This window comes from Cynocephalus volans, chromosome 13 (genome assembly GCF_027409185.1).
Source record: "Cynocephalus volans isolate mCynVol1 chromosome 13, mCynVol1.pri, whole genome shotgun sequence".
Lineage (NCBI taxonomy): Eukaryota > Metazoa > Chordata > Mammalia > Dermoptera > Cynocephalidae > Cynocephalus > Cynocephalus volans.
In genome coordinates, this window is record NC_084472.1 from 102251937 (window position 1) to 102540294 (window position 288358).

The window sequence follows — 288358 nt, forward strand, 5'->3', positions numbered from 1 at the left end:
GCTTTCCTGTTATCGGGCAGTTGATACCCCCATTCCGAGTGCTCCTCCATCAATACCCCCATCCATGCTCCTCTCCTCGGCTGAGGCTTCCTGGCAGCTGCTGCAGATCACACAGGGCAAGAAGACTCTACTGCTCTAGATAAGCTGCCCACTAGTCCTGCAAACGGTGAGCCCTCCTAGTTGAGCAGGGTTTCCCACGCCTGGAAATTTCAAAGAAAACTGTGGATTTGCTCTAAGGTTGTTCAAATTCCCAGCAAGCGTGCCTGCTTTATCTCAAAATGTAAGACTCTGGAATGAGCACTCCGTAGGCTCCAGGTCCACTGAAGACATCGGCGTACGGTAGGTTGGTTGCATTTATGATGCAGCATATCTGGGAATCCCATCCCTTCATTAGGTGGAGCTAAGTGCTGTTAGGGATTCGAGGAAGAGCTTTGCTGGAGCGGGGGAGCAGGTAAGTGGTTACGACGCTTTAAGTGAATCCAGATGGACCGGTAGGTTCCACGGTGGCAGCTCCACACGGGGCACAGCGTCTGGTCTGGGCAGTCTGTGAACTCACTTAACCCTCAGAAGTTTGGAATTCAACACACTAGCCCTTTGCTGTTCAGTTTCACTTGCTTTTTATATGCACTTAGGTGACAAGAAAGCTGGAGGAGAAATCACCCAGTGTACACTTTAGGTTGAAAATAAGAACTGTAAATCTGCCCTTGAAATCAAACTTGTCTCCCATTCTAGGGTCTTATGGAAGCTTGAGCACACCACAGCTCTCAGAGGTACAATTACACTCATTTCAGTTCTGAGTATCTCCAACACAAAAAAACCAAGGAGGAAAGTCCCTTGCCTTTGTTGACAGAAAAATAACCCTGAAGCTAGTAAAAATTGGGCATTATTACAGTAAATAGTAAAATAGAGAAAGATGTCTTTCTAACAGAACCAGGAATAGCAGAGACACTTCAGTATCAAAACTCTGTCACCTTAAATAACTTTAAAGCCACGTGAAATACATTTCAGGTGCTAGATCACTGAATTTAAGCCAACTTCGGTGCAGTGATCGTGTATAAACCTAAAACAGGTAGCAACCCAATGTGCTGAAATCCAACAGGGAAGAAGAGTGTGTTCCAGAAAATATTTGTTTGATTTTGTTTACTTTCGATCTCCAGCAAGACCCAAAAGCTGACGAAGAACAGATGGTAAGCAAGCACAGAGAAAAGGAACAAGTGAAAGACACGGCCAGACTAACTTCAGGCTTTTTTAAAGAGATTTTTGAATGATTAAGTAACACAAAACAAAACAGAGGAAGCCTGTGTACCATGATTCGCAATAAGCATTTAACAAAATCTCACACGGTCTCCTCGTGGTCAGAAGGAGATGAACAGGCTCTGTGATTGACAGAAAAACCGGGGTGGGTTGCTGGCCCCAGAGGAGCCTGCGGAATGACTTGAAGCCTATGAGGTATCTGTCCTTTGTCCTGTCTATTTCAACAGTTTTTGTCACCCTCCTAAATGGAAACATGGAGGCCAGTTTATCAGGTTTATAATCGACCCCACATTTAAGGGGTTGCAGACATACTGGAAAGTGCCACACGGGCATCCCTCCACCAGCTGCAGGACCTCCCTGAGCTTCCATTTCCTTCTCTGAGTTTCGGTAAAGTGGGAATACCTCACAGAGGCTCTGTGGGAAGTAAACTACAGGACAGACACAAAAGAGTCCGGAAAGAGCTTCAATAAATGTTGATTTCCTTCTGGTTTTAGAAAGTGCTAGGACTCAATAGCATCTCAACAGCTGAGCTTGATAGATTAAAAATCCAAAACAAAATATACTTATCTTAAAATATATGTTAAAGATAGGGTAGGGGAGAATTAACCTAAAATCAACTCTGATTAAAAAAGAAAAAACTCTGGAAATGTTTTAATGGGCTACAAGTTTAGCATAAAGAGGTTGCTTTTAAAAAGACATCCACAATCTGAAGGTACAGAACTAGTGGTGTGATATGGAATAAAGGTCATCTTTGCGTGTGGCAACCAGGCTCAATAAAATGACACATTTTTTAAAAGCAAGAGGGGTTGGTGAATGAAACTGGTTTCCTAATGAGGCAGTGCGCTTTCATCAGCTCTCTAGAGGGAAGGAGTGTCCTTGTGTTCAAAGTCTCTCTCAACACCTGGGACACTGCTCCTCCTGGAGGGAGGCATGCCTGGGCTGTGCCTGAGTGCAGCCTAACAGCCTGGGCTCCTGCGGAAGGAAGCCCTTCCCATGTTTGGAAACTTGATCTGGTATCATGACCACACGACCCACGATTTTGTTTCCCACCAAGGTCAAGCAGTAACAAGGTAAGCAGACTCACAGAGCAAGTCCCAGATCTGAACAGGTATGCATGCCTCAACTTCCACTTACCTTTAAGCCTTGTTGGGTGATAGCAAGTACATAATTAATAAGGTCTGTGCGTATCAAACAGAAGTCCAATATTTGACAACACTGGGACAGTCATCAATTCAAGCTACTGCATATTTTTTAAGTGATAAAACTAATTTTCTCTTGATAATAAAATATTCTGTAATTCAAATTTTATCATTTAAGTGACTCTTTCCTCTTCGTTAGTCAAAAGTATTGTGAAGATTTATAACCTCGTCCCACAAATTCTTATCAGGAAGAACCCCTGAGTGTCATAGATATGACTACAACCTAATCATTTTTAAAAATTCATACTGACTCAGATAACATACTTTTCAAATTTTGTTGTTTACAGAAACAAGACATCACTGAGTCGTGTTTTCAATGAACACAGGCAAATGGACAGTAACATTTAAAGGAAAGTAGCAGACTGCACTGGGTCTGCACAGAAAGATATTCCAAAAACTACCACAAACCTACTGCTCAAAATCTGCTTTCTTTAAATAAGGAAACAAGGTCCCATTCTTCATATAGGACCAAAGTTAGTACATGCCAAGGTTATTTTTTTAAAAGCCATTTTTTTATGACTGTAAAAGTGCAGATGCCTTTTTTCTGACAAAAAAAGGGAACATTTTTACCATTTTTAAAGTGATCAAAAACAGCCAAATGGACTTTTAGGGAGTTTTCCAAAAGCAAAAGAAAGAGGAACATGAGCTGATGTTAAATTTGTGAGAATCTGGGTACCTGACTGAATTTCGTCCAAATATATACAACATTAGCTTAGCAAAAATCAAAGTACAGCACATCTCATGGGTTCAGAATAGCTTCTGAAATACGTGGATAAATAGATCAGTTGCTATGTAACTTACGTTGTGATAAATGCAATATTCATGTGAATCTGCTAAGACATACTAAGAGCACGACCTGTAAACCAAGTACATTACAATTTTCTATTGTTAGAAGCTGCTGTCAGTGATTTCCTATCTCAGCCCTTCTCTTGTCATGCTTTACACTAAGCAGAGCTTCCCAGTTAAGAAAATATTTAAAACACTTTCTTTACTTGCCTTGAACATGAGACACCTTGAGTGCATTAAAGCTGTTTAGTGCTGCTGACGCTCATGTTTCCACTGGCTGGCGGTGCTGACCACAGGGTTCGAGAAGGTAGAAAGGTATCTACAACCGCCCCAAAATAACTGACATCTCGTGGAGGCAGCCGCTGTCTTCTCTACACCTCACCATGCTGGCCACTTTCTAGTTCAAGTCACTTCCCTCCATGGGAAATTGTCTACAGGCTAACCTATCCCCCAGTCCACCAGCTTGCCCCTTCTCCAAAACCCTGTTCACCTGGGGTGCTTCTCTAAGTCCACACAAACCTATTGCCTGTAGTTCTTCTCCTCTAGTTAGCTCTCTGACTTAAAATGCAAATATTGCATTTAACATGACTTCTCTGTACTGTTTAGAAGGGTTCTAGCAATAAAATATCCCCCAAGGAAGATAGAGAGGTTGGGAATGGGGAATAGTGCAGGAAATTAATCTAACTATTAACTAATTAATCTAACTAATTATCTAACTAAATTAATATGCCTATTACTATGAGTGTAAATATCTAAGTGGTGTGATTTAACTTGGAAAAGAGTCTACTAAAACACACACACACACAATTTTATTTTAAAAATTAAAAGATATTTTGTGTGGATGTTATATATTCTTCATATTAATAAACAGGAACAGCTTCAAACTACCCATGACGTGATGTGCTGTTGCGTTTGTTCAGTTTCAAATTTGCAGCCCTGCCTAAGCTCAATGGCAGATATGTCAGTTTCCAAAAATGCTTTGGCTCTCTCTATATAAATAAATGAGACAGTTCATTCTTTCTCAAGAAAAAAAGAGGAATGACAATTACACTCTTTGTAGATCAAACCAAGGACACAGGTAGAAAATTTGATGAAAGGGATGAAAGAAAAACAGAAGTCAGTGTCGATGCTACAGGCACCAGGGGAAATTAATGAGCTCAAGTGTGAGACCAGCTTTTATAACCTGTAAAGTGCTAACACAATGACCATGGTTGGTAAAGGAAAACAAACTGCAAAGAGAAAAACTAGGAAAGGTGGGGCAATGAGACAAAGAGTAATGTGTTCAGTTTGGAAACTTCCTGTCTTGAAGAGCGAAGTGTTTAAGCAGAGATGTACCAGACACAATTAAAGATTTGCACTTGGAAGTTGAATAAGGTAATAAGGCTGGAGACAGAGGTTTAGGAATCATGTGCGTAAGGGAGCTGTTTGAGGCTTTGAGTGGATAAAGGAATGTGTAGAGGAAACACTATCAACGACGACAGCCCGTCAGTTTCACAGTATCAGTCTTTCCATTGCCTTTTTCTCTGGTATGTAGGCAGTCGTTGAGGTGTCTCTTCTATGTCTGCCTCTTCTCTGCTTTTCCCAATGGTAAGAATGTGTCTGTTGAACTCACTTTGAACAGTAGACAGTTCACTATCATTGGCAAGGAGGCTGTTAATGTGCAAAGCCCTTATCCATTCACGGTCTGTCCTGGAAGCCTTGACAACTACTCCAGCCCTTTTGCTACTTGGGTCTGAATTAAAGGGGTGTCTGCTAGATGCCCCAGATTCAAGGACTTGACTTACGACACCAGAGCCTTGCCCTCCCTGTACCTTGTCCTTCCCACCATTTGCGTCATTCCACCAGGCTCTACCTCACTCCCCAGCTGCAGTTATTTGCTATCCTCACCCCTCCCAGTCCTGCATCTTCTGGTGTCCTTAGGCAATGATTGCATCTTTCTCCTTTGACTCTGTACTCTCTCAGAAAACCATGCCTCAGGGTGAATGCTTGACCTGACCCTGGAATCTCTGTGCTTTCCTGCAGGTGGGCAGAAAGAGATCTGGTCATTCTAGTGTTTGTGCATACCCTTCTCCTGGCCTGTTAACTCCATGTTTCTGATGGTCTTGTCCCTGTATCTTCCACTATGAAGATGAGTAAAAAGTTGCAGGTTGAAATGTTTCTCATGAAACATTACAGTTGTCATTAGAATGTGTGTGATCATTAGCAAACAAAATATAATAAATATAATGCATCCACTTTCCCGTGGATGTACAGCTTATTGGTTATAGTTTCCTCTTTCTGCTTAAAATTAGAACTAGATGCTGTATTTACAGAAAAAGCTTTGCTTTGCCAAGAAAATTGGCAGAGAAAATGTTCTTGCAATAAAAGAACACAACATCCTAATATCTTTTCCTAGCTTGACTCTATAAAACGCGGTCTCCATTGCATTTCCAAGCATCAGGGAATCATAACTTCCTCCTATCACCACCAACCCTGCTACAGATGGAAAAAGAAAAGCCAATATCTTTATTAATTGTTTGAATAAATGGTTGCTGTGTCCATGTCAGGTGCTGGGAATTGGGCTAGGCAATGTGAGGACCACAACTGCATGGAAGCCGTGATCCCTGGCCTGCAGGCACTCACAGTCCAGCTGGGGAGCTAAGACGTGACAATTAGCCACTACCAGGCAGCGTGCCTTAAATACATGTGTCTGAATGGTGGGATCTCAAGTGCCACAGGATTTCAGAGGAGGGGGAGAAAATGCCTGGATCAACAGAGGAAGTACAAGCTGAGCTGACCTTTTGCTGATTCCGTAAATATTTATTGAGTATCTCTGAGGACTGGACTGGGTGCTGTGCTAATTGCTGAGGAACACAAGAGTGGGCAACACAGACATGGTCTGGGGCTCCTATGACAGCCTACAGGGGAAACAGATATTAATTGGATGATCACACATCATATAGTATTAACTCCTGGTAAGTTGTATGAAGTAAGTAGAGGGGCCTATGAGGACGCAAAGGAGGGGGTCACTTCCCTATGGAAGGGCTGTGGAAGCTGAGATCTGTAAAAGAGTAGAAGTTAACTAGGCCAGAAAGAAAACAAAGAAACAAAAAGAAACAAGAAAGGAGGGTGAGAGAGGTGGGCACTACAGTCAGAAGGAACAGCACGTGCGAAGTTCTTGAGGCAGGAGTAAGCATGGCCACTTACAAAATTAAAAATGCGCCATATTAAGTGGAGCAAAAATGACAGGGAAGAGGGAAGACTGGAGCCAGATCACTTAGGGCCTAGTAGGGACTTAATAAGAGGAGAGTTGATCAGACTTACCTACTAAAAACATTATTCTGGACACAGTGTGGAGAATAATAGATTGTAGCGCTCAGGAGCAGGTGCAAAGACCCACTGTAAGTCGGTTCCACTAGTCCAGATAGCAGATGATGGTAGCATTGGAAGAGAGAAGTGGATGGATTTGGGAGATATGTGGGAGTAAAAAAGCTGGTATCCATTTTTAGGGATAGATTGTGAGTGTGAAAGGCTTTTCCTCAATCCCAATGTTTCCTTGCTATGAAAGGAGGTTGTCTCAGCCTTTCTTTTTCGTCCTGGGAGTGAGCCGCCGCAGAGCGCAGGAGTTGTCTGCAGGTCCTCCTGACAGGGACCGAGCTGTGAGCGCTGCTCAGGACTGCGTGGGTGCGTGAATCTGCTTTCCCTGGTGCTTACTGAATTGCAAAGATTTTAAAATGTGTGACAGCCCACATTTTCGAGGATGTAGTGAATTGAAAACCTAAATTGGTACAATCCTCTTAGAAAGACATTTGGCAATATATACCAGAATATTAAACACTCATTTTCAAAGTAGTTCTACTTCTGGAAATGGACCCTAAACTAGATTCTATATACAGAAAGTTTTCTATGCAAAGGTGCTAATTGAAGCATTATTTATAAAATGGCAAAAAATAACCAAAACAGTCTAAGCTGTGCAAAATCTTTGAATGCTTATGCAAATCATTATATATTTATTCAAAAGAATATCTTATTTCTTTAAAATATTACTTATAAAATATGGGGAGATACTTTTTACAATACTAAGTTTTAAGAACCACATATAAAATTGGGTGCCCATTATGAGTAAAATTCAGTAAAAATAGTAAGTATATAGAAGAAAACAATCACTTTAAACCAAACATTTAAATATGAGATTATCTTTGGGTAGTGGAATTCTGTAGTCCTTTTTATCTATTTCTCAAATATCCTAAAACGAGTGTGTTACATTATAATTGTAAAATAAAATAAACTCTTTTTAAGGTAAGGTATGGTTTAAAAAGACCAAATCCATATTCCTCTTATTGGATTAGTGAGCAAAATAAAAGATTTTCTTTTTCCACTTTCAAAGATGGTTATGTTCTTTTTATTATGTCTTGAGGGCATTGGTGTGATTTAAATGACTGATAAATGACAAAGAATTTATGAGTCATCAAATATAGCTCCCTGACTTATCAGGAGAAAACCCTAAACCTTGAGATTAATATTAAGCTATCATAAAAAACAGTCATGTTAATCTACTAAAACTGAATACTCAGTACTTCATTGATTGCTGAGATATGTAAAGATAACACTTCACTCATCAATGCTGTGAAACTGAAACAGTTTCAATAACAGACAGCAGCAGAGGCCCAGGCAGGGAGATTCTGCAATGCTGAAAATGTCACCAAGAGTGGAAGACAGAATCCGTGCAGGAAGCCCATGGCTGATTTAACAGTCGGGATCAGTCCCTCTACAGGTTAGTGCCTATGCCTCAGGTGACCCCGGGAGAAAGCTGGCTGAGAGGTGGGGAGGAGGCAGTGACTCCAGCACGCAGAGACACGGGTGTAATTAGGCGAACCCTTGCATGAAACGGATGTCACAGATCTGGGATATGGTCTGCATGAGATTTTATTTTTACTTCAGGCTCTGTCCTATGTCAAAAATTGCCAATTATTTTCATGAATCCCATGACAATTTTACATGGGTCCAAATAATGTCTCTTACTTTTTAATATCCCTATTAGGCATTAGATTTTGATGGATTGATTTTAATTTTTAATATTGAGCATATTCTATATTTTAGACCAGGGAGCGTGAAGCCATTATGTGGTTAATGAGTTTCATCGTTATATACAACACAATCAACAGTGTGTTATTTAATTTGGGCAAACATTAACAATACACACAGAGAACATTTTTTTAAATCCTCTCCACACTATTTAAGGCACATGGCAAAGTTTGATGATAGATGTGAAGAAAGAAAAGGAAAAGCAGGAGAGAGACTTTGGGGAAGCCAGAAAGACCAAGATAGGGCCAACTCAGTGTCACTCCCAGAGTCACCAGACGCAGCTCTGTGGGATGGGGACAGGTGGGTGGGGAGGAAAGTACCTGCAGGCTGCACCGAGGAGCTGTAATCTGATGTAATCTGGGAAGGTGCTGCACAGACCTCCCAGCCCCCATAAATCTTTCCTATGGATTTATCACAGTGCCTAGGGTTCTACCACTGCAAATTGTCCCTGGAGTCTCGAAGGCCAATCATGTTTATGGTTCTCCCCTGAAGATGGCAAAGCACCTCTGGGAACACTTCATAGCTAATCCCTGGGGGCAGGGGCTCCAGCCAGTAGATCAAGATTGATGGGCTGGATCTTTACTAGAAGAGGCAGTAGTAAGGTTAAGAGCTTGGGCCTCAGAGTTTAAATTCTGTCTCTGCCACTTACTGGCTCAGGATGACCTGCAGCAGGTTATCTTCTCTAAGCCTCAGTTTCTTCGTCTGTAAAACAAGGATAATAATATTTACCTTGAAAAGTAGTTGTAAGGAGAAAATATAGGTAAAACGTTTAACCACAACAGATGCTACCTCCTGCAGGACAGCAGGTCAGCAGGTCAGTCGGAAGGCAGGTGTCAGCTCCTGACTGAGCCATGCCCCTCTCTCTGCATCTCCAGCAGGGGGGCTGGGGAGAGCGCTTCCGGCTGCTGGGACCCCTGCCTACTGTGAGCTGCAGGGAGGGGGCCCTTGGCAGGCCAGGTCAGCACCTCCTCTAACACCCAACGTCACCCACGTGAAATCAAGACCCTCTGATATTTGGCATCCTGGGGTTCAGGCTGGGCTTAGGAGATGGGAGAGGGGTCCTAAAAGTTAAAAATTGGGAGAGTTTCAAGAAGAAACTTCACCAGCTAGAGAATTCTGCCGAGGGGAGAGGTGTTTATGCCCATTTTCTATCTCCAGGAAGTCATCAGGGGCTTGGCCCCTTTCCTCTTTGCTGATGGGGTCCGCAGTTGCTCAGGGACAGATGAAAGCACCACAGGACAGAACAGGAAAAGGGCAGCGAAGAGTCTCTACCAAGGAAGATCTGTCGCTTCTGGAGACTGAAGACTGATGCTGTGACTGACACTATGACTTTTACTGACACATGTCAATGTCCTCAGCCCCTTACAACTCTGTTTTTGTCTCTAATAAAATATCACTACCTCTTCTTCAGAATGCTTTTTAACCTAGAGGCCCAAAACCTGGCACTTCGTGCTCTGTGGAGAATTGTTTGTTTTGTAAAATACTGTAAGAGACACTCAGACACCAAGACTTGGAGACTCTGATTCAGGACGTATGAGTGGCTGAGAGGTCAAAAGTGTAGACTCTGAGGACAGGTTGCCTGGGTTCGAACCGCAGCTCGCTGGCTTACTACGTGTGCATATAGGCAAGTCAGTTATCTTCTCTGTACTTCAGTTTCTTTATCGCTAAAATTAGGATGATAACAGTAACCTACCTCCCAGAATTGTTAATGGGATGAAACGAGTTATTGTTATTAAGCATGGGGTAGGGTCAGGCATTTGAAATTTTAAAAGAGGCTGTAGATCATGAGACACAGGCCAGCTGGAGAATCACTTTGCTACAAAGCTATTTCTAATTAGCTTCCACCCACTGGTTTTAATGTGATTTCAGAGGAAGAAAGAGGAGATTCCAGGACATCAAAGAATAATTTCTGGCAAGTGCCTGATCACTGACAAGAAAAATGAAAATTAGGAGGCATTACTTTTTGATCATTCCTTATATGGATACATTTATGAAACACTGGACAATTTTCAAGGTAAATCATTTACATCAAGAAGCACAAAGTCAAAAGAGTGGAAGGAAAACCTGAAGTTACAGGATTTCACATGACAAATCAAAAATAAATTGATCATTGCCAGAAATATTTTAAATTGCTTGAGCTGTACACTAAAAGTCAAGGGAATTAGATATATCCACTATAAAATGGAGAGGATTCCATCAAATTTGATCCGGGTGCATTTAGAGCTCCATACCTGCATACTACAAATAGACCAGCTGCTCTAAGAATCGGAAAACTATAGTATAATACCACAACCAGGTTATTGGCATTGCTATAAATCACCACTGGTCTTATTCAGATTTCCCCAGTTTTAATGATACTTATTTGGGTATGTGTGTGTAACTGTTTATTAAGTTCTATACAATTGTATCCGCTGTGTAGGTCCATGTATCCACCCACAGAGTCAAGATACTGAATAGTTCCAGCACCACAAGCATGCCCCTTGTGTTGCCCTATTGCATCCACAGGCACCTTCCTCCTGCCCTGCCCCACCCACAGCACTAAACCCTTTACCCTGGCATCCATCTGTCCTTCCTTTCTAAAATGTTGTCATTTTTAAAATGTTTCATAAATCGAATCAGATAGGATGCAATCTTTTGGAACTGGCTTTATTCACTCAGTATCATTCCCTGGAAATTCATGCCGATTGCCATGCATATCAATAGTTCACTCCTTCTGATCACTGAGTAGTACTCCATGGTATGGCTGTCCCACAGTTTGACCTTTCACCTGTTGAAGGACATCTGAGTCGATTTCAGTTTTTGCCTACTACAAATAAGCATTCTTTGAACATTTATGCACAAGTTTTTGTGTGAATATAAGTTTTCATTTCTCAGGGATAAATGCCCAAGAGTACAATTGCTGGGTCACATGCTAATGGCATGTTTAATTTTATAAGAAACTACCAGGGCTGGCTGGTTAGCTCACATGGGCGAGTGTGGTGCTGGTCACACCAAGGTCAAGAGTTCAGATCCCCATACTGCCAGCCGCCAGGAAAAAAACAGAAACTACCGAACTGTTTTCCAGCATGGCTGCATTATTTTAAATTCCTGCCAGCAATGTATGAGTGACACAGTTTATCTATATCCCTCATAAGCATTTAGTGCTCAGACTTTTATTTTAGCCACTCTAATAGGTATGTAATGATATCTCACTGAGAGTTTTTAAAAAGACTTCATTCATTTCTTTTTTGATCAGTTTTAAGTTCACAGAAAAATTGAGAGGAATGTACAGAGATTCCCATATATGAGCGGGTCCTGCCCCCACACATGTGGCACCTCCCCCATTATCAACATCCCCCGCCAGAGTGGTTCATTTGTTACAGCTGATGAACCTACATTGACAAATTCTTATCACCCAGAATCCGTAATTTACATTAGGGGACACTCTTGGTGATGTGTATTCTATGGGTTTGGACAAATGGATAATGACATGAATCCACCATTATAGGATAATACTAAGTAGTTTTTCACTGCCTGCCTTAAAAATCTTCAGTGCTTCACCTATTTAATCCCCTTTCCCCCAATCCCTGGCAACCACTGTACTTTTTACTACCTCCATGGTTTGCTTTATCCAGAATGTCGTATAGTTGGAATCATACAGACTGTAGAATTTGCAAACTGGCTTCTTTCACTTAGTACATGCATTTATGTTTCTTCCGTGTCTTTTTGTGGCTTGATAGCTCATTTCTTTTTAGTGCTGAATAATATTCCATTGGCTGGATGTACCACAGTTTATCTGTTCACCTACAGAAGGACAAATTGGCTGCTTCCAAGTTTTGGCAATTATGAGTAAAGCTGCTATGAACATGAATGTACAGGTTCATGTGTAGATAGAAGTTTCAACTCATTTGGCTAAATACCAAGGAGTGCAATTGCTGGGTCATATGGTAAGAGTACGTTTAGTTTTCTAAGAGTCTGCCAAACTGTCTTCCAAAGTGGCTGTACCATTTTGCATTCCCACCAGCAATGAATGAGAATTCATACTGTTCCAAATCCTCGCCAGCATTTAGTGTGGTCAGTGTTCTGGATTTTGACCATTCTGGTGGGTTGTAGTTGTATCTCATTGTTCTTTTAATTTTCTTTTCCCTGATGATATATGGTGTGAAGCATTTTTTCATACTCTTATTTTCGATCTGTATATCTTTTAGTGAGGTTAAGGTCATTGGCCCTTTTTTTAATCACTATGTTTTCTTATTGAGTTTAAAGAGTTCTTTGTATATTTTGGATAATAGTTCTTTATCAAATATTTGTTGTGCAAATATTTTTTCCTAGTCTATGGCTTTTATTCCCATTCCCTTGACAGTGTCTTTCATAGAGCAGAAATTTTTAATTTTAATAAAGTCAAACTTATTCTTTCTTTCACAGATCATGCCTTTGATGTCATAGCTAAAATGTCATCACCAAACCCAAGGTCATCTAGATTTTTTCCTATGTTATCTCCTAGGAGTTTTATAGTTTTGTGTTTTATATTTAGGTCTGTGATCCAATTTGAGTTAATTTTTATGAAGGGTATAAGGTCTGTGTCTGGATTCATTTTCTGGCATGCGGTTGTCCACTTGTTCCAGCACCAGTGGTTAAAAGACTCTCTGTGCTCCACAGCCTTTTTTCCTCTGCTGAAGATTAGTTGACTATATTTATGTGGGTCTATTTCTGAGCTCTCTATTCTGTTCCATTGATCTATTCCTCTATTCTTTTGCCAAACACACTGTCTTGATTATTGTAACTTTATAGTAAATCTTAAAGTCAGGTAGTGTCAATACTCCAACTTTGTTCTTCTCCATCAATATTATGTGGGCTATTCTGGGTCTTTTTCCTCTCCATATAAACTTTAGACTCATTTGTCAATATTCACAAAATAACTTGCTTAGATTTTGATTGGGATTGCATTGAATCCATAGATTAATTTGGGAAGAACTGACATCTTGACAATATTTAGTCTTCCTATCCATGAACATGGACTATCTCTATATTTATTTAGTTCTTTGATATCTTTTATAAAAGTTTTATAGTTTCCCTCATATTGATCTTATACATATTTTGTTAGATTTATACTTAAGTATTTCATTTTTAGGGGTGCTAACATAAGTGGTATTCTGTTTTTAATTTCAAATTCCACTTGTTCATTGCTGGTACATAAGAAAGCAACTGATATTTGTGTAGGAACACTGTATCCTGCATCCTTGCCATAATTGTTTATCAGTTCCAGGAGATTTTTTGTCAATTCTTTTGGATATTCTACATAAACAATCATGTTGTCTGTGAACAAAGACAGTTTTCTTTCTTTCTTCCCAATCTGTATACCTTTTCATTTCTTTTTCTTATCTTATTGCAGTAGTTAGGACTTCCAGTATGATGTTGAAAGCAGTGGTGAGCGGGGCTATCCTTGCCTTGTTCCTGATCTTAGTGGGAAAGCTTCTACTTTTTTACCATTATGATGTTAGCTATAGGATTTTTGTAGATATCATTTATGAGGTTGAAGAAGTTCCCCTCTATTCCTAGTTTACTGAGAGTTTTTATTGTGAATGATATTGGATTTTGTCAAATGCTTTTTATGTATCTATTGATATGATTATGAAGTTTTCTTCTTTGGCCTGTTGAGGGGATAGATTACATTAATTGATTTTCTAACGTTGAACCAGCTTTGCATACCTGGGATACGTCCCACTGGTCATAGTATATAATTCTTTTTATACATTGTTGGAATTGATTTGCTAATATATATTTTGTTGAGGATATTTTGCATTTATATTCATGAGAGATATTGGTCTACAGTTTTCTTTTATTGTGATGTCTCTGTCTGGCTTTGGTATTAGGATAATGCTGGCCTCATAGAATGAGTTAGAAAGTATTCCCTTGCTTTTATCTTCTGAAAGAGATTATAGAGTATTGGTATAATTTCTTCCTTAAAAGTTTGGTAGAATTCACCATGAACTAATCTGGGCCTGGTGCTTTCTGTTTTGGAAGTTTATTAATTATTGTTCGAATTGTCTTAATAGCTATATGCCTATTCAAATTGTCTATTTCTTCTTGTGTGAGTTTTGGCAGATTGTATTTTTCACAGAATTGGTCCATTTCATCTAGGTTATCAAATTTTTGGTCACAGAGTTGTCTACAGTATTCCTTTATTATCCTTTCACTGTGGTTTTAATTTGCATTTTCCTGAGGGCTAATGATGTTAAACATCTTTTTATGCGTTTACTTGCCATCCATATATCCTCATCATAGAAATTTCTGTCCATATCTTTTGCCCTTTTTTTAAATTGGCTTTTTTAAAAAATATTGAACTTTGAGAGCTCTTTATGTGTTCTACATACTAATGGTTTGCAAATATTTTTTCCCAGACTGTAGCTTGTCTTTTCATCATATTAACGAGGTCTTTCACAGAGCAAATGTTTTCAATTTTGATGAAATCCCACTTAACAATTTTTCCTGTTGTGGATTGTGCTTTTAGTTTCAAGAGTAAGAACTCTTTGTCTAGCCCTAGATCATTGAAGATTTTCTTCTATGTTTTAGTTCTAAAAACTTTATAGGTTTACATTTTACATTAAACCTATGATCCATTTTTAGTTAATTTCTGTACAAGGTGTGAGGTTTAGGTCAAAGTTTATTTTTTTGCCTGTGGATGTCCAATTGCTCCAGTGCCATTTGTTGAAAAGACTATCATTCTTGTCAAAAATCAATTAAGCATATTTCTGTGGGTATGTTTCTGAATTTTTTATTCTATTCCATTGATGTATGTGTCTATCTCTCTGTCAATACCACACTACCTTGATTAGCGTAGCTATATAGTAAACCTTAATATTGGATAGAATGATTCCTCCCACTTTATTCCTTGTCAAGATTATTTTAGTTATTTCAGAGCCCATTCCTTTTCATGTACATTTTAGAATGTTTCTTTATGTATACAAAAACCTTGTCAGGGTTTTAATGGAAATTGTATTAAGTCTGTAAGTCAATTTGGGAAGAATTGAAATCTTTGCTATGTTGGATCTTTCAATCTATAACACAGTACATATTTCCATTTATTTAAGTTCCCTTGGACCTCTTTCATCAGTATTTTGTAATTTTCAGATCGTGTTTTATATATATCTAAATATTTAATTTTATTTGAGTGGTACAAAGTGTCACTATATTTTAACTTCAGTATCCATATATTTATTGTAATACAGAAATGCACAAAGTTTTTTTGTGTGTTGATCTTATATCCTAAATCCTCACTGAATTCACTTATTAGTTTTAAGAGGTTTTTTTTAGATTTCTTGGGATTTTCTACATAATCATGCTATCTGCAAATAGAGATAGTTTTATTTCCTCCTTTCTAATTTACATACCTTCTATTTGCATACCTCCTTTCTAATTTACATACCTTCTTGCCTATTGCAACAACTTCCATTTTGAATAAGAGATGTGAGAGCAGGCTTTCTTCCTGATCTGAGGAGAAAAACATTCATACTTTCATCCTTAAGTATGATGCTAGCTCTAGTTTTTTTGGTTTTTGTGCTTTTTTTTTTGTAGAGGCAATTTACCAAGTTTAGGTATTTTCCCTCTATTCCTAACTTGCTGATTTTATCATGAATCAATATTGGATTTTACCAAATGTTTTTTCTGTGTCAAATTGATGTGGTCACATGATTTTTTCTTCTTCAGCTTTCAATATGGTAGATTATATTGATTGATTTCTAAATGTTGAACCAGCCTTGTATAACTAGAATAAATCCCACTTAGTTATGGTGCATAATTTTTTAATATATTGCTGTATGCAGTTTACTAATAATTTGATGAGGTTTTTGCATTTAAATTCATGAAAAAATATTGGTCTGTTGTAGTCTTTTGTTTGGTTCTGTGCTGTCTTTGTCTGGTTTGGGTATCAGGGTAATACTGGCTCCATAAAATGAATTGAGAAGCGTTCACTCCTCTTCTATTTCTTGGAAGAGATTGTGTAAAATTGGTGTTAGTTCTTCTTTAAATATTTGGTAAAATTTTCCAATGAAACTATCTGAGCCAGAAGATATTTGGTGCGGAGGGAGGTTGGGGAAGTAAATTTTTTAGAACAGTTTACTTTTACAGAAAAATTGGGAAGATGGTACAGAAAGTTTTCATATATCCCAACCTAGATTCTCCTATTACTAACATCTTAGATTAGTAGGGCACATCTGCTAATATCGATACATTAATGAAAGTCCATACTGTATTCAGATTTCCTTAGTTTTTACCTAATGCCCTTACTCTGTTTCAGAATTCCATCCAGGATCCCACATTACATTTAGTTTCCATGTCTCCTTGGGCTCCTCTTGGCTGTAACAGTTTCTCAGACTTTCCTCATTTTCGATGAGCTTAACAGCATTGAGGAGTATTGATCACATATTTTGTAGGATTTCGCTCCATTGGAATTTGTCTGCTTTTCTCATGATTACACTGATGGTATGGGTTTTGAAGAGGAAGACCACAGAGGTAAAGTGCCATTTTCATCACATAATATCAAAGATACATATTGTCAGCATGATTTGCCACTGCAGGTCATGACCTTGATCACCTGGCTGAGGTTCTGTTTGTCAAGTTTCTCCACTGTAAGTTTACTCTTCCTTCTCCCCACTTTCCTCTCTGTACTCTTTGGAAAGAAGTAACAACATGTAGCCCACACTTAAAGAGTAGAGACTTATGTTCCCCCTCTTTGAAGGCAAAGTATGTACATAAATTACTTGAAATTCTTCTCATGAGAAATCTGTCTCTTCTCCACCATGTATTTACTTACTCAATCATTTATTTATATAAGTATGGTTTCACAGAAATTCGTTTTAAACTTCAGGTTATAATCCAATATCATTTTATTTATTCTGTTGTTGAAATTGTTCTAGCTTAGTCATTGGCAGCTCCTTCCGCTGGCTCCTGTGTCTCTTTGACATACGCATCAATGTGGGTTTGGTTTTCAGAGGGTGCCATGGGAGAGCTTTAATTATAAATTAAAATTTTTTAATGGTTATGTGGCTATTTAGATTGTCTGTTTCATCTTGGTTGAGTTTTGGCAGTTTGTGGTTTTCAAAGAATTGGTCCATATCCTCTAAGTTGTTAAATTTATGAGTGCAACGTTGTCCATCCACAGGTTTGCTTGATTATCTTCTTTCATGGCTGCAGGGCCCATAGTGGTATCTCCCACTTCATTCCTGATATTGGTGATTTGTGTTTTCTTTCTTTTTCTTTGTCTTTTTTTGCTAGAAGTTTATCCATCTTTGTTATTTCAGAGAGCCAACTTTTTGTTTCATTAATTTTTCTCTATTGTTCTCCTATTTTCAATTTCATTGATTTCTGCTCATTTATTATCTCCTTTTTTTGTTTGCTTTGAGTTTATTTTGTTCTTCTTTAGTTTCTTCAGGTAGGAACTTAGGTTATTGATTTGAGACTTTTCCTCATCATTTTTAATATGAGCATTTAGTACTATAAATTTCTCTCTCAGCACTACATCAGCCACCTCGCATATTTTGATACATTACATTTTTCACTTTCATTCAGTTCTATATTTTTTTAGTTCCTTTGAGTCTTTCTCTTTGACCCATGGATTACTTAAAAGTGTGTTATTTAATTACCACATTTAGAGATTTTTCTGTTGGCTTTTTATTATTAATTTATAGTACAATTCCATATGGCCAGAGAACATGCTCTGTAGTATTTAAATTCTTTTAAGTTTATTGATGTTTGTTTTATGGTCCAGGATATGATCTATTATGGTGAGTGTTTCATGGGTGCTTGGAAAAAAATGTGTTTTCGTTGTTGTTGGGTGGAGTGTCCTGTAGATGTCAATTAAATCCTGTTGGTTGATTGTGGTATCCAGAACTTCTATATTCTTGCTGATTTTCTACCAGTCTAATAGTTCTATCAGTTGCTGATGTGCATATTGAAGTCTCCAACTATAACTGTGGATCTGTGTGTTTTTCCTTTTAGCTCTATCAGTTTTCACTTCATGTATTTTAAGACTCTGTTGTTTGGTTTATACACATTTAGGGTAGTTATATCTTCCTCAGGGACCAATCCTTTCATCATTACTTAATGTCCCTCTCTGTCTCTGATGACTTTCTTTTGTCTGAGGCCTATGTTGTCAGATAGAAGAATCACTCTTGACCTTTTTCACTAATGTTTGCATGATACATCCTTTCCCATCCTTTTACTTTCTGCCTGCTTATGTTGCTGAATTTGGTGTGTTTCTTTTCAGCAGCATGTATTTGTGTCATGTTTTTTATCCATTCTGCCCATCTCTGTCTTTTGATTGATGTAGTCAGACCATTATATTTAAGGTAATTACTGGTATGTTAGTGCTTAAGTTTGCTATTTCATTGTTTGTTTCCTCTGGTTTTTATTCCTCTGATTCTCTTTTCCTGCCTTTCTGCAAGTTACCTGAATATTTGCTAGGATTCCTTCTTGATTTATTTATAGTGTTTTTGAGTGTATCTCTTTGTATGGTTTTTGTAGTGGTTTCTCTGGGTGTTACACTTACCAACTCATGACCAATCTTCCATGGGCCATCTTGGAGTACTTTAAAGCTAATCCCAGACATGATATCACTTAATCTGTAAACATTTCAGAGTGTATCCCTAATACTTTAACAGTCTATTGGTATCAACACTTTATCATTTTGAGTATTATTCTTCAGTAATAGCAGTAATTGTGACAAGTCTTTCACAATGTGTCCACATTCTTAAATTGTTGCTACTAATGGCAGATATGAGATGCCTATCTAGGGTTAAAGCAGCCATTATCCTCTTCTGGTTCCAAAACACTTGAATTCATAACACCCACCGTACTTTATAGATTTCGTGTGGCCCAAGATTGTTATTGAAATTGAAGTGAATAAAAACCAGGTTGAGTCCTTGGCAAAATGCTGCCATTCCACTCATATATTTGGATGTCAGGGTGCCATGGCACAGTGGCTGGTCTGGGAGTCAAGAGGCCTGAGCTGTTCTGCTGTTGCCACTAATGAGCTATGTGACCTTGGGGAAGTCACTTAAATCCTGGAACACAATAGCTGACATGCAATTGCAAGAACTAGACCTGATGAGCTCTGAGAGCCCTTCCTACTCTAAAAATATTCCATGTGTTGCAAAGCCACAGTTAAGTTCCATGTGGTTAACTAATCGCTGCAGCATGAATCAAACACTGTGGTTCTGCTTGACTAGCATCAGAGCTTATAGTTAAACCAGGCAAGAGGCAGCCTTGTGCTCAGCCCTGTTTCACTATCCCTTTGCAGTGTTTCCTGACTATGCCTCTTCGTTTCCATCCTCGTTACCAGCACTGTTATTAAGGTCCATCACAATAATCTCCTCATGGGTATCCCAGCTTTCTATGTCTTTCCCAGAAATTTGCCATCCATCTTGCAGCCAAGGTGTATTAATCCACTTCTGTCATTTCTAATTAAATACCTGTAACTGTATAGTTTGTAAGAAAACAAAATTTATTGCTTACAGTTTCAGAGGCTGGAAATCCTAAGTTCCAAGGTAGTGACCCTTCACAGCAAATCAGGGTGTCACATGGCAGATAGAAGAAACAGAGAAAGGGCTAACTCCTAACTCTTTTTCCTTTTAAAGCACTCAGAACCATGCCATGACCACCATTAAACCATCAATGGGTAAACCCATTTACTTGGGCATAGTCCTTACAATCTAATCACCTCTTTAAAACCCTCTTAACACTGTCATAGCCGGGGTTAAGTTCCTAATACATGGACTTTGAGGGACACAATTCAATCCGCAGCACAGAGTTATCTGAGAATTGTAGATTTATCAAAGGTTAGATTGAAGGAGACCTTAGAAAGCAGCTCCTCCAGAATTTCCCGAACCTTGTTCTTTTTAAGAGCTGATGTACACACACACATAGATACATGTGATTCTGTGGTGTAAGTCACTTTTGAAAATTCTGTATTCCCCTCTTGGAGATTCACAGCTCACTGTTGTATATTCAAGGCTCTGAGAAGTCCTCCTATAGGGAAACCCTCTTAATATTGTTTGGTCTAGAGTTCCTTGGACTAATTTGATCACAAAACTTTTTTGGTTACCACAAATTATCTATTAACATATCTTAGAACTAGTATTCTGAGGAACATAGTTGCAAGATGCTTATTAGTCCATTTTCTAGATAAAGTATTTAGGTTAGGAGAACATAAGTGATTTGTGCAAAGTTACAAAACTACTTAGTGGTACAGCTGGGTCTAAAACTCTGGTTTCCCAAATCCTTGATAGTCTAGTACTCTTTGCATTATACCACATTGTCACCTATGAGCCAGGTCCTAAGGCTGCTGAAAAACAACAGGAAATGGACTTCTTTTTTTGTCTTACATGACCAGTAAGGGGATCGCAACCCTTGGCTTGGTGTCGCCCGCACCGCACTCAGCCAGTGAGCGCACCAGCCATCCCTATATAGGATCTGAACCCGCAGCAGGAGCGCCGCTGCACTCCCAGCACCACACTCACCTGAGTGAGCCACGGGGTCGGCCCAACAGGAAATGGATTCTTAAAATATTTTCATTATAAAATATTTCTACACATACCAGTTCTTTATAACACAAATGTGGGGTATAAGATGATATTAACATAAACACTCATGTATCCATCACCCAGCTTAAGAAGAGTATTATAAAAACCTATGAAGCGCTCTGTAGACTCCTCCCCAATAGCACCACCCTATGTATATCATTGAGCTTACCACATACTTGCTTTTCTTTATAGTTTGACTGCATAAATAACCCCCCTAAAATATGAGGGAACTTCAAAAAGTTCATGGAAAAATAGGATTAAAACACAATGCAAATCTTTCCATGAACTTTTTGAAGTGCCCTCATACGTTATTCTTTTTCACATACTTGGAAACTTTAATTAATGGTGTTACCGTAGCATTCCTCTGCAACTTGCAAAGTTTTGGTCATTTATTTTGTGAGATTCATCCATAGTGATAAGTGTAGCTATAACTCATTTATTGCTATGTAAAATTCCATGGTGTGAATATACCACAATTTATTTATTCATTCTCCCATCGATTTATATTTGAGTCATTTCCTTCTATCTTAGTCTGTTTGTGCTGTTATAACAAAATACCTGAGCCTGGGTAATTTATAAAAACAGAAATTTATTTCCCACAGTTCTGGAGACCCGCAAGTCCAAGATCAAGGCACTTGCAGGTTTGGTGTGTGGTGAGGGCTCTCTATTTCCAAGACAGTGCCTTGATGTTGCATTCTTCTGAGAGGAAGAATGCTATATCCTCACATGGCAGAAGGTGTGGAAGGGAGAAAAGGGGCCAAACTCCCTCAATCAAGTGCTTTTATAATGATATTAATCTATTCATGAGGGTTCTACCCTCATGACCTAAATATCTTCCAAAAGGCCCCACCTCCTAACACTGTTGCCTTGGGGATTAAGTTTCTAACACATGAATTTGGGGGGGACACATTCAGACCATAGCATCTTCCCTTTTTCTTTGGTTTATTATAAACAGTGTTGTGTGAGTTGTTTTACACATACACACGTGTATAAGCACACCTGCTAGTGTTCCTCTAACGTATAAATTCAGAGAGAAATTGAGTTATAGCATACACCTATCTTCAGTTTTACTGGAGATTACGAAATTGTTGTTCAATTGGCACAACCACATTAGGAGTGTATGAGGGTTTTCATTGTTCCACATCCTTGGCAACATCTTGCCAGACATTTTAAAAATTTAAATTATATTATAGAAAATTTAAAACATCCACAAGATTTGTATTATAAACCATACTTCAGCTTCAACCCTTACTGACTCATGGCCAATCTTCCATGGACCATGCTGGAGTATTTTAAAACTAATCCCAGATACGATGTCACTTCATCTATAAACATTTCAGAATGTATCCCTAAAAAATAAAGACTCTGCATTTTAAAACTTGAATTACAACTTAAAGTGCACAAATCTTGAGTATAGCTCAGTAAATGGTGAATTTTTTTTACCTCTATACCTCGGACCTCCAAGCTGGTGTGGCCCATGTGGTCTAAGGGGTGGACTCAGACCCACTGCCAAGTTTCACCAGCATGCCTTGCCCCAAGATAGGAACGTGGTCTAAATACTCATTACATTCTCTCAGGTAAAAACTATGGCAAACACAACTCTCTTAGCTCATACAAGGCTGTGAAACGTAAAATCCACTTACAACTTTGTTATCTCATACAGATACTGAGGAGAGGGTCCTTTTCTGCTTTCTCATAAAACTACTTAATACCAGGCAAGTGCTCTTTTTTCAAAGAAGGACTTCTCACAGAATTCTACAAATGTCATACATTCTTTCACACATTCTCTTTCCCGGTGTGTATATGTGTGTGTGTGCATTTATATATTCCCTAGCTCTGTCCACTAAAAGGGACTGTAGCAATGAGTACACCAAATGCTTAGATCTTGGTATGTAAATACTTTTCCCCACTAAAAGGGTTCCTTGTAGACATGGCTGGTTCCAGGTCTGGAGCACAAGATGAGTTTGCAACATCTTGTTATACCAGAAAGTATGGAAGGGCTCATAGACTGATAGAACATATCAAAAGGACATAGGAGTCGGCCTGAATGGCCAAATCTGGGACAACTTGAGCATCAAAATAAGTAATGATTGTTACCAATTATATCCCATTGAATAAAACAGGAATCCATGAATCCACACTGATATAAATAGATAAGTGAATAAATACACGGACAGAAGACAAAACTCTTCCATAGAGTAGAATGGCAACTAATAAGTGTAAAAGGAACAATGGAATTGGACAATTGCCACTTGTAAATTATTACAGAAATAACTCAGGCATGAAACATCAATTGATGCTAAAACTGGAAGGTGAATGTTGGATATGGAACAGGTTATTTACACAGCCTCAAAGTTCTTCCCCACAAAGTAGTTATTAATTACAAGAGAAAAAAGAGTAGCTTTGCCATCAGACATGGCTGACATTATTTTCGGACAAACTGACATCATGTGCTACCTAAGGGGAATGCAGTAAGAAAAGCACAGCATCACTTCTGTGATATCCCTGCCAGAACTTCACAGCTTTAATATAATCATGGGGAAAGAAACATCAGACAAGTCCAGCTGAAAGATAGTCTACAAAATAACCGAGGAGCTATTCTGGATTAAAGGAAAATGAAGAGATGTAACAACTAAGTACAATGTGTGGTCCCGGGTTGGATACTTTTGCTATCAAGGACATTATCGTTATTAATTATGGTTAATTTACTGTTCGCCCAGAGACACCATCAAGTTTTGAGACAGTTGGTAAAACTCGATGGCACCTCTGGGTGAGTAATAAATGGGAGTTTCCTGTATTGATGTATTTTTTTCTGCGAGTTTGAAATTATCTCAAACTAAAAAGTGAAAAGCAACAAATCATTAGCAGAGGAAAGCAGCAGAGTGCTTGGTTTACAGTCGGATGAATCAGAACACTCAAGTCTCTTCTTTGGGGCAAATGGACGAAAGAAAAGACTTTAAACTAAAGGAAAAAAGAAGGCAAACGTGGCTATAAAATCGGTATTTCTTGCACAGTCCTTTAGTGAAAATATTTCAGCAAGTAAAATTTTCATTAAATAGCAAAAATGTAACAGAAATAGATCAATCAGAAAAGGAGGAAGGCCTGCTAAGGTCAATGTGATTGTTACCACTATCTCACAAACAACTATATAGCAAAAATCGAGAGTTTAAAGTGAATGAAATCACAAGCAGTTCAAAATTCAATTAAAAAAATACAGTTCTGTGGGCCTAGAGCCAGAGGATTTTTGCAGAATGGGTTTCGGTATCTAAATGTAACCATCTGGAGCTCTTTTTTTTTTTTTTTAAGAATCATCTTCCTCAACCTTTTCAAATAAAGGACCCACCTTTTAATAGAAAGTCTGTGTTTAATCATTAGGATAGAAGAAAGCACCATGCTCTTAGCTGAGTTCATCTCCAGAGAAGCAGGCTCTATTTTAGCATCGCATGGCATACTGTAGAGACACTGCTTATGGCAAATTTATTTCATGTGATGGGTCATGTGCAAATATACCAGTCAAGAAGCTTATGAACTGGCAACTTATGGACTAACTTGAGTTTGTATTTCTGTTAAAATAAATATGCACACTCTCTTATGGTCTTGATAGCAGGTCTGAGCAAGAGGTAAGCCATGATCACCAGCCTAATCGTACAAATAAGGAAACCACATCTACGCAGGGTGAAGTGCCTTTCCCCAAAGTTGATACTTACAAGTGGCAGAGCACTGTGATTTCCATGACACCAGGCTCACTCAAAAGAATCACAAATCAGGGCTGGCTGGTTAGCTCAGTTGGTTAGAGCATGGTATTAAAACATCGAGGTCAAAGGGTTTGGATCCTCATACCAGCCAGCTGCCAAAAACAAAAAAAAAATCACCAATCAACATTAAGCAGTAACTCCATGATCTCTAACCATTGCTCATATCTTACGTAAAGCTCAAAAACTCATTCATTCAATAATAGCTAGTATAAAGTACTCATATGCAACTCATTTCTAAAACATTTAACTTTTATTGAAAGTATCAACAGGTGCTTAAAATGTTTGTTATTCTGCTACAGAAGCTGGAGCATAAACTTCCTCCGTCATCCCCACTTACATACTTCTTAATGTATATTGACTGGATGCTGTTCAGTTCATACTGACATTTAAGATGCAGGGAAAATTTGTGGAATTAGACCGGGTTATAGCCCAGAATCAGTGTCGGCAAGTCTGATTATCTCTGGTCAGCCAGAAATCAAGATCAGCATTCGTAAAACAAGTTCCAGACAACTTCAGAACAAATAATGCTCTTCAAAAAAACATTAAGAATGCTTAACTGATGGCATCAAACTTGAAAGACAGTTCAGTGGATTTACATCATGGTTTAAAAAAGAATAATCTAGCCAAGTCTGCCTCTAATGATTTTCACATGTTTTAAATATGGTATAAGTGATATAAAGGGAGTGTCAGATTAGGCTACGTCACTATCTGGTCTTTAAAAGTCAATGAACATTTCAGAAAAAAATCATATGCTTGCTCTCATTTAAAAAAGAAAAAGTAGTGAAATAAAGATGTGGATTAAAGACTATTATTTATTTTAAAAGGTATTCCTTCTACAAATATTTATTGATGATGTGCCAGGCACACAACCTAAGCGAATCTATCATTTCCTTATGTTAATAATAGAAATCAAGTAAGTTTTGGTTCACATACCCGTGGCAATAACAGGCATAGCTGAGCATACTTGAAACCCCAAATATTAGTTGTTTTAGAACATTTTTTAGATCAGCTAAGGCACTTTCTGAAGTATTCATGTCAAATGCAATGGATATAATTGTCTTAGGTAATTATAACAGAATCAAATCAAAAAGAGCCATGTATGTTTAGATATGTTGTAGGGAATGAGCTTTTTATGCTTGAAAAAAGGGTGGGAGAACCAGGTGGAAAAATGGTGGTTGAGAGTAGAAGAATCAGGAGACCTGGAGGAAGAGAGAACTAAAGGTAAGGCTGATCACACCACTTGTTTGCTCAGCACCCTCCAAATGCAACGAAGACGTTGCTGATTTTCTATCCAAAGGCTATTCACTCTTCCTGCAGATACAAGCCGCCTCCCACCACAGAGGCTGAAAATGCCATATGCTCACTTTCTCAGCATTCAGTGCAGTTTGGGCTTTCTCCAGGATCTGGTTCTGGCCAATGAGAGATGGGGACTTCTGCTAGAGGCTTCTGGAAAAGACTTTCCTGACTGTTAACGAGACTCTGTGTACACCTTTTCCAGGTCACTGAACATAATTGTGTGAGGACGCGCTGTTTGGAATTGCGGCAGCTCTCTTGGGACTGGAAGGGGAGATACCTTGCGAAGAGTATCTCACACACTGAGAATGGCAGTATTTTATTATTTTTCACCAATAGACTGGCAAAATTAAAAAGATTTCTCCAGTGTCAGGAATGTTGTAAAGAAATGGGCACTCTCCTACAATGTAGGAGCGAATGCAAATTGTAACTTTCTAACTAACCATAAACATCAACACTTAAAATGGGCCTACCATTTAACCTAGCAATTTCTTTAGAATGTATTCTAAGGAAATAATCAGGCAATGTACAAAGATGTTTGTACAAGGATGTTTATCGCAGCATTGTTTAATATTAAAAAATCTATAAACAACCTAAATGTCCATTCACATAGGACTTGTACTCACACAATGACATTTCTACAAAGGTTGTTAAAAAGGTGAGGTTGGGGGCAGTGCTGGCTGGTTAGCTCAGCTGGTTAGAGCGTGGTGCTAACACCAAGATCCAGGGCTCCATCCCTGTACCAGCTGGCCAGCTGCCAAGGTTGGAAAAATCTAGATGTATTCATGTGGATAAATGTCCATAACATATTTTTAATTGAAAAAGCATTTATAGGGCTGGCCAGTTAGCTCAGTTGTAACACCAGGGTCACAGGTTCAGATCTCCAAACTGGCCAGCCACCAAAAAAAAAGAAAAAGCATTTATAGAATATTAGTATATTACGCTATTTTTAAATATACGTTAAAAACTGAAAGAACCAATTTAAAAAATTAAATAAATTGGTAGAAACAAGCTGTTCAAAGAACATATTGGACTAAGATGAATATACCCAACCACCAGTTTTGTTTGGGAGTTTCTTGACAACCATGTCTATTACATCTTACATGTCTTACATTGAATTACAGAGCATTCACCTTTTTAAAATTGATTTCTTAAATTGACAAAAAATGTATATATTTATGGTATACAACATGTTTTGAAATATGTATACATTGTAGAGTAACTAAATCAAGCTAATTAACATATGTATTACCTCAGATTTATTTGTGGTGAGAACTCTTATAATCTACTCTCAGCAGTTTTCAGGTACACCATCCATTTTATTAACTGTAGTCACTATGTTGCATAACAGATCTCTTGAATTTATCCCCCTGTCTAACTGAAACTTTGTATCCTTTGACCAACATCTCCCCAACCCCTGCTAAGCACAATTCTACTCTCTACTTCTGTGAGTTTGACTCTTTTAGATTTCACATATGAGAGAGACCATGCAGTATTTGTCTTTCTGTGCCTGCCTTATTTCGCTTAACATGATGTTTTCCAGATTCATCCATCTTGTCACAAATGTCAAGATTTCCTTCTTTAAGGCTGAATAGTACTCCTCTGTGTATATATGCCACTTTTTCTTTATCCATTCATTTGCTGATGAACACTTGGGTTGACTCCATGTGTTGGCTATTGTGAATAGTGCTGCAGTGAACATGGGAGTGCAAATATCTCACTGATACATTGATTTCATTTTCTTTGAATATATATCCAATAGCAGGATTGCTGGATCAGTTCTATTTTTAATTTTTTTCAGGAACCTCCATACTGCTTTCCATAACATTCAGCCACTAGTTTTGAACCTTTTCAGTAAGTAAATGTCCAATTTACATTTGCAATGATTAATCATACTCAAGAAAGGCACATATTTTACAGTGGTTCACGTAGGGTGAAAATTACAGTCATGCCTATGCTTATTGGAAACCTAAATTTACACACACACATAAAAAGGTCTAGTTTTGCAACTTTTCAGCCACTAATGCTTACGTTAGCTCATTAGTCATGTTTTTTGCCTTTAATGTTTATATAAATTTATTTTATACTTAAGCTGATTTGATAAAAATGTTTTCATATAAAGAGAAATAAACTTCTAATGAAAATGAACAAAGATATGCCTGTTTTTCTTTTTTCCTGTTGGATATTCCTAAAAAGAGGCAACAAATTTAAAACGTTAATTTCCCAGTAAAATGTGAAAAGAAAGAAAGAGGCATCTGGGTGCCAACTGCTTTCCCTTCAATCAGTCCTCCTGGTTACAGGTTCAGTTTCACTCTCACTTCCGAGCTGCCCAGGCTTGGTCTTTTGCAGATTCTGCAGCTCAAGGTTGCTTCTCAGTTTTCTCCCATCATATTTAGGATTTCGTTTTCTCAGTGTTCATCTTCTTTGCAGCTCCCCAAATTTTATTGCTGTTGTTTTCTTTCATTCTCTTTATCCTTGTTAGTTCATGCCTTAAGATAAAAACGATGATGAGAAATCCTTTTTGTGCTGTTATTAGAGGTTTGGGGAGAGTGGATGGAAATGTGTATGTTTAAGCTGCCATCTTCAAAGGAATCACGTGACAGCCCATGTCAAGGTGCGGCACTGCCCCCTGCTCAGTGCTGGTGGCTGCTGTGATTTACATCACTGTTCTCCTTCTCTTACATGTGACTACTTGGTCTGTCTCTTTTCTGGCTACCCTTTCTCTTTGTCCTGTCTAAGTACAGATATTTCCTAAGATTCTATTCTCCAACCTCTTACTGTTTAAGCTTACCCACAATTTCTACTCAGATGGCACCCAAATATATGTAATATCTGCTGTCACTTCTGGGCTACAGACGCATTTTCCGCCAGTCAGCGTGATCCTGATGCTGGCAAATCTCACGTACCTGATGCTGAACTCGTCTGTCCATACAACTAGTTCTTCTATCCTGACATGTTTTTCTTTCCTTCCTCCATCACTCCCTCTCTCCCTCGCTTCCTTTCTTTTTTTGAGTTGGCATTCGTCACTCAGCAAGCCTTGAAACCTGGTTGGTAGGTCGGATGCCTTATTCTCCCTTGCCCCCCACATTAGATCACACGTCAAATCATGTAGCTTCCTTCTTGGAAATGGCTTTCTTTCCCACTCTTTGTTCATTGCTCATCCGTGGACTGTTCAGTGTCACTGTTTTCCCATGTCCTGTCTTGCCTCATTCAAATCTACCTTACTAGCTACTAAAAGACTTCTTTGTAAAGGACAGTTCTTAATAAAGACTGAATAAACTAAATCTTCAGCTTTATCTCCTAACACTCACTTCTAGGTTCTCTACATTCTAACGACTTACAGTATACAAATCATTTAAAATTTGTAAGTTTATCATTTGACATTTGAGTGTTTGTGACTCTCTAAAGGCTGGAGACATTTGCTAATTTATTATTTTCCTGAGGCACAAATTCAGATCATCAACAGTATAAGAGCAGTGACAGGAAAAGTCACTCAGTCATAAACATGCCTTGCCAACTGCTCTACAGCCATACTTCAATCCGGCTTTGTCATTTTCTATTTGTCATCACGTGGTCAGCTATTTTTATTAAGTTTCTGAAGGGACCACATTTAATTTTTCAATCCCACTTCACTGTCTTTTAGAAGGTAAAGTATATGTTAGAAATGGCATTTGTGGGGCTGGCCAGCTAGCTCAGTTGGTTAGAGCGCTGTGTTGTAACACCAAGGTCAATGGCTCAGATCCCCACACCCACCCAGTGCTTTCTGATTTCCAGAGCCTTGCTACGTATGTGTCCCCCAAAGTTTATGTGTTGGAAACTTAATCCCCAATGCAACAGTGTTAAAAGGTGATTAGGTCATGAGGGCTCTGCCCCCAAGAATGAATTAATGCCACTATCTCAGGAGTGAGTTAGTTATCTTGGAAGTGGGTTCTTGATAAAAGGATAAGTTCAGCCCCCTTCCCCTCGCCTCTCCTACACACACGTGCTTGCCTGCCCTACTGCCTTCTGCTTCCACCTTGGGATGAGGCAGCAGAAGGCCCTCACCAGATCCCATTCTCTCATTCTTGGACTTCCCAGCCTCCAGAACTGTGAGCCAAATAAATTTGTGTTCATGATGAATTACCCAGTCTGCGGCATTCTGTTACAGCAGCGTAAAATGAGCTAAGATGCTTTTTACGTTGTTCCCAATCCCAGTGTATTAGTTATATTGCTGCATAAGTAACCACCCCAAAGCCTAGTGGCTTTAAAACAATAACCATTTATTTGCCCACAAAGGTACATGCAATTTGGACAGGACTCTGAGAAGAAACTTGTCTCTGCTCCACTTTGTTTCAGCTGGGTGACTAAACATGGAAGATCACAGCCTCCAAGGTGGCAGATTCATGAGGCTGGCCATCCCACGGCTGTGAGCAGGGAGCTCAGATGAAGATGGGAGAGGGGGCAGGGTTGCCTTTCTTCCATGCAGACCTCTCCATGTGACTGCTTGGGCTCTCTCTTTACAGTCATATGTCACTTAACAACAGGGATATGTTCTGAGAAATGCGTTGTGAGGCAATTCTGTCATTGTGTGAACACTATAGAGTGCACTAACACAAACCTAGATGGTATAGCCTACTACGCACCTAAACTGTATGGTATAGTCTATTGCTGCTAGGCTAGAACCTATACAGCATGTTACTGTACTGAGTACTATAGGCAATTTAACACAATAATAAGTGTTTATGTATCTAAATATATCTAAACATAGAAAAGATGCAGTAAAACTCTGGTATAAGAGATTAGAAAAAAAATGGCACACCTGTGTAGGGCACTTACCATGAATGGAGCCTGCAGGACCAGAAGTTGCTCTGGGTGAGTCAGTGAGTGAGTGGTGAGTGAGTGTGAAGACCTAGGACTTTACTGTGCACCACTGTGGACTTTATAAACACTGTACACTTAGGCCACACGAAATTTATTTTCTAAAAAATAATTGCGCCAAGATGTTATGATGGCTATGACGTCAGAAGATGGTAGGAATTTTTCAGCTCCGTTATAATCTTATGAGACCACCATCGTGGATGCAGTTTGCCGTTGACCGAGACATTGTTATGAGACCCATGACTCGTACATGAAAGCTGGGTTCCAAGAGGCAGGAACAGAAGCTGCCAGGACTTTTGAACAGGAGGACTCAGAATTCCCAGAATGTCAGTTCCTCCGCATTCTGTTGCGGTTACAGGGGAGGACACATAACCGCACCATTCAACGGCAGGAGTGGTATGCCTGTAAAAATAGAAGGCGAAATTATTTGGAACTATGTTTGAAGACTACCTATCGACATCCACCTGTGGCCACAACAATGAATGTCCCTGTCCATGTGAAAAATACATTTACCTCCTCGCCTAAAATATCAAAATGTCTCATCCTACTATACAACAGTTCATAATCTAAAACAGGAGTGTGCAAACCACAGCCTGAGGGCCAAAACTGGCCTGTGGGCTATTTTCACACAGCCCCTGAGATAAGTATGGTTTTAATATTTATAAGAGGTTATAAAAAACAACAAAGAAGAATATACAATAGGAATCACACATGTGATCTGCAAAACCTAAAATATTTACTGTCTGGCCTAAACAGAAAAATTTTGCCAACCCTGGGCTAGGACATCACGATCTAAGTCCGGTCCAAGTACATATGTAGCTCTTTGAGTGTGACTCTTTCACTAGGGGTCCTCAGAATCTATGTCCTCACAACTATATTCTCAGACATAGGAGCCCAGGGGCCACATTTGATCGGATCATTTGATCTGTAGACCAGGATGTAGGGCCACTGGGGGCCACTGCAGAGGCCACCTCCCACAGCTTCTTCTAGCTGTACTCTTGTCCTAAACTTTACCTATGGCCATGTTTTCCTATAGCACTTGGATTTGACCTTTGTCCCTAGGCCCTTTCTTAACCTGAGAGTTTTGTCCTCTGGAGAAGCTAGAAAAGAGAAACAGTTTTATTTCAAATCCAGCAAGTCTTGGTTTCTTTATGTTTCTTCTAAATTCTGATGGGAAACAGAACAGTTCCTTTTTTAGCTCATCTCACTCCTCTTGTACTATATTATTAGCATCTAAAAGAAACCATTCAATGCTTTTTAAAAAATTTATTGATTGATTAATATTCTTATTTTCTTACATTCTAAGATGTTGTGGAGCCGTTGTGGGGAGGAGGAGAGGAGAAGGGGGAAGGAAATAGAGTGGGAGGAGTAAGAAGTGGGGGGTGCTGGGTCGAGGCCCGTGGCACCCCCCTCATTCTGGCAGGGGACACCAGGCAGCTTCGTGCAGTGACTCAGTCATCTTCACTGGGCTGTTTGCAGATGTGGGTGAGGGTGTGTGCCTGAGGCCCTGGCCCTCTACCACCCCTGCTCGGGTGCCTGCAGTGCTTCCTGCTGCAGCTTGGTGGTAGTGGCTGAGCTGGGTGTGGCCGCTAGGGGGGTGTGGCTGAGGCCCATGACCCCCTCTCCCTGGATTGGGAGCCCAGGGGGCTTCCAGTCCTTCGAGGTTTTATAGGTGTTATTTGGTGGTGTTACACCTTTACTAGTTAATATCAAACTTTGTCTCTAAATCTGTGGGTATTTTGTTTTTTCTTTCAGTCCTGTGTTAGATTATTTGCTGTTCCCACCACTTAAACTCTGCACTGGAACTAATTTGTTGTCCTTTGGTTACTTCTAAAATGGGGGAACTTCCTGGGGGAACCAGCACTTGAATTGAGCTAAATTTCTGCTTTGCTGCTAATTCCCTGGGGAAGCCTTTTTGTGCAGCTCAGGTTTTAATGGTTGACCTTGTATGTACTTCCAGGTCTTGTGAGATTCAGTACATCTGTGTTGTGTGGAAACTCTGGTCTGGGCCTGAGTCTTTTCAGCACACTGCACCCCCTGCAGATCTGTATTCCTGACCAGTCCCCACTAAGTGGTTCTATGCTGATTGCGGGGCAGATCAGCTGTCCTTGCTGTGCCCCAGTGTTCTCCTGGTGCGCCTGTCTCCCCCACCGCCTGTGCTCTAAACACTTCCCATGAGATGGGCCATGCACTAGACCTTTGTGATGACTCACTGGCCTCTGAGTGGCTCCTGGTTTTCAGTTGTCTGTGCCTTCTTGCTCCTATGTGGGTCCACTGGAACCCCATTAGTGAACTTGCTGGCCTGGGGGCCACCAAGGCCCTCTTCTCCCATGCTGCCTCCAAGCAACATGGTCTGTCTTCCTTTTACCCTGAGCTCTAGCGGCCCCAGCTTGGCTGTCGTTGCTTTTTAATAGTTGTAAATTGGTTGATTTTGGGGATAGTGACACTGGGAAACTTCTATTCTGCCATCTTGACTGGAGCCCCCATTCAATCCTTTCAACATTCTATCCACAAATCTCCACAGCCAGATCCACGTGGTTCTTATGTTCCATTTCTAGCTTGCATGTAACTGCAGGCTAGTTTGGCTAATTATTCTTCCAATACCAAAACTGGGTCCCCTTTTCTCCAGCCTACAATAACAATATTCTCACTGTTTTTTAAATAGTGTTCTTCACTAATAAACACTTCAAGGTTCTTCCAGCTTCCATCCTTCACCTCATCCCAAAGTCACTATATGTTTTAGATTTCTCTGACAGCAAGGCCCCACACCCACTTCAAGATATGCAATTACATTATAGCTATATATTGCTGTACAACAAACCACCCTGAAACTTAGTGGCTTAAAATAACAGCATTCACGTTTTTACTAATAATTTTGCAATCTGGACAGGGTTTGCTGAAGAAAACTCACCTCTCTTCTGTATGGTGTCAGCTGGGGGAGCTCACCTAGGGCTGCAGCATCCACTTTCTAGAGAGTTCACCCACAAGACTGGCAAATTGGCAACAGCTGTCCGCTGAGAGCTCAGCTGGGGCTGTGAGCTGGGACCTGGATTCTCCTTCCTGTGGGCCTCTTCATGTAGTTCCTTGGTCTTCCTCAAATGATAGGAGGGAAGTGAGTGGAGCTCAGAACTATTTAGGAGGCAAAAATCAAGGGGATGCTGCACAATCAGCTGGATATAGCTAATACTACTAAACCGTAGTACACTTAAAAATGGTTAGGATGGTAAATTTTGCTATGTATCTTTTGCCACAATTGGAAATAATAAATAAATAAATAAGAAAGGTCAGGGGTTGGTGGTGATGGCCTGGTGGTGGGTGGAGTGGGGTGAGGGAAAGAGGTATCAAGGGTGACAAAAACCAATAAAACATAGCCTCTGCCCTCAAGAACTTCACTGGTTCAACAGAAAAGTTAACAGACAACCACAACACACGTGGTAGATACTGCAGCTTTCTGCTGCAAAGCTAACAGAGGCACAAAGCCCATGCCACCTAAATAACCTAAAAATAGACCTTTAATGTCTGCAATTTCCAGAGGCAAACACTTAAGACATAATTATGGCTTTGGGTTTCTTAAAGCAAGCCTCAAAATTCACAATGCCAGAGAAACAGGGATGAGCAATAAAAAGTACAGGTGTATACAATATTTCAAGTAATCTTATAGTCCAGACAGCAGTGCAGTAGGGTGGTGGGCAGGGAAGAAAGCAGGTGTATCTTGGTCATTCCCCCAATTTTTCCAAGAAATAAAATCCCTTTGTTGTCTTATAATTCTTGGTATGCCTGGAAACTGTTGCTACTGAGGAGATGTCACTTTCAAACTTTCTTTCTTTGAAATAGTGAACAAGTCATAAAGATCATTTGTCGAGACGATGTATGTTCCCCTCCCCGTCCCCCCCAATTCAACTCTTTTCCCTCGGTCACCAAGTTTTATAAACAATGAGTCTGTTGACAGATTTTTCTTGGGTTTTTGTTGGTAATACATTACTTCCAAATAATTCTAAACTATTCATCATGGAAAGGACAGAAACCAGGAATCCCTCTCTTCCTGGCATATTATCCTATTCCCACACACTTTTCTGAAAACACCCTGAATTTCACTCACCACTGACTATATACTGTGGGGATCCCTGCTTTATTGTCAACTTTATTGCCTGATGTATCAATGCAATGATGTGATTTTATCTTTTATTTCTGAAATCTCATCAGTTGTCCCATTCTGCACAAGGTCTCTATCTAGGGTCCCCCCTTGCAAAATAATAAGACCACTACTGTGACCCTTCCTAGCATCCTTTTGGTGGCTTTCTATGCTAAGATGCCTCCACGAATTCAGTCCTTCCTTCGGGATCACGGAAGGATCCAATAATGTCATTCAGGCCTGAGAATCAATAACTGATAAGAGTTAATATGCTCATTCATTCAAAAATAGTTGAGTGCCAATGTGTTAGGTACTGTCTAGATGTTAGGAACACAACAAGCCCGACAAGGATTCTCTTATGGAATTTATTTTTGTTTCTTATCCCAGAAGTTTCAGACTTCTAACAATGGACAAAGTCCCAGCTTGGCTTCGTCAGGTTCTATGTTTGTGATTAAGCCACATTTCCCTGGGTGGGGGTAGGGAAGGTTCTCCCAGCATCCTGAAATCACACCACATATTCCACCTACTCAAACGAGGGGTCTGACTGGAACCATCGAGGACTATATTAATTGTCATTTCTCTTGGGGCTTTGCCAGGCTCCAACAAAACAATGCCTTTCTGTGGAGTGTATTCAGTAAAGGGCAAGCATGGCCGAGGGCAAAGTAATAATGCCACTAATGCCAGCATGGGGCCCGCCCAAGACCACCACTCAGCTATTGCTCAGGAAGACATTGCCCCCTCGTGGTTCCTCATATCACGGAGGGAGGAGCTGGCAGTGGAAAGTCCTGCCAATTAACACAATCAATACATCATAACACTGACACGGTTTCTGCATTAATTGTAGCCTTTCCTTTTTTGGACTTCTTTAGTTGCAGTTTCAACAGACTCTTGGTTAATTTTCATCCAGGTTACACTTCAGGATACACTTTTGTTCCCATAGACAGAAATAACATTAGGACAGCAATGAAAGAAAAATAGTTTTTCCCTATAGAAACCCTTCTCTTTTTCAAAATCTCCAGACCCCAAGGAAACCCAATAAGTAAATCCAAGTATCACTACTGTTTTTCTCTTCGTAATGCCTTTAAAGCAAATATTTTCTTTGCTTTCTCTAATTTGAACCAGGATTCTGCGCTGATGCTGCAGTGGAGCTGTTCTGGGCATCTTGTCTGCACACCACCACTTTAAGCTCCCCAGAGGCAGGGGCCTTATCTTCAAGTCCCACGGCCACCCCCACCCCATCCCCAGCAGCACATAAACCAGTATAGGGTAAAGAATGTCTAGAGGGGGTGGGGCAGAGATCAACAGTTGAGCGAGGGAATAATTAGAAACTGTGATTGGTGCTGTGCTGGAGAGGAAAGAGGCCTGCCCTGAGAGACAATTCCCGGGAGTGGGAAGTGGGCAGAACCTATTGACATGCAGAGTTTTAAATGTATGTTTGTGCCAGTCCAGTTTATAAGCTTGAATTATCCAGTATTGGAAAAGCTCTTTAGGGCCCAGGAAAAATGGAAATTTCCTTCATAATAATGTTAGTTTCCATATGTCTTGTAAACAAACTAGACAAGAACGTCCGCTGTAGCTCTACAGTCTCCTGTAAAACCCTGGCAGATAAATACAACTCTTTCCATCTCACAGACCAGGAAGCAGAAGCGCTGCAGTCCCCGGGACGCCCTGCAGTCCCCGGGACGCTGGTGCGTCAACCTGTGTCCCCCACCCCAATTCCGAGGCCACTCTCCTGTTCAAGTTGCTCTGACCTTCTGAAGATCACCCTACTGACCTCCAGTTCTGCTTGCAGTGAGGAATACCCCCTTAGCCAACAAACACTTATTGAGCGTCTACTGTATACCAGGTGGCCCGTTTAAACAGCCGTGGCATCAAGAAGATGAACAGGGCTCGGCCTCGCTCTGCAGGAAGAGTGAACGAGGCGGCCAGGTGCACAGATGATTCCAGAACAGTCTGAGGAGGGCTGGGAGGCGTCTGAACCAGGGCCAGGGGAAACCTCGAGGCCGCGCCGGTGCGGAGAAGGCGGGCGAGGTTTCGGGGGACCCGGCCTTGCCGGTGGCTCGAAGCCACGTCCTGAAAAGTAGGCTGTGTCCGGTGTCACTCGTCCCGTCACGGCAAGCTGCGGACCGAGAAGGCGGGTGTCGGCTCATGGACGGGGTGCCAGGCCCTCGAGAAAAGCAGGCGCACGAAAGGGGCGCTCCCGGTCCCCGCACGGCAGGGCCGGGTCCCCCAAAGCGTCTCTCCCGGCCCAGGCGCGCGGACGCGCGAGGTGGCCTCGTCGGGCCCCGCTCGGACGCCGGGGCCCCCACGGGCCCGGGCAGCGGGCGGCCCCGACCGCCCTGCCCCCGGCCTCCCGCCCCGCCGCGGGCTGGGGTCGCCGCTTCCGCCCGCGCCCCTCCCCGGCCCCGGCCCCGGCCCTCCTCCCGCGGGGGGCTCCGCCGTGCCCGGCCCGGCCCTCCCGGCTGAAGCCCGCAGCCCCAGTCCGGGGAGGGCGGAGGGAGGGGACGGGGGAGGGCCGGGGGAGGGCGCAGCCAGAGAAAGGGCGCAGCCTCGAGCCCGTGCTTCCCAGAGCCCGCCCGGAGCGCGCAGCCCGCGGCCGCCCGGTCCCGACGGTCCCCGTCCGCAGCCCTCCGTCCGGGGACGCGCGTCCTCGCCGCATCCTTCCTCCCGCCCTCCCCGTCCCCGGCTCCTCCGTCCCGCGCCCGCGCCCGCCCGGCTCTCCCTCGCACTTCCTGAGTCGCCGCCGCACCCCGGAGCCCGAGCCCAGCGGCCGCGGCCCCCGCAGCCCGCGGCGCCCACCCGAGGGAGCCCCGGCGCCCGCGGAAGGCGACAGTGGGCGAGCGCGCCCCAGCCCTGCCCGCGCCCCAGCCCTGCGCGGCGAGCGAGGACCGGGAAGATGAACAACGGCGGCAAAGCCGAGAAGGAGAACAGCCCGAGCGAGGCCAACCTGCAGGAGGAGGAGGTACGGCGGGCGCCGCGGGGGACCGGCCGGGAGGGCTGCGCACGGCACGGCCCCGGGACGGGCCCCGACCGGTGGCCCCGGCCGGGCGGTGGCTCGAGCGCGCGTTCGTGGGATGGGTCCACGCGCGTCTGCGGGCCCGCGATCGCGTGACTCCGAGGACGTTTCGGAGACTTTGTTCAGTATAACGCTCAGCTTTGTCTGCCCGGGGCTCAGACAGCGGAACCGAGAGCTGACTCCTGGGTGACCTCGGCGCACGGGGACCCGGGGGTCAGGACCCGGTTGAGCGTGTGGGGCTGGGGCGGGCTGTGCGGCTCCAGGGGGAAACTCGGGGAAAGGTCTGGAAGCACCTTCCTGACTTCTGTCCTCTCCCTCTCGGTGTTGAGCGTTCTCGGTGAAGTGTCCTTCTAGCTGAGACGTGCTGGATTCATAGGTAACGACTCCTCAGCCGCCAAGACCCCGAACCTGGGCGATTGGCCTTTGCATCTTGAGGGGCGATGCGGACGAGGGGAGCAGAATAAAAGGGCTAAAAACGTAACTCACCAAGTGCTCATCCGGGATGTTTTAATAGGACTTTGACTTTGAGCATAACTTTTTTGTGCTGCGTCCGTATAGTATGATAAAAATTTTGCAGCTGCGGGGCGTTTTGTGGTGGAAACAAAGTTCAGTAACTATGTTGCGGGGGGTGTCTCATGAGCAAACGTTTCAGTATTTTGAAGTTAGTATATTTGTGGTGTCCTGTCAAATGGCTCTTCCTGCAGGTACGTTGGTATCCGCTTACTTTTTTAAGATCCCACGTAGTTGAGTTCTTAAACATTCTGCAAGAGCTTTATGCCAGAAAGCACACATCCCAATATGACCTATAAAGCGTTCTTACAGGTATTGCATCCTAATATGGAAGGTGAACACAGAAGGTGAACCGATTCTAAACCGGTTAGGATGTTGACATTAATGTTGAGATACTGTGTTGTGTGCAAACAGCTAATAGTGAAACCAAACATTGTGGAGGAACATATGTCCTCTGCACATTGTCCACTTATAAAATGGGAGCTATTTAAATGGGAAAGATAAAGAGACCCAAGACCATGGAAAACAAGGCAAAATAGATAGACGAGATTTTATACTCTTAGCCAGTTGCATGGTAGTGCAACCTAAGTGAATTACAGTAAGATGAAAATTGCCTTCTCATCTGAGGAAATTGCCTATTCTATTGTAAAGTATTATTTGGAAAAGTGTTGTTTTATAACTACAAGTGTAGGAATGCTACTGACTTTTTCAAAGGGATGGAGATTTGAATTGCAAGTTCCCCTTTTTTCTTGCATCTCACCGGCTGCTTTGCTATTTATTTTCCCTACCACTTAACATTTCAAAAATCACAAGTTTGCTTTCTTAGGAAATGCTGTATTTTAATTCACACATCAAGATAATCATTGCTTCGGAAACCTTTCTGTTTCAGTTAGATTGGCAATGCGTTTATTTCTAAGGGCAAACAATGTGTTTGTGTGAAACCATCTTTATCCATACATCCAGTTGAGAAAACTTGTAACTGGAAAAAAGGTAATCATGCAAACCAAAGATTTTTTTTTTTTTTTTGGTAGAGAGAGAAAAGAGGTCTGAGTGTTCCCCAAACCATACAATTAAGTAAAGAAAAGTCATGTTTTTCTGCTTGATCTATCTCAGTTGAACTGCTGCCAGGGCGAGGTCCTGGTGTCGTTCTCCTGGGCACCCCTCCCTTAATGTTAATGTGAGGTCGTGTGTAATAAGCGTGGTCTCGACCATCAAAGTACACTCACTGCCTCTTGTCCTGTTGCCCTGACAATGGTCTTTTTCAGGTGGGATGAGCATGTGGCTCTAGGAAGTGTTTGTATTTTTAGCAAAATACTTGTTTTTTTAAAAAAATAAGAGGACTGGTAGGAAGATTTCAGAACCGGAGTTGTCCAGGAGGTGGAATGTACAAAACAGATACACCCCGAAGAGAGAGGGTTTATAATGTTAGAAATTCAGGAAAAGAAAGTAAATTGTCCTGAATGATCCAGGTAATTTTGCCCGAATTCCCTGTTTTTTTATATTTTGTTTTTGAAAAACTCCTAACCTCTTTTTTTTTTTTTTTCCCTAACCCTGAAAGCCACAAGTCAAATAAATATGGTATTTGGTGAATCCCACTAATGTGCTCGGTGTTATACAAAACCACCACACTGGACCCTTTCTCTCCCCACCCAGTGGACCATCAGTTTGTTCTTAAACACATTTAAAAGGCTTAGCAGTGGACTCTAGTAAACAGAATACATGTATATAACATGTATGAGCACATAATGACAAGAGAGAAACAATGTGTTTTGTTGTAATTTCTAGTGGCCGTTGAATTGACATAGAAAAGTGAGTTCAATCATTAAGAAAAAATAGTTTATTTTGTAGATCATTAGGGTGGTTTAGGATTTCTATTGCGTTGCAGAATCCAAGTTTTGTTTTTTTTTTTCTATTTTTGAAAGAAGTTTTTTTTTATCATCTGGTATATTTTAACCCCATTTGAGAGGTTGTAGTGCTTACTCTGAAATAATGATGCTGAAATTTTTATTGGGTTTCGGTTGTATAGAATGAACAATCCAGGATTTAGCATTTATTCAGCCTTTTAGGGTTGGAAGGTTTTGAGAACTTGGGCAGAACATGTACTTCTGCTTTGGATAGCATTTAAAACTTTGAAGAAAAAATAATTTTAAGATTTGGCTAGTCAGCTGTGTAAGAGATAATACATCTGGCTTTCTGGTTTCCAGTGTGTTATACATATGTGTTACTACGCAGGTTGTCCCTGTAAAGAAAAACCAGTTGTCAAAATTTTACTGGGATCTGAGATTTATAAGGTTTATATGTATACGAGGGTACTTCAAAAAGTTCAAGGAAAAATAGAATTAAAAGATAATATGAATCTTTCCATGAACTTCTTGAAGTACCCTTGTAGGTATACAGTATCAGATCGTTCTTACATCATTTTACAATCAATAAAATAATTCCTAGAATCTGTCTCTAATTTTATGATCAGACTTTGATAGAACCATAATTATTTGTCTTATCTAATCAGTTATTACTAATAAATTTTTATATATTCAAATACATCGAGACTTTTTCTTTTGTGGATAGAAATAATTTATTTGTTGGTCACTGAATTTTCAAAATAGGAATTTCTTTTTTTTGAAACCAGTTAAATATGTAATTTACTTTTATTTTAACTTTTATCCATGTCTTTGAGTACTTTCAGGCTGATTGCAAATTATTTCTAAAAGGGATTTTATTATGTTGAAGCATTGATGTTAGTTTTTCCTTAAATTTCTTTGACAGAACTAACTCGTACTTAAAATAAAACTAAAAAAGCAAAAAACTTGGCACTGTTGGGATATTGATCGAAAAGATGTTGGGCAGATGTTGGGCAGAGATCATATAAAGTCAGTTCTTCAGAGGCTAATACAAATCTTTACTTCATACTCCTTCTTTTAAAATGCTAAGTAATTTTGCCAAAATATTGGGATCATAAGAAATTGTTTCTTTTAAGTGTTACAGAGATAAGGAAATGCCAGTTTGATGCGGCAACCTCAGGTTTTTCTTGTGCTTTAAGATTAATCTACGTTATGACTGAGAAGATATGGTAGTTTTATGCAGTTTAACCAAGTTTGGAGTCTCTTATTCCAAATCAAATCTGATACAATAAACTTATATTTCAATCACAGAAGAGGATTTGGTGACAATGATTTGGGTGAAAATGTGATAACCTTATAGTAAAATGAATGCTGGAAGACCACTGCCACTACAACATGCACTTTTGAGTTATTTTATTTTTCCAGTAGTGATTTTAAAATTTCCCCAATAAACCCTTATGTACATATTCGGTCGTCTTTGTTGTCAGTGGCATTTGTTTTTTTGAAAGGATAATTTAGAGGTTTTTAAAGATGCTTCCATATAATTTTTGTAGGTCCATATTAATTTTTGCTTTGAGGATAAGTGTTCAGTGCTGGTAATGGGATAAAGTTCCAATGAAGTCGGAATTCTTATGCACAGCAGTAACGGTGATAAAAATTAGTGCAGCTTTTCTGAAGGACTTTGGCACCATGTGTCAAAACGTGTTCTAGCCTTTTGCTTTAGTATTTTTTAGGAATTTTCCCTAAGGAAATAGGGTATAATAAAGATTTGCTTATAGGAATGATTATTACAAAATTACTTATGATCGTGAAAATTCACAAAGACTCCGCGTCTAACACAGGGAAATTGTTTGGTAAATCATTGTATTACTCTGGAAAAGGAATGCAGTCATCGGTTGGCATCCAGGGGGAGTTTGTTCCAGGACCCCCTTGGATATCAAAATCTGCAGATGCTCAAGTCCCTGATATAAAATGGCCAAGTATTTGCATATAACCTATGCCCATCCCTGTATACTTTAAATCATCTCTAGGTTACTTATAATACCTAATACAAAGTAAATAGTTGTTATGCGGTATTGTTTAGGGAATAATGACAGAGAAAAGCCCTGTGCATGTTTAGTACAGACACATCCATTGTGGGCCTAACTGCATTTTTGATACAAGGTTGGTTGAATAGGAGGGCTGACTTTGTTATGCAGCCATTAAAGGCTATGCTCTTTAAGGTGGAAAAAAAATACACACACACACACACACACACACACACACACACATTTGGTGGCTTAAAACAACAGATATTTACACTCTCACAGCTCTGGAAGCTAGAAACCTGAAGTCAAGTTGTTGCAGGGCCGTGTTCCTGCCGAAGGCTGTAGGGAGAATTCATTCTTGCCTTTCAGCTTCTGGAGGCCCCAGACATTCTGAAGACTATATTGAGGGGCTAATTCTCATGGTATAACATTAAATGAGAAGAGCACATTTTAAAGATTTATACTGTGTGAGGCTAGTTCTCTAATACTAAATAGATATACATAAAGTCAAATATTAATAAAACTTATCTGATTGGTGAATTTCTGATGCTTTTCTGTGTCTAAGTTTTCTAAAATGATCATGTGAACAAAAACAATTAAATGTCCTTTCGCTTTGAAGATTTCATTAAAGTCCCTTGCTGTAATAAGTGTCACGAAACCACACTGGGTGAGTCACATTTAGTTTTGCTCACAAGCCTTTTCGCAGGAATCAGTCCCGTTCTGTTGCTCATAGCCTTTCTTCATGAGATTTATCTCACTCATTCTCTATCCCGGATCATTTTAGCGATCTCTTCTATTTTCCTTTCTCAATCCATCCTTTTACCATACAGCTGGGTCCTCTGATGCCCCAAATCCATCAGATATTCTGTTCTCCATAAAATAAAAGTCCAAACTTGACATTCAAGATTGCCCGAATACCTCTGTACTTTGCAAAACATTTGCTTCACCCACTTTCTTTGCCTTCTGTTCTGTGGTTCTAGCCTGAGCTGCTTTCAAGGCAGGATTCAAGTTTTGGCCTACATTTTTTTTGCAAGGTCCCCTCACCTGATCGTCCCATCACATAGAGGTATTCCCTTAGAATTCTAGTAGAAATTGCTTTCTGTTATCTCCATTTAACTCCTGGATCATTACTGTGTTTCCTGTATTATTATTATTATTTTTTTTTGAAAAAAAGATCTATGCCATGTTATTATTGTATTCCTAGTGTTCAGCAGCTCCCCAAAGACAGTACCCCAGCACCAGGTAAGTACTCCCCTACACGTGCACGCGCACACACACACACACGCACATATATACACACATATAATTCTTTATAAATACATATCTGTAAACTTGCATGGAATTCCCTTATTGGTGAGGTTGGTGATTATGTTTGGATAGGTAAGCTGTTAAGAAGCAGCCACTTGTTTAATTTTGAGGGTCCCTTGCCCACTGGGGATTTAGAGAAGTCATGAATGGACCCACTGGGAGATTACTGCCTTGCCTCTGTCATTGGTAGCCTCTATTTGAGTACATGGCTCAGTATTCTTGGTGCATCAAGTAGCCACTGTCAAGGTGAGACCACTCATTCTGTGGAGCAGTTGGGTTCTCACCATTAGAATTTGGTTTCTGCTGTGGAACTCCATTTGACCTCTTGGACGTGGGCTTCCGGAAGCCTTGGTTAGGTGGAAGAGCACGGAACTCCCCGTGTTCCCAAACAAGCCTGCTCTGTGTGACAGCCACTTTGGAATGTTTGTGTTCAGTTTCATTTGGCACCTTAGCGTCTGCCGGGGGGCAGGGGAAAGGGAATGCAAATGTTCCTCTTGAACAGTGCTTGCTTTGGTCAAAGGAAAAAGCTTAGGAAGGGATGAGGAGAATGAACCTTAATAGCTGGAGCAAAAGTGGCTGCATGCTCAGTGGGCTTGAGGCCACTGGGGACCACCAGGTATTTAAATGGATGCTCTGTTGAGAGGAGGATGTCAGTGCCACGACCCTGATGGAGATGAGCTTACCTGACGTGGGGATAACTTGGATATATATAACTCCGTGCACTCACATTCTGTCTTTGACATATACCCGGAGAGTACTTTAAACAACTTCCATGCGTTGTGTGTGTGTTTGGGGGTGGCGGTGTGGGAGGTTGCTTGGCATTACCTGGAACTGGAAGCTGGATGAAGGGTATGTGTTTGAGCTTATCAGAATAAAGTTGACCAGCTTGTCAACATCGTTGATGGCAGAAAAAAAGAAAATACTGAAATCTTTTTGCCTACATCATTTTCAGAAATCTTTTTATCCACTCACTCACAAAATCATAATCACTGACTTTGAGTCTTTACTGTGTGCCACGTACTGGCCACGCACTCTACGCATGTTATCTTATTTCATCCTCACGACAAGCTGCTCTCAGAATTACGAGGATGACTGTCGTCATTTTATGGGGAGGCACCGAGGCACCAGGACGTAAGTCATCAGGGCCTTCCTGTGCAGATTCTGGGGAGGCCAAGATAGATGAGAGGCAGTTCCTGCCCTTAGGTTGCTTGCAGTTGAATGGTGATGGCCCTGGGTAAACAAACAGGTGTAATAAAGCGTGAGAGATAGTTGTTGCAGTTGGGCGCAAGCCAGCCATGCAAGGAGGAGAGGGTGATGGAGCTGGGTCAAAGAAAGCTTTAAAGACAAGGTGACATTTGAGCTAAGTCTCAGTTAAGATTTTGGCTAATGAGGAAGGGGTGAGACCGTGGGGAAGAAGGTGGTCCAGGCAGGGGATTGGCTCTGTATGAACATACAGAAGCTGAAAAAGACTTTCAGGGAAGAGGGAGTAAGGCGTGGCAGGGGAAAAGGGAAGGGGACATGAGGGCGGCGTGGCCAGGAGGCCATGGAGGAGCTTGCTCCTGGCACTGGGAATTGGCCTGTGTCCTCTCGCGCAGAGAGGGGCCCTGTTGAAAGAGTTGTTGAGAACTGGGGCTTCTGCTGTGAGAGTCCTGGTCTCAAAGGAAGGCAGTGTCGCGTTCTGGGCCTCAGTAACTGCTAGAAGTACAGGAGCAAAGACTAGCAGACATCCTTAAAGCCGCCTGGGGTTTTCCTTTGGATGACCAGCTAAATGGTGGTTGTATTTGTAGAAATAGAAAATAGAGAGGTTGAAAGCGGGAGAAAAGAAGGCAGCTAGGGTGAAGAAGTTGAGTGTGGGGTGCAGAAGGAGAACAGTGTTTCAGAACAATTCAAGACTAGATAGCTGGGAATTGAAAATGTGGGTAAATGAATGCCTAGAAAAGCATGTGAAACCTTGTGAGGGACCCAGCAAGGAAAGATATAGGAAATTTACCTAAAATTTGAAGCCATGAAAAAAAATGAGGGGTGGGGAAGAATTGGAAATTCTCAGGAAAAATCAAAATAGGTTTTTAAAGGTACTCTTTAATTTAGGAACATAAAAATGTATCACATATAATTTGCCTGGTTTTAATGTAGTAATGTTTAGTATCCATTGGAAAGGCTGAGGGGGAGCTTAGAAAAATCTAGGTTATATATAGTATTCCTCATGCTTTTTTGCTTTCATCAAAGATCTCAGGAACTTGTTTTTCTCAAAAATTTGCCACTAATTCCGAAGCTTTCACTTTGCCAGCTTTTCATTTCCCAACGCTTTTCATTTACGTTTTCATTTCCTACTTAGAAGGGAAGTCACCATAAAATGTGGAGAGGCTTGAGTTTTTTTGTTTTGTTTTGTTTTGGGCAGCTGGCCAGGACAGGGATGGAACCCTGGACCTGGCTTTATCAGCACCATGCTCTAACCAACTGAGTAACCTTGAGTGGTTTAATAAGACAAAATTTCTCCAAGTTGCTTTGTTCTTGTTTTACTTTATCAGTGGAGGGGGGAACGGCATCCCCAAATCATCTATTCTGTGCGTTATATTTTCAATTTATGCAATTCATGCTTTCCTAAATGTTTGCTGCCTCTCCTGCCCAGCTAAGTGTCAGCTGAAAGAAATGTAGTCTGGGAACTTAAAAAGAAAACAACTTACATGTGTATTTTCATAGGTTTAACCCTGCTGCAACCATTATGATGCACGTTATGTAGAACGTTAAAGAAAAAAAAGGAAATGGCAGTAATAAATGCCAATCACACCGGGAAGGTAGATTCAAATTCCAGGCTGTAATACAGTATTGTTACACAAATTTAAAATGCAAAGGAATGCTTAGGCAGCCTAGTTGAATCCTGCCAGCACCTAGGATTTTGCAAAGGTATGGGAAATCTGAGAGTCTCAAAGTTGAGGTCCATCTCACCGACCCATGAAAGTAAGAGGCCAACTTCTACTTTTAATTAATCTTTATTTCTCACGAGTTGATTTCTAGTGATGTTCCTCTGATTTTCCTAAACTGAGTCACCTGGTAGATACGCTGGCAAGTGGCCAACATTATCCTAAGAGAAATCCTAAAGATTACATAGAAATTTTTTCTTGAATCCGCACAATCCTGTTTTGTGAAAATTCCTCTTATGCCCACTGTGTGATCAAGGGATAGTTGCAGCCTTCAGGGAAAAGATGCACACAGAAAGTGCTATCTTATTACAGAAGTAGCAGAATTTCCTTTGTGCTCAAAGCGGAAGTGCTACAAAAGTGTAATTACTTTCCCCAGCATGTGTGATTTACAGGACTTAAAATGTGTGAGTTTCCAAAGAGGCATCTGTTTTTAAATACAGTATCCCTCCCAGCCAGGCAGGATGTGTTTGGGGAGGGCAAGGGAGGACATGCACTTCCGTCCTGTGCCTGCTCCAGGATGCTGGGAGGCTGGGGACTGAAACCTTTGGTACTTGAAGCTCCTCAGGGCCTTGCTTATCAGTAGAAGGAATGAGAAAATCGGGAAAAGTGCTGGAATCTAGTCAGCCACTACCAGGCCAGATCGTCCACTTTTCTGATTCTGCCCTCTCCCCTCTGCACTCTTCAGAGCCTATTCCTTCTCTTCCAGGGCCTCAAAGCATTTTCCCAGTAATGAGCAAGAGAATTGCTACAGCTAACACTGAGACCGTTTTTGTTGCAAAAATTTCCTTTTTTAACTTAATATGTGTAAGAAAATTGGGAGAGAGAATTGACGATCAGGTGCCAATCCAAATATAATCAAGCTTGTAAAAGCACTTAGAGATTTCTGAGTATTAATTTATTCAACACTTATGGAGCTAGTGTCTACTCTGCTTTTAGCACTGATCTTTAACCAAATAAAGTGTCATCATCCCATGTTTAGGGATAGGAAAACTGAAGCTCTGAGAGATTAAGTCATTTGTCTGGGGTTTTACATCTGGTGGAGAGGAGCTTAAAATTCTCCAGGGGCACATGAGGTTCATGTGATCTGGACCCTGCTGGTCTCTGACCTCATCGGCCGGGAATCATAGCTTCATTCATTGTGCTTCAGCTGCTTGGGCCTTATTTAGGTATCTCCAACCTGCCAAACTTGTTTCTGCCTCAGGGCCTTTGTGCCTGCCGTTCTGTATGCCTGGAAAGCAGTACATCGTTTGACCTCCGAGTTTAAAGTAGCCCACATTCCCAACTACTATCATATCCCCTTTGTTTTCCAGGTAGAACTTCTTACCACCTAACATTGCCTTGTGTGCAGATCATACACACTTATCTTGTACCCCTGGAATATAACTCCCTGGCAGCAGGACCTGCTGTCTTGCTTAATGCTGTAAAAACCCCAGTGCCTAGAACAATGCCCAGAACTGCCCAGTAAATTTATTGTTTGTAAAATGACTGGAATGTAGACCAGCCTGTTAAAGCCTCTACAGTACATCACATGGTGATCCACCTTTTTCAGCAGTTTGATTCCATTTTAATCATTTCTGCCTTCAGGACGATTATTTCTGGATCCCTATCCCCACTTTATTATATCAGAAACTACATTTATCATCTCACACCTTTTTAAACCAGAAATTTAAGCCAGAAGTTCACATAGTAAGTGATAGATCCCTTGTGTGGGAGTGTGCAGCAGTTTTTCAAACATAAGGAACCCTTCTCTTTTGTTCCTTAGAATGGAAACCTAGAACATAATTCCACAGAACCAGGCATGGAGTGAATGAACTTATGTAAAAGTAAGCCAAGGTGAATTTGATTCCTGTTTTGCAGATGCCACTATCAGGTTGCCAAAGTTGATGTTAATAACCAGATGGAATTGATTTGGAGATAAACTTAGCACTTGTAGTCCTCTGATTTTTGTCTAGCCTCAAGCTCAATATGCTTCCCCCCCCCCCCCCCCCCCCGTTCACCTACAAAATGAAAAGGTATGTAGCTCAGGGTGAAGCTGGCTTCAGCCAGACGAGTCCAGCCTTTAAGTACCTGTGTATGTAGTGGTAAAAAAAAGCTTCTAATCTACTTTGTGAATGAACCCTTAAGGAGCCACCTCACTGTCACAATTTATGCCCACTTGTCAGCCTCACAGACTCAGGAGCTGTTTTTATTCACTGTAAAGCTTAACAGATGACACTTCAGGACCAGAGAAATGTAAGTCTTAGTCACTTAGGGCATCAGACTGACAAGCCACCTGTTAATTGAGCAGGCCAGGACACTGATAAAAATGCAGGCCATTGGATTATCTTCATTTATGACATTTATGTCTTAACACCTCACCTTGAGCAAACTTTTTTTAATTGAAACAATTGATAATACTTATCTGTGGGGTACAGTGTTGAACATCAATACCTGTGTGCAATATGTAAGTAAGCACACTTTTTTCACTTAACCATCATTCATTTTCTAAAAGTCTTAGGACCAAGTCATGAGTACTCGTCATTCACTTTTTCTTATTGTCAAAGGACAAAATTACAACAAATTTAAAGATTTCAATTAGCTCTATTGTGATTCTAGAGTCATTCCATAAAATGGAATAAATATTCCAGTGAACTGAGCAAAAGAGGTTGACTTGATAGACAGAAAAAAAGGGCTGAAGAAAGCAGAAAAAAGAACAAAATGCAGATTGGTCATTTCAAAGTTACTTTCTTTGTCAGGTGGAGACTGAGAGACCGAACAATAGAAAAATAGCTGCTTACTTAACATCAGTTTACTTCAGGCTATCCTTTTCGTGTAAGGATTACAACTGGGTACTTCTTTACCGTGACTATTGAAGATTTAAATGTCCTATTTAGGAAATTCGCTGTTATCTGTCTCTCCTGATTTCTCAGAATGTCAGACCACAGCTTGGTTTGGGTTTGGTGACATGGAACTTTAGCAGGGATGACTCCATTTTGATCTTTTAGTCTGGTCTGTTGGGGCCTAGTGCAGCAACTTAGTCCAAAGCAATGGCCGCCTATAATTTTTATTTAACGTTATCGTCTCTTTGTTTCTAACGGACCTAGGACAAATCACTTATGCTGCTTGTCTTTGACAAGTCATTTATGCCTCTGTTTCCTTAACCTTAAAAGGTAGGGATTGTACAGGCACTGCCTGCTGTGCATTAAAAGAACCATAACTCTTTTTTCCACTTTCATTCCACTTTCCATTCCCCATTGTGACAGAACGCTGCAGTGGCATGCCAGGATACATCCAGGGTGGGCTGTTTCGTGGGGAATGGTTTTAATTTTAAGCCTTTTAAGTGAAAACCCTTAACCTCTGTTTCATTTGTTGACTTTTGATTGTTTTAACAAAATAAGGAAAAATTAGCGTAGCACTAAACTTTAGAAGCGCTTTTCTTACTCCTGGTTTTCATACCTGAAATTTTGTTTTGTTTTTTTCTAAACAAATCAGTGCCACTTCTTGAAAAGTGGGCGGGAGTCTCTGGGTGTGGGCAGGAAATGACCCTCTCTAAACAAAAGGACTCTTTAAGGCCCATCCTGAGTCTTTGTGTTTTGTCGAGGGGTTATGCAGAAAACCAGAGCTAGGAAAAGAATCTGCTTTAGCCATTCTAACAGAGGAGGGGAGAAAGGAGAAGATTCCCTCCCTACACGCCCTCCCAAGTGTCTTAAGTGCCAGGCGGCACCCACTGTGAGAGCCAAAGAAATGCAAGAGCAGGGCCTGGGTGGTTCTTCGGGAGGGCTTGGCTTCGTGCCCCCAGGGGGAAAGAAGGAACTGTATTGGGCAGAATTATACCCAGTGCGACATTCAGCTTTAACCTGGGCCTTCAGCTTTTGCTTGATAAATGGCCAGCAAAATACAAAAATACAGAATGGAGAAAGTGGGAGAAAGGGATTTTGTATGATCTATTTATTTATAAGCAGAAGCTCGGGTGCTCTGATTTATTAGTAAATAACCTGTAAGTCGGTCAAAGATTTGAATTACTGTGTTACTACTGTCTTTTTCTGAATTTAAACTGAGGACCACAGAATAGGTAGTGAGTATAATAGGTAGTCTCTTAACTAACAGAGAGGGGATTCATAATCATAATCATTATTGTGTTAGATAGTAGGCCCATAATGAAGAAATGTCAGGCCTTGCCCTGCTTTGGAATGTTCTCTCTCTTTACTTCAAAGTGACCATTCATTATATCAGTATTTGTACAGTGGGATCCCAAATTTATATTGCTAGGAAAGTAGTTAGGTCTTATCAAAATTATTTTGCATTTACAGATTCTAGTTGACTTGCAGCAACGAATTTCTGCTCTTCCAGGCACAGCATTTTTTTTTCCCCCCAGGAATATAAATCTTCTCACTAATAATTAGAAACATACATTTTGTTGAAAATGGTTTTATGGTTTATTTAGTTTTCAGAACACTTGAAAACGACAAACTTCTTTTAGAAGAAAAAGCATTGTTTGTTATGCCACTGTATTTAAGCTTTTTATTGTAACTATATTTTTAGAAAGGCTGACTGATGTGTTTGGTGGGTACTGTGTGCTGGAGGTGGATGTGTGGTTTCTTTACTCCACAGCACCAAATACTTACAGAATTGCAGAGATAAGATTAAAGCTGCCACTCAGTACCCATTATGAAAGGGTTTTGTTTCTATATTGAATGTGCTGGAAGACTCTGTATCTTAAATGTGAAGGGGTGAAGTATTGTTCAAACAGATGTGATTGTTGTAAATTCCAAAGTTTACAGGGAAAAATTTTTCTCATTGAAAATTCCAGCACCTGAAGTGTTGGTAGGTTTTCCTCATTTTAATACATTTTTAAAACGTTTAATTTTAGAAAGTTTAATGTAAATACCAGGGCCATTCACTCTAAGCTGCTTGCCACTAGGCAACGTCCAGAGTCAGAATGACGGCACTCAGATTCTTTGTCCTGAGAACTGTTTGTGTATCAGCCTTCCAAGCATGGTGAAATAAACATCACAACTGGGGACACTTTGCATAGGTTCCCTTGTGGTTTAGATGGATTCAGGAATGTAGTGTGTCTGATTTTATGGGGTGCAGGAGCTGCAGCTCTTCACAGTCATGTAACTACTGGCAGACCTCGAATCAAAGTGAAAATGTCCTGATGAGGAATGTTTGTCCGTTCTCTCCATGTTCTTAGATGATCAAAAGGAAGTGTCTTGCCCTTTGCAAGACCAGCATCTGTTGCCATTTGGTCATAGTGCACCCAGCCTGCTAGCTCTGTATCTTAAAAACAATTTGGAATACTGCGAGTTTCTGATTTTGGCAAATTTACACCCAAGATGTTTAACCATTAACCATCCCCTCTTCTCTGTTCCAGAAAACCCCACAGGCCTTTGATTGACATGAAAATTACTCTGGTTTCTCTTGTGTCAATATCATGGGTCATGGCTAGACAGACAGAAGAATCCTATTGGTGTGAGCTTACCTTTAAGTCAACAAAAAAGTGTTCTTTTTTCCTTTTACATTAATGAAGTCAGCCCAGGCAAAGCTTGGGTGCTGCTGCCCAGTGTGGGAGACCCAGGCACAGAAATCGGCATTTTCACCTGGGTCCTCCCACTCATTCCAATGCTTTCTGAAATCTCCCCACGATATAATATAATAGGCCTTATATTTTCCAAGTGGAAATTGCATTCGTATTCCTTGGAAAGCCTGCTATAAATACCTTCTCTCCTTCCTCACCCCCAATAGATTGATTTGCAGTCTTCTGAAGGAGGAAATTCCTCATATAGGGCTGGGATAAAGAGTAAGCATTATTGTGCATTGCAGAGCCCTGAGGTAGTTTCCCTTTGTTGAAAGTTCTAGGATATTCATGCGGTTCTTTTGTTGTACTGGAAATTTGTAATACCCACTTCTTTACAGCAGAGCTTCTGTGTGGAGCAGAGGTTTTTCTCCTGGGATATTTTTGCCTGTTTTAATCCCTATTATGTACTTAAGAAAGTTCATGGAAAAATGGAATGAAAAGATACTGGCAATCTTTGTATGAGCGTTGTGAAGATCCCTCATATTTCTGTTGGTCATTTCTCCCAATATTTCTCAAGGGAAGGATAGTAACGTAGCCCTGTTGTAGAGATTAAAATAAAATATTGATAATCCATTGGATTTTTGATTTTTGATATTTAGGGTTGAAACTACCAAGATTTGTAAGTCATTTGTTTACCTAATTGCATCACATTGTGTCCAAGCTTCTTTTCACTGTAGTTTTTCAAAATGAAATCTTTTTCCCCTCCTTATTGGCAAATAAATTTATCTATATTAGTCCCCGCTCCCCTACCACCCCCATCAGAAAATAACAGGCAAGCAAAAAAAAAAAAGATAAACAATTCTACAACTCCCTTCCCCGCAGCCAATGTTAATGTCTCAATATGAGTCTTTTTCATGTCCTTTTCTTTGTATGCACCCACTCACACACGTCTATTTTTTTAAAAAAGAGATCATTAATATAAGTGTTTCTGTTTTTTCCCCCACTTAACACATTATATTATGAATGCCTTTGTGTGCCATTGAATACATTTCTGCAGCCACATTTTTAATTCTTCCTATTGTGCTATGGTATGGATATGCCTTCATGTAGTTAACCCGTTCCTTATTAATGGACAGGGAGCTTGTTTCTAGCTTTCTGATATTAAGCGTTCTGCATCCTCCTTGCTAAATCTGTGTATATACCCTTAGCTTAAACTCTTAGAAGTGGAATTTCTGGGTCAAAGGGCATGCATTCTTTTTATGACATTTAATATTTATTGCCCAATCTTCTCTAGAAACACTGTACTAACTTACACTCCCACCAAGAGTATTAGCAGGCCCATTTTCCTACATCCTTTGCCACGGCAGTTTAAAAATGTCTCAAACATTGCTTCTTTACTGTGGAGTTTTGCACGTCTGTATTGTATCTGTGAGTGTTCTATCTGAGATTCAAAAGTAATGTTCCAGCCTGATTTGTACAACACCTGGATGTTACATACTGACTTTAAAAAAAAAAAAAAACTCCTTTTTAAAACATCTTGCAATTGTTTCTGATATTTCGGTGGGCACTAAAATGCTTATTAGCACATAATTTTTGGAGATGTCATTCATGAATTCATTGAACACAAGGAAAAGTGTTGATTTTGTGGTCATATTTATGAGGTGCTTGATATATTTCACTGACTATTAATGTCTGGCGATGAAGCCAGTACTTTGGGTGTTCTGTGTGCATGTACAGAATTTCATTGAATCAGCTCCATTATTTGTCTAAACTGTACTGGAAGATGCATCCTGATTTCATAGATGTTACAGTGTGGAAACGTGTCTCAGAACTCTGGTGGATTTGTCCTCATGTCTCCACTCTTCTGTTCACATGGTTGGTTTGCCCTTGAGGTAAGGGCAGAGACCCTCTTAGACACTTTAGTCAGTTTGACGTAAGTCAGTTAGCCATTTGCATCCCTGGAAGGAACTCCATAGTTACAGTTACATCAGCAAAGCCTTTTATTAGGCGCAGACTGTGGTGTGTATTTACTTGTGAAAAGCTCCTTTTCCTCTCCTCCAAATTGAGGAGGCGGCCCTGGAACTCCAGTGTAGAATCTGCCACAAGTATTCCTCAGTCTGCATGTCAGACCGTGCTGGCCATGCTTAACCTCCCGTGGAGGGGCTGTTTTTGTTTTCACTACGGATGCCCACAACATACCAAAAGCCAAATATTGTCTGAGGAGTGCAGTTCAGGTCTCCCCGTGTGGATAGGGCGATCACCATTAACCCCAGCCCACAGACCTCCTTAATTGTTAACAGAACATTCTGCAGGATGAATGTCCTCCACAAAGCCTGCACACATGTTGTTAGAGTGTGACTCTAGAAGTGAGCAGATGTCATGGAAACCTCAGTCTTGACTCATCCCAATTGTTCCATAGGAGTGGAATTTACATCTCATTTAGCATTTAATCTAACAGTATTTCAGGGTAAATTCCCATTGAGGTCATAAAATTCTGAGTTTATATGCGTAGCATCTTTCACAAAGGAACTGGAAGCTCTTTTGCAAATAAAAGCATGCCTTTTTTCCTTGAGTACTTGATTCCACTTGACAGATGGCAGAGGAGTCAGTGAAGAGAGCATTGATTAGTGGGGAAGAGGTATGACATCTCTGGGGTGTTTGTTCAAGACCGGCTGAGAGCCCTGAGTTATCTTGGCCTTTACGGGGGATGTAGAAGTGGTTACCAAGAAGCAGTTTTCCTGCCTACATGGAAAGACCCAAGTCAACACAGGAAACAATGGGAGAATAGCATAAGATCCTATATAAATTGACAACACTGTGTAATTTAGATGGAGAGCGATCAATGCGAGCCAGAGTAAACGGGGCTCTGTGGAAGAGAGATGGGTCTTGAGAAACTGCTAAGGTTTAAAGACACAGAAATGGGCACCGGAGTAGGAAAGTTTCACCATCGTTATGATTTGGGAATATGTTTGAAAATAGGAATGAATGTAGCACAGTTTTTGAGCAGGGAGAAGCTGTTCTGGCTATTAATTTTGAATGAATGAATGAGAAAATGAATGATATATATTGGGCTATTTTGAAGAATTTTTACCTGTTGATGCCTTAGGTTTCCCAGTCCCGCCGTGCCACAGTTGATCAGTGTACAAACTGATAGAAAGTTGACCCCTGCAGAAGCCAAGGCCAGTCCGCTTAAGCTTTCAACTCGTTCGGGGTCGTAGGCATGCAGGGCCAAGCAAGCTGTTCAAATCAGCGTACTGGAAAATAGAGCATCTTTCTCTTTGGCTATTTCTCCTTAACTTCCTTGTTGAAGCCATATACTCCATGACCTCTTGTTCTTTTGCTTATTCATTCTGCCTCTGTAGAATAGCATGGCTATGTATCAGTCGTGGTGCCTCTTAGTCTTGGAAAGTGAATATATAATTCCTAGGCGAATAACAGTCATTCCAAAGATGTTAAAACTCCTTCTGTGTTAGGCGCTCATGACACAAGGAACAGCAAATTCACATTGTCTCTAATTGTCCAGGAACTTCCAGGGTAGGGGGGTTGTGTATATATGAAACAAATGAAAGCACAAGGAAATAGAGAGTTACACACTGGTAGATGGTCTGAAGAAGGGGCAGCACTGTTGATGTGGGAACTGCAGTTGATGGGGACAGGAGACCTTGTGTACATTTTTTAGGTACTGGTCACATCCCTTCACGTATGTTAACTCCTGTAATCCTCACTACACTGTGGTCAGTGCAAACCTTCGTCATTCCTACTTTTCAGGTGAGTTGCCGAGGCTCAGTGAATTGAATAACTTTGCTCTGGGCCACAGCTAATAACTACTGAAGCCTGGATTTGAACCCAGGCAGTTAGTTCCAAATTTGCCGTCTTACACTTGACCTCACTGCCGGTCTGGAGTGCTCTTTTTTCAGAGAATTTTATTCCAATGCAATCAAGAGATCTCTTAAGCTTAATACCTCTCAGGCTCTTGCTTGGATAGAGAGAGGAATTTGAGACATGGAACTTGCCTAAGCCCTCAGGAATCAGTAATGTGGCAACTTCTTGTCAAGGAGGTGAGTCACCCAGTTATAGCGTCTCTGGTTTCGGAAAATCTGGGTGGCCTTTGACTTCCTCTAGCCGCAATCTAGTCTTTCCCACCTTTTCCATCTTGCCTATCTGGACTCTAAGTCAGACCCTCGGAAACTCATTGGACCTTTCCACTCTTAGTCCGTCAGCGTTAAGGCAGATTTCTCTTTCCGGGGCGCTATTCTCCATAAATCAAATGGCACCTGAAAACATTTGGAAGCTCCTTATCCAAGATTTGATGTGTGTGAAAGTGTCCTCAAAACTGAAGAGAACTGTGCAAATGTACACCACTGTTTTTATTGTTATAGTTAGTGGTAAGATCCAATAATTCACATATCTTAAAATTCGCCCTATTTAAGTGTATAGTTGAATGGCTTTTTGTATATTCATTGAGTTGTGTAACCATTGCTACTATCTGATTTTAGAACATTTTTTCATCCCCTTCTTCCCCCTCCAAAAAACTCAGGCCCATTAACCAATCACCATTTCCTCCTCTCTCTAGCCCTTGGCAACTACTAATCTACTCTGTGGATTTGCCTATTATGGACATTCCATACAAATGGAAAATATAAAATTCCATTTGTTACTGGCTTATTTCACTCAGCACAATGTTTTCAAGGTTCATCCATGTTGTAATATGAATTGATACTTTGTTCCTTTTTAGGGCTGAATAATCTTCCTGTTGTATGGACGTACCACAGTTTGTTGGTCCATTCATTTGTCCATGAACATTTGGGTTGTTGCCACTTTTGGGGTGACCTGTTCTTACAAAGGCATTCCACCTCTAGGTCCCTGAATTTCTAGTGATTTCTTGAATTCTATCCACCTATTTACATTTTTTTCCATCCAGGCTTACCCTGTGGGTCTTTCTAACTTATTAGCCTGTGGGGCTTTCCTTCTGGAGGACTGTTCAGCCACTGAAAACATACTGAATACACCACTTAGTATTTTTATTTTTATCCTTTTATGTGTCCCCATATGTTTGTTTATTTGGCCCATAAGCTCATGTTTTTTAAAAAAGACAGTTCATTCAATAAATATGTATTGAACACCTACTATGTGCCAGGCCCTCGGGTGGCATTTGGGATAAAACAATGAACAAAGCTAAGAGCCCTGCCTTTGTGGGGACATAAATCCTAGCAGAGCTTACATTCTGAGTGACTTTTTATTTTTTAAAATACGTAATTAACTGCTACTCTTTTATGTTTCCAGCATTTGGCCACAAGATGTCAGACAGTGTAGGTTCACAGTAAACATTATGGATAACTCACATTGACATTAAATTTAATGAAGCCACTTAGTCCTCTCCAATTGTATAAGTTGCTGTCTCATGTCTTACTAGCACTAGAGTCACAGTTGCAGAGTTTATTCGTGAAGGTGAAGGCTGTTAAGTGTCCTCTTGGAGAATAGAAACAGATTAGGGGAAAGCGCATCTCCTACCCTCCTGTCCGTGTCTGTACTTCACCCTGGCCTGTGCTTTGTTCCTATCCTAGGCTGTTCAAGTAGGAGTCTTAATTATACTAAGCCATGAAATCTTGTGGAGACCCCGTGGGAGACGGAGGAGGAAGGGCGGCGTCTGTTTCTCACTTACTGTCAAAGTTGAGGAATTTTCCCCTTCCTGTTCATTAGTAGGAAAGCGTGTGCTCAGTTTCTGACAAAATTGAGGCTTGCCTGGCCTGAATCAGGTGCCCAAGGAGAGCTGCCAGCTCCTCACCCTCCCTGTTATAATTACTTGTAATTCATCAGGCATTTTTCTTCCCCAGTCTCTTTTGGAAATGATAGTAGCGTGGCGGTCCCAGAACACCATGAGAATTAATGAGTTAAGATTTGTGGTGGCCTCCGGAAATGTTAAGTGCCAGTGGTGGCCTTATCTTCTCTCTGAGCACAGTTGCCTTATAAGGCTGTCCACTCGGGCTGAGGGACCTCTGTGGGGAGCAGGGCCAGCCCTGAGCCCAGATGACAGTGGCAGTCCCTGACAGTGTTCCCAGAATGGGCTCAGATTTCCTATTTTAATACCGGTGGCACCATTTTTTTTTGCTAATTGTTAGTGTTGGTCTCATAAGTACTTTTCTGTCAACTTTACAACTGTTTTTAGCCTCCCATCTTCATGATTGTTGTCCTTTCAAAACCTATTATAGTAAAAATCCATTTGAACAGAAATATTCCAGTCAAGTTAAGTTCTCAAATTTTCTTTTTCTGGAGAGATAGGCTACTTATCCCAAGAATTATTTGAAGTGAATTTATTCTTATTTAAATGCTGTATTGAAAGATAAAATAGATATAACATTGCAATCGTGCTCTATTTTTTTTTAAAAATTGATGAATTAAAATGCGCAAATATTCAGTGTGGATTTCTACAAAAGTTTGTTCACTTTTCACGGAACACACATTTTTTCAAACAATAGTATGTAAATGTGGAAATTTTCATATTTGAAAGCTGATTTTAAAGATTTTTCTCTCCTACTCTGCTTATCAGTATAATGGCATATAGATTTATGCTATCACAGGCTTTTTTAGCTAGAAGGAACCTGTGAAGCTTTGTCCAATACCCTCACTTGAGCAACGAGGCAGCTGAAGCCCATTCTCTTTTTTAAGCAGGCTGAATTATCCTAATTGGCATTGTTCTAATTGGTTCCTATTTCTCTCCCTGGAAGGAGAGCTGTCATGTCTTTCTGGATCTCTTGGTCAAGTAAAGTAACCCATATATTTTGAGTTTTTCAATTTATAAAGTGGAGAGAATGATAGCTACTCTCAGCCTACTTTAAGAAGGATGCTATTGTAGGTAAATGCTGTAAAACAAATACTAAAACTTGGGGGTGGTCAAGAAAGGGGCACAGGATTAGAATATTCTTTCTTATTTCCTTGTTGACTTTAGAAGAATTTTAGTCGTACCCTTTTTTTTTTTTTTTTTTTTTAAAGTGTCACCAGAACAACAGGCATTGGGTCATTGGTTGTTATCTATGCTGGCTCAGTGGCTACCTTCATTTTAATTAATGATACACTTCTGTTTGCCAAGGCAGGTAGCTTGTAAGTAAACATAAATCCTATTTAGAGGCAATGAACAAATATTTTTGGTGACCCTTGGACCTCCTGCATCTGTGTGAATGTTTATAGGCAGTCTCTTGTTTATAGGAAATGGTGTAGAGTTGAGGAACTTTGGCCTTAGTGGTGGGAAATGGGACAGTGTAGTCAGGGTCTGTTGCTGGTTAGCTCATTTGATTAGAGCAATATGCTAATGAACCCCAAGGTCACTGGGCCATCTGTGTATGGGTCAGCCAGCTCTGCTCTGCTGGGATCCCAGACCTTGGCCAGGAGGCTGGGCAGTGTGTGTCATCGGTCATGAGGCTGGAGCAGATAGATAGATAGGTCTGTACAAATTTATCACCAGACCCAGAAAACGAATTCAAAACACATGGCCTGTAGACTATTTGGGCTTTTTAATTTATTAGGATATCAACAAATTTTTGCACAGCTTTCTTTTCTTTTTGGGGGCAGCTGGCCTGGATGGGGATCTGAACCCTCGGTGTTACGGGGCACAGTTTTCTTAAAAAAAAAAAGATTTTTTTCTGATTAATAACAAAATACCTGTTATTGAGGATCCTGGGAAAATACAGAAAAGTGTAAGGGAGGAAACAAAAATCACTTTTTATTTCGCGTCTGGCAGAGGTTACATTTTGGAATTTTCCGTTCTTGACGTTCTCGTCCCTTGGCTTCCATGACACCGCAGTCAGCCGACTTCCCTCTTCCTCCCTGACCCCACCTCTACATTCTCCTTTTCACTTTTTTCCTGGTTTGGTCCTTAAATGAGAGTGTTCCTTAACCCTCTGTCCTGCATCTTCATTTCTCATTGTCCTGCACTCCCATGGTGTCCTTTGTCCCAGACGTCTGTCCTGATCTCCAGACTCACATACCTAAGTGTTCACACAACTCAGACTTGACATGTCCCCAAACTGATTTCATTACCCTCACTCCTAAACCTGCTCCCGCTCTCCCTGTGTTCCCATCTCTTGGAGTCACACCCTTCACCCAGGTGCCCAACTTTTCCCCCTTCCTCCCTAGCTAATCCACCACCAAATTCAGCAATTTGACTTCTCAAATATCTCTCAAATCTGTTGACTCATCTCCATCTTCCCTGCTACTGTCCTAGCTCAGGCCACCAGCAAAGCTTCTGCACCAGCAAAGCACTGCTGTACCTGCTCTGAACGATTTTCCTGTCTCCAGCCTTTGCCCCCCTTCAGTCCTTGCTCTTCAGGAGAGCCAGGGTAACCTTTCAAAAAATGTAAATATGTTCTGTCATGTTCCTGCTTAAAACCATTGACTGCATCCCCTTGCCAGATAGCCTCATCTGTGACTTTCTCCTGTAGACTCTATGCTTTAGTCATACTGAGCTTCATTCACTTTTCTAATAATGTATCACCTTCTTTTTCATTTATGCAGTAAGTGTTTTTATTGATGGTCGACCATGTCAGAAAGCAGGTTGTGGGAACTCAGAGTCCTGGATGGGATGGGGTAGGCTTGCCTGGAAGGCTCTAATGACACCGGCTTTCGGAAGACCTGGGGCAGGACCATGCGGTTAACGGCTTGGTGTGTTAGGAGGTGGTATGTGTACACACTGTGCCTTGCACAATGCCTGGCAGCTTTTCTGCTGGGCCTTGAAGGATGACTTCTTAGGAGAATTGTGGGAGAAGCACATGGCACAGAAGGGAGGATGTTCTGATTTCTTCATCTAAAAGAAGTGCCTTCTGAGGTTTGTCAGTTTGGTTTTGATTTCTACTTAAAATTGTTGGGTATAAAGCTGAGTTTTAATGTAATACAATAAGTCCCTTTTGTAACATTCCAAATGATGTTCCATTGCAATGTGGGATTTTCAGAATTGGGAAATCTCTTTGAGCCAGGACGTAGCGTGTTGTTTCTGGATATACTAATGACTTAGGAGTTGGAGGGGTTGCGTACATACTAGCCACGTCCCCTGCCTCTTCTTGGGTTTGTTTGCATCCTCCACTCCAGATAAACTAAACAAAATGGTACAGGGTAGAAAAGGCCCTCCATTAGTGGACGTAATGTTTGTGTAAATGTTAATCCATAGGAAATAAATGTTCTTTGCTTTCCAGGCTTACAGATACTCTCTTTTGCCCTCACCCTGCCCTTCTGCCCTCCTGATGTTTTCCATCATTTTTCTTTTGGTGGGTAAAGCGTGTTCTTCAAAGGGACAGATAAATCTTTTTACCCAATTTTAGAATACAATAAAATCTTTTGAATATGTTTGTGGTTACTGAAAAGTTTGTTAAAATGTTCAAGTATTTTACTTTCATATAGAAACGAAACAAAACGTATCACAGTGACTGGGTATGTAAGCTTTTACCAGGATGTTTGGAATTGTTGGGCACTGTCTCTGTTTTCTTTTTGTCTTCATAGTACTAATTCACAGTGAATCTTCATTACTTAGCACCAGATAACTAATATCAGTGGCTGAAGTCAGCATGGAGACTTCTCAGCCTGTTTTTCATAAATTTTTAGAAAGTTGCAAAAAGCCGTAAATACCACGTCATCTCATTTTTCAGCTATTAAAAAATTATAATTACCTGTGATTTTAAAGAATGTAAAAATATAGAAATATATGCAGCAAACAATATAAGTTCTCCCTCAATCTCCTACCCGCATCCTACTCCCTCAGAGGTGTAATCATAAAGGTTTAATATTCATCTTTTCATGTCCTTACATACTTTACATGCCAATGAAAATGTTTTCTTTTTTTATCTTTTTTGCTCTTTTTAAAATTTTAACTTGACAGTAAATCTTAGATCTTCATGTCAGTATGCACAGCTATAGCTCATTCTTTTTAATAGCCTCAGAGTATTTCATTGTATGGATATACCAAAATGTATTAACTATTTCTTGCTGACTGATATTTGGGTTATTTTTAATATTTTTGCTGTTACTAGTGCTATTACAGGAAGCATCTTTGCATGTACATGTTTGTGCACAGGTGTGTTCATATTTCTAATAGTGAAGTAGAGTCGTATTTTATGCTTTAAACTTATTAGAATTCAACCACATGTACTTTTTGTAATTAAAAATGTAAATTTTTATTTTGCCTATCTATGTGTTCTTTATAATGTGTTCACATTGGTAAATATAAGTTATATTTATATATGTTACCATGCGCATTTGAATAAACAACCTGCATATACTTGAGCAATTTAAGGGATACTTAAGGGTTTTGTTTTGTTTTTTAACCATATACTATTTTATAATTTACTCTTTCACTCTAGACTTGAGTCTAATTTAAAAATTCCTAGAAATGGAATTTCTGGATACAAGGGTTATGTGCATTTAATTTTGTAATAGATAATGCTGAATTACCCTCTAAAAAGACTTACAAAGATTTAAGATTTATAGTCCCACCTAGAGTGTCCGTTCCTCCATACCCTTTTTAACATTAGATGTTATCTTACTCTGTAATCATTGGCTGGAAAAAGGCATTTTGTTATTGTTTTAATTTGTATATTTTTAGTATTAATGAAGTTTCACATTTTCATGTGTTCACAGGCTATTTTTAGTTTTTTAACAACTTTGTTGTGTATATTCTTTGTTTTTCTATTAAGTTGTTTGTCTTATTGACTTTTAGACACTCTTAATATATTGTAAACATTGATTGTTTTGCCTCATATATGTCGAAAATATTTCTCCCAGTCTTTTGCTTTTCGAGATGGGTCCAAACTCATTATTTGTTGTCACTGATTATCTGCGTAGAAAATCCAAGATTACCAATTGAAAAAAAAATAAATAAGTAAAACTAATAGTCTTCTGAAAGGTGGCTGGAACAGATAAACACAAAAACATCACAGGGCTTTTCTTTATTATTATTTTTTAATATACCAGCATAGGAAAGCAGTACTCATCAATTAGAAAGCATAATGAAAAAGATAATATTCTTGGCAGCAATTAACAACCATGTATTTGTAAGAACTGCTTGAAGAATACCTGTATTGTAAAGGACAAAAAAGATCTGAATAAATGGGATATAGACTATATTCCTGGATGGATATTTAAAGTTGTCAATTTTCTCTAAATTAGTTGACAAGTTAAAATAAAATATCAATAAAACTTCCAAAGTACTTAGACTTTGACAAGGCAATTCTGTAAGTCAACTGGACTTTATAAGTATACATTTGTATATTTGTATGTTATATTTGCATATAATGTATACAAAGCGAAGATAATTTTGAAAAAGAACTGTGAAGGAGGACTTTCCTCACCAGATATCAAAATTCATTTCAGAATATTGTGGTTGAAAGAGACGACTCACCAAAGGAGGAAACTAGAGCCCAGAAAGGTGAAATATCTAGTTGAAGGTTTTATAGCTAGATAGGGACATTTTTCATGTGGACCTGTTGAAGTATTTCTCAATTTCTGGACTTGATTGTGTGTGATTCTAACTTTTAGTGAGGCTGTAGACTTTGTTTTACCAATTAGTAAGATAGTATCTTTTGGGAAAATTAGCTTAAATAGAGGTTAGAAAAGGAAAATGCTAATGCAAACCTGGCAGGTCTTTGTGCGTTTCATGTTCTGGAATTTTCCCTGAAAATACTTACTCTACTCCTAGCAGAATAGTTCAGGGGTAAAGGCCAGAAGTAGAGGGCCACGAGGGTTTGGGGACATATCTAGGAATAGCAGTTACGAATGGTTTAGCAACTCGGAATCAGTTGACAAGCTAGTTAGTATTTTAGTGACATTGTGAGTTAAAAGTTTATTTGAAGTCATAAAAATGGTCAATTTTGACTTATTTTTCTCAAATTCTTTAAATTTGTGCTAAATTGTGAAGATCATGAGTAAAACGTGCAGGGATTGGAGGAGATTTAGAATTTGTGTGTAATTACTTGTTTGGAAATTTGGCCAAGTTTGTTCTGTTTTTCTTAGGGGGGTATGTGTGTGTGGCGTGAGCTGGTCAGCTGCGGAACCTTCGGTTTAGCAAACTTGAGAGCATCTACGGTGGAGTTAAGGGGGAAACATGTTTAATTACATACTCACCAGCTTCCTGGCACTAAGAAAATTATCACCAGACAGCAGCTACCCGCCTAATTTAACTTTAGTTCAGAACAGGCAAATCTGCAGCATTTTTAAAGTAAATTTCTTAAAGAAAATGTAGGAATAATTTGACTGCCTATGATTTGTGATGTTTTCATGGATCCTCTGCATTGCTTTTGTTGTTTGTGTGTACGTGTTTCCTGTTAAAAATTCCTTAAAGTACAAATGTCATCTCCAAATACTATATTTAGTATTTTTGAATTTGAAAGCAGAGTATCACATAAATTTTTAAAAATTTTTTTCTGGGTACCTACTATGTGTCAAGAGGACTGTGGTATCCTCGAGCACCTTATGGACCAGATGGAAAGCATTACATACGAGGTTAGAAAAGGATAATTGCTATGTCAGAGATAAGAATAAAGTAATACCTGTGGGTAGGAAATGAGGAAAGGTTCTTAGAAGCAGTAGGATTTGGGCTGGGATGTGCAGGATTATGAACTGTTATTTTATACACAAATCTGGGCTTTGTTTAGGCATGAGAGTGTTCCACAGCTTTGCCTTTGTAGGAACTTAACAATGTACAAGAGAAACCTAAATGTCAGTTTCTGAGCAAATTTAAACAAATATGTGAGGGTAGAGTTTACCAAACCTTCTATTTGGACTCACTGTCTTCAGTTTTTTCTTATGTGAACCAGCACACACCAAGAAGTCATAGGGAAGGTCTTAACAAATGCACTTTCTTTAAAAAATGCAAATCTCACAATTTCATAATGAATAGTATCGAATGGATGTGTTTTACTGAGAAAAAGTTGCATTTTATTTTATTTATTTATTTATTTAAAGATGACCGGTAAGGGGATCTTAACCCTTGACTTGGTGTTGTCAGCACCACGCTCACCCAGTGAGCAACCGGCCATCCCTATATGGGATCTGAACCCGTGGCCTTGGTATTATCAGCACCACACTCTCCCGAGTGAGCCATAGGCCGGCCCAAAAAAGTTGCATTTTAAATAAATATTTCTTTCTGTCTACTATTTGTACTTGGGGAACTCAGTAGACTAAGGAATTCTGTTATTGTAGTAAGTCCCTTTCTAATTTACAATTATTTTGTAGGGATCATATGTTAATTTCAGTGAGAACCAGGACCTGGCTGGAAGGCCTCTGAGCCATTGAAATGTACATTGCAAAGCGTGTGCCTTCGCCTCCCGAGCTGTGAGAATAGGAGAGCTGCTCAGCCTCACTTCGAGCTGGTTCATGCTGGTTCCTGAATCTTCATGAGCTTTGTTACCTGGTTTCCCAGCCTAGCCTACCAGTTCTCTGTCTACCATTGTCTCACCAGAGCTTTTTATTCATACTGCAGTTGGAAACCCAGACTCTCGAACATCTATAACATTTGTCCCTTATCTCTTTGTTCATGTGTTCTGTCACCTTGTGGATATTTATAGGTCACCAGTTCTGGTTTCTTTTGAAGACCTGTCTGGCAGGCCTTGGCACCTCTTTCCTCTTTGTGTACACGGGGCCTGGTTGCCTAGCTACCTCCCGGGACAGAGTGTGGACTGGTCTGGAAAGGGGAAGTCAGGGGAAGCTTGAAGTAGGGCTGTGCTGGTCTCCAATGTGGGAAGGGCTTTGAGCTGCTCCCCTTCACTTCCAGCCCATTTACTGTGGGTACTGAGTCATCATGGTACTGAAAATCTATTGTGGGGAGAAACAGCCCACTGCCCTTCCATTTTGTCTTTCTCTCTCCTTACCCTTTTTTTCCTCTCTCTTTTAGTTCTTCATTTCTGTTTATGTCTCAGGCCCACTGGTGTCCATCAGGAACAAAGAATATGCAGGGTAAATTGGTGGGGGGAGGGTGAAGTGGGGGACTTCTTGGAAAGAGTAAATCTTAGTTTTGCAGAGATAAGTCATGTGGGTCTGTTGAGAAGAGGGAGGTGCCTCTTGATGGTGAAGTTTTAAACAAGGTCTGCATTCCAAAAAGTAGATGGGCCTGTTATGTCTTCATAGTGCATGCGCTTTGGAGTCAGGTAGTATAGGTTTGGCATCCTGGTTTTCTTTCCTGGCTCTGACACTTATTATAATGCTGGGTTATCTTGGGCAAGTTACTTACTTTCTCTGAGGCTAGTTCTTCTTGTGTAAATTGGGAATAACAAAATCTACAACATAGGTTGTGTATGGATTATAGCAATAATTACAGAGATCATACCTCAAAAGAATTTAAATAATGTGCTCAACAAATGGGAAGGTGCTATTATTATTATTATTATTATTATTATTATTATTTATTAGGAAGGGGGTATCACTGAGACATGGAATGAGGGCAGGTTATGGAGAAGTTAGTCAATAAGCCCAGATTTTATGGCATTGGACATTTAATTATAAATCAGTTACTTAAGGTGTGTGGTTATATTGGAATCTTAACTAGGTTCATAGTCTGCTACACTTGGTGTCTGGATGACTTTAAAGCTCTCTCAACCTTAGTTTCGAAGAAGAGATTGAGGATAATAAAGGCTACTCAGTTATTACTTTTGTAGAAATTCCTATCTGCTTCAAAAGCAAAGGCTAGGTTCCTTAATATATTGCAGTGCATATAGCATGAGCCCTCTTGTTATTCTCTGCATCTATGATTTAAGTATATATTTTATATGTAGAATAACTTTAATTTCTTCATCCCCCCAACATCTATCACACTTATTTACGTGTGGTAGGAGCTCAGCAAGTGGCTCTTTAGCTTAATTTGATTTCCTCATTGTTTAATATTTTTCCTTCCATTGACAGCACTGTAGTGATTATTTTTGGTGTTTTATTTCACAATTGAACATTAGACAGATATAGCCTGTTACTGAACATGATTTTGCTTCTTTTATCACTTTTGTTGTAATAGCTACTTTCCTTAACCAAGGAATTTTGGTAAGAATTAGTGTCCTTGTGAAACACTGTGTTTCAGATATTGTTCTAAACATTTTTACAAACATTAACTTACAGCGTTCTCATAATTACCCTTTGAAGAGGTGGAACTATGATCTCCATTTTATGGGTGAAGACACGGCAGGGGGATAACTTGCCCAAGCTCACGCAGCTCCAGTGGGATCAAGGCCTTTGAACCCAGGCAGCCCCTGACTCCAGCGACAGAGTTCTTAACCCCCACTCTGCTCCCTGCTGCTTAACATGCCAGGTTCCTGAAGGCCTCTTTCTTTCATGAAAAGTTACTTACATTCCCTTGATTTGTATACTGCTTTAAAGATGGTAGCAGCACCAGTTAAGCAGTGGAGTGAAATCTAGCAACAGATGACTTACATGTTGAAATGCAGGTGATAGAAGGTATGAGGATGTTGACAGACATTGGGTCGATGTTCAGGTTCCCCCAAGAGGCCAAATTGCCAATTTGTAAATAAGGATTCTTGTGTTCAGACTCCTCTGTAATTATTTTTCCTCAGGGGGCAGTCATCCTTTTAATCTTATGGTAGAAAATTAAAGTGAATTTCACTGAAGTGTGGTTTGTTTTTAAGTTGTCTTTTAAATATTAGTTTAGAGAAGTTAATTAAGTACCTGGCTTACAGACACAGCTTCTTGCATTTCCCTGCTGTTTTCACTATTTGGAGGGAAGGCTTTCCTTAGAAGATTTAGAGGGTGTATACCTTACCTTATCAGTAAATCATCAACATTTGGGGTCCTGAATAGGACTTGGATAATAGAACCTGAATAAAGATTGACAAACTTTACTATCTCAGATCTTAAAGGCCTTTTGAACAGTCTGAGGTTGAAATGTTTGTCATATTTTCGAATAAGAGCGAGGGAGGACTTTCTCATTTTGCTTGCAGTGATTTTTTCTTTTTTTTTTTTTTTGCTTACTATATTTTGGGGTTTCTTCAGGTGTTATGGGTTGCATGGAAGTCTGGCTCCCAGCCTGCTTAAAAGTAGTGATTGTTAGTGTTTTGCGGGGTCATTGATCCCTTTGAGAATCTGGTGAAACCTATGGGCACTCTCCCCAGAAAACACACACACTCACACACACTCATCTGTTCATAACCCCTTAAGGGCCACAAACCTGGACTTTAGAGTATGGGACAATTTATTGTCAGATCCCTTTTGTGTGCTGTCCTCTGCCTAGATCTCCTGGCTTCAAAATTCATCTAATCAGTTGTTTATTCTACTTATATTCTTGTTTGCACCCCAGGATAATTTGCACTTTAAAGTCTTCCTGTCTGGTGGGGGAGGGATCTCAAGACGGAAAGAAACAAACATCCCTCAAACTCCATGAGATGGTACCTCTTCAGAAGGTAGCTGTTAGGAGGTCTCTGCTTTCTAGGAACTCATACAGAAAGGGGTCCAGTTAGTTAGCTTGTCCAGTCTCCTTGGTGCTGTTCCTCTTCTCTCTCCTGCCACACTGAGTTCCCTGAACTCACTCACCTTTATGGACCATAGCACATCCTGTTCTCCACCTGGAACGCCCTTCCGTTCTTCCTGCACCCCAGGAATGCCTGCTCATCTTTCAGCACCCAGCTGAAGTACAAGTCTTGCTAAACTCTCCTGGCAACCTCTTTCTCCTCCTCTCTGTTTTTGTAGCAATTTTTAAAGGCCTATGTTACAACACACAGGCCATGGTGTAATTATTTTTTATATGTTTGGCAGACTGCACTGCTTGTAAACCAAGTGCTTGTCTTAATCATCTTTGATCACCCAGCAGGTGTCAGGTGCTAGATATGTGTATCATTCAGCATTTAAACAAGTGAGATGTGGGGTTAGAATGCCAGGATTCAGATTCTGACTTTGTGACTTGCGGAAAATTACTTTGCTTTGTGCCTCTGTTTCCTCATCTGTAAGCTTGGGGGATGGCAGCAGAAGGGTGGGTACTGAGTCAATGCATGTAGAGCACTTAGAATAGTGCCCGGCATCTGGTAAGATATTCAGCAAGTGTTAACCATTGTGACATTTAATCATAACATTAAGCAGTATTATTGTTATTGAATGAGAAACTCATAAAAATAATCTATCATAATTGGAGAAAACGTTATTCAGACTTAGAGAAGTCGAGTAAATTCTGCATTCTCCAAGTGTAAATTTCAGCCTGCATCAAGTAAGGATTTCTATGGTTATAGGGCTGCCAGAGAGGTTTGGTAGGACAGTGTCTACAATCTACTATCCGTTTCTTTATATTAAAGGTAACTGTCACTTGTGTGAGGACCTTAAGCCATTTAGAAGTAGGTACTGTGGGAATGTCAGGGGTTTTTTTGAGGGTAGGAAATACCATGTACACTCTTTTAATGTTATGGTTTAAGTGTGTTAAAAACCTTGTGTTTTTCAAGGCATTTTTCAGTGTAGCCCCGGCAAGCTTTGGGGAGTGTAGGGAGTGTCACCACCATCTGTAGTCCCACTAGTCACATTCAACCCTGTGTGAATCCATAAGAAACAATCACAAAAGCATTTGCTTCTGCTTCTTAAGATAAGTCAAAGGTGGTGAGAAAAAAAAGTCATTGAAGGAGCTCTTAGAAGCATCCTGCTAAAGTAGGGCCGAGCCCGTGGCGATCCTATATAGGACTGACCGGTGCACTCACTGGCTGAGTGCCGGTCACGAAAAAAAAAAAAAACGACAAAAAAAAAAAAAAAAAAAAAAGAAGTATCCTGCTAAAGTCATAAATGTGATAATCCTATTTTAGAACTGGAAGAAACTTCACTAATCCAGCCTCTTCTCTTTACAAATGAGGAAACAGGTAGTGTCGGGACGTGTAGGAGGGTCTGTGCCATCAGTCTTCACATGGATGGCCATGTGGCGGGCTGGGGTATTGTATCCCTTGTCTGTGCTGGAGCCCCTATCTATCTTCAAGTACACAGCTTGCTTCCAGAAAGCTTTCCTGGACTCCCCAGGCAGCATTTTATTTGTGCTTTCATAACTAAATTTTGCCTAAATTAAAACTGGTAAAATCAAGGCCTCCTGGAAGTTTTCCCTGGGAAAAAAAAAAAAAAAAAAAGCGAGACAATTAAGCTAATGATAGTGTTGGAAGCCTTAACCACCCCATCCAGTGAGTGATACACACGTCCCAAAATTTTTGTAGTGAAATATAAAAACAGTCCATAATCTTATTTTGTAATCAAAGTTTAACCAATTGTAGTAGGTCTCAAAAAGTCCTTAGCAATTGGGTTATCAAGTCACCCAGCAAGATCCCTTTCAATAACTTTTTTGCAGCTATTTCCTTTCAAGTTTTGGATTCTTGGTTTCTACATAGTTTTTAATATCAGCAGCCCAATAAAATTGCATTATTTTCTCCAGATTTCCATGTTTTAAAAATGGCATACATTTGCTCTTGTCTCCTTTATCAAAATGTAGGTCAATTTATGACTTTTTAAAGTGAAAGAGGGAGAATATTTTAGAAGAAATTAAATAATAGTGATTTAAACGTTAAATGGCTGAGCCCTAGTAACTTTGATTTATAGAAAAATACTTTTGGTTGTAGCCATTCAGTTACAGAATCTATGCATAAACTTGGCAAATTTTAAAAACATGAAATCACATAAGTCCCCTTGCCACTGTTGGCAATATAGGACAGAATCATCTTTATTACTATATATCTATAGTATTTCTGGAGAAGAAACAAGTTGCATGTCTTGATTCTATTCTGTAACATGGAACAGGGTTATTGCAAGTTAAAAGCAAAGAGACTTCGTGTGCATATTCCTGAAATGTATTTTTTGGCACATTTTTCAGACCTTACAAAGAAAACCAGTCGTTTAGTGAGTTATTTAATAACTTTTGATCCATTCCCCAAAGAACAGTACAAAGTATATCAAAGAACAAAAATACAATAATGACAGCATTATAAAAATTAGCGGTATTTAAATGCTATATGAAGAGACTAGTGTTTGAGTTCTTTGTAGCTATCTCAGTTATTAATTGGATATGATGAAGTAATCATAAAGCAATACTTTCATACTTGTTTGAGAATATATACCTTTGAGGGATATGTACTAACATCATGTTTAGTAGTTTCTCCTAAAGGCCAAAGTTATTGCCTCTTCATTTTTTATTTTTTTTACCTATATATGGATGAAGTGCTATGAATCTTAAAATACCTATCACTTATAGTTCATTTGTTCCAGAAAGGTATATTAAATGCCTACCATGTGGTAGGCACTATGCAAGCTGCTGAGATTTAAAGACAAATCAAACAAGGCCTTTTCTTAATTGTTGAGGGTGATGAAAAGTGAAGCATGGAATTACAAAGCAGTAGGATAAGTGATTATTTGTGGGTATGATCTATTTCTAATATGTAAATTAAAGTGGTTCTAAAGTGTTCAGTTTAATACTCTCAACTACTTGCATTTCATGAATTAAATGGAAGAGAAAGGTGTGGCTGCAGTGGATTGACTGGGAATCGTGCATTATTCCACACAGAGCTCGGGAGTCCATGGTATAAATGGCATAGTGTATCCAGTTGGAGAAAAGATAGTCTGTTGGTCCTTGACTTTATTGTTTGGTATAGGGTTGTCACTTAGCAAGAGGACAATTCAAATTTCATAGGAAGTATTGCCTGACTTGGAGTCTAGAGCCAAGGCCTACTCCCACTCACTCGTACCTCTTCACTCTTTCAGTAATGGTCCTTATCAGTATACTTATTGCTGATTATACAGTTCTGCTGTACCAAGTTAAAATTTTTTATTTTACTTTCCAAAGACCACTTTTCTTTTGAACCAAACTCTTATTTATTTACATAGTTTGAAGTAACCTTATGATTGTTTAAATAAACTGACTCTCCCATCAAAAAGTAACTATTTTTCACCCCATTGTGTGATGGAGGACTCTGAGTCTATGGTTAGATGGAAGACTGAAGAAAAGTTAGCTCTGTATCACATTTGCATTATATTTTTTACTCTCAAGCAAGAAATCTTCACCAGGTCCTCCAGTAATCTGGTATTGACAGAGTACTTACCAAAAAGATGCTTATGACTTCTTTTTGTGTCCCCTGAGATGTTGGTGCCAATGGCTACTTACATCCTTCTGGAGTGGAATGATTTTATCCCCTGGGAATTATTGTCTTAATTTGTGTCATTTACTCGTTTTGCCTTCCTATCACAATGACTTACCTCCATGAAAGTAATTACATTGAAAGATGATGGTTATATTAAAATCAGATAGGCTTCATTAATAGAGTGTGGTATGCAGGTTTATATGGACTAGTACTTTAAAGTCAGGGTGTAATTACTGTTGAAATGAAAGCAAACAAAACTTCTGGCTCATTCATAACTTAGCAACAGTTTAATTAATTAATTAATTAATTTTGGCAGCCACCCCGTATGGGGATCTGAACCCTTGACGTTGGTGTTATAACACTGCGCTCTAACCAGCTGAGCTATCTGGCCAGCCCAACTTAGTTTAAATTTATTATTCGTTATTATTTATCACTTCGTTCTTCTTAGAACTAGGCAAGGAATAAATAAATAAATGGGAAAAAAAAGTCATTACGAAATTATTTTCTATCTGCCTAAATTGCAACATAAGAAAACAAAGAAAAACCCTTTAGCTTAGACATTCCATTGACCCAAGAAAATCACACAAGCTCTGGGAACAACTTTTATTTGGAGAACTAGACTTTTCTTGAGTCTTCCCACGTGCAGCATTTAATAGAAATCCAGTGCAAGCTTCTGCTCCTCTAAAGTGATGTCTTTTGCCTTAGAATAGACCCTTCTTTTAGTGTAGAAACCAGATAAGCCGTCCTACAGTGATCCAAATAGCCAGCAGCCTCACCCCCCACCCAACCCCCAAACTTGACTAACAACACAGCAATATAATTTTACCGTTTAAAACTTGGCTGACCCAAACATGAACTTTCAAAGAAAACAAGAGTCATTACTAAAAGAGATTTCATTTCTTTCCGGGGCCTAATTTAAGATGACTTTCCAGAACTTTGAAAAAAACTTATTCTTCCACTGGCTGCTTAATCGTGAAACAAAATAAACACCCACAGGGGAGACAAAATATAGAGTTCCCTGTATTTGAATTTTAAAATGTCTTCAGGACTGCATTTTCTCTTTCTAGAGTTGTCATATGTGGTTTGGAATAATTTATCAGGTTCCATCAGAAAACTGTACTTTGAAATTTTAAGGGTGATAAGTTACAAATAATTATAATTTCATAAGACTTCATTTCTTAAAATTTGCCCCATTAGGCTTCCCGTAATGCCTCTATTCTATATGCCTTGATTATTCAGAACCAGTGAGTGATGGTGTGACAGCTCTAACCCTGGTAGACTTGCTCACTGCAGTGAGTCATACCACCTCCTTTATGCCTTTTCAAATATTTGGAAGTGTGGTCCTAGAGAACTGGAACAGATCTGAGGAACCATCAGACATTACTTCAAGTGGCGAAACAGAAAGAACACAGGCTTTAGACTCAGACAAGCCTGGTTTAAAAACATCCTCTGTACTTCAAGGCAAAATGAACTTGGTTTGTCTCAGCTATAAAGCAGGGATGATTATACCTGCCATCACAGGATCACTGGGATGACTGCATGAGCTGTTACATGCATAGGATCTGATCAACTCCTGGTACATAGTAGAAATGCATGAAATGGTAGCTGTTCTTATAATTATTGACTTGGGCAAGAACTCCCATGTCCTGATTCTTGGTTCTCTCATTTGAAATATGAGTTATTTCAAAACTAAAATGACTGAGCAATCATTAACTTTCAGGTGGTCCTAAACCAAGGCAGTGATTTCTGTGATGGAACTGAGCCAATATTTTGTTTGTTGTTTAAAAAGAAAAAGTGAAAAAAAAATTGTTTAGAGTCCTCAGTCAGTAAGTCACTTTACCTTTCCAAGCTGTAAAATGAAGGAGCTACTCTAGGTAGTCTCTAAGTAACCTTCATACTCTGAAATTCTATGATTGGTATTAAGCCCAATAATAGAACTGGGATCTTTTAATTTCCACAACTCCTAGAAAATGGGGTGCATCCAAAATTTCCACTTGAGTGTAGGTATAAGGGAGTTACTACCAGAGGTCTTTTGTGCTAAGAACAAAAAAGTCAATGATTCTACCAGATTTGCAAAGATAACAATAACAGTAATAATAATAATAATAATAATAATAATAATAAAACACCCTCATAACATGCATACACGTTATTTAGTTCTCTAAATGTAGTTTTTTCTATTGGTGAGGAGTTTATGGAATTCTTTTTAGCACTAAGGGCTCTCATGGGACATGGGAAAGGAAGACATCACTGTCCTCAAATAATTTATAATCTATATTAGGCTGAATGATATAAAATAAAAAGGGCCCTGAAACATGTTTTTGAGGGATGAATTTCTAAAGACGACACATCTCCATCTGGTCCAAATAGTTACTAACTACTTGTGGAAGTGCTAAGCGAGAATAGATGCTCTCTGGAGGCCTATCTGGGCACATTGCTCTTTGATTTGGTTAATTCTCTTTCATAAATAATGGATCTTTGTAATCCAGTGGTACCTGTATTTTATGATACATGGCATTTTGAGTTCGAATCCCTATGCTATAATTTAGAATTCTATTCTTATCAATAATCTTCGTGGGGCAATGTGATGGTGATAGACACAGATAACAAACAGTGGGAGCCAATGGTGGCGGCAGCGATGGGAATAATCTTGAAGAGTCTTCAAAAAGAAATCGGTGACTGGGAGAAAAAGAAACAACTTTTGGTTAGATTATTTAAATCAGCAACATATTGACTTGAGCTATTAAAAATTTGGCAAGTATGGGTAAATACAGGGAGAGAACAATAATTTTTCTTACATTTCCTTTAACCCTTATTTGGAATTTAGTGACTTCCTATAATTAGCCCCTTTTTCTTTTGAAGAAAATAATTGTCTTTCTTTGAGTAACTACTTCAGCCAACGTCTCAAATCAGATTTCTTTTCACTTTCCCTCACCTCTGAACATTTCTCGTCACCAGGAGCCTTCTATTCTTCAGGCTAGCCCATTTTCCTATGGACCATTCTGATGGTTATATACTCCTAGGATCTTCCTGTGACTTCCACGTTTGCTACTATTTCTGCCTTGCTGAATGACTACATAATTAATCTACCTCTTCTTCAGGGCAGCTCTAAAAAATATTTAGAAGATGCTGTCAAGTTTCTTCTAAGTCTTGCCTCTTTTTCCCTTCAGGCTTATCATCTTAACTTTACGCAGCTATTTTATATGCAATAGTTTCCATTTCCTTTATCAACCTGATTGCTCTTCTCTGGGTCTCTAGCTTGTCCCTGCCATTTTTCAGATGGAATTTCATGCACAACCCTTCTCTGTAGAACAGGTTGGCACTATCATGTTCCTTTTATCTAACACTAACATCACTTAGGACTATGTTAGTTTTCTCAACCCATCACCCTGTTTCCCTGATTCTCCAAAGCTGGGGTACGTGGTATGCCACAGCTTGCTGGTGCCCTTGCATTCTTCCATGAAGTTATGTTTTGCTTGTGTTTCTGTTTTAAAAAGAATTTATTGTATGGAATTCATAGGATTGGATTTTGTACTAACAGAGGTCCTTGCTCGTGGGCACTTAAATATTTCCTGAATGTAAGTGAATATGAAGCGAACCTTTAAGTATTTATACTCCCTTTCATGATATGTGTGACAATTTGACCTACAGTCATCAGGATTATAGGTCAAAACATTAAAATCAATCTTATCAGAACCTGCCATTTGGAAAAACAGATTTACTCAGAAGAGTTTTGTATTGAACTCTTCGAATGCTTTTTTAAAAAAAACTGTGTAGTTTTAAAAACTGTTAGGAAATGATTTATCTGTTATGCAAGTTTGTCTTAGAGCACAATTGTAGCCATTATTTATTCACATTTTCCTCTTCCCTTGCTGATAAATAGCCTAGTGGCTTCTAGTAAAATACCAGTTAATCAACAGGGTTCTTTAAATAATATAGTTTGTGTACAAGTACTGAGCCAGCTACCTGTCTTGTCCTTTTTCTTTCCAATTTTAAGGATAGTTATTATAACCTTTATCAGATACATCATTTAACTAAGTAAATTTTCCCTTTCTATCCTCCCTGTACAATGAAGGATATACTGACAGTAAGTGTAATAAGGAAGTTGATGATGGTCATGATTGCAAGGGGTAAGGAAAATGATAGCAGCCCAAAAAGCCATTTGTCTGAAACTTGTAAGTAACTTGGTTGAAGAAACATTTGCTTAAGCAAAAGCTTAACTGACTCCCTTTATGGAGAGGAATATAGGAATTATCGTATTTACATCTGCTATTGCAATTAAATTCTTTGTGTGATCACTGTGTTTAGCTCTTTATCCTAACACACAGGGGTAGGAGGGAAGAGGCATTTTAAGTAAAGACACTATACTATTCTACCTTAATAAATGTTTTTTCTTTCCTTTTGCATTAATAATATTATTATATAGGCTGGATGTGCCACAATTTATGTTGTAATGTTTGTGTGGTATCCAGATTTAGAAATAGGAAAATGGGATTTTATTTTAAATGTTTGTTTGCAGAGGGGGAATATCTGAATTTACTTTGAAGTGTCAAAAATACTAATACTGTAGTGTTAGTTGTTATGTTCTTTCTTATTTCAGACTAAGTTAATATGAGCTGTCATCAGTCACTATGCCCAGAAAATAATGTTTGGGGGTTAAACTTTATGTATGCTCTCCATTCATTTCATAGCATTGTTTAAAAGCAAACCTCTTTAATCCAAGCCTCCATGTTTCTTGGCAGATCTTAGAGTTGAGTTGCAAGAGTCATGAATGGGCAATTTCCAAGAAGTAAAAAAGTAATTTTGCTAGTTTATAAAGCAAAATCTTTCCCTTTGACAGTCCTTTCTCAGGGTAGTATAATGATGTAGAGGCACTGATTCATTATTTACAAGGAAGCTTGTAGCACCTAAGAGGACCTTAAGAAGGCTGACTTTGCAGTGAATGTCTCAATACAGGAATGTCATGAGAAAATCTTTGACATTATAAAGATTTTTCTAAAAGTTAGGAGGAAAAGATTCTTCCTTAGAGTCAATCGTCCATTCACTTCTCTCTAGCTGTCAGTTTGTTTTTTATAATTAAGAAAATTAATTCTTGTAAAAACATAATATAAAATTTACCATTTTAATCATTTTTAAGTGTACAGTTCAATAGTTTTACATATATTCTCATTGTTGTGCAACAGATCTCCAGAACTTTTACAGCTTACAAAATAGAAACTCTATACCCATTGAACAACTTCCCTTCCTCCTCTCTTCCTCCACCTGTTGGCAACCATCATTCTATTCTCTGTCTCTTTGAATTTGACTGTTCTAGCTACCTTATGTAAGTGGAATCATACAGTATTTGTCTGTTACTGCCTTATTTCAGTTAACCTAATGTCCTCGAGTTTCATACATGTTGTAACATGTGTCAGAATTTTCTTTCTTTTTAAGGTGGAATAACATTCCATTGTATTTGCCCGTTCATCTGTTGATGGACATTTGAGTTATAATGCTGCTATGAACATGAGTTGCAAATATCTCTTTGAGATCCTACTTTCAATTCTTTTGCATATATATCCAGAAGTGGGATTGCTGGACCATATGGTAATTGTTATCACTTTGAGGAACCGCCGTACTATTTTCCATAGCAACTACACCATTTTGCATTCCCACCAAACAGTGCAATTTTTCTACATCATTGCCAACACTTTTATTTTTTTCTAGTAGCCATAATTGTCAGTTTTTAACACTACCCATAATTTCAAATAATCTTTGAGTGCCTGGGAGTGCACAAATATGAGACTTGTGGGCAGTCTAGAAAGCTGGAGTTTTTTTTTTTTTTTTAATCTTTCACTTGCTTTTAAACACTGTTTTGGGACTTTTTACTTGTAACATGTCTGCTGCAGAGTATCATTGTTGTTTCTTAATTTTCAACAGTCTGTATGGGGTTTTTTAGCCTAGGTAGAAAAAGCAGTGGAACATAGTAGCTAAAATTGCAGATCTCAAATTTGACGAGGCAATTATGCTGATAGAAAAAAAGTAACGTTCAGTGGGACAGGTTGTGGGGAAAGCATTCTTCATGTTGTTATAGAGCTCACAAATAACAGGTGTACAATGCACTGGGATGTTTCTTGCCCATTAATGGAAATGTTCCAGAGACTCTACAGTCAGTGAAGATGGATAAAGCGGTGGATCTCTTCAGTTCTCTCCAGTGAGTCACTTTTTCCCTCATACTGCCTAATTTTCTTTCTGTTACAGAGGCTAGGTAGTATCAAAATGTTTCCTCGCTGTTTAATCTGAAAAATGAACCCTCCAAAAAACTATAAAAAGGAAAAGAAACCCCAATGTTTTGGAAGTCTGATCATCAATAGTGACATCAATAGTATTTTTCACTACTGTGTTCTCTTAATATCAGAAATCACTTTATAATCATATTCCTCTTGACTATATATATTAGAAAATCCGGTGGAAACTTGGATCGAAGATAGGAAATTTCGGACCTAAGAGCACGTAGTGGCTTAGTAGTCACACTCTTGGACCCTTCGTATGCCAAATGTTCCGGGTAAAATCAAGCCAAAATATGAAACAAAACATTCGGATCGTTGACACTCCTTTTTCTTATTCTGCATCGCTCCAGGTCTCAGTCACTTTTCACCTTTGCCCCCCCGTTTGGTAGCATTTCTAAGCGCCGCGACCGTGTTCCTCCACCAGTTCCCTCAGCCCATCCCCCTCTCTCTGTGGCAGCTCCGGAACGTGCGTTCGTGGCGCCGCATCTTCTGTTTCTGTAAACGTTCCCAGCCTGTCACAGCCTTTCCGTTGTAATCCTCCGCCTCGCGGTCTTTCTGGAAGATTTTCCGTTTTGACCCTGCTGGGGCCTGTTCCGAGGCCCTGACCCGGCGGACGCGGGCGGAAGCTGGCTCAGGTGCACGGCCGCACTTCCGATCGCGCGCGGCGTCGCGCCGGCCGCCATCGTGGACGCTCGGAACGCGCCGGCCGGACCCCAGCCGGCTGTGCGAGTGGGAGGGCGCCGAGAGCCGAGGGCCCTGTAAAGGATCTGTGAGACTTCCTTCCGGGGCATGAGGCAAAGGTCAGAAGGCATTTCCGGTGATGTTAGTGACTGAACTTGGGCTTCCAGGGGGCGGCCAGAGAAAGCCTTGGTGATTACCTCTCGCTGTTGGTGCGATGTCTCTTATTTTATTTTCTCACCATAACTTCTTTAAAAAACAAACAAAAAAAACGTGGTGTCAATAACGCCCCTGAAATATCCACCTGTGCTCACTGGAGAAATGAAAAAAGCGTGTGCTGAAGCATCCTTGCCCGCATCACCGGCAAAGGCTCCTTAACCGAGAACAGTTGGAGTCGCTCAGGCTCTGAAATTTTTCCGCAACTGTAATCTGGAGCGATAATATTGCAGCGATTGCTTGGATTGGAAGGAATTTGCCCAAGTCTGTTTTCCCTTAAAATATGATGTTCTTTTACTGAAACCTGACGGTAGTTTTGAGAAGTTTTTTAAACGGTGTCCTGCTTTCATAATTTTGGTAATCATAGCTACAAAATAAATAATTCTTTAATCTGCATTTAAATAACTTTACGTCTGCATGAAGTAAAAAGAAAGGGCTGCATTGTGTAATGACTAGGAGCCCAAGCTTTGAACGACTTGAGTTCAGATTCAAGCTCTAACACTTACCAGCTGTTTTGACTTTGGACAGGTGCCTTGACCCTCAGTTTCCTGTTTTGCAAAATAGTTCTTATCTCACAGGGTTGTGGGAAGGGTAATTGAGTTGATACAGGTCCGCAGATCCTTATCTGGCCTTGGGGCCAGATGTGCTTCAGAATCTTTCAGATTTTAAAAGATAACAGTACATAACCCATGGATAACGCTCACAGTGAGGTCTGTTATCACCTAAGTATTTCTGTAATGAAATATGAATAGGTAACACTAAGTGGGATAAAATAAAACTATAAATAGTTTCATATCACTTCAGGTCAGGTTTTGCCACTCAGTAAGTTTGCATGCATGCACACCCCCTCCAACTTTAGGCTTTCAGTGCTTTTAGGTTTTGGAATTGTGGATTAGATGTTGTGGAGTCATATAAAAGACATTTGAATAGTGCATGGGGTATAGTTAGCAATATATAAATGTTAGTTATGTGCAAGACTGAATGCTTTCTGTACCTTTTGACTTTTGGCTTGTCATTATTTAAAAGAATAGTTAAATCATTGTGGTTTAAAGTGGATATAATGGGGGCCACACACAGTTATGTGTGTATTTTTCACATATTTGATTTGGGTTTCAGATTTACACTTTTTCCAATTGTAAAAGAACAAGAAAAATGGAGAATAAGGTGAAACAGAAAAGTTCCATGTTCCTATTAACTCCGTCTTGCCTAGCCAGCCAGTTGGCTTCTTAAAGAACAAATTTTTAAGATGATGAAATTTCAAATAATTTCTGAAATGTTTTCTTTTGTTGTGATTTGAGACTTCTGCCTTGACTTGCCTCTACACTTAAGCACACGTTAAGAATAGAAAGCCACCCTGTGCATCTAATTTTTGATCTGTCTTGCTGCTAATGGATCATTTCTGGACCCTCTGATGGTGTACAAAATTCCTAAATATTGAGCAACTTAAGTGCTCCTAAGATTTTATCTTTTCTTACCTAAAAGAGGAACTCTGAGTTTCGGATTGTGGGGTAGATGTTTTGTGTGAACTTGTGGCTATATTATGATTGGCCTGAAAGTCTAGTAATCTGGTACATTACGATCCATATATTGTATCTCTTGCAATAGAAAATAACTACTCAATTTTTCCTCCTCTCTTTTCACCTAATATATTAATCTAGTCAAATCCTGACCAAAAGGAGAATGTGGGAATTTCTGAAAGAATAATGCATGCTTTTGAAAAACCAGATACTGGAAGCAGAAACTATAATCCATGAAGGACAAAGTTAAAATTTTAAGGAAATCTTACTATCCTTGTGCAAAAAAAAAGATATACTGACAAAAGTAACTAAATATATTGGTACTTAGACAATTCAGAATAACATATCTTCAGGTTATTTTATTTTATTTTTGGTTTTTTTGGCTCAATACCTATTCTCTGAAGAACTGTGAATTCCACTTTTACCCAAAAGTTAGTTCATTAGTTCCTAAAAATGATTGATTCTCTGTGGAAGGGAAAGCTGATATTGGTGTTTTTATGTTTTTTCTTTCTCCCTGCCATTTCTTTATCATTTGTCTGTAGTCTCTCTATAAATATATTTATGTGAGGACTTTGCTAAAGAAAGAGACAATGGAATCAGTTAAGACATACTGGGGTACTTTAGAAAGTTCATGGAAATATTAGTATTATCTTTCTATTTTTCCACTAAGTGTCCTTGTTACCAGTATGGTACACTAAGAATAAGTTGGAACATTAAATCAAAATTGCCAAAGATAACCACCTTGAAGTAAGCCTTATTTTTTTCTATAGATTTATCTATTGCTGCTTCATGTCATCCTTATGTGAGATATTAATTTTAAAGATGATTTTATGGTTTATTATGGTTACTATTTCCTTCTAATTCACTTTTCCTTTATTTTGGTTAATCTGTGAAGTAGATTTGGTTATTTAGTACATTTTATTTTTAGCAGTCTCACAATATTTTATAATCTTAAATTTTACTCCTTTATAAGTGAGAATCAAAGCCTGCAATCAATAAGGGTGTGTTCTGTTTCAAACTTGCTGCTCAAAAATCAAGGGAGGTAAGGAAGAGCTGAGATATCTGAGGTTTTTCTACTTCTTTGTTTTCTATTTTAAGGATTAATACAGGTAGATCAATTTTTCATTCATCAGTTATAATGAGCTTACCTTTAAAATAAGATGATATTTAGTTATAGCATTAGAATAACTTCCTGGTGTGTATGTGCACATGTGTATGCAGTATGATATTGGCTGCAGCAACAGAAGACCAAAATAGTGTGACTTGGACATAATAGGCATTGACTTCTCTCTCACATAAAAACCTGAAAAATGGTCCATGGTTGGTCTGGTGGGTCCACATTCATAAGGGACTTTCTATTTTGATGCTGTGCCATCTTCAACAGGTAGCTGTCATTTTATGAACTAGGATGTCTGCTCCGGTTCCCACAATCATCTTCTAGACAGTAGGAAGGAGGGAAGAAATGCTCCCTTTAAAAGGCATAACCTAGAAGTTGCAGTTATCACTTCTGCCCACGTCGTAGGCCAGAACTTAGTAGTCCTACTAGTAAGGGAGTTTAGGAAATCGTGTGCCCAGCTGAAATGTATTACTATGTAAAATGGGAAAAGTGGGTACTGGAGGAAATGGGGCAGTTGCTACTAAAGTGTGTTACATTAAGTATGTGAATTGTATGTGAATTTATGTATTCATAAAGTTTTATGAATTGTGGAAACTCACCATTATCAACATCTTACAAACATCTCCCTTATACAGCCATTGGGTCTATAAATTAACAGTCTTGGGCATCCCTGAAAAATAATTCCAGTCTGTCACCTGTGGAGAAAAAGATCTCCTAATACTTAATTTAGGAAAGACTTTATAAAGAGGCATTATTATTTGTAAACTGAAATATATGGTTAAAAAAATTAATTCTGTAAAGAAGGGTAGAAAATAAAAGTTTTTTTCATCCAACTTTCATCGAAATAAATACTTTTAGAACTTTCTTATGTGAGTATAGAAAATTATATCTGTATCTTTTTTCACTTAGTGAGTCTTAGTGTCCTTTCTATATCAGCAATATAGATCTATCTCAATTTTTTTAAATGCTGTAGAGTACTTGGGGAGTGTTTCCCCCCCCTGACTGGTAAGGGGATTGCGACCCTCAACACAGTGTGGTCTGCACCACACTCAGCCAGTGAGCGCACCGGCCATCCCTATATAGGATCCGAACCCGCGGACTTGGCGCTCCCAGTGCTGCACTCTCCTGAGTGAGCCACAGGGCCGGCCCTATTTGGGGAGTTTTTAAACCACGCTGTTATTATAACTGTCACATACTTAATTTGTGATTAGATTTTTGCTAGATGATGGATTATACATAGCTTCCTGGTATAAACAGAAGATTTCTAAAGCCCCTGTTTTATCTTCTTGCCTCAACAATCGATAGTCTGGCCTTTCAGTGTTTCTAAATATTCTTTGTGAGAATGTATATGCTGTTAGAAGTAAGAGAGCTCTGACACAAAAAGTGAACAAACAAATTATTGAGATGTTTATAATTGCAGTGCCTACTGTTAAATTCAGAGTGAAACAGAAAAAACAAACTAGATGTAGTTTCTAGTTCTAGGTAATGTTTGTGTCATTCTTTCCTACTAATGAGAATACTAGAGTTTAACTTATTAGTTGGATGTTAGGTATAAGAAGAGTTAACATGTATTTGGTGTTTTTTACATGTTCTCTAACATTAAGCACAGTGACCTCCTTCTGTTAACTTTTTGGAAGCACAGTAAACTGAGGTGCAAGACACTTAAGATGCCTGCGAAGTGATGTATTCCCAGTGTTTGGTCCTGTGCCCTTCCTGCCATTGGCTTGAGGCTCAGCTCTCCCACTTGTTTTTAATACTAGTCTTCAAACTGTTCCCTTTCCATTCCACTCCCTACATTTCTTCTCAAATTCAAGTCAAGGTATGTTTTTCCTATCAGGTATAGACTTTTGAGGTAGAAGTAGCAGTTTGTGAAGAAGAGAAGGTGGCTGGTAGAAATTTGTAAGAATTTGGAAAAGTATGTGGAAAGCAGTGGGTAGAAATGGGTGTTATGGTTGCTCTTGGCCTCAGGTGTCCGGTCTTGTTCAAAGTTCAAATTTTGGCTCTGACGCTTTCTAGTTTTGTTGTCTTGAACAAGTTTCTTTCTGAACTGGAGTATTATCATCTGTAAAATGGGGACAGAAATAAGACCTAGGTTATCTAGTTGGAGTAGAATTAAATAAATAATGCATGTGTGAAACGCTTGGTGGTATGTTTGGCACATATTATACAACTCTGTATGCCCTTCATTTCTTCTCCATATCCAATTTATCTAAACTTTGTGAGGTCATACCCATAAGGGGGTACCTGTTCAGTGCTGTGTTTCTTTTTTATCTGTCATCCTGGCCAGCCTGTCTGCCTACCTAGCCCTTAGAGTTGAAGTCAGGCTTAAAATTTGAGGATTTGGTGTATTACATTCCCTAGATGTGAATGCTAGAGAACGATAGGTAACTTCTGCAAGGGTAAACTCTAACATGATCTTCGTTTTCTGACGTAGTCCCCTATTTGAAAATACTGAAACAATGTGAATATTGTCCCCTTTCTCCCCCTAGCTATTAGTTCTTGAATTCAGTCCTCCTCACACCACCTCCACTCAGGTGGGGACAGAAAGAAGCAAGCATTGTCACCTCTACCTCACACAAGGAGCAGTTGGTCCTCAGGTTGATTCATTAGAGATTATCACTGCTCATATGAGGCTTGAGGTCAGATTCTAGAGATTTCTCCTTCTCTGATAGTCTCTTAGACATTTTCTGTTTCGAGTACTTTTCCATTGTTTTAGAAAGAACTCCTTTAGGGCCAGATTCCACAGTTTTATGGGTAAAATTTGATTTCAACAGAAAATCATGAAAAATTACAATTTACTTTTAGTTACACTTAAGTCAGCTAGGATGTCCTGTTTAGCAGCAGGGCTCCAAGCCTTTTAAAAGAACAGTTTATCTTTCTTTTAAACAAATGGAGGTATTACAGGGGATACAGATGGAAGACAGGTTGCCACATCAAAGTAAATTAATGCATGATTTCCTTCTCCCAAATAACTTTCCATTTAAAATGAGGGGATGGGAGAATGGATTGAAATTATAAAATTTTAGATTGCCACATGTGGACACTTTAAAATCAAGGAGCACAGTGACTAGCCAGTATTTTAATATTTGTTTAAAAGTAGACTGCTTTAAAAGCCCGGGAGGTAGAATATTTAATCACTTGCATGCTAGTTCCTACAAATTAATAATTAAGCAACTCAACATGAAATGGACTTACAAATGGACTACTTTGGGTTTAATATTCTCTACTAAGTAGACTTAGTTCATCTGATGGAAACACGGGGTGGTTTCAACTTTATTTCAGTTTGCCTTTATTCCTTATACCCAGAACTGGACTTTGAGAAGGAAGGTGGGACAGACACACCATGGGAGGTCGTTTCAGGTAGGGCTGGAGGGTGTGAGCAGAACACCATGTCCATACCTGTGATGTTAGCTGGGAACTCCCAGGTCGTGAAGCGAATGGCAGTCGTGGTAGTGTGCCTCCAGTCAATTCAGGCTTTCAGTCCCTCTGCCTTGGAATTCGTGACACTTAAATGGGTAGAAGTCATCACATAAAGTGCTGCATGTTTCCAGAGCTGCATGACTATGTAAAAATAATGTAGTTCTAAAAGTTGGCACAGTCTTTTGTCACAACAGGTTAAATGTAGCCATTAGTTTATTTGCCACTTTGGTTTTATTTGGTTTTCCGTTGTCTGAAAGCAATAAATTTTCCTTTTTTAAAAATTTAAACTGAAGGAAGGCCTTTCATTTAAAAATAAAGAAGCTTCAGAATAAAATTACTGTTCCTAAGCCATTTATGATACTGATTAATGAAAGGCAGGTGTGTATCTGATAAAAATCCTACGGCATACTATACTAACAAAATAAAATTTAAATAAATAAATAAAATAAAAATAAAGTAACTATGCATTAAAAAAAATCCTACAGCATACATTAGAGTGTGTGTGTGTGTATATATTTATATATATTCTCTCTCTATATATATATATTTTTTTTTTAATAGATCGTTTTAAAAGCCCTGGAAGTTGAATATTTAATTACTTGCATATCAAAAGATGTTTCCATCCTGGGGTCTTGCACAGGCCTTGGGTGCCACAGCACAGCACAGCAGTTTTTTCTTTTCTATAACTGGCTCTATAGCAGAAATAGGTAGACCACAACACATTTCACTGACCTGGGCTCCTGAGGTCTTTAGATTAACACCTGCTATCCTACTGTTCTGAGACTCAGATTTCTTTTTCATTCCTCTCCTAGCTAACATCTCTGATCATGCCCTGTCAGTGACTTTCTTTTATAATAAACTTCATATATAAAATGGTGTATATCAGGAATTACTTAAGCCATTGACATAGGGTCTGTACTTATATGGGACTTTGTTGATTAGGCAAGACTGAAATGTCTCATTGTTTAGTGGGTATTTTGATATAGGTCATGCAAAAGTTGTCTGTCAAGCAAAGCAAAAATGCTTTGCACAGAAACTGAGTTGAGATTTTGATAGATATGGATTACTATCCCTTCCCCCCCCCCAACAGTTTTCTCTTTGGAAATACCTCACGTTATATCAGCCTCTCTAGAAGTGTGAATGGGACTAGTATCTTTCTCAGGGAAAATTGCCATTTTAGTGATGTTTCCCAGCAGGAAACAGTCTGTTGGTGACAGATATACTGCATGGTGAACAAGTGAGAAGAGATATTTGCACAGGCTTGGGGGGCAAATTTTATTTATGGAGACATTTAGCTTATTAGTTCTTTAAAGTCAATTTGTTGATTGTACAATCTCTCCCATATTCTAGGGAATGGAGAATAGTCAATCACTAAATGCAGTGTTATTTCAGGAATTGTCATTAGCTTGGAACCACTATGTAACAGTTGGTCCTGTATTTCTTTTCCGTCATTATTTTAGTCACAATATTACTTGAAACATCCTTGGAAAGATGTCACATTCATAGATGATAATTTTTAGAGGAAGCAGCAGTCAAAGCTCATTAGTACTAGAACACAGGACTCAAAGTTCCCTGTCAAGTGCTTTTTCTCCACATCACTCTACCTTCCTCCTTTGTGAGATGCCTCAACAAGGCTGCATTCATGTTTCCAAGGGATCACCAATACAGGTTGTATTGCACTGAGTTCTGGGTTGAACTTAAATAAAAGGAAGACAATAATCAGAAATTCATTTTATGTCATCAGTGCTTAATTATCATGAAAAACACAGAATTCCTGAGGGATGTCAGAGGTGGCCAGGAGCAAGAGTTTGTAAAAGTGCAGGCTATGGGAGAACCAGAAGGAGTGAATAATTCATGTTTGATGTGCAGAGGTGATTGTACCAGGTGTTACCGTATACAGAGAAGGCATCCAAATCATAATAAACAAAGTGCTAGATGTCATAGGGAGGAGAGGTAGAGAATCACTAGGTGGGAGTTAGGTATTTATTCATTGCTGGCCTTTTATCTAGACAATAGGTGAATATGATCATTACAAGTATTTTTATTAGCTTTCCCTACAAGAATTTTTTTATGTTACTAGTGCATAGGGATGATCCTTCTCTCATTTCTTTTGGTTTAGTTCCTGTAATTCTGTCATCTTTGACCTCTATGATGATGCCTAGGTAGGAGAGAGCACCAAGTGGTCATTATGCCTCAAATTCTTGCCAATCACTGAGTTGTTTGTAGTGTTCTCTGCCATGGGGCATGTACAAGGACAGCTAGCTTTAGCAAGAAACCATTTATTATATCAGACAATGTAGAAGGCTGACTGCTTTCGAATTAAATTATAAATTTATAAATTCCTTGAGATCAGGCATTGTATCTTACCTATCACTGTGTCTTAGGAGATATACTTCTATTTGTCTAAAAACTATCCTTTTCATATTTAATAGCTGTAGTTAATTGTTTGCTAGTCAAAATGTCAAAATCTTTTTTTCAGACTTTCAAAGATGTTAATATCTCCTTTTAGAGGACATCGTGAGTTACTGTTCTTAATTGGTGTCTCATACTGCCTTAAAGTATGGTTATTTGGCACAGATGTCTTCTTTCTCCTTTCCTGTAAATTCCTCAGAAAGAGACACCAACTTTATTGATAATATTTGTGATCTTTGTAAGCAATATTCCTCAGTGTGTGCTCTGTGGACTGCCTATATCAGTATCTTTTAGAGTCCTTGGTAAGTGCAGATTTCAGGGGCCCAACCTTACCTAATCAGAATATCCAGGAATGGAGACCAAGAATTTTTATTTTAAATAATCGGTGTATCCTCCCTATGATCCTCATGCACATTAAAGTTTGGGCAGTCATTCACGTAGAATCTTCCTAGGATGGTCAGTGGACCTGGAAGCTAGTTAGAATTTCAGAATCCAGGCCCCACACTAGATCCGCTAAAACAGAATCTACATTTTAATAAAAATCCTACATGATAATACTCAAGTTAGAGAAAATGACCTTACATCTTTTTACAAGTTATAAGCTCTCATTGCCTTTTGGTTTGTGGATCTGCTTCTCAGATATTTTACTTTCTAAAGTAAAAAAGCCCGCAAACTTTTACTTTCACAGAAATTTAAGGAGTGTCTCAAGAGTGGTTCCCTTACTACATTATTTTCAGTAAAGAATAACAGTGAAATTTCATTGTATCACTAACTTAAGCACAGATTTACTGATTTCCTCCTAAATAAACGCAGAAGTACTTCATAAAATTTAATTGCAAATCTGTTTCTCGTGTGAAAGAGTTAGTGTTAGGTCTAATTCTCTGCCTGTGTGAGATTCATTCTGGTCCTGGCTCCAAGATCTAGCAAAGTCTCCCCAACAGGCCCAGTGGGGCTTGGCAGTAAGGAACTTCAAAGCGCCACGGTGTCATCTCAGTGGGAGTAGGTATAATTGAATACTGTTCCTATGTTCTTTTAAAACTAGAAAACTCCTGTGGATTTTGTAGTGTGGTACGTCAGTGTTTCCCAAAATGCCTGATCAGGAAAATCATTGTTACTTGTTAAAAATTCAGACTCCTAAGCTGATTCAACCCCAGATCAACTGAAGCAGAATTTCTGGGGGACAGTCCCAGCAATCTGTTTTTTAACAGACATCCTTCTTGGAATCAAACATGTTTAAGAAATACCGAATTATGTGATCTTTTCCCCAGCAGATTACCTTTCTGATGCTATTTTTTTGGAGATCATAATGTCATCTTCATCCCTTTTGTTTTTTTGTATGTGTATTGTCCCAAGAGCAGCAAAGAGGCAGCTCAGGATAGTTCAGTATTGATGATCAGAAATGTGAATAACTAAGTACTGCATAATATTGTTTGTCCAGGAGTTAGAAATACTTGATTAATAAGTTATTTCTAGTATTTTTTTGTTCCTTTGAAAATGTCATGAAGATGGCAAGCGAGTGTTACATCCACTTTACATGTGCAGAAAATAAGATCTCAGATAGTGAAATGGACTGTCGTGGAATACATGAGAGGTGTGTGTGTGTAGGGGATGATGGAAAGGGGTTATACAGTATATGTGATTTGCTGTCTCTTATCCCACAGCTCCTTTTGTCACATTTAACTCTTGAGTATGCTCTAACTGCAGAGATAAATTATTATTATTGTTTAGAGAAATGAATTATGCTTCCTTTTTCCTTATAATTAATTAGTTCATGTGCTATCTTTTCTGAACTTTGCAGAAGGAAGCTGGCTCTTGGAAAGAAGCAAATTGTGTTAACCTCTAATTTAGAATTAGAGTAATCCTGTGTCTTGGGTATTAAGGCCAAAGATGAGTTACAAAATACTGTGGGGTACTACTGTCTTACAGATCACGGAATCTATTATTTGTGTGTGTAAATCCATGATTACATTAGGTAGTGTTACCTAATTTGGGTGCTCAAATTCTTATACCTTATAAATCATTTCATGGGTTTAAATTCTTACTTGTTTTCGGTGGATAGAAAAGGAGCTTTTTCTTCTTGCAAATAAAATTCTGACCATTTCCGTGAAATAATTTAAATACTATTCAGTTATGGCTTTCTCCAAGTGAGTGTATCATCTGTAAATGTCAGATGCATAAAGAAATTTAGATCCCTAATTCAAAGTTATAATGATATGTGAATAAGGTACAGTACCTGCTCTCCAGTAATTTTTAATTTAATTGCTAAAGGCTTAAGTAAAGCCTGTGAAAGAATTAGAGAACAGAATGAGTTGTGACTGTGGTACAAACTGATATAACACATTACAAAATCCACAGTGCAATAGGACTTCAGAAGAGAAGGAAGGAAAGAATTAGAGCAGTTGGAGAAAGCTTCTTCCTTGGAGGAGAGTTCAATTTGGGCTTCTAAGAGTCAAAGAGATCCTTTTACGGAAGTAAAGAACAACTATAAAAGAAAGGACTTTTATTCAGGAATGAGCAAGGGATGCTGTTTAGACTGACCCAGCAGAGCACTTAGTAGTAATGTTCTATGGAATATTTGAAAGCCAGAGGCTTGGGAATATTGTTTTGATGTAGTTGGAAGAAACTGATGCATGCTGGCTGTGCTGATTGTGGGATTAGAAAAGCAATAATTTTGTCGTGTATGTTTTTTAATGTATTTCCAAAACCAAATATGTCTTTGTGTGTGTGTGTGTGTGTGTGTGTGTGTGTATCTGATATTCTGCTTTTTAACGTCTGTGATTTTTGTCATCTAAGATGACATTGCAAATAAAATTGAAAATTACTTATGAATAGTATACTCTCCAGCAAAAAATGCTGCTTGTGCTACCCTTAAAGGGTCATTTGAGGGTTATGGGCCAGTGGTTCAAGCACTGCTGACATTTGTGCAGTGTTGAAGAGATGAGGTGTAAGGTTAAGGATCCATTTTCCTCTTTCCTGGGTCCATAGTATCTGTAACACAATTCGTTAGCAAAAAATAGTATTGCATGTGGTGTGTGGTGTTGACCACACTAAAAAGATTGAAAAAAAATCATGGATATATTGTAGCTCTCTATCTCTATATGTGTGTGTTACATGTATATAGTCTTATAGATTTCTGATGAGATTTTATATTCTATTATATTTAGAATATTTGGAAATTCTTCCACTAGGATCTGAATAAATACACCTTAATTAATAGCTTAGATGTGGCACTTTGGAAGAATGATTAAGAAACTTTGGCACAACAGAACTGCATATCTGAGGTGCTGGTTGTAACTTTATTTGGTCATATTAGAACACAGACTCTCTGGAACTGTGAGAACTGTTTTCCCTGAACATTTCTTAGTCTGTGTTCTGGCCAGAGCTGGGCTGGCACACCAGGTTCAGAAAAATCATTGACAGGCCAAGTCATGTCCTCTCTGAAAGATTCTTCACATGCCCCCAGGGTCTGACAATTTTGAGAATTCTTTCTCAATTGGAGAAGATTTTTGGAAACTGCCTGAGCTGTTTGAAATTCACAAAATGAAAAATATTGAGCTGGTTTCTGTAAAATGTGCTGTTTTATTTGTGCTATTTACAGATATTTTACAAATACATATATATATTCTCACTTACGTGTTAAGCCTGGAAAAGGGATTCCAAGTTTTTGAAAGGTGGTGGAGATGATGGGGGTGGGGGTGGTGATGACGGTGATGGTGGTGGTGATGACAGTGACGGTGGTGGTGGTGGTGGTGGTGGTGGTGGTGGTGTGTATAAGCATTTCATACTGGAAATTCAGTATTAATAGTGAAATATTTGTGTCTTTTTAAGTGTTACGCAGTTTGTTCACTGGTCATGTTCATTTTCCTTAATAGCAATTTAAGCATTGTTTTATTATGAGTAACTTTTAGAAGTATCTATTGCTGACTAAATGAAATGGTAAGTTTTAGGGTTTGAGTAATTTCATTCTTTAGTGTTCTTTCTGTCCTGCCCCCAGAAAGTGTTACCAGATAGCAATTGAGAGGTTATATTTAACTTGTATAGTGTTTACTCTGTGCCAGGCACTTTTCTGAATGCTGTACAAATACGTTCATTTGCTGCACAATAAAGTATTGGTTATGACAGATTTGCATATACGACAGTGGTTGCATAAGATTATAATGGAGCTGAAAAATTCCTATCGCTTAGTGACATAGTAGTGATTGTAACATCCTAGTGCAACGCGTTACTCATGTGTTTGTGATGATGCTGGTGTAAACAATCCTACTGTGCTGTTGTATTTTTACTGTTCCTTTTCTATGTTTAGATATACAAATACCATTGTGTTACAATTGCCTACAGTATTCAGTCCAATAACATGCCATACAGGTTTGTAGCCTAGGACAATAGGATATGCCGTGTATCCTAGGTATGTATGTAGTTAGACTATACCATCTAGATTTGTGTAATTACACTCTAATTGCTTGACAACAAAATCACCTAATAATGCATTTCTCAGAATGTTTCTCTGTCCTTAAGTAATGCATGACACATTCACTAATTTAATCCACTTAGCAACCCTGAGAGGTAGGCTTTTTTACATTTTTTACATTTTACAGATGAAGAAGCTGAGGCATCAGTTAGTTAATACCTTGTACAAGATCACTCAACTGATAGGTGTTGGAGCAGGGATTCAAATCCAGACAGTCTGGTCCCAGAGTTTGTGTGCTTAAGTGCTATGCTCTGCTTAGTAATTCTTTCACAAGGAAAAAAACACAATGCAAATAGATTTAATCATGGCTGTTAAGTTAGAGTGTCTGTTACAAACTGGCTGCAGATCAGTAACCCTGGAGCCCATTTACCTTGTTTTGCACTAGCAACTCAGTGCTAAATTCTTTAAATTTGTGGCCTAAGACGTAATTCTCTTTTAATTATCAGGTGAACCATAAATAAGTATATTTAAATTGTATATTTTTATATGAATATGTAATGAAAAGTGATTTGATTGAGAGATTCTCATGGCAAGAACTAGGTCTTCTCCACTGGTATCCTGTGACCCCAGTATGCTTTTAACAAAAGCCTTTCTTTTCATTATGCCTTTGGAGTCAGAATGGAACTTGGTCAACTCTCGTACACCTTCATTTTGTGAATAAGGAAACTGAGGCCCAGAGAGGTAAGTACTTAAGCCCTCAACAGCTTGTTTTGAAGCAGAAACATGATTTTAAAACACCAGGCTCCATTTAATATTTTCTCCTTCCATTATAGTCATTGAAAATTTATACAGTGCTGTGGGAACCAAAATTAAATATCTTAAACTTTTTCTTTTCTTTTCGTTTTTTGGGTTTTTTTTTTTTTTGGCAGCTGGCTGGCATGGGGTCTTAACAAACTTTAAAAAATATTTTAGAACCATTTGAAAGTACATATGCTCATGTTAAGCTATGTTATTTTTCAACCTCAAACCTCACTATTGCTTTTCTTCTGACATGTTGTATGTCTTTAGTTGTTCCCAGCAGACACGTACATTCCTGTTTTGTAAGTCATGTCAAATCTAAGACCTGTGTTTTATAATTATACTTACATGTAAGTAATATATAAACTTAATGTTGACTCAATTCAAGTGACCACATAAATGGTTAACAGACATAATTATAGGTGGCTGTAAGATTAAAAAAATATGTCTTCAGTGGAGAGTAGTTTCTGCAATAGGTTGGAGAATATTAGCTATAGCCTAAACATATTTATTGCATGTATTTTGAAATAGGAAATGTCTACAATTGGAAAAGCTAGGAGGTGATCTCAACTTAAAAATGGAAGTTATAAGCACTGGGCTTTGTAGTGTTTAAAGTAAACTAGTTTGTGAATTAGAGGAAGTAGCTGACTTAAAATAGGTTGTGTTGTAAAAATTTGTGTTTCAGCCATGTGGTATTTTAAATCCAAACAAATATTGGCTGAATGAATTTTTATGTAGAAAAAAGTTTAGAAAAGTGGGTGGTTCTTAGGAGTGAGCTCACCAAAGCCCCGTTAATACAAAATGTAGACTTGCATATACATCTGTGCTCTGTGGACTTCCCTGGGCTTGACCATATTAGTCTTTCTCCTGGTATTAGTTTAAATATTTTATATTTTTGCTATCTTATTTTCTGTGCCATGAGATATATCGGGAATGAGGTATAGATATTAATTAAAGTAGAATAGCTGTCTTATACTATAATAAAAATGAATGATTAAACAAATCAGGAAAATTATAAATTGAGTGAAATAAACTTTTTTTTTTTTAAGAGTTATGTAGATTTCATTCTGGTGCCTTTTAGCATTTGGAATCTAATCAATGAAAAATTAATGAGAAGGCTAGCCGGGTAGCTCACTTTGGTAGAGTGTGGTGCTGATAAAACACCAGGGTCAAGAGTTGGGGATCCCCATACCAGCCAGCCGCCAAAAAAAAAAAAAATTAATGGGAAAAAGACCAGTCTTCTTCTGGTAGGGCTTTAAAATAGAAATGCAGGGCTGGTGGGTTTGCTTAGTTGGTTAAGAGTGTGGTGCTGATAACATCAAGGTCCAGGGCTCGATCCCTGTACTGTCCAGCTGCAATGAATAATAAGTAATAAATAAGTAAATCAATCAGTCATATGTATCCATAACTACATAGCTTCACTGTCTAGCTTTACCAACTGAATGAGTCTCCTTATTGACATTGATATAATTATTTATGTCTTGACATTATTATGCCATCATAAATAAATGATTTATGTAGTTTAAATAATGGACTCCTAATAAAAAGTGGTTTAATAACTTCTTCCTTAAAATTTTCTAATGTTAACATACACTTAAATTTGTTTAAGAAAACTTTTAAATTTGAGGTCATTGTAGTTTCACATCTAGTTCTAAGAAATAATATAGACAGATATCCCATGTATGTGCCCTTTGCCTGGTTTTCCCCAAAGGCACCATGTTGTAAAACTGTCACATCTAAGAAATTGATGTTGATATAATCCACTAAATGTACTTCCATTTCCCCAGTTTTACGTGTGTGTGTGTGTTTTGTTCCACCACCACAGTCAAGTTACAGAACAATTCCATCACCGAGTATCCCTGAGGTTGCCCTTTTATAACTATACTCACCTTTCTCCCTACACCTTACCTTTGTCCCTAACCTTCAAACTACTCATCTGCTTTCCATTTCTATAATTTCGTCATTTCAAAAATGTTATATACATAGAATTATGCATTATGTAACCTTTAGAGATTCACTTTTTTTTATGCAGTGTAATTCACTTGAGATTCACCTAAGTTGTTTGTATCAATAGTTTGTTTTTGTGGTTGTTGCTGAGTAGTATTTCGTGGTATGGATATACCATAGTTTGTTTAACCATTCACCCATTGAAGGGCATCTGGGTTGTTTTGAGTTTTTATCTATTAGAAATATATCTTCTATGAACATTTATGTGCAGGTTTTGTGTGAGAATAAGTTTTCATTTCTCTGGAATGGGTGCCCAAGAGTACGATTACTGGGTTGTGTGGTAATTCCATTTTTAATTTGATAAGAAACTGCTAAACTGTAGAGTGGTTGTACCTTTTTGCATTCCCACCAGCAGACAACATGTGTGAGAGATTCTGTTTCTCTCTATATTCGCCAGCATTGGAATTGTCATTATTTTTGTATCGCATGAGATAATATAATTAGGTATGAATTTTAATAGAATTTTAAAGTAGCTAAAATGTCATATACAAAATGAAAACTAGTGATTAAACAAATTGGGAATATTATAAATTATGTTTTTAATGTATCTTTAATGCTGATATTTCTTCAGGAAATTAATTCATGCTTTCTATTTTACCTTTAAACTAGGGCAGATGTAATTATATTCAGAGATTGATTTATTTAACATCACTTCATGTTTATTACTTTTCTTTTCCTTGATCAGAGTACTTAAACCTATCAGTCGTGATTTTTTTTTCAAATCTCAGAAATGGAATGAAAAGAAAGTCAAAGAGAGATTTTCCTGATGTGACAAAAGTTGTGTGAAAAAGAGAAAAGGAGTTTAAGGGGATGTGTGAGCAGCAGGAGGGGGTGGTATGGGCCAAATTGGGGTTTGTCCGTGGCCTTCTAAAGAGGTAGGAAGAAAAATGGTAGTGAAGAGATTTTGAGTCACACTATTGGGGTTTATAATATGAAAAATACCTCTAAATTATGCATGTTAGTTCCTTTTACTTTGCAGACTTATTTTCTTTCTTGCCCATGTTAATTAAGCCTATGTATAACAGTTACATGATAATGTTGTCACATATAGCCTCTCTTAGGATTGCCTTTGGTGTATGAAAATACATCTTCTTTTTGAATGTTTTTAGCCACCACCATATGGATAACATTTTCTGACCCCTTCCTGTGAATGGAGCACTGAACTCTATGTGCTTTACGTGTATTAACTGGTTTAATCCTTGCAATAACTGCGTAACAAATTACCCCAAATTTAGCAGCTTAAAGTGACAACCATTTATTACTTCACAGCTACTGAGGGTCAGGAATTTGTGACTGTCTTAGCTAGATGGATCTAGCTTAGGGTATCATAAGGTTATAGTCAGGACATTTTTAACTGTCACTGCAGTTATCTGAAGACTTGACTGGGGCTGGGAGATCTGTTTCCAAGATACTCACTCACTTGGCTTTTGGCCAGTGGCCTCAGTTTCTTACCCTGTGGACCTTCCCCCGTGGCTTCTTGAGTATCATTACAACACTTCCCCCAGAGCAAGTGACCCAGGAGAGAGGCTTCTTCTGCTGAGGAAGCCACAATGCCTTTTTTGACCTGGTCATATACTGTCATGTCTGCCATATTCTGTTCATTAGAAGTGAGTCACTAAGTGAAACCCACATTGAAGGGGATGGGAATTAATCTTTACCTCCTGAAGAGAGGAGTATCAAAGAATTTGTGGTCATATTTTAAGATGAGGAAACTCAGGAATGGAGAGGTTAAGTGACTTATGCAAGGTGCCTTGCTAGTGAGTTGCAGAACCAGGATTTGAGTCCCAGCAGCATGGCTCCATCTGAGATTTTGGGGGCTTTATTTAGAAACCATATGCTCTGAGTACTTAACCTCTTAACTGCGTATAAAAAGTCACAGTGACCTTGTTTCTTCCTTGTATTCATCCATTCATATCTGGATATTCGTGGATTATATGGCCCTATCTTTTTTATGCCTCATTCCTAATACTTTGATTCAATTTTTACATTCACTCATTTAGTTCATTCTACAGATACTGATCACTTCCTGCCAGGTATTGGGATGCTCACAACTATCATGTGGGGAAGAACTTTCAGTTTGAAGGTGAGCTGATCTCGTACCAAAGAGTTTTCAGCTGTATATTGGGTAGTTTCCCACAACCAAATATTGGGAAGCAAACCTTTTTTCCACACTTTTCCAGTTTTGTAATTCTCACATCTTCCCTAGTTGTTAGAACTGGGGTTCATTGTGGATGATTATTAAGAATGTATCGCAGGGGGCTGGCTGGTTAGTTCATTTGGTTAGAACGTGGCGTTATAACACCAGGGTGAAGGGTCCATATCCCCATACCAGGCAGCTGCTAAAAAAAAGCCAGCAAGAATGCATTGAAAACTGAAGTTGGCAATAGAATGAAGTTCCTCAGATGGAGTGCGTCCACTACTACTGTCAAAAGCAATACATGCTTTAGAGCCTTGGGCAGAGTTGATACCATAATCTGCCATTGTCTACTTTTTTTTTTCTTCAGGGACTTCAACACTGAAGAACTGTGTGCTTTCTCGGTTAGTTTTTATATGTAGTTTGGGAGAGGTAGAATGACTTTTGTTTGAACAAATGCTTTGTAAAATAACAGTCACCCAAATTATGTGGAGGGAGAAAGGAAGAGAGGACTTGGAATTTTGACAAGATCTTTTTATATTTTCTGTTTGCATATCATTCTGTCAGTGCATGGAAAAGTCTGTATTGTGGTGATCTTTTAAAGCTCCATGTTTTAGCAGTGTAAGGATTGTAATTGAATGAAGAGTAAGATTCATGGGCTAACCAGGGTTGAAACAGAGCAAGCCACCCGAAAGTTGGTTAAAAGAACGAAAGGAAGCCAGGTGGGGTAAGAACAGGACCAGAGTTAAGGGGTTAAACTTACTGACTTTATAAGGAGTTACTTGTTGAATTCTACAGACTTGACAACCATATTTTGTGTTTGATAGCATTCAGTGAATTTCGTAATAATAAGGTCAAGTTCTCACATGTACACACATATATATCTAGTTTCCTATCTAGACTAATTCAAACCCTAAATTCTTGATTTGCCACTGATATACCCACTCTTTGTGACTGATAGCACTAAAGCAATTTCTAAATAATAAAGTTAAGTGCTCACGTGTACAGACAGATCTTCTGCCTATACCATGGCAATTTCAAACCATAGAAATTCTCCATTTTTCTCTTATTCTTTTAGATATATAATAGACATGAGGAATGGCCAGATTGGACTTTGATCTTATGATGTCCTATGAAAGTGGGAGGCTATGAAACCATGTGATTACAAATCGACGATGGGTTGGTTTTGGATAGACTCCTTGAAGATTGAACATAGTGATATGGTGTACCAGTACTAACTTGCTGTCCCTATTTCCTGTGCACGTTCTGAGCAGTGCTCGGGCCCTGTATATATGAGTTTATGGAACATGGTTGTTCCTCTTTCTTCCACACGTGCTCCCAATAGTCTTACTTTTTTCCGTGATCCTATTGGAAACTTTCTGATCAAACTTTTGGCAAGGGAACCTGGTTTCCACAGTCCCTAAATTAGTATAAATTTGGTTATTCTACAGATTGGATCAGCCAGCTATCACTTAGGGCAAACACTAGTGGATCCCTCAAAACTAGAAAGTCCTACATTGTGGATAATTATGTGCCTTTTTCCTTTAGGAAGGAAAGAGCAATTATCAATTTTAAACTATAACAAACATGGAAGTTTGTAACAACAGCATAGTGACCCTTATATCCTGTGGGTAGTCAGTCCTTGGTGTCTGTAGCAACCTGGCCTCTTGAACCAAAACATACCTTCCAGGGGCACAGAAAAGGAAGAAGTGTTTAAGTTGAATAGATGGCCATTGTCAGGAAGAAAGCACTTGACCACCTGCTCCATCTTGAAGCCAGTGCCAGCAAGAAACTGGAGCTTGACCAAAGGCAGGTCAGTCTCTACTGAGCTGTCACCGGAATCAAATGCCTGGCAGACCATTTTAATGGTTGTGTAATTCATTTTCATGGTGGCAAGAGGTGCATGGAAAATCACACCAAGCCAACAAGAGCCTTCTTTGGAAATGAGATGACCAGCCGTTCTAGGCATAGTTCAGTCTTTGTGAACCCTGTTTGGTGTTTCAGCTGCTGCCTACCAAATAAGCAAAGAACTGAATCCACTTACAGTTTATTTTAAAAGAGTAAAATAATGTAACCAGTGTGTGAAACATACGCAGGACTCTGATTACCACCACCACCCGCCTTGTGTATTACAATAGCCCAGCTCAATGGGATTTATGTTGTAGAGATATGTGGAATTCATTTTAATTTCTCAGTCCCTGAAACCAAGTTTATATTACATGGCCTCTCAGAAAAGAGATGGCAATTCCTTAGCTGTTGTAGAGTGAGTGATCCCTCTGTTCTTGTCTTAGTGGGATGTAGGGTGGTCACAAAGTAAGACAACCCCTTTGACTGAAATCAGGATGGTCCTGCTCCTGGGACCTTACCTTAGAGTCACCAGTATCTTTTTTGGTTAGATTTCTTGTTTTACAGTTTCCACTAAAAAACACTGACTTGTGGTCAGAACTGAAATGTGAAGCAAGTTACATGAATATATTTTTTTGCTAGATCAAACTTAATCCCTATGGATCAAGGACAGGCAGGAAAATGAGAAAATTTCTTAGGACTTAAGTAGACAGGCAGGATCCAAGGTTTATAATTTCAAAGGAAGGAAATCCATTTAGGCTTGTGTTTTTTTCTCTCTTTTTTAAAGAAGTAGTTTATGCTTATAAATATTTATTTTTATTTTATTTTATTTTATTTATTTTTATTTTGTTGATATACAATGTGGTTGATTATTGTGACCCATTACCGAAACCTCCCTCCCTCCTCCCTCTCCTCCCTCCCACCCAACAATGTCCTTTCTGTTTGCTTGTCGTATCAACTTCAAGGAACTATAGTTGTTATGTCTCCCGGGGGGGGGTTGTGTGTGTGTGTGTGTGTGCGCGCGTGTGCGTGTGTGTGTGTGTGTGTGTGAATTTATTTATTTATTTTTAGCTCCCACCAGTAAGTGAGAACATGTGGTATTTCTCTTTCTGTGCCTGGCTTGTTTCACTTAATATAATTCTCTCAAGGTCCATCCATGTTGTTGCAAATGGTAGTATTTCGTTCTTTTTTATTGCTGAGTAGTATTCCATTATGTAGATATACCACATTTTCCGTATCCACTCATCCGATGATGGACATTTGGGCTGGTTCCAACTCTTGGCTATTGTAAAGAGAGCTGTGATGAACATTGGGAAACAGGTATACCTTCGACTTGATGATTTCCATTCCTCTGGGTATATTCCCAGCAGTGGGATAGCTGGGTCATATGGTAGATCTGTCTGCAAATGTTTGAGGAACCTCCGTACCATTTTCCATAGAGGCTGCACCATTTTGCAGTCCCACCAACAATGTATGAGAGTTCCTTTTTCTCCGCAACCTTGCCAGTATTTATCGTTCAGAGTCTTTTGGATTTTAGCCATCCTAACTGGGGTGAGATGGTATCTCAGTGTGGTTTTGATTTGCATTTCCCGGATGCTGAGTGATGTTGAGCATTTTTTCATATGTCTGTTGGCCATTTGGATATCTTCCTTAGAGAAATACCTACTTAGCTCTTTTGCCCATTTTTTAATTGGGTTGCTTGTTTTTTTCTTGTAAAGTTGTTTCAGTTCCTTGTATATTCTGGATGTTAATCCTTTGTCGGATGTATATTTTGCAAATATTTTCTCCCACTCTGTTGGTTGTCTTTTAACTCTGTTAATTGTTTCTTTTGCTGTGCAGAAGCTCTTTAGTTTGATATAATCCCATTTGTTTATTTTTCCTTTGGTTGCCCGTGCTTTTGGGGTCGTATTCATGAAGTCTGTGTCCAGTCCTATTTCCTGAAGTGTGTCTCTCCTATGTTTTCTTTAAGAAGTTTTATTGTTTCAGGGTGTATGTTTAATTCTTTAATCCATTTTGAGTTGACTTTAGTGTATGGTGAAAGGTATGGGTCTAGTTTCATTCTCCTGCATATTGACATCCAGTTCTCCCAGCACCATTTGCTAAAGAGGCAGTCTCTTCCTCAGTGTATAGGCTTGGTGCCTTTGTCAAAGATCAGATGGCTGTAGGTGTGTGGATTGATTTCTGGATTCTCTATTCTATTCCATTGATAAGTGTGTCTGTTTTTATGCCAGTACCATAGTGTTTTGGTTATTATAGCTTTGTAGTATAGTTTAAAGTCAGGCAGTGTTATGCCTCCAGCTTTATTTTTTTTTGCTCAGCATTGCTTTGGCTATGCGTGGTCTTTTGTTATTCCATATAAATGTCTGGATAGTTCTTTCCATTTCTGAGAAAAATGTCTTTGGAATTTTGATGGGGATTGCATTGAATTTGTATATCACTTTGGGTAGTATGTACATTTTCACTATGTTGATTCTTCCAATCCAAGAGCATGGGATATCTTTCCATCTTCTTGTATCCTCTCTAATTTCTCTCAGCAGTGGTTTGTAGTTCTCATTATAGAGATTTTTCACCTCCTTGGTTAACTCAGTTCCTAAGTATTTTATTTTTTGGTGGCTATTGTAAATGGGCAGGCTTTCTTGATTTCTCTTTCTGCATGTTCACTATCGGAGAATAGAAATGCTACTGATTTTTGTGTGTTGATTTTGTATCCTGCTACTGTGCTGAAATCATTTATCAACTCCAAGAGTTTTTTTGTAGAGGCTTTAGGCTGTTCGATATATAGGATCATGTCATCTGCAAAGAGGGACAGTTTGACTTTATCTTTTCCAATCTGGATGCCCTTTATTTCCTTCTCTTCTCTGATTGCTCTGGCTAGTACTTCCAACACTATGTTGATTGGGAGTGGTGAGAGTGGGCATCCTTGTCTAGTTCCTGTTCTTAAAGGAAAAGCTTTCAGCTTTTCCCCATTCAGGATGATATTGGCAGTGGGTTTATCATATATGGCTTTAATTATGTTGAGATACTTTCCATCTATTCCTAACTTATAGAGGGTCTTTGTCATGAATGAGTGTTGAATTTTATCAAATGCTTTTTCAGCATCTATAGAGATGATATATATGATGGTCCTTGTGTTTGATTTTATTAATATGGTGTATCACATTTATTGATTTGAGTATGTTGAACCAACCTTGCATCCCTGGGATGAATCCCACTTGATCGTGGTGAATAATTTTACGTATGTGTTGCTGTATTCTGTTTGCTAGTATTTTAGTGAGGATTTTTGCATCTATATTCATCAAGGACATTGGCCTGTAGTTTTCTTTTTTGGTTATATCTTTACCTGGTTTTGGTATCAGGATGATGTTTGCTTCATAGAATGAGTTTGGGAGATTTGCATCTGTTTCAATCTTTTGGAATAGTTTGTAAAGAATTGGTGTCAATTCCTCTTTGAATGTTTGGTCTTATAAATATTTAAATGTCAAAATGTGTAAATATATGAAATGAAGTTCTCTACAATTTTACCTTCCTCCCTACTATTAACATAAAGGTAATTTGTTATATATTCCTTCAATGCCTTTTTTTTCTTAAGCATATAGTAAATTTATAGAAACACTAAAAGAATTAAACTGGGAATATGGGCAGTTGACGGTGTTTGTTTTTTCACTTAATAACCGTAGACCTTGTTCTGTGTCATAGATATAGATATCTACTCACCATTTTAAATTAGCAAGTTAGTGAGTTTGAGCATCTTTTCAAAAAAAAGAAAAAACTTTGTTAATTACTAATTTACATTTGTTGAAATTGTACTTATTTATACCTAAGTATAGTTTAAATTATTGTGGGTTGAAATGTGATTTTACTAGTTACCATCTATTGATCACTGTCCTTTTTAATGGGTCCTGAATTTTTTTGTGGTCTATTTTCTCTGTTTCAGTCTGTGTCTTTCCTTTGTCATTTTTCTCTCTGGATCCTTTGGTTTTTTGTTTTTTGGTTTTGGCACCTGGCCAGAAGTGGGATCAAACCCTGGACCTTGGCATTATCAGCACCATGCTTTAAAATAGCTGAAGTAACCCGCCAGCCCTCCCCCCACCAGATACTGATTTTTTTGGTCTCATTTCTCTTTTTTCCTCTTCTTAACTTCTGCCTCATAATACTAATATCTCTTCTACCTTTTTGCCACATATGAGTGTTTGTCAGTTGATGAGGTAACTGTACTGATATAATTGTGAGTGGAAATGTGGTCACCTCATTTTGTTTGCCATGTCATCACCAGAACTGTTGACACTTATATCTCCTATGGATATACACAATGTTATACTGTAGATTTCTAAATCGGTCAAGATATTTGTAGAGCATACATTCTGTGCCTAGGACTATGCTACCCACTACAAAAAAGAGCCTTGGACTCTAAAACACCCTCAGAAAGATCTTATCTGTGAATCCACTTGAGTACTTTAAAGAATGGTTACTCCAAAAGAATGATTTAAATACACAGCACATTTGAAATCTTCTTTTGGAGTCTATATTTGTACATAAAAGAATGTGGTTAGATTGAGAGAGAGCTTGCAGTGGGATAGATGAACGTAGATGTACCACCATGGGTTTTACTGATAGAATGTTTCAAATGAGTGACCATACACAGTTTACACATGAGTCATAAGAAAATGAGAAATTATCTTTCCCAATTTTATGAATTTAAGAGGAACCTCAGAAGGCCAACTTAGAGCAGCTAGAAATGATCCTTAAAATCTTTTTACAGACAGCTAAAATATACACAGAAAATACCTATAGTCTTTGGATACTGTGCTTACCAGATGTGGACACTGGTTGAAAAGTGTATGTGATTATTCTCTGCTAATACTGAAATGAAGCATTTTTTTATTGCTTTTTATTTTCATGTCTAGATTACAAGATAAGGCATGTTCTTTGTTCAAGATAGGGCCTTTCTTGCCATTTCTGTTTCTATCCAGAGAAGCTCAAGACTAACACAGCAACTTTACTTGTTGAATTGGAGTTTATTAAATGAGAAGTCAGACACTGAAAAGTGGCTTGTCTTTCCTGGTGGAATTGGCAGTGCCATTTAAGAACACATAGCCAGTTTCATCTAAAATCTAACTGAGGTCTCTGCAGGAATGCTAGATAGTGGCTGAGCCAAGAACATGCTTGCTCGTCAGTCCCGCACAGGGTGATTTCTACTAGCATTCATTCTTTCAGTCCTGTTGGGTTAAAAACGAAGTTTGAGGTAAATGAACAAAATTTGAGTCACTTTGGGATAGAGCTGTCAGCAGATTCATTTCTCGAACTTCTTTGAGGCATGTTGTGTCCTTGACAAGAAAGGTGTTTCCCCATGTGTTTGATAAAGTGAACATCAGTGGATGCTAAAGGCATAGTGCCAGGCACATCTGTGTTCAGAGACACTGAGGGGAAATTAAGGGCTGCCCTGGATAATGATTTGACCTGCTGCAAAGTTCATTTGGGGCCGTTCACTTGTTTATTTTGGTGGGACAGTTTTTATGAGTATTCGATTATGGATTTACATGCGTCTTAGCTTTTGTCTCACCTTTTGGGTTGTAATTGTTACTTTGTGAATGAGCTAAGTTTTCTGTTATCACAGATGGTCATTTGTACATTCGGTTTCCTTCACTGACTATAAGCTCCCTGCAGGCAAGAATCGTGTCTTATTTTTGTGATTTCCATAGACTTAACAAAGCCAAAACCCAGAAGTGCATTGCTATTTAATGACTCAGATGAAAAGTGGTGGTATGACGAGTAGGGTAAACAAAATTGTCTTCAAATATCCCTACGAGTCTAGTCCCCAGTCACTATAGAAAAGTATGAATTAGATATTTAGGAAGAGTTATTTTTTCCATTCATTATCAATGATTTTTTTAACTTAATGAAGTTTCCTGGTCTGAGGAGGTCTAGAAAGGATTCTACGCACGTTATGCTCTTGGATTTAAGTGACCTTTAGTTGGACTCAAATATATAATCTAAATAGTCAAGAATTATTTCTTCTTATCAGTCTGTTCTGTCAGAGGAAAGAATGTCTTCAGTGAGAGATAACATGTTATGGCAGGTTTCTGAGACAATAGTGGGCTTCCCTGGATTCTAGGAAATGTTAAGTCTTGTCTGTGTTTAAATGAAATGCCAAACGTCTTAGCTGCCTCCAAGTTGATGAACAAAACAGTTGCTTTGAGCCTCTTGAGCTATGTGAGCGAGTGGCAAACTTAGGCCAAACAGGAGCTAGGTTTTTTCCCATGCATAACAGTTTCCTGTTAAGACACTAAGATAAGAATCTTTCACTACTCATTCTAGAATATTTCATAAGAAAGAGTTTCCTCTATAAACTTTGCAATTTATATTGACGTTATTTCTAGTTTCCTATAGAATGCAAGGTGGTAAATCAGTTCTCCACCCAACAAAATAAACTTACAGTATCTAGTGCATGTTATTACAGAAAGATGGGGGAAAAAATAAGCTAATGAAAAACAATAAAATCACTTATTTCACCACTCAGGGCTAAATCATAGAAATATAAACATTTGGTTATATATCCTATAAGATACTTTTTCCCTCTCCAAATACATATATGTGTTGGCTGCTTTATAGAATAAAACTGAACTACATATGTTTTTTCCTTGAACGTCATTTTGTTGTCTGTATAATATTCCAGTGGCTACTTGGGAAAGGGAAAGTCAATTTGTAAATTTAAATCATCAAGATGTAATTCACTCTGAATAATCCATATAGAAATACTCAAGTTGGCTCAACGACATCTTAACGTTAGAGTATTCATTATGTCATGCAGAAAAAATGAATTTGGTAAAAGTCATGGAATATTTTGAAAAATATGTTTTTGAGATTTCAGGTGATTCACACCCTTGATCAATTCTTATATTTATTTTTCCAGGTCCGTACCCTATTTGTCAGTGGCCTCCCTCTGGATATCAAACCTCGGGAGCTCTATCTGCTTTTCAGACCATTTAAGGTAACTTTTCTATCTTTCAGAAATTGTAAAAAGAAATGAAAAGTAGTCTGTGTATTACATGCTTTGTGGGATTTTTTTGGAGGAAGAAATGAAATGTCTAAGAAAATATCTTGTAAAGTGATGGTTTTAAAAAAGGTTAATGAGTAAAGAAGATCTAACTTGAGTTCTAACGTGTAGTCTCACTTAGCATAATAGACTGACACTGCCTCTTGGCCTCCAACAGCTCATCTAGAGAAGCCTCTTCTCTTACTGATGTGGAAATGTGACTGGCCCCAACTGTCTCTGTTCCTCCTAGAACAGCCTTAGTGTCCTTCCCATTTGTCCTACTCCAATTGGGGGTACACTTCTGAGTACAGATCACCAAAAAGTTAAAAATTACTTAATATATAAATATATATTTCAAATGCCCTGTCCCGTGGTGGAGATGTCAGCAGCAGTAACTGGCAGGGGCCACACTTAGGGTTAGGTGATGGGCAATCTTGACATCTGGTAAAGATCCATCCTGGTTGAAGTAAGATCCCAGTGTGAGAGGGACAGGGGATAAGATGTGACAGCTGAAAAAAATACTTGGGTTACAGAGCAGGGAAGAGGGTTGAGGGTGCAGCCAGTTACAACTAACAAAGATAAAATAGAGTCTAGCTTATATGCCAGGAAGGCACCATGTGGTAGTGGACAGAACTCTATTCTGATAGCCACCCCCTTAATGCAACCACAATGACGACAGCATAGAGGGAAAGAGAAAGTTAGACACAGGTTAACTGAGAGGAAGTGGGAAAGGAAGAGAAGGTATTGTGGAGAGATGCCAACTTTATAGAATTTCCTTAGTTTATTCAGCAGGGTTGCGGTTTTATAAAAGGGACAGGTTTCCTGTCCCTTTTATATGATTTGGACTTTTTGAGCTAATTGATCTTAATGGACAAAATACTGTTATGATTTTGTATGTATATAGAGAAGGAGATTCAGCCAGCAACCCGCTCATGTGAATTATCTCATTTAATGATCATTACAATCCTTTGAAGTGGGTTAGCCCCTTTTTTCAGTGAGGAAAATGAAGCTTGGAACAGTTGATTAAATTGTGCTCAAGTTTACACACATAATAAATGTCAGGGCCAGGATTCAAACTCTCCCATCCCTATTATAAACTATTAGGCTATTCTGCGTCTCTGTTTGTGACTTGGGAACACAATATATCCCTACCAGCAGCAGTTTGCTTGAGTGAAATATCCATTTGTCCTTTGCCTCTGAGGCCTTCAGGGTGTTTAAACCTCCAGGTTTTTCAGAAGAGAGCACCTTGAAAAAGGGAAGAGACAGGGCTGTGAATCATGACTTCTCTGGTCAGAAGAGCTCAAGGCCTTTGAGGTAAAATGTTTTAGTAGCTAATTGGTAACATAGATTTCTGCTGGAAAAGAAGTGAGATGAATCAATCCCAACATACTGCCCAGAAACTTCAATGCTAAAGTCAGGACCTGGTTCATTCTTAACAGCCCTCTTTCAATTAAGGTTCCTGGAGGCTGACCCTAGTCTGCAAATCTGTCTCTACACTGATATGTGTAGTGGTCAATCATGTTAAGTGGTATTTTTTCCCCTCTCGTGTCATCTGTCAGTGCAAGCCAACCACCATGGGTTATTTTCAGAAATAAACATACTTTGTTATCCTTGTCCTGAGGAGCCAGAGGGGTAAAGAGAGGGGGTGAAAGGGAGTATTTCTTTTTTCTTCAAGGATGAGCTGGAGTAAAAATCCCACAGGGATTTTTGCATGTCCCAATCAGATAGCAACATGAAAACTGGCAGTTTCAATAAGTAAGCAAAAGAACTCAGCAAAATTCATTATCACTGCCTACTTAACCTTTTCTGGCATTTTTGAAATTTTGATCAGTAAGTTCCACCTGTATATATTCTTAATGGTTTTTGTTTATGGTTTTTTGGGGGGCAGCTGACCAGTATGGGGATCTGAACCCTTGACCTTGGTGTTGCAAACAAGGCTGTGCTCTAACCAACTGAGTTAATCAGCCAGCCCTTAATATTTCATTGTTGTTATTTTACAGCAAATGTATGACGAAGTCAACACATGCACTGACCTTCCTATCTTATTAAATTTACCCCTTTCCTTCTCCTAATTCTATAAAATCCCTGTTCATCTCTGGACTAAGAAAACAAAAATCTGCTGTTGATGGAGACACCCATTTTCCTACGATTGCATAATTTCATGAAAAAAATATAAGGAAGAGAAACAGATAAATTCATGAATTTCAGGGCTTGATTTCTTTTAGGCCTTAAGTGTGCAAATAGGTTTGTGCATAAATTGTTTTCCCGGTTAACTTTGGATGCATTTGTGAAAAGAGCCAAATATTTGCTACTCATAGAGAACTTATTTTTACTTGAGCAAAATAGCATACCAACTACCTTCTCTCCTAGTACTCTTTTTTGGCTAAACTTGGTTCTTCTTTACTTTCAGGGCTATGAGGGTTCTCTTATAAAGCTCACATCTAAGCAGGTAAGAACTTCCAACTTGTTGACAAATGATCACATTTTGACTTTCTTTAAGAATGTTACCGGGGTTCAATATTATTATTTTTAAAATTCCCATTAGGATTTGATTTTTTGTTGTTGTTACTTTAAAATTAAGGGTGCAATCAATTAGGAATAAGCACAGAAAAATTATTTGTAATTCCGTAGTCTCCAGCTAGGATGTCTGGGACTGTCCCAGAGGAAGGCAAAGGCAATGCATCCAGAATACTTATATTGAGATTAATTTGTTTATTCAAAGGAAATGATGAATTACTATCAAAATTTACTTTTATTCCCAATTCTTTCCTGTTTCTTTTTATGAGGTTAAACAGGCAGACTTGTACAATTGATATGAATATCAGATGGTGAAGAGTCATGCTGTCTCTCAAACCCCTAATAACCACAGGCAGCTTCCCAAGTCTAGAACGGATCGTAGAAGGTACAGAATGGAAGTGGCAATCAGTAACCCTAATAGCTGCTGCAAGGTGCTTGGAGATTCTTAACTATATGCTTTTTTTTTTTTTTTTTCTTTTATCTTTCTTTTTTTTTTTTCTTTTAAAAGCTGAACACTCGGCATATTCACCTCTCAGTCACTTTTCATTTCTCTGGTGTATCAGAAATAAGCTATGTGGTAGGCACCCTTGTGGACTGAAAGATACGGAGTCCAAAGGGATTACCACCCCTCTCTAATTACATGGAACGGTGTGGTTTATTTACATGCCTAATTAAACACAGGATTTTTTAAAAAGACATTTCTTGGGATTTGAAATGGAAATGGTCACTTTTGTAATCTTGGTCATGCAGTGAGAGTACAGGGCTTTTGTCATTGTGTCATTGTATTCCTTGCACTTACAGTGTACCAAAAGGTGATTTGGTTCTCTTTCCATTTTAAAAGATGAAGAAACTGAGGTACAGTGAATTTGATTTAGGAAACTGGAGCCTCTCAGACCCAAGTTTTCCTCTATTCCCTTATTCACTGCTGCTCACCTTCCAACCACTTCTAGATTTTTTTGATTCTCTAAATCCCCGGCTGTGTTCTTGGAGAACTACCCTCACCGTCCCTTTGGTTCATGTTAGAAATTTGGCTAAGCCACTGAGTCATGATTCTTTGATACTGGCTTTCTTATTTCTACCATTGCCTGTGGTCATGTCTTTATCTTAGCTTTTCAGTTTGACAGCATTGTTGATCCAAAAAAAATAGACATCCCCTAATTTTTTTCCTTCATCTTTCTCTTTCTTTCCTCAGCCCGTAGGTTTTGTCAGTTTTGACAGTCGCTCAGAAGCAGAAGCTGCAAAGAATGCTTTGAATGTAAGTACTAGAGATGTAATTGTAGGGGGTTTCCTTATGCGGTGGTGGGAGGTAATAGACCTCTATGGACAGGAAATTGAATGGAAGGAGTATGAATGCTCAGTCTAACGGGGAGGGATTCATCAATTTAATTAGCCCTCTTTACAGCTTTTTCTAAGGATTGTGATCAGATGTGCAGATTATTAAATAACACTTTGCTTTCTGCCAGCTTTTGTTGACATGCTCAGAATATCTGATGATGTGGGTCTTTAATTCAGCCCCATCACATCCCACGCTGGTGTGCAATACAGCTTGTTTTCTCCAGAGGAGGTACTTAACAGTTTAGCTTGACCATCCTTATACTCTAAATGTCTAAGCCAAAAATAGATGAGGATCTTGACTTTTCTTATCTCATGAGGTTTTAGGTATGTGGCTTTAAAAGAAAACAAACAAACAAAAAATAACCCCAAATAGGTCATAGTCTTTATTCTGGTTAATTAAAAATTTGCCTTTCTGAGTTTCCCAAAAGACTTTCTGCACCATAATATATAATAAATTCTAGTCAATTGTAATTGAGTAGAAATACCTATATATTGTTTGTAGGCATCTTATCTCCCATATGTTTTAAGGCTTTTACCAGCATTATTTTAGTAAATAGTTTTCTACTTTGGTATGTTGAAAAACAAAACACCTTCAGGGAATTTAGCCAAGGAAAGGTAGAAGGAAGTAGGATTTAGTTCCAGATGCTGAGGACTGATCCTCAGGTGAAGAATCTCAATGAATTCTGATTCCATCGTGCTACAGACAGTTGGCCTAAGTGGCTGTGACTGAATGTTGATTAAAGTGGCACAGAATTTTTAGGGTGCTTTCTGAATGGCAAGTGGCCACTTGACTGGTTGCAGTATAAGTGCCATTGTGTAGGCTTGTGGCAACTTGTCTCTGGCCTTTGTGTTGCTGTGGTACCTGCAGGTGTTCCTGCCATCTGCTTCTCTGAGCAGGCTATGCAAAGAGGGCTGCCGGAGACACCCAATATTGTGACAATGTGGAGGCTCAAGGGAAAGCCTTTATATGAGCATTTACTTGGCATAATGATACCATTGTGTCACAATCTAGAAAGGTTTTTAGACTTTGAAGTAAGAGGTGTACACTCTTAGAAGAAACATTTATTGTTGGTTTTTCATTTAAAGCCCATAGGGATATCTTAGTATTCCAAGAGGTCCGAAGAGCCCAGCATTTTTCTAGATTCAGATAAATGACTTACTGGTTTGAATAACTGCCTACTCTCTGTTCCTCTCCTGTAGAACAAAGTGTAACCAGTTATTTATTGAGCACCAGTGGTTCACACTGAAGCACGGTGTATAACTGAATGTTTTGATATCAAAATTGTTTTATAGTTTTCTCATTGCGTAGATACAACCAGAATTTTCTTAATATAACCAAATTTTAAACTTAAAAATAAAACCACAATTTCTATTTAGGCAGTGTTTTCTTTTATTCTCATGGGGTGGGCATCTTTCTAAATGGAGAAATATTCTGGGTCCTTTAGAGTTATGTTAGATGGCATTGTCACTATATTCATTTCATTGCTCTTATAAACAAAGTGACAGCAGTTGAAGCTTGTTCACAGGATGGGTTCCCATTGCCTTTATTTCTGCTGTGTGTATAAAGATGTCACTCACTGTCTGAAGAACAATTGGCTTTTATAGAGACCTCTCTCATTTGGCAATGCAACATTCCCTTGGGGGCTAGGTGTTGAGACATATATATTTACAGATAAATGGACTTCATTAGCCAAAACCGTATTAGTCAAAACTGTTGCCTTGCCGTACTAAATAGAGTACGGCAGACATAATTTTAATTTCTCCTGGTTCCTGAGGGCTATCATTACAAATACCAGGTATTGAACCATACTGTAACATAATGTTAGAGGTGTTTAATTCCATTTGTCCCTATGCCAACTGACCCCAGATCACAGTGTTTTCTAGTCCTGGCATTAGGTTATTCTCCTTGCACTCAGTTCTCCCTTCTTTTCACTGGCAACAAGACTTCCTTTTCTCAAATCATTAATGCTGTTTGCTACTCATGCATTAATAACTTGGGAGGAACCCCAAGTAGAACTGGTCTAATTCTGATCTGTTCTGTGAGCCTAAGGGGAACTCTTCATATTTACCTGTGGAGTAATGAGCCTGGGCTTTCTGCTACTCAGGGATGACTTGTGAGTGTTGGGCATTTACTGAGATTCTCACTGATCTCTTTCTTGACATTTTTAAGTTTTATACGTGAAAGTATTACAGATACCGTGTACCTTAGAAATCTTCCTAATGTTATAGTTACAGAAACTGAGACCTAGAGAGGATGTGTGATAGAGTCAGCAACTGTAGGTGTAGATCTGCAACTGGGAGGCAACTAAAAGTAAGCCATCTGCATCTCAGCCCTGTCCGTTTTATACAGTATCTTGCTGCTTGCTTTGTCCATGGAATGTTGCTGCATTTTTCCTGGTGGCAGTGACAGACTATTTAATTTACATTGTCCAGGACAAACGGCCATGATAAAGTTTGGTGTGTGAGCATGGAGCAGGGTTTCTTCTCTCTGCAGACAAAATGGGCGCATTTAAGGTAATGTGCATAATCGTGAAACCAACACTTGCCATCTCCGCTACTGAGAAACTTAAGCCTCAATCCAGTAAGTCCCTCTGTATAGAATAGTTCACAGTGTTATGAACCATTTCTTCATGTTTGGAGCCTCTCGTTATTGTTTCTCTGTCTTGGTTACTGTCTGGCTCAGATGTTCGTACTAATGATTAGTTTATTTTCTCAAAATGACTGATTTTTAAATCCATTTATTTTCTTCCATTTTTAAACTGTTTCGGTCAGCTTAATAATTTTATGAAAAAACATGCTCAAATTGAAATTAGTAGTAACACCGAACTTTTATCAGGGAGTCACTCAACCCTTTTATGGTAAATACAGTATATTTTGGTTTTAAAGCAAAAATTACCAAATAAGGCTAAAAGTAATCCAAACCCAGACATCCCTTCAGGTTATCTATGGTCCAGTTAATCCAGCAGCTGTGAGGACCCACAAATTGCTATGGTTGCCTAGTAGAAGCCTTGTTTTAATAAATAAGAATGACGTGCAGTTAACACTTCAGAACAATCAGGCTTATTAGTATGATCCCTGTTTTCGTACGGTTCCATAGCAGGCACTGTCTTATGCCAGTAAGCACTCATCTAAAGTACTCTAAAAGGTTGTAGACTCTTTAGTATACCTGCCCTTTGTTTGATACCCCTCCTCCCTAATTTTATCTTTTTTTTTTTTTTTTTTTGGTGCTGGCCGGTACAGGGCTTGAACCCTGGTCCTTGGTGTTATTGGCACCATGCTCTAACCAACTGAGCTAACAAGCCAGCCCAAGTCCCCTAATTTTAAATAGTTAATATTGGGCTAGGTTTTATATTAGAGACTGTATTATAAATTATTGTGTCAGAACTAGAGAAGTGCGATATAATCAAACTATGTATATTACTACAAATTGCCTTCACAGTTAAACATTGCTTAGGCTAGTACAGTAACTTGCTTTACTGTCAAACTATACTCGTTGATCCAAGGGATCTCAGTGCACGCTCAAATTCAGTGTTCTGTTTTTTTAAAAATAAAAAATGCTTCATTGAGATATAATTCATATACCATGCACTTATTAACCCATTTAAAATATACAATTCAGTGATTTTTGGTATATTACATTATTAATTTTCTTTTAGTTATAGTAAATTATGTTTTAAAAAGTTGCCATTTTAACGATTTTTAAGTTTACCGTTCAGTGGCATTAATCACATTCACCATGTTGTGCAGCCATCACCGCTGTTCCCAAAACTTGTTCGTTAACCCAAGCAGAAACTCTGTAACCATTAAGCAACACTTCCCTATTCTCCCTTCCCTGTATCTATCTCCTGGTAACCTCTATTCTATGAAAGTACTTCAGAAAGTTCATGGAAAAATAGAATTAAAAAATGTGACTCTTCCCATGAGCCTTTTGAAGTGCTCTTGTACTTTTTATGTCCATGAATTTATCTATTCTAATTATCGAAATATTCTTTTGTTTCTGGCTTCTTCTTCTTAGCATGTTTTCGAGGTTCATCCATGTTTTGGCCCTTATCAGAATATGGCTAAATAATATTCCATAGTGTGTATCTACACATTTTGTTTTTCCACTCATCTGTTGATGGACACTTAGTTTGTTTCCACCTTTTGGCTATCGTGAATAATGCTGCAGTGAACGTTGGGATATAAGTATCTGGGTTACTGTTTTCCTTTGGGTATATATTAGCAGTGAAATTTCTGGGTCATAGGGTAAACATATGTTTAGCTTTTCCAGTAATTGCCAAACTTTTCCATAGCGGTTACACTATTTTATATTCCAACCAGCGATGGATGAAGTTTCCAGTTTTTCTATATCCTCACCAATACTTGTGTTAATAAAAAGCATAGGAGGCCATTGTTATAGTTAAGCTGCACTAGGCCCCAACAGACTATATAAAAATCAAAATGGGGGGCTGAGCCCCTGGCGCACTCGGGAGAGTGCAGCGCTGGGAGCACAGTGACGCTCCCGCCGCGGGTTCGGATCCTATATAGGAATGGCCGGTGCACTCACTGGCTGAGCGCCGGTCACGAAAAAGACAAAAAAAAAAAAAAAAAATGGAGTCACTCATGTTGAGGTTCCACATCACCAAACTGGAACTTAGTTGTTACCTGACCTTCCCAGAGATCAGGAGAGAGAGGGAGAACAGCAGCCTAATTTCTCAAGCAGGCCAGTTTTAGTCGACATGATAATAAAGTTCCCTTTGTCTTTAATCCTTACAACAAAAAGTAACCTGAAGTAACCTGGTGTTAAACAATCAGTTGTTTCTCTATTGTTTGTTTCCCTGTTCCTGCCTTACAAGGGAAATGACTTTGAAATGACCAGTTTGCTTTTTGTGCTTTATTTCTGCTTTCATTAGTTCTTCTCTGCCTGTAAATCTGATCTCTCTGCTCAGCTCATTGGAACACTTATTCTATTTTATGGAATGCATAGCCAAGTCTAGAATCTCAAGTTAAGCCAATTGAAGTCTTTAAATTTGTTTTAATGTTTTCTTTTGACACTTAATATTTTCTGTTTTTAAAATAACTATCCTAGCAGGTGTGAAGTGGTCATTGGATTCTTGATAAATGCTTTTTGACTGATTTCAATAGTAGATTTGAGTTCTTTATGAATCCCACATGACTTAATTTTTTTTTAATGGATTAGTAACATTTCTTTTCTATGAAACAATTCTCATTAATGGAGCTGTGTTACCCTTAAACAGTTTGTTTTACCTGTTAATAAGTACCAGAAGTGGGGGAAACTTCTACCCTTGGATGATTCATTTGATAAGATGTGAAGGAATGGTGTTTTTTTAAGCTCTAAATAAATTTTGGAATAAAGATATGAAAAGCAGTTTTGTTTTGAAGAGGAAAAATTTGGCCATCATTCAGACTTCCACTGCAAAAGAGCCTTGAAAATAAATGGAAAAATTAAGAGGAACTTAGGCTATATATAATATTAAATTACTTCTTGATTATTGAAGAAATTTAATGATTCAACAGTGTTTGTTGTAATAAGAGAATTTTTAGAAGAATCTTTTATTTGTAAGAAAATGTGTCTGAAAATTCCGTGATAGTGCTATATGTTGAAAAAACTACAGTTGTTTATATCACAGTGATTTCAGCCTTGTACCTAATCTATGTTACGTTAAATAGCTTGAGCTCTCCCACTACCAAGTTTCTAAACAATTGGGTATAATTAATTCATTAGTCCTATACCAGGTTCCTCATCTGTGAATTGGGGGTATTATTCACTTCTGATGTGTTAAAGGAAATTTACCAAGCAACAGCATTTGCACATACTCCAAAGGTAAACCTATGCCATAAATATACTTTCTTAGCCAAAACATGTAGTCATAAAGTACTGGTACAAATTCTTGAGTATACAGAGAGATTCCAGGGCACTTGAGACAGGCACTGGCCACACAAAGACATTACAGCTTTGGTTAGACAGATGCTTGTGTGATAGTCAGTTTCCTGTATCACAGGTTTTCCTGACAGCTTTGTGCAAGTTGACACTTTTGATTTTAATATTCATACAGCTTGTGAGTTAGGTGAATTATTTCCACTAAGCAAAACATAATAAACACAAGCATCCAGATGTTATATATCAACTCTCCCTTCCTCCCTCCCCACTAGGCACCGTGTCAATATGTTTCTTATCAGTTTTTGATTTTCTCCCTTAGTTTCTCTTAGCCTATTGCTCAGAGTAGTTGAAGAGGCCCAATTAGCAAAGTCCCAGCTGGGACATTTGGATGGGAAATATGTGGGACTGCCAGATGAGATCATGAGCCTGATCTAGTGTTTATCTGTAAAATCTGTTTATAACTGCTTACTCTTGACTTGCAGAATCTTATTGATTTATTTATTTATTTATAATTTTCCACAGTGCATCAGGACATTTACTTTGAAGGCAGCCATTTGACGTCACTGGGCTGGAGACAAGGCCTGTGACATAGAGCTACCATGTCGCCAGGCTGTTGGGCCCTTCTTTTCTCAACAATGTGCATGCATTTGGGGGCTTAATAAACAGTCCAATCCAGCTAGTCCTCTCCCAACCCCCCCAAAAATTTGAAATAGGCTTACCACAAAACATGCAACACCAAAAGTGACTCATAACCCAACTACACTTAAGAAAAAAAAAGACTAGTTAGCAAGTACCCAGTATGATTGTATAGTTCTAGAATCTGTCCAAATTTTCTTTTTTTATACTCTGCTCTCTTTATGATTGCCCTGCACTTTTGGATTGTTAGAAAACCTCCCTAGGATGGTTCTGAAAAAAACAAATGAAGGTGCATTTTATTTAGGTATGACAAATTTGTTAAATTCTCCATTAGTCTTGGTCTGAAGAAGATTAAGTGGGTTATTTTAATTCATTAAGCATTTACATAGGAAACTGGAAAACACAACACTAGTAAAAGAAATCGTAAGGAAGTTTGAAGAAGGAAAAGTAGCCAGAAATGTTAGAATCATCCTTTCCCCAGGGAAAGAGGCTGGAGAAACCACAGGTTTTCACACATAAACCTGAGTATATTCCAGTGATAAACACGTATGGAAATCTCAAGTGTGCCCAGCTGTTCTCTAGGTAAGGGCGTTCATCAGATATTACGTGACTGTGTGTAACTGCCCTCAGAATTTCCATTGTGGCCTTTCTTGAGGACGATTTGCTTCAATTTATGTGGACTACATTTTTAAAATGATATCCCAGTTGACCTTGTCCTTTCTTCAGTGTTCTTCAGGTATTTCAGAAAATGCTGGGAATCTAATTTGCCTTTATTGTAAATGTTAGTAGGAAATTTAGTTAGTGTTTGTGGAACATGAAATGCAGAGAGTTATTTGCTAGTACTTTTGCTGAGATGACAAGCCAATTTTAGAACCAAAAAGTCTTCATGTTCACCTTACTGATTGTTTTACAGGGCAGCACATTTTGGCTCTTTAAATCACGTCTTTGCAGCTCTCTTGTACTTTTTAGAGCTCCCTTTCATGCACTGGCTTAATGTTTCTGATAATCTATAAGGATTTGAACTTCTGGTCCACGAAGCTGGAACCCTTGGTCTTACTTTGTAATTGGAATGCATTAGAACGTTTTAAAAAACGTGGGGAGTGAGATATGACTTAACCACTTCAAATGGAATAGGGTGTTTTGACAGGATATTTGTCAACTTTTGTCCTCTGATTTCCTTACAAGTATATACATTATGAGGTATTTTATTTCTTTATAATTAAATAAAAGCTTTTCTTGCTATTTTTATAAACATTTAACAATTATTATGTGGATATATTTTTAAAATTTCAATGAGAACTACAAATAGTCAAAGATTTTTTTATAGGTAAAATAAGTAGGGGAGAAAAAATAAGAGTAAATGTTTCTAGAATATGAATATCTAATATATATAATATAAATATAACCAATGCATAATAAATATGGAAATAGGAGGAACAAGAAATAAAACCAAATTCTAGTGAATATGATTAGACTTACTAATCTAGAATCTGAAAAATAATGAAAATCTGTTTTAAAAGGCTATTTTAAGACTAAAGTTTCTCTTCTAAAAATTTAGTGCTGAGTTTCAGTAGAGAACATTTTGAAAAACTAAGTTACACCTTGAGTAACCTGGATATTGCATAAAAGGATGTGTTTTGTTGTTTTTTTTTAAATTCTGGCTGTTATGCGTTAAGTTTATTTTTAAGATTAATGTTTTAGAATTAAAAGATCAAAATAATTTCCCCAGGAAAGCAGTTGGGTAGAAAATTATTTTGAATCTTCTTATCTGTTTTTTCCTTTTTTCCTTTATACAGGACATCAATCAAAAGTAAATGAATGAATAAATACATAGAGAATTTAAAGATTAAATTTGGAAACATTATGGGACATGAAAATAAGTTTAGATGGAAAGGAATTCATTACATCACGTTATCAAGTCAAGTCATTTTATAACAAAGGAGTAAAAACAAAGTATAAAAGTTTTGTTTCTACACATACTTTCAAAAATAGGAATAAAAATAGAATTCACGCAAAATAGTACAGTATAATTTCTCATATAATTTTGGTATTCACTTCAAAGGCAAATGTAACATTGTTCAAATAAAAGAACATTGAATAGGGCCGAGCCCGTGGCGCACTTGGTAGAGTGCTGCGCTGGGAGCGCGGCAACGCTCCCGCCGCGGGTTCGGATCCTATATAGGACTGACCAGTGCACTCACTGGCTGAGTGCCGGTCACGAAAAAACGACAAAAAAAAAAAAAAAAAAAAAAAGAACATTGAATAGATTATTCAAGGTTAGAGGTCGTAAATACTCCTCTATGAAACAGGTTACCAGACAGGTAAAGAGAATCTGTCTGTTTACACATCTTAGAATGCTAAAAAAGTGAAAGACAAAACTAATTCAGGAAAGGCTTGTAGGCTTAATGATGACCTAGGTAACTAGGTAGCAAGAAGATGCTGATGTTTTCAGTATTTCAGCATGTCTTGATTTCTCCGTAGGGGTGTTCACCAAATTCTGAAAACAATACTTTAAACTATCCTTAAAATTTTTTTAAAATTTTTATTTCATTGATTTTAAAGACATATCATGTGTTTGATGTGTTAGAGTGATTATATGTGTTTTTATATAACATTGTGTTGAGTTTGCACCTGTAAAAATGTACTGATTCTCTAACTTGAGGATAAGAGGAGACCGAGGAAAGTATTTTCTTGATAACCAATGAAGGTGTCAGAAAGGCTGACCTGGTTTAAATCCAGGTTCTGATTTGGGGCTCTTATTTCAGCCTCAGTTTTCCTCTCTTTAATATGTTTTTGATAATACCTACCTGAAAGAGTAAGAGTGTCAAATTAAATGAAATGGATATTTTTAAAGCCACTGTCACTCAATACATGGTAAAAATGCTGATGATTAGTGATGATGATAAATTTCATAAAGGACTGGTTTTTATTCCGAAAGTCACCTTTCCTCCACACTGTTTTTTTTGTTTGTTTGTTTTGTTTTGTTTTTTGGGGTTTTTTTAAGGTTGCATATCTATCTACTTATTTATTTATTTTATTTTTTAAAATTTTTATTGAATCGTAATTGATTATACATATTTTGGGGATTCAATGTTGACATATGTTGATCAAGTCAATATTATTAGTATGTATATTGTTACAAATCATACTTAATCTTTATGCCCCTTGTCCAGTCTCTCCCCTCCCCCCTCTAATTACCCTAGATTTCTTCTCACCCTCTGAAAGAGTAATGGTTACTCTGTTGATTTGTTGCCTAGGTGATCTGTCCAATGCTGAAAGGTGTGTTCAAATCTCCCAGTATAATCATAGAGCAGATAACTTCTGTCACTCTGGAATGGGCTTTGTGGAGAGAGACATCCTATTCTTTTCTTTGACCTCTACTGGTGACTCTCCTTGTGTCAGTGCATTCCAGTGGCTGGCAGACCATCTGCATAGTGGTTGTGATGTCTAGCCACTTTCGCGGCAGCCATGATTACTGTGGTGGCTTTGGTGGGCCACCAACATGCAGGTGATGTTTTTGGCATGCTCCTTGGTGCTAGTGGTGTACCTGGTTGTGTGGGGGGTCCGGTCCCCAGTTCCATGCCCCAGGCCCCTGGGTGGGGCCCTGTGGCTCTGGTGGTGTGCCTGGGTGTGGGCGGGGTTCCAGTCCCCGGCTCCATGCCTTAGGTCCCCTGGCGGCCCGAGGCATTGGTGGTGTGCCTGGGCTGGAACTAATTTTTTGTCCTTTGCTCACTTCTAAAACGGGGGAACTTCCTGTGTGAACCAGTACTTGAGCTGTGTGGACGAGCTAAATTGCTGCTTTGCTGCTGTTTCCCTAGAGAAGACTTTTTGTTCAGCTCAGGATTTAATGGCTGACCTCATAGGTACTTCCGGCTCCTGGGTTGTGTAGAAACTCTGATCTGGTCCTGAATCTTTTCATCAAACTGCACCCCATGCAATTCTGCATTCCCGACCAGACTTTTCTGAGTGGACCTGTGCTGATTGGGAGTGGATTGGCTGTCCTTGCTGTGTCCCAGTGTTCCCCTGGTGGGCATGTCTCTCCCACCGCCCATGCTGCAAACACTTTCCGTGGGACAGGCCCTGCACCAGTCCCTTGCAATGACTCACCGGCCTCTGAGTGGCTCCCCTTTTCAGCTGTTCTGGCTCTTTGCTCCTGCGTGGGTCCGTGGGAACCCTATTAATGGTCTTGCTGTCTATGAGATCCCAAATTCCATTGAGTTCAGAATATTTCTGAACATAGATGGCACATCATTTCATGTGTCCTTCCTTGGAGCTCTTCAAGAAAACAGTAGCAATGTTGTCCTTAATATTCTCCAGCCTATAAAATATTATAAGCCAAACAAATACACCCTTATTCCCTTTTATTCTATGTTGTTAATTGTTTATGTCTTTCTACATTTTAAACTCAAATTGAATTTGTATTTCGAAAATCCCACATCCCTTCATTATAAACTGTTTTATTTAGAAGATTCCTGACTTCAAGTTTACTGTATACACAGCCTTTTTGCAGAAAGAGGGAAATTCAGCCTAAGCTTTGTCAGATCACCAGATGGTTTTAAGATGATATATTAGAACAGAGGAAGAGCATTGATTAAAGTTGCTCAGAGGTGAGATAGGTTTTGCCTCTCTTTGTTTTGGCACTCTGTGCTGCACAGGAAGTACTTTGCAGTGAACTTTGGAAGTTTGGACTTGACTGTTTACATTCTTTTCAACTTTGTGCCTAAGCCCCAAATTCTTAGTAGGAAGAGCTTGCAAGCCATCTGATAGTCTTTGTTAGAGGTTTTAAAAAAAAAATTGGTTTAAGGAAAAAAAAAAAGTGTTTAAGGAGCAAATTCGATCCCTTTTACTTATTCCTTTATTTTTACTGAATTCATCAGAGATTCTCTCCCCAGCCCTCAACCCCCTGCATCAATTACCATATCTGGTGTTGTAAATGATATTGAGGGAAAAAAATTTCATTACCCAGTTGTGCAGCTTGAAAATCAACAGCTAGAATGTACATGTTTTCTATCCCCTTTTGGTATTTAACTTCATTAACATTACCTAAACTTGGTTGTGCACATTGTGGAATGCTTTAGCTGGATCTTGTTTTGGGAGTAAGGGGATTCATTGCTAAAAAACTGGAGAATAGGGCTGGCTGGTTAGTTCAATTGGTTAGAGTGTGGTGCTGATAACACCAAGTTCATGTGTTCAATCCCTATACCAGCTGGATGCCAAAAACACAAGCAAGCAAACAAACAAAACCTGGAGAGCAGAAGCAGGGCAGTAAAAATACACACCTCTTGTGGTGTGTGTCTGATCTTTAAATGGAAGACTTTTCAAAATGGATTTGGAAAGTTTAGGCAACTGTCTTTTTTCAGTTGTAGAATTTGTTTATGTCAGCACTGTTTTCCTCTCCTTCCCCTGCCTATTTCTTCTTCTCCACCAGCCACTAATAAAAGCTCAAAGTAAACTTTGCAGAATGATCCTTACAGCATATACAGAAAGATAGGATGGGTCCTCAAGTGACCTAACAAGCAGTTAAGGTGAAACTAAAAGAAGAGTGTGTTAAATGCATTCTCTTAGCCCGCCTACCTCATAAATAGGACTTATTCTTCATATGCTTTTCTATATAGACACAGACACACTTTGTTTTTATAATTCTGAGACTGTTTATATTGCACAGTGGTAATCATTCAACAGATCTTTGAGTTCACAGAGCACTTACATACGTACATGTCCATTTTCTTATTTTGCCTGGTATGTGCAAAAGTGGGTGTTCTCCTTTTCAATAATTAGATTAATGTGTATTTTTGTATCTGACACCATCTTTGAAACACTAGTCTCTCCACCAGTAACCCTTTTATATTTTAAAAAAGCCCTTTACATTTAAAGGGCCTATGTAGTCAACTATTAATTGGATATGAAATTAGTATCTCGAAATTCATCACTACTCAATTTAATCCTGGGTATTGTACTTTATACAAGGTGTGTGAGTACATATGTAGCCGTTATGAATGAAAGTGATGCTCTCAGTTTGCCATCACTAAGAAAAGAGATTTAAACTATTTTTTTTTAGTTATAATTGGTAATGAATTTGCACATAGAAATGCCCTTGCTTTTTTGTGAGATATTCTGTGTCACCAAAAGTGTAGTTTTCTAGATTGGCCAGCTTCAGTAATATAGACTGGCTGAGAATAAGGTTGTGATTTCTTTTGTTTATCAGTTTTATTTTCTTTTTCCTTCTGTGCCAGACTCACTGGTTTAAGCCCATGATCTGAGCTTTGTGGAGATGCACCTCAAGTACAGGGAGGTGCTTGGTTGAGGCAGACTGTCTTGGTTGATTTCCCAAATAAGTGAAGTTGGCCATTAAAATTCTGAGGTTTCTCTGGTGTCCGGTGGAGTGACAGACATTAGACTGGAACCTCTTGGGTTGACATTAAATAGTTGGACCATTAGAAGTTTGTTTGTACGTTTTCCCCGTGTCAGCTCAAGATCTTATCAGAGTCAAAAATTTAACTAAATTGAAAACTATTGCCTAGGATCTAATTCCTTTCAGTCTTTCATTGTCAGTGTCATTTGTTTTCGTGCCTTTATTTAGCAGGTAGCAGGAGTAAAAGGCAGTCATGTGAAGGGGAAAGAGGGAACACTTATGGGTATATTCATTGTTCCAACAATGAGACACGAGACAAGGAGGCAGTGAGGACTGTAAATGAAAGTGGTTGCTGGAGTACCAGCCACTTTTGTTATCTGTATTAAGAATTCCAAGAGATGCGTTTGTCCCTACCAGCACAGTTGACCCCTGTTTACCTTTAAAGTCCTTGGAGTAAAAATGTTAACATCAGGATTCCAAGTAAAAGAATACCATCTGCACTCTGGCCTGTTTCTTTCCATGTAATATTATCTATTTCAAAGTGTCACTGTAAAATACTGCTTTGTGGTAACTGACTGTTTGGCCCAGAGACAACCCCTTCCTATCATTTTCAGGGCCCAGGTCTTTCAATCATCCTTTTCAGGATAATTTGAGAACATAGTGGCAAAAGTTCAAACAATCATGCCCTCTCAACCCTTTGGAAAATAAACTCTGTTTGACTCTGATTCTGTTGACATGTTAAAGATCGAGTTTATAGCATCTTCAAAGGCCTGTCAAGACTTTATAGTCATCCTATACAAAGCAGATTCTCCTAGGGCATGGTTATGTACACAGGGTTGGCTGGCTAACAAAAGTGTGCTTTACTGGAAAAGAAATTAATTTGGCTGGAATGGATGGTCAAGTCGTATGGAGATCCAGATACCTCTGAAGCATGTCTTACCTAGATCATCTACAAAGGGGATCCAGTCTCTGCAGTTGCTAGCCAGGACCCCAGGAACTACTCAGACTATGTGAACCAACAGAAATGGGACAAGAGAAGCAGGAACACATATCAGCTCTCTGGGTGGGGGCAGGAAACAAAACCATGTGGAATAAAAGAATTCTCTGCAACTACACAGCACCATATTGGACAGCAACTCAGGTATCCTGCTGCTTCCTCCTAGTTAGAGGAATCTCAGAGCTGGGCATGAATCTCATCCTTCTCTTTTACAAGTGATAGAAGAAGACCTCTAAAAAGCCAAAGGAGAAGAAACCCTATTAGTTCATATTTGGAGGAGTAGCCTATTAGCTGATAAGCACTAAATCCTGTGGCCCAGTGCTTATCATTTGCCATGTTAGTCTAACCATTTACAAGGAGAACTCATTTAATTTTTACAGTCAACCCTCTGAGATATGGACTGTTTTTATGCCCACTTTATAGGTGAGGAAACTGAGGCATATCCAAGGTCAACAGTGGAGGTAGTATTTGAATCTAGGTAGTCAGACTCCAAAGTTCATACTGCTAATACCCACAATTTAAGCCTCTAATTTTCAGGGAATTTATACAAAAATGATTGTGACCTTGAATTGGGGTGTCTCTTTTATAATTATCACTATAATTAACAACAGCTGATAGTATTTCTGGAGAACTAGTTTTCTCACTACCTCTGCCAGTAAGTAGAAGGGGGTTGATCAACCAAGGCTGTCTTCTCCTAGTTGTATTTCTAGTCCTTCTGAGTTCAGGGGGAAGAAATGAGGTTTTCCCCATTTTGTGGTTGGGGCAGATACATCCTTACCTTAATCAGTTTTTAGGTTTAACCATAGGAGTCTGGCTTAGTGCTGGGAAGGTGTGAGTTTGAGTGCCATGGTTTGTTCATAGGAATAAAAGTGAAGTCGAGGGAACCATTGTATTTTAGGAAATTGCTGAGTCACTAGGAAATATTATTAAAATCCTTTTACTCCAGACCCAACATGGTTAATGAGGAATGAGATTAGGCTTCTGTATCTTGGCCAAACTGATTCTATCATAACACTCAGAGACCTTAGCTTGTTACAAATATTATCAAAGAAAAAATTACATAGGGTTGAAATCAAGTCTAAATCTGTGGAAACATTCTAGACTAGACATGGAAGTATATTCCTTTTTGTCACTAAAACCTTCAAAGCAGGATAAAATGTTTTATGGAACACCTTGATTAGAAACAAAATTGTGCAGATTTTTTTTTTAATTCAAGTATGTAAAAACAAGTAAAAGCAGATATGAGATATCTAGCAACCTAATGCTTCCCGGAAGACTGTTAAATTAGGCAGTGGAGCAAAGAATCGTACCTGGACTCAGCCCTGCATCAACCTGAATGGCTCCGTGGCCACGTACATCCCAGAGAATCCTTGGAAAGGAGTCTGTCTTTTGAAGTATAATATAGCTATCTTACCACTGCAGAGGGACACATACTTACAGGTTCCTCTGATTTAGACAAGGAGGGTAATTAATGAGTGTTAAATCAGATTATTCTAAGGTAAAGCCAGGGCAAGCACTTGGAGGTAGGTAGTTTGATTAAAAAAAAGATCAAGGCATAATTGGTGTGATACAGTTTCTCAATGGGCAGTGAACCAGCAGCACATGCTGTTGTATTAACAAGTCCTGATGCTTCTGCAAGCAATGCCCTTATTTAGGAAAAGTATGAAATATGGTTTAGTCTAACAGATTCTTCCCCTCACTTGTTCATTCTCTCTTGGAACCCATGTCTAGTTAAGTTTTAGCACAGTGGAAACTGAACAACAACCTCTATTATATTACCTGAAAACAATGCAGTCTTTGTAAAATAAAGAACTGTACAGAACTGTCATGTCCTCACACGTGCATATTCAATCAGGAGAATCAGAAAATTGAATTCTGATATGGCTTCTACCAGTAGTTGACTCAGAATTTAAGCAGATTACTTGACTATTCTGGATCTTAATTAATTTCTTTGTTTGTGTTGGGGAGAGTATTGGCATTTGGGATGAGACATTTCTTATGTTGTATGGGATCGTCCAGTTCACTGTAGGACTTCCTTGCCTCCTGCCCACTGAATGCCAGTATGGTCTCTAGTCAACAGCCCCAAACACCCTCACACATTATCCCTTAGGAATGGTGTGGGGGTGGGGAAAATGAGGAGTACTACCCACGGTTGAGAACTACTAGGTTAGGAGAGCCAAAAATTCAGTATTACAATTTTGTGAATTTCATGCTTTATGTAGATATTCCTCACTACTTACCGTCAGAGAACCTGACCCCGTTCTCTACCGGCTTCCTGCTGCTTTACTCACAGATAGTTTTGTTTTTTTTTTTCTTTTTTTCGTGACCAGAAAGGGGATCAGAACCCTTGGCGTGGTGTCACCCACACTGCACTCAGCCAGTGAGCGCACCAGCCATCCCTATATAGGATCCGAACCCGCGGCCTTGGCGCTCCCAGCGCCGCACTCTCCCGAGTGAGCCACAGGGTCGGCCCTAGTTTTGTTTTTTAAAAATATTTTTAGCATCACAAGTTTCCACGTATGACACAATGGTATGTTCATAAATGGTTGAAATTTTCCACTCCTTCATTTTCAGAAATATTGATTTGGGAAGAAATTTCTGAACTTGTGGCATTTATTTTTTACTTTTTATATTTTCCCTTCTCCTTTCCTTTCCTCCAGTTTTCAAATCATCCTTTTTATTTGTAAGAATAACATGCAGCTCTTCCTTTAACTTCCACACAGCTCCACTGTAATCGATTACCCAGGTTACCCAGATGCCAATTTGTATTTGCCCTATCATTGAGTCATTTAAAGCTCCAACTGAATGCAACTTGTTTTCACAGACTCCTGGGGAAGCTTGCATATACACTGTCTAGTGTCTGTTTCTAATCTGACTGAATGTTTTATGATGCTTGTAGAAGAGAAATATTGTAAATATACTTCGGTTCCTGTGAGATCTCAGAATATCTCTAAAGTATGTATTTACCTCCTAGATTCTGATGGAAATGACATCAGAAAACAGTCTATATTTCTTACTTGTGTTTTTAACTTCTAAGTGGAAAAAGTCAATTCTTTCATCTTCATTTCCTTTTATTCTGTTTAAAGATTTGTGATCCGCAGGATATTTCCTTTCCTTATGACCAAATGCTCTTTGGAAATACTAGAAGGCCTTTATTCTTAGACCTCTTTTTATAGTGTTTTAACAATATCACAGCATAGAGAAATGCAAATCAAAACCACAGTGAGATATCTCTTTACACCTACTAGGGTGGCTAAAATTAAGGAAATAAGAAGTGTCCAGCAAGGATGTGAAAAAATTAGGATGCTTATACATTGGTAGTGGGATTTAAATGGTACAGCTGCTTTAGAAAATGCTTTGTCATTTCTTCAAAAAAGTTAACATAGAGTTACCATATGATCAAGTAGTGCTCCTAGAGAATTGAAAACATATGTTCACACAAAAACTTATACAGAAATGTTCACAACAGCCAAAAAGTGAAACAACCCAATGCCCATAAAGCTCGTGAAATGATAAATATGTGTATATATCCATACAATGGAATATTATTATTCAGCTGTTAAAAACAGTGAAGTGCTGATGCCTGCTACAACCTGGTTGAATCTTGAAAACATTATTCTAGGTAAATAAGCCAGTCACAAAAGACCACATATTATATGATTCCATTTATATGAAACATCCTGAATACAGAAGCAAATTCATAGAGACTGAAAGTAGTTGGGGGAGGGGACAGATTGGAGGAGCAGAGGGATCAATGGAGAGTGGCAGTTAATAGGTATAGAGATTTGTTTTTTGGTTTTTTTGACTATACATATTTATGTAGAGCATCTTTTTAAGGCAATGAGGAGATTCTAAAGCTATAAACTGGTAGTGGTTGCACAACTCTGTGATTATACTAAAAATCATTGAAATGGTCTCCTTAAATGGATGAGTTTTATGGTATATGAATTGCATCTCAAATCTGTTGTTAAAAATATTTGTGATAGCATATGATAGTCCAGCAACTTTTAAAATAAGAACTTGAATTTTCTGTTAAACTAATGTTTCATCTCTTCTGTTCAGTGTTTGGAAATTCCTGATAATTTGGAAGGAAATCACTTTACTGCCCCATCCCCGTAATTTCACTGTACTATCTGATCTCTTATGCTTTGAAGGATTAGAATTACTACCTTTATAAAGACAAATAAAGATGTAAAAAGTTATTATAACTCAGGCTCAGTCGGTGATAAGAAAGGCCCCAGTGATTACAGGGTTGATCACCTACCACCTGACGTTGCTGCAAGTCTTGAAGGAACTGACAGCAGGTTATGAAGCAGCTCAGATATTTACTGGGGTCTCTGCCTGGGAGAACCTAAAGAAGTGTATCAGAACTCCAGCCCTCAGATACCAAGATAAGGAGGATAGCGTGGAGGAGGAGAGATAAAACAAGATCCAGGTACTGAGATTAATTAGATTACAAGATCAAAAAGGGATCAGTGGCAAGTCTGGCCTTGACTTCAGAGTTCCATTAACCTGATCATAACCTTATAAGTGTCAGATTTTTTTTTTTTTTTTTTTTTTTTTTCTGGCGGCTGTCTGGTACAGGGATCAAACCCTGGACCCTGGTGTTGTCAGCACCACACTCTCACCAACTGAGCTAACCAGACAACCTAACGATTCTTAAGGCAAGGGAAAAACTGAGATTATAAAAGAAGATGGTCTTTCATACATTGAGATCTTATTATACTGCATATATAGTTTCTGGTAACAAATTATTCTCATTCTGTATTAGAAAGTCAGAATGAATTGGTTAAAAACCTTGTAAGTAAAGAGCGTTTATTTTTCCCCTTCAGCATAAGCACCTGACTAGTCTGGGGTTTCTGGACTCCCACATTCTTTAAAGCTGATTTGGATTTTCATTTGGGGCAGTAAGAAACTTAGAATCATCTGAGGAGCTCTTTCAACATATTAGGTTGTATCTTATGATATTACTGCTACTTTACTATTTTTATCCTACCAAAAAAGGCAGTTTCATCCAGTTCAATACATGTGCCCCAGATCCACTGGATCACGAGATCAGAAGGGTGTGTGTATGAAAACTGTAACAGATTTCGATAGGGAACTCGTAAGGAAGTAAGTGACTTTTGGCCGTCTCCCAGAGAAGAGAGCAGGGACCACTGACAGTGGAGTGAGTGGTAGCAGTGTCTCCAGTAGAGATGCAGTTTGACCTGGTTTGCCCAAATGGAATAGTGTTCTCGAAAATTTGAGTTTGCCCACATTGGGACTTTGCAAAGACTTTCTCAGCCCAGGATTCACCAGGAAAAGCCAAGAAAAGACAGGTGTCAAGCAGAACTGAGACTTGAGAATGCCCTCATCCCCACCATCTCCTTCAGGAAGTCACAGCAGGTAGGGAGGAGGGGTTAAAATTCTGGTCCTCAGCTTTTTAGTCAGTGTTCATAAAACTTATTTATAAATGGGTAAACACAAGCCTAAATGGGTTGATGAATTAATTCTAACTTTTGAAATGGTAAAACAGTTTTACCTGCTGTGAATACACAGAGGAAGTAAAGACAAGGATGGTGAGAAATACCAAATTGAATACAAACAGAAACAAACAAATTTAATTGTATTTCAGATAAATAACACAGTCACACTAAAGGTGGGGAGAAAAATAACCCAAGTAATTCTTGAGTGTACACATTTGGCTATATACCTTTAAGCTAAAGACAAAAAGAACTAAATAAATAATGAACTGTCATTATTAGGTTTGTTTTTTTATAGTGGTATTGGTTAGCAATTCTGAAACTACTTAATGTGCATTCTTGTATTGAGCAAATAAATAAATGTATAGTGGATGAGAGCTAATATTCTCACTCTCAGCAAAGGAGTTACAAATATGCAAAGGAGAAGGCTAGAATTAACCCAGTGGCGTTAGACTGGAATTGAAGCTATCAGTATGAACTTTAATATATCTGAATGACATAAAGAAAAAGATGTGAGTGTAAGAGCACGTGTGCTGCATGCATGTGTACACACAACTCTGGGACAATTTGAGCACCAAAGTAAATAATGATGGCGGTGTGTTATCATAGAGTAAAATATGAATCTGTAAGTTCTGGTGTAAATGAATAATTAGTTAATAAACAGGACAGAAGGGAAATTTTTCCATAGAGTAGAAAACTGATTGATACACTGTATAAAAGGATGAGATTACCAAAGTACCGTTTGGCAACTGCAATAGTAACAATTGCTTTAAGTAAGAATCATTAATAGATGTTAAAATAGTAGTTTTCATGAGAAACAAGATATTAATATAGTGTGAAGATGCATTTCAATAAGATTCTTATTAGTTAAAAAGAAAAAAAACATAGTAACCTTGCATTAGAGATACTTGGCAAGTGATCAAAGTTAATATCACTAGTAACAAAAATACCATGTGCCTCCCAATATGATGCACTGAACAGGCACACACCTCTTCTCTGATATTCCTTCCAAAAATACATAACCTGAATCTAAAGAAAAATATTAGATAAACCCAAATTGAGGGCCGTTCTACAAAATAAACAGCCTGTACTTTCAAAAATGTCAAGGTCACGAAAGACAAGGACGGAAGAACTCCTCCAGATTATAAAAGAGACTAAAGAGATGACAACTAAATGCTATGTACGATTCCAGATTAGATCCTAATCAGGAAAACATAGACATGTCCTTGTTTTTAGGAAATCAAACCTAAAGTAAAGGGTAAAGGGGCATTATGCTTGCAACTTACTCTTAAACAGTTCAGGAAAAAATCTGTGTGTGTTTGTGTGTATATATAATATAAATGTGGGGAGGAGAGAGACAGAATGGTAGAGAATGATAAAGCGAAAGTGGTAAAAAGCTAACATTTGAGAAATCTGCACAAAGACTGTACAGGAATTCTTTGTATTACATCTGCAACTTTTCTACAGTATGAAGTTATTTCACAATAAATTTTTTTAAAGAATAAATATAAAACACCAATGTAGGGGCTGGCCCGTGGCTCACTTGGTGCTGATAACACCAAGGCCAAGGGTTCGGATCCCTATATAGGGATGGCCGGTTAGCTCACTTGGGAGAGCGTGGTGCTGACAACACCAGGTCAAGGGTTAAGATCCCCTTACTGGTCATCTTAAAAAAAAAAAAAAAAAACCACCAACGTAGCTGCTTGAGTACTGTGTGCCAGGATGTCTACTGCTGGTTCTGCTCTGGCTGTGCTAGCCCTCTGCAGGAAATCCTTATGCCACCTCTCTCCCTCTTTTAAAAAAATTTGTCTTGGATTTTATAAATTATAACTTTATACATTGTTTGTACAAATTTCAACAATAGAAAATTGTACAGAGGTTTGTGCCCCTGCCGTGTACCACCACCAAGGTTACTGCTATTAACATGTTGGTTGTCTTATTATAAACATTTCTTGACTTGCACAGATAGACGACTATACGTGTACACACATGCATACAGAGTCTCCTCTCCCCTCTATCCCCACACTACTAAACATTGTTGAGCATCTTTATTTAACCTAATATAGCCATCACATCTTTCTCAATAAGTATATATTGCTCTGCCTCATTCTCTACCATTTTTTCTCTAAATGCATGATTCCATTTTCTTTAAGACTTGTTGTCAAAGACTAACAGACTGGCTTTCATATTGTAACAAATGGACAGGACTTCATCAGGCATCAGGGCACTCTGAGGACCTCAGTGACAGGAGTTTGGAGTCCTTTTCTCTGGTGAGAGGCTATTATGGTGACTCAGCTCCCGCCACATCCATTTTCTGTATCTCTGCACTCAAGGTTGAAATCCCCAAAAGAGTAAAACATGTTTGATCACTCTGGGCAGCATCTCTTCCTTAAGTAGTCAGCTATGGTGAGAGGAACAAGGGCAGAGAACACAGACATTGGCCCCTGGGTGCCTTTCCCAAAGACGAAGGAAGGACCAGCAGTGCAGCCATCCCACCTGACTTCTCTTCCCAGGACTGCTCCAGTTGCTTCATGTCTCTTCTGTTCCAGTCTCTGCATTGGGTCCCTCTTCCTTACCACCACTAGAGTTATCCTTTACTACAGTGACTCTCAAATGTGATCTCTATACCAGCAGCATCAGCATTACCTGGGGACATGATAAAAATGTAAATTCTCGGATCCCATCCCATATGTACTGAATCAGAACTCTGGAGGTGGGCCCAGCACTCTGTATTTAGAAAGTCCTCCAGTTGCTTCTGATGCACGTTATGATGCACATTTGAGGATCACAGCTCTACTACGTAAGTCTGATCATATTATTCACCCATTTTTAAATTTTTTAATGGCTCAGCCATGCACACACTCTAAAGTCCTCACTCATGGCGTAAGAGGTCCTTTGTGATCTCACCCCACCCTGCTTGTGCAGTCATTCCTCCCCCCCACGCATACCCCCACACACATGCACCCTCTGCATCCTGTCACAGAAATTTGCTGAGCCCTTTCCTGGACTGTCACCTGGTGAACTTCTCTTCCATCACTTCCTCTGTGATGCCTCCTTTGGCTCCCCAAGCACTTTCTGCCTTGAGTGAAACTGCCCTGGTATATTCTTACAGCTACCAAGAATACGGTATTTGTCAGCAGTGTCTGTTTATCTCCCAGAGTTTGCCCTTGAGAGTTCAGCCTCTGTAGATCATCTTGAACCTGGATTGACTGAGACTGTCGGGTGTCCTAGTAGTCAGATCGGGTGGCTTGTAAGTAACTGTTTATCCTCAAATTAATAACATACTGATGTCCAGAAATGGTCCTTTCTGGTCCATGTAACTAGCACACCACTTAACATTGGGAAGAGAAGTTTCTCTGTCCGTTATGAGAAGGGTTTTGCTGAATTATAAGTAAGAGAGGAAAAAGTTGATTTCGAAAGGCACAGGTTTCCCCTTTTCATTTAGCAGAAATCTTATCCTGACAGTATTTAATATGAAGTTACTGTAGCCAGAGAAGGTTCTTATTAGGCTTTAATGAAAAGCACAAGGTATTTTTTTTTATACCCCCTCCTCCTTTCTATCGTCCGCTTTTTTGTCTTTCTTTTTCTCTTTTCTTTTTTTTTTCTTCCTCTTCACTTCCATGCTCTTTCTTCCCCTTTCCCTCTCTCTCCTCTTCATCATCTTTTATTTAAAATGGTTTTGGCTTGGCTAATCCCTATGGATAGAAACTTAGCTGAGCAGGATATTGATTACCAAATATGGTCCTGCTGCTAAAGATGTTAGAGGAATGTGGCTTGTATTCTAAGCCTCCGGCCTCTGAATAAGCTGCCAAACAAATTAGGTCATTTTAACTTCTGGGCTTTTTTTTTTTTTTTTTTTTTTTTTAATAAGGATGCTGGAACTTTGATTTGGAACATGATGTTGATGTTATTTTAGTTCAGGTGGGAGGAGGGTATGAAGGCGAGGAGCAGGGAGTAGAGGAGACTCGGTTGAGCATGTTTTAGGATGCGAGCTGCCAGCCCAGGTTGTGTAAGAGGCAAGCGCGTTGTATGGAGTCTCAGTTGATCTGGAGTACCAGTGAAAGAGCCGGGGCATGGGATTCAGACGTGCAGCCTTACTGTCTGAGAAATAGGCGCTCCAGAGGACTACAGACAGTTCCCAGTATGCTCTTCTCATGTTACCCCCAGTGGCCTGGACCACAGTTAGTCACATTGATGTGCTCTCAGGTTTAGGAAAACCACTTCTTCACAGGAAGGTTTGTGGAGTTTAGTGTCAGGGAGGACACCCTGAAATTGATGGCAAGTTGCTATAATGTGTTTCTGATGGGTATGGTGTGAATGCACAAGTCCTTCCCCATCATACCTTTAAATGACAGTCAGGGACTTTGCTTGTTTCCCAGCAAAGACCACAGTTCTTAAGTCCATATTTGGAAATATTTATTCTGTTGTGATATTAGCTTTGATAGAGTGAAGTGCTTTTAAGTGGAAGCAAATGCTGCTTCAGAATGCAGCTGTTTTTTTCCTTATATATGTTTCTGGCAAGATAATACTGAGGTTTCCCAAATTTAAATAAAAAAAAAAAAAAACCAAGACCAGTTTAAGAAAAGTTTTTTGCTCAACAAATCAGACACCCCCTTTTCACTTTCTGGTGTTGGTTAGGTCTACACATGTGCATTCCTTTTTTATTTTCTTTCCCCTTTTACCAGCCAAAACTGGTTTCTTAGGTTGAATAAATCGGGCTCACAAAGAAATTCCACCCACTCCAAGTCATCTCTGGGTCAGGGCTCTGTGGCTTTTGCTGTACTTCCCTTGAGTACCTCTGTCTTCTTCCCCTTTCTCCCTTATTTCCTCTTACTGCCGTTTGCCACCCTGTCACAGGTTCTTCCTTGCATATTTGGAGCAGAGCTGTGAAGTTCAGTGTCATTCATCCTGGTCTACAGAGTGAGAGAGTCTTACTCATTTCTTGTGGAAATGGCTCTTGTTTTTCTTCAAGCTAATTAAGAATAAGAAGGGGGTTGAGGCTCTCAGGCCCATATGTGTACGTTCAGAACACTAACTGAAAAACCTGTATTCTTAGGATGCTGATTTTCAGGACTCCAGTCCCTTTCTAGAACGTACCATACAGAGAAACACGGGACCTGAATCTATTTTGGATGCACACTCATGCACTGTACTGGGATGTCTTTTTTACACTATTGTTGGGGTCCAGAATTCATGGCATTTGACACAGTTATTGTGAGGGTCTTTTTTAAGATCAGTAATGAAGTCATTCTTAAATGGGGAGAGGATGTCCAAAATAGACTTTTTTCTTAAATCTCGTCTCTTAAACTGTTTGTGATTTATTTTGTTGAATATGATTTGTTTTAGATAAATTTCAATAACAGGGTCAGGGGCGATGTAAATTACTGTTATCTCTTTGGCTTGTATTATCATTTGTCTCTCCATGTAGGTAGTAGTAAGCCAACTATAATTAAAATCAGGACTTCACCACATCGAGACATTCAGATCTTACATAAATTTATAAGCTAACTGGAATCAAATTAAACTAATTATGTTGAATCTTTTTTTGGTGGGTTTTTTTGCAGCTGGCCGGTATGGGGATCTGAACCTTTGCCCTTGGTATTATAGCACTGCGCTCTAACCAACTGAGCTAACTGGCCAGCCCTAAATTGAAATCTTACAATTCTTTTAAATCCTGTCTTCTGAGCAATGCAGAATACTTGTATTACCTTTATAAAGCTCTGCAGTCAGAAAGGGATGGGAATATTCTTCTCCATTTATAGTTAGTGAAACTAACAGCATTGAAGAATTACATGGTTTTAAGTCACTTAAATAGAACACTCGTCAGAGCCCAGGCCTCTTAGGATTTCAGGTGTCAGACTCAAGTATTGTACAGTATTTTACATTATTTTATTTAATTGGTAGCCATTTATAAAAATTTTTATCTGTGCTAGGAATTTGCTGATACACATTTTAAATCTTGAACTAGAAAGTTTTTGTCCAAGAAGAAAAGGCATAATTGAAAATCCATGTAACAAGATTTTTAAATCTAGTAAACTAAATCCCTCTGACTTTCTGGGCACGTATTGTGAGTTTTCTTGTATTCCGTGTAAGCAGTGAGAATGGGAGCTCTTTCTGACCTTCTTTCCTCATAGTCCAGGGTTTACTGGTATGTTTATTTTGTCACCATTCCGGTTTGACTCTAAGGAAATGAAAACATCTTCCATTTGTTCTTTATTTCTAAAGGGCATCCGCTTCGATCCTGAAATTCCGCAAACACTACGACTAGAGTTTGCTAAGGCAAACACGAAGATGGCCAAGAACAAACTAGTAGGGACTCCAAACCCCAGTACTCCTCTGCCCAACACTGTACCTCAGTTCATTGCCAGAGAGCCATGTAAGTTGATCTACTATTCCTTTTGGGGGAAAAAAATAATGTATTGTTCATATGCTTATGTGAGATCACACCACAGGACACAGAGCTGGCCGAGTCTCACTTTCCATTTCTGTGAAGAGGCTGCCTTTTCTTGCTGTCTGAATTCCAATGCAGCATCTTGTTGGTGATTGGCTGTCCCAAAAGATGGCTCAAGTTGAGCAGAAGCATAAGCTCAAAATTTCTTTTGATGTTCTGTAGATTTCCTTACTGTAATATTGATCATTGCGAGTATGCCCTCACTTGCCTTCTGCTATAAACCCTTCTTGATTCCCCCGTCCTTGGATGTGAAAGCTGGTTCTTAGCATTCACATTTTACTCCATTGTTGAAGGATATTAGTTCTGTGGCTTTGGAAAAATAGGATATTAAAAGTGAAAGAAGCAGATCTTAGGAAGTTGGTTCTATTTTTGAGAAAAATTTAGCCATAACTCTAGGGAGAAAAGTAAACACACACAAAGAATGTATACATTGGAATAATCAGTTGTAGCAATCTAATATCAGTAAAGCTTTAAGGAAATTTTGGGCTTCCCATTAATTGGGTAAGGACACTTGCCAATTGTCAAAACAAGTATTTTATCCCACATTAATGAGCTTCTTGCATTAAATGTCCAGACTACAATTTCTGCCTTTGAATAACTTAAAAATGTTGTCTTAATTTTTTTTCTAAGTTCAATGAGTGGGAGAAGTCAGGCATGAGATAGGGCATCGAAAGAAGCCCAAGTGACTTGCAGTTATTTAGGAATATTTCTGTTCTATTGTTCTTGATCTTTACAAACCATGATGGTGATCTTCTTCCTGCTTTCCCCAACAATACATTTCAACTCTTCCTATTGAAATTGAAATGCACGTGAGTTCCTTGCTCCCCCCATGTCATATTTAATCAGGTTATTATGGAACTTACAGTCATCTTGTAGCTCAGTCACTTCTGAGAAAGCTATTTCTTGTCAGTGGAAACTGATAGGTAAGAGTTTCTCCTCCAGTATGTTCTAAAATAAAGTTTTCTATGAAGCCAAAGTCATAATAGAGGGAAAAAATTGTTTTGCCCTTCCATGTCCTAGGGAAACTTGAAACTTTCGTTTATTTAGGAAGAAAATCTAAACAAAAGATTCTCTGCAGTATGGGAAGATATAGGGACATTCTTTATATAATTCTTCATCCTTACAGCATCTAGCTCAGTGCTTTGTATATACTTAATATTTATTACAGAGTAGATAAACCGAGATTTGAATTTAGCTGTTTGTAGAATTATAGAAGCATTTGTACATCTCTTTATTTCTCTCTCAGATTTCTTCTCTCTTGATCAAGGCATCAGAAATGAGTATTTTTAGGATGCCTTGATTTAGAGATAAACTAGGGTATTTTAATGAATTTGCCTGTCTCAGATCTCACAGTCCTTTGAAAAGACTAATGAATTAATCTTTTATAGCATTATAGGAAGTGTGATGCTGGTGATACTTAAACTTTATTCTTTCAATTCTTTGCTGAATGCTTTTTTTTTTTTTTCTTTTTTCTTTTTTTGTGGCGGCGGCCAGTTCAGGGATTGAACCCTGGACCTTGGTGTGGTCAATACCAAACTATAGCCAACTGAGCTAACTGGCCAGCCTGTCTTTACAGAAATGTACATTTCTGTATGAATGCTTTTCTTTTCCAGACCTCAAAACTTTTTCTGAATTTGCTATAAATAGCCCTATGAAATAAGTAGCTAGGAAAGTGGTAGCCAGTTCACAACAGTATATACAAAAGCAACAGAGATGAACAAGGACACCCATAAGTCCCTGAAGTTACAGGAGAATTTAGAACTCCACTCTAGCCAGCTCTGCTTAACTCCCTTCACTGTGTACGGAACAGCTCAAAAATGGTCGCATAGTTTCCATGGCATAGTCAAAACTTGCCCGCTGCTCATAGCAAAACAAACTTGAAGTTAAAAAAAGAAAACAAACCAAACAGCCAACAGTGTATTCTTGAGAAAATAACAGTTAGCATGATGTGTTTAAATATAGCTCCTTTTTACGACACAGGGGCCTTGATGAACAGCAACTCCACTATGATTCAGAGAGAGCTTATCATCCATTACCGTTTTCTCTGAGGATTGTGAACTTCCTTGTCACGTAAACAGAATCATTGCCTTCCTGGAAGCACACTGCAGACTGTGAACACTGTGGTGGGTCTAGACTTGCAAATCAAGTTGTATTGTGTCCCTTATTGTTTCGTGAGGTGGTCAGTTTAACCACCCGTTGGGTGTGGACTATGATGCAGTCATAGAATTTTGGGGTTGGAAAAGCCCTGAAGGCTCCTTGGTCGTAGGCCATGAGAGGTTTTCATAAATGCTTCTTTCTGTTAATGTTTTTGTATGGTAGTGTCTGAAAAGCACTCATTGCCATCACTACGAGAAGAATGTTCTATGATTTGATTATACAACAAACATTTACTTGAACTCCAATTCTCAATAAATTTCTGTTGAACTTAAATGACCACCCAGTGTGCTAGACACTGAGCAAGAAGGAAACTGTGGTTGCAGCCTTAAAAGATCTGTCAGTCCAAGGAATTGACGGTAGTCAATGTTCTCCGAAAATCTTGGCCCCATATAAAGGACAAAAGAAGTTCTGCAGCTTAGTCTGGCTTACCCCAAATCAGACTGCCTTATTTGCTGAGCACCTACTCTGTTTGTGCCAGGCATGAAGAATGAGAAAACCAGGTACTGCAACTTGCCAGGGTAGATGGTGGTCTACTGTGGAGAACTGTGGCTTTAAACTGGGAGATGTCAGTGAGAGTTCTGGTTCTGCCAGTTATTGACAAGCTTTGTGACCATTAAGAAAAATATTTAAGCTGGCTGGTTAGGTCAGTTGGTTAGAGCATGGTGCTGATAACACCAAGGTCCAGGGTTTAATCCCTGTACTGGCCATCAAAAAAAAAAAAAAAAAAACATTGTTGCGCTCCTGTTCCTTCAGCTGTAAAATGGGAATACTTTCTTTACGTGATTGTTATAAGACCTAAATAAAACAATATTACAGGATTGCATTGAAGATTAAATAAGTGTAATATACGTAGAGTACTAGGCAAATGTAAAGTGCAGTCCTAATGTTTAAAGAAAAGCATTAGGTTGCCTATTTTTCCTAATAGAGAAGATATTGATCTTCTGAGGTGACATCATAGTGTGGCTGTAGCCAACTCTCTTTGCAAGTTAGGAGAAAAGATCAGGAAAGTAGTATACCTTCCTAGATAAATTTTCATTAATAGGGTTATTAATTTGAGCTTTTTCTTCTTTTACTCCCTTGAATGTAATAAAGTTTGGAAAAAGCATTGAGAAAGTAGGAAATAAGATGTGGAAAAATAAGTTATGGAAAATTCTAGACTTTGCATTACGTTGTACAGAAAAGTAGTATTCTGTAGTGTGGGAACCCTACCTTAGAGATGAAAAAGGGACAAATCACCATCTCTAATTTTTGTTTTCCTCATCTGTAAAATGATGATACTGTGTGCCAGACACTGCTAAGCATCTACATGAACTATCTCATTTGATTCTCAGTAACACTATTTTATAGTTGAAGAAACAGGGGACTAGGAAGGTCTAGTACCTTTCTTGAGGTTACACAGTCATCAAGTGTTATGGGCTGAACTGTGTCCCCCAAAATTCATATGTTGATGTTCCCAACCCCCAGTGTCTGAAAATGTAACCATATTTGGAAAGATGCGATTAAGTTCAATGAGGCCATTAGGGTATGGCCCTAATCCAAAACGACTGGTGTCCTTATAAGAAGAAAAAGATACATCAGGTACATATGCACACAGAGAAGGCTGCGTGAGGACGTAGGAGAAGGCAGCCGTCTGCAAGCCAAGGAGAGAGGCCTCAGGAGAAACCAAACCTGCCAACACTTTAATCTTGGACCTCAACTTCCAGTCTCTAGAGCTATGTGGAAATAAATTTCTATTGTTTAAGCTACCCAGTCTGTGGTATTTTGTTATGGTAGCTCTGGTAAATTAATATATCAAATGATAGAGCCTGGATTTAAAATCTGGCCTGTCATTTACTTGTTTTGTAAATGACTAAACTTGGTTTAGTTTCTTAACCTCTATCTTAGTTTTCTCAGCTATAAAATAGTAATCATAATGGTGCCTACCCATAGGGTTCTGTGGGTTAGATTAATAATAATGTATGTAAAAGTTAGAAAAGGGCCACATAGGCAGTACTTGGCGACTGTTGATGTGTCGTGTATGTTTGTGTGCCAATTGTCCCTCGTAATTGAGACCTGTGGTTTTCTTCATTTGTGTACATAGGTGCACGTCTAGCACCTAGAAGTACATGTGGAATTTTTTTTAAGATGCCACAGATTTATTTTCATACTTTTTAATTTGCTCATAATTGCCTTATTCCCAGCAAGTGTAGAGGGAGGTGTACCTCAGGGAGCTTTTTAAATTTATGCTGTTATTAAGGTATAATTGGGATTTGATAAAATGCACATATTTAAGACATCTAATTCAGTAAGTTTTGTCATAATACAAGGGTACTTCAGAAAGTTCATGGAAAAATGGAATTGAAAGATAATGCGAGTCTTTCCATGAACTTTTTGAAAGAGCCCTCGCACATGTGGAATTTAATTGAATAAATACTCTTGATGAGATTATACTGTTTGCAGTTTACCTTATTGTAGTGCCCTTAAAGGTGGAGGAAGCCAACACTTAATAAAGCCTTTATTCAGATTATTCAGATCTTCCCCTTGCAATTCAGTTTTTTTGAAACAAATATTAAAACAAATATCAAAAACAGAACTTTGCAGTAATCAAAATTTCTGTTTTCCAACCCCTAGGATTCCTATTGTATGGGTCTGGACTAGGTGATTCTGATGCACATTTAAATCTGAGGATCAGCAGTAGGTCAAGGAGTTGTAAAGTTACATTCTCTCCTTCCTGCTCATACTCGGCTCCCTGCACCTTCTCTCCTATATCCCTCCCCCTCCTGAGCAAAAGCATGCTGTCTTAAATTGGTTCTCTTAAATATCTGGTTAGCACATAACCCTTTGGTGAATAATAATCAGATCACTTCCTTGTTTGCCTGCCACACCCCTGGAATTTCCCATTTATCCAGTACTGACCCGGGCTATCTGGAAGTGAGTTCTCTCCTGGCTGAAGAGCTTCTGTGAAAGTTGGGGAAAACTGTAAAATGTCTATCACGTGTTCTCCCCAGGGACCACACTCAGCAACTATGAAATCTCTTAACCTTCACTTCTGTGGGACAGGTGTCATCTAGGGCCTTGTCTGAAGCTCCCTGCACCCATGGAACAGAGCCAAGGTGCCAGCGGTGTCCAGCATGCACCGCTGGAAAGACTCCAGATGTCTGTATGATCCCCATGCCTGTTCTGAAAACCTACAGGAGTGTCACTAATATGAGGTGCTGTTTATCCTATACCTGCTCTCCTTGAGTGGGATTGTTTAGAAAGACAGAGACTGGGCCTGAGGAATACCTCTTTAAGCTGGGCAGAAGGAACGGGAGGTGGGGAAAGACAAACTTGCAGGTGTACTGAGGAGATGAGAGCAAGACTTTGTTTTGCTATGGAAAGCAACTTGCTTAGATTTTTGTGTTTCATAATGTAAATAATTTTATTTTTTTATGATGATAAAAATTCTACATACTTCTCAGAGAGGGGAAAAAAATTCCAGGCAGTCCAGAAAAATATAAAGAATAAAGTAAAAGTCATCAAATTCTATCACCCAGAGACAATTGCTGTTAACATTTTGGTGTATATCCTTCCACACCTTTTAGTGTGCATATATTAAAAATGTATCTCTGTCTGTTTTTGAATTTTGAAATCATTTAACTTGCCTCTTTATCTTTAGGACAAAGTTCTGGTGGCCAGTGAGGTTAAATGATCCGGTAGAGCTAAAAATAATATCTGGGCTCTCCCAGACCTTCCCTTTGGCCTCTGTGCAGCCTTTGCTGTAGGGCATTATGTATTCACTTGGTACAGATGCCTTGTTAGGATCTGAGTACGAGGAATGGTGGCACACAGCTGTCTCTCTTAACGCTGATGTCACAAGTGAGCCCATGCCAGCTCCGGAGCTGCTTGAATTCTGGTGGTTGATTGAATGATCCAGGCTTTTATTAAACAGATAGAAAAAAGAAACAAACACTCGTTGGGCATCTACTCTATAATCTTACAAGCTATATGTAAAATACCTAATTTACAGCGAAGGAGACTGAAACAGGCAGAGTTTGAGTAACGTTTTTAAAGTTGCATAGGTCATTTTAAGGCCCAATTGGCTCTAAAACCCACTGCCAGTCTCACGTCACACTGCCCAGTTTGTAGCCCACTTCTTTTGGAAGTGGCCATAGCTCTTTTTGAAGCATTCCTTTAGAGGTGCTTTAAACTCACGCAAGCCTTGTTAGAGACACCAGAAGCCTGTCATTAAAGACAAGACCTCAGGGCTGGTCAACGGCTTAGTGAAAACCAAGCTTCAGTGTAACTCTAAAGCATCAGATCTGATGGCTGGGATGCAGTAACTGTAAAACGTATTCTTAAGTGGTTGACTAAGTTGAACCACTAGATGGTTTTTACTTAGTTTTCCTGTGTTTAGTTTTCATGTATATTCTCTGGGTTCTTATTCAGAAAATAAGAGTGACCGTTTTCATCAGTTTAAGTATTTTAATGCAATAAATAATGGCACTCACTATCAGCAAAGATGAGGATGTGTGATTGCTTTGCTTTGTAGTTGGAGGACACACGAAGAGTTTACTTAGGAGGTGTTTGGAATCACAGACATGGAAATGAGCATGGGTGGGAAGGTGCAATAATGTAGTCGTGTTTTATACAGTTTGGGATCCCAAGATCTCATCTGCACACTGCTCTTGAGACAGCTGTAGTATGAATCCAGCATAGTCACAGATTTATGGTTAAGTAGATAGTGTGCCTATAGGTGGTTTGTCTTTTAAAGTCCCAAATGGATTATAAGAAAACAGAAGGAAATTTTCACTTTGAATTTTCAAAGAAATTGAAGAGATCGGCAAAAAACCTTGCCTGCTTCGTCTATAAAAGCTGGGACTGAGAGACCTGGTCCTGCAATTCTTTTGAAAATAAAACAAACAGAAATGTGAGGGATTGTCAGGATGTTGGGTCTGTTATTCAGGGAGATAAAAGGTTTCAGTCCATTTTAAAAGAATATGCTTGAAGACAGAGGTATGATTATCACATGATTATAGTCCAGACCTCTCTGCACTTGAAAAATAGGCCACATCTCCTTTTTTTGAATGATGAGTTTAGATTTAAATTTATGAAATTGTATTTTTATGTCACTTTGTAAGATGATCATGCCTGACCCATATGATTGATAGTTATAAAAGTAAGGAGACCGTAAATGAAATTTAAAGGATTAGAATTACAGATTTACCTACCATACAGAAATAACCACTGTTAACATTTCATTGTATATCCTTCTACATACATTTCTATACATTGGTATATATGTGTATAAAAATAGAGTGTAGCAGGCAGGGTTTTTTTGTTTGATTACAACATATGGCCATACAGTACTGTACTTACATAATTTCTCACTTACCTTTTGAATACCTTCCCATCCAGGACTGTACACCTAGAACATTAAGTGTAAAGGCTCTTGATGTGAAAGACATGAGGGTAGTGGTGAGGGCCTTAGATCCAGGCTGAGGAATATTTTCTAAATTAACTGGTGGGGAGAAAATGGAGACTTTTGAGCATGGGAGTGTCAGGATTTAATGAAGACTCCCTCCTGAAGCTCTAAGAAGCTTCCTTGGGGAGATAGGATCAGGAGCCAAACACCAGAAAAGCTCTTTTGTGTAGAGGGAGAAGTTGAGTAGTGGTAGTTAAGAAGGGACCTGCCCTGAAATTTCTTCTGGAATACCACTGGGAAGGTGCATTGGGAGGTGCATTTAGGAAAGCAAGCTTCCCACCCACCCTACTCTGAGGCTTTTGGGAAGAGGTGATAGTAAAAACACAAATCATTGCACCCCCTTTTCTTGTCCCTAGTGCCTGCTGGTGAGGGTTTTGATGAGAGGGGAGCATAAGTGTGAAAAAGAGGTTGTGGAGGGAAAGGCTTTAGACAATCAGAGTCATTGTGAAATAGTAAAGGAAAGAGGCCAGGAGGTGGGTCACAGGGAGGAGAAGACAGGCATGTGGCTTCTAAGAGTAAGGATGAGGACATCAAAGTATGTATGGAAGCTGAGGTTGCAGGATTGAGCTCACTTAACTCACACACTCGTTCCCTCTGAGGCAGCTCCCTTCTGTCCTTGCTGTGGACCAGTGAAGCTACCATAAATTATGTTCACTGAAATATGCCATTCTGTGTAGTTAGATTTCATAATGATTGGACAATCCATTAAGCATTCTCTGAACACCCTCACTCCCCCAAACCCCAACACCACGGGTGCCTGTTGGCCAGATTGTCCCATTAGAAAGACATTCTCAAGGGTCAGGACACAGTCTGGATATGTATAAGAGTGCCAGGTACCAAGGTGCTTCCCTGGACATTCTGAGAAATAAAATCATAAAATAAAACTACAGAAAACAAGGACAGCAAAATACTCTTAGAAACCAGAGACCTAAACTAATGTTTATTTCCACATATATCCCACTCTGATAAATACAAGTGCAAAGCAAAATACTGGGTTTTTTTTAAGAAGGATCAAACGTTTACTTGGCCACACCAGTATTTACAGCCCCCTCCACCTCTCTCCTCTATTTCATACCTTCGTACATTCATAGTGTTTGCTTAAGATGTGTAATTTTGGGGCCGAGCCCATGGCACACTCGGGAGAGTGCGGTGCTGGTCGCGCAGCGATGCTCCCACCGCAGGTTCGGATCCTATATAGGAATGGCCAGTGCACTCACTGGCTGAGTACCGGTCACGAAAAAGACAAAAAAAAAAAAAAAAAAAAAAAAAGATGTATAATTTTAATAGTTTTTAATGAACAATATTATTAAAGTAATATTAGGCAGTGGATTTGGTAAGAATGGTTTCCAAATATAGATGTATCTTGTTTTATGTGGGAGGTAAATTATTGCAGCATAGTGTAGATCAACTAAACTGATCCAATTAATTTACATTATGATTTAATGTATAGCTTATCTTTGATTAGCAGTGGTTATTAACATTTGACTTTGAATTTCTGTTTCTTTATTAAATCATTGATCAGCTGTAAACAAAAGACTTAAGTACTCAGGAACTCAAATCTCTTTAGAAATCACAGAACTCTTTAGTAATGCAAATAACTGTCCCAGTTTGTGTTTTCTAAATCATGTTACCCGTTACCTCTGCAGAGAAATGAAAGAATAAAGGGAGTTAATTTACTGGAACAATCCAGAAGAAACAGGGAGCATAAACTTAATTCTTTTAAGGCCATGTGCTATCCTCACTAGCTCATTATAAGGAAGATATTTCATACTTTGTTGTTAATTTTTGATGCAGACTCCTTGTTTTCTTCTCTTTTACTTTTTCATCCGCAGTAGCAATCCTCAAATAAAGAGCTGCTTTTCTTGTGCTGCACAGCAGCTCCAAAAGAGTGGTGCACCCAACCCTGGTTGGTCTCTGCGACCATTTTAAAGAGTCCAATAAGTCTAAACTATTTTTATGAAAACAGTTTGCCTTTCCCACTGCATAGTGGTGGACACAATTAATATTTTCATGAGAATAGTTTGCCTTTCTCACTATGTAATGATGGGCACAATTAAATACCTTAATACATTTCAAAACAATGGCGCCAGAATGTTGTAGTAATCATTGTGTTCTTCACTGCTTCACACTGTTTTAAAAAATGCCGGTTTTACCTAAGAATGTTCTTGATAAAGAAGTAAAAATTAATTTTATTCAGTCTCAGCTCTTGAGTACAAGTCATTTTGTGATTCACTGTGACAAAATGAGGGGTATACACATCAAGCTGTTCTGCAATTGTTTAAGTTGTGAGATGAACTAGCTACTTTCTTCATGCCATTTTTACTTGAAACGTAAACTATGGTTATTCAGACCTGGATATTTGGCAGACTTTTTCTCAGATTAATGAGATAATCCTATCCCTTCAACGAAAACAACAGACAGTATTTATTGCCAATAATAAAATTCAGGTTTTAAAGCAAAAATTATAATTTTTTAAAACTTTTGTCTACCATGAGTTTGACAGCTTCTCAACAGACTGGTTATATTTTTAAAAGTTATTATTTTTAATTGCAAAATGACATAGGTCAGTGTTTGGAAGATCAGCATAAGCCCTTGAACCAATATTTTCCAAATAACCGATGTATCATGTTACAAAATTATGCATGAGTAAAATGTTCATCTAAAATACATAATGGGACTATGGATTTTAATGTAATAAAATACGAGAACTCATTGATAAGGTTTCTGATTTCATATTGCAACAAATCTTTAAGAACTACCCCTTTTCAAGTTTTGGTATAATATCAAAGATTAATATTCATGATTTCCTGTAAAGATATTAAAATATTACTCCCTTGATCAGCTAGCTACATATCTCTGTGCATCCATATTTTTTTCATATACTACAGCCAAAACAATATATTGTAATAAATTTAATTAGAAGCAGATAAGAGAATCCAAAGAGATTTGCAAAAAAGGTAGAACTAAAGTTTTTTCTTCTTTGTTTTGGAATATGTAGTTTTTCATAAAAATACCTATTTACATTAACATGTAATTAATTTGTTTTTCTTAATGAATTTATAAACATTTTAACTTAAAAAAATTTCAGCGTGCTAAATATCAGTTATAACCCACACAGACAAAAGGTCTTTGGGGTCCTTGATAGTTTCTACAAGTGTAAAGGTGTCTTGAAGCCAAAGTTTAAAAACCTCTTGTCTTGTTCCTGGCTGAATAGAGTGGTCATGGAAATCTGCACTAGATTTGGGGCAGGTGATTAATTTGGCAACAGCAGCTAAAGTCATTCAGAGCTAGACTGGAGGGAAACAATCCCACCCCTCACCTCCCTTGTGCCTGGGACCCTGCAAGCTTATGTATCACCCTCTGCTTTAAGGAAGGACTTCTACTTCTGCTACTTTTTCTGTAGAAACCAACCCAAGAATAACTGGTTGTTTGAGGAGCTGGATAACATACCATCCATTCATTCTCAGAGAGCCTCCTTGGGGGAATGGACCCAGATCAAGTGCCTTTCAAAATTCTTCCCCACCACACCATCACTTCCATTACCAAACGTAATACAAGCTTATTTCAAGAAGCTTAAAAATTAAACATAAAATATTTCTAAAATTTTTTTTTACGTACAAAGATATTTTAACATAATTTTTAAAATATACAAGTATATTTACAAGTATATAGTTTTCCTCGTGTTCGTTGACTTGTTCATGATATAACTACTATTTTTATTTAACATAATATCTGTGTATTTTAAAAATTGAATACTGGTTATGTTATTCACCCAGAGATAAGTATTTTAACATTTTGAGTGAATAGCTATGCAAATATTTACATATAGATAATTATATGAATGGGATTGTACATTACATTGCTACTCTGATATCTGCTTTTATTCTTAGCTCTAGCCCTCATATTATTGCATACCAATAAATATATAGCTAATCAATAACAGAGTACCATGTAATCAAAGCTCTTTTCCTTTAGGAAAAGATTGGCAGGTTTGATGATGGTTGCTTGTTGCTTGGGGAGTAAAAGAAGTGGAAAATCTTGGGCATAAGGGTTTGTAATGTAATCTGCAAGCTCACATCCCTTATCATCTCCTTTTCATTCTGCAGTATGTGTAGCCACTAGGATCTTAGCTAACTTGGAAATGATGGAGAAGTGTCTCTACTTGAACAAAATAGTTTAATTAGTGCATGAAGGTGGAGGAGTGTCTGTCTTTTAATTAAATATCCCTCAGAAGTCCAAGGAGATCAAGCTGGTCAAACATTAACAGCCCTGTACAGGAAATTATGGTGAGTTCTGTTCTAATTTTCTCACTTGAGTTTAGCAAACGTTTGAGGGGAGGTGAGAGATTAAAAAGCTGAATAAGATACAGTTATGCTGTCAAAGTGTTTACACTATAGTACAGGAAACAGGCCTGTAAAGGACTGTAGTACAAGGCAGAGCAAGTGCTAACGTGAAGTTATAGGGAACGCTGTGTGGAAATGATAAAGTGGATAATTATAGAAAGAATGGGAAAAGACCTCCTGGAATTCTTTAACCTGTTAGCATAAGATGAGAAAGATTTCAGTAAGCAGGGAATGTGCAAGAGTGTCTGCAGACTGAAGGAGCGGCCAGTGTGAGGATCAAAACTGAACGTTAGGAGGGGTTCACAAAAGAGCTCATGGTCTGGTGAAGATGAAGAGGTGCCCATAAGGAAATAGAAAGTGACAGTACTGGACAGAGATATTGTGCCAGATCTGGGAAATCTTCAGAAAGCAGGTGAAAGATTTTGTTCTGTGAACAGGAGGAAACCATTTTAGGATTTTTACTCCATCACAGAGCACATCTCTCCAGCATACTGCTTTAGTCATCTCAGAGAAGCAGTGATAGAATAAGCAGACTCTGGGCCGACCCTGTGGCTCACTCGGGAGAGTGCGGCACTGGGAGCGCAGCAGCACTCCTGCCGCGGGTTCGGATCCTATATAGGGATGGCGGGTTTGCTCAGCGGTCACAAAAAAGGACAAAAAAAAAAGAATAAGCAGACTCTGATAAAGGAGTGTGAAGGCTTTTTTGATTTTTTTTTTTTTTTTTTGCTTTAAATGACACACATTTATTATGTCACAGATTCTGTATGTCAGAATTCCAGGCACATGTTAGCCGGGTCTTCTCATAGTCTCACAAGGCTGAAATGTGTTGGCTGGGCTGCGATTTCATCTGATGTTCATCCATAACCACGTGGTTTTGGTAGATTTCAGGACCTTGAGGTTTTAGGCAATCAGCTAAGAATATGATTTTTTAAGCTGTCATTTAATTGAGTCACTACCATTGCCGAATACAGGCACATATATACATTATTGCTAACCCCTCATGACAAGTGTAAGGCAGGGTTTGACAGATAAGAGTGCAGAGAGAGAGGAATGCTGCCCCCTTCCCCCAGTGAGCAGAGAAAGATAATTTTTTTCTGGCAGTATTGCCTACCCATTGTCTCTCATCCCGAAGTCTGTTTAGTTGGAAAGGAAAACCTTTATTTAAAAGTCCCTACCTTGTGACTTTGAGGAAGAAGGCAGGGCATGTTTGATAACAAAGAGTTGGTGAAAACATTCCCTGGATAACTTAAATCACCTACAGTTTAGGACCCCTATCTCATGGAGTCAGTGCCCTTGAGGAAACCTGTTTTTAAAGCCACAGTACAGAAGACATTGTTGTCTCCATGGTTTGTGTTTCATTTCTGCTTATGCATTGGGTATGTCTCACTCTCTTCCTCAATCTCATGTTTTCAAATATACCAAAATATAGAAAGAATATTATATTCAATCCTAGAAACCCATCATGTATAGTTAAGTTATCAAGATTTTGCCACAGCTTACTTTTTTAAATCACTTCTTTCTCTACTGCCACCTCTTCATTTTCTTTTTACAATTGAATTGTTCGTATCAGATCAATATATTGCATTTAGCTATATCTCTTATGTGTCTTTAATCCAGAGCAGTCTCCCTTCCCCCAGTAGCGTTTTTTTGTGCCATTGATTTGTTGAAAAAAGCACCAACCTTCCTTGGAAAAGATTCTCATTCTGGGTTTATCCATTTTCTTCCTTTAGGTATCCCTTTGCTTATTCCTATGTCTCCTCTGTTTACTATAAATTTAAAGGCATGGTTAGGTTTGAAAGGTTTGGTTAAATTCAGGTTTGCCTTTTTGGGCAAGAATACATCATAGGTGGTACCGTGTACTTCATATGGCATCCTATACAAAGTAACTATGGTGATACTAAGATGGATTCAGGTAGTGATGGTATAATACCTCCATTGTAATGTTCCTGTCAATTTCATTTTAATGGTTTCATCCATTGATCCTTTCCCCTTTACTTCATTAAGGGTTGAAAAATGGTGATTTTTCTAATTCTGTTTGTTTACCTTGAGATACAGTTCATGAAAAAGAGCAGGATAAATGCTTAATTCTTTCTCTTTTATTGTGAATTTTCAGAATAAGAGATTGGTGATAGTTATCTCCATTGGTGATCACAATTTTGTGTGTGTTTTTGTTTGTTGCTATGTTGTTTTAATTATTTTTTTCTTTCCCTTCCCCTGTGTTTATCATCATAGACTCATGTGTCTTTATATTTTCAAGGTGTCGCCATGTATTGCAGTTATTATTCATTCTGTTGCCCAGGGGCAGGGGAATGCCAAAGTGGCATCTTTTTCATGGAAGGAAATAACCAGGACTGCCTCAGTGAGCAGAGTTTTGGAATGATCATCACTCATGGGAGCGATGGATCTCACTACCAAGTGGTTCAGAACTGGTACAGTGTGCTTCCTCAAGTGCCCAGTTTTATCCACAGAAAAGGCCATTTCTACATTTCTTTGCTGAAGATAAGATTTTTAGAAAAGAAATAGATTTTTCTAAAAATTTAGATTTCTTAATTAGGAACCGCAGTGGAACACAATTTGTTATTTTATTAAGTACAATTTGTTATTTTCTTCTTAATTTTCAGGCTACATCAGCAGAAGAATAGTGAAAAATAGTTACTCAGGTCCAGTAATTTCCCCCAACAAAATTAAACTAAAAGTGGAAAGGTGGGACATGTAACAGCCAGAATGTTCATCAAAAAGAAATGAAATTTATCTCATAAAAGGAGTGTCTTTGCATGTAAAATAAACGTAAAACAGACTGAGCAATGATATTGACTAGATGCTTTAAAATAAGCTTAAGGGACAGAAAGTTAAATATTTAGATTAGTGTGAAATGTTAGCTTTGTAGCAGTGTGCCATTGATGGAGTATTCCTGGAACATGTCTTCTCTGCTTGTTTTAACACCTGACCTTGATCCCTGAAATAGAATGTATAGACAGGAAGACACTCAGTGATACGATGGGTTTGTTTGACATTTTCTCTTTGTTTGTACAAACCTTTAGTTGTTTTTTAATACTATTGAATATTTGGTGGCTTTCTAGAATGAGGAGAGTATGGATCTGTCATTCCATCATGATCTGTTTGGGTTCATTGACTTTTTCCCCAAAAGACCAGACACACTTGAGTCTGTGGTTGAACTTGATTTTTACATCTTGTGTTGATGAAGAGTAGATTAATTCCTTCAGCAAGTACGGTGTCTGGTACAAAGATGGAACTTAGTAGGTACTTGATATGGGAATGCTTATTTCCCTGCCTCTCTCCCTCAACTGGGGTTATTCACTTATATGAAATTATTTTAAATTCCTCATTTAATTATGGTCATACAGTATTTGTCCTTCTGTGCCTGGTTTACTTCACTTAGCATGATGTCCTCCAGACTCATGCAATCCATGTTGTTGCAAATGGCAGGATTTCCTCCTTTTTTAGGGATGAATAACATTCCATTGTATGTATGCACCACATTTTCTTTATGCATTCATCTGTTGATGGACATTAAGTTGCTTCCGCGTCTTGGTTATTATGAATAATGCTACAGTGAACATGGGAGTACAGATATCTCCTCCTTCCTAATTTCAAGTCCTTATACTTAAAAATTTGCTAAGAGGGTAGATCTTATGTTAAGTGTTCTTACCACACACAACCTCAAAAAGATAAATAAATAAAGTGGATAGGATGAGGGAGATTGGGGAGATGTTGGTAAAAAGATCTACTGTACAATACAGTGACCATAGTTAATAACAGTGTATTGTGTACTTGAAAATTGCTGAGAGAGTAGATTTTAAAAGTTCTCAGCACAAAAAGCATAAGTATATGAGGTAATGCGTATGTTAATTAGCTTGATTTAGCCATTCCAAGCATATACAATTTTTATTTGCTAATTAAAAAAATAAGGAGGATGGGAAGAAACTTTTGAAGGTGATGGGTGAAAGACTCCCGCAGTGGGTAGTCAGTCAGTTCAGGGAGACCCTCCCAAGGAACAGCGAGACCACGGCTTCGGATGCAAAAACAAGAGGTTTATTGAACACACAGGTACCCGGGCGACTCAGTCTTTCGAAAGACTGGCGCGCCGAGTAGAGCTCCTGGGTCCTTTTTATAGCAAAAAGCGCGGGTACAGAAGCGAGAAGCAAGGTAATTGGTTAGTTTAAATCAAGCCAGGGGTGAACTTCGGTCAAGTGGGAGTCCTTGAAACAGCTGAGGGGCACTCTTGAAACTTTAACTGACTTGTCTATTTCTGGGAACTATCCGCCCTTTGCCTCGGGCCGGGGCCCAGGTGCATAACCACAGATATCCTGTTTGACTCTGTTCCCCTTGTTTCTTAACTTGACTTTTTGGCTGTATTTTCCCTATACCCTTGTAAAAAGCACTTCCTTCATTCCCCCATTTCTCTTGTGGATCGCTCTAATCTTAGAGCGGAATTAAAAGTTATCTTCGCCATTTAAGGTTTGGTATTTTTGCCTAAGGACCAGAATCTTAACTGCACTTACCCTATCATTGATGAATTGGACTAGTCTATTGATGACGTAGGGCCCAAGGGTGAACAACAGAAGGAGGAGTAATAGGGGCCCGGCGATGGTTGACAGTAGGGTGGTCAACCAAGGGGAGTTATTTGATCTGGTTATAAGCATTTTCATAGTTTGAGTCAGGAGGCCTGACTCTTTTAGAGGCCGGTGCATCAATTTCTGGAATATCCCAAGCCTCGAGACCCGCCGCCAGGGCACATATATCAGGGGTAAGGGAGGGCCACCAAGTCCAAAGGGGGTGGACTTCTGTCTTGAACCAGACAACCTTTCCAGTTTGGGACAGTACCTGCCAGGTGAGGGTGTTGGGCTGGTTAGGGTTATTACTTGGTAGGCTTGCTCCGCCGCCGCCGAATGCGCAACTTAAGAGGATTATCAGTCCTCTCCAGCTCCCAGGATTCATCTGGTACGGAGGGTGGCGCAGGCTTGAGGTGAGAAGCATGTACCCAGGCTGCAATGCCATCAACTTTTACTGCGGTCGGGGTGGTCAGCAATACCAGATACGGGCCTTTCCACCGAGGCTCAAGGTTGCTGGGTCGATGGCGTCTGACCAGCACTTGGTCTCCGACCTGGAACGGATGAGGGATGGCCACGGCACCTGGCTCGTATACCTCCTTGATCTGGTCCCAGATCTGGGTTTTTACAACTTCTAAAGCCTTTAAGTGAGTAAATAAGACAGGAAGAAAGTTATCATCGGGACCCAGTGTTCCTCCCAACTCAAGTATGGGGGGGGGTCCCCCGTGGAGGATTTCATAAGGGGTCAGACCAAGCTGGCCAGGGGTATTCCTGGCTCTGAACAGCGCTAAGGGAAGGAGGGCCACCCAGTCTTTTCCACCGGTCTCTAAGGCCAATTTAGTTAAGGTCTCTTTGATGGTTCTATTCATTCTCTCTACTTGACCTGAGCTCTGGGGCCTATACGCACAATGTAATTTCCAATTTATTCCCAGTTGTGTGGCCAGTCCCTGGCTTACCTGAGCAACAAAGGCTGGGCCATTATCTGACCCGATCACCTTAGGGATCCCGAAACGGGGCAGGATTTCTTCTAGTATCTTTTTACATACAGTCAGGGCCGTTTCAGTTTTGGTAGGGAAAGCTTCTACCCATCCAGAGAAAGTATCTACAAATACTAGCAGATACCTGTTCCCATACCGGCCAGGCTTTACCTCTGTAAAGTCTACTTCCCAGTATACGCCGGGTCGATCTCCCCGTTGTCTTTTTCCGGTCTCTCGGTAGGTGGTAGTCGCATTAGTCATGGCACAAGCCGGACACCGATTGGCGACTTCTTGAACGGTGGACCGGAGATTCGGGATGGAGAGGCTGGTGCGGCTCGTTAGTTGAAGGAGCTTTTCTGGTCCTAAGTGTGTTAGCTGATGTAACCGCTAAATGAATTCTTTTCCCTGGTCAGGAGTGAGCTCTCTTGGCTTGGTCCTAGCTTGAGCAGGCTCGATTGGCTCTTGAAGCTTTATAGTTTCTGCTAGCACCCTGACCGACAGGGCGGCTTGTTTTGCAGCCTCGTCGGCCCTCCGGTTCCCGGCCGCCACAGGGTTATTTCCTCTCTGGTGGCCCGGGCAGTGGATAATGGCGACCTGCTGTCCGTGTAGATGTTGATGTTTTTTCCTTCGGCTAGGCGTAATGCCTGCGTCAAGGCGATTAGCTCGGCCTTCTGGGCTGATGTCCCTTCTGGCAGGCTGCTTGCCCATACCGTCCGTTTGCCATCTACGATGGCGGCCCCTGCTCTCCGCTTACCTTCCACAATGAAGCTGCTACCGTCTGTATACCAGGCAGGCACTCCGGGCAATGGCTGGTCCTTCAGGTCCCGTCGAGTCCCAGCTTCTTCAGCAAGGATTTCTGAGCATTGGTGTACTGGGGTGGATTCTGACTCGACTGGTAGTAGGGTAGCTGGGTTCAGGACAGCAGGGGGCGCGAAAGATATCCTTTCGTTTAGCAGCAAACTCTGGTAATGAGTCATTCTGGCATTGGTCATCCACCGATTGGGGGGCTGCCGCACAATACTTTCGAGGCTGTGGGAAGCAATCACAGTCACATTTTGCCCCAAGGTTAACTTATCAGCGTCTTTGAGGAGGAGTGCCACTGCAGCAACCGCTTTTAGGCAGGTTGGCCACCCACTGGCCACTGGATCCAGTTTTTTTGATAGATAAGCTACTGGCCGTCGCCATGGTCCTAGGGTCTGAGTAAGCACTCCTCGGGCTACACCGGCTCTTTCATCTACGTATAGAGTAAATGGTTTGGTGAGGTCTGGGAGAGCCAAGGCGGGGGCAGACAGCAAGGCTTTTTTTATGTGGTCAAAAGCCTTTTGATGCTCCTCAGTCCAGGTAAAAGGAATGTTTTCCCTTGTCAGGGGGTACAAGGGTGCAGCCAGGGAAGCAAACCCAGGAATCCAGAGCCTGCAGAATCCGGCAGTACCCAGAAATTCGCGGACCTGCCTGGGGGTTGTGGGAGTAGGGATCTTCATAACTGTAGCTTTCCGGGCCGGGGTCAGCCATCTTTTTCCCTCCTTGAGCAGGTACCCCAAATAGGTGACCTCTTTCTGGCATAACTGGGCCTTTTTAGCTGATACCCGGTACCCCAACTTACTCAGTTCCTGCAAGAGCTTTTGTGTCCCTCTTTTGCAGCCTTCATATGTGGGAGCTGCCACTAGGAGGTCGTCCACATATTGGAGTAATATGACCTGGGGGTTGAGAGCCCTAAAAGGAGTTAAATCCCGGTGGAGGGCCTCGTCGAAGAGAGTGGGTGAGTTCTTGAACCCCTGTGGCAGCCGTGTCCAGGTCAGCTGACCAGCGTTACCTTTTTCTGGGTCTCTCCACTCGAACGCGAACAGTGGCTGGCTGTTGGGGTGTAGTTTGAGGCAAAAAAAGGCATCCTTGAGATCCAAGACTGAGTACCAAGTGTGACTAGGCGGAAGGGAACTCAGGAGGCTGTATGGGTTTGGGACTGAGGGATGAATGTCTTGCACCCTTTTGTTAATTTCTCTCAAGTCTTGGACTGGCCGATAGTCATTGGTCCCTGGCTTTTTTACTGGTAGCAGAGGGGTGTTCCAGGGCGACTGGCAGGGCACTAAGACCCCTAGGTCTAAGAACCTTTGGATGTGGGGTCTGATGCCTTCCCGGGCTTCTTTAGTCATTGGATACTGTCGGACGGCCACCGGTGAGGCACCCGATTTCAGCTCTACTACTACTGGTGGGACGTTATTGGCCAGTCCCATACCTGTCTTTTCTGCCCATACGGTGGGAAAAAGTTGGAGCCAGGATGGGTCGATGGAGGGAGAGGCCGGCTTTTCATACAGCCGGTATTCTTCTTCTAGGTTTAGGACCAAGCACATGGTAGAGTGATCTCCCCATGTTACTTGTGGGCCCTCTGTAGAAAACTGGATTTGGGCCTTTAGTTTGGTCAGAATGTCCCGGCCCAACAGAGGAGCAGGGCACTCAGGTATGACCAAAAAGGAATGGGTCACTTGTTTATGTCCAACCTTTAAAAGTCTTTGTGTGGTCCAGGGGTAGACTTTGCTGCCGGTTGCTCCTACTACGACTGTCCGCCTGGACCCTACCTTCCCCATGGGTTGGGTCAACACCGAATGTTCAGCCCCGGTATCGACCAGAAACTCGATGGGGGTCCCCTCCACTGTCAATGTTACCCTAGGTTCGGGGAGGGGGTCCGAACCTTGACTCCCCTAGTCGTCTAGGGATAGAACCTTGGCTTCTCTGATGTTCTTTTTCCGGGGACATTCTCTTGCCCAGTGACCCTTCTCTTTACAGTACGCGCATTGGTCTTTGTCTAGAGGGGGTCTTCCATCCCTAGGTGTTTTCTTTGCCCGGTTGCTCAGGTTCCCTGTCTGCCTATCTCTAGACCCTCTTTCACCTACCACTGCGGCCAAAATCCTAGTCAAGTTTTTTTTTCTTGGCGCCTATCGCGCCGTCTCTCTCTCTCTTCTGTCTCTCTTTTTTCTCTTTCTTGTTTTTCCTCTTCTGTCTCTCTCTTGTGGTACACCTTTTCTGCCTCTCTCACTAAATCTTGTAAGGAATAATCTTGGAGCCCCTCTAGCCTCTGCAACTTTTTCTTGATATCTGGGGCTGCCTGTCCGATGAAGGCCATTGCAACTGCCGCCTGCTGTCCCTCAGAAGAGGGGTCAAACGGAGTGTATCTCCTATATGCCTCCATCAGGCGTTCCAAGAAAACCGAGGGGGGTTCTACCGGTCCCTGCAAGACCTCTCTTACCTTAGCCAAATTGGTGGGGCGCCGGGCTGCCCCTTTGAGACCTGCCACTAGAGTCCGGCGGTAGACCAGAAGACGCTCCCTACCTTCGGCCGTGTTGTAATCCCATTGAGGTCGATTGAGGGGGAAGGCCTCATTAATGAGGTTCTCGAGTTGTGTAGGGGCCCCGTTGTCCCCGAGAACGTTCTTGCGGGCCTCCAGAAGAATCCTTTCTCGCTCTTCAGTGGTGAAGAGGATCTGGAGTAGCTGTTGGCAATCGTCCCAAGTGGGCTGGTGAGAGAACATAAGGGACTCAAGAAGTCCCGTGAGTCCTGCTGGTTTTTCAGAAAAAGACGGGTGGTTAGACTTCCAATTGTAAAGATCTGCTGAGGAAAAAGGCCAATACTGTAGAGGGACCAAGCCATTAGGCTCAGCTGGGGGCCCTATGGCTCGGAGGGGCAAAGCTACGGTGGAGTCAGGACCGGAGCCGTCTCTCGGACTGCGAGGTTGGCGGCTCCTAGTCCCCGCAGCCGGTCCCTCAGGGCTAGGATCACCGGGCGCTCGGCCTGGTGCCGATCTGTTTCCCTGAGGGGCCAGAGGGGGCAGCGGAGCCGCCGGGTAAGGTGGGGTTTCAGAGAGAGAAAATAGGTCATCTGGTGTCGGGAGGACGGGGGGTTGGGGAGGGGCGGAAGGCTTCCTTGTAGGTGGCCTTTGAGTATTTTCTGATCCCGAAACAACAGCGACTTTGCTGGAGGGTGGCACCCAGGGAGGGGGATTCTGGGCGAGGTCTTGCCATACCACGACACAGGCAACCTGGTCCGGGTGTCCTCCGGTCTCCTGAAAAACAATCTTTTTAACTGCAAAAATGACAGTAAGATCAAAGGTTCCCTCTGGCGGCCAACCTACGCCGAATGTGGGCCACTCAGACGAACAGAAAGTCTGCCATTTTCCTTTTTTGATCTCCATGGACAGATTGTGAGCCCTGGCTTTGACATCTTTCCAATGATCTAGAGTAAGGGAGAGGGGCGTAAGGGCACTTTGCCCCATCTCGAAAATTTCCAATAGGGGAACGACGACGCAAAGACCTATCACAACTAAGACAAAAAGAAACCAGAAACGGCGACGAGACCGAGTGCCGTAGAAATAGAAGAAAGAGTCCGATGGCAGAGCGCGCCTCCCGAGACGCGGTGAGACCAAAACACAATAATCCTCTGCCAAGGGGTCCACCAGGCGTCCCTGGTCCTCCCCTGATCCTGGGACGTCTCCCAGGATTGCCGGGTGGCGAGCCCCCGAACACGTCTGTTCGCTACCCGCACTTCGCTCCCAGAGCGACTAACCCGGAACAAACTGAAACCAAAATGCGCGCGCTCAGAAAAGACAGTCGAAATCACTGAGTCAGACACAGAGACGAGACACAGAAACGAGACACAGAACGACTGCTGGCCAGCTTACCTCCCGTTGGTGGGTCGGTGGTCCCTGGGTGGGGGTCTCCGATCCCGGACGAGCCCCCAAATGAAAGACTCCCGCAGTGGGTAGTCAGTCAGTTCAGGGAGACCCTCCCAAGGAACAGCGAGACCACGGCTTCGGATGCAAAAACAAGAGGTTTATTGAACACACAGGTACCCGGGCGACTCAGTCTTTCGAAAGACTGGCGCGCCGAGTAGAGCTCCTGGGTCCTTTTTATAGCAAAAAGCGCGGGTACAGAAGCGAGAAGCAAGGTAATTGGTTAGTTTAAATCAAGCCAGGGGTGAACTTCGGTCAAGTGGGAGTCCTTGAAACAGCTGAGGGGCACTCTTGAAACTTTAACTGACTTGTCTATTTCTGGGAACTATCCGCCCTTTGCCTCGGGCCGGGGCCCAGGTGCATAACCACAGATATCCTGTTTGACTCTGTTCCCCTTGTTTCTTAACTTGACTTTTTGGCTGTATTTTCCCTATACCCTTGTAAAAAGCACTTCCTTCAATGGGTATATTTATGGTATTAATTATGACGATGATTTCATGGGTGTATACCTATCACCAAGCTCATCAGGCTGTGTACGTTAAATAGGTACAGCTTTTTGTATGTCAATCATACCTTAATAAAGTGGTTTTAAAATAAATATTTGTCTTTCTGATAGGCAGAAATGGCATGGCATTTTAACGTTTTATTAATAAAGGTTTTTGTCATATTCTCATTTAATTTGAGAGTGGTATTTCCCAATTATTTGTCCCTTTCTTATTTTCTTTACTCTGATATGTCTGTAAGAACAGTGCTTCATTGACTACTTTTTTATTTCCAGTGGATAATTTCTTCATCATTTGTTTGAAGGAGAAGCTGTTGGTTCTGTGTTTCCTTTTTTCCTCCTCCTCAAAATTGATAATATGAGCATCCCTCACAGCTGGTGGTTTCTCTAAATAATGATGAAATTTCTGTTCTGCTTGACTTCACTGGGCTTTAATGGCAATAAAATGACATAATGTGCTTTAAGCACTACATAATGGCACATCGCAAACGGTTCTACTGTACCCGGAGGGCTTGAAGCCCAAGGCTTAAAGCAACTTTATTCGGGGGTTTCTTTTGGGTGCAGTTCCTCTAGAAATACAGTGTACAGTAAGGGTGAGCACACTGCAGGGGAGGAGTTCCTCAAAATTTTTACCATAAAGATAGTAAGTCTAACCTTAATATTTTCTTTTCTTATTCCTGGGCTTTTGCAAAGTTCATAAATTTTGTTACACTTAATATAGACACATATAGTGATATCGTAACTGTCTCTTTAACATGTTAATTTCTGGTGTGTGGGGGGGATAATCAAATAGCCAAGAGGATAGACAAGAAAAGTGAGTTTACAGCTTGGTTGGTATCTTGCTTTTTAAAAAGTGTTACTTTTTTTTTTTTTTTTTAATCTGATTTTGGTGCTTTTAACCTGGCTTTTTATTAAGTGTTGCCCATTTTTACTTTTAGCTTTTTGTTATGGAAACTTCCAAACATATTAAAAATAGAGAGATTTGGGGCATAATGTTTTGTTGTTTTTAAGTTTGTTTGAATCAAAGTCCAAATCTGTACCATCTTTGCATTTGGTTGGTCTCTTATGTCTCTTATAGTAACTTAAATGTTCCTCTTCATTCTCTCTCCTTTTTTTACTTGCTGGTTATTTATTGAGCAACCCAAAATGTTTGTCATATAATTTTCTATAATGTGGATATTGCTGATTGGCATCTCTGTGGTATTGTTTAGCATGTTCCTGTTTCTGTATTTTCTCTAAATTAGTAGTTGTAATAATCAAATTCAAATTAGATTCTTTTCTTTTGCAAAAATACTGGTAGTGTATACTTCCATCGGGAGGCACATAATGATTAGTTGTCTCTCTTTTTGTAAAGCTAACAGCCTTTGGTGATCTTTATCAAGATCTACTAGTTAACTGCCCGTTCCTTTCTATATTTGCTTATGTACTCATCTTTTGGTTATTTTAATGTATTTCGTGATATTTTAAAAATATATGTATAGGCCCCATGTAGCACTGTGTAGAGTGCTACTCAGCCATGTACCAGAGTATCCAAATTTTAATTTTCTTATTCAGTAGATAAGGTATCTGAGGCTTAAGAAGATTTGTAGCTTTTCCCAGGGTTACACAGCTATTCATTACAATACCTAGAATGCAAATATATGTCTCGCTTCAATCTCATACGCAATACCAGTTTTTTTCTCTCCTTTTACCACAGCCCCAGGTAATTGCTCATCTTCATTTTGGAGAAATTAGATAGAGGAAGAAATAAAGAATGGAAGGTAAAAGATTAAAAGAAAGGAATTGAACAGTTAACATAGGAAGAATTTAAGACCCAAAAATGATTTCATGAACATTACCCAGTTTCCCTCTCATATTGATTCTCTGATGTTTGTCGAGATTCAGCCATTGACGATCATTACTTAGGCCTGCCAATTCACTGCCTAATCCTATGTGTTTTTGTAAATATACATTTGACCATGTCTTTGGCTTTAGAATCTCAATTTTAAGCTTTTTGCCAGTAAGATTTCTTTTTTTGCAGCACCTTCTCCCATCCCCTTTAAAGACCATTATTAACACTATCTATAAAAAGTACCAAAGCTGGGACCCTATCAGAACATTCCAAATTTAGTCCATTATTTCATCTAAACATATCATTTTTCCTAGCATTTTTTTCTCAATTTATCATTGGATATATTTATGAAGAAATTTAATCTAGATGTGTTTGATAAGCTTTGTCATTAAAAGTTATTTCAAAAGCCATTTTATTATATAATAAACATTTCTCAAACTTAAGTTCTTTTCCTAAAATAGCAATTTAACTTGATTCCAGCAAATAGTTACTGAAAGGTTGAGCTAAATTTTTAATGTAGTAATTTTGAGTAGAAGTTAAATTTAGCAATTAGCAGTCTCCCACTTCTAGTATAAATCCAAGTGAACTTTTAAAAGTCTAAAATATACTGGCCTCTCCCAAGACCTAGACTCTGATAGTAACAAATGCCAAAAGAGATGTGCAAACAGGAAACTATGTGATTCTTTTTAAAAATGTTTTAAATCATACAATCATTTTTCCACTTGACCCTTCTCCTCACCACCCCCGACACACACAATAAAAAGAATCTACAGTAATCCTGTGGAAACTTTAGAAATATTTCTGTTTTTCTTCCCTACGTCTTCCTATTTATATATTTTGAGTGCTATCTGATATGGCAAACAGATGTAAATGGTGTCCTTTCAAAGTCTGCTGACTTCCTCTCTGAAGTCATCTAAAATTCTGGAGCCATAATACAAACTATCAGATAAAAGTGTGAGACTTTATGCTTGAGAAACATTAAGTACCTTAAAATGATGAAATGGAAGCACAAGAGCATTTTTTTCTGATTTCTAGACAGAATTTGTACTATTCCTTTACATGAATCAGTAACGAGTTTTTAGGTCAGGAAAATGAAAACTCCTTGAGGCGACCATAGGTAGATAAATTCTAGTATAGAGAAAGGTACTTGGTGGGGCACAGACCAAAGGCCAGGTACGCTTCTGGTATCAGGACCCACCAGACAGAGCTCCCCTCTGCGGATGATCAGCTCTTCCATCTGGCTTTTCCAACCCTGCCTACTTGCTCCGACGCTTCCCAGCCTCTGGCTTCTTCTCTCTCAAATTCTCCCCTGAATACCTCTGCAGTGTATGAAAGAGTTCCTCACCACTCATGTGAAATGTGTTGATTTATTTAGAAATATTTGGTGTATTTAAATCCCAGACTAGTAGCAGTTATAACTGACATCCTTTTAGTGAAAAGCCCTTTTTAATAGATAGGGATCCCCATAGTGACACAAGGAGAGCTCCACTGCCCCTCGGATAGAGTCTTATCTCCTTTAGAACAGCATGGAGGCCATTCATGTTCAGTACCTCTTCTCATCCCCAGCCACAGCCACTGATCTCCTCAAAAGCTACACTCCAACAGTACTCGGGTCTTGGGAGTCAATAATGTGCTCTCTGACTCCAGGCTTTTGCTTAGAGTGCCAGTTCCCTGGTCATAAATTCAATCCTTTGTCCTTCAGAAGTCACCTTAACTGTCGATTCCTTTGTCAAGTTTGTCTAACTCTCCAGATGTGAGTTAATTGTCCTATTGTGTTGGTTGATGCTATAGAATTGTATTTATTGCTTTAAAGAAAACCTGTCATACTGTCTTGAAATTGACAATTTCTTCTCCATCTGCGTCTCTGAGCTCCTTGAGTAATAAAACTGGGGTTTGTGTAGTGTCAGACACATAGTAGGTATTTAATAAGTATGTAGCCAAATTAATTAATTCTAGCCCTGCTTCTGCTCCTAACAGTTGGCCAAAATCTGTATACCCTGAGACTTCTGCTAATTGACCTGCTCTTACTCCCTGAGCTTCAAGGAACCAGTGTAACCCCACTTTCACATGATAGCTCTTCAGAATCGAGATTTCTGGGGGATGGTTCCCCAGAAAGAACAGGATATGCCGGAAAGGGTGATTTCTTATACCTAGGCAGATGTACAGAAGAGCTGTCAGGAGGAGGACATTTTTCCTCCTGAAGAAGGGTAAGCAAAGATCTTATAGTCTTTGTTTCAATGAGGGAAGGACGACAAAGGCAGTAGCATAGTACTGACTACATTTAAGTAGGACATTAGGTGTAAGGCACGTTCTTAAAAGTGAAAATGGTCCACTGAGATAAAATTTTGTAGCTCAGTTTTATTGTGATGACTTTGAAGGCTGGGAATCCCTGAAGTAGGCTCTGGGAACACACACAGCCTCAGGAAAACCTATTCCGAGTTTATGTGGCTACCCCTTGATTTAGATGAATTACATTCCAGGCAAAGGGAAGAACAGGTTTTAACGTTCAGTTAGAAGAAAGGACTTCATTCAGGAAATCATAACTAATTTTACCCAGCTAGAGGTGAGTTGATGGTATGTGATGGATTTGGGAAGAAAGAAGGAAGGAGTAAATGGAAACCCTTATTACAGTTAGTAGTTGTCAGAAGGTATTGGGAGCTATTGGAGATCTGTAAGAATGGGAATTACATTATCAGAAAGAACTCAGCACTAGTTTTTAGAGGAGATATCGCTTTGTTTTAGGTATTTTCTCATCCAAAAAAATAAAGAGAATGATTAAAAATGCCTCACCGAAAGTGCCAGGGTAGTGATTCTGGTAGCGCTGTGTAGCTCCATCCTGCAAAGGGCACGCTTGCTCTTTTTCTCACATGTACTCAAGAAACTTTCCTGTCTTCTCTCCACCTCTGATTCTTGCACCATTTGCCACTTTGGACCTGATTCTCATCTTAAAGATACTCTAGTGTGCGAATCAAATATACCCTAAGAAAAAGAGCTCTTTCTGACAAAACCTTAAGATAAAATATTGTAAACCCTCAGGCAGGCTACTCATTCTGCATTTGCAGCAGTCAGAGGAATAAACAGATGGAATAGCCCTGGAAGCCAGTGTGGAGTCTTCCCCACCATGGGCCTTGCCCCAGCCGTGATCTAACAGCTACCCTGATAACCCTTTTCTGGGGGTTCTGAGCCTCATTCTGGATGGGTTTGTTCTTCTTTCCCCCCCAGTCACCAATTCTCCATGTCTCTCAACTACACTTTTCATTTCCATCCCTTTTCATCAGTTCTCATTAAAGATCCAGAGACAGTTCTTCAAGCAGTTTCTCTTCCCTCTGAGACATTTGTAAACTACTGTCACGTCACCCACTATCTGGCCCACAGCCATTGATTACTTACACAGGCTAATCTTTGCATAATTTACCATCCAAGCCCCACTCTGTGTGTGCTTTGGGCTTTATGATTTGATTACCAGACAATTCCAGCCACAGTGTCCTGTGCTGGGCCTCAGCACTGTGTGAGAAAAGGAAAACTTGGAGGGGATCCAGCACAAGGAAAAGGGTTCAAAGATTGGGAAGAGGAGTTAACTGTAAGAAAAGGATGAAGGAACTGGGAAGAATGTGGAGAGTAAGAGATTTGTTGAGAGAGGGCTGGCCATTAACTCTCTCAGTTGATTAGAGCGTGGTGCTGATAGGGCCAAGGTTCAGGGTTCGATCCCTATACCAGCCAGCCACCAAAAAGAAAGAAAAAGAAAAAGAAATGTCAGCTGAAAGAGCCATGTTGACAGAGAACAGTCAGCAGTCCCTTTGCTTGCTTCATTTTCATAACAGCTATGAAATGAAGGTACTTCTAAAATTTGTCATCTTTGTTTAGTGATAGACTATGGGATGTTACATTGCTTTCAGAGAGGTGGTCTAAGGTGCTCAAATAGCCTCTGCAATAGGATTTACTCCCTGTATTTTCTGTCCTTTGTCTGATTAGCTGTTAGGTTTTGCTGGCAAAGACACTGGGGAAGAGGGCTTGAGGGGTTGTTGCGTGAACATGTAGGGTGGGGGAACTCCTGGCAGTGTGTATGCCCAGTGGGCTCCAGATGGGAAGCCGGGACATATCTGTTTCCATGGCGGGTCATTAGTATTTACATAGTTCCAAGAACTGGTAAAACTTGTATGTTTGACCTTTGAGTATCTTCAAGAATGAGAACTTTTAAAATAATGATGATGATAACAATAGCAGCAGCTGTTATTCAAGGCATTCTGCTAAGCTGTTTATATTCATTATCTCATCTAATCTTCACATCAACCTGTTATGTAAATATAATTATTATCCTTATTTCAAAAAATGAGGAATCAAGCTCAGAGTTTAAAAAATATGCCTAGGGTCACATTTGGTAAGCTGTCATCTGGGGTTCAAAGCCAAGTCTGTCTGGCCATAGAGCCCAACGTGTTTTTTTGTGTGTGTTAACAACTTTATTGAGATATAATTCACATACCATACAGTCCACCCATTTAAATTGTGCAATTCAATGTTTTGAGGTATGTCATTAATTTTTTTAAGTTGTAGTAAAATGTATATGCTATAAAATTTGCCATTTTTAAGTGTACAATTCAGTGACATTAATTTCATTCACAGTGTTTCGCAACCATTACCACTATCTGTTTCCAAAACTTTTTCATCACCTCAAACAGAAACAAACCATTAAGGAGTAACCCCTGTTCCCTCTTTCCTCCAGTCTCTGGTAGCCTCTAATCTATCTGTCTCTGTGAATTTGTCTATTCCAGATATTTCATGTAAGTGAAATCATGCAATGTTTGTCTTTTTGTGTCTGGCTTCTTTAGCATAACGTTTTCCGGATTTATCCATGTCATAACATGTATCAGAACTTCATCCCTCTTTATGGCTGAATAATAATCCATGGCATGGACATACCATATCTGTTGATGGACACTTGAGTTGTTTGTACCTTTTGGCTATTGTGCAGAGCCTAAGTTTTAACTAGCATGTGCATAAGCTGAGGCCCACCCCAGGACAGAATCTCCTGACTCCAGGCCTGAGTATCACAACAAGTTGCAGAGCACTGCATGTTGCACTAGCATTTTTATAGTATTTACAAGAGTAAGGCAGACCTGGGTTTTATAATACAGGCTTATCAAACATTAGTCATGGGATCTGGATCAAGTTATCAACCTCTCCGACCTTGGGTTTCTCAGTCTCTAAAGTGAAGGCTAGGCTGGCTGGTCAACTCACTTGGTTGGAGCATGGTACTGGTAACACCAAGGGCAAGGGTTGGGATCCCCTTACTGGCCAGCTGCCATAAAAAAAAAAAAAAGGTGAAGGCCTACTCTTGAGGATTATTTTGAGACAAGTTGATAATAATTATTATTAAAATGGATTATTTGCTGGGGGTTAGGTATATTTTTACTGACATGAAATTTAACAAGTATAAAATTAAGAAAATCTTCAGTCTTCATATTTTAGTCTCTTATGTTCATTTTTGTTACATTAGAAGAATAAGTGTTCTCATTTTTTTATTTCCCCCAGATGGCCCTTGTATTTTTACCCCCTTTAAAAATATGACAGAAATAAGACATGGTCATGGCAGAAATTCAGAAAGCATGGATGAGCACAAAGGAATATGCAAAATCCACTATCCAATGATAATCATAATAGTATTATTGAATATGTATTCCATCACAGGGAGTTTTCTGAAACCTTTACTTATCCTATGAGGACAGGTACTGCTCTTTTTCTTCTTCCTCTTCTTCATCCTCCTTTTATCCTCTTCTTCTCCTCCTGATGAGGAAATTTGGCCTTAGGAGACATAACTTACCCAAGGTCACATAGCTGATAAATGGCAGACCAGGGGGTCACACCTAGGTCGCCTACCAAAGCATTATGCCCGTCCCCCAGGCAAAATGTGTGCATGTGTGTGTATATTAATGGAATCGTATTCTATTTATTGCCCTGTAATCTTTTTTATTTTTCACTTACTGTTTTGTGCATATTTTTCTATATTTGTAAATATAGGTCTCTTATGTCACCGTTTTTCATTGCTATAATAATATGGCATTTTAGTTTTTTAACCAACCCCTAGACTTGAATGTTAAGGTCCCTATCCCCTCTTGTATTTGTAAAAAAAGTTCATGTGACCATCTTCATATTGTTTAACCAGCTGCCAGTTCTAGATTTGGGGGGGACCTTGCCTTCACTGCAATGGCTTGGACACCCCCATGCTACTCTAAAGCATTTGGCAGCTGGCTTTGGGGAGGTAAAGAAACCCCAGAAACTTCCTGATTCCTGTGTGGGTCACCCATCAAAGCTCAGAAGTCATCCCAGAGTCAACCAACCTTCCTGCTGACCATCATGCTCAGATCTCCCTGGTTGTGCATCAGAGTGAAACTGGAAAAAGATTCAGACTGACAGGCAACCTTTTAGAGTTTGAAGATAATATGTTCATCACAGACCAGTGATCCTTATGAGATAGAATTACTTATCGTTCCCCAAAATGAAGAAGCTCAGTTAAGCTCAACTGCTCTAGTTTTCTTTTATATTTCAGTGCCTCAAAGGTTGGGGTGCTCTTTTTCTCTTGAATGAACTCTGTCATTCACTTCCCAAGAATGAGTATAATCTTCAGGAATGAAAGGGTGGGAGGGGGGAGTTATTTACATTAGCATTGGCCAAGTTTTCATTGTTTATCTTACGGGAAAGTCAACAGTGTGACTATTAACCTCTTGCATAATTAAAATCTAGACTTTTGTTATGGTTCTTCTTAAATTTGTGGTTAAATCTTTCCAATTTTTGTAAGGCATAAGGATAGAGAGAGGGGGGAAGTCAAGTAGGGCGGTCCAGGGGCAGGAGTGCACTGACTCGTGGAGCTGCTGTTGTAAGTTGGCAGACTTGCGACATACAGCCAGAGAGTGGATGGTAAGGGAAGTGGAGTGGAGCTCAGAGTCTCCAGAGGTAGTTGGCCAGTTTTGTTGAGTGAAGTTAAGTGGACCTTTTGAACAGATCACATTCCCTTGGCAAAACTGGGCAGTGAGACTTCTTTCAAAGAAAGCTCTTTAAGGAAACACATGCACACGTTTTGCATGAGGGGACTGGATGTTTTGCATGCTTTGGTAGGCAAACCTAGGTTTGAGTCCCCTGGTCTGCCACTTATCAGCTTTGTGTCCTTGGACAAGTCACTGTAACTTCTCTCAGGCCACATTTCCCCATCAAAGGAGGACGAGGACAAGGGAAGAAAGCTCTTTCAAAAAAAGTTCTTTTTGCTCTTAAATGAAGAGCAGTCTTATTTTAAAAATAAGAAAGTAAATACCCATGTAAACTAACAAAGCTCTATCTTCTAGTGATCATAACTTATTCCTAGTAAAAGAAGCTGAACAGTATGCATGAAGCACAAAGGAACGAGGAAGAGACAGAGTTAAACATGAGAAGTGGCTGAGGGCGTACATTCCAAAGCACCACTCCCTGCTGCCTCCTCCAAGCAGGTATGGGCCCCAGATAACCTGATGAATCAAGGAATTTTCTCAAACTCAGGATAAATTTCCTATAGTATAGACAACAAACATTATTTACACTCCCAGATAGTATCCTCACCTCCTTTCCTATATTAGAGTCAGTTATCATTGTTATTGTTATTACAGTATGCACTTAACTATATGCATCTCAAATTCTTATTTAATTTTTATAATGAGGGTCTGGCCAGTTAGCTCACTTGAGAGAGTGTGGTGCTGGTAATACCAAGGTGAAGGGTTTGGATCCCTTTACCAGCCAGCTGCCCAAAATAATAATGGTAATGATGATGATTTTTATGATGAACCTGTGTGATATTTTTATCTGAGGAAACAGGCTCAGATTGGCTACGTTTTCCAAGGTTGCGCAGCTAGCAACATTTACAACTAAAGGACTTAAAGGGGAGAAACACTGGTTTGACTCTTACCACCACAGACATACATTCTGGCATTACCTCATGTACAATACTGACACAAGAAGGTCATTTGTTCCTTTCTTGTCTACCCTTTTCACTGGCCATTTGCTGACTCTCTAAATATTTCACAGCTCTTCAGGTACTTTTCAGATAACATATCACATCTTCCTTATAGCCTGCCACCGTGAAATTAACGAGGAATTCCATTTCCAAATAGTTTTTTTCAAGTACAGTACATTCTTCTCCCCACCCCACCCGGGATCACCAAGATGCATTCATTCGGTAGGTCTTTCTGTGGCACAGTATCATCAGATTTGAGCTGGAGAAGTAAAAGGTGATGTTATTCACTCGGTGTTTGGCGCACAGCAGGTGCTCAGTAAGTATTTGTTGGAGACTTTGGTCAAAATGAGATAAAATTTGAAAGAGCAGGCCTGTCTGAGTTGACTTTGGCGACTGTGGGCTTTATTTATTCATTCTGGTTCCGAGCTGCATTTAACTTTCGCTAAGAGCTAGTTTAGTCTCTTTGTTATTCTTAACTGGAGAACGCCCAGTTACTTCATCCATCTCGTGGCCTCATGGTTCACATTCTCAGAAGGCATTTTTTTTCACTGCCATCATAGAGTGGGCAGTAGAATTGTCCTGCGGTGGTAGTGTGGAATGTAAGTCACCTCTGAGAACATGGTGGGGCAGTGGTATGAAGGAAAGCAGCTCTCAGACAGCAGCAGATGTTTCTGGAAGTGGAATTTTGCTTTATCCTCAGTTTAATTAGAGGCTACCAGATTGTAAAACAGAATGAGTCAAAGAAGAGTTTGGAGTGGGTGGAAAAGCAGGGCACTTTTGTGAGATTTCTACTTGTTAGCAACTTTGTTACCTGTGAAGAGACAGTTCTGGTTCTACTAATGGTTTTGTTCCTGTAGGAACCATTTTGTTTCTTAGTGTGTAGTAATTGGCAGTATGAGACTTTTCATATTTAATTATTGATTTCTAGCCTCCCTAAAAGAGATGTTAAAACCTTAGCACAGAGAAATATTTAGCAGCCTTCCCCACCTATATCAGCATTGTGGTGCTGATAAGGCCTGCTACTGATGAGTACATACTCAAAGAACTGTAGAACAAATGCTGTGGAATTTATTTTCAGGGCTAATACACTATAATTTTTGCTTGCCCACAGCCTGTTTTTCTTTTCCAGCAAAACTAAGCTAGGTTAAATTATTTCAAGTATATAAAAATTATTAAAATTATTTGTTTTAGCTTAAAAACATAATTTGCAAAAAAACAAAAAGCTAAAGGGCTGGTCTTTTAGCTCCCTTGTCATAGGAGTGCAGTGTCACAACACCAAGGTCAAGGGTTCATATCCCAATACCAGCCAGCTGCGTTTGCCCCACTCCGCCATATATATATATATATATATATATATATATATATAATTTGCATTGTAATTTTAGAAAGACATTGAAAGTGAACAGTTTGGAAGTAGTGATGCCTCAATAGGAATGTAGATTCTGGAAGCAGATTCTTGATATTTGTATACCTCCACCTCCAACTATAAGTGGTATGACCATGAACAAGTCAATAAAACTCTAAGCCTCAATTTTTCATCTGTAAAATGGGAATTGTATCTAGCTGAAAGGATTTGGAGGAGATTAAGTGAGACGTATGGCATGTGAAGGATCTATTTTTGCAAATTTCTTTTTTTTTTCCTTTCCTTTGGCAGCTGACCTATACAGGGGTCCAAACCCTTGACCTTGGTGTTAAAACACTGCACTCTAACCAACTAAGCTGACTGGCTGACCCATGTGAAGGATCTGATACACAAAAATAAAATAAATAATTTGTTCTTACTTGTAGGCATATATTAACACAATATATAGTCGTCGTCCATTTGTCCTCCCCACGCCCCCCCCTCTTTTCCCCCTTTTTTTGGTGGCTGGCCTGTGCAGGGGATCTGGATATGTGAACTTAGTGTTATAATATAGCACTCTAACCAACTGAGCTATCCAGCCAGCCATTAATGTAATTTATAAATGGAATTTCAATCATTAAGCATACTGTTTTCCAACTTTTTTCCATTTAGCAATATTTTAGATGTCTTTATAGACAGATATAAACAGGTTGATCTCAACTTTGTAGAAAGCCATTAAATGCATATACCTTAGTTTTTCAACCATTTTCTCTATTAATGAATATGTTAGTGATTTTTTCCTTATTTTTCATTATTATAAAAATTCAGATGTTTTTCTGTAGACCTTTTTGTGCATTAATGTGGAATAAAGGCCTAGAAATAAAATTTCTTGTTCTAGGAGATGAACATTTAAATAACTTTTAAATTCTGTATCTCACAAGCGTAATTAATTCCTCACTGTTTTCAGTGGAGTCCCAATAACAACAGCGAACAGTTATCATATGGAGACACAGCGATGGGCAGGATGAGTGAAGTCAGCTCTTCAGGATTGTGATGATGATGACAGGCGTAAATGGTGTAGATTGAGGTGTAGATTTTCTCACTGTCTTGTGTCTTGCTCTCATTCCCCAGGCAGCCTCCAGAGGCTGGAGCAGGAATAGTTCAGCAAAGCGTGCTCATATGAGGGCTTTTTTTGATGTTTACCACCCGTGCCATTCAGTGGCCGTACTCCTGGCTGTGACGGACCCTGGCCGTACTTAGTGCATTCTCCAACTGCAGTCAGATGTATGTCTCCATGAGGGACATCCAGGAGGGTGGGGAAGAAGGATATGCCGCTAGGGTGAGGTTTTTGCTGTAGTTCTTCTTGCAACGAAGAGCCAAGACCACCTCAGTCAAGAAGGCGATAAATTATACACAACACGCTGCATTCGTTGATTTGTTCAATTTTATAATTGCAATTTTAATTTGAACTCCTGTGAGTCTGAATTATAATTATAATATCACCTGAGAAAATAGGAAAAGCAGTAAAACTTTTCAACTGTTCATCTGTAGAAATAATGGCATTTTGCTCCAGTAGGTGTCTACCATCTATTTAAGACTGACACCTTTTAGTCTATCAGCTGTTTCCTTTTCAAGATTGGAAAAGTCTCCTTGGGATACAGAATGTTACCTTAAACTAGTACCTATGTTTCATTGTTTTCATAAAGATGGATACATTCCTAGAGTTATAGAAAGTATGCTTGGAACTTTTTGACATGGCCACTCCTATTTAACTCAGAATAATTTCCAGAACAGCAGACTATAGACCAGGGTTGATCCAACATGAGAGAAAAGCAGAGAATGGGGAAGAAGGGGTAATAGAGGTTCTGCCAGTGTGGCCCACCCATCTCTCCTCTTTGCAGTCTGTACAGCCAAGATATCATGCTCTGTCAATTGTGTATGAATGTTCTTGACATTCCATGTGGGTAAATCAAGGGCAGGTATCCTACAGCCAACCAGTGAGCTTAAATGGGAAACCAAAAGAAAGGGGTAGAATTGCTGAGCTCACCGAGCAGGAGAAGGGAGGAGGAGCGGGGGAGCTCCGTCTGGACACACTCTATCCAGGAATTCCTTGCATGGCCCATAGGTCGTTATGCTTATGTGTGTGTCTGAATTTGTGTTATTTGTGCTTCGAAAATGTATTTTGGGGTTCTGATTCATCTGTTCCCTATTTCAATGTCAATGTCTTTAAAACTGATAACTGTGACAAGTTATTAAAGTTTCTGCCTTTTTATCAAGGACTAGAGCCTTTGCAGATTTAGACTGACATTTTCTTAAAAGTCAAGGAAATGTGCTAAACTGTAAATCATTGGGTTGATTATATAGCTCTCAAGTTTACCTGCTCATTCTAGTTGTAAGTAAGTTGCAGGCACTTGGTAATAGCAGTTTAATTTTACATACTTATTAAGTATCTTCTGTGTGCCAGACATAGATGTTGGGGATATGAGATTACTTTGGTGAAAGAGAAAGATACAAAAAGAGATCATTTTCGGTGTAAGTGATAGGTGCAAGCAATCAGAGTACACATAGGCTGTAATGGGAGCTGTGAGGAAGGATATTTGGTCTGTCCTGGATTTTCAAGAGAGCGTTGTGCCTCGATGAATACTCTTCTAGGCAGCACCTGTTCCAACTAAGAAACTGAAATTATATTCATTCAGCTTCAGTAATTATCAAAGAAGTGTACGTTAAAATAATGGAGAGACTAGTTTTGCTTATAAAATTGTCAGTTTTTGTTTAGTTTTGTTTTTAATGATGATTCCTAGTATTGTCATGTTAAAAGTTGGTACGAGCATTAACTATGTCTTATGGGAAGTACATTGAAATATTTTAACACAACAAGATGTAGAGGTCTTTAAAAGTGCTCATTCCTCAGACATAGTAATCCCACTCTTAGAATTTATCTCAAGAAAAAAAAAGATGTACTCAAAGATTTATGCCTAATGTAGCACTTATTTAAAACTATGAATATCTGCTGTATAATAATGTACTGTGCTAGGCACTGGAGATACAGTGCCCTGCAGAACAGACACAGACCCTGCACTCAGGGGCCTTTGTAGATGATCTCTTTTACAGATTAGATAGAGATGTACCCAAGCAGCAGTTTCATTAAAAAAATACCTATGCCTTCCCTTATTCTTGTACACGTACCTCTTCCTTGACTTTTTCTCCCTCACCAAATAACACGTGTGCCAGAAGAGGTGAGTGAGAGACAAGTCAAAGTTCTACTAAAACACTGCTTTTTAAATGTTAGAAGACATTTCTTTTCCTTACTTTCTACTCCCTCTACTATTCTCATTAAAGCACAAGTTGTTGACATTTCTCATATATTATCTCTTTGATTTAAACCTGCACTTTTTTGTGCATTTTTCTCTTACTCGGTGCTTTTATACATATAGCATGTCTCCTAACTAATTTTTGTAGAACTCATGTCAAAATTAGCTTATGGATATGCTTTTCTTTTTATTACAGATTTTAAAAATAAATTTTAAGAAAAATTTAAAGAAATTTAAGTGGTGATCTGTCCTTTCTAACCTGATTAGGAAATTAAGCTTTTGTCATTTTGGGAGAAGGTGTTTGTTGGCTGGACAAAACCATCATGGTAGATTCACCTTCTAATGTAGCAGTTAAGAGCACAGGCTCTGGAGCCACATTGCTTATATTCACACAATGGCTTCATCCCTCCTAGCTGCATGGCCTTGAGCCTGTCACTTAATCTCTTCAAGCCTTTGGTTAGCTTCCTCCATTTCTGAGGTGGAGATGATAATAGCAGTACTAAACCTCATAAGGACATTCTAGAGATGAAATAGCTTAGGGTCTGTGAAGCATTTTGCACAAAGTATGCACTGTATAAATATCCTTGTTATTACCATTCAGCATGTAAATAGTCCCATAGACAAGCCACACAGCCACCCTCATGTACAATACTGAAATCCCTTTATAATCTAAATTATCCACCACAGGTAGAAAAATCTGTTGTGGGCAACAAAAGAGGCAGAAGAAACACTTTAGCTGACGGTACAGTTCGAGACTAGAAAAGAGAAGGAGGGTACCTTATGTAAAAGGGAGAGCACATTCATTCAAGAAAAGTTTTTTTTTGGTGGCTGGCCAGTACAGGGATCTGAACTCCTGACCTTGATATTACAAGGCGGCACGCTAACCAACTGAGCTAACCCGCCAGGCCATTCCGGGAATATTGAGGGCCTACTCTGTGCCAGGCACATTAGGGAATATGACAGAATAGAATTCTATGCTCATGAAGCTTACCAAGGTCTCTAACAGAATGTGGCTAAGCAATGTTCTTATGTTGGTCGCTGCATATAAAACCAGTGTTTTCTGGAAATATATCCCCTGTAAACATTCAAGTTTGATTGCAGTCATTAAGAAATCCAGGCTCTCGGAGAGGCCAGCAGATATTTTGAATTTGCAATCCACCCATGCCTAGGAATGGACTTGCCTGGGGAAACTCTGGGTAACCCTCATCCCTGCAGCTGCAGGTCACAGGTAGGAAGAGGAATGAAAATGTCCCAATGTGATGAACATTAGTAGGTAATAGTAGTGACTCAAGTTCCCAGAGGAACAGTTTTCTTCCTCCTCATGCTCTGGGTTCCCTTCAACTCTTAGATCAAGGATTAGATCCTTTTAAAACCATGGATTGCTTTGGATGGTTTCTTGGCATCAAACAGCTAGGCAGTAAGGAAAGCACAGGACCGTGGGAGCAGTGGCTGGTAAGAGGAATGGCAGAAAATCATTAACTGGAGGTGACTCTGGGCCAGTTTAATCAAGAACAACTTTGCTTTTGGAATTTCCTTGGCACACTTACTTTGTGAGTCTGTTTGCATTTCTGCAGACTTAAGAGTTGCTTAAAGAGTGTGTATTTTGAGAGAAATACTGGAGTGGAGAGACAGTGGAAGTTAAAGTCATGAGGCTGTTAAAACAGTCCCGGTGAGAACCTGCATTTGGGTAGTAGAAGTAGGGGTGGAAAGGAAAAGAGTGAGAAAGACATACAAGAAGATTTCTTTATAATTAATGCATGGAGATAATCAACATGGAGAGGCTGAGAAGTGCAGAAGTGAAGGGTCTAGGCTCACATGACCTTGATTCATTCACATCCCAGTTCTGTCACGTGCTGTGAGTTACCGGACTAGATACTTAACCTCTCTGTGCCTCAGCCTCCTCCTAATGTAAACGGGGTTAATGTTAGTATCTCCCACAAGGAGCACTGGCACTACAATGTGCTCAGTAAACATGAGCTGCTGTTATCATTACTACTGCCTCATTATGTTTGTCACCTTTATTGTTACTAGGACTTAGCAGTTGTTTGCATGTGAAGGTGAAGGTGGCTTTTTTTTTAAAGACAGTCAAGTGCAGTAGTGAGAAGGGAGGAGAGAGTAGAATAAGGAGTTCGATCTGTACCTGACTGTGAACGATCTGTTGAGATAACCCAATACCTTTGGACCGTCCTGAAGGAGCCTGTTAACCTGAGTAAGTGGAGTAAAGGAGAATGTTACAGGTAAGAAGAGGAATTGGTTTTTGAGTGACAGTGAGTTCGCTGTTGGATGTGTTGAGTTTGGGATGTTTACAGTGGAGTAGAGCTCGAAGCTATAGATTTATGAGGTCTCCTAAAAGTTATCCTGAAGCCATGGAAATGGGCAAGTTCTGTGATAAAGAGCAGGTAGAAGTGGTGGAGAGCTGAGCACAAGTTTGATCTCTCCTTGTGTCACCAGCACCTTTTATGGTTGGTCCCTGTGCAGAAGACAGAAGTTATTGTGGTGATTCATATTGGGTGGTGCTAAACACCTCCTTTGAGCTTTTCACCTGATTGTTTCATTATTTTCTCTCATAAAAGTCTTCTCCTACGCTTACCTTCTTGGGGAGCCAGTGAAGGTGTATGACCCTCCAGGGGAACTATATTAATTTCCTAGGGTTGCCACAACAAATTAACACAAATTAGGTAGCTTAAAATAAATATGTGCTCTCAGTTTAGGAGGCCGAAGTAAGGGTGTCAGCAGTATTAGTTCCTCTGGAGGCTCCCTGACTTCTGGTGGCTGTGGCAGTATTGTCATTCTCTGGCTTGTAGACACATCATTCCAATCTCTGCCTCCATCATCTTGAAATCCTTACATTATTGCATCTGCTGAGACCTCTTTTCCATAAAAGATTACATCTGAGATTCCAAATAAGTGTGAATTTGGGGGGGACACTATTCACCCCATTACAGGAAGTAGTGTGTACTTCCCTGGACCATGGGAGCCAGCATGGGCTGCATTCTTTTTTTTTTTAATTTATTTTTAATTTATTTATTATTTTTTTAAATTTTATTTTGTCGATATACATTGTAGCTGATTATTGCTCCCCATCACCAAAACCTCCCTCCCTTCTCCCTCCCCAGCATGGGCTGCATTCTTAGCTCTAACACCAGAAGAACATGTCCTAATAGGCTAGTCCTTAACAGAGGGCCTTGTAAGGCTGAGTTTTGAAGGTTTTACTTAACGTGCATGGATCAACTACTCGTTGAGGTGTGCAAGTGAGAGTCGATTGATAACAGAGTCCTTAATTTATTTTTCTTGTTTCAAAGTTGATTTTTTCCTTTCCTATTAAAAATGGAATTTTTTCATCATGTTTGGGACTGCTGTGCCATGGTTGCTGTTTTTCCTGGCTGAATTATACATCTACCAGGCAAGCTGTCCTGTAAGACTCTGTCCTTGAGTTTATTGTAGTAAATTGAGTATGCTGAAAGCTAAAGACCACCTGCATCCAAGGACTCTCTCACCACCACCACTCGTGGGAGCACCACCCACGCCAGGGAGGGCAGCATGGTGTATGGAAGGGACCCTGAATTATGAGATGAGAGGCCTGAGGCCTAGTCTCAGTTCAGACACTGTAAATTAACTGTGAGCCCGTAAATAAATCTCAGTGCCTTTATATACATATTTCTCTCCCACACTGAACTGAATTAACCCACAATTCGATTTCCCCCTCTGAAGGCAAGATGGAAGTGTACTTTTCTCTTTCTTCATTTTATAGAGCAAATGTCTGACTCTTTGATACTGTCTGATAATAATACTGCACTAGGCACTGGGTAAGCAAGAACAAGAGTTTACTGTCTAAGAGGTAACTGCTGTGATTGGGGAGGTGCAGGGTGCAGTGGAGCACAGAGGAGGTACTCTTTCAGACTGGGCTGGTGAGGCAAGACCTCCAAGCAGGTGGCATCTTAAGAGGAGTCCTCTTAAGAGTTAAGCCAGTGAGGGAAGGCATAGGGAGCAGCGTGTGAGATGTTTGGAGGTGAGAGAGAAGTAGGCGTGGTCAAGCAGTGGAAATCACTAAGCACAGTCCACGAGGGAGAACCAGGTGAGAGCCGGGGCTCGAAAGGTAAACGAGGGCCAGGTCAGGTGAAGTCTTGTAGGCCATGGCGTACGGAATTTGGAAACTATCCAGAGTGCAAGGGGAAATCATAGGAGGAGAGGGATGTGATTGAATTGTGCATTTTTAAAGTTGTCTTGGTGTCATTACGACAGCCAGGAGGACTTTTGGGGGACTTTTCAGTAATCCAGTAGTGGTAATGAAGATCAAAGTGCATGATGGGATGGATTCAGGAGGACTGTGGTGAAAGATGGAATGTGAGAGGGAATGAGGTGACTACCAGATATCAGGCTTGGGCAACTGAAGGTGGCATCTTTTACCAAGATGTGGAACCAAGGAGGACAGGCCATTGGCAGGAGTGTGTTTAGTTTGGGATATGTTGAATATGAGGTTGCTGTGGAATATTTTCAAATATAAATTTCCAGGAAGCAAAAATAAATACTCAAGTTCTCTGTGTTCTCAACTATACTCAGAGGTTTATGGCCACGTTTAAGTCCATTAAGGATTTTCCTCATTCCTCTCAGTTGTTTTAGGAATCATTCATCTTTTTCTCTTTTTGTGTGACGTTTCTGCATCTGTTTCTTCATCTTAAAATGAAAAGGCAGAGGGGCTGAGCCCGTGGCGCACTCGGTAGCGTGCTGCGCTAACAGCGCGGCGTCGTTTCCGCCGCCGCGGGTTCGGATCCTATATAAGAATGACCGGTGCACTCCCTGGCTGAGCGCCCGTCACGGGGAAGAAAAAAAAAAAAAAAATGAAAAGGCAGAGTAGATGATCTTCCAGAGCTCTTTAGGCTTAAACCTTCATCAGACACTCTGCAGTTCTTTCTTTTCAAAGGGATTGGAGGGTGTAGTTGGAAGTTTCTAGTCTTTGTTTTTCAGAATCCAATTTGAGCTCTTCTGGTTGCATATTCTCACGCTAAGAAAAAGGTCTATTTAGATGTATATCGTGAGTCCTCAACAATATTATCCTCAGAAGGTGCAAAAGAAGAAAGGATGTAGCCAGATCTGGTGTAATGGGAAAGGCAGCCTCTCAGGAGGGTCGGATTAGGCCCAGACAGAAAAGCCCTGGCCTCTTGATCTGCCCTCTTTCTGTTCACTGGGGCCTGGCTCGCTCTGGGTGGTCAAGAGCCTCTTTTGTGGAGAGGAATGTCACCCCCTCCCTGAACTCCAGTGTATCCATGTGGACCTTGGGCAGCAATCTTTCTCTTCTTTTTTCCTATTAAGTTTCAGCAGGATGGGTAATGATTCAGGAAGGTGAAATCCTTGCCTCTGCCTGCTCCTTCAGCCAGTTTGTCCATGTGAAGGGCTGGGGCCATGTCCGGAAAACCCATCCCTTTAACTCTTGTGATTTCCCAAAGACCACATTAGTAACCCAAAGCAGTGTACAAATGCAAAAAGCTCATTCTGCTTAAATGCCCTCTTCCGTCAAAGGAGTGTATGTGTGTGTTTTAGGAGAGTTTTCAGCCTCATACTGAAATGTAGACGTCTGTGAGAACTGCTTCACCACAGGTGATCCTGGCCTGGTCCGGCTACGTATCTCTTGACATTACAGTAACTCCAGATTTCTTCACAAGTGTAACTGCACCCTAATCACTTTTAGGTCTCTCCTTCACTACATACTCTTTAATTACTCAGCAGCTTTTAGTTTAGGGGATTTCAGAGCACATCCTATATTCTGCTGGGCTAGGTTTTGTACAAATGTTAATCAGTGAATTGTCTCTGAACATCAGTATGGATGTAATGGCAAGTGATGCTTTAGGATAAAAATGTACAAGCATCTTGAAATCACAAATTCCATCAATCAGGATGAAATTTAAACCTGATTCCACCTTATCTCCATTATGTATCTTCTTAGGATCAGATATCTTTAAAGGACATACTTAATTTCCTTTTTAAAACTTTCCAAAGTAAGCACCCACTTATCAGGTAAAAGCTTGCCCAGTTGAGTCAGTTCCTTTTAGGGTGAGGAAGGACCCCTGACGTGCTGCCGCCAAGCACAACCCCTCTGATGGTCCTCTCTCAGTCTGTATCAGTTGTATATATCAATCTTCTGCTGTCACAGCAGGGCCAGACAAGCTTAGGCTAGAAATAAGTGTACTGGGGCTTGAGACTGTCTTGGCTTTTCAAATGCAGAATATTTTAAAATAGCCTGGTATTTAAAAATAACAACAACAATAACAACAACAAGAGCTTGCCATTCCTGAGAAGTGTTGTTTTTTTAAAATCCAAGGCATTGGTTCTAGCAGCAGTTAGTTTCCACTAGCAGGGCTCCCACAAGAGTTGTTCTAGTGGAAATCTTGGGTCTAATCAGGACAGGAAACACAGGCGTTTATTAAGCATACTCCCAACCCCTCTGTGAGGGGTTTCTAAGCATTGGGCTGCAGACACCTACACACCCTAGAACTTGAAGTAGGGGGTGTGGACCTGATGATTTTAAAGAGGCTTATGATGCTACCGTTTCCCTGTCCAAATAATAACTAACAGTCCACTCTTATGGTCTAGTCTCTCACTGCTTTGCTAAGAGGAGAGAGGCCGGGGCCGGCCCGTGGCTCACTCGGGAGAGTGTGGTGCTGATAACACCAAGTCCACGGGTTCGGATCCTATATAGGGATGGCCGGTTAGCTCACTGGCTGAGCGTGGTGCTGACAACACCAAGCCAAAGGTTGAGATCCCCTTACCGGTCATCTTTTAAAAAAAGAGGAGAGAGGCCAGCAAGCCACAGTATAAAACCACATGTTGGAATCCCGTTATCTCTGAAAATGAATATAAGCAGCCCTCTGAATGGATAGTTATCTGTCAACACTTGACTTCCTACCATCCTGTGAGAAATTCTTACCATGCAGGCTGGCTGTAGAAAGCCTTACCTACCCCTGCCTACCAGATCCATGCCCACCTGCAGGCTCTGCTACTTTCTGGTTGCTCCGTAGGGCAATCCCCACATCAAATCCAACCAAGCAGTTTCTGTTTCTAGCCTCCTGCCCAGGATGGGGGGGTAGACAGCAGGCCTGGAATGGCCTCTTAAGTGGTGGGAAGGAGTGATACAACTCTGGTGACCTTGGGTCAGATGCACTGTAGACTTCTGGAAGGTCCTGAATGGCAGAGTTACTAATGGCCTTATCGAGTCACCTTCTCCTGACTCACTCAGTAGTCCTGGATGATGTCCTTGTCGTACTTGAATTCAGATTTTGACAGGTGATAAAAGCACATTTTGAGATTGCTGCTTCATAGGGTCCAAATTCATACCTATTGACTGATTTTATTTTTGCCTTTGCTGAGAAGCTCCCTCGTGTGTTTGCTGTTACTTTTAATGGATTGCTTCCTGGTACATTGTGAGGCCCAGGCACTTGCCCTACAGTCTAGCAAACTGCAGCTTGACCTGAGTGGAACTGGAGCTGCAAAAGGAACACTTAAGCCAAGCATTTGGCAACATGACTTACTTTTTTTCCCTAGAAGATAGGGTAGATAGCAACTGTAAATGTTCTCATTTGCATCTTCGTGGAGCTTAACTTTCATCAGGGTGCTCAAGGTTTTTCTCTTCCATTCTCTTAATTTTTTAACATCTTAAATGCCCTGCAATCACAATGTTGGCCCTGTACTTCTGAAGGCTAAGTGAAAAACGGTTGATGAGGAGGATTTGTTTGTCAGTCGTAATTATACTTGATAAACAGACAAGTCTTAGTTTTTCTGGTGTGTTGGGGTCCTGCCAGTAAGCCCGTGTTCTCCCAGACTCTGCAGTGGGTCTCATGGGATATCTCCTACTGGTTCTTTCTCTTCCTTCTTTTCCTCAGAGGACCACGTTTTCTGTTTTGTGCAGGAAGTTCCCACCGTTCTTGGGTTCCCCACCTACGGTTGGAAAGACGTCAGAGTGTCCAAGGCGGAGTCTGGGCCTGCGATCTCAGCAGGCCAGACAGGCAGCAGATGTTTGTTGCTTTTTTTTGTTTTGTATTTACTGTTCCCTTGCTTAGAGTTTGGGGGACCAAAGCCAAGAGGCTGTTCATAGGGTGAGAGTAATTTTACTTCTGACAATGATTGGGGCTCGGGGTTATTGGGTGTTTTGTTTTCTGATTTGAAACCAGCTGTTTGGTAACCACTAACTCTTACCTTATTCTTTTCTTGCAGATGAGCTCACAGTGCCTGCACTTTACCCCAGTAGCCCTGAAGTGTGGGCCCCGTACCCTCTGTACCCAGCGGAGTTAGCGCCTGCTCTACCTCCTCCTGCTTTCACCTATCCCGCTTCACTGCATGCCCAGGTAATTTATACCCATCGGCCACGACTTCACTCACTCCACCACCAGTCCTTTCAAACCTGGTTCCCCAGAGCACACCATACAACTAACACCTACCCAGCTAACAGATCCACTTTCAAGAGATTAATGATCCCCTCTAAATCAAGCTGACACTCCTCCAGGACTTATGAGGACCGTCTGACAGCAATGATATCACCCACTGCCTGATGTTTGCCCCAATTGACACCTCTCTCTTCCCTAATGATCTCACCCTCATATCACACATGAAAGACTGGGGCAAGGTTACCTCCCTGGCTCCCAGCTAGCTAGAGGACATCACCAGAGTGTAGGTGTGTGTGCCTTGTCGTGTGGATGGTCTGCAGAGGGAGGCATACACTTGTAGCAGGAGTTTTGTGCGGCTGCATGTGTTGCTGTGTATTGAGAGATTTTTGCTCTCGTGTTGTATGAGAATCTAGTAATCAAAGGGGAAGCTTCCAAGAGGAAGACTTTACGATTTCTTACATATGGTACAGAAAAGATTAATGGTTCCTTTTTTCGCATTTTTAGGAAGCCCTATAGAAAAGGAGGTGCAACATAGTGTCTAGAATGTAATTAAAGTTCAAGTTAGAGATCTCTGTTCTGACCAGCTTGCTTTCTTTTAAGAATTGCCTAAGTTTTATAAACAAACTCCCTTGATTCTCCACAAAGATTACTGTCTACATACTAACACTTTTCTTCCCCTTGGAGAAAATGTTTCTTTTAGCTTTGCTTTTAATGTAAGTAGTAGTCGTCAATAGTAAGAGTCACCTTTGGAAATAGCCACTCATTCTTTGGCCCACAGAGAGCGCTGATCAGTAGTAAACATACAGGATGTAGTATTTCATTTGTCTTACTGCATGTGTAACTCAGCCTGGTTTTTTAAAAATTGTCAGGCTGGACAGGTGGGATTTTTGTTTGTTTTGTTTAGTGTTTGTTTACATGGTTGGATGAATAAACAGTTTGCAGAAAACTCTTCTTTCTGACTTAAAACTCTTTTATGTGCTACAGAACTCACTATTTTAAGACACCTACAAGCAGCCCCCAGTGAGGGTTCTCGAAAGCCATAGGGTGAGGAGTGTTGTTGGCTGGATATTTTTTTTTCAGCTGAGTTTTCAATGCTTTGTGTGTGTATTGACGACCTTCCTGGGCCTGCTCTCCCAGTTGATCCAGACACCATACGGGCAACTACAAAGAGAAGCCCTTGGTGCCTGGGCCCCGTAGCGATTACCCTCCGTGCTGGAAAGAGGAGGTAGGAAGCAGTACAAGGAGCAGAGAAAAACGTACATGGTGGTAGTGAGTGCACTTGGCACAGAAAATAAAGTAGCAGGATTAACTGTGCCTGTTGCTTTCCCTCCCACTGTTGCCTTTTCTCCTTTTTGTCCATGTTGGTGTTTGGTAACCCTTACAACTGGTAGGTAACAGGGGAGGGAGAGGGTATAAAACATAAACTTGGGGGTGTCTTTTGCTGAGTCATCAGTATGTCTGTAGTGTGCTGCAGATAACTTTGTGGATGACATGGAGCTACTAAAAGAGCCCCTTTTGTTTGTCCTCCCACCCCCACCCCATCTGTAGATGATATGTCTTCTCTCCTCTCCTCTTTCTAGAATGCCAAGATTCAGATCAATTGGCAATTAAGACAAATATTAATAAGTACCATGAAACAGTGCAAGTTTGCATAGTCTTCTCAACATCCATGGGTTTGGTTAATCAACAACAAAGCCTTTCACCATTACCCTGGATAGTCAAGAGTTGATAATGGCTACCAAGGACTGGAAATGGTGGCTGTTGGCCATAACATCTGTCCTTGCTCCATTCATGTAAGGATGAAATCAGAAATGATTCTGGGGATATGGTGGGAGAAGGACCCAAAGAGTTTTAAGAGATTAGAAAGCCTGTGCCATTGCAAGGAAGGATGGAGAGAGACAGTGCCAATATTAGATGGACTCAGCCGTTTGACTTAATGGGATGCACTGCCCATGTTGGCTTTGATCTTGACACTTTCTCAGCCCAGAATCAACTTGGCTTTGCCACATCCATCTTAGATTTGGTGAGATACATGTGTTCAATCCTGCTTCTTCTTTTTCTTGCTTGGAGTCATTCCCAATGTAGTCTTGAACTCTATATACTAAAGATTTCATGAAAAAGTAATGGTTATTTAAATTTATTTTTCTAGTAGAAGAATCATAGAATGAATTGGTAGAGGCTTTACAGATCAGCTGGTCTGACCCATTTTACAGATGAGGAAACAGACCTGAGAAGATGGAGAAAGTTACCCAAAGTCGGAAGTGGCTGTACCATGCCTAGACCCAGGTCACCTGACTCCCAGGCCTTGCTCTTTCTACTCTGAGGTGTTGGCTCACCAAAGACTTATTCCTCAGTGGAACTTTGTCACTCCGTCAACTCCTTGGATCTTTCTTCTCTAAGTAGATGGGAAGCCTATAAGAAGATACTTGGAGGCAAAGACAAGGGAATCAGCACATAAACTTCACCCAAAGGGTCTAAGAGAATCTTTATTAACTGGCGGTAGGACAGAGAAGGGAAAGCCCAAATGGAGCATCTCCCCTTAGTGGATAATTCAGTTTTTGTTCTGGAAATCTTATAATGTCTTTGGAGAGGCTTTTAAGTAATTTTGCTTTTCTTAGCAATGTTGTGCTCTGTTTTGAGACATGGATTTTTTTTTTCTTCTAGTGTTTCTCTCCTGAGGCAAAGCCCAACACACCTGTCTTTTGTCCACTTCTCCAGCAAATTAGATTTGTCTCTGGGAATGTGTTTGTAACGTATCAACCTACTGCAGACCAGCAGAGGGAGCTCCCATGTTGAATTTGTTAGCTATTTTTTCCCCCTTTGCAAAAACTTTCTTGGTGCATTTGAGAGATTTCAATAAAAATTTTAATCAGAGCAAAAATGACCTCGAGTAGACTACGGCGTTTTGTTTTCACGGTGATGCAATTTCGGAGCTAAGGTGTTAATCTCTGACTGAGATTTCAGGGGAACTGGGCCCATAGCACTAAATATATTTTGCATAGGAGAAGGACTCAGAGAGCATCCTGGGGTGACAAGGCACCAGAGCCAAGGCCTCCTTGCTGCTGCTTGTGTCTTCTTGGGCTCCTGAATCACCAAGAGCTGCGTATTGGAAGATTCTCGCTTCAGCCTCCATGGGTCATCTATCAGATCTCACTTCAGCAGAGATGGTGTGTCTAGCTAGTGGAAGCCTGTCTGAAACAAATGGATGTATTTTCCTGTCTGCCCACTGTGTTCCAGAGAGGAAGGAGGACCCACGAGACAGAAATTGCCACCGAAAAGGAATTGAGTCACATTTCTAATTCTGCCCCAGCTTTAGTCGTTATCTGGTGCCCCCTCAGATTTCCCAGCTCTAAATTGAAGATGCTTATTTGCCTTTAATCCCATTTTTTAGAAATTATTGGATAAGGTAATAGGACTGTGAGCCTCAGTAGTGCTTTGTTTTTAGAGATGAAAGAGCAATTCTGCAGCAGACATCTGATTTCTAAGAAGATCATTAACATTTTTAGAATTCATCATCCAGTTTACTTTCAAGGTCATTGGCATTTGCAATTTATATTATGTAAGTCACTGGATAGGAGAGGAAGGTTTCATCTGTTGCTTTCAGGAAGGTTATACTCTGGAGAGAACATACAGCTGCTCCTGTCACCTCATATTCACACATCTCTGCTTTTTAAGTCTGGGTTTGTATTTCCTTTTAGTCTTCCTGCTGAGGGGACAGAGAGAAAGCATGCTGTCCTTGCCACATTCTAGAAATACAATCCCATGTACCCTCTACTAGAGTCAGAGTTACATTGTTGGGCCAGAAACTTTTGCAGGTAAGTAGGACTGAGAGAGAACGTTCTGGTAACCTGTTTTTTCTTCAGAGGCCTCAGTTGCCCCGTCAGCAGCTCTTTCAGAATTCTTACAGGGCTGCTGTACAACTTAGGACTGGAATATATTACCTGTACATTAAAAAGGCCCTTGGGAGGTCCCTTGTGACACACTGGAAAATTTTTAAATGTTAAACCCCAAATAAATACAAAAATGGACCATGGGAAAAGAGACATAGGCAAAGAGGGAAGGGAGATCACAAAGGGATAGATGGACCTAGCAATGGTGTGTGGGATGCCTAAGCCATAGGGCTGTCACCACCACCACCATATCTAAGCATTTACTCATCAGCAGGGTGCAACTTCACCTTAAAACATATTTAAAAAAACAAAAAAACCACTTCACAAAGCACTTTTGCTGTCGCTGACTATGCCCTATAGAGAATACTGAGATAAAAAAGACACAGAGGACTTCTGATTTGTCGTGGGGTGTGTTTTAAGTGCATAGAGCATGAGAGGGAGGGGGTGTCTTGGGTAGTGCTGAGCCCACATGGACTCAGGTGAGCACATGGCCCCTTGGAAGCCTCCCAGCAGCATAGCAGTCATGCGTCCTACCCAGCTGCGTGGTGGGACTCGCACGGCATGGACATTCAGAAGGCAGTAGCCAATGCTGTAATGGTGGTTGGTCCTGTAGGGGGACCTGTGAACAAAACCATCTCTGGGACCCATGGAGGTGGCTTCAATACCTCACTCCGCTGGCCTGCCTCCCCATAATAAGGGAGAAGTCAAGAGATTCTGGGCATTTGCTTCTGTGAATCCCAGATCACATCAGCTCTTACCCCCGACTGACGTTTCCTAGAGGCCTGGGTTTCACAAAAGTGGTGTCTTCCTCCGGAGCTGGTGCTTATCCCTGTCCGAACAACCCACAGCTTGGAAGGACTGCACAGGTTGCCTTTGGGGCTGTTCCAGGCCAGCGCTTTAAATTGTTTTCAGACATAAACTATTAATCCTCTGACATTTGCCTTTCCTTCTACCCCTGCAGCTCTGTGAAGTCATACTGTGAGGAGAAACCACCCCTTGAGTGTTCTGGCTCCCAGAAGGGCCTCCCTTGCCTGGCTCCTTCTTTTGTTAGGCATTTGAGGAGCACCTCGCCTAGCTCTCGAGGAGACTGGGGCGGGCAGGCCAGACACTGTGCTCACAGCACCAGCCGCTTATGAGCATGGGCAGTGCCTCTCCCAATTATTAGCAGCACAGGCCTCTCCTGTGGGCTATCTCTGTGCCTAACCATGAGGCAGAGCCTGTGCTGTGGCCTTCCCTTCAAGAGATCTCTGAGATGCTGCTTTCCCTTCTAAGACTGGAAGTAACGTAGGGTTGAAAGCACAGACTCTCGAGCTGCCTCACCAGACATGGGCGCTGCCATTCATGAGCTATGCCACCTTGACTGAGCAAGTTCCTTAACCTCTGGCTTCAGGAAAATGGAGCTAATAATCCCTCATGTAAAACACATAACAGACTGCCTAGCACATCATAAGGGCTTAGTAAATGTTTGTTTTTTTAAAAAAATAAGGTAACCCTCCCTGGGGCTTTTTAAGAAGCAGTTGGATTTTCGTTAAGGAGAAGGAATTGTAGGACTAAGCTCAGCCTAACTACAAGGCCATGATAGTTAAAACACTTAAAACATCCAGCACATTTTGATGACACTAATGGGGCTGCAGCCAAATGGAAGGCTAGAGGCTGGAAAGAATGAATAAGAAAGATGAGGCATCAGGTGACAGAATGCCACCAGCATCAACGAGTGACAGCATCTGCTCTACATCCAGCAATGTGGTTTCTGCAGCTTGTGCCAGCACTGGGAGAATCTGTCCCCCAGAGGAAGTCACCCCCACAGCCAGGCCAGGACATGCCTGCCAGAAGAAAACCTTTCTGACAGGAAATACATCAAGAGGGGGAAACAGCTGAAATCCCAGAGAGACGAAATGGTCCTTGTGTGTTGCTTTCCACAAACCCGCTGTCCCTGAACCTTCCAGTTGCTGCCTTATCTTGCTTTCCTATCAGAGAAACTGGAGAAGAGGAAGACCCTCAGGTCACCCAGCCCATTCCTCTCTGCGCTTTCTGGCACTTTCTTCCCACAATCCTTCCACTAGGATTCGGCCCAGCCACGTTTCCAGGCATTGGAGTTACATCTGGTGCCTTGGGAGAGTCCTCTCTTCTTGGTGACCTTCTGTATCCGTTCCCCTGCTCCGCTGTTTGGTGTTTATAGAACTAAGGAGCCCCTTCCCTTAGGAAGGCAGTGAGAGACATAAGCATGCGCCCCATACTCACTGGCCTCTTCAGAAGCAGTCCAAAGTCAGTTATCCAGAACTATTAGGGATAGTTGTTCCTATGGCCTGAGCTGCTCTGGTACTGAGGCCCGAACCCCCATACTGAACAGTTCTAGGCAGCAGATGCTGTTCAGAAACCAGAGTCCTTCCCCTCAGGTGTGGCTGTGCGTCCCTGGCCAGGTTTGCTGATCCCAAGGAGACTTAGCAAGAAATCACATCATGGCCAGGATTGGGAGAAATGCTCAAAGTGGGCCTCCTGACGGCAGCACAACACCCTCACTTGCTGCGCTGCATTTTCCAAGGTTTCTTAAGCGTGTTCTGTTTTGCCCATCGTGAAAGGCCAAATTCCCTGTGCCCTATGCATGTTTCCCCAACTTCATTAGCAGTCAGAGCCCAGCCCTGAGTCTCAGTGAGTCTCACCTGTAAGGGCTGCTTGTGAGCTCGCCTCTTCCTTTGGGCCATTAACAAGTATGTGATCCAACTGTCACCATAGGGTGGTGCAGAGTTCCCGGCCGGCACCTATTCGGGACTCTTAAAATCAAGCAAACAGGATTTTAGTGACAGTATCAACCCATTCTGCTAAATTAGAGATTTTAGGCAACTTTGTTTGTTTTATCTTCACTGAGCCTGTTTCCTAATCTGTAAATGGGAAGAATGAACACCTATTTCGTGCGGCTATTTTGAGAGAAAGAGTAGCTTGGCCTAGAGTAGTAGTTATTACTAAAGTATCTGTTCTACCACCTTCCCTTTGTCAGAACTTGATCTGGCATGGCCAAGAGGCTCCTGAGCCTTCCCTATAAGCTTCAGAAGCACTTAGGACACAGAAACTCCAGTCTAGGACCATGGCAGGAGGAACCTATGGGCCTAAGCCTTTTTCTTTGGTAAAGAAGAAAAGCAGCTGGAGCCAGGGCAAGAACTGGTCTGTGGCTTATGGCATGTACAGAGATGAGGCTCTGTGGTTGGGTCAGCAGGTTATCCACCCAGGATTTTTCGCTGCCTTCTGTAGGCATAGGCACCCAGACACCATCCAAAGGTATGTGAATTCTAACCACTTTGGAACAAAACCAAGATTGCAGAGAAACTTTGAGATTATGAAATGTAGTCTTCATAAAAGGAGAAAGTGAACTTTTCCTTGAAGAAAACCAATTGTGACGGGGGGAAAAAGGGAAATCAACTCCAAATGGAATCATGTTTTATTCAGGATTTGTGCTGCCAGTGGGGAAGGCCAGACCCGGTGACAGGATAGGAAAGTGGGACACCCCAACTTCAAGCCTCATGTGTGCTGCCACGAAGCTCTGCTCGCTTCACTTAGCTCAGCTCCTGGGGACCTTTAATGGCCCTTGATAGCAAACATAGTTAAAAATTAACAGACTGACAAAATTAAATATGGATGACAAGCAACCACTGTGGACTTAATCTGACACAGGGTGTTACATGCTTGGGTGCCCTCGACTCAAGTGGCGTCTTGAGTGAACTCCTGATGTCTGAGCACATTTCACATGCCTGTTTGGAATTAGAGCCTGGCTTATGCTTAGGACAGACAGGAAAAGAGTCTAAAAGCCCAGGAGAGAGAACTTTCACTGAAGCCTTTTGTTTCATTAATTAAACCCACCTTCGACTGGTCTTTCAGGCCCAGACCTCAGCAATCCCCTGCCATCCTGGGTGAGGTAGAACATGGCCTTCTCCAGCCAGGACTCTCTCGCTCACCTTTCAGCTGTTGGGGTGGCTAAGATGGCAGGCTTAACCTTTGGGCCAGCTCACATAAATCTTGACACTTTGCCTAATACTAGCGATTTGTCTAATTGCCCTCAGCAAGGAGGGTTAGATGCCAGACAAGTAGTAAAGAATGCTGACTGCATTTCGAGCTCTGTGTGTCAGCTGAGAAAGAGTATGGGGCTGCCAGTTGGTAGAGGAGGAGAGGAAGGGGCAGTGAGCGTTCCTTTACAAGTGATCCTCAGTGGGCCTCATTTCATGCAGCGGAGAAATTCCGGAAAAGCATTCTTCCAGGTTTGGTGAGTGCTTTATTACAAGTGGGGAGGGTTGCTGTTTAAAAGAACCCGGTACTCTGTGCCATAAAGAGGACACTTGTGTTGCAAATCATCACTCCAGTCTTTTTGGTGAGTTTGGAGTTTCTTGAATCAGAGCATGCTTCTGGTTTGGCAGCCTCTCCTCAGCCTGGCAGCCTTTGACCGAGCTTGCTGTGTGGGACCTACCATGCTTTATTCAGTGATGCTACCCAAGAGGGGATTCTTAGGTTGGGCAGAGTAATTAAATCAGTGTGAGTGAATTGCAGCAGTTGGGTCAATAAAGTCTCCACAGGGGTATTCAGGGCTCCATTTGGGGGATAGTGGTAGAAACCTACTTAAGAATATCCATGCATTAAAAATGGATTAGCCCATTAGTTTGAGGTAACATTCCTATTGTTCACATAAAATATGTGTTCAAGTTACTGTTTTTAGATATTTTGCTTAAAGAGGGATGGCTTAGTTCTGTATATAGTGCTGGGGAAATCTGCATTCAGGTGCGGTACCTGCATCAGGAGAGGTAAGAGAAGATTTTAGCTGCTCTGTATAGATTAGCCACCCAGGGCAGCAACTGGTTTGGTGGTCTACCAGCTCTAATTGGTTTTATTAAGAGCTGGAAACTTGGATGCTATATTGGCACACCTCAGCCTCTTACATCCACCAAATGTTACCACTGGAAGAGGTCTTCCAGACCAGCGTTACTCAACACCCACAGATATTAGTAGCTGTTACATAATAAAAAGATTCTGTGGTCAGATAAACTTGAGATAACCAGGGCTAGAATAAGTCAAACAGGTTTCTTTATTTTGGAACTTCTCAGAGCCTTTAATATGCTGATGTATATCAAGAATCTGCTGAACTGTTTCTCTCAAGCTTGTCTGAGTGTAGCGCATCTCCAGAATGGTCTTCCAGTTACACTTCTGGAAACCTTAATCAAGAGCAGTGTCTCTCAAACTTGAATGTGTGCATTATAATCACGTGGAGGTCTTGTTAAAATGCAGGTCACTGGGCCTCCAAATGATCCGTTACCACTTCTAACAAGTGTTAGGAACTTGAAATTCTAACAAGTTCCCAGGTGATGCTGACTGGTCCAGGGACCACACTGAGAACCACTAGTCTAAATTTATCCCTCTATTCCGCAGAGAAGAAATATTCTAGCCGAAGGGTATTTACTGAGAATAGTGGCTGGTGATTGAGCCGGGCACCTGGTAAGCACTTCTCATGACTTTCTGAATGGAAGTATGGATTCAGTCACTAGAAAGGGGATAGTACAGTGTGAATAATTTTTTAATCTTTTACCCCGTGCTCCTCACAAACCACCATAGAAGGGCTGCTCCACCCTGGAGACCAGTCAAGGTCTTCCTGTCCTTGCCAACATTATTGGGAACATTAAGTTTTGTATGTGTTTTAATCCTCTAAGCCTTAGTTTTCTCATCTATAAATGGAAAAGGATAGAAATTATTTTTATGGATACTTACTACTTTCTCTAGCATTCCATTTTATTTTTGCTCTGAGTTATTTCTTTTTCTGGGCATCTGTTGCTGTCCTGCTCCTGTCTAGTCTATTATCACGCTAAGGTGTTGGGAACTCACAGTGTTACCCTTGCGTGCGGTGCTGCATTTGTAATGAGCATTCCTGAATGAGTGTGGTGGTAGAATCCCAAACAGTGTGGCCCCTGGGTGCTGCGTTGTGATAGTGATAACTGTTACCATTATTAAATTCTAGAGGAAGAGATTCCCCAGGTCTTCCATGTTGCTTTCTCAGATGTCATAAACCACGTAAGGTGTTCAGCACAGTGTCTGGCAAGGACTAAGTAAGTATCAGGGTCAGTTTTGGTTAAATATATTATGTGAGAAGCTCTTAGGGGCTCTTCAGAAGCCCCTGGAATTTTGCAAGATTATGAATGTGCACGTTTGAGTGTGTATGTGTGTGAGCAGCGTTTTCTGCAGAGGGTGAAGAAATGTCAAAGATCATTGCCTTACATGAAAGGCCAGCCTTATTACATGGTTCAAATGAGTAGAGTTTGGGGTTTTTTGGGGCAGCTGGCCAGTACGGGGATCTGAACCCTTGACTGTGGTGTTACCAACACCGTGTTCTAACCAACTGAGCTAACTGGCCAGCCCCAATGAGTCAACTTAAACCCCTGCTGAACAGCCGTGGACAAGTGAAGGGGATAGTGGTTTCCCTAATGTTAATGACACACCTAAAGCAGCCTGTAGATAATGGGCAGGAGTGACCAGGGCCAAAAGCCACAGCAGAACAAGCAGCCTGAATGGGGTGAAGGTGAACCCTGTCCTTGCAACCCCCTAAACAGCAGTGATTAGCAGCTAGGCCAGCTGCCTGAACTCCCGGCTTTGCCCCCTGAGCTCTGCTGCTCTGCTGGGTTGCAGTGCAGGAACATGGACGGGAAGCTCAGACTTGGCCTGAGGGGCACTGCCCTCTGCTGGAAGGTGGGCGCAGCTGGAAGAGGAGGCAGCCTTGGGTGTCTGTGGAACACGGTGAGAAGAACCCACCCTCTTGGCAAGCGCAGTAGTGTCTGAGTCATGGGGCACTAGAGTGATGAATTTTGGGGTCTGCCTTTACTCCTCCCACCCCACATCCACCATGGGAATCAGCCAGCCTGTTCCATTGCTGGCATCTTCCCACCTCAGCTCAGCTGAGCACAACATCTGGACCCCACAGCTGGGAACCAGCCTGCCTGTCACCCAGACCAGGTGATGGGAGCCTGAGGACAGGCTGGAGTGGGCGCGTCCCGCACACTGCAGGCACGTGTGCAGCTGAGAGAGTGCAAGGGCTGTGTGTGGTGGAGAGGCCCAGGTGCAAGACAGGAGGCCAGAGGCTGGGGTGGGCGAGGCAGAGGAAGGGCTTCCTTCTCGCGGTCACCTTCACCGACCCAGAACCATGCATCACTCTGCAGCTCTCCTCCCCTGGCCAGCCCTCCCTTCTCTGTGAAACACCGTCGTGGCTTTTGGCCTTGTCGGGGCTCGGCGCCCCAGTCCCACACCCAGGCAGCACCAGTAGCCACCACTGCGTTCCCCACTGGCCCCGGTGCACACGGACCCATCCTCCTCCCACTGTGTGTTTAGGTTCCCAGCCCCCCACCTGCCACGGGGGCTCTGTGCCCCTGTCCCTTCCTCTACCACCTGTCTCAGGAAGGCAGCTCCAACTCTGCTCTTTGCTTAGTGAGCAAGTGGATTCAGATGCACAGAGCCATAAGCCACGGGTAGGTACGAGTTTTCTCTTCATGTCTGTGTCTTCTCCCCCTTTTTCCCTCCCCAATACTCCTCTCTGCCCCTCCTTTCCCACTCCCCCCTCATCCCACATTTTCCCTTCTTGATTTCTTTGTCTTTTGTCCTGCATAAATTCCCAAAGTAATGTGTTTTTAGTCTTCCTGAATTGGCCAAGTTTCCAATCCCTCATCCCCTTAATTGTCCTGAGTGTTGAAAACAACTCTGGCCCTGCTTTAAACGAGCTTTGATCCCTGCTGGTGGCTGCTAAAGAGTACAGCTTTGCCCTCTTGCAATACTGGGGCTTCATTTGAACTGGTCATCTCATTTCTGGTAATATCTGACATGGTCCCCAGAGAAGACACAGATGACCTGAGGGATTATCTGAAATGGATTCCTGGTATAGGCAGAAGCTCAAAATGGGTCCTTAGACCTTTTAAGCCCCTATTTTCCCTAAGTGAGGCCAGACACCTCTACCCCAAGTTGGCCTAGCTGGATAGAGTTCCCCAGTGTGGCCCTTGCCCTGCATTGACAGCTGGGGAGGAAATAGCCACTCTGTGAGGAGGCATGTGGGACAGAAGGAAACTCCAGGGACTTGTGAGTGTGGACCAGGGCATTGGGTCAGGGGTGCCATGCTGGGTAGACAGCCCAGCTTTTAGGATCCATGGGATCTGGTGGAGCCTTGTCCGGGATTCTGACCCAGGCCCGACCCCACTGAGCTCTGTGGCCATGGCCATCCGAGTAGCCAGACCCCAGCTGATTTTCCCACCTGTAAAATAAAAGCTGAGGCGGGAGGTTTTCATCAGCCCCTCCAGAGCCCCTGGCTTCTACAGAGTGGCTTTGCCCCTGCTGCACCCTGTCTCAGCTGCGACAGCTCCTGCTGCATCTTCCTGCTTTGCAGGACTGAGGGAGGCCCCTCTGCCACTCTGGGGACGGTGCCGCCACCCCGGCCCTCCCCTGCTCCTGCGCAGGCCCCTCTGTGTTGCAGCCTCCCTCCCTTCTCCACCCCCAAAAGTGCTCCTGAGTTGCTCATCCTGGCCGGGGGAGGCCACCCCTCCTCGTGTTTGGTGAAACGCGGGGAGCTGAGGGAAACAGGCATCTCTTGCCTCTGCTCAAAGGCTGTGGGGCAAACCTGCCAATGCCAGGAGATGGACGTTTGTTAAAGACAAAGTGTACTTGCCTTTTTGTTTGTTTTTTCACATTTTCCTTGGCATAGGACCTGGAACAGTCTGCCAAGTGGACAGAATCAATCCATTTGTGTTTGGGGCTGGCCTTTCACTTTGGAAACCTAATGGAAGAGATGGGGCTGCTGGTCTCACATGTAAGAGGTTCCTTGCCAAAGGCTGCGGGCCCCTCTCCAGCAGAGTGAGCAGAGGGCATGGGGTACCAGACACCCCACAGTGCCCAGAAGCCACAACCCTTTTTCTAAAAGAATAGGAACAGAATCTCAGAGCCGTCCCAGCCCGGCCACTGGCGTGGATACGTGTTTCCACATCCTGCTTAGAAACCAGTAGGCAGCCTTTTCCCCAGCCTAGACATCTCCAAGTGAGTATGGACAAGGAATTCACCGGGCTGCATTTCAGCCTCATAATGGCTGTTTCCTTTGGAAAGGAGGGTGGGAGGAGGGCAGTTGGTGGACCCTCAGGTGCTTCTTGAGGTGGTGCTTTCCTGAGAGCTCAGCCCACGAGTTTATGAGGGTGTATGAAGACTCTCTCAGGACACTTGGCAGAGAATCCCACCCGGGCCAGTGCGATTGGGGACCACCTGGGAACAGTGAGGAAACGGTGGCCAAGCAGGACGCTCTGAGAGGACTGAGACCGTCCCGTGGGACCCCCAGCTCACAGCCTTCTCACGTGTCTTTTCAGATGCGCTGGTTCCCTCCCTCCGAAGCTACTTCTCAGGGCTGGAAGTCGCGCCAGTTCTGCTGAATGCTATGTGAGTATTTGGTTTCACTGAGGAACGTGTAAGGCACGTGTCTGGTACCCAGGGGCTGTCCCCGGAATGGCAGCTGTCATCCTTGCTCCACGACCAGCCTTCCTGTTTCCTTTGGTCGTCCGCCTTTGTTAAGCTCACTTGAAGAACTTTTATGTGGCCGTGCGTCTCTTCAGAGACAGCATTTTCACCTGGGATTGGGGGAGAAGTGAAGTATGGGTGCTACTCTGTTAAATCCTTAACTTAGGAAACCAATTCCTGGCTTTCCCACGTCGTACTTAAGCAGTCAGAGCTAGTTTCTATAGAACAGGTGTCAGAAAATTTCATTACATAATTGTAGTTCATCTGCTGCCAGTATTAACAAAAACGTTCCTCGACTTTCAGGCATAAATCAGCCACTAGTTTGCAAAGCAGTTTATTAGGGGAGTCTTAGATATTTATTAGAATTAACTTCGCTGCATACATGCATGTCTAAAGTTCTGATCTTTGTAAAATGCCTGATTTTTGTACTGAAGGCAGTGTGTTATTTTCAATAGGCTTTCCTTAAGGTATTTTATCTTGAGCTGAACAATATCCTAAACTGGCATCTTTATGCCATTTTAAACCTAACTTTGCCTCAGAGAACTACGAAATGATTTTTTTCCTATAAATTTATAATTTCTACAAAATTCCAAGTGCCTTCTGTAATTCAGTATCTTGACTAAATTTCTATTAAGTACAAGGAACGATTATTCTGAACTCTGATTTGGTGTGTGAATTTGGGGAGTCTGTCTACAGTTAAGTTTTTTAAATGTTACAGTTCTACAATTGTTGGGAAAATATAGGAAAATGGTCAGGGCCCCTCAAATGTTCAGAATCTTGCGGAGCATTTGATGTAAACAGGCACATGCGCTCAGGTGTTCCTTGGTTATCGTCGTGTGATTGCGCACGTGCACCCAGGTGTCCTGGGTTATGGACTTAAGTATAAGGATGAGTGGCTCTGACCCAGGGCGCCTCCCATCCATGGGATGCCCCCTCCCCGTGGGGGGGATGGGGAGGCCACTACTGCTGCTGGAGGCTGCTGCTGCTAGTGCCCCCAGGACGCTCTGCAAGGCCACTGCCACTGCTGGACCCGTAACCTGCTGTCACTGAGGAAGCTGAGGACTGAGCTCGTGTCCTCTGCCAACAGCTCCTGGAATCTTTCCCAGTTACCTAGCGTGGACCTGCATGTGAGGGGTCTGGGGACCCAGTCTGTACAGCGGGTTTGAAGGGTCTGAGCCCTAGCCCTGACAATGTAAATGGAAACTTAGTATAACTAAAATAATGAAACATTTTGTCTTTAGTTATGACTTGCCTTTACAACAATCAACCTTCTCTTAGCTTACATCATTTCTTCACAAAGCAGGAAGAAAAATGAGAAGAGGAAGGGACAGACCTTTGTCCTGTTAGAAATGCTAAAGAAGTCATGGCAAGCTGTTAAGCACATGTACCTGATACTGACAATAGTCATGGGCCTTTTCTCAGAGAGCTTGTATTCCAAGATAAAAATACTTCCCAATAAAACTAATGTTCCTTTCCTTCCACCATTAATACTGAGTCCCATGTGCTTTGTTAGATCATTTGAGGCCATGGAGACTCTTTTAGAGGGGCATTATGTGGAAAGCACTGGCCTCTGCTTGCCTTAAGTTCCACATAAGTTTTTCAGACAGATCACAAGGAAATGCTTGGAGAAATGGGAGCTGCAGCAGCTGGCCTCGTGCGCTCAGTGCCTTCTTAATGAGGAGTGAGAGCACTGAATGGGATTTTTAAAGAGTCTTGGGATTTATTTTCCACAGGCAACTTGCCCTGTTTTGAGCTAAGTCTCAGTTGGTGGGTCAGGTCCCCTTCAAATCCACGGGGACTGCCAAGTGTGGACTTCATCCGCTGAAGTTCTCACCACCGTGGAAGCTTGGCACGTCCAGAAGCGCTCCAGTCCTCAGCCAGAAGGAAAACTTCTTTGTTCTCAAAGGATGGGCTTCCCCAACCAGGAGAAAGAGTGATGGGTATCAGAGCATCAGAAATCCCACAAGAGATTATCACAGTGGCCAGTTAGACCAATAGCCTGGCTCGTCAGGATTCTTCCTGTGATGGTGGTGATAAGAAGAAAGTTGGGGGATAACTTGTCTGTACTTCAGGACATCAGTTTCAATATATTCGAATCGTACCTGTTCTTCCCCTAACCTAACATGTTCCTGAGGATAGCCAAAGAACACTAGTCCTCAGGGATAATCACAGGTAGTTTTTCCAAGGTCGATCAGAGTTCAACAGATTCCTTTACCAAAAGATTCTAGCACCTTTATTACAGTATTAGCATTGTGAACCTTTAAGAGGAGGGAGCTCTAGAATGCAGCATTTCTCAAACTTATTTGAGACTAGGCAATCCTTTTTTACAGACTCTTAAGAGACTGATGTTTTACTTAAAGCATGCTTTGGGAAACTATACCGTAACCTCTTGGCCAGAATCTAACCAGCGGCTCCCATGTGTAAAAGATCCTTGGAGCATTGGCCATCTGTGATACTTTCCATTAATCTGTGATGATGTGAAAAAAATCAGGACAATGTAGTGGATTCTTACGGCTGCTTGTATTTGTCCCTTACTCTGAAATTATGCTGCATGTGTGTGCGTGTGTGCACCAAGCATTCCTTTCAAATATATTTTAAGTGTCCTTCCTTAGAAGAATACGGTTAGCAATCCACGGTAGATCCTGAAGTGTTCTTTTAAAATATTTTAAGATTTTGTGGAATCTAGAAGTTTGTTTTTTAGGAGAGACTTTTTTGTCTCCTGAAAATACCATCTTTAAGCTTTGAGGTTTGTATATTCTAGTCTATTAAGTCCAGGATTCTGTTAAGTCCACGTTGCATATCCATATGCCCATAATTAATTTTTTTAACTTTAGTTACGTATCCCCCAGCCTTTGTTTATTCATTCAGAAAAGCCTCCCATTCGGGAGCTTCCCTCCATGACCACGGTGACATTGGTCTACCACCACCGTGCAGCTCCAGAAGGTGCTATGAGCACCTCTCCTCCATGACAGTGTGCTTACCTCTCAGTTTTCAGAGGCTGGTAGGGTGTTCAGCTGGAAGCATCTAGGATGAGATAACTGGAAATTCCAAAGACCATGAAAGAGTTCATGGCTTGAAACAGCATCAGCCGATAGTCAAGGGAGTGAAGGAAATTGTACGAGAGGTCACTGAGCACAAAGCCCCACCGAGGTGGAGGGGTCAGCAGAGGAAGGGCAGCCTGTGGAGGACAAAGTGATGAGAGGCAGCACGTGAGGCAGGAGCGTTGCTCCAGCGCGCAGCGTCAGGTGCTCTGGCGAGGCCGAGTCAGATGCCCTCCGTGTGGCAGTGGGCAGAGAAGCTGGCAAACAGCAGGCCGGCCGGCCAGCGCCCTTGGTTAAGAGTGCAGTCCAGAGACCGATCCGTGCTGGCCAGCAAAGAAACAAGAGAGAAGTTGGCAAAGGATGTGACAGAGGACCTACGGAGGGCTGTTTCTTTTTTTAATAAAGAATTTATATAGGCCAAATCACATAGGCCAAGCAGTTGCGTGGGTTCCAGTCAAAAAGAGCCTGGGCTTCACTTGTATCCGCTCACCTGACTTCTCTAAGTCGTCATTCTCCCCCCATCAGCACCGCCATCAGTCAGAGCCCGCAGGAGGCGGTGGCACCAGGAAGCACAGCTTATAAACCCGGTAAGGCTGGAGTAAACGTGTAACGTCCCCTGCGGATGAACCGTCTCTTCTCATCTACACTTGGGCTGCAGGCCACGGGCCAGACTTTCTTGGGGTCTGCAGGGAGTGGAGGAGCATGGGTAACAGTGCTCATCGCTGCTGTGCTGGGGCTGTGAGGCTGGATCCACGACTCCGGCTCCTGCTCGCTTTTTGGATCAAGTCCTTTCCAAGACAGCTAATAATCCATGCCATGTAATCTTAGGGAAATGTAAATTAGAATTGGAAACAGTGGTGCTGATGAGCTAATATAAACATTTGAGACCAAAACTAGTCTGTGAGAAAGTCCAAATAAAAGGCAGGTGCCACCCACAGCGTTACTGGCCCACGAGACCTTCCTCCATTCATTAGGGGGGACTTTCTCCCCCCACAACCCCCCTTGTTTTCCCTCCGTGGAAAGATGGTACCAGAACAGCAGATCAGAGCTGAAGTAAAGTGTAGTGTCAGACATGATGACCTACGTCCAGAGTGGCCCTCACTTGTGACGTGATAGAGCATTGGGACACCATCCTTCCAAACAGCCCGGGCCTGCTCACTCAGAGGTCCTTCAGGGACTTCTAATTCACCCACTTTCACATCTTAGTGCTGTAGAGAAATCACTGACTGGACTAGAAATGGAAACAGGCTCTTGATTTTTTAACTCAACATTCATCGTGTCTGCTGTGTGCTAGATATAAAAATGTGACATACCAGGCGTGTGCCCTAAGGAGCTTAAGTTCAAATGGGAGAGAGCCGTGGGCATATTCTATGAGAGGAAGGAGAGTTACTGCTCAGGATGCACTGAGACCAGCCTGCTGTGTGGAAAGCTGCAGAGTAGGGCATGTGTGTCGACTGTCTTTGGTGGCACAAGCATGACCGTCCAAGAATGGTTGGTAGTCAAAGGGAGAGGTGTCATTGCTGTTTAATTGGCCCAGCATCTTGCCTGGTCGGTGGGGGTTAGTCTGGCTATAAGCTAGAGTTCTGCTAATTCTAACAATGTGGCAGAGAGCCCCAGAGTGCATAATAATAATTGAAAATATCCATCTCCCATATATATTGAGAACAGCAGAGCACGAGCAAGTTTTTTGTCACTCCTTACAGGCAGTGAGAGTTACACAGCTTTCCTTGTTGGATATCTAAATAGAGTTAAACTTTTTCAAGAAGAGAAGAAAGAGCCGACCCCGTGGCTCACTTGGGAGAGTGCGGCGCTGGGCGCTCCTGCCGTGGGTTCAGATCCTATATAGGGATGGCCGGTGCGCTCACTGGCTGAGTGCAGTGCGGACGACACCAAGCCAAGGGTTGCGATCCCCTTACTGGTCACGAAAAAAGACGAAAAAAAAAAAAGAAAGGAAGAAAGAATTTGGGAGTTGGGGTGGGCATGGGAGGGTATTTATTCTTTAAGAACTCACGAAGTCTCCCTGGCCATGGCCTGAGACCACACATAGCAAATATAAGCACATGTAGTTCCAGCCTCACCAAATTAGAAAAGGGATGGCCAGAGAGAACATGGATAGAATCTGAAGCTGTTTGCTCCTTATGTTTTGTTTTGGGAGCAGCGGCCTAGCCTGTCGGGCTGTGAGCACGAGCGCCTGGTGCACTGGGTTGTCCTCAGGGGAGCCCCAGGTTCTGGGTGTCCAGGCAGAGATTGGAACATCACCGGAAGGAAGGGGCACTGGGTCTTCATGCAGGCTCAGACCACTGCTGGGACTCCTGCAGTCCCCCTGCCTTTGCCCTAGAAGACACCCAGGTGTTGTGCTTTCAAACTGCGGTGTGCACAGAAACCGGGCCGTGCTGGCGACAGATTTGCGTTCTCTATTCTTCTATCAATGGCGGTTTTCACATCGCAGTTAAGGTCATTAACACACATAAATGCTCAGCAACCAGCTGTAATGGGGAGGAGATGGGTAATAGAATAACAAACAGGATAGGTCAGGTGGCAAGGTAGGAAGGTACATGCCATGGGGTTGACAGGCACTTCTGTTACATACAGGGTCTGTGTCGTCAGGGTCAGCCTGAGAAGATGACATTTGAGCAAAGCCCTAAAGCTTTACCAGATGTATATGGGGTTTCTTTTCCAGAACAGACCCCAATTTACTGGAGCCTGGAGAATAATTTAACTTCTCTAATCCTTTTCTTGCCTCTCCGTTTGCTAAATCAAAGTAAATGGGCTTGAAATGCAGCAGCCTTGTTCAGGTGAGGCTTGAAGGAATCACGGGAAGAGAATGCCCAGGCAGCCTGTGCCGCTGAGTCGTGGACACATGGCAGCCCTCCTCTGAGAGCTCTCTCCAGGTTCCCAGTGAGGAGACATGTGCCTGGCTCTAGGAATCCTCCAAGCCCGGGGTCTGTTGTGGATGGGCCTGAAAACTCTGTCCCCTGCCCAGCATGGCAGTGGCCGGGCGCTCCCTCAGCTGTGGCTGTGTCCCCCAGGCTTCTTTAGGCCATGCACAACAGACCTCTGCTAACCACACAGCACCGACCGAGCTCACCTACAAACCAGGGCCCATAGGACAACCAGACGCACTGAAGGCTGCACTTGCCCCCCAACCCCCTTTACCTAACTTCTGTGAGTCTGGTTAGGGCTCCTCAAGACCCCTAAGCATATGCTCCAGTAGAGGTGCCTGAATGTTCCATGGAAGAAGTTCAAAGAGGGTGGCCACGGGTTAAGACTTGGACATTGCATCTCAGTGGCTCCACAATTCCTGAGAGCATTGCCAGGTCAGGGTCACCTGCAGGAGCCTCGGCCCCAGCCCTCCAGTTCCAGCATCTCCTTCTTGGTAGAACGTGGAAATTCAGAAGGCCAGTGTTCTCAGCATAAAGTTAGAAACAAACACATTTGGAATTGCATTTTCTCTGGGGAGTCATCTCAGGGGTTCTCGTAGAACAGGCTCTGGCTCATGCGTCCTCACTGCCCACCAGGTGAACTCTGGTGTGCGGACAACTGTGACTGATGCAGTCGCTGTGCAAAGAGCAGCTTAATGATAAAATCCCATTCTCTTGGGAACACTGGGTGAGAGTTAGGGTCCCAGTACTCTTAGTCAGTCATTGCTGAGTCAGACTGATTAGCTTGAGCCCAGAGGCCAAGAGGAATCTGGCCATTAGCATGACTTCTTAGGCACAGGCATCCTAAAAATGCAGCCCGGCACCCCACGAGCACCCTAGGGCTGCTGCTGCAGGCTTCCCTTCTCCCTTCCTCGTGTGCTGTCGGCAGGTGTGGAGGGGGCTGGGGAAGAGTGCAGGAGCTGATAGGTTTTATTTGCAAAGATGAGCATTATTTTCCTGTCCTCAAATAACCCAAACTTTACTAGGAAACTAGAATCACATCTACTCATCTTTTACTGTTTTTATAGTGAAATTTTGGAGAAAACATTTTCCCCCTTAATTCTATGAAGAGATGTCCTAGGAAGGCAGTCTTTCCTTCAGGCTCACCATTAATTCCAGAGCTGGGTTTCAGCACAGGGCCCGGTCTCTCTCCCTGCTTGAGCCCTGCTGGGGCCAGCTCAGAGGACCCGGGCATCTCCCTCGAAGGGGCAGCCTCCTGAGCGGACTGAGCCAGGAACGCGTTTATGGGGAGCTTAAAGAGTTTGCCCTGTACATTGTGCACTCCTGTTCATACAGCCCTACGTGCTAGAAACAGCCTCTCCGTCTGCAGGAAGGAAAACAGTGCTGACCAGAGCTGAAAAATTGAGAAATGTTAGTAGGGAGTAGGGCCACTGGCATCTACAAGCAGGGAGTTGGGCTTCCTTCCTTGGCACCAGGAATTCTTGGGAAAACCAGCTGGCTCAGAGGCAGCCGTGCCTGCAGGAGGAATATTAAAAATGTATTATTTACTGGGTCTTTGCACCTTCATGTTTTAAAGTTCTCAGACCCTAGGGAGTAGCAGGACGTGTTATGAATGTGTTTCCTTTTGGTTTCCGTTTTTGAGGAGGCGCTTAGAGCACAGATTAGTCATTGGTGCATGTGGCAGCACAGGGCTCTCCTGTGGCCTTGGGCTGACCATGTTGTGGTGGTCAGACCGCAACTCCTGGAGCTGGTTACACTTTCGAGTCTTCCTCTGTTGGAGGGCCTCTGGCCCCTCGGGCCCCACACCTTTCCACAGCTCCAGCCCACAGTCCTTGGGATCTGACCGTCTGAGCAGGTGGCGGAGCCCCTGCCTGCTGGGCCAGGCCACCTCCCACTGCTGCCTCTCTGCCCGCCTTGGGGAGATTCACACCCTCAGCAAAGCCCACAGCACACCTCTCTCGGGGCGCCCTTCCTCCCCGGCCAGCCAAGAGCCTCCCCGCACTTGCACCACCAAGGCCTGAGTTCCATGTCCTAGCTCAGAGGGTTTCATGCCACTGGTGTAAAAAGTCTTTCTTAAGTGGCAGCTTGTCCGCAGGTCAGCAGCAAAGGCCTTTGGTCCCCTGGTTTTTGGCTCTCTCAGTTCTTTGCCCTCAGAACAGGATGATCATCAGGGCCCAGGGAGCCCCACAGGCCAGCCCAGGGTGGAGGTGACTGTGCTCTGTTAACGGGTGATCGCTTTCTCCGTGCCAGGTCCCAGATGTGTGATGGCGGCTGCAATCTGTCTTGTGGGTATTAATGCGATCTTCAATGGTGGCTACTGTTCTCCAGCTGTTCTACAAAACTGGAATGTGCTGGTGAGTTCCAAAGTCAGTGCTGAGCAAGCCCCCTGCAGAAGCAGCGTGTCCAGTGTCAGGACCATCACACACAGCATCAGCTGGGAACTGTAGGCCTCTGGGGTGGGGGGATCTGGCAAGTGGGGTGTTGCTACCTCCAGGGGATTCTGATGGGCATTCTTCATTGTCTCCCCCACCGTGGCCTGCATACGGAGGGTCGTGCCAAGGCAACAACTGGTAGTTTTCAAAGCGTATCACCCCTAGAATTTGTTTGTCACCATGGCCTTTGTAGGTAAGGCTGGAACCATGAACATCTGGCTATCCAGCAGCATCATGGAATGCGATATTCCTACCTAAGGGAATTTGACAGATAAATGAAGCTTTTCCCTTTAAACCTCTGAGCCTTTTTTGGAAATTAACCATTTTGTTGGAAATCTATTTCATGCAGTATGTATTGTCCCCCTATTTTATTAATCCAATTATGCTGAATATTATGCAGCCCTTTCTTGAAGACTTGGGGACATTTTTATGAGCCTCGTTAGAAACAAGATAATTACCCTTAAGCATGACTGAATTATGTAGGATTCTCAGTGAATTCCTCTGGACTGCTAGGCTTTTCTCATAGGTAATAATTTTGGTGATTTGTCTGTCTTTTCATTCGATATCAGCTGTCACTTCTCAATTAGTTAGCTTCTAGCAGTAAGTGCAGTCTTAAAAAAAATCATAGCATTCCCAGAGGTGAGCTGCCTACCAGGCACCACATGTAGGGCCTTCCGGCTCTCTTTGGAAAGCTTGGTTTAGAACAGCAGGAATGCCAGGGGCAAGCAGACAGCGGGTTATGTCTCAGCCCAAATAAGGTGGCAAATTTCATCCCTATGAAGAGCCTGTTAAAAAAAAAAAAAAAAAAAAAAAGATGAGTCAGAAAGGAGGGCAAGATTCCTGCTAAGGACAGAGAACCAAGCAGTTCTGGCCAAGGAGGTCATGATCACACTTTGGGGGCCTTAAGTGATTTCATGCTGAGCACAGTGCCTTTTGGCGCATGTCCAGAGGTGCACAGAGCTGGCGTGAGCTGTGGTCTGCAGCCGCTGCCACCTGCCCGCAGCTGGCCAGCCTCTGGTGGGAAGCCTGCCACCTGCACTGTGGGCGTTTTCTACCACTGACGTCTGACCCACACTTACCAACGGGAGCATTTTTCCACATCACGAATGGCAGCTGCCATTTCACCCCACTAGTTCTACAGACTTACAGTTCGTTAGGTTCTCCCTCTGTCGTGGTTCTTAATAGTGATACCAGGATATTCTTATTGATATTATCACTCAGTAAAACTGTTTGAAACACATGATTTTGTTTTGTTTTTTTTCTCTCCTTTGGGGAAATTTAAGACTAATTAAAAGCCACCATGTAATTTTTCAGAAACAGGTTGCACATAATGATATTTGAAATGCAGTACATTAACCAGGATACCAGTGATTCAAGGCACATAGGCATGAGTGGAGTCAAAGCAGCAGCAGGAGGGGACAGCCAACAGGTGACAGAAGGGCCTAGTGGTGAGGGGGCAGAAAATCTGGGGGAGGAGAACTGGGACTTGGACCTGGGGGGCAGCTAAGAGTCTGGTTGCAGACGCCCCAGAGAAGCCCACGAAAGCGTGGCAGCCAGCCAGCATGGAAGCAGCTGGGAGGAGGGTGTCACCAGCACTGACCATGATCGTTCAAGTTGTGGCTCACCAGTTCCCGGGGTCATCCATGGGTTACAGGAACAAGTTAGGATGAGGCTTTTCTTTTCCCAGATTGGAGGCCAGACAGCACTGCTTATATGACCTCCCCGTGGAGGGCAGAGATGGGCCTGGGCCGTGAGGACGGACGACCTCCACTGCTCAGGGGCTGGCCTGTGCACAGACGGCGGGGCAGCCTCACACGCTGTCCCTGGGGCAGGGCGTGCGCGGGGAGGCTGCTCGGGCTCTGGTGTCATCGGAGCGGGCGGGTAACCAGAAGACTGTTTCCTAGAGACAGACCCTATAGGGCATGCACTTGTCAAATGTCAACTAATCTTTTTATGACAAATTATCATCAGTACTTGGTTTTGTGATGATGAAGCTGACTTCATTTTTATAAAGTACCCTCATATATATAGATAGATTGGGGGAGAACAGAGAATTATTTTTACTGCTGAGAGAGAAATCTCACAAGGCACCCGGAGAAGCAGATTGTGCCTCAGCAGTGGAAAGACGAGGAAGGGCAGAGCAGCCACTCTAGTCTCTGAGCATTGCTGTCCCGTCAGCCAGCAAGCTGGGTGACCCCAGCCCATCAGCACCGAGTGCCACATACTGACCCTTTCCATCAAAGATGACTGACATGAAGTGTTTTAGAATTTTACAATATTCCGGAAGATACCAGGAGACACCCTCCAGTGTCCTCAAATCGGAACAGTTGCGACCTCCCTCGACAAGGAGGTTTTGTCCGTGTCTTTAGCACATCCCAGCACTGGCATGCTGTCGCTGACCTCCTTTCAGGAAAGGCTTGTGAGGAGGGTCTGCCCCTGGTCTCCCACCCTGACCCGCCTTCCGTCCGTGGTGCTTTGTGTTCCCGGATGTCTTTGGATTCTGTTTAAAATGTCCTTGTTAATACATTCCAAGGTTTGAACTCCATTCCCAGCTAAACCTCTTCCTTGTTTACGAGGACTGAAATAGCCACATTTTGACCTTCTGTTCGGTCTGGGAACATCTATGGCAATGTGAATGCATTCTTTTCCCATGTGAGAATTACATTGACATGGCAGTTACGGAAGGCTCTGGAAACGAGACTCTAGTCTCCCTCCTTCCCTTTTCTCACTTCCCTCCCTCCCCTCCATGTTCTTTTTCACTTCTAAAAATCGGCCTTTCTAATTGGCCAAAATGAACCAGCCCCTTACACCTTTCTCCCCACGCAGAGGGGAGGGAAGAGCATCAGGGAGTCAGGATGGGTTGCTGATCGCCCAGGAAACGTGGAGGCACCTTTCCATTCCCCAGAGGGAGCAGCTTCCTGGAGAATGTCCCCATTGGGGCCAAAGCTGCCCAGCGGAGCTGCTCAGGGTGCCGTGGGTGTGCAGAACCCAAGAGGGGTCCCCGGGCACAGTCAAGACTAGGGGCCCGAGTCTTGGTGTCACATCCCGTTAATGGCACATGATCTCTTTCATTTGCCCTAGAGTCCAAGTGTGTGAATACAGGCTTGCATTTGCACTGTGTGCAGGTGACTATCCTGGGTTAAGGAAGGAGGCAATAGTCTTAGGAAAATAAACCAAGACAGCCCCTGTGGAAGCCAGAGAGGTGGCCTGGACAGCGAGAAGTCCTGCTGGGAAGCCCTGCAGGCTGGAGAGTCGGGAAGGAGGAGTTTTGAAAGGTGGCAGGGTTTGTACGTGCTGAGGGGGATCCAAGCAGAAGAGGGGAAGTAAGAATGGGCACAGCGTGCTCTTGCCAAAAATACACTGTGACCAAGCTTCTGAGGGCCTTGCAGGGTGCGTTAGGGATGTGGGACTTGGGGAGCTATTGGAGAAACTTAAGCAGGGCCGGTGTCTTAGGAATCATTGTCATCTCGCTGCCAAAGCCAAGTGGATGCAGAGTCAGGGCAGGAGCGCGTGGCGGGAGGGCAGCCCCAGCTGGCGGTGGCGGTGCGGGCAGGCAGCCCTGACCTGGGAGAATGGCGCTGTGTGCCATCACCAGGCCTGGGTGCAGAGACAGAGACAAACGGTCAGGAGGCAGCAAGGTGACGAGTCTGGGTTTAGGCTTGTTGCCTTTGAGGTCTTGGCAGAAATGTCCAGGGGAAAGCTGGGGGAATGGGGAAAGAGATGCCCAGGAGTGAACCGTGGAAACAAACAGGGCAGGCCAGGAAATGTGCATTTGCCGAAAGGATGTTGAGCTTCCAGAGAAGAAAGCAGACATATTCCAGCCAGGCCCTGCCAGGCGTAGCCAAGCGCCGGAAGGGACTGCACGGACTTCGACCGTCCTAAACCAGCGGGCCCAGCCCCCGGGAAGGAGCGTGAGGGAAGGAGGCTCACACATGGCCAGCTTCCCTTCGCCTGCCCCTTCAGTCCCTTCTTTCTCACAGTCCCTGGCAGCAGGGGGCAGCGTTGGTCTTGATGCCATGCCACTGTATCTAGTGCCAGCTGCATTCCCAAGGTGGCCCCCTCTGAGCCCATGCCCTGAGGCCTGGCAGCAGCACGCAGGCCCCTTAGGTTCCCAGAGTCCACAGGCTGCCAAGTGCTGTCCCCTGTGAGTTGTTCCTAAGCAGGAACAGCTGAAGAGTGATGTTCCTCACAAAGTTCCTGGAATCGACAGGGGTGCTGGTGTGTGGTCAAGTTTGGAATGATGGAAAACTTATGGAGGGAGGAAGCTGGCCTCCTGTCCCCTCTCTATAAGCTGGTTCCACTGCACTGCCGACATACAGCGGCCGGGGGCGAGTGGAGGGGTCATTGCCTCTTCAAGTTTCACCGATTCTCTTTGCAAAGCAGTGTCCTTGTCCTAGTCCATGAGGGGAGGCTCCTTTGGCAGTTAAAGGGCAGTAGAACAGGCCTTAGGAAGGATGGGGGTCCAGCCGGGAGGTCATGCGTTCATCAGGGAACTTCAGCTGCTACAGCCCCAAATGGAATGCCTGGCCCCTGGATCCCGACCCCATGCAAAGATGCCCCAACCCTGGGCGTGCTCTCACGCCTCCCACCCAGGGCTGCTCTGTACTGTGCACACCCAGATTGCGGGACCAGGGTGCCTCACCACTTCCAGGTAGCAATCGGGGTGTAGCAAAAGAGATGGGGACTTTCAAGAGGAGGCCCTTCTGCTGGCCCTTCTCACTAAGCACAATGGGGTGTGTGGCCTGCACTAAAGCTGGGTGTGGACGGCCCCTGCCCGCTCTGGCTTCTTCACCACAGAGCATGTGGGAAGTGGGCAGCTGATCCCACCTTGTGCTGGGCAGCTGCGGGGGCAGGGAGCAGCCATCAGAAAATAGATTTTCCTGAAGGAGGTTACCCTCCATGTTCACTCCTGGTAGCTTAACCCTCCTGATTCAGGGAATTCTGCTGAGAAAGTAAAGGGAGAAGGTGGAAGTGGGGACAGTGTGTGACAGGACCACACAGAGCATTTCCAAATCAAAGAGCTCTCTAGTTCAGCCTCTCTCCAGTAGGCCTAATTAAATTCATGTGCTAGGACTAATTTAATATTTGCAACAACCTGAAGAGACAGATGAGTATTACTGTTATTACTATTATTACATATTATTAGGAGTATTACAGATAAGGTTCTGGGTATCTGGATCCCTGCTCTGGGAAGTTCTGCCTGGCTTTCTCCTTGCAGGTTTCCCAATGAAATGTGTCATTATAGTGACTCACTATAGGGACGTGGTCATTATAGTGGGTCACAAGACTTGGAAGCTGTTATTATTTCTACCCATTTGTACTGTCATCCAAAAACGAGGATGAAAAGATATATTGGGTCATAGTTCAGATCCAGATGCAGCCAGCGTTGTACAGATTTGGCTTGTACAGGAGTCTTTGCAAGCCTGTCCAATTAGCTGTGTTGGAGTATTCACCTACATACATATGTTTCTAATTTCAGGATTTACTGCTAAACACACATTCTCCCAAATACGAGGGTACTTCAAAAAGTTCATGAAAGATGGAATTAAAATGTAATACAAATATCTTTCCATAAACTTTATTTATTTTGGTGACTGGCTGGTGTAGGGATCGAATCCTTAATCTTGGTTTTGTCAGCATCACACTCTACTTAACCACCAGCCACTTTCCGTGAACTTTTTAAAGACCCCTTATAAGTCTAACTTGGAACAGTTAGATGGGTTATCAATAATTTGTTTTCTTTATAGTTTCTGTCCACACACAGATAAGCATTTTCCCGTACAAAATTCTAGTATATGCTAATTTCCTTCTGTGTACGCCTTTTCTACAACTGCAAATATGTGAGTCTGACATGTTGGTAAAACAGTAAAGAAATGAATAGGGAGTGGAAGAAAGAAAAGGAACGCAAAATGAACGACAGAATAATAGTAGAGGGTTTACAACACATCCCTAACATAAATTGAGTAAATCTAAGCACAGTAAAGCTGAGACGTGTTTAAGGAAATCTGGGACCAGGTTGGGACTCCTTCAATGGGAGTCAAGGACTTCAGTGATTGTTTGAAGGCTCTTTTTTCTGCTACAGAACAAAAATATGTAAACATTTACTTGAAACCTCAGGGAGGGAGGTCTTGAAAAGTTTTTATTAAGTAAGAGATAAATAGAAATTAAATATATGCTACTCGTGAATCTAAGGTGAGACCATTGATATGTTGTGTGTGGTCTTTATTTAGGGGATCAGTAACCATGTTTATATACACATACATACACTTTTGTAGAGAATCACTAATGCATTTTTCCATGGGTTCCTAAGCCATGAATTCTATCCACAGGCATCTCTGAAACGAAGTCATAGCAAGTAGGAGGAAGAAGTGCTCGTGGTTGAGATCCACTCTCCTAACTAACTCGTTTTTCTTTGTTTCAGGCTTGAATAAACCTTGCCCAGTTTTGATCCCTTCAAGACATTGCCACAGCCTCTATCACACATCTGTTTTTCTCGAAGAAAAAAATATAATAAAAATGTTTTACTCTTTTACACTGTATAATTGTAAGAAATAGTGTTATTTGTCAATGCATGGTCTGACATACATTTCTGTACAGTTTGGAGATATTTTCAAACAAAACATGAAAGAAGTCAACAATTAAAAAAAAAAAAAACCAAGAAAGTGAGTATTTTTATACCGAACATTTAAAGTATGACAGGACAGATGATCTTACACTGGGTTGGATCACAATTTTTGTGCTTGACTTTTGAATGCTTGTAATTAAAAATATCTATTTTTTTTCCTCTAAAATAAGCTGCATGTTTGAGGCATGTTTCTAAATCTTATCAAAATTTCCAGAATTGTATTGTGAATGTATAGAAATCTGTCTGCCTGGCCAGAGTCCAGGGTAAGTTAGTAACATGGTGTTAGACATTAGACACAGAACTGTTATCTGCAGTATTAGGTCTATAATCCCAGTTCTAGTAGGATATCGCTGCAAGACAATCAAAAGCCTCCAGGAGCTTTTACCTTAATGGCATACTCCCAACTGGGCAAAGAACATTTAGTTGGCAAAAATTCCTGACCAGTGTGTGCCCTTAGAAAGCCCTGGCAGCTCCAGATGTGACTATACAAACTGTGTGCCAAGTGTTCGTTTTTGCAGTTTTGTTTCTTTTATAACTACACGCTCCTGTGTGTGTGTGCCCCACTTCATGCGTAGCTCACCTCTGTAAGCCATCCCTGCTCCCCCAGTGGAGGTGCAGACTCAGCCTCACTGATAAGAGAAGCCCTTGGCTTGGGAGGCAGCCCCACCTCACCAGGGGACTGGCTTGGCCCAACCCCCTTGGCTACAATGGGCAGCTCATCTCTCCCAGGTGATTTTGCAGAACACCTGCCGAACTGAGCTGGCATTTCCAAGCCTTGGCAGCACCGTGCCAAATGGACCATTTAACACATGCTCTCCAATCGTATGTGTTCACTGTGAGACCACCTGCCGCCCCGGCACAGGAAGAGATGGTGTAACCAGTGAGTATTTGGAATGAAGACTGTTCAGCTTGCTTCAGGACTTCTTCAAGGCCAAAAAGTCAATCTTGTTGACAACATTTCCAGTCTGTGACAGCTCAATCTCTTTCCCCTTGTATAAGAGCCATGTACAAAATTATATGGACCTAAGAATTTTCAACTGCCGATATAGCTAAACATGATCACAATCTTCCCTACTGATCTGCTCACACTGTGTTGGAAACTTCACTGTTTTAATGATTACATGGTTGGTTTGGGTTTTTGTTTGTTTTATTATTTTCCATTAGAAATAAACATGTCAAGAAGTTTTTAAAGGTCATCACAAAAACAAGGCCAGGAGTGAGGGGCTCTTTCTTACCATAGGAGAGGGGCAGTTAGTAACTTGGGATTTGTGATGTATCCACTTCAGTGTTGGAGGACCTGCCTGTGCCCTCAGCACTGTTTGGCTCTTGGTGAGATTCCTGTACTCATTTCTAAGAAAAACAGCAGAGCCACTTCTACAATCTATTATGCTTTTATAATCTGTTTAAAGGTACTTTTTTATTGTCATTTTTTAAAAATAAAGTGCATATTCCAGCTATCACAGCCTTGCTTGGCAAATTCTTTTTTGCGAGATCAACCAAATGCATCCCACATTGCAGACTGGGGACCAGCTGATTTTTCTCCCACTTTCAGGAGTTGGCAGGGGTAAGCTTGGCCATTGAGCCATTGCCACAGAGATTAACGGAGGAAAACAGGATGGGAGAGCCAGAGGATAGCCTCTGCAAGTGCACTCACTACTGCAGGCACTTGGGGACCAACAGTGACGCCAGAGGCCACTAGCGAATGTTAAGGTAGATTCACGAACCTTTCTGAGATTGCCTTTTACTGCACTCGGCTGACTGCCACATTCACCCCAGCCTTCAAAGCTTTAGCTCAAGATTATCTGAATTCTGGGCCGGGCCAGTGGCGCACTCGGGAGAGTGCGGCGCTGGGAGCGCGGCGACACTCCCGCCGCGGGTTCAGATCCTATATAGGACTGGCCGGTGCACTCACTGGCTGAGTGCCGGTCACAAAAAAGACAAAAAAAAAAAAAAAGTATCTGAATTCTGTTAATGGTTTTCTGCTGACTTAAATGTATTAAGTAATAAACCAGGCATTGATAGCCAAGACAACAGTGTTTAATATACACTCTCACCCACCCTTGTCCCCTCAAAAGAGGGGGGGAACAAACAGTGCTTAATTCCAAGTCACGGCAACACCCACTATAACTGAGTATTACTAGGCACTGAGATGACCGGTTCTGTGGTCTGGCTCTCACATCCCTTCTGACGGAGACTGTCCACCAAGGGCAGGGCGTGGCCACTGCCCCCCACCCCCAGGACTCTGTCTCACTACAGAGAACTAAGGTGCAGCTTTCCACAGCCTTTCCCAGGCGGGAGGCCCAGGCCAGCATGGCACTGCGCAGACTAGGTCATAAGGCTTTGCCTGCAGCCCACCAGTGAGCTTCCAACTCAGGGGCACCAGAGACTAAGGAACTGGGGGCAGCTCACCCTTAAGGAGCTTTGCCACCTCCTAGGCTGCCTTGGGCCACCCCCATCGCAACCAGCACTGGCTGAACTCACTGTCACTTCCACATGATTTTTTACAAGGGGCCTTGGGATGGAAGAAGGCCCTAATGCTGATGATAGTTAGTGAAGTGCAAGTGACAAGTCTGGATGGCATTGACCAATCTAGCACGAATTCCAGACAAACTCCCACTGACTGCCAGTTGAACACCAACTTCAGTACAGTCTGAAAATGTGCCTTTTCTGTCACTGCTGAGCAGGAATGAATGCAGCGTGCCTTGATAAGGAAAGGCAGGTCTGTCCGTTCATTCTTGCTCCCATGCAAAATGTCCCGATTTGTAGGCTCCAGAAAGATGGCAACTAAGCCAACTTTTTCTTTTTACCACCAAATGAACCCTCCTTTGTGAACACAAACTAATACAACAATAAAACTGGCAACTGATCTTAAATTCTATGCCTTCCACCTCTAACACTAGTGTTACCTGCAATTCTGGTAGTGTTACCTGCAATTCTGGTAGTGTTACCTGCAATTCAACACGCCTTTACTAAAACTCTAATGACTATTATACTGGAAAACTACATCAGCAATTTCACTAAGGCCTCCGAATTAGGAAGTTTTAAGCTTCTCTCTGCCACTGCTGCAGAACATCCCAGATGGTACTAACATTAACTCTTCCCTAAACTGGCCTGACTCCATAACTAACCCCCTGTCCCCATGCCTGTGTGCTATGAGAACACTCTTGTTTTACCTCTTTTTTTTGCAGCTCTCCAGTGACACCCACAAGTTGTTTTAGGTGCCTCGGGAGTCAAACCATAGCAATTCCTGCTTTATGCGGGAAGAGGAGGATGCCCATAAATAAAGAACAAAACCATGAAGCCTGCCATTCTCCATTGTTTGCATACATCTCCACTTACCGAAGGTCTGAGGGGGAAGAGAGAAATTGGGTCCTTTTGTTCCATGTGGAAAATTCCAGTGGAACTCTTTGACCATGCTCATTAATACCAAACTAGAAACCTGATTAGGCCAAATGCTTAAATTCAACCCAAACTTGTCTTCTGAACATTAAGGAAGGCCTAAATGCAATGAAAGATGATGCTTAAGTTAAAATATTTACCTGGACAAAGGAGCACTTCTTCCCCAAAACTAGAACAGAAGCCTCGAGTGTGAGAGGCTTGGCAAGTATGTTCAAAATGTTACCAGAGTCAAGTGCAAGGGAAACCTGCTCTTAGCGTTTCTGGAGCTGGGTCTACCAAATTCAGTCTATGGTTTATTTACTCATTTATCCCGTTAATATCCTTCTGTTTTCTTAATTAAAAAATAATAATATAAAGGTAAATCTCTGCCTTTGAAGTATGACCCCTGCAAAGTTCCAGCCAGTTGAAAAGTCACTGGGTTCTTACCAGGGTCTTGAAACCACATGGTCTGAGTCACAGGAACGTGCTGGCCCACCTCCAAACCAGTAGAGCTGAACCTGTACTGCAGCCCGAAATGGTCCAAAGGGGCCTACAGCAGAAGAGCCTTGTTGATCTGCTGAAGAGTGGCCAGTCACATTTATTTCTAATGGAAATCCTTTTATGAAGGAAAATTTGCTTTTGTTCTTTGAACTATACAGCCAGAGGCAGGCCAGCGGCACAATGCCAGGCCTGTTTTAGCTCTGTGTTTCCACAGAGCGCTTCCCCAACTCTCATAAGATAGGAGAGGGAGGTGTTCCCAGGTCCAGTTAGTCTGAGAAATGGTTTCCAAGTGGTCCGTGGGCTCCCCTGTCCCCTGGCTCCCACAAAACGCCTATTTGTCTCTCAGAACACCACAAAATACCCACCAGGAGACAATGAACTGTCCTACACGAAGCCCCAAGAACAGCAATACAAGTGACAACAGGTCATGGCTGTTCTAAACCCAGCACTCCAGCCCTGCTGCAGAAGACACATGCTAGTCTCGGCTTGTTAGTAATAGGCAACAAAAGCCTAGAAAACCCATAGTCTTCTTCCTCACAAACGAATCATCTGAAAGTAGTAACGGTGCTTAGAGGAAAGGGGACACAGTCTCGTCATCTTTGCCTCAGAAAATTGCGATTAGGCTGGCCAGCTGGCTCAGTTGGTTAAAGCGCAGCCTTGTAACACTAAGGCCAAGGGTTCAGTTCCCGTACCAGCCAGCCACCAAAAATAAAATTGCCATTAGCTGATAAGAACTGCAGAATTGATATATCCAAGTGTCCTAGTCCCACAAGACCACCTACATTCAGAACGAGTTTTTGCTGCTAGTGGTTTCAAACACAGCTCTCGAGAAATGCAGGGCTGTGCACCAGCAGTCCCTCCCTTAAAGCACTGGCACTGGAAGTGATGGGACGTTCCCGCACTGCCTTTTCGCTAACACTGAGCTCAACAGGTATCAAGTGTTTCTCTGTCCCTGGGGTCCCACCATCATCTGACCACACTTACAGGCTGTGACAGCAGCAGCCAAATGTTCCTTTTTTTTACACTTTGTCTAGGCTCAACTACATTTCTCTTAGCTACCCCTTAAAAGCCTCACATGATTGTGATGAATTATAGATCAAATGCACTACAGACTGTCTTACCCTTTTAACTCATCCAGCCATGCCCATTCCCACTTGCATCTAAATGGCCAGCAGATGCAGCAGAAATGGCAGAGGCGAGAACGTGACTTTAACTTGGAATTTCTGGTGGATGTTTTCAGACACCCAGAACTGCTAAGAGACTCTTTTTTCTTATTATATATCACAACTAGGCTCCTACTACAATTTTTCACATGTCACCCACAACACCTCAACTTAGGGTACATGGAGGAATTGCTCTTGCAGGTCGTAGGCAAAGGGGATCAAGGTTTAACAACAGAAAATGCAAGTGAATGAGGTAAAGCTGTAACAATCGAGAGTGTAGCACTTTAAGCAAGACACTCCATTTCTCTAGGTCTCAATTTCCTCACTTCTAAAATGCGTTTTAGACAAGATAACTGAAATCAATTAACGGGCCAGTCCACAAAGTACTGACAAGCACAGATGTAGCTGGAAGTCACTAATAATACACAACTAGTGGTAAAGCATCTTATCCTTGCGAAGGTGAGGTGTTTGAGATGTCCAAAATGCATTTCCAGACCTAGCCCAAAAAACAGGACAAAGTATACAGACCACAAAAGTAGCACCTACTTAGAGATAAGCTAGCTCTACATTGTTTACAAGAAAACAGGTTTTATGCTGTAAGACACTAAAGCTCCTCCATACTAGCAAAAGAAGTTCTGATACAAAGCAAGACAGCTTGAATTTCCTGTGCTCTAAATTATCGTGGGGAACCTCAGTTTTACATCTTCTTAGGCTATTTTGGGGCTTGGAGGTTAAAAAAAAGAAAGAGGTAAAGCAAGCAGATGACACTGTAAATGGATGAGAAGTAGAAAGGACAAAAAGAACTGTAAAAGGCTCCTGTCACCTGCGCAGAGCACTCGCTCTTTGGCTTACCCTCACGCCTTTTTTGGGAAGACCACACCTTGTTTGTATAATTCACAATTTCAATTATGATATGAGGACAGAAACAATCAACCCAAAGGCCCACAGCAGACCCTATTAAAAGTGCAGATGAGGAATATGTGCAGATTGCCAATGAAGGCAGGAAAGACCACATGGATTTCCCATAAGTCACCATGACTCTTAGGAACCCACACACATTTGACAAAGACTCTCACGAGTGGGCCAGTGATGGGGTGACAGAGGGCATCTCCTCCAGAAGAACCTCAGGGTCACATGCAGGCTAGAACACAGAAAGCTGATGTTCAGGCTGGCAAGAAGACTCCATCCATCTTTGTCCAAGATGGTACCAGACCATGACTTACTGAATCCAAAACATCAATTTGTCGTTCTAAAAGAAAACATTAACAATTACACTGAGTGCATCTTCACTGCTTCACTTGCTAACAAGAGGCACATCTTGTGTTCCAACTGTGAGATCCACGTGCTCAGCAACACAGTGCAGATCCCAGGCTTCGCAACACCCCAAATGTGCCTCAAAGACTGGAGCTGCTTCCAGCCATTTCCAACAATGAAAAGAAACAAACTGAATTCACTAACATATCAAAAATCTTTCTACGATGATTTTATTATAAATATGTACTTTTTGAATAAACAAATATTGCATTCAAGACTATCTGCAAACTTGTTCTAAAGTAATAAAAGAGGAAAAATGGAACCAGGAACCACTTATAAGTAGAGTAAATAGCAAAGACACCTGCAAGCCATGCTAAGCGCCTTTCTCCCAAGAAGTAACAGAATGTTAGCAGGAGTATCACATTTCTCACTAGCCCATTCAATTAAATAAGCTTTGAGTTTGGTAACTTGCACTTGTTCTGTAAACTGCATTGCTCCTCTCCTCAGTCCTAAGCAGCAGACCGGGAAGACGGTCAGTCTTCAGATCCCACCATCAACAAGAAGGATCTTGATTGTGTATTTGTAACTCTTTGTTCAAGGACAAAACTGTTCCCTATTTGCCAGGAGTAATGTCAGAGTAATCCTTCAGCACACCAGCCAAGTGTTCATTATGAGTCTTAAATCGTCGCTTTTTCTGTGAAGCAGGCTTTTTCCTTCTCTGAATAGGTGCCTAAAGGAAAAGGGAAAAACAGTTAGACACAATCGCTACTCTGATGGGCAGTGCAGTCGGGATTCCCTGAGCATGCTCAGAAAGCAGCAGCAGAGGATGCGGGGTTTGGACCTTTTTTACTGCGTTGGCACCCAGCATCGCACACACCAATCCACAGCACACCCCCGACCTCGGGCCAGACCGTGAGATGCCAACCTCCATCAGGAATAAACGAGCTGGCACAAAAACCTACCAGAACTATTCTAGGCACTAAGCAGATAAAACAAAACAGAGACAGTGATGCTCTGTGTTTTTTGTCGCTGTTAGGTTTAAAAACACATCCACCATTACCAATAAAAAAAGATGTCTGAAGTAAATATAGAAAAACACTGAGATATGGCAAAGCTGGGAAATGGATGTGCCCACAAAGGCTTATCCTATTATTCTCTATTCTTGTCTGTATACTTGAAATATTAATGTTACATGATCGAAAAATCAACACACTAAGCAATGAAAGGAAACCAAGCAGGGCTGCAACCACCCTCAGTGGGAGATGACTGGCAATGAATCTTCCCTTTCCTGAGTCCTAAAAATTCACTGAATCACACACACAGACACACACACCCATGGAAGCCATAGGGCGGACAAGCTACCAAGCACACTGGTGGGCACGGGAAAGCAAGGAACAGCGCAGCCACCACATTCGGGGTGCTGTCAACTGTTCCCCATCCTGGCTCTGTCCATGGACACAGCTTGCAGGGTGGCTGGTGTAAGGCAATCTACGCATCTCCATTTGATTACTAATGCCACCTCTGAGCAGGATTTAGGGACTATAATGACCTGAAAATCAACAAGGACACTTCCACGTGATCAGGGCTGTGGCAGAGCCAGGTGCCAAGACCACCAAGTTCACAGACAAAGGGAGCACTGTTTGGGCCTTGAAGGCCAAGCAGAAGTGGGCTCCTTCTAGAAATGGGGAGAAGCTGTGAGAGCAGGAGAGGTGCAAGGGTGAGGACGCCCACCCCAGAGCCAGCTCAGTGTGGCTGGTGCTCGAGAGCAGGCACCGCTAGGACACAGGCCCTCAGTAAATCAAATCACCCCAAGAAAAACCTGGAATGGGGAGCAACTACCCGCTCCTCAGAGAGCAGAACGGAAGCAGGCACACGGTTCAGACACCAGAGGACTAAGCTGTGTTTCTAGAGATTACACACCACTTTCTTTGGTCCGGATTCCTGCATGGAAGAAATGCCCTGTCGCTTCAGGTATTCTTCAATTTTCTCCTCATCCATTGAATCCACAGTGACACTTCTCCACAGTTTCTGAAATTCTGTACCAACAAGAGAGTAGTTATGTTACAACCAGTTTTTACAAACTACAGAATCTTGGTGATCAAAACCCAGGCTTCAGTATTCTCTCCTCTGGGTCTACATGAGCACATCTGCGACCTCAGTACAGAAACGAAGACGGCAGGCAGGCGACAGCGCTCACATGCTGGTCACCGAGCGGCACCACAGCCGCCGTGCTATAGTTTGAGAGACCAGTAAAAGAAGGGGCATGTGACAGGCCTTCCCACTTTTCTGGGGAAGAAAGGCAGTCAACACTCTCCTTTTATTCCAAAAATCCTTTCATTTTGGGCAAGTAGTTCAAACTCCAGCTCACCTCCCCTGGGCTCCGTATACTCCACTCCCTCTCCCACTGATAATAAGAAATACACAGGGAGATGGGAAACCAAAGTTTTACGTGGAAGTGAGGTGCTATTACAATTTATTTGCAAAAAAGACTTTTGAAACCAAATAACCTGGGGATTGGTGACTAGGAAGACATAAAAGAGAACAGCAGGGGGGGAGCAGGTGAAACAGAAACGCTGTTTCCACCCCCTATAAAACAAAGGAGAAAGCCTACATCTTGTCCTCAGAGACCTGTGGCCCCTCTGCCACATCACTATTTTTGCAACCAAAAGAGATCACAACTGGGACAAGTCCAAAATGAAAGTCACATACATCTTAAATTCTACTCCTAAAGACAGATGCTAATAATCGGGTTTAACTTCATTATCAGCATCTACTTTCAAACACAAAAAACTTCTTGTGATGGCAAAATCATAAGACTTATGTACTCTGGAACGAGAAAAGGGAAAGCTCCCTGAGCGCCGAGGCAGCCTGGCCCTGGCCCCTGCCCTGGCCCCAGCCACCGCCTCCTTCCCCGCCCCCTCCCCCGCAGGCTCGGGCAGCTCCTCTCCTTCCTGGCAGCAAACCTGCCAGCCGGCTGTCAGCAAGGCCACTCACAGCTATAAATGACGTAGACAACCAGTACTGTGCTGGACCAGTTCTTTCTCCTTTGCCCCCTTCCTTCCTCCTTTCTTCTTTCAGTACATACTGCATGAAGCAAACAGTGCCCGAACACTCGGGACTCGTGATACTGAGGAAATGTTTTCTGCCACACACCCAAAAGCTTTTTCGTTGCTGGTGGCCAAATGCAAAAATGGCATAATGCAGTACAAATAATCCAATCCGGGCACAAAACCATTTAAACGCAAAACATCACTGAATAAGATTTTTTACTTTCCATAGAAATATCTGGGGCTCTTTCTGTTATACACTCACTGAACTTCCCTCTGCACCATTGCAGACCTAGTTTGACCGATGACAGCTGCTCGTCTGCGTGACTTTCTCAGCTGAAGCTCCTTGACAGCAGGGAACTAACTATTCTCATACAATAACCGGTGCTGCACCCAGCACGGACAGGTCCTCAGCAGTTTCACTATTGAAAGTCTCAAATACTATTGTCCAGCCTACACGCCAGATTGTTTTATTACATTATTATTTTAAAATAATTTTACATTAAAAGAAAAGTTACAAAATCAGTACACAGTATACCTGTATACCCTTTACACAGCTTCCCCTAATATTAACACCTTACGTAATTGAATAATTTTTGAAACATGTTAAGATTGATACAATACTATTAGCTAATTGACAGACCTTATTCCAATTTCACTAGTTTTACCACCACTGCCCTTTCCCAGGCCAGGGTCCGATGCAGTATCCCACACTGGGTTCAACTGTCATGTCTCCTTGGTTTCCTCCAACCTCTCAGTGTGCCGTCTTTCGTGATCTCTCATTCCCGTGACACTTCTGAAGGATACTGGTCAGCAATTTTGCAGAATGGCCTTCAATTTGGGTTTGTCTGCTATTGCCTCATGATTAGATTGAGATTATGCACTTCGGGCAGGAATACCACAGAAAAGAGGTTGTGCCCTACTCAGTGCATAACCCACAAGGGTACATAATGCCAATAGGTAGTATTACTGGAGCTGGGAAACTCTGATCATTGGTTAAGGTGGTGTCTTCCAGATGTCTCTGCCACAAAGCTATTAGCTTTTCCTTTGTGATTAATAAGTATCTTATGCAAAGTTTTGGAGACTCTGCAAATACCCTGTCTCTCGTGCTTTTCACTCACTAAAAGTTTAGCATTCGTTGGTAGCTCTTGCCTACAATAATTACTTGTGAGTGCCTACTGGCAAATTATTTCCATCATTCCTTCCACATGTATGAGGGGTCTTCAAAAAGTTCATGGAAAATGTGTAGTATGAAAAAAACTGCATGGATTTCAAAAAATTTTTGCATCAAAATAAACTGGTACTAACTTACTATAACATGTCTGAAGAGATTCTAGTTTGAGGCACTAAAAAGCATAAGACATCAGTTTGAGAAAAGCCATCAGAGCAACATGAATTCTGCTAAAATTGAAGCAAGAACAAACACCAAATTTATGGTGAAGTTTGGGTGGAAGAATGGTAAAATCACTGATGCTTTATAAAAAGTTTATGGGAAAAATGCCTCAAAGAAATCAGCAGTTTACAAATAGATAACTCATTTTAGGAAGGGATGAGACAATGCTGAAGACGCAGCCTGCAGCAGCAGACCATCCACACCAATATGAGAGGAAAAAATTAATCTTGTTCATGCTGTAATTGAAGAGGACAGATGATTAACAGTAGAAACAATAGCCAACACCACAGACATCTCAACTGGTTCGGCTTACACAATTCTGACTGAAAAATTATAGTTAAGCAAACTTTCTGCTCAAAAGTGTTGCACACAGATCAGCTGCAGACAAGAGGTGAACTTTCAATAATGGAAATTTTAAACAAGTGGGATCAAGATCCTGAAGCATTCTTTGAAGAACTGTAACGGGAGATGACGCATGGCTTTACCAGTATGATCTTGAAGACAAAGTATAATCAAAGCCATGGCTACCAAGAGGTGGAAGTAGTCTAGTGAAAGCAAAAGTGGACCAGTCAAGAGCAAAGGTCATGGTAACAGTTCTTTGGATGCTCAAGACATTTTGCTTGTTGACTTTCCGGAGGGCCAAAGAACGACAACACCTGCTTATTATGAAAGTGTTTGGAGAAAGCCAAATCTTCATCATAAAAATGCAGGAAAGCTTCACCAGAGAGTCCTTCTCCACTATGACAGTGCTCCTGCTCATTCCTCTCATCAGACAAGGGCAAGTTTGCAAGAGTTTCAATGGGAAATCTTTAAGCATCCCTCTTACCATCCTGATTTGGTTCCTTCTGACATCTTTTGTTTCCTAATTTTAAAAAATCTTTAAAGGACACCCATTTTTCTTCAGTTAATTAATAATGACAAAAGGGCCGCACTGACATGGTTAAATTCCCAGGACCCTCAGTTCTTTAGGGATAAACGACTGCTATCACTGCTTACAAAAAGTGTCTTGAATTTGATGGAGCTTATGTTGAGAAAGTTTATATTTTTAATTTTCTTTTAATTTCATTTTCCACGAATTTTTGAAGTCCCCCTTCATATTAATTAGACTTCTACTGTAAGGAAGAGCCACTCTTTCTCCAATTTGTTTTATAATTATTTAATTTAGTAAGGACTCATGGATTTTTATTATATAGATCCATTACCATTATTATTTATTTTCTTGTTCAAATGTCCCAGCTTTGGTCATGGAGAGTTCTTTCAGGTTGGTTCCTGTGTCTCTCTGACTGGCTTTTTTTTTTTTTTTTTTTTGGCACTCCCTCACTTTCTGGTACCAAAAGACGGTCCAGGCTCATCCTGTATTTCCACAGATTTGGAATCAATCATTTCACCAAGGATGTTTAACTTGTTTTGTTGTAGAATGGTATTTAGAAACCAAAATGTAGGCATTCTGCTTTCTTTTTATAGCAATCTCTTGAAAACAGAAAATGATCAGGGGACATCAAATTTAAAGGAAGATGCTTCATTTTACAGAGGATCCTCAAGTATTGTAAAAGTCAGGCGTGCTTTAAATTATAAGGGTAAATAAACTCACAACTGATTTACAAATCTACTGTCTCTTCACAGAAGAGAGAAGAAAACAGGCTAGAATTTATAAACTTAGATTTGACCCTTTCAATTCAAGAGACCCTCCTTGTACTACTTGAGCTAAGAATAAAAACTGTGTAACTGCCATAGAAAGAAAGAAAATAATGCAACTCATCAATGAGATTTTGCTTAAATTCCCAAATAATTCATTCACATTTTGGCTCTGCCTCACCCTTTCCTGTGAAATGCAAAATTATCAGAACAGTATGATACAGACTCTGGAGCCAGAATGCCTGTATGTAACCTCAGTTACCCCATTTACTGTGTAAAATAGGGCAAGCTACTTACCTTCTCTGCCTCGGTTTCCTCATCCATAAAGCAGGGATAATAATAATAATACCTGCCTCATAGAATAATGGCAATTAAATGATTTAAAATAAGTAAAACACTGAGAATGTCTGCAAAGGAAAAAGCATTATTTATATCTGTTATAGTTATCATCATCTAACATCTATCATGTCTTACTTCTGGATGCTAATGCCTTTAATGAAGGCAGTATAAAACATTTAAGAAGATTGGCTACCAGATACAAGGTGATCTCATTTAAGTAAAATAGAAACAGCTGAAATTCTAAAAATTTCTTAAAAAGCAGAAGCACATACATTAAATGCATCGTAATGGTCTGGGAAAGTACACACCAATACCTATGCCCAGAAAAATAAATCAGGTTTGTTTGGAGGACTGTCATTTTTTGCTCTATATACTTCTTGACAAAAATTTTAATATGTGGAGGTATTCACATATTACTAGTGTAATATTTTAAAGAGATAAATGACCACCTAAAAATAAGAAAGGATATACTACTAATAATTAATATACTTATTGTCTTTTTTTTCTTCCACATTAGTCTGTGGTGTTCTACGCGGATTAGCGTTAAAGAGCATCTTTGCCATTTAAAAAAAAAAAAAAAAGGCAGAATCTCAAACTGCAACACACCATGCCTTCCTCCCTTTTCCTTTGCTATTTTGTTCTCATCACTGTTGTTATCCATTTTGCCATTTCAGAAAATAGGACAATTTTCAGTTTACCTCATCCTCTAAAAAAGTAATCTTAAATTTTAGACACTATAGAAATAATTTCTTTTGTGAGAAAGAAAAATGCACCTCCCCCAGATGTCCACATCTTAACCCTCAGAACCTATGAACATGTTATGTCAAAAGGGACTTTAATAGATGTGATTAAGAATCTTGAGAAGGAGAGATTATCTCAAGTTTAGATTCTGTATTGGAAGAATTAATACTGCTAAAATGTCCATAATACCAAAAGCAATCTATAGATTCAATGCAATCCCTATCAAAACTCTAATGTCATTTTTCACAGAAATAGGAAAAAAAAAATCCTAAAATTCATATAGAAACACAGAAAAACCCTTGAACACCAAAAACCCTGAATAGCCAAGGCAATCTTGAGCAAAAAGAACAAAGTTGGAAGCATCACACCACCTGACTTCAAGCTATATTACAAAGCAACAGTAATTCAAATAGCATAGCACTAGCATAAAATTAGAAACATGGACCAATGGAACAGACTAGAGAGCTCAGAAATGAACCCATGCATTTATGCCCAATTGATTTTTGAAAAAGGTGCCAAGAAAACAATGGAAAAAGGACAATCTTTTCAATAAAGGTGTTGAGAAACTGGATATCCACATTCAGAAGAATGAGATTAGACCTTTATCTTACACCACACACAAAAATCAACTCAAAATTGGTTAAAACTTAAGCATAAGATATGAATCTGTAAAAATACTTGAAGAAAAACATGGGGAAGAAGCACATGATATTGATCTGGAAAACGACTTTTTGGATTTGACCCCAAAAGCTCAGGCAACAAAAACAAAAATAGAGAAATGGGATTGCATCAAATTAAAAAGCTTCTGCACAGCAAACAATTAACAGAGTGAAAAGCCAACCTATGAATTGAAAGAACATATGCGCAAGCAACACATCTGGTAAGAGGTTAATACCCAAAATATACAAAAACTCAAAAAACTCAATAGCAAAAAAATAACCTTATCAAAGGACCTGAATAAGCATTTCTCAAAAGAAGACATATAAATGGCTAACAGATAGATGAAAAAACACTCAACATCACTAGTCATTAGGGAAACGCAAATTAAAACCATAATAAGATATCACCCTTACACTTGTCAGGATGGTTAGTATCAAAAAAAAGAAAGATTGCCAACAAGTGTTGGTGAATATGTGGAGAAAAGGGAACGCTTGTACCCTGTTGGTGGGAATGTAAATTAGTGCTGCCATTTTGGAAAATAGTATGGAGGTTCCTCAAAAAACTGAAGACAGAATTACCACATGACCCAGCAATCCCACTTCTGGGTATATATCCTAAGGACTTGAAATCAGTTGATGAGTATGTTGAAGAGATACCTGCACTCCCAATTTCACTGCAGCATTATTTATAACAGCCAAGACATGGAATCGACTTAAGTGTCCATCAATGGATCAATGGATAAAAAACATGTATATATACACACAATGGATTACGACTCGGGACATACATACGCAATGGAATACGACTCGGGACATACATACGCAATGGAATACGACTCGGGACATACATACGCAATGGAATACGACTCGGGACATACATACGCAATGGAATACGACTCGGGACATACATACGCAATGGAATACGACTCGGGACATACATACGCAATGGAATACGACTCGGGACATACATACGCAATGGAATACGACTCGGGACATACATACGCAATGGAATACTACTCGGGATATATATGCACAATGGATTACTACTCAGCCTTTAAAAAAAAGGAAATCCTGTCACTTACAGCACCACAGATGAACCTGGAGGACATCATGCTTAGTGAAATAAACCAGGCACAGAGAGGCAGAAACTGCATGTTTTTTCCTATGTGGAACCTAAAACAATCAAACTCATAGAAGCAGAAAGTAGAATGGTGGTTACTAGAGGCCTAGGGGTGGCAGGAATGGGGAGATGTTGGTCAAAAGAAAAAAAAAATCTTGCGAAGGAGAGATTATCCTGGATTACTTGGGTGGACCCCATGTAATCACAAGGGTCCTAATAAGGGAAACAGAAAGGCAGGAACATCAGAGTCAAAGAAGGAGATGTGAAGACAGAAGCAGAGGTCAGAGTGATGCAGAGACGTGAGCAAAGAAATGGAGGCAGCCTCTAGAAGCTGAAAAAGACAAGGAAACGGATTCTCCCCAAGAGCCTCCAGAAGAAATGCAGCCCTGCTGACCTGTTTTAGACTCCTGACTTCCAGAACAGTAAGGTAATAAATTTGTGTTGCTTTAAGACACTAAGTTTGTGGCAATTTGTTGCAGCAGCAATAAGAAACTAATACATGTTGCTTTAGATTTTTCTTCTTTAAAAAGTATAATTTAAGTAAAAGGCTGGCCAGTCAGCTCAGTTGGTTAGAACATGGTGTTAATAACACCAAAGTCAAGGGTTTGGATCCCTGTACTGACCAGCCACCAAAAAAAAAAAAAAGGTAGACAGGATTATAAAGACAGCTGATGTTTCATTCTTAGCATTCCAACAAGTACTTGTTGAGAATTCCGTCACTACCACAGCATTACATGCTAGCTGCACATGTGGAAAGAACAGGCACTGTTCACACACATCTGTGTTGTAGGGTAGCCGGGCAGAATCATGCCCAGAGCTGACTGTGGCTAGGAGGGAAGAAAAGAACTTGGTAGCATCTGCTGTTCTTCATAATCCTATTAAAACGCAACACTGAACAATGGCACTTTTTACTCGGGGATAAACACCAGACACCAAAGCAAAAGGTAAAGGGGAGAACCTTGGGGTAACTCTTACTTTGAAAACTGCTTTTCAACAGGAGAAACCCCATATTCTTTTCAATAACTACTTTTAAATTTTTATTTTATTAAGGTATAATTTATGACACATAAATTTCCACACATTCTGGTGTACAGTTCCCTGAAGTTTTGACAAATGTATGGGCATGTGAACACCACCACTGTAATGGCATAAAACAATTCCATGACCCCCAAGACACCCCTGTGCTCCTCTGTAGTCAGTCCCTCTCCTCACCCCCAGCCCATGGCAACCACTGATCTGTTATCGTTTTGTTTCCTCAGAATATCATAAATATGTAAACAGAATCAGACAATATGTACCTTTTGAATCTGGCTTCTTTCACTAAGCATGATGCATACCTGAGATTCGTCCATGCTGCTGGGCATGTCAGTATTTGCTCCTTTTTACTGCTCAGTTGTATTCCATTGTAAGGATACGCCACAGTAAAGGGGAAGTTAAAGGACATTTGAATTGTTTCCAGGTTTGAGTGATTAAGAAGAAAGCTGATATAAACACATGCATAGATTCTTGAGTGAACGTGGGTATATACCTAAGAGCAGGATGGCTCAGTCATGTGGTAATATATTACAAAGTGTATATGTGTGTGTGTGTGTATATACTTAACTTTCCAAAGAATGATATGGGACCCATACTTCTCACCATATGCAAAAATTTGCTCAAAATCATCAAAGACCTAAATGCAAGAGCTAAAAGTATAACTCTTAGAAGAAAAAATAGGAGTAAATTTTTATGACGTTGGATTAGGTAATAGTTCCTTAGATACAACACCAAAAGCACAAGTAAAAAAAGAAAAAATACATAAACTGGACTTCATCAAAATTTAAAACTTTTATACTTCAAAGGACACTATCAAGAAAGTGAAAAGACAACCCACAGAATGGAAGAAAATATTTGTAAAGCATGTATCTTAGAATTGTATCCAGAATAAAGAACTCTTAAAACTGTTTAAAAAAAACAACAAACAATTTTTTAAATTGAAGAAGAATCTGAATAAACACTTAGCCAACGAAAATATACGAATGGCCAACAAGCACATAAAAAAGATGCTCAACATTATCAGCCATTAGGGAAATGAAAATCAAAATCACATCTACTAGGATAGCTAAAATCAAAGTGTTGGCAAGGATGTGGGGAAATTAGAACCCTTCTAACTCGCTGGTGAGAATGTAAAATAATGCCGCTGCTCTGCGAAACAGTATGGCAATTCCTCAAAACGTTATCCTCAAAACGTTATAGAATCACCTCATATAACGCAGCAATTCCACTCCTAGGTATACACCTAAGAGAAATGAAAACATATGTGCACACAAGAATTCATACAGGAATGTTCACAGCACCATTACTCATAGTAACCAAAAAGTGGAAACAACCCAAATGCCCATCCACTGATGAATGGATAAAATGTGGTACATCCATATATTATAATAGTCGTTTTCACTATAAGCATTGGATGCTCTATATTTCCTTCTGAGGACTGCTAGAGCTGCATCCCATGACTTTGATACATTGTGCTTTCATTTTCATCTAGTTAACTTTTTTTTTTTTATACCTCTTTGTGATTTCCTCCCTGAACCATGAGTTATTTTAAAATGTTGTTTAATTTCCAGGTCTGGTCAATTAGCTCAGTTGGTTAGAGTGTGGTGCTAATAACACCAAGGTCCAGGGTTCGATCCCTCTACCAGGCAGCCACCAAAAAAAATAAAATAAAATAATTAAAATGTAGTTTAATTTTCAAATGAAGAGCTTCCAAATACGCCTGTTACTGATTTCTAGTCTAATTCCATTATGGTCCAAATACACACTTTGTGTACTTTTTTCCTTTCAAATGCCATTAAAGCGAGACGGGCTAGAATACTGTACTGCCGTTGGATAGCCTGTTCTAATAAATGCCAGTTAGGTCAACTTGGTTGATAGTGTTGTTTAGGACTTCTACATCCTTGCTAATTTTCCATCTACTTGTTCAATAAATTACTGAGAGGAGTATTGTAGACTCCAATCTTAACTGCATATTTATTTCTCCTTTTAGCTTTATCCATTTTTAACTCATGTATTTTCAAGGTCTTTTGTTCGATATACACACTGTACATATTTAGGACTGTTACGTACTCTTGCAGAACTGATCTCTTCATTATGTAATAGTCCTCTTTGTCCTCGGCAACTTCCTTTACTCTGAAGTCTACCTGTCTGATATTAATGTAGCCACCCTAGCTATCCTTTGATTAGTGTTTGTGTGGTATATAATTTTACATTTTACTTTTAACCCGTCTTTATATTTAAAGTGAGTTTCTTATACACAACATATACTAGTCTTGCTTTTGTATCCAACCTGAAAACCTGCCTTAATTATTGCTTAGAACTACATTTAACATAATTATTAATATGCCTGGAATAAAATCCATCATCTTGCTCACTGTTTCTATTTTTTTCCTTCTGTTTCTGTGCCCATTTAGAATACTGAAAATATTTTTACAATTCCATTTTATCTTTACTATTGGCTTATTATTTATGCTTCCTTTAAAAAACATTTTTAGTGGTTGTCCTAGGATTTATAACATACATTTGAAAGTAAATGGCCAGTAAAAGGATCTGAACCCTTGATCTGGGTGTTATAACACCGCACTTTAACCAATAGCATACTGATTTAATTAACCAGAGCTTAGCCTCAAGTAAATTATACCATTTCACATGTAGTATAAAGACATTATAGCAGTATACTTCCAATCATTCATCCCTTCTGACATTTGAGTTCTTTGTTGTTATAATTTTTTTTAACTTTTATTGAATCATAATTGATTATACATATTTTGGAGGTTCAACATTGAGATGCTGATCAAATCAATATTACTAGCATATATATTGTTACAAATCAGTTATTCTTTATGCCCCTTGTCCACTCTCTCCCCATCCCTCTCCCTTCCACTCCCCCCTCTGATAACCCTAAATTTCTTCTGTCCTTTTGAAAGAGTAATGGTTACTCTGTTGATTTGTTGCCCAGATGATCTGTCCAATGCCGAGAGGTGTGTTCAGGTCCCCCAATATTATCGTAGAGCAGATGCTTCTTCTGTCACTCTGGAACAGGCTTTGTGGAGAGAGACATCCTCTTCTTTTCTATGGTCTCTGCTAGTGACTCTCCTTGTGTCAATGCACTCCAGTGGCTGATGGACCATCTGCGTGGTGGTTGTGGCAGCTAGCTGCTTTCACAGCAGGTGTGGTTATTGTGGTGGCTGTGGGTGGGCCACCCACATGGAGGTGATGTTTTTGGCATGCTCCTTGGCGCTGGTGGTGTGCCTGGTTGTGGGAGGGGGGTCCGGTCCCTGGCTCCATACCACAGGTCCCCAGGCGGGCCTGAGGTGCTGGTTGTGTGCCTGGGCCAGAACTAATTTTCTGTCCTTTGCTTACTTCTAAAATGCAGAAACTTCCTGTGAGGACCAGTATTGAGCTCTGTGATTTAGCTAAATTGCTGCTTTGCTGCTGCTTCCCAAGGGAAGGCTTTTTGTGCAGCTCAGGTTTTAATGGTTGACTTTATAGGTACTTCTGGCTCTCCAGAGACCCCATGCACCTGGGTTGTACAGAAACTCTGATCTGAGCTTGAGTCTCTTCATCAAACTGCACCCCATGCAATTCTATATTCCTGACCAGTCTCCTCTGAGTGGTCCTATGCTGACTGGGGAGCAGATCAGCTGTCCATGCTGTGCCCCAGTGTTCCCCCAGTGGGCCCGTCTCCCCCACCACCCATGCCGCAAACACTTCCCATGGGACAGGCCACGTACTGGTCCCTTGCAATGACTCAGCAGCCTCTGAGTGGTTCCTTTTTTTCAGCTGCTGTGTCTCCTCCCTCCTATGTGGGTCCATGGGAACCCTATTAGTGCTCTTGCTAGCCTGGGGGCCACTAAGGCCCTCCCTCTTCTCTTCTGCCACCTCCAAGCAACTTCATACAAAGGGCACAGCTGCGGCTTTTGCTAGCTCCTGCTCCACGCGCTCAGCAGCTAAAGCCTTAAAGTGGACATGGCACAAAATGCTATTGTTATAAACTTTATATTTACATATGCTCTACATACAAAATACACTGCTAATACTTTTGCTTTATAGTCACCTTCCAGAGCAATTAACAATAAAAACAAAAAAATTTTAATAAGAAAAATATGAGTTCTATACCTACCTTCATTTATTCTATCTCCAGCATTCCTCACTTATTTGTATAGAACCAAATGTCCAGTATTACATCCCTTTTGCCTGAACAACTTCCATTAATATTCCTGGTAGAGCAGGTCCTGATGGCAATGAGTTCTCTCAGTTTCTGTCTCTCTGACAGTGTTTCTCCTTCATTTTTGAAAGATTATTTTTGCTGGGTTAAAAAGTTTTTCCATTTTGGCCCTTTAAAAATATCACTGCATTACCTTTTGGTTTGCATAAGTTCTAATGAAAAGTCTGCTTTAATTCTTTGTTCCTCTGAAATGAGTATTTTTCCTCTGCTACCTTCAATATTCTCTCTTCAATTTCAGTTTTCAGCAGTTTAAATATCATATATCTATTTCTTTTTTCTGCCATTTGTTTGGTTTGGGGGATTACCATATTTCCTGTTCTCTGAGCTTCTAGAATCTTTAGTTTGGTGCCTATCATTAATTTTGGAAAATTCTTGGTCATTATTCCTTCAAGTATTTCTTCTGCCTCGTTCTTTCTCTTCTTTCAAGACTTCAGTTTCACATTCAGACCATGTGACATTGCCCCACAGCTTATGGATGCTGTGTACTGTTTTTTTTTTTTCTCCCCACATGCTTTTCTCTTTGTATTTCGGTTTGGATAATTTGCATTGGCCTATCTTCAAGTTCACAGAAGTGGCTACGCTAAGTTTATGCACAAGCTTGTTGAAGGCATCCTTCATCTCTGTTACTGTGCTTTTCATTTCTAGGATATTCATCTGATTTTCTTATAGTGTTGAAATATCCTACCTGATCATGCATGTTGTCTACCTTTTCTACTAAGGCAGACCTTACATATTAATCAGTTATTTTAAATTCCATGTCTGATCATTCCAATATCTGTGTCTTAAGAATTTGATTCTATTAATGCCCTGTCTCAATACAGTGTTGTTTTCACTTGCTTCTTTTTATGCCTTGGAAGATTTTTTTCAAAGCAGGATATCCTGTATAAGAGAGTTGAGACTGCAGTAAACAGTTTTTCGCCGGGAGATGGGCACGCCCTTCCTTTGCCAGACCTTTAGTGTGTGGAAGTTGAGTCCATCTTCTGTCAGGACATGAGCTTGTTTTGCAATTTGCTGCTGCTATGGTTACCCATAGTGTACTCGGAACTCCTCTAGCCATACCTTCTGTTTAGGGTAGAGCTGGTCCGGCAGACTGTCAGTTTTAGGTCTTCCTGTTATGCTGCCCCTCAGATGGTCTGCTCCATGCCCCTTCCTGCAACTCTCACAGAGCTCCACTGCTGCCTACGATTCCACAGTTGCTAGCCTCGCCTGGGGGGGTGGGAATTCTCTGGCATTCTGATTAAGCCTCACTCTTAGGCAAGCCTTGGTGTCCTTGGTGTCCAGAGTGTGGCCTTCTCACTGTTCCTGCCTTTCCTCCTCTCCTAAAGTTCTGTGCCCAGATAATATTCCTGCCCTTCCCCAAGGGTAAAAGATTTTCTTGTGGTTCCCTCCCACAGTGCTGTTTAAGGCGTTTGTCTCATAGGAGAGAGCAGGGGAGAAGGACTCAGACAGGGCTTCATGTCTTCCCTGAAGTGTCTATTGTTTTATTTTCTGTCGGGAGGTGAGTTCGGGATCCAAACCCGTGATCTTGGGGTTACAAGGCTGTGCTCTAACCAACTGAGCTAATTGGCCAGCCCCCTGAAGTGTCCATGTTCCCCTTCTCCAGCCCTGTCCAATGAGGGACACTTTCTCAGCACCCCCACTCTAGCCTCAAATTTTTTTTTGGGGGGGGGGGGTAAGCACCCAGTGAAGTGTGTATGGAGAAGAGCCTGTGAGTGGGTGCCAGTTCCCCTGTGTCTGTGGCCCACCAGAAGACCAACGTTCTCCTGCTAGTCCACACTAAGTCTTTAGCTGTCATTAAAATTTTTAACTGAATTCTTCTGAGTGGTGTTCATTTTGTCTGTCCAGGTAAATAAGTGTTCATGTTTCATCTTTTCTTGGGGGTGCCTATCTTTGCTTAGTTGGCAGTGGTGCAAAGAGAAATAACCTGTTTTTCTTTAATTTTATAAAATCAGGGTAAGAAAATAAAATTAAAAACAAAATAATCTTCATATTCTATGAGGCTGACAAAGTCAACTAAAAACTGCTCTCCTACCTTCAATATTTTCTCTTTGTTTTCAGTTTTCAGCAGTTTAAATATAACATACCCAGTTGTTTTTGGGAGATCATCCTACCTCGTGTTCTCTGAGCTATCCAGGTGAGGATATGAAGAAATGGATACCTCATATATTGCTGTGAAGGTTATAAATTGGTCCAAACTTTTATAACAGACATTTGGTAAGATGTTGAAAAACTTAAAATTATGTTTATCTTTTGATCCAGCAATTCAACTTCAAGAAAATGTGCACATACATGTATGTGCAAGGATTGAGCATTATTTATAACAGCATAGAGAGAGAAAAAAAAATGAACATTCCATCTGTGGAGAGTCAGAAAAATTGTTTTAAAGTATATCCATAGAACGGAATACCAGATAGTCATTAAAAAAAATAATGACCTAAGACAACATCAGAGCCCCAGGGCAAGGACTCAAAAGTGGGAGCTACGAGGAGTCCTGAACACTAAGGATAAAGGTTAAATTGTTTAAGCATGTTGTTGGAAAGAACAAGTTACCAGCAATGGTGGCAAAGTCAAATTGTCACAGGGATTACCATCAGGAACACCAAAAACCATTATATAACTGCAAAAGATCAGTGCAAATGTGGCCCAGACTGCTAAATGGGCTCTATTTCTTTGCCGTCTGTTTAACCAAACACAAAACTATAAAACCATTGAGTCAATGACTCAAGATAAGTAAAATAAATTTTAAAAAATTTAAATAAGGTAAGTAAATAAGTTACCAGAGATAAGTAGGATTAAAACATCTAGTATTTTGGATACTGTCCTGTATTTCCGAAACTACTAACAATCGCTAACATTACTGAGTTCTTACTACCTGCCAGGTTCTGGTTCCAAGCTCTAAGCACTTTTACTTACATTAACTCATTTAATCCTCATCAAGACAATGAGGTAAAGATATTATTATTTCCATTTTACAGACAGGGAATCACAGACAGAGAGAGGTTAAGTATCTTGCCTGAGCTAGTTAAGATGCAGAGCTAAAATAAAAAGTATAGTTCGGCTCCTCAGACTATCCTCTCAACCTCTGCATTTATACTGCCTCTAAATGAATAAGAACCCGATTTAAGGAAATAAATGCCTCCAACTACTCTGAGTTCACTTCTCCCCCCAAAAATTACTATACAATAAACACTCTTCCTACTTGCACTACACCTCACTTAAGGACATGTGCTTCCATAGAACCAAGGGTGAATCTTGTGTGCGTGCCTGAAGGCTTGCTCACTCAAGATTTCCTCTCTATGGCTAAGACTGCCACCTAGTGGGTTAAAAAAAACACACTCAATACAATGAAAACAAAGCATTCTAAAGTATGAAAGCGAAAAGAGAGACAAAGACAAATGTTAAAATATGTGTCAATTTTCAGTGGGTCTTCCCTGGAAACATACAATCTTCACATCGTTAACAAAACCTCAGGTTTTTTAAATCAGTGATTTATGTAATACTGACCCTTTCAACTAAAAGAACGGTATCTTACCCTTGAGGATCCTGTACATGACTGTTCACTCCAGTGTCTCTACAGCATGTATGAACATCAAAAATACAACACGCAATATGCTGTACAACACGTGTTCCCATGTCATCCTCCCCCCTCAGCCTGTAAGCTCAAGGACAGAAACCTTACTCACTTTGATATCCTTTCTAACACTGAGTGTGCTAAATGACAAAATCCATGAAAAGGAGCTTGAAGACGAAGTACCTCTATTAAGTTTTGTATATTTTATGAATGTAAACTGTACCTTTAGTCCAGTTCTCAACCAGGACAACTTTGCCCCCCAGGGGACATTTGGTTATATCTGAAGACAATTTTGGTTGCCACACTGTGGAGAAGCTGTGCTACCGGCATCTAAAGAATCCAGGGATGGATGCTGGTAACACCGTACAATGCATAGAACAACCCTACACACCAAAAAAATTATTTAGCCCCAAATGTCAATATCACCAAGACTGAAAACCCTGCTTACTCCCCAGCATCTTTCCTAGAAAGTGTACAGATTAATGAAAAATACCAGATTACAATAATAAACTGAGCCTACAACTCAATTCTGTTTTACATATATAAACAAAGTACTTTTTGTGTTTTAATATATACTTGATTTTTCTAGGAATATAGAATGTATATATATTGTATGTAGAACATAGAATAATTGACCTTTTTAAATCACAGAAAAACTGCACTTTGTTTTTTTCAGAACTTTAGCAAGAATTCTTTACCACTTGGAGAAAACACCGTTACGGTATATAAATGCCAATACATCACACATGTATTAGCAAATTTGAAACCATCATATTCATGGTGACTCTACATACAAAAGTAAACAGCTGTTTCATTTATACAAGGGTACTTCAAAAAGTTACTAGAAAAATGGAATTAAAAGAATATGAATCTTTCCATCAACTTTTTGAAGATGGCTCATATTCCATTTATTCTAGTATAACTGTGCTTGAGCACTTACAAATATCGAAATAAATTTTTAAAATATAAATCCATTACTTTGTATTTCTCCTTTATGTTACTCTCAGAGTATTACACTGACTTTTTAAGAAATTGTGTGTATGGATAGGCTACATTACCTATGAATTTAATTTCACAAGAGCAAAGATGTCACAAAATACTTATTATAAAAAGGGTTCACTGAACTGGATGAAACAATTAAAAACCACTAATCTGGGGGAAAAAATGAAAGTCTTTCCTACGATCTTTGCCGTTGCTATTCCCCCTACCTGAACCCACTGCTACGATCACACATATGTGGGCACTGCTCTGACATTCTGCAAGGCTGGCTCAGTCTCATTCTTCAGGTTTTAGCTCACCTCATTTTTTTCACAAAGGTCATCTCTGAACTCTTATCCCCCCCCCACCATTATTATACTAGCATAGCATATAGCTGATTTATTTCCTTCTTACATTTTATACAATTGCAATATTTTTTAATTTTGTAAATTGTCTATTTCCCCCTTTAGAATGTAAGCTCTGCAAAGGCTGAGATTAGTCCATCTTATTCACTACTGTATCCCCTACATTTAGCAAAACGACTGGGACACATAGTTGGAGATCAATAAATATTTGTTGAATAAATGGGCTCATGAATAAACATTTATAGAGTGTAACAAAAAATCCAGAAAGTGTCAACAAGGGAATAAAAAGACAGTGGAGAATAACAGAACAAAAGGAAATAATACAATTTCCAAATAAATGATGGGAAGAATACTCCACGTAATACAGTGAATATAAAATGACACTCAGAACTGATTCATAAAGTTAAAGCCAACCACATGCCACCTGTATGCAAACGAAATACCTAAAACAAAAGAATACAAGTAGAAAGTAAAAGATGGGCAAAAATATATCAGGCAGATAAAAAAATAGCAAGGGTTATGATAGTAATATGATATAAAGCTGGACTTCAAGTAAAATAACATTAAATACAACCAAACGGACATTTTATGATGATTATGGATACAATCTTTAAATAAACTATAATTGCCAAGAACATTTATAAACTAAAATCTCTGCATGAAAATACATAATGCAGTAACTACAGGAAGTACGGTTGTCTCTCCCTATCCATGGGATCTATACCTGTGGATTCAGCCAATCATGGATGGAAAACATTTGGAAAAAAACTGCATCCGTACTGAACATGCGTAGATTGTTTTTTGGGGTCATTATTTCCTAAACAATACAGTAAAACAACCATATACATAGCATTTACATAGTATTGGGCATTATAAGTAATCTATAGATGATTGCAAGGGGATATGTATAGGTTATATGCAAATACTATGCCATTTTATATCAGGGACTTGAGCATCCACAGATTTTGGTATCCACAGGAGGTCCTGGAACCAATCTACCCTGCATACTGAGGAACAACTATTCTGAGAAAAATCAACAAAAATATAAAAGTTGTGGGAAATTTTAACGTCTGCTCAGTCACTGCTCAGATCAAGTAGTCAAAAAATTAGTATGTAGAGGGTAATAGATTATATTTTCTGTTAAAACAAAAACACGACAAACAACAAAAGTAAAACCAATAGTTAGCTTAATAAAGAAATAAGGAAGACCCTGTACTAGCCACCTGCCAAAAAAAAAAAAAGAAGAAAGCCCAAATACAATAAAAAGGGAAAATAACAAATACAGAGAAAATTAAGCAAGTTCTAGTGCCATACTCTGCAAAACTTTATGCTATTAAACCTGAAAATTTTAAATAATTTGGTAGGAAAACACAAATTATCAAAATTGACTTACAGATAGAAAACTTAAAGAAGGACCAAGGAGACATTAAGAATGTTGTCAAAAAAAGCAACAAGCCAGTTAACATTCATGGGTGTATGATTTCAAGTCTTCAAGGAATCTAAAAATCTCATAAGAAAGGAGGGGGAAGAAGAAAGGAAGAAAAACTGTACTTTTTTATGAATCCAGCATAATACCCATAACCAAAACCTGACAAAGCACGCAAAAAAAGAAAACTGACCATACTGAGGCAAAAATCCTAAATACATTCATATAATCTAGAAATACATAAAGCCAAAGAAAGGTTACTCTAGAAGTATAAGATTCAATATTAAGACTAGATTAAATAAGTCAACAATAAAGATCTTAAAAGGTGTAAAAATATTTTATCAATTTATCTCCCCAATATCTTCCTGATTTAAATGGCTGTTTCATTAACATAAAAAATACTCACACTCATCCAATGTGTAACATATGTAAGGATATTTGCTGCAGCACTTTTAAATATTTAAAAATCCATTCATACAATGGAATACTAAAACAGCCACACATCATAATAGAATATCTGTAAAGCAGAGAAAGTAAACTAGAAAAATAAACATCAAACTATTTACAGAAGTTGTTCCTGGATATATGAGATTTTACTAACAAGCATATGTGATTACTTTTAAAATCTGGGGGTAAAAAGTAAACATTCTCATTTGTCTCTGTCAGCCAAGTAATAAGGAAATGAGGAAGAGTTTAGGCCAACAAAGACCAAATAAAATAGCAAATGAAAGTAGTGGTAACATTAATGAGCACAAGTATAGGTACAAAAGATACATGAACAGGTAGAAGCTGAGCAAAGTTAAAATAATGGTATCCACAGAAAGTGCACACAAGGGACAGAAAACAGTAATAGCTTGGTGTGAGGGTTACAAGAATACCTGGCTGCCCACTACTAAATGCATAGTGTACTCTTAAACATCTCCAATGAAATACTAGAAATACTATCAAGAAATCCTAGGGTTTCATGCCACACTCTTGCAGAGCTGCTGCAATCTCTTTCCTATCAATCACTTGCCTCAAGTTAAGTTAAACATCTGCTTACAAAAGATATGCTACACTATGCTGCCATCTGCAGAACACACTTAATACTAAACATTTCCACTGAGAACATTTAAATATGTTACCTGTTGAAGGCATGAAGGTAAATGATGGAGAAACTAAACTAGTGGTATAATTATATTGGGAGAAGAGAGATAGGAGTTGGAACAGAGAGATGATAAGAATAAGTTATTAGACAATGTTTAAAGTTGAAAGAAAAATCAAGAAACAATAGCATAAACATATTATTTAGCAGCATGGAAAAAAATTACCATAAGAATCCAAAATCAAACTAATTAAGTAGATGCCACAAAAGAAAGGGACTGGAACTACAGAAAGGAAAAGTACATCCACTTTTTATTGCAAGATCTTGCTTACTATTTGAACATGTGATAACTTGTGATAAGTTTTTTAAGTACTACAATTTTTTTTCCCCAAAATGGGTTAATTATATCTAAGAATAAAAGAATCAGTTATTGTGGGGGAGTTGTTTTTTGGTTATTTGAGATCAGAAGGATCTTCAGTGTTTTTAAAAGCAAGAAATTAATTTGACAACTATAAAAGTTAACATAGGCTGGCTGGTTAGCTCAGCTGGTTAGAGTGCAGTGTTATAACAGTACTGCCTGGCCACCAAAACAAAAGTTAACATAAAAACGAAATTCCAAATAAAGAAACCCTAAAAGCAATACGAAAATTGCTAAGCAGTACCATAAATTTTGTTTACTAGACATCTTTCACTACCATGTACAGTAGTTCACTACTTGCTTGTTTTAAAAAAGTTTACCTTATTTATTAGAAACAGTAACACTGAAGAACTGAAATATTCTGCAAATTTTTATTTAATTAACAGACATTTATTGAAAGCCAACTACTTATGAGGTATTCAATCAGGACTTTCACAAAAACAGAACATTCTATTTCCTAAAACAAATCATGGTATCTAAGTAGCTTCAAGCTGACTATAGCCCTACCTACTAGCACCACAAACCTGAACACCTATAGCCAGATAACATAGAAAAACTAGTTTAAGGTTTGTGCAAGTTACAAAATCATAAGGAAGACATTTATTGGCTACTAAAGGATAAGACTTAAAAAATGCATTTGTTACACAAAATTACACATTCAACAGAATCTCTTTTATTTAATGCCATAAAGTAGAGCCAACATGACTTACTAGGCAGGCCACAGCAACAGCCTCACTATTTGGAGTCTAATATTACTGTTTTACTCTATGTACTTCTATGTTGTTAGAATATCTTACTGTCACTTTGTATTATTTTGATATTTTATAATTAAATTGATGTTCAAAATTCTTTTCTTGCCATTTGTAGTACAAATTTATAGTAATACAAATTTATAGTAAATACAAATTCATAATAAAATACCACAACATTGATTTAAATGGGAATTTCTACTTGAATAAGCAAAGAAATTTCTCATCACCAAACACTTATTTAATTAATATTTTACAAGACAAATACTGACCAAATATTTAAAACTCAAAGCCAAAATATAGGTATCCACATTTAGTAGAGATTGAACATGTAGCATCCAACTCTACAACTGCCATTATCTCCTTCCTTACCCAGTTTGATAATTGAAAGATTCATAAAAGAACACCAGTCATCAACAAACATTTGTTCTTTTTCCCATTCTGCCTCAAGCTTTCATATCAAGATATTTCATATCAAGATTTTACATTTGTAAAATTATAGAGACAAAGAAATAAACCCCTGTTTGGTACAGCTGAGCTACAAACATAAGAAATCATGAACTGCTATACTGTCATTACAAGTAAAATTAACCTAAAATCTTTCAAATCACATATTTCAAAGTGCATTCTACAAAACAGTACATTAGACACAGGGACCATTAGCTCTGTTCTTAGAGATGATAATGCTAAACAAGCAGTATTTTAAAATTTAAATTATAATTGTACTATAAAAATTGTAGATTTTATCACCCTAAAATTGTAATATATTTACAAACTAAAGAAAGTATCTATACAGAAAGGCTTACCTTCATCCACAGAAAATTGACAGCTCTTATCATTGAAGAAAAGTATTTTCTTCTTATCAGGACGACTTACAAATAGTATCTGGTCCCCTAAAGCCTTAAAGATAAAGAAAGATTTTTCAGTTAACTCCAAATTACTTCATAACAAAATTTTTTTTTGCACAACAAAGGATTCCCATTTCATTTCTTTTAACCCTCAGTGTACCATTAGAATCCACTGGACCCAAGTTTAGTTTTTGAGTTTCTATCTTAGGCAGTTCTGACCATTTTTAAGGATTGGTATTTCAAGACTTTTATTCTTAGAGGTCTTCCAAAGAATAAAAAGAAAATTTGTTGAATACAGAATAAAATTCAATCTTTGCTGCAATTACTATTTGGATCCACTGGACCCTTTTACTAACCTAAGACACACTATGGAATCAGCTTAGTGTTCTTATTTTTCCTTTACCTTGAAATATTTTGGTACTTGGTCATCATTATCCATAAATTATTTCCAATTATGGTGGCTGGTTAACTCAGTTGGTTAGAGCACAAGGTCAAGGTGTTATAACACCAAGGTCAAGGGTTCAGGGATCCCTATTCTGGCCAGCACCAAAAATAGAAATAAAAGTAAATGAAAATTTTTGAAAGTGCTAAAATAAAAAGAAAATGGAAGAACGATTAAATCACCTGGAAGTGTAAGTAATGAAGAGATAAATAGCCCTCCTTCAGTTTTCTTATTATATTGCTCAAATACTGATTGCATCACCTTTCAAAAAAATATAAACTGCAGTAGTCTTTGTTATATTTAGCTTACACTGAGTACACCTGATAATTCAGAATTTTATATTTCCTACACTTCAGAGCAAAGACAAGAAAATTAACAAAGGACATTTCACTATTAGATGAATCAAAAGATGAATGCAAAAGACAGATAGCAGCACTCTACACTGATACTGGTGAAATTCACCTCAGAATTAAAGCTTCAAACTATGACTCTTTAGATGACAGTACCACAGATGAATAATCTCAAGCTTAAGAATCCATGAGTTGAACAAGACACTTCTAAGGACAAAAAGGAAATATGGTGTTCTCATCCAGTCAGTTATTCAACAGGAAAGACTTCGTCACACTATATTTTGCGATAAGAATCTTTACCATCTACCTCGCTTTGTTAAAAGAGATGTGATAGTATTCTTTTTGATATGTGTTTGCCAAAACATACTTTTTAAAAGAGGTTTGCTATGTTAAATTCTTATTAAAATTTCTAATAAAGCTGTTTTTCACCATTCCTTAATTACTATTTATATAAATTAATAATAAAATGACTTAATATTTTTAAAATAATAAAATAGATTCCACTGGACCCAGGTGGTAAATGGTGATGACTATATATGTAAAGCAAATGAAAAGAACTCTGAAGACATTGCTGAAAGAAATTAAGGAAGACACAGAGGTTGGCCAGTTAGCCCAGTTGGTTAGAGCATGGTGCTGATAACACCAAGGTCTGGGATTTGAGCTCTGTACAGCCAGCAAGCAAAAAACAACAACAAAGAAATTAAAGAAGACACACACAAAAAAAATCCTGAAAAACTGAATATGTTAAATTTTTTAAAAAGAAAAAAATTAAAGACAAATAAATAGAAAGACTTCCATGCTTACAGATTGAAAGACAATATTGTTAAGATGTCAATACTGCCCAAAGCAATCTACAGATTCAACACAACCCCTGTCAAAATCCCAGTGGCACTTTTTGCAGAAATAGAGAAATCCACTCAAAAATTCATATGGAATCTCAAGGGACCCCCAAATAGCCAAAACAATCCTGAAAAGGAACAAAGTTGGAGATCTCACAATTCCTGATTTTGAAACATATTACAAAAGCTACAGTAATCAGAACATGGTAGTATCAGCTTAAAGACAGAAATATAGACCAATGGAACAGAACAGAGCCCAGAAATACCTTGGCATATGTGGTGAAACGATCTTCAGCAGGTGCCAAGACCACTCAGTGGGGAAAGTGCAGTTTCTTCAACAAATCGTGCTGAAAAAACTAGATAACCACATGCCAAAGAATGAAGTTGGACCCTTCTTACACCATATACAAAAATGAACACTAAATAGATTAAAGGCCTAAATGTTAAGACCCAAAACTATAAAACTCCTAGAAGAAAACATAGGGGAAAAAAATCTCATGACATTAGATCTGGCAATGATTTGGACATGACACCAAAGGCACAGGCAACAAAATAAAAAATAAACAAATGGGACCACATCGAACTCAAAAACTTTGGTGCATCAAAGGATACAATTAACATAGTGAAAAGGCAATCTACAGAATGGGAGAAAATATTTGCAAATCATATATCTAAAGGACTAGTATCCAGAATATATAAAGAACTCCCACCATTCAACAACAAAAAAACACTAATAACCCAATTCAAAAATGGGCAAAGGACTTGAATAGACATTTCTCCAAAGATGACGTACAATGGTCAGCAAGCACGTGAAGATGCTCAACATCACTAATCACTAGAGAAATGCAAATCAAAACCACAATGACCTATCACCTCACACTCACTAGGATGGCGAGAGTCAAAAATAAAAACAGAAAATAACAAGTGTTGGCAAGGATGTGGAGAAACTGAAACCTTTGTGCACTGTTAGTGGTATGCTAAAATAATGCAAATGCTATAGAAAACAGTATGGAAGTTCCTCAAAAAATTAAAAATAGAATTACCATATGATAAATTCAGCAATCCTACTTCTGGGACTCAAAGAGTTAGCCGCACACTCATGTTCATAGCAGCATTACTCACAATAGCCAAGAGATAAAAGCAGCCCAATGTCCACTGACAAATGAATGGATAAACAAAATGTGGTATATACATGCAATGGAATATTATTCAGCTTTAAAAAGGAAGGAAATCCTGTCACATGCTACAACATATGGATGAACCTAGAGGACATTACACTAAATGAAATAAAAAATAAAAATAAAAAAGTCACAAAAAGACAAATACTGGATGATTCCACTTATATTAGGTATCTGAAGTAATCAAACTCAAGTAGAATCATGGCTGCCAGAGACTGGGGGCAGGAGGAAAGAGGAGTAGTTTAATGGGTACAGAGTTTCAGTTTTGCAAAACGTAAAAGTTCTGGGGAACTTTTCCACTACAATGTGAATATACTCAACACTATTAAACTATACCCTTAAAAATGGTTAATATGTTAAATTTTATGCTATGTGTTTTTTACAAGTTAAATTTTTTTTTTTAATTTTAAATAACACTTAAGAGTAGCTAATTCAATACATTGCCTTAAAATTAATGTATCACATCACAAATGCAGACTGGCCTAATCGGACTACACTGGCAGTTAATTTAATTGTTAGAAAACCCCCAAATAACAATTACTGAGGGATGAGTAACCTGGAACATTCACTGGTTTTCTTCATTCTCTTATTTTCTTGCTTTTGCACAATGCTTTTTGTTCCTTGCTAGAACTATATTATCTATTTCTTCAAAGCACTGTATGATCAACAAAATGACAGTAAGTTATCTTCCATCCCAACCAAGAACTGAAGAGGACGCAATGCAGAAGGAATTTAGCTTAGCTATGACAAAGAACTCCTTCAGAAATTACTTAGGATAAAACACATTTATACATTAGTAAAAAGAGAATTAAATTCTGGGTTTCAAAGAAATTAGAAATTAATCCTCTCTGAAAATGACAACAGACTGCACTTTTCATGATCCTTCCAACTCTAACCCTAACTAAAAGAACAGAGCCAGTAAAGATAGGGTGTCAAAATGACTTTACATCACAATATTATTTAAAATAGACTAAACAATTATCAGATTACAGCACTGTTCTACTTAAGAATGTAATGAAAAGCCTAATGTGTAGTAACAATACTGGCCCCTATCAAAATGGGAAAAAAGAGCAGAGCAGGAAACATACCTAGCACTCCTAACTGTTAATTAAGCTAGGATTCAGAATGCTTACCTTTCAACACACTATAAAGAGCACAATTCATCAACTTTGTTGACATGTCATTATTTGCAATATTTGTTCAGGTTGTTTAAGTTTAGGCATGTTAAATTAAAAATCTTGGGAGGGTTCTGCTTCTGGTAATGGAGAAGTAGCTCCTAAAGGACCAACCCTCCCACAGAAAACACTATAAAACCTGGACAAGACATTTAAAAATCATTAAAGGAACTGAAGAGCTACCAAAAACAGGCAGAAAGTGGAAGAGAGGTGTATACTTGGAAGAAGGAAAGAGCACTGAGGGAAGGCCACCATCAGTGGCCTGTGCAGATAAAAGCGAGAAAGAAATCCTCAGTGTTTCTGGATTGAAAAACCAGAAAATTGATACGGGGTAACCACAGTAGCTGGAAAGTGAAAAAGGGAAACTGGGAAAAAAGAAATTCAGAGGAGTATAAATTCTGTCCAAATCTCTGGCTGCCCTGAACAATGCATGAGCTGAAAAGACTCCAAGCAAAAGAGCTAAGGCTCAAGAACAGAACAGATATGTTAAATGCTACTCACTGTAGGAAAGCCAAAGTTTAGAGTTTGAGTCTGGCCAAGATATTGCCCACTCAACAAAACAAAACAAACAAAAACACTCTTTGGAGGAATACAACAGAACTGTGAGTCTTTACACATATGATTCACAATGTCCAAGACCCAACAGAAATATATGAGATATATGAAGAAACAGGAAAACATAACCTATACTCAAGAGAAAGAAACAAACAGTGCAGACCAGCCCCTAGATGACTCAGCTGTTGGAATTAGAAGAAAAAGATTTTAAAGCAGCTGTAAGAAATTATTCTCAAGAGTATAATGGAAAATGCACTTACAATGAATGGAAAAAATAAACAAACAGAAAATCACTCAGCAAAGGAACAGAAACCATAAAAAGTCTGGAACTGAAAAATACAATCTCTAAAATAAAAAATTCAATTGGACTTACAACAAATTGAAAATGAAAAGTAAGGGAACTTGACAATAGATTAACAGAACAAAAAAAAAATTGGAAAAAAAAAAAAAAAAAACAGAGCCTCAGGTACAATCCCAAATGGTCTAACACGTATGTAATTCAATTACCAAGAAGCAGAGGAGAGAAAGGGGCAGGTTTTACTCCACAAGTAGCAAGAAGAATGAACCTGCTCGCAAGTTAGCATCAACCATTAGCAATTATAAAGAATGGAAACAAGCAGCTTTTCCAAGAGAGTTTCAAATTTAAACTGGAAATGTACTCTGTACCAGTATGACTTTTGTTGATAACCCCTTTACGACTTCAAAACAGCCAGGTTATTAACCAATGCTTTTGCATTTAATACCTCTAGTTCTTCAGGTAATCAATGTCTACTATAATAGTGTTGAAGCAGCTCTTGTTTACAAATACAACTTATAAAAGAAACACTAATGCCTTTTAAGAAAACTTTCCAGAAATATTCTGAAGACTCAAGCTTTAAGAAAAGAAATCTGACAAAGTTACACAAAGGCAGCAACCCTCTTTTCTGCTCAGTGGCACAAGACAAATTTCATATCTTCAAGTAGCTTTCTACATCCCCATGTATGTATGATGGAGGTTTTAAAAATTACTTAAATTTTATTAAGTAAAATTATGTTAAGACATAGAAAGAAAAGAGAAGTTACCTTGACAGCTTTCTGGGAATTGGGCAGTCCTTCTTCTATGTCTTCTAAAAGAATTCCTCCTAATCCTCGCTGGTCATGCTTATCTAAGAGCCTAAGCAGGGCCTTCTTATCTTTCAAGTTGTACTTGGGCTTGAAGGCGTACTTCCCATCTATTACTTCAATTTTGGGATTGTTGACTAACGCCTGTAACAGTGACACGATTTGGATATATTAGCAAAAGGAAATCTCATATATACATTCTTAAATTCCACTAATTATTAAAAAAGAAAAAACACTACCCAATATAGTAAACTAAAAGTATCTTGTGAATACGAACTAGTAGATTTAAAATACTGAACACCCAGTATCCTAGGACGGTAGGTAAAGATCAGCATGATGCTCACTTTTTATAAAAGAAATTATGTATTATTTACATAAATTCTTTGGAAAGAAATAAGCCATTTTATCATAACTGCTTTGAAGAAAGCTTTATTTTGGAAGACAAAATGGGTAAGAACCAATAAAACACCAATTAATAGGCAAAGTGAACTGGTACTGCCCATCCCACCCCCAAAGTATAGTTTATTGCACACTGGCATAACAACATGAGAGGCACTGCCCTGGGATGAACACTGAACAGTCTTTTCCACCTGATATCAACAGGCACTAGCAGATGTGGAAAGCACTGAAAAGGACCAGACTAGTGCATACAAGAACGTTACCTATAATGACAGCTTGAGAATGAAAATGAGTAGGAATGCAGGAACTACTGAATATAAAACTATGTTCCTAGACAGTTCTGTTTACAGCTAATATCAGAAGGAAAGCTCTTCAAGAAAGAGCAACCCTATTTATTTTCTTCTGCAGTTGCCAGCCTGTCCCTGAAAGGAGAAAGAGAAGAAACACAGAAAGAAGAAAGGAGGGAGAATAGAATAGCAATATGAGGATAAAAATAAACTTTAATGTTGGCAGTCCATGAAATTCCAAGATTAGGTAAATCAGCAAATTTAAATGTGGATTACCATTATTTGTATATCACTAATACGACCTACAATGATACTGATTAACTGGTTCGTTTTATATTATAAAAATCAAAAACTGTATTTTGCTTGGTAAAATAAATTAATTGAATTGTGTTTTAGGAATTTTACATTTGGTCTTTAAAATCTATCACTGGTCCTAGAAATTAGTTTTCTTAGTTGTCATTTCATATGTAAACTCAAAAAAGACAAAAATCTGAATTTTAAAAATGTTATTCATAAAAATAAGAAAAAGGAAAAATAAAATAAAAATGAAAAGATTTTTTAAATGCTATTCATTTCCAAATTAGCATTGTCACTGACTGTGCTGGGATTTCTTCAAACAGTGTGTGTTCATACACAATGTTCATGACTATTTTTCCAAGTAACTTTCTAGAGGCAGTAATTTCTATTTCTTAGTAGTAATAGTGCAACAAAATATCTTGCTATCCCTACAGTAGCTCATGTTTTAAATTTCCTAAAACACATATAAAAACAAGACACTTTGCAAATATATAAATTATAAAGTGATAAACATCAATTTCTCTATAAAAACTTAAGTGGAATTGGTGTATTGACTTCTTTACAACTTTTACACTAGAGTCTTAACTTGAACATTTAAAAATAAGTAGAAACACAAAACTATGTAAAAAAACACCAAATCAAACAATCTTATAAATGTATATGTTTAAAAAACAAAAACAAAGATCCTACACCAGTTCTTTTAAGAAAAAGTAAAAAGCAGTATCGGATTTCAGCATATTAAAAACACTCTAGTTATAGAAAGTATCTCTGGAAATCAACTAATCTTTTACAATATTTTAAGCCTATTCTTACCTCAGTCATTAGCCATTGTTTTTGCTTGAGTCCAATATCCAAATGCTGTGTTTCATCCAAAATTTCTTCTAAAGTTAGAGGATGTGTATCACCTCGCTGATGCCGTGTCTATCGAGGGAAAAAAATCATCATTAGAAGACAGTTTTAAAATGCTAGGTGCATTAAATCACAGCTACACACAAATAAATCTCTTCAAGAATATTGAACATGTAATATGGAAGCAGCACAACTAGAGTGCTGAAGAACACAGACTACAAAATCAGACAGAACTCGGTTCAAACTCATGGCTCTATAAAACCAAATGATAAAACTGAGAAAAAATATTTGCAACTCATATCATGAAGAGCTAATCTTCCTAATATTTCAAGAGCTCCAAAAGTCTAACAGGATAATGACCCAAAGACAGGAACACACAGATAACAGAAAAAGAAATGCAAGTGATCTTAACATATGAAAAGATACTCAACTTCCACCAATATATTTCTCACCTATTAGACTGGCAAAACTCCCAGTGTCTGACAACTCTATTAGAGAAGCTATAAGGAAACAGTCTTTTCACAAACTGCTGGTAAGAGTGCAAATTGGTACAACCCTTAGGGAAGGCAATCTGATGATACGAATGCCTTTAAACCCTTTGACCCAGCAGTCCTATTTCTAGGAATTTATCCCACAGATATACCAGCACAACACAGAAAAGTGACTTAAGGTCACTGCAGTATTGTTTATAAAAGGAAAATATGAGAAACAATCCAAGTGGCCATCAAGAGGACTAATTAAATAAACTGCAGTAATGCTACTATACAGATGTTCAAAAAGAAAATGTAGATGTTCTCTATGTGCTAATTTGAAAAGAGGTCCAGGACAAGTTATGAAGTTAAAAAACACATTTAGACACCAAACGCTGGAGAGGATGTGGAGGAACAGGAGCTCTCATTCACCGCTGGTGGGAATGCAAAACAGTATGGCCACTTTGGAAGACAGTTTAGTGTTTTCTTACAGTACTAAACACACTCTTAACCATTCAATCAATCTAGCAATCACAATCCTTGGCATTTACCCAAAAAAGCTGAAAATGTATGTGCATATAAAAACCTGCAAAAGGATGTTTATAGCAGCTTTAGCCATAATTGCCTAAACTTGGAAGCAACCAAGATGTCCTTCAGTAGATGAATGGATACATAAACTGTGGTGCACCCAGACAGTGGGATATTATCCAATGCTAAAAAGAAATGAGCTATCCAGCCATGAAAAGACATGGAGGAACCATGAATGCATATTACTAAGTGAAAGAAGCCAATCTGAAAAGGATACATACTATATGGTTACAACTGTATGACATTCTGGAAAAAGCAAAATTATGGAGACAGTAAAAAGTTTAATGCTTGCCAAGGGTTAGAAGGAAGGAGGGATGAATAGGCAGAGCACATAGGATTTTTAGGGCAGTGAAACTAATCAGTATGATGCCATAATGGTGGATACTTACACGTTCATCAAAACCCACAGAATGTATAATACTGAGAGTGAACTGTAATGTAAACTATGAACATTGAGTGATAATGTGAGTAGGTTGATTAATTCTAACAAATGTAATACTTTGGTGTGGGATGTTGATAGTAGGAGAACCAGTAGGGGGAAGAGAAGGGGCCATATGGGAATTCTGTACTTTCCAATCAGTTTTGCCATGAACCTAAAACTGCTCTAAGAAATAAAGTCCATTTTTAAAACAAGTAAATGCAAAAGAAAAAAGTACATATGTTGAAAAATACATACAGTATGAAGCATTTTACATAGGAAAGGTCAGGCATAATAATAATAAATATATATATATAAATATATTTGTACTTTGTTCCTGCACAAAGAACCACTGGAAAAGTCATAAGAAACTAATAAAAGAGGTTGGTTACCTCTGGAAAGCAGGACGGGGAGAAAACATGTAGGATTAGAGGTGAGAACAAGACCCTTCATTTATAGCTTCTTATGTCATTTTACCTTTTATACTAAGAGATATATTACTTTTCAAAGCAAAAATAACTCTTCAAGAGAAAAAAAATCTAGACTCCACCACGTTGAGCAGGTTACTGAAACTCTCTGTAAAACTAGAATAGGCCCTGTAAAAGTAGAATAATCACTTCTCAAAACTAGAATGTTTGGAAAGATAGACATAAAGCCTAACATCACACACAAAAACCATTTATTGAGCAGCTGCTGTTAATTCGTTCACTTACTCATTCAGATATTTAGTGGTAACTCCTACAAGCTGAGAGTACTGCAATGAGACATACGATGCCATGAAAACAACTACTGCTTTTCCAAGAGCTCCCAACAGAGGGGAAAGCTAAACAAACATACATCTATGAAAGTCAGGTATACACTTATCTGTCAGAAAGACAACTCAGTCAGAAGAAATGAAAAAGAAAGCTAGATATGGGCAGACCTATAAGATAAAGAAAAAGGAAGGGCGGCAGTTGTAGTACAGCACAGTGGTCTCCAAAGTACCCCATACAGGGGTACACAAATCAGTCAATTTGTATGATTCTTGAGAAGCTTTATTAAAATTTTAATCTAAAATTTCCATTTAAAAATTATGTTTTACTAATATTTAATATGTGCATTGACACCAGTGCTTCATGTCAGGTGATCCACATTTCAGATGGTGACATACATGTAGGATTCTTGAGGGAAGACTGGGAATCTCACGTGACAAAGGGATGACAGACATGGCCTCACTCACTCCTCACTTTCAGCATTCTGTAACATATTGCAATTTACCTGCTATCAGATAAATTGTGGTGAATTTTATTTTTTGAAAAAGACTTTAGTACCAGCCAGCCACCCCCAACCAAAAAAAAAAGGCCTTTAAAATATACAACTGCACAGTGCTTCCATAAAGCTGTAAGGAATGATCATTTAAAGCTGAATTACAAGTTTATTTTTACAAAATGGCAAATGTTTCAAATCTGCTAGATATTATGGCAGCTATTTGCAGTTTGCTAACAATTATTTTAAAGATAATTATAATAAACAATCTGTTCCTTCGAAATAAAACCAGCATTTTAACGATGTGTGAAAGTAACAAAATAACTGCTTTTTGAAAGAAATTTGTGCAGTGAAAAGAGCATTTTGAAAAAAAATGTTTTAGAAATATTTCCATCATTATGTGATTTCCAAGTTTAAAAACTATACGGATAAAAACTCATATCTGCATCTTAAAAATTTTAGAAACAATTTTCTAATCTTTATTTCTAAAAAATCTTCCAAACAAAGCCCTTCTGTAAGTTTAAAACATAAGCAAATAAATGAATACAACTCAAAAATAAAACATCACTAACCCTGTCTTTATTATTCTTGTTTTCAAATTTAAAATAAATGGAGGGGCTATCTGGTTAGCTCAGTTGCTTAGAGCACAGTGTTATAACACCAAGGTCAAGGATCTGGATACCCTTACCAGCCGGAAAGGGTATCCTCTACCTCCTGCCAAAATAAATAAACAAATTTAATTAATTTAAAATAAATGGGATTTTTGGAATCAGAACAAGCTCAAAGACAGAAATAGTAATCAATTTATGAAAGCCTAACCACTATCACTGAGCTATGTAAACAGAAAAGCCAAAAACAGCTATCAAATCGCCAAGGGAAAAGCTATTATAACAAAACGAGAAAGAAAAAACTGCTTGGAGGGTTTCATGCCACGGCCACTTTAAGGCTGGAACTGCTGAGGAAACGGAGCAAGAGTCAGCAGAAGCCACAGCTGTGCCCTTCTGATGGAGTTGCTTGGAGGTGGGAGGGGAGAAGGGGGCCTTGGTGGCCCCCAGGACAGCAAGACCACTAATAGGGTTCCCATGGACCCATGCAGGAACGAGGACCTGGAACAACTGAAAAAAGAAGCCATTTAGAGGCCGGTGAGTCATCACAAGAGATCGGAGCATGGCCTGTCCATGGGAAGTGTTTGGATCATGAGTGGTGGAGGAGACAGGCCCACCAGGAGAACACTGAGACACAGTAAGGACAGCTAATCCACCCTCCAATCAGCACAGGACCACTCAACGGAGACTGGTCAGGAATACAGAATTGCATGGGATACAGTTTGATGAAAAGACTCAAGCCCAAATCAGAGTTTCTACACAACCCAGATGCACTGGGTCTCTAGAGAGCTGGAAGTACCTATAAGGTCAACCATTAAACCCTGACCTGCACAGAAAGCCTTCCCTAGGGAAACAGCAGCAAAGCAGCAATTTAGCTCAACCACAGAACTCAAGTACTGGTTCCCACAGGAAGTTCCCCCATTTTAGAAGTAAGCAAATGACAAAAAATTAGTTCTGGCCCAGGCACACCACCAGTACCTTGGGCCCACCAGGGGACCTAAGGCTGGAGCCAGGGACCTGACCCCCACCCACCCACCCACAACCAGGCACACTGCCAGCACCAAGGAGCATGCCAAAAATATCACCTCCATTTGGGTGGCCCACCACAGCCACCACCGTAACCGTGGCTGCCATGAAAGTGGCTAGATGTCTCAACCACCAACACGCAGATGGTCCACCAATCACTGGAGTGCATTGAAACAAGGAGAGTCACTAGCAGAGAAAAGAAGAGGATGTCTCTCTCCACAAAATCCATTCCAGAATGACTAAAGAAGAATCGGCTCTATGGTAATACCAGGGGACCCGAACACACCTCTCAGCACTGGACAGATCATCTAGGCAACAAATCAACAGAGTAACCATTACTATTTCAGAGGGAAAAGAAATCTAGGGTTATCAGTGGTGGGAGGAGGGAGGGAAGGGGGATAGGGAGAAGTTGGACAAGGGGCATAAAGAATAAGTACAATTTGTAACAATATATACACTAGTAATACTGATTTGATCAACATGTCAACATTGAATCCCAAAAATATGCATAATCAACAATGATTCAATAAAAAATAAAATAAAATACATATATTTATATATTTATATACATACATAAAAATGTGTGTGTGTGTGTGGGTGTGGGTGTGTGTGTGTGTGTGTGTGTGTGTGTGTGTGTGTATATATATATATATCTCCTAATGTCACAAGGCATTGCTTTCTTCTGAGAGGTACTAGCATCAAAAACCCTTAGAAATGAAATGAAAAATGTCTAGAATAATGCCACAAAAATGACTCGCTTTATTAAATAAAGACCAGTGCAGTTTGAGCACATAAATCTCCGCTACGTACAGAAATCCAGTGGCTTAGCAGAGGTGGTATCCTTGACAGAACAGTAAGCTGAAAGGTGAATTACAGAAGTACTTTCAAGAAGATAGTAGGCCATACTTTACTGAGTGCTTTGAAGATGAAGAATGACTGCGGAAGCTAGTTTTCTTAGCAGATTTTTTTTTTTTTTTTAAATAATATGAACCAGTTGAACAAGTCTAGAAAAAAATGCTCTAACTCCAAGTGATTTCAAAGGAAATTTTTTGATTTCAAAGGAAAACTGAATCTTTGAAAAAAATCATGTGGCAAAGGAAATCTTGTAATGCTGTTTGGTCTTGGGAAAAAAAAAAAAAAGTGAGGAAGGATATCAGCAAGTCTTGAGCATTATTGAAAACCACCTGGAAGAACTAAAAAGAAAACACTAAAATTTACTCTGCCTATACTACTGACTTGCACTAGGGTTAATATCCTTTTGGGGGAGAAGAAACCACCACCACCACCACAACAATAAAAAAGAGTAGGCTAATAAATTGGGCAGATTGAATACAAAAAATATATCATTCTCTAATCAAAAGAACACTGATAATTATTATTAACTCATCATATCTATATAACTCACTGATTATGTTAGCGCATGGGAGCTGGAGCTGTAATTTTTTGCAAGGGTTCCTCCAGGGTAAGAAGATTGAGAAAGGCTGCTCCATTGGACTAAGGAACTTTGCCTCTACCATTAATTTGCTACAAGCTATTACCATATATAGGTATTCAATTTTATCAGAAACTTTTTCTGTATCTACTGAGATGATCAAATGATTTTTCCTCTTTATTCTCTTAATATGACTTATACTAATGAATTTTCAAATATTAACCACTCTTACATTCCTAGAGTAAACTCTTTGTCACAAAGTATTATCCTTATATATGGGCAGATTCAATTTGTCCATCTCTTTTTAATGATTCTTATACCTGTATTTATGAGAGATACTGGCACATAATTTACATACTTTGTTTAAAACTGTAAATAAATCCAGGTTCTTCACCTACTATTGTTATTCGTTTGCTTGTAAGGGAACTCCTTAATTGCTCAATATGTACTACTATTGACCACACTGTGCCCCTGTGAGCCAGTCATTTAATTTCTATGAACTCTGGTGTCTCTAATTCAAAAATAATTACCAGAATTAATTCAGACAGAATCTAGGCCAGAAATTCTCAAACTTTAGCGTGCATCACAATCACCTGAAGAGCTTTTTAAAACACAGACTGTTGAGTTACACTCACAGTGTTTCAAATTTAATAGCTCTAGGAAGGGACCCACTGGCATTTCTGACAAGTTCCCAAATGATGCTGATGCTGTTGCTGTTAGAGAATGAAAACAGTGAGCAACACTGAGCAAGACTAAAGCAAACTAATCAAACGTTTGAACGTGATGTATTCTATAACTGAGATACACCCACATAAAGGGATAATGGTGAAATCAACAGGAAAACCATTCTATCAAAAAACAAAGTACACCCTTGATTCATTATTTGAGAACTAAAGTAGTGTCTTATATGAAGAAAGGGACATCCTTCATATGGGAATTTTCGAGATAATTTGGTATGCTATTAAGACTTACTCCTTTAAGCAATAAAATTTGTTTTATATCAACCATTTCTATAAAAAGCCTTCTAAAATGGATCATAAACTTCCTCTATCTTCCAAAACAGGTCCACTGCACATAATTTAATCTTTTCTGACGTCTCAGTTACTGTTAACAGTAATTTATAACATAAATTACTGCACTATGGTGTAACAATAACCACCTCAGGAGCTCATGAGATGTGTTGGGCAGTTTGTCCCTGGGCCAAATATTCTCAGTACAGTATTATGATTTTGAAGTTCTTGGGTCTGACTTTAATGCTTTTACCTGCTTAGCACTTTTTTTACAGTTGTCACTTTTTGCTACATATCTCTGTAACTATCTCAAACAGTTCCTGATGGCTCCCCTTGAACTTTTTCCATATAATTTCTAAATCTCATTGAGCAATTAAAGAGTTCCCTATAAGTAAATGAATAAACTATGAGGAACATTTTTGTTAGCTTTTTTTTTGTTTCTAAGTTCTTGGTTTTATCAAATCCTCAAAAAGGGTACACAAGGGACAGTTGAAGACTCTCCAAGGATCAGTTTACAGATCACCTTCCATATGTACTTTTCCCACTCAAAATTGGCCCTCCTCTCTTTAACCAAAAAAAAAAAAAAAAAGTACAACTTCCCACCCCGACTCAGAATTTATGATGCACTGCCTGAAGGTAGAGTAAACTCCAGGGACCAAAACAAAAGGACAAGTAAAAAAAATACTGTTTGGGGGAATCCTTCATAAATGATAATTGATGTGCTATAAACTATCCACTACAGGACTTCTTGTCTTTTCCAGTCTTATATATTTTTCTAAAAGTTAAAAATAGGCTATTTTGACCCCTGCTGGGACATTCTAAGTTCTGATATATGAGTATTATAATTTGTGGACAACTGATCAGTTTCCTTTTAAACAACTTCATCTCTTCTATCCCCACACACCCTCACTTCCATTCAGTACTGTCCAAGAATGGATTGCTCTTAGGGGAGAGTCCGGTAAAAGCAAAGCAAAGAGAAGATTGGTAAGAAATATTTAATGACAGGCAGGAGGAGCAAGTGGGGAAAAAAAAGAAATTTTGAATGATAAAAAATTTTTTTTCAAGAATTTAAATATAAGTACTTCTCTTCAGCAAACCTCTGAACTCATTCATTGAATATTTATTAGCTTGAAAAAAAAAGTATATTTAAAGAACTGAAGCAATATCAATTAGGAAGACTGACTCCTTTACATATAACAAATATTTTCCAGGACTACCAAATTGTTCAAATTATGCTAGATAAAAACTGTATATGAATTATTTTAGATTGTGTGCATTATTCGATATGGTAGTTAAAACCTACTTTGTCAAATCTAGAAATTTTTATTCTAGTCAATTCTCATTACCATCTTTGAAAAAGTTATTTCTGCCTCCTATTAACAAAAAGTTATATGCTAGCTGTAGGACTGATTAGTTTTTAGCAGTATCTTTCTCTTGCATTAATTACCCAAAATCAAAATGTATGAAATTACTCTGAATCATTTCCTTTTATTTACACCTAAGTTGCAGGCACACACATTTAAAAAGGGGTAACGTATTTTTTATTATATCCCTAACTTCATGAATATTTTATTATTTAATTTATAACGATGCAGTGTAACATGATGATAAGGAGCACAGGAATACTTGTTTTGAAAATTATTATAAAAATGAATAAATTAATTCTATTTGATCCATACAATTTTCATCTCAACTACCTTAAATATCTTCTAGTATGCATTCCGTAGTTTATTTCTCACTGGTTTTTATATTAACCAAATGTATTAACCTGTCTATCTGAACTTAGAAATAAAAGATATTTTATGATACATAGCAAATTTAATATGGCTGGTTGGTTTGGCAGTGGAGACTGGCTTTGTCAACCAGGAGATACTTTCCATAAATTGAATAAGCTAACCCGTCATACTGAAGGTTTTGACAAAAATATTTTCAAATACATCATACCACAAAAGCATTTTATCAAAAAATTGCATTGGCAAAGGAATACTAAAATTAATAATATTTTTATTTTCCTAACTGCTTCTGAGTATGCTTTAGAAAAAGCACCTATGATGGGAAGTAAGGGAACTGATTTAATTAGACATTAGATAAGTCTTAGTAGAGCTTTTCTGACATACTTCCTATAAGCTGAGAAAGTAAATGATTAAGGATCAGGTAACTGGGCCGAGCCCGTGGCGCGCTGGGAGCGCAGCGACGCTCCCGCCGCGGGTTCGGATCCTATATAGGAATGGCCCGTGCGCTCACTGGCTGAGTACCGGTCACAAAAAAGACAAAAAAAAAAAAAAAAAAGGATCAGGTAACAAATCCTTTGGCAAGTCAGGTGGTTTCCATTCTTTTGCTTTCAACAAAACCGAAGAATAGAACTGTCAAATAGAACTGATGAAAGCTTAATGGTAAAAATCACTAAGTTATTTTTGGCAAATAACTCGTAAAAGTTTGCTATCACAAAATTTCCATTAGAATCAGCTTATTTATACAAACATTTATTTCTCAGCTCTCAACAAGAACTGTTGGAAGAAGAGACAGACAGCACCATTCATTTCATTAAAGGATGCATTTCTGTTACATACAAAGTAAAATTTAGTCAAAAATTTAATGTATGCATTGCAGCACTATTTACAATAGCTAAGAGTTGGAACCAGCCCAAATGTTCATCATCAGATGAGTGGATACGGAAAATGTGGTATATCTACACAATGGAATACTACTCTGCTATAAAAAAGAATGAAATACTGCCATCTGCAACAACATGGATGGACCTAGAGAGAATTATATTAAGTGAAACAAGTCAGGCACAGAAAGAGAAATACCACATGTTCTCCCTTATTTGTGGGAGCTAAAAATAAATAAATAAATACACAAATAAACTGGGAGGGGGGAGGGAAGAAGACACAACAATTACAATTCCTTGAAGTTGACACGCGAACAGAAAGGAGGTTGTTGGGAGGGAGGGGGGAGAAGGAGGTGGAAGAGAAGTTTCGGTAATGGGCCACCATAATCAACCACATTGTATGTTGACAAAATAAAATTAAATTTTTAAAAAAATTTAATGTATGTATGTTATTCTAATCAACTGTGTACTACTAATAACTGCAATGATAACTCAAACCAGAAAATATTTTTAACACTTAGAGCCTTATAGTCACAGGAAAAACATTTTTGGGGCCAGCCCGTGGCTCACTTGGGAGAGTGTGGTGCTGATAACACCAAGGCCACGGGTTCGGATCCCATATAGGGATGGCTGGTTAGCTCACTGGCTGAGCGTGGTGCTGACAACACCAAGTCAAGGGTTAAGATCCCCTTAACAGTCATCTTTAAAAAAAAAAAAAAAAACATTTTTTATTTCAAGTTATTTATATATTATTGTAGCAGAGAAGTTTGATAAATGATCAATAGAAGATTTTAAGCATAAAATATATAATATTAGGATAAAATTCAAGGGGAGTAACAGAAGGTACATACAAGTTCAAGAAAAAATCATTAAAATTTCCAACAATTAAGCAAGTTTGTTTTTATATTTTTAAATTAATGATGGCACTTAGATTCCATTAGATAAATTTCTGTTTTGTTTTGTTTTTTTAAAGATGACTGGTAAGGGGATCTTAACCCTTGATTTGGTGTTGTCAGCACCACACTCTCCCAAGTGAGCTAAACAACCATCCCTATATATAGGGATCTGAACCTGTGGCCTTGGTGTTATCAGCACCACACTCTCCCAAGTGAGCCACGGGCTGGCCTTCATTAGATAAATTTCAAAATGATATATTTTATTGAAATATTACAGCATGATAGTGATCAGAAATATGGAATTTCTATTTAAACTTTGCTAAAATATTGTAGTTATGAATTTAAATATATGCAAAGAGGTACAGAGTTTTTCAAAATTGCTTTAAGGGATACTTGAGTAAAAAATCTGAAGATTGTTGTTCTAAATAAAGTTATAAGCATGTCATCTAGATAAGTGAAGACTGTATTAACAGAGTAGCAAAAACATGACACTTAAATGTCAGTCTCCCTCAGTAGACTGACAGCTTTGAGAGCATGCATTTTCTGGGTTTTCCCACCATTAGTGCTATAAATAGCATATAACAGATTTTAATAACTGTTTACTAGTGAGGGAATATAGATGCATGGAATGAATGAAAAGTGATACATAATGTTAAAGTAATGTGTATTATTTGACAATGGGAAATTATAAACTAACATATTTCTACTATAAAGTAAAATACAAACCAAAGAATTCAGACATGGCCAGACACCAGTCTCTTAAATTACAAAAGAAAAGCCTTAGTATAATTTAAAATCTGATTTTTATTTTTATCAATAGATGAGTGAAATTAAAATAATAACAAACAGTATTTTCTTTGACTTTTTCAATAGATGCAACTAGCAACTAAATGGGAATAAGAATATGGCAGAAGGGAAAAATCTGAAATCATTTAGCCATCTTAGCTGTAAATAAAATTTCACTTTAATAAATGAAGTTAAGATTCAAAGTCAGTAAAGCCAAATGCTTACATCATCAAAACTTAGTGTTCAAAAAATACTAAATCTTTCATCAAACATTAAATTCTAAATCTTCTGTGAGTCAGTGGCTTTGTAAGACTCTAGTTTTCTCCTCCAAGATGTACAGAAGCCATCATCATCACCATCTGCCTGACCTGCAATTTTTACTTCTCACACCAATGGAAACAATATCCTGAAAAACCATTCACATTTTCCTGCTGGTTTTGCCAGCAGGTATTGACTAATTAAGAGGTGATGTATCTACTGCCTGGGCACACTCTTATAAATGAAATGATGGGCTTAAATTGCATACCTGATATAATGTAAATTAAATATACTTAAGTTACTTGTTGTAATCCCGGTTTAATATAAACATAAAAGGCTCAAAGCATTAAACACTTTCTACAATTTTTTGAGGTTGGCATACAATAAATTGTACATATTGAAAACATACAATTTTATAAATTCTGACATATGTATACAAGTTTAACTTCTGAAAATCCCAATCCCCTTCTTTTGCCAAAAAGCTAAACAGGATTTTTGTTATTTGAAAAAGTACTTACCTTCATGTAATTCACAATCTTAGCAAGAACACCAAACTTATACCCAGAGCTTCCTGATAGAGCTTTCAAGTTAAATGATCCATTGGTATGATCTGGAAATAAAGTTCAAAAAACAATTATAACATTTTCAAATTACATGTAATTATGTCTTTTAAACAGCAAAGATGATTTTAATGCTGGGAAAATATTTCTTGTTTTCCTCTAATGTTTTTCAACTAATGAATTCTACCCTATAAAATTTTGGTGAAAAATACAAAATCTTTGCGTGTACAATAAACTAACAATTTCTCACTAAGGGTAGGAATGAAATGTAAATAATTTAAAAGCATTAAAACAGTTATTTTATTAGTACCTTTATCTCACTCTTACTTTAATCCTGATTAGATTCCCTTCCATAATTAGAAGTACAGCTTATTAAACAGGGGAACAATACAAACCTCAATCTGATCCATATGGCTTTTTAATAGACTTAAAAAGCACAAGAATTGAGTGGATTACTTCTAAGGGATAAAAAGTTCAATTTATTATCATTACATCAATTCTGCTTACCAACTTAAAACAAATAAATGGGAAGTAATGGGAAAAAATGATACCATAATTATTTTAAAGTAAACTTTACAGCAAAATTAGGAATAAAAAATACAGGCACTGCCACTGCAAAAACATGGATGCTTTTAAAAAGATGTCAGCACTGCCCACCCACTTTGAGAAAAACAACCTCCACTTCCTTCTCTCCCTATAGATTTGGTGTGGAGAAACCTATATAAAAGATAATTTGTTTCAGAACACCTATCATTTTGTTGCATAATTACAGGCAGAAACCCTAATGCCGCCATCACATCACAAATGCATTCCATTAGACACAGGCAGGAACAGTAAAAAATTCACCATAAATACTAGAAAAACATTTCAGAAGTACACATTCTATTAGCAAGGAATCGGATCTGATATTATAAAATTCCCATGTGGCTGATCCACAAATGGAAAGGTTAAATTAAAAAGGGGGGGGGGCAATCTCTGGCACCAGCTTGGTAATAATAATTTAAACAAAAGATTGCATTAGAGCAACCACAAGTCAAATGTAACAATTGTCAGAGATCCAAAAGAACAGCTTCTAGATGGCAACATAATACTCCTTTGAGATCAGTTAGTGAAAAGTCTTTATCGAGTATGTTCTCTTGAGACTAAAATGAAACTTCATATGCAATTTTCCTTTAGAAATAACTTTGTTATGATTTTGACAACTTAAGTGGCACGTTGAAATCTATTATGTTTCGAAAGATAATACTACTACTACTAATATGCTTTCACATTCACTATTTCAGTTACCAAATATTACATACATGGTTCATTTTCCCAAGGTGTTCAGGACACTTGTAACAATAATAGTAACTAACATTTACTGAACACTTATTACTTGACAGACACCATACCAAGTGATTTGCACATTTAATCCCTCCCAGAAATCCTATTTAACAGGTATTATTTCCCCTTTTAAACATAAGAAAACTGAGTCTAGTTAGTAGCAGGGTATAGATTCAAATCCAGTTGCAAACCCTGTGATATTGCTTTGTATAAGAACTTATTAACTAGCCTTTACAGATTATTCCATTTGAAATTGGCTATTTTGTCAAATTTGTAGAAATCCATAAAGGAACATCTGATGTTCCCTTGCTGAAATTTAGAAAAATTATATTAAGCTTATCCTACACTACTGTATTAATAACTGGGAAAGACTATGAAAAAGAGATGACAATACATTAGGGACAAACACCATACAAACGGTTAATTATGAACCACATATAGTTTTGCTTACCATGGGGTCTCCCGCACTTAAGTCAATGCTAAGCACAGTAAACACTCAACAAATATTTGCTGAATGAACGAATGTAATAAGAATATTTCCATGTACCCCTTTATGGCCCCAGACACTAATGTACTGATTTATCTATAATTGTTTAAAAATACAAGTCTACACAGCAAGCATTTACCCTGTCTGCTGTTGTTGTAACAGCCATTCCCGTAATTAAAAACCTTGATTCTATTATGCTTGGATCACAGCTCTAAATAATAAGCCATAATTTTAAAATTCTATCTCTAAACAGCCAACTGGAGATGACTTTGCCATTTAAATTTCATATACTGCTTTTTTAACGTAGGTTGTATTAACTATCTTCCAACTTGCAGAGGCGAAAACCTTATTTCTTTTCCCTCAAAATTTTTATTATATCAAACCACCATATTGAAATAATCACTTCAAGAGGGCAATATTTATTTATGGATAAAAATAAAGAGAAAAGAAAAATTATTTATGCATACTTCCTGGAGGAAATATCAAGCTGATAAACCTGTACTATTTGTTTCTTAGATAACTACCTCTGCTAGCATTGTCTTCTAGCCATAGCACTGAAATATCCACTGAAGGATCTGAAATTTTATAGTTAAACACTAAGGAATCATCAATTTGTTAGTTATTTACGTATTACCATAGAGGAATTTAGCTCAAGGACAAAAAATAAAGGAAAAGGGTGACAGTTGATATCTCAGCCAGCTCTATTCAAGTTTATGAATGATTTACTTTTAAAGGTTGCAGGACTTAATGCAAATGAATGTAGAGGGAACTGTCGGCTGCACTGTGTGGTTCAACCAATAGAAGCACAGCTCCATCTTGGCTGTGCACTAGACTGCATTACAAACAGACGATACCATCGTTTCAACAGCATCCTTTCAGACAAGAGGTAGGTTTATATGACCTTTTTTATTTAGTAGTGCATGTTCTCATGATTCAATAGGAGAATATTTTACCATGAAAATCAACCAGAAAGCTTTGTTCCTCCTGAAGACCCAAAAAAGCAAAGTAATCTACCACTGCTTGGTAGGATTTTATTATGAAAATATGAAGACTGCCTTGTGCTATTTGATAAGCGTCCTTACCATCTGTGCCTTAATGGAAAATTCACTACATTTTATATGAACCAGATTCATATCCAGACCATAAGCATTTGATGTTAACTGGTTACTTGCTAATTTCATTTCTCTGAGCAATTTCGTTTCAGCAGTTTGGTCTGTCTTAACAAAGGATTTTTCTTAAAGAAAAATCTAGACTAAAAGCAAATCCTGAACTAAAGCTTTCTGATTATATATGTAAATTCTATTGGCTGGTAAAAAGCAGTTACTTACAGGAAAGTTTGTTATATTTTAAGATTATGAGAAAATAGTTCAAAATTATTTTTATTTGACTTTGAATACAGACGGAGAGAATGAGAAGAAATTATCACAATTGTAATTTTAATATAAAAATAAAGAGGCCATAAAAGAAAGGTATCATTATATGGGTTGTTCTAAACCCATATACTAAATGTATATGGGTTATATATATTGTAATTAAGATCATTTATAGAGCTTCAGAGTTTCCTAACATTTTAATCGAAATAATTCCTCACATCAAAATTTATCTTTCTGTAAAATACAAGTCATGCTATTAAAAGAAAACATTTCAAAATAGCCTTTCATCTCTGAAAAGCCACAAAATATATATATTTATCACAGCATTTAAATATAATATTGAAGTTATTCTTAAACTGATCCCCAACATAAATACAAAAAAAGTCTTTTTCATAAAGTATATTTTTAAATGAAAAGATGTCCTAAGAAGAATTGGTTAAGGGAAGAAAGTACAATACCTTTCCTAGGTAATAAGATTATTTTCATGGCTCAGAGCAATCGTTCATGTCTATTAAAAATTAGCATCGACTGCTCACCAAATTTCTACTTCTACAGTATTCAAACATAAAAATATTATTTAGTAGATGCTACAGCTCCAGGATACATACTACACATACTAACCTAAAGTCCAACTTCTGCCCTTTATCTTGCTGGTAAGTTTATTTAATCTTTAAAGTTTTTGGGGGGTTTTGTTTGTTTTCATAATTTTTATTTCTTCTATTTCCTAGTCAGCATTTAGCTAGCATGAGCAAAGTATCCCTTGCAAGGCTCAAGCGTTGCTGTAATAAGATACTAGATCTCTGCAGATTCAATACAATGGGGTTAATTACCTAGAAACCACTCCTGCCTGCTATACAAAGTATTGGGTGTCCAAAAAAAAAGGCCTCAGATAAAAATAAAAAATAAAAACATTGTCAAATAAAACAGTTAACAAATTTCAGGTAAATTGTAAACAGAAACCTCTAACATCTACATTGTTGTAGCGCTCTATCATCAGCCTACATTTTATTTGTAATACAAATACAGCTAGCACAGATGAAGGCTCACTGACATTTCAACAAACTGACCAGAGGCATGGCCTATCTCAGAGAATTCCAGAACCTGAATTGAGTGAGTCGCTCTATATTTAAAGGCTATTATGATTAATTGATCATATTTGAAAGTGATATGCCTAAAGGCACTAGAGAATTCAACTCAAGGGCTTTTACCAGAAATAGAGTGAAAGCATAATTTTATTCTGATGTGGCAATGCAAGATTCCAGAACAGTTCCAAGTCCTATCCCCATAAATATTCCACTAGGGCCTTTTGAAATGAGAGAAAAAACAGGTGAAAGAAATATATCAAAAAAAACATAAAACAAGACATAACTAAAAAAAAAAAAAAAAAAAAAACACTTTAAAAAATTATGTTACTTACTTTAAAGCTCCGCATTCCCATAATAAAACTGGGGGAGGGGGAGAAGATCTAGAAAAGTACAACAAACTGTTCTTTTATTTTTCTTTATTATTTTTTTTTTTTTACTATTTTTCTCTTGTTTTTCTTTCTTTATTTTTTTTTAGGCTGGCTGGCCTGTATGGGAATCTGAACTCTTGATCATGGTGTTATTAACACCACACTCTAACCAACTGAGCTAACCAGACATCTCTTGCTTTTTATGAGGCATGTTTACAGCATTTACCTGATACAGACTTACATTTTAATTTCAAAAATATAGTTTCAGAATAAGAGAAAATCCTAATGGAATATTTCCTTCTGCATGCCTAATGATGCCTAATCCATCAAAGTAAGATTTAGTCTTTAAGTTTATGACAAAAAAACACTACAGCTTACTGAACTTTGAAAGAATACACCACATTAAATTCAAGATGGAAAATGACTCCATATTACAGGTCTACTTTTTTTCAGATATGCCCAGAAGCTAACGAAAGCATGAAAGTTTTGGGCTGCTCCTCAGTTATCAATACTCGTACACTCACAAGGGGCAGAATGTCACCATTTACAACATAAACCTGACACATATACACTCTTTCTTAAACTGCTTAGACATTGCCAGCAAAATATACAAGTGCCTTTGCAGGTAGCATACATTGCTATCCATAGCCATTACTGCAAGCATAATTATTAAAAGCATTTTTACGTGTGATAAAGTACACAGTCTAATCAAAATGGCAGTTTACTAATCCTAATTTTAATTTTTTATAAGTAATCCAGAAAACTCAATAAATGTTTTAAACAGATATATGAGGGTACTTCAAAAAGTTCATGGAAAGATAAGTATTATCTTTTAATTCTATTTTTCCACAAACTTTCTGAAGTACCCTCATACAACACAATAGACTTTTAAAAGCCAAAGCAAGGAATAGTACTTTTTCTCCTCCTTTTAAAATAGATTATTTGTTTCAGTTTTAAATAAGTAATAAATTCAAATGGTTCAAAAACCTAGAGATTATAACAAAGTATACATAAAGAAGTCTCACACATACCCCTGAACCCCCAATCTCCTCCCCACCCACCCCACAATTGCTATTAATTTCTTGTAGATCCTTCCAAGATTTTTGTGCAGATACAAGCAAATATATATATAGATATATATACACATATATACTGTGCTGCACCTTGTTCTTTTCACTTAACAACATACCCTCAAAATCTTTCCATATCACTACAGTTATCTGTGATTTAATTATGTGAATATGCTATATTAACTTAACAGGAAGAATAGTTCATTGGTGGGTACAAATTAACCTCAAAAAACTGAATTTATCTGTATCTGCCTGCCTTCCTAACTGCCCCTCTCTCTTTCTGTTTCTTTCTATATATTCATTTTTTTAAGGGGTAAGAGAATCTGGAAAAATTTTAAGCAGTTCATTTGTACATCAAAAATAAATACAGTAAAAAAAGAAAACAAAACAAACAAAAAAGCAAAAAACTAAATAAATAGAATGAGATTCCTTAAATTAACTTTCTAATCATTCTAAAATTTCATTTTGAAAGAAATCATTAGTTTTACAACTTCTCCCCAGTTTTGAAAAGTCAAACAAAAAAAAGGCCTATTCATAATAAATTAAAATACAAAGTAATAGCCTCAGTATAATTTCTACCAGGTATGAGTTATAGATTTATACAGCCAATTTCTAGGAGAAAAGAAAAAAATTAAAAGTTTATTATGCTACGGAGATAGGATTGTAGGTGAAGATTTTCATTTTTATTTAAAATTGCTGTAATCATGTTCCTGAAATCAATAATGAAATAACATTTTAAATTAACATTAAATTCATTAGTAAGGGCCAGCCTGTGGCTCACTTGGGAGAGTGTGGTGCTGATAACACCAAGGCCACGGTTCGGATCCCTATAACAGGGATGGCCGTTCAGCTCACTTGGGAGAGCGTGGTGCTGACAACACCAAGTCAAGGATTATGATCCCCTTACCAGTCATCTTTTAATTCATTCATTCATTCATTCATTCATTCATTCATTCATTCATTCATTCATTAGTAAGGTAGATTAATTTGAGAGGTTAAGAGGTGTAATGTAGAAATAGTTTCTCTTTACTCTCTTTTCTCTCCCTGTATTGTTCCCACTGCAGTTACTTCTAATGCCAGGTTTAGAAGAAAAATCTTCAAGAGAAATTCCTATATTTTAAAAAGGGATTACCTGAAAGGCCTTAACAGGAAGTCTAAAGAAAATTTCCATAAATGCTGGGGAAGTTCAAGATTAGCCCAGTTAAGTTATTAGGTAGCCCCTCGAGCGATTCTTCTTGCTCCTTACCTACCCTCTCAAGTGGCACTGCCCTCTATTTCCGCAACATCCTACCCCTTCTTCTGCTCCTTCTCTATTAGCTCAGCTTTTCAAAAAGGACCTGAAACTCATTTACACGGAAGTAAAAATAACTGTAACAATGTGTGTTACCCCTCCTGGAAATATACACATCTTAGCTGTACCAAAAATCTTAAAGGAGCTCCAAAAGCTGAATATCTTTAAGGCATCTGAGGGTGAAGGGGTGAGCATGTGTGCGCGTGCACCACTACTCTATTAGGGTGTTTGGGTCAAAAAGGACCTAACTTTTGTCTCCATTTGAATAAGTTTCTGTAAGATACTTGAATATTTGAGTGCATGGTGATTTGTACCAGAGGCAGCAACAATGCAGAGGCTGGATAGGTAGCCTATCAGGACATCTACATTACATAACTCCAAGGGGCAACTCTTACATCATATTCTACATGAAGGCACCTACAGCACATTATGAATGGTGCTCCTTGGAGTTGCACAAGGTAGCAACACTGCTTTCTATAAGAATTATAAAAGGGTAATTTTGAAAGGCTGGGTCTACAGATAGTAGTTTGAGAATACTTGTAATGTAATGTGAGATTATATACCCATGTTCCAGACAATGTATTGTTATATGTCCCTGAACTAAGAGAAGCAACTGATTCAATTACTGCCCATTAGTCTGTTGTCCCTCATTTCAAGATGAACAGCTACCAAGTATCATGAAACTGAAGGTTTCTTAAATTCAAAAAGAAAACATGCATTTAAACCTTTATTTCTGGCTTCAGATCACTGATTTCACCTTCAAAATGCAAGAAGGAAGAAAGGAAATAAGTCCAGCCAGAGAGGTGAAAGTGATTTGCCAAGCAAACTTGATCTAAGGAAAAAAAAAAAATTTAGAAAACATTTTATCAACCCCAAGCAAGAGTAAAACTTAATGCAAGAACACTGAAACTTTAACTCACTAACTTATTCTGTGAAATGAAATAATTTAATAATTGATACTTTGGGCAGGGCTGAATTTTTCTGTTTTTTAAAATATTAGTGTCCATGGGCCATTCAGGTATATGAAATATTGAAGACTACCATCTACATAACAAACAATCCTAAGATTAAGGTCTCTTCACAGGCAACCTTAACCTAAAATTGCATTATCCTTATTCTGAAAACTGTTATTATTTGGCTTTTCTTTCTCTACTATTTTTCACTCAGCCTCTATTTCCTGATTCAGATCACCTATCATCAAAGTTTAAAGGAGCGGAAATAGGAGACAGAAATACACTGAACCAAGGTGAGAAGAATCCATACAAGTAATGACAAAAGCTTTTCCATGGGTAATTTAAAGAACAACCTTATAACACCAAGATTTTTTGTAGACAATAGCTTACTGACCATTGCTTTAGTCAAGTTTTAAACCAATTCAGCTGCCTTTTCCCCCTTCCATTAGCAGTTAATTTCTGTATATGAATCCTTAATTTTTTTTTTTTTTTTTAAGGCAGCTTGTCAGGTACAGGGATCAAACCCTGGACCTTGGTATCAGCACCACACTCTAACCTACTGAGCTAACCAGCTAGCCCTTGTATATAAATCTAACAAGTGATATATATTAAAAACCAATAAAGTACGGTTTACAGAATACATTGCCATAGATACACGAAAAAATCGCCCTAACTGGCCAGCCACAAAAAAAAAAAATCAAAAATACCATTCAGGCATTAATTCTGTCAGACAATAAAAGGAAGATATATGTTGCCTATATAAATCTACTAAGAAATCTTGGTACAGAGATTTGAATGGAAAAATCTGTAGTTTGGTTACATATATTCATTTTTTACCTTTTTGTAGATTCAAAAGAGCAATACAAGAAGTGGAATCTCTAAGAATGGCTTCCAGTCACTGGAACGAAACCACTACCTCTGTTTATCAGTACCTTGGTTTTCAAGTTCAAAAAATTTACCCCTTCCATGATAACTGGAACACTGCCTGCTTTGTCATCCTGCTTTTGTTTATATTTACAGTGGTATCTTTAGTGGTACTGGCTTTCCTTTATGAAGTGCTTGACTGCTGCTGCTGTGTAAAAAACAAAACTGTGAAAGATTTGAAAAGTGAACCTAACCCTCTTAGAAGTATGATGAACAACATCAGAAAACGTGAAATTGAAGTGGTCTAGCATTCTACAGAAGACGAACAAAATCTCTGAAAGCAGCCTTCAACTTCTTCTGAGAAAAAAAGAAAATTTTCTGAGGCCAACCATTCTTGTGAAACTGATTATGACTGAATGGTTAAAAGATTTCTAATAGAAGGGAAAAACAAGTTAAATATGCACTTTTTTGTGTGTGTATCCCTTTCATTAAATATATAGTAAAACTTCATAAATGTGAATTTACCAATCTATTTAATACAACACTTCAAACTGGATAAAAGATTCCTAGAATTCAATATTGAACAGAAAAAGGTAAACTGGAAAACATAAGTATGGCTAACGATGCTGAAATGATTTATATCTAAACAATTCATGTAGACTAAAACAGTGTTTTGATAACAAAAATGCTACTTAAAATGTGTTTCTAAATCCAAAGTAAAATACTTCCATATACATAAAGTCCCTATGTACTAAAAAAGCAGTATTTTCTAATGTATTGAAGACAACTTAAATATTTATGTGTGCACACATATATATACATATGTATATTTAATGACTGGAGTTTTATGCAGGATTAGTATGAAAAAGTCTCAAAACACTCAAAAAGACCACAAGTATACCTGCATAAAATTCTTGTAAAACTGACAGTTTAGTAAGAAACACATAGTCTGGGAAGGACCCAGGCTATTTTCAAACTAAAACTCACTTTCATGCCCCCTAAATTGTATTTCTTGAGTTTGTTCTTTCATTTTACCTCTCATATTCACACTTTCAAGGGCTAAGATACCCAATGCAGAAAGAACTGCAAAAAAAGTCAAAGGATAGGACCACCCATACCTGTTTAGAAATACAGCAGCTTTATTTCTTAGAATTACAAGGGCTGTACAGATATTATATTTTTATGGCCTTAATACTGTTTTGCTCTCACCCATGAGCAAAACAAACCATGCTCTTAACCATTTACACTACCCTTAGGCCAGAAATGCTATTCCTGAAAATTTATCCTCAGGAATTAGTTCAAAAGAAAAAAGCTCAAGGTACAAAGATGTTTAAGATAGCATTACTCAAAATAATAAAAAAATTGGAAATAACTAAGCCTTTAACTAAATGTGGCACATCAATTTCATGGATTATTAAAAGGCCACTGGAAATTATGGCAAAATAGAAAAACACTTGATATGTGAAGTGAAAAATAAATTCAGAATATAAAATTTTTAATACAATTATAGATGATATTATGTTTATACACATATGAGTAAAGCCTGAAAATAAATATGGAAAAATTAGAATAGCTCATATGAGGGATGTGAGGGGGAAAAAAAGAGTACTAGGGATTGTAAAGAACTTTTTTATTTCCATTACTGATAGAATTTTTCGTGTGTGCAATAAACAACTGTGGTGAAGAAAGGGAAGCAGAAATCTATTATTTTCAATTTAAAGAACCCTAATTGCCAGTCTAAAGTCACCTTTTCACAAATCATTTATTTTTTACATTTCTTCCAACTTTAGAAACAAACTTAAATAATGTAACCAACTTTCAAAGACTTGTGAAACTTACCTATACAAAATATTCTGGTAACCAGAAGCTATTCTGAGCACTGTTAAAACCACATTTTCATGAACAGTAAACTTTGGAGTCCTTGCCATAGGTGGGAAGCACAGATCCTTTAATTACTAGATTTTCTGATAATGTACACTATCAACTTTTTTCTCCACCCTATTCCGTAATTTCTTTAGCCATTCAACAAATATTTACTATGTGTTTACTATGTGTGAGATAATGAGGGTACAAATGGCATACAAGTAATTACGCAATTACAGTACTGCAGAATAGAAGCTTTGTCAGAAAAAGTAAGTGCTGAATTCAGATTGGTGAATGGGAGTAATCGGACTTTTAAACTAAAACTTAAAAGAATAGCTGTTAGCCAAAGTAAAGAGAGATGAAGACAAGAAAGTGTGTTCCAGGAACAGGAAATAATATGAGCAAAAGCCAGAAAGCAAAAGAGAGTAAAACATGTTAGAAGAGCTACAAGTCCAGTATCAGTAGGACAGGGTAGAATAGTGAGATACAAAGCATAAGACATACATAGAGGCCAGATGAGGTAGGGCTGCAATATAAAAGATGGACTTTATCTGAAAAACAATGAGGATCAGCTTAAGCAGAGAGTAGCATCATCAGATTAGAAAAATCACTAACTGATGTATGAAGAATGAAAAAGACAGAAGCTAAACCAGGAGACCTAGTAAGCAGCTAATCTGACAACCCAATGATAGTGACCTGAACTAGGGTGGTGTGGTAGCTTTCTGTGTTTATACCCAATATTTCCAACTCTTCTCATTCTAAGCACGAGGAAAGGTTGCACTTAGGAACCCTGTGTGATTGGGTACAGCCTTGTGCCTAGCTCTTGACAATAAGTTGTGAGAGGAAGTGATGTGTATCACCTCCAGGCCAGAGAATTTAAGATCTGCAAGATGTTCCAGAGTTTTCTTTCCCTCTAGCACAGAAACCAGAAACATTCGAGATATCAACTACTCTGTCAACCTGGGTCCTTGAGTGATTAACAAGCTGAGACACCTGCCAAACCGTGATAAACATGTGGTACCAAAGAGAAAGAGTTTTTGTTGCTTTAAAACACTGAGATTTGGGGATTATTACCACAAAACAGCTATCCTATCCTGGCTGTTCTTACGAATAACCCTGGCCAACCAAAGAGAAGCAAAGCTCTACACAGGCTCTTCCTGCTGTTGAATAGGATCCACTGTCTGTGCAGAATATGAAATTCCCTACCCATTACTTGTAGCCAAAACTACAAAAAACAAAGACATCCTTAAGCAAGTCGAAGGGAGTAGGCCTATGAGTGGCTCTGTGTTAATATTTATAATAGTTTTTAAAATTTTTTACTATGAGTTAATTCAACAGAAATTTAATTGGAATGAGAGATAAACCTAATTACATGCTTACACTAATGATAGCCCTACTTTGGTTAAAAAAAAAAAAAAAACTAGCTCTTAAACATAAAGAGGAAACTACTTGGTTATTTAGAACTTTGAATAAGTCAAAGTTCTACGATCTGAAAATTACTCACAATTTTCCTAAAATAGTTGAGGCTGCAACAATTAACAAGCAAAACCTAGGTTTCTATTACCTTTCAAAAGTTTCTTGTTTTTGTTTTGTTTTGTCTTTTTTCGTGACCGGCTGCACCGCGCTCAGCCAGTGAGCGCACCGGCCATCCCTATATAGGATCCAAACCCTCGGCGGGAGCGCTGCGGTGCTCCCAGCGCCGCACTCTCCCGAGTGCGCCACGGGGTCACCCTTGTTTTGTATTTACTATTTGATTTGATCTCTACGGCATGTCTTATTTTTCCCCTTTTTAAAAACAAATGTTTGTAAACTGATTGAGGGATTAAGTGACATGCAAGGGGTTATACTGGCTTATACTGGAAGAAACAATGCCTGCCTTCTGGACCAAAGCCTATTGATTCATTCCATCTTGATCAACTGTTCTATGCCACAGGGACACAGTAGAGAAGCAAATAAAGTCCCTTATACATAAATGTGTGGTGCATCAGGTAGTGGTTAAAGCTAAAGATAAAAATAAGGCAGGGTAGGGGGACTGGGTGAGATGGAAAGTGCCTGTGAATGTGTGTTCGGGAAGGGGGTAAAATTACTCTTATTTTATGGGAAAAAAGTCAAGGAAGGCAACATCGATAAGGTGACATCAATGTCACTTTGTCACACCATTAATTTGTGCTGATTGGGCAGGGATGTGAAGGAAATATAGGAATGAATCACACACACACACAAAAAGAAATCAGCTCTGCTTTAACATCAGTTATTAAAATAGCTTGAAGGACATCTAACAAGATAACATCAATAAAGATTATTATTGCTACCTTTTGAAGTAGCTAAATACTTTTGGTGGAAAATTAAGTGATATTAACCTTATTGTTCAAAAGATATTAGTCTAAGAGTAAACTAAACCCAAAGCAAGCAGAAGGAAGAAAATAATAAATACTGAAGTAGAAATAAATGAAACTAAAAAAACAAAACAAAACAGAAAAACCAATGAAACTAAAAGTTAGACCTTTGAAAAGATCAACAAAATTGACAAACCAAGGAAAAAAGAAAAAACTGACCAAGGAAAAAAGAAAGACTGACCAAGGAAAAAAGAAAAAACACAAATTCCTAAAATCAGAAATGAAAGACAGGGTATCACTACTGATCTTACAGATCAAAAGGATTATAAAAAAATACTTTGAAAAACTTTAGATAATGCAAATGTTGACCTGGATAAACTCCTAAAAAGACGCAAAGTACCAAAATTAACTCAAGAAGAAACAGAAAATCTGATAGACCAATAACAAGAAATTCCTACAAAGAGCTTTCCACAAAGGAAAGCTCAGGCCCAAATGGCTTCACTGGTGAATTCTATCAAACATTTAAAGAAATAATAACAAATCTTCACAAACTCTTTCAAAAAAATACAGGAAAAAGGAACACTTCACAAATCATTTTAGGAAGCCATAATTACACTGATAAGCATCACAAGAAAACAAAACTATGGTCCATGTCCCTTATGAGTAGGGATGCAAAAATCCTGGACAAAATACCAACAAACTGAATACTCCAACAAATAGAAATGATTATACACCATGACCAAGTAGGATTTATTCCAGTAATGCAAGGTTGGTTTAACACCTGAAAAATCAATTAATGTCAATATATCATATTAACAGAGTACAGATTGAGTATCCCTTGCCCAAAATGCTTCATACCTGAAGTGTTTCAAACTTCAGATTTTTTCGGATTTTGGAATATTTGCAGAATACATATTAGTTGAGCATCCCTAATCCAAAAACCCAAAACCTGAAACATTCCAATGAGCATTTCCTTTGAATGTCATATCAGTGCTCAAAACTTTTCAGACTTTGGAACATTTCAGATGTTGGATTTTCAAATTAGGGATGCTCACCTTGTAAAGGACAGGAACAACATGATCATCTCATTAGATACAGAAAAAGCATTCCACAATATCTAATACCCATTTATGATTAAAAACTCTCAACAAACTAGAAATAGAAGGGAACTTCTTCAACCTCATAAAGGGCAGCTACAAAAATCTGCAGTAACGACATAAATAATGGTGAAAAACTGAACACTTTCCCCCTAAAATCACGAACAAGGCAAAGATCAGTTCCCCTGATTGTAAAATTTATGGAAATGCAAAGGACCCAGAAAAACCAAAACTTTCTTGGGGAAAAAAGAACAAAGTTGAAGGACTTACACCTTTCAGTCTCAAAACTTAACTACAATGCCACAAAATCAGGAGAGTGTGGTACTAGCCTAAGGAGACTCCAGAAATAAACTCTTACACTTACAGTCATTTGATATTCAACAAGGGTGCCAATGCAATTCAATGGGGGAAAAGATACTCTCTTCAAGAAATGATGCTGGGACAACTGAATAACCACATGCAAAAAGACAAACCACACACAAAAATCATCTCAAACATATCATAGACCTAAATGTAAGAGCTAAAACTATAAAACTTAGAAGAAAACACAAAAATAAATTTTCATGACCTTGAGTCAAGCAAAGATTTCTTAGATATGACACCAAGAACACAGTAATAAAAGAAAAAAATTGATAAATTGGACTTCATCAAAATTAAAAATTTTGGGTCATCAAAAGACACCATTAAGAAAATAAAAAGACAAGCACAAGCTTGGAGAAAATGTTTGCAAATACGTATCAGATCAAGGAATTGTATCCAGAATATATAAAGAACTCTTACAAATCAATAGGAAGGGGACAAACAACCCCATTTTTAAAAATAAGCAAAAAAATTTGAAAAGACATTTCACCAAGGAAGATACCTGAATGGTCCATAAGCACATGAAACAATGTACAACATCATTAGTCATTAAGGAAATGCATATTAAGACCACAACAATCCCACTGGCATGATCAAAAAGACAAGGAATAACAAGTGTTGTCAAGGATGAGAAAAAATTGGGGCCGAGCCCGTGGCGCACTCGGGAGAGTGCGGCGCTGGGAGCGCAGCGACACTCCCACCGCGGGTTCGGATCCTATATAGGAATGGCCGGTGCACTCACTGGCTGAGTGCCGGTCACGAAAAAGACAAAAAAAAAAAAAGGATGAGAAAAAATTGAAACCTTCACACACTGCGGGTCAAAATGTAAAATGGTACAAACATTTTGGTAGTTTCTTAAAAAGTTAAACTATCAATTTACCATATTACTCAGAAATTCCACTCAAAGGTCTCTATCCAAGAGAAATAAAAATATGTCCACACAAAGACTTGTACATGAATGCTCACAGCACCACTATTTGAAATAGCCAAAAAGTGGAAATAATCCAAAAGACCATAAACCACTGAATGGATAAACAAATTGTGGTATATCCATACAAAGGAAAACTCTTCAGCAATAAAATGTTATGATGTATAGTACTGATACATACTACAACAGGGATGAAACTCAAAAATATGCTAATTGAAAAAGCCACACACAAAAGACCACTTATTATACAATTCCATTTATATGAAATGCCCAGGAAAGGCAAATACATACACACAAAAAGTAGATTATTGGTTTTCTGAGACTGTAGTCACTACAAATGGACACATGAGATCTTTTGAAGATGTTGGAAATGTTCTGAAGTTGGAGTTGTTGCACAACTCTGAATTTATTAAAAATCTTCAAATTGTACACTTAAAATAAGTTATCTATATGGTATATAAATTGAAGCTCAATGAAGTTATTTTTTAAAGAGATAATAACCTAAATTTTAACTACAACACAAGACTTAAGAGCTTAAATTCTCCTATCATCCCATCCCTGTATTTAACAAAGTGCCTAACGATCAACGTGAATGCTGAACTAAAAACTTGCCATGACTAAATGGTTCCCTGAAAAATAAAAACCAAACAGTCCTAAACAATTTTACTAACCAGAATTTTGTTTAGAGCTTGATGATGCTCCATGTTCTACCTTTGCTTTCTTCTTTTTCGAAGATGACGACGCCGACTCAGAAGATACTGAACGTTTTTCCACCACAGGAGTAGAAAGAGCTCTTTTTTTGAACAGCTCCCGTTCTCTCAAAAGGCTTGGATCCATAATGCTGCAAAGAAAAAAACAAGCATCTTTAATGCATATTCAAGTCACTCAAAGCTGTATGCCAAATACGTAGATGTGATAAATGCACTGACCTCAACAAATTACTTCTCAAGCAAAATTGACTTTTATTAATTCTCTAGCACTTGTATTTATTCACCTATTCATTTACTCAGTATTTAATTAGTGCTTATTATGTGCCAAGCACTGTCTTAGGCACTAGTAGAGAAAAAAGAATAATTATTCTCTAATGCTCTAGAACTGTTCTATGCAATATGGTAGCCACTAGCCACATGTGCCTATCCTACTGAGCATCTGAAATGTGGCTAGTTAGAATTAAAATGTACTTTAAGTGCAAAATACACATCAGACTTCAAAGACTTAGTACAAAGAAAAAAATTTGTTACTAATGAGATATTTTACATTAATTATATTTTGAGGTCATAACATTTTAGATATACTGGGTTAAATAAAATGTTAAAATTAATTTCACCGATTTTTACTTTTTTTTTAAATATGGCTACTAGAAAATTTTAAATTACATGTGTTGCTCGCTCACACTTGGAACTGATGTATTTCTATTGGACAACATTGCTCTAGAAACAACATCAAGACTCCTGTACAAAAATTAGGAGGCAAATTTAGGCTCATTGCAAAAAAAACAAAAAGAACCGTCAGAACTACATATAACTGAAATGATATATTTTTTAAACTGGTGAACTCTTCTTAATCATTAAGTGATGAAGAGACTGGATAAATATTTGTTAGAAATGTCTACAGAAAATTTGGAGGGAGGTAAGACTAAATGACCTCTCCGGTCATTTCGGTGTTTGTTTGTTTCCAGTTCTAAAATGCTACAATCCTAAACAATTTTAGTACAACCAGTGAAGCTACAGGTCAATCAACAAAAATTTTTAAAATATTCCTCTTTTCTGAACTCTCCCTAGAGGATCTAGGAAGAGCTCAAGCTGACTATATGAACGAATTTGATACTGTTAGAGTTAAATCAGGAGGAAAAAGACTATTTTACAGTTTGAAAGACTTTAAGCACAGGATGGCTCAAATACTTGTTAAATGAACAATGAATAGAAAAACATCTTTAAATTGCTCTAGCCTCGTTATTAAAGGTTTCACAAGCCTTTATTAAATGTCTTCTGTTTGGGAGGCACCGTGCTAAAGGCTTCTGGAAGAAGATAAATCCTAGACTTCAAGTAGCTTAGATTTGAGAATATGAAAGCTTTGAGTACCTTGCTTAAAAAACAATCCATAAATAAAATGTGAATTGGAGTGCTAAAAATGTTTTTTTAAAGCATTGATCAGGAATAATCAGAGTGAACTTCAGTTAACCAAGGAGTGGAGAGTCACTGGACCGTGAATCAAAGACCTGCCTTCTCTCAGTTTCAATTCCTAACAGCCACATGGCTAGGCAATCCACAGGAAATCCAATCTCACAAGTAAACTGAGAATACCACCAATGCTGTCTTCATCTAGCCCAAATGTAAGGAAAAAAATGAGAAAATGTTTCTGAAAGTGATTTTTTACATAGTAAAGGCATTCAAATATACGTTATTTCAGTATTACCAATTTGAATTGGATCTGAAAAGACACAAGGGTGAGGAAGGTAGGAAACAGTCTCCGGAAGGAGGGAAAATGTGAGGACAAGAACAAGAAAGGAGAATTCATAAGTGATAAGGTGGGGGCAACACGCAGATTGTAAACTCCCTAAAACAACAAACGTTTGTATCTGTGTATTTAACCTTGTAAAGACAGGTAATTAATCCAGACTTTTAATAATGACTTTAACAGAGATTTAAATAAGGCTGTGCGGTTTACAAAAACCTAAATGCTTACAGTATTTGATCCTCACAAGTCTACGAGATAATGGGTATTAATGTTATTCCTATTTTAACAAGTGAATTGTGAAGTGAAGAGGTAAAGGTCACACAGCTGGAAGACCCAGGGCCAAGACCCGAACATCCTGACTCCTAAGTCAAGAGTGCTCCTGACAGCAGACCTGGGATGCTGGCAAAGGCCTCTAACACAAAGGCGACCTGTGTGCTCAGGGGAACGTGCAGTGGCACCCACAGCAGAAGGCCTAACAAAGTCCGTCTCTCACCGCCGCGGGCTCCGCTCAACTTTTCCTCCTTTTTCAAAGACGGCGCCTCAATATTTGCTCTGAATTCTTACATCTCTCTACTGACCTGTGCAGCGGACAGGACACACGATGCCCGTTTTACAGTAAAAAACAAAACAAACAACACACAGGGCACCACGACTCAGGGACTTGACACGTTCCTCCGTGGAGGGAAACCGAGAAGCCAAAAATCAAAACTCCAATCTTCAGCTCGACAGCGCACGTTCTTTCCACTCGACCTCTCCCAACCTTTCTGCTCTGCCTCTTTTGCTTCTGTCCCTGTCCCAGCCCCAGAGGTGTCCCTGGCACCGAGGTCGACGGCAATGAAGAGCGGCCACCTCAGAAAAGAGACCGCTCCCCTCTTAAATGACAGAAACGTAGAGGGGGGCGGACAAGAGACCGCAGCGTTGTCTTGAAAAACGTCTTTAGACTCGGCAGAAAACACCTACTTCCATTAAAGTTGAGGGACCATCACAAACCAGGTCTCCAAACGACAGCCTAAAACGCGGCCAGTCCGTGTGCGGGCACCTCGGGCACACACGGAAACCCGGGGGCTTGGGACAGGGCACGATCGGCTACCGACGGCCAATTCCGCCTCTTTCCACCCCAAAAGTTTACTCAAGGAACCCCCGGCCTGAAGACGATGCTCCCGGGGACTGTGAGGACGTTAAGTGCCCCGCGGAGGGCACGGCAGCCCCAGCGCCCCGAGGGGTGGGCGACACGCGCGTCCCTCAGGCGACGGCGGCGCGCCTAGGTCCGAGGAACAACAGGCCGGCTCCGCGCCCCTCGCCCCTCGCCCGGCGGCCGCAACTCCTACCTCAGCCAGCGGGGCAGCCCCCCACGACCCGCCGCCGCCGCCTCCCTGTGTCCCCGCCTCGGCCGGCCGCCCACGCCGGCGCTGCCGCGGCTTCCCGCTTCTCGTCAGCGCCCCCGCCTGCCCGCACGCACGCCCGGCGCTGACCCGCCAGGTCCGGGTCTCGCTCCTGGCGGCGCTGCGGCGGCGGCAGTCGGCCCGGGCTCCGCCCGCCACTTCCTGGTCGGGCGCCGAGGAGCTCAGTCCCGGCAGCCTCCGCGGCCCCCTCGCCGCCGAGAGCGCGCGTGCGTCGTCACGTGCCCCGCCAACGGAACCGCGGGAGGGAACCCGCCCGCCCAGGCGTCCCGATCTCCATGACAACGGGAGGGAGGCTGGGGGCGGGGCTGAGGACCGCCAGGGATGGGAGGCGGTGGGGAGCCGGAGCTGAGGAAGAGAAGGCACCCTTTTTCTGCAGAAATTTAAAGCAACTAGATCCTCTTCCGGCGGGCTCTGGAATCTGTTTAACCCACGGGGCGACTCGATCTTTCTTTTATTTTGCGACTTTACCTCAAATGGCACTCCATAGCACCTTAACTTCTGTGCCAGCCACTGCTCTACGAGTGGAGGTGCATGACTTATTTCACCCAGTTGCAACAGATATTGGACCCAGCTAAGCTAGTGACAATATCAGAATGTTATTTGTAATCCAAACTCCCAAATCTCAATTTCCTCTCCTTTACCCATATGTTAGCTGCTTATTATCACTGAAACCCTCCCATACACACCCTAGCAAATCCTACTAAAGTATGTAAACGATGTAAGTTGTCCATCGGTGATATCATTCCTGCCTATAGTGCCTGTTGCCTATGACTAGGTCCTAACACCGAAAGCAATGACTTCATTAATTCAAAACACTTTTGGATGATATTCTGTACCCTGAAGGTACTCCTCAAGTGGAAACAAAAATGGGCTCGCTATATGGCCTGTAATCAGGCCATTTTTACGTCAGGGGTACTTACACATGGACAACACACTACAAATGAACTAAAAACAGGACTGCATTTGTCTGCTGGTAGTGTTGAGCGCAATGATCAACCTAATTGTTTCCAAACATCATCAGCCCAAATCGGCTTCATTTCAGGGAGTCCAATATTTGGAGTTTAGCATCTAATTTTTATCTGACCTTCTTATCCTTAATGTATAGTCTAGACACCATCTGAATTGCTTTTGAGGCACCCTCTAGCCAAAGCTTGAGGGCATAGGAAAAATATCCCACTCTGAGCCGAGGATCATGGCTATTTACATGTTCAAAATGTACACAGTCTCCACCACTGACCATTATAATTAAAACCACTTACATATTGGCAGCCTCAGCCTTTCTAGGTCAGAAGGGTGTGGCTAGTACCAAATTATGTGAAGAACTATCCAAGCAACTAATGCTATAACAATTTATGTCTTAGCTCATAAATGCTTATAATATCCTGCACACCCTTGGGTAGAAGCCTGGTGGCTTCTTCAGGGAAATATAATTTATACATTTTACAAAGCATTCTTCCCTCCTGACTTATCCAACCCCGCTTACCCTCCCCGCAAAATAACTCCATATAACCATAGGATTAAATCTAATTTAGTGGATTAATTTTTTACGATTATTTAATTGTGGTAAGATATAATATAAAATTTCATTTATATATGATATAAAATTTCAACCATTTCAAAGTGTATAATTCAGTGGCGTTAATTACATTCACAATATTCTGCAATCATTGCCACCATTTCCAAATTTTTCATCACCCCAAACAGAAACTCTGTACCCATTAAGCTATAACTCCTCATTCCCTCCCGCTCCCAGCCCTTGGTAACCTCTAATCTACTGCTGTCTCTACAGATTTACTTATTCTAGATATTTTGTATAAGTGGGATAACACAATTTGTCCTTTTGAGTCTGGCTTATTTCATTTAGCATGTTTTCAAGGTTCATCCACGTTGTAGCATGAGTCAGAACCTCCTTCCTTTTCATGCGGTGGCTTAATTTGACATTTTGTTTTCTTTTTGTTTTTATCTTTTTTTTATTCAACATTTTAATTTTTTAGTTTATATCCATTGTTCAGAAGAGGAAAACGGTGGTAAGACAAATAAATTTACTTCATTCTTGATAAATCTTGAACATAACCAGCGCCATTTTTGGCAAGCTGAGCACAAAATGGCCACCAGCCTTTCCTCTAAACCTTGTGACTTCATCGAAATAGAAACTTACTTGCTTCCGCATAAGTGCAACTTTCCACCCAACTGCATCAGCCCACACAAAACACACCCTCCCCTAGTGGCATCAGCCAACCTCACCGCCTTGAAAGGGAGTAAGGCGAGGCCTGTGAACAAAACTGACTCCATGTTCCCTGCAGAGGACACTGTTACTTTTCCACTCCTCAGTCATGAGACCCCCAGGGCAAATGATTACCCCATGGGCTGCCCTGACAAAACAGACTGAGATAAGAGAGGAAACAGATATTTACTGAGTTGCAAAACCCCTCCCCAAGGCTTGTTTACCATAATTGTACAAGTTACAGATCAACCTTAAGACCCCTTTAGGAATTCCCACCTGTGCACAAAGCATCAAGGTGACTGCTATAATGACCCTCCTGGGGTGACAACGATAAATACCACTGCCTTTTTGGACCTACTGAGCATACATCCATGACGCAACCAGGAAGAACAGAACGAACCACCTCCAGTGACCCTCAACTCCTTTCCCTATAAAAGACCCTGAACAGCTCCCCTGGGGGGGGGCTAGCTTTACTGTAGATGCCCCCCTTATGCATAAGTCTATCTCTTTTTTTTTTTTTTTGTCTTTTTGTGACCGGCCGCACCGCGCTCAGCCAGTGAGTGCACCAGCCATCCGCATATAGGATCCAAACCCGCGGCGGGAGCACTGCTGCGCTCCCAGCACCGCACTCTCCCGAGTGCGCCACGGGGTCGGCCCCTATCTCCTCTTTTAATAAAGCGTTGCTTGCTTTACTGTTGGGTACCTTGTTCATTTCAATGACTTTGGAATCCGAGAGCCTAATTTAATCACTGGCAAAAATAGGAAAGCTTTGGACACCAGAGAAGACTCTAGCTGCAAGTGGCAAGTGGCCACCAGGACTATTTTGCTCCCATGTCTGTGCTGCTGATAGATCTCTCCTGGAGTCCCTGGCCTAAATTCTGACAAGGCAATGCTTTATTCTCTTTCCCTTTCTCTGATTTTCTGAGCCTTCTTTTGCTGTTTGGTTGGATTGTATCCACTTCTGTATAGGTGCACCCTGGAGGGCTCCTGGCTATGCTTTGTTTTTCTGATTTAAATCTAGTCGATACTGTTAAGGGACGCCCCAACCCCTACTGACCTTAACATATGCATTCTGCTTCTATACAAGTCGCTTGCTGAAATAAATGGGGGAATAAACAGAGTAGTATGGCCAACGCCATTTTAGGCGGCTCTGCCATTTTAGCCTAGAAAGTCCCTATGGGGAATCCAGGGTGGGGAGGGGCTACAGGGCTAACCAAAAAATTAGCTTATGTAACACTGGCTTGCTTGCATTGGCTAGATTGTGTCAGGCACGAAAAACGCGCCTAGCTATAGATAAAAGCTGCGAGAGGTTTCAACTCAAGGCTGCGCTCCTTGATTGGCCTGCGTAGCCCTGGCTGCCAGAAATAAACTCTTTTCCTTTTCCTATCACCTGGTTCTTGTGGGCAAATTTCTTTTACCCGTTGGACATTGGCCATAACAATACTTTTCTTCTTTATGCTGACAGTGGGGAGAACTGCTTTCATCAATTACTGTTAATGGAATAGGTTGGCCCATCTGATGGGGACCAGGCTAAACTGGACCTCACTGCTCCTCTTTTCTCTTTGTTTGTTTGCTTGGTTAGACATTTAGTTGAGTACTGGTAATCTGAATAAACCTTCCAATCCTTGCATCAACTTTTGGACTTTCAGTTCATTTGTTTAAGGCAAGAGGGCAGGGCAAGCCTGGCCTGTCGGTAACTGCCTTACAGCCTATATTTAAGCACTTCCACCCTGATGCTGGCTGCTGCTCTCCACGCTGACTGCAGCCCGCAGACGTCTTTAATAAAGCTTTGTTACCGACAGACCAAGGCTCCGTTTGCCCTCTCGTATTTAACAAATGACTCTCCAGACGTTGGTGCAAGCATTAGAAGGTTTATTCAGATAACCGGCATCTGGGGGATGACCAGGCTAAAATCATCCCGACTTCTGATGCCTATTCTGGGGTATATGAAGGGGAAGAGGCAGGAAGATGAGGTGAGGGTCTTTGTTCTAAGAAAAAGTGGAGGAAGGGTCTGGGAGCAGCACGTGGTTTGAGTCAAATGTTAGGGTCCCATGATGGGTTGGAAACTTTAGCATCACAGAGTCTGTGGTCAGCTTTGAGTCCTTGATGTTATCTCGACGTTGGAGTCTTCATCTCCTAGGGAGAGCTCAAGGAAGACAACCTTAGTCAGACATCACACAAATACCTGACTTGGATTTCTAATTAGCATGAATGAGGTTTCCTTTAAGTAAGAGGGGGAGTTTACAACCAGCCAGGCTGTCTGCCTCTCTCTTATCTCTCCTTTTGGTAAGAAAAACAAGAAGCCCAGTTTCAGTCCTTAACTGTAGGTGCACCCCCCTCTGAAGTAAATCAACATAGTGATTTCATCTTCCAGCAGTCTCTCAATTCTTCTGCTAACCTCAAAGAATTGATAATTATCAGTTTCCAAGTTAAAGTCTGACTAAAAATGTTCTGCTTGGTCTTAGTTTCCCCAAAGATGGTTGTTTTTTCTGGCTAAGGTCCCTGATGGAGTTCGGATGTGTTGTCCCCTCCAAAACTCATGTGGAAATTTGATCTCCAATGTGGCAGTGTTGGAAACTGATTGAGTCATGGGGGTGGGTCCCTCATGAATGGATTAATGCTCTGGGGAGGGGGGATTAATGAGTGAGTTCTCGCTCTATTAGTTCCCACGAGAGCTCATTGCTTGAAAAGACCCTGGCACCTTCTCTCTCTCTCTCTTGCTTCCTCTCGCCCTGTGATCTGCTTGTACCCATCGGCTACTGCCACTTTCCACCATGAGTAGAGCAGCCTGAGGCCCATGCCAAATGCAGCTGTCCCAGAATCGTAAGCCAAATAAACCTCTTTCCTTTATAAATTACCCAGTCTCAGGTATTTCTGTTATAGCAACACAAAACGGACTAATACAGCCCCTTTCAGCTTGATCGGTACCTGGTGTTTCGGCTCACACTCTTTCAATTCTGCCATCAAGTAATAACTTCCCTTCAACTCCTCTCACCTGTTAATCACCTCAGCTTTCTAAACAGAGACATAAATTCCCGGAATAGCCAACAAAGCAAATTAGGCCACACCCACACAAACTGAAGTAATGCCCTCTTTTCTAAGAGCAGGACCTAAGCCACTTAAGGTAGCCCCTCCATTGTGTGAAAGTTAGGTTGGGAAAGTGGGGGTGGGATGGCAGAATCTCCACTAACTGCAAAATTAGCATGTATTGTTGGCTTGCTTGCATTGTCTAATACCTCTTGGCACGGTGATCGGGTGACTGAATTGCCGCACTTGCAGCTTTGAAAACCGAGAACAAAGACAGTTCGGCACCGCACCGTGAATTGGCTGGTGCGGTCCCGGCCGCTGGAAATAAAAATCTTTTTCTATATCGGTCTCCAAGGGTGTTTTTTTTCTCCCGACTCCTATAACAAAACCAAGAGCTAAAGTATTTTACTCCTTACCTGTCTTGGATTTCTCTAGCATTAAAAAATCTCTCTCCCTTAGAATCTTTTCTCCTGCCTTCTGACTCAGCCTGTTCAATTCTGAAAAATGTTTTCTGAGGACCCTGATTTCTTGTCAGGCATTCATCAAACTTTCTCCACAGAGCCAGCATGTGCTATCACCTCCACTTAGAAACTTTCAGTCTTCAGGGGCTTAACTATTGGCCTTGAAGCCACAGAGAACTGACCTGAATCTCTACTCCACCACTTACTAGTCATATGAACTTGAGCCAGTATTTAATCTTTCTAAACCTGAGTTTCCTCATCTGTAATGGGAAGGATTAAATGAGATAATAAAGTACTCAGCACAATGTGTGAACTATCATAATTAGTAAAGTATAACTATTATTATTAAAACACAACTCTCTAGTTAAGCTCTTTTTCAAAGGTCTCCAATGATTTCTCAATTGCTAAATCCAATGGCCTCGTGGCAGGTTGTATAACTGTTCATAATTATTCACTTCCTTTTCCTGAAGGAGGATTATACTTCCCAGGTTGTTGAACACAGGAATGGCATGTGACTTGCTTTGGCTATTGAAATGTGAACAGAATGACATCTGTGACAGCCAAGGAGAAGCTTTAATTTAAGAACTGCCTTGCTTGTCCCTCAGCCATAAGACCCTGCAATGTTCCACATTGGGACACTTCATCAGCCTGATCCTGGAGTGAAAATGGCATGGAGTAGAGTTACAGCCCATCCACCACAGACATGTAGTATGTGTGAGAAATAAACTCTGTGGTTGAAAGCCACTGAGTTCATCTCTAGCCTGATAAAGTGTGAGTCCACTGAACTTTTGTAGGAGAAACTTGCTCCAATACAGCAAAGTACCAACCAAGTCTCTTCCTAGGTGGTCAGGTGGTCTCCCCAGACAACAGCTCTAGTTAGTCTCTCTCTAGTTGCAACACCGTCCTTCTCTCTCACATAGGGCCTCCTACTACGAAAGTCGGCTACTGCAGTAGCCCCTTGCTCGGCAGTATCTTCATTGGTCTTTTGGACAAGGACATGTTCAGATGGTGGGTTCATGAGATACATCCAACACCAACCTTCACCTTATGCTTTTGACAAGATGGGCTCCTGGACTCATTCTCAACCTTTTGATTCACTCCTTCTGTAGCAATCTGATGGATCTAATCCCTTCTAAGTACTTTAACTTGACCTCTGACTCTTGACTAACCCCTCCCACCTCTATGTTTGGAAAGGAGCTTCCTGCCAGTGTGCTCAGCCCTTCTCTCTTCAGCCAGGACTCAGGCTAGTCTCTTTTAAACCCATCCAAAAAACTGGATGTTGAACCATCACTCTCTCCAGATACCTTTCTTAAACAAAAGTCACACTTTGTGCAGACATGTCTGTTACATAGTCCTGTTTCCTCTGAGGGCCCCATCCTGACATGGCCTACTTTCCAATATTATCGCCAACCCTTATCATGCAGTGCTCCAACCATTGTGCCACCACCCACATTGCGTCCTCCCCACCCCATACTCTGACTCATCCTTCAGCTTAGAAGTCACTTCATTCATTCAACGAATACTATGATCTGGGCAATACTCTAGTGCTAAATGGATACACAGAAGAAAGTAGTGTGGGACTGCCCTAGTGGAGCTTATATTTCAGTGGGGAAGATACACACACACGCACATACACAGAAAAACACATGTGTACATACATATACACAAAATACGCATTTGTACATATTATATGTTTATATGCTATTATGCTTATTTATATATACATATCTATGAAAAACATGGAGTAATGTTGATAGTAGTAAATGCTTTAGGTAGAAACCTAAAGAAGGACAAGGGGATAGAAAACAACAGCGCCCAAAAAGGCATGTCTGATAAAGTGAGAGTTCAGCAAAGACATGAATTTAAAGAGGGAGTGAGCCATACAAAACAGGGGGGGGGGGGGTAAGAGCTTTCTAGGCAGAAGGAACAGATGATTTGGGGGGAACTTAAAGAAGGCCAGGGTGGCAGGGAGCAAATCGTATAAACCTTAGTAAGCCATGATGAAGAGTTTTACTTAAAGAAAGAAGTCAAGGCTGACTACAAATATTTGCTTTGAGTAATTGAGTGAATGGTGATCCATTTACTGAGATGGGGAACACTGGGAAAGGAGCAGGTTTGGAGGGAGAAATTTTTTGTTTGGCCACATGAGGATAGCAATGCCTATTGGATAGCAATGCCTATTGGATACCCAGGTGGAGCTGGAGACAGTTGTCTACAGGAGTCAGCGTAGCGATGGTGTTTAAAGCCATGAAACAGGATAAGCTCACCCAGGGAGTGAATGAGAATAGAGGAGAAAAGGCCAAGAAATGAAGTCTAGGACACTTGAAGGAGGACCACCAAGGACCTTGAGAAGTAGGGGCCCGTGAGAGGGACGGAGAACAAAAAGAGAGTGGGCATCCCAGAAGCCAAGAAAATAAATGTTTCAAGAAGGGAGTGACCAACTTGTAATACTGGTGGGAGGTCATGCCAGGCAAATTTTGAGAATTAACCACTGGATTTCACATCATGTAGTCACTGGTGAACTTTGCTAGAGCAGTTTCCATAATGTGGTGGGAAGGAACACCTGAGAATTGAGGGAGTGGATGGTACGTCTAGACAACTCTTCAAGGGTTTTGCTAGAAAGGGGTGCAAAGTAATGAAGCAGTAGCAAGAGAGAGATACAAGGTCAGAGAAGGATTTTGGTTAAATGGGGGCTACTTACAGAACTTTGTACACTGATGATTCTAATCCAATAAAGAAAAAGAAATGCATGATGCAGGAGAAAGGGGAGCAAACTCCTCCACTACTCCTACCCAGAAGCTTCTTTGGACCCCTCTGTCTGGGTTGTGTATCCCCTTGGTTTGCTCCGTAGCTCCTAGAGCTTCCCCTATCACTACTTTCACCATACTTGCTCATCTGTCAGCTTTCCCTCCCCAAAATAAGCTCTTTGGGGAATGCATAGGGCTACATTTAAGAAGAAAACCCCAAGTTTACCTGCAGACAACAAGCATGTGCATTTTTAAGACAGTGATTTAAAAATTGGGTATATGTAATTTCTTCTCCCCTGCCCCTCCACCCCCCAATCAACAGCAATTTAGAGATTGGGTAATGACTTAAGGATTAGGTATATTTTATTTTATTTTATTTTATTTTTTGGCAGCTGGCAGGTATGGGGATCCAGACCCTTGACCTTGGTGTTATAAAATTACACTCTAAACAACTGAGCTAGGTGGCCAGCCAACTAGGCACATTTTAATCTCTCCCTCTCTCTGCTCTTCCATCCCCCATCAGCGACAGAATCTTCACCCTTTGATGGGCCTCCTGAGGAGGTGGTCTGGAAGCCAGAGACTGCTCTAGGTACTCAGATTCTATTTTGGTTCTCATGCATACAACTTTATTTTACAGCAAGTGTTTGATTTGGGGGTGTCTAGATATTCATGCTGGATATAATTTCTTGAGGTTTCCTTTGTCTAGTGTAATATTAGCCTAGCAAATGTGTTGTTTCTGTATTCATCTTGTTCTTACTTTCCACTCTGATCCTGTTGTTTGACATCTGAGAAGAAGAATATATCATAATAAACACATGAAAATATATTGAATCTCATGAGGAGACCTGGATCTGCAAATTAAAACCATTTTCATTAGTCAAATTGGGGGGAAAATCAGCAACATTTTTTTTTTAAAGATGACTGGCAAGGGGATCTTAACCCTTGACCTGGTGTTGTCAGCACCACACTCTCCCAGGTAAGCCACGGGCCAGCCCTAGCAACATTTAATGCCTATGGGTATGCATCTGAAGAGTTTCCAAAGGAAAGGCAGAAGATATCACTCAGGAGAAAAGTACAAAATATGTCAAGAACAAGGATAAGGTAAATGCTCTCTTCCCTAAAGATTTAATTAAGCGTTTGAGAATCGAAGTTCTTTCTGCTCTGTGCCCTGACATTTTTCTCCCTGAGATCAATGACTAAAGAGACATCCTAGGGTCGGCCCATGGCTCACTTGGGAGAGTGCGGTGCTGACAGCACCAAGGCCAAGGGTTCAGATCCCTATATAGGGATGGCCGGTTGCTCACTTGGGAGAGCGCGGTGCTGACAACACCAGGTAAAGGGTTAAGATCCCCTTACCAGTCATCTTTTAAAAACAAAACCAAAAAAAAAACAACAACAAAAAAGAGATAACCTAAATAGGGGACGGAAGAGAAAAAATTTCAGGGGAGGGTGAAAAAAATCAGTTACTATTTAAGAAATAGTATCTTGGCACAGTAATAATCTTCTTTAAAGCAGATTAAGCTTTCAAAACATTACCTGTTCATTGGTTTAGAGCACAGTGTTATAGCACCAATGTCAAGGGCTTGGATCCCTGGACCAGCCAGCCACCAAAAAAAAAAAGAGAGAGAGAGAAAAGAATGTTTTCCTACTTAGCCAAAATAGCATCATACCTAACAAAACTGATACCTGTTAATACCTGATCCATATTTTAAAAGTTCCTCAGTTTTTACCAAAATGTCCCTTTGATTTGTTCAAACTAGACCCAATTTTAAAATATGCATCGTATCTGTTCGTAACGTCCCATAAATGTCTTGCAATCTAAAACAGTCCATTTTCATGACACTGACTT

The 288358-nt window shown here is 39.9% G+C and overlaps 3 protein-coding genes across 4 annotated transcripts; 2 read left to right on the top strand and 1 right to left on the bottom strand.

The window, feature by feature from the left end:
* The first annotated feature begins 37654 nt into the window (after positions 1 to 37654).
* On the top strand, positions 37655 to 209353 carry RBPMS (RNA binding protein, mRNA processing factor). Of its 2 annotated transcripts, XM_063077249.1 has the most exons (9): positions 37655 to 37859; positions 105809 to 105886; positions 108342 to 108380; positions 109641 to 109703; positions 135337 to 135487; positions 180940 to 181070; positions 194356 to 194425; positions 202677 to 202780; positions 209280 to 209353. In XM_063077249.1, exons 1-7 carry the CDS (start codon positions 37794 to 37796, stop codon positions 194416 to 194418), a joined length of 591 nt encoding a protein of 196 aa, XP_062933319.1. In that variant the 5' UTR covers positions 37655 to 37793; the 3' UTR covers positions 194419 to 194425; positions 202677 to 202780; positions 209280 to 209353. The 2 variants fall into 2 exon arrangements, with proteins under 2 accessions (XP_062933319.1, XP_062933318.1); XM_063077248.1 differs by lacking the exons at positions 194356 to 194425; positions 202677 to 202780; positions 209280 to 209353 and adding an exon at positions 183774 to 183977.
* Positions 209354 to 216007: 6654 nt separating this feature from the next.
* Positions 216008 to 278161, bottom strand: GTF2E2 (general transcription factor IIE subunit 2). The gene is made up of 8 exons (XM_063077273.1): positions 277976 to 278161; positions 274862 to 275031; positions 258751 to 258842; positions 246852 to 246959; positions 245017 to 245199; positions 239374 to 239467; positions 217700 to 217815; positions 216008 to 216509 (listed from the first exon to the last, which is right to left on the bottom strand). Exons 2-8 carry the CDS (start codon positions 275025 to 275027, stop codon positions 216393 to 216395), a joined length of 876 nt encoding a protein of 291 aa, XP_062933343.1. The 5' UTR covers positions 275028 to 275031; positions 277976 to 278161; the 3' UTR covers positions 216008 to 216392.
* SMIM18 (small integral membrane protein 18) lies at positions 267627 to 267914 on the top strand. The gene has a single exon (XM_063076557.1). The coding sequence runs from the start codon at positions 267627 to 267629 to the stop codon at positions 267912 to 267914; it is 288 nt and encodes a 95-aa protein (XP_062932627.1).
* Positions 278162 to 288358: the final 10197 nt, after the last annotated feature.

What these genes read in the sequence shown, in the direction of transcription:
- GTF2E2 (XM_063077273.1), bottom strand. Translation starts at nt 275,027, where the DNA reads ATGGATCCAAGCCTTTTGAGAGAACGGGAGCTGTTCAAAAAAAGAGCT. An exon ending in AACAATGGCTAATGACTGAG is followed by an intron (nt 245,200 to 246,851) that starts GTAAGAATAGGC and finishes TCACTGTTACAG; the next exon opens with GCGTTAGTCAACAATCCCAA. An exon ending in AATCCGGACCAAAGAAAGTG is followed by an intron (nt 216,510 to 217,699) that starts GTGTGTAATCTC and finishes CTTTTCCTTTAG; the next exon opens with GCACCTATTCAGAGAAGGAA.
- SMIM18 (XM_063076557.1), top strand. Translation starts at nt 267,627, where the DNA reads ATGGCTTCCAGTCACTGGAACGAAACCACTACCTCTGTTTATCAGTAC.
- RBPMS (XM_063077248.1), top strand. Translation starts at nt 37,794, where the DNA reads ATGAACAACGGCGGCAAAGCCGAGAAGGAGAACAGCCCGAGCGAGGCC. An exon ending in CCAACCTGCAGGAGGAGGAG is followed by an intron (nt 37,860 to 105,808) that starts GTACGGCGGGCG and finishes TTATTTTTCCAG; the next exon opens with GTCCGTACCCTATTTGTCAG. An exon ending in TAAAGCTCACATCTAAGCAG is followed by an intron (nt 108,381 to 109,640) that starts GTAAGAACTTCC and finishes TTCTTTCCTCAG; the next exon opens with CCCGTAGGTTTTGTCAGTTT.